This window comes from Artemia sp. Qi Xiang Cuo, chromosome 8 (genome assembly GCF_049724085.1).
Source record: "Artemia sp. Qi Xiang Cuo chromosome 8, ASM4972408v1, whole genome shotgun sequence".
NCBI lineage: Eukaryota > Metazoa > Arthropoda > Branchiopoda > Anostraca > Artemiidae > Artemia > Artemia sp. Qi Xiang Cuo.
This window is the reverse complement of record NC_142801.1, coordinates 1,518,887-1,804,616: the sequence shown is the minus strand read 5'-3', so window position 1 is coordinate 1,804,616 and position 285,730 is coordinate 1,518,887. Positions and strand designations below refer to the sequence as shown.

General features: G+C 35.3%; 2 protein-coding genes, 1 long non-coding RNA gene and 1 pseudogene across 5 annotated transcripts; 2 read left to right on the top strand and 2 right to left on the bottom strand.

Moving 5' to 3' along the window:
• Positions 1-39,917: 39,917 nt before the first annotated feature.
• Positions 39,918-40,832, bottom strand: LOC148949059 (uncharacterized; annotated as a pseudogene).
• Positions 40,833-87,059: 46,227 nt separating this feature from the next.
• Positions 87,060-138,201, bottom strand: LOC148949058 (heme-binding protein 2-like). The gene is made up of 5 exons (XM_089092810.1): positions 138,114-138,201; positions 116,970-117,035; positions 108,044-108,173; positions 105,905-106,085; positions 87,060-87,312 (listed from the first exon to the last, which is right to left on the bottom strand). Exons 1-5 carry the CDS (start codon positions 138,135-138,137, stop codon positions 87,108-87,110), a joined length of 606 nt encoding a protein of 201 aa, XP_088948936.1. The 5' UTR covers positions 138,138-138,201; the 3' UTR covers positions 87,060-87,107.
• Positions 134,438-238,092, top strand: LOC148949057 (uncharacterized). 3 transcript variants are annotated; one of them, XR_016142067.1, is made up of 4 exons: positions 134,438-134,716; positions 196,619-196,707; positions 235,184-235,242; positions 237,523-238,092. It is a non-coding gene; the product is annotated as an uncharacterized LOC148949057 (long non-coding RNA). The 3 variants fall into 3 exon arrangements; XR_016142068.1 differs by lacking the exon at positions 134,438-134,716 and adding an exon at positions 188,293-188,501; XR_016142069.1 differs by lacking the exons at positions 134,438-134,716; positions 196,619-196,707 and adding an exon at positions 188,293-188,501.
• Positions 238,093-255,247: 17,155 nt separating this feature from the next.
• On the top strand, positions 255,248-274,024 carry LOC148949056 (heme-binding protein 2-like). The gene is made up of 5 exons (XM_089093124.1): positions 255,248-255,336; positions 261,357-261,422; positions 261,913-262,042; positions 271,388-271,568; positions 273,779-274,024. Exons 1-5 carry the CDS (start codon positions 255,313-255,315, stop codon positions 273,972-273,974), a joined length of 597 nt encoding a protein of 198 aa, XP_088949250.1. The 5' UTR covers positions 255,248-255,312; the 3' UTR covers positions 273,975-274,024.
• Positions 274,025-285,730: the final 11,706 nt, after the last annotated feature.

The window sequence follows — 285,730 nt, the reverse complement described above, 5'->3', positions numbered from 1 at the left end:
GTATTGCCCGTTTTTAATTGAAAGTGATTGAAGGGCAACTAACCCATCTCCCACGCCCACCATGTCCCCAATTACATGCAATAAAAATGTTGAGATAGTCTTTTTGTTCCACGTAATTGAAAGGACCGGAAATTATTTCTTCAAGGATGACAACCCCCCCCCCCCCCCCGCACCCCTCAAGGCAAGGCTTGTAAGTTATGCCCTGGGGGCATATAGGGTATAAATAGAAAGGGTGATCGTATAAACTTTGAAGGGGGTTCGTTGGATTGGTAGTCAGAAGTTCTATTGCCCTTTTTAAGATTAAGAGTGATTGGAGGGCGAATAACACACCCCCATCTCCAAACGTCATATTTTCTCGTAATTCACCTGATAGAAATTTTGAGATGGCTTTTCGTTGTCGTAGAAACTTCAAAAATGGCAAATTCGATTGAAAATTGAGAGGGCTAGTGCCCTTTTTATTAGTCAAAAGTGATTGGAGGGCAACAAGCTAAACATGGTTATTTGTTTGTTTGTTTTCTTTAGTAAAGCCCAAATTGTTTTCTGGTTTTGAGAGGGCATAGGGTTATCAGCCCTACTCATGTTAATTTTTGCTCATTTTGAGTTTGACTCAGCTATTCATTGTAATTTTTGTTCGTATTGAGTTTCATTTATTTATTGATAATGATTTGTGGTAGTTTTACGCCTGGAAGAATTGTTTGACTTTATTTTTGCTCATTCTTGGCTTAATGGAGCTCTTTACTTTTCTTTGGAAAACTTGTCTTGTGGAAAAACTTTTTCAATTAATTTCAAACAAAGGCAAGTTCGAAATTCTAAAAAAAACCTTTCACAGAAATTACGAAAAACCAAAAGCAAATATATCAAACTTTATGTTTCAAGCATGCTACCTTCGAAATGTAATGAAACTTACCACAAAAACCGTGAAACAGAAAACATAACAAACCAAACCACAAGTTTCAGTCAAAACAGCCTTGAAATGGACAAAGAAATAAACGAATGGTAAAAGCATGAAAAAATAGCAGACAAAAATTTCAAACAAAGACAACCAAAAGAATAAATGACAGTTTCAAAATTGACAAAGAAAGCACTGACAGCTTAAAGACTAAAACAGAGCAAACCATAATTTAAAAATATGAAAAATTTGAAATACTCTATAATACCTACCACATAAACCATCAGCTAGTAAACTTAACATAACAAATTTTTATCAAGGTTGCTGCAGACCAGTGTCGAACCAAAAATGCTTTTCTAAATTTACAGTTCTAAATGGCTAGTCAGCCTTGTAGTTGCCAAAACATGGTATGAAACAAACAGTTTGTTGAAAATTTCGAAATTTCGAAAGCCACCTAAATGTAAAAAAAGAAAATCTAAAGGGGAGAAAATAGTCACTTTTTATGCATATTCATTTATTTTTATTCAGTGATATTAACGTGATAGTGATACTATCATTCAAAGTGTCGGCGAATGTGCACTCTAAATGTATATTCCCCGTTCGTAATACTCATATCGTAATACTCTTATTACTCACCAATAATCATGTCTTATGTGCCTGACAAGTCCAAAACAATTATACCATGATTTTTAAAAACATCTAATTGGTTATTCCATTTCCAAATAGTTGTGAATCATGATCTAGGGATTGCATAGTCAATTCATACAGAGTTCTGTAAGGTTTTTTTATCAAAAGATAAAGTATACAGTTGAATTCCATTCACCTTACACACAAGGCTAGATAAGCCAAAAAAAAAAATTAAAATCGTGGGGGATATAGTCCAGGATCCAACGGCACTAGCACTCTTGACAAAGGCCAAGGTGAGTGTTGAGGGGATTTCTCCATTGATAAATGACGAATCGGTATAGCTACGAGAACTAGTGGCAATGTGACGTTGATTGGTGACTGTATGGGGGACAAGAAGTTTTATATTGTTACCGCTGGCTCTCAGTGTTTCCACTGCCAATGCAAAAGAGCTCATAGCCTATTGTTTTCGAACATGAAGAATTTCTGAAGTGACATTTACATTTGCATCAGTTGCTGCAGCAAGTGTTTCTCTCAAAATAAAACTGGCCGGAGCTAGTTGCAACTTTATGTCAATCTTAACATTGGGAGGCAACCATTTAGATATTTTAAATATTTCATGATTTAATTTTCCAACTAAATGACACTCTTGACTCACCAAAGTGATCACCAGTGTTTCATTAATGAATACATTATTTTGTTTGAACAAGTTGTGAACTAGTTTTCACAGGATAAACCGTCGGTAGCGATGGGAGTTTGATTGTCAGACTTTTTCTTTACCACAACATTTAAATCAATAAATATAGATAATAAATCATTGAAATAATCTTCATCGGAAAATATTAGAAAGTGTGAAGTTTCCAACAGCGGTTGTTGAAGATGAAATTGTTCAAAGTAGCCATACTTGACACTGATATCAACATTTCCAACATTGAATAGATTCAATGACGAGTTGATTGATGGATTCGATTCTTTGTGAGCGAGATAGGTCATCTTAAGAGAAGAAATCCTTCTTTGATCTAACAATTTTTTCTTCTTATATCAGTATATCAATATATTCCTCTAAGTTTTTTCTTTAAAGTCGTTGTTGATGTCTTTCTTCCAACCTGGGTAGAGACTGAATGACGACCACGAATCCTTTATAATTCCTTTCGATGTTGCTGAGATCTTAATTGTTCGCCAACAGCTCTTGTTGAAGATACAATATTTTTCTTTAAGACTATAGTTGAAATTTTTACCCGAGCTCCAGTCCTGTTGTGTTGAGGCAGCAACTTTTTTTGCAGTGGGTACAATATATTTTCTGTCAAGCAGTAGTGCCGAACGAAATAGCCTAGCAAACCAACTACCAAGACCATAGCAAGACATTGTAGTACGACCCTTGTAATAGTCCAGCCTATAAAAAATACAAATGAATGTGCATTGTCAGTTTAATATACATATACCGATATTTAGTAATCAAAATGTTAATATTATTTGATTTATTAAAGTTATAAAAGTAAAAATATATTTATTTTTTCAGTAAAGTGCAAATTTCGTTATGGCCTGGGATTGCATAGGGGTTTTGGGCCCTAATCATCCTAGTTTCGATTCGTTTTTGAGTTTCTCTCGGTATATATTGCAATTTCTCTCCTTTTTGGGATTCATTTATTTATCAATGCTGATTTGTGGTAGTTTCACGCTTGGTAGATTATTTGATTTTAGTTTCCTCATTTTTTGTTTAATGGAGTTCTTTACTTTTCTTTGAAAAAATTATTTTGTGGAAACAGTTTTTTTAATTAATGTTTGTTCGTTTTATATTGACATAGTCTTTTCAGGGAAAAAGAAAATAATACTTTAAATCTTTTCGTTTTTTAAGACTTTATAGTTTGGCCTGCTATTTGTACGCCGCATAAAAATTTTCAGAAATTTTTAACAGCATACACCCTTTTTAAAATATGGACACAAATAGCACTGTTTAATTTAATTCATAACTCCTCTAGTTGACCTGTAATGGAAAACTTGACACCATTATAAAAAAAATCTGTTTACTTTCTTTGATAGCTTGGATACACTTACGCTATTTGGATTTGGTTAAATTTTAAGAGCAGAAGTAGCCCCAAACGTTTGAACATAATAGACTGGGGTAATGGCGTTCACCTAAGGCAAAATGAGAATAAAAATTAAAAGAAAGATAAAATTCAAACCTAAACACGTTAAATCTCTAGCATAGTATATTTTACCTATTGCATACTTGAATTGAACCTTAATCAAGATTACATATAGGCATTAAGCATTGTTTTGCCAAACCAGCTTTGACCGGTATTACCCCCTATCCTAGGGGTAATGGCAGTCGGTAAGGTCATGTTCACTAAAGGGCTGTAAATAAAAAAAATGTGGGAAATTTCAATGACATAAACACGTTAAATTGAAATCATCATATTTATATTTTTAAATAATTCCTTATTTAGTAAATTAAAAAATTTTATTTGAAATTTTGGGAATAATTATAAATCAATTATTTTAAAAAAAAAAAAAAAAAAAAAAAATCTTTCCATAGCAAAAACGGCTTAAAGAATTCAAGCGCCAAAAAGAAAAAATTAATATAACTTATGAGCTTGCAAAAATTTAATTAAATTTTAATTTCTTGAGCACATGTCACATAAATATCCCTCAGGATTGTCCCATCCAGAATATTCTTTGTGTGCCCATAATGCACAAAAAGTGCACTGATACCACATTTCTCCATCTTTCCCGGTGTCTTCGCAATAGAAACAGGTTTCTTTGCCAATCTCTGTCAAACATAGCTCACTTTCTGATTCGTCTTCACAAATGTTTTCCTCATCAATTGAAGCGTCGGAGTCAGATTCAAAAAGTTTCCTCATCATTTTCTTTTGATCCACCTTTTGTGTTTTCTTTCAGGAACATAAGGCTGTGTGTTTTCTCATCTAAATTGTTTTTTTAATCGAGTAGGTATTTAGTTCTTTTCGTATGTACTGGTTAGTTTTTACTTGAGATTGGTTTCTTTTTCTTCTCGCTTTCTTTTTTTTTCTCGAATACTTATTGTAATAGGTTTTTAAGCCAAGATATGAGAATGTTTATTTGTTATCTCTCCTTTTCTTGGCTTATCAGCCCAATTACTGCATCCAGGTAGAGGAGAAATCTCTTATGAAATCTCTTGTTAGGCTAATCTCTTGTTAATCTCTTGTTACACATTAATTTGTGTGTAAGGCTGAATATGAGCTTCATCACGTAGGACAGAGGATTCTAAGTTTTGTTCATTCGTGACCTTGTATCTGTTTACTTTTGCGATGACTTCATTTGCAGCGGCTTTCAAAGAAACGTTCACACAAACAGCTGTCAAACCTGGATTCTTCTGGAGGATGTCCTCTGCCAAAAAATCCTCATCTGTGAAAGCATCTAGAGTTAAAGGATGGATTTCTGTGTTTTTGAACCCACTTAACGCCTGTGCAATCGTAGCAACTGGTGAATATGCCTTATTGAACGTTTCTGCTACATCATAAGGTGTTATTTTTACTAAATTCTGGGTTTTTATGAACAAATCACATTCCGTTTTGCAAGCCGCCTTCAAGGGCGAGTAAAATACTACCTCCAGAGGCTGAAGCCTATGTGATGTGTGCACCATATACAATCCCTGTATATTGACACCACATAACAATGTGGGGCGGTAGTGACACCATAACAATCCCTTTCTCCCTACAAATATCATATGCTTCAGATGAGCAATGAGTGGAATGGTTGTCCAGAATAAGAAGCATTTTGTTGTCATTACTAGCATGAGTAAACTGAAGAAAGTGTTGTAACCAAAAAACGAACAGTTCTTCATTGGTCTTAGAGCATTAGTAAACTGATCCAGGTGGTCCATTTTTTTCTAAGAGTGGGGACATACGAGCTCGAGGAAATATGAACATTGGTGGAGCATAAAACCCTCCCGAACTCATTGCACACACAACTGTAATGTTTTTTCCCCTTTCCCAAATTGTTATAGAACCCACAGGCTTTTGGTCCCGTTCTACCAGTATTAGACCAGGGTCCTGCACCGTGGTGATCCCTGTTTCACCTATGTTCCAATACTTGGTATCTTTAAACTTGTATTTATCAATAGCCTGTTCTAAATTTTAAAAAAAACGATTTAGTTAGTCTTTGTTAAACCCAATGGCTCTTCCGATGCTTGTGGCTTCAGGTTTACGCACGCTAATTTTGTTTCTGTCCATGAATCCGTACATCCAATCCAAGCCAGCCATTTTTGTTTCTTTATCAAATCTATGGCTTAATAGGTTTCTTTCTGCATATTCAAATGCAATTTTTCTTAATTTCAGTGCAGTGATGCCGTAGAAAATATTTGATAAAGTTTTTACATGGTCAGCTAGAGTTGCTTCGTGAACAGGAGGGAAGACACACTTCCTGCCTAAGCTTGGATCAGAATCAATCCCACTCTTCATTCGTTCTTGCAACGTGCTGAATGGTATTTTGAATTGATCAGCAGCCTTTCGAATGGATAATCCTCTAGAAATGGCTGTCTTTCCATTCTTTAAGTCCTCTGCAGTCCATGTAGCTTTATCTGTTTTCTTTATGTATTTTCTGGGCATCTGAAACATAGAAAAAAAAAATGAGTACTGATGGGGTAATGCCGGTCATGACTGCCATTACCCCTAGTGCGGTGACCACCATTACCCCAACCGCATGGTTATTATTTAACGGCTAAAAATCAGAATACCATTACTTAAACCTTAATAAAATGCTACATGATACAACAATATGACTTACCTTGTTATTGCGAGATAAGTCTCGTTTCGTGAAATGTAAACAGAAAGACCTGATAGTGGATTAAACTATTGTCTGTCTTATAAGGTGGAATGTCAAAACAGTCTTTCTTACACAACAGACAAACTAAGGCTGGCAAGATGCCGAGCACTCTAGTAGGTATTTCCATAAACTGTCTTGAGGTGGCAGCACCCATCGGTATGAATCTGCGTTATCCACTTTACGAGAAATCATAGTGACCGCCGTTACCCACTGACCGCCATTACCCCAGTCTCCCTACCATCAGTCGTTCTTGGGATACTGCTGAGGTGCCTATTGGGAATTGGCATTATCACAGTGCATTTTGATTTAATCTTAAGTCAACATTTAGTTTTTAAACATATAAAAATTGGATTTGAGGAAGACTAAAATCTATTCTATAAATCATATACAACAATTTTCTATATAAACCTTATATGTCCCCAGGGTATAACTTACAACCCTTGCACTTAGGGCTCTGAGGGGGTTATCATCCTAAGAGACCTAATTTCCAGAACTTTCAACGACGTTGAATGATACGGCTATCTCATACTTTTTATTGGATGTTTTGGGAAATGATAGGCATGATAGGGGCGTTAGTCGTTTTCTAATCACTTTCAACTATTAAAAAAGGCATTAGCCCTTTCATTTTCCAAGCAAATTAGCCCTTTTGAAGTTTCTACGACAAAACGTTCAATAAACATTTTATATGCCCCCAAGGCATAACTTACAACCCCTGTCCTGAGGGCTATGGGGGGAGGGGTTGTCATCCTTAAAGACCTAATTTCCAAAACTTTTAACTACGTTGAATAAAATGGCTAACTAAAAATTTTGATTGGATGTGTTTTTTGAAAAGTTGGGCAAGAGAGGGGGGGTTAGTTGCCCTCAAATCACTTTTGACTATTAAAAATTGTACTAATCCTTTGAATTTCAAATCGAATGAGCCCTTTTTCAAGTTTCTACAACAAAGATTTCAATAAAAACCTTATATGCCCCCAGGGCATAACTTATAATCCTTGCCCGGAGGGTTGTGGGTGAGTGTCCTCCTTAAAAATATGTTTCCTATCTGGAAATAAACTACCCTGAACAGAAAGGCTATCTCAAAATTTTATTGGATATGTTTGGGGGAATGATGGGTGTGGGGAGGGGCTAGCTACCCTACAATCACTTTCGACTATTAAAAATGGCACTAGCCCTTTGAATTTCCAGTCGAATGAGCTTTTATTGAAGTTTCTACGACAATGCCTTCTTTTAAAACCTTATATATACCCAGGGCATAACTTAAAACCCGTGCCCTGAGGGTTGTGGGAGAGTGTCCTCCCCAAAAACATATTTTCTATCGGGAAATAAACTACGCTGAACAAAATGGCTATCTCAGAATTTTGATTAGATGTGTTTGGGGGACTGAAGGGCGTGAGGGGGGGATAGTTGCACTCAAATCACTTTCGACTATTAAAAAGGGTACTAGCCCTTTGAATTTCCAATCGAATGAGGCTATTTTGAAGTTTCTACGACAACGCCTTCTATAAATCCTTTTATGCTCCCAGGACATAACTTAAAACCTTTCCCCTGAGGGTTGTGGGGGAGTGTCCTCCTCAAAAACAAATTTTCTATCTGGAATTCAACTACGCTGAACGAAATGGCTATTTCAAAATTTTGATTGGATGTGTTTGGGGGAATGATGGGCGTGGGGGGGGGGGCGAGTTGCCCTCCAATCACTTTTGACTATTAAAAATGGTACTATCCCTTTGAATTTTCAATCGATTGAGCCTGTTTTGAAGTTTTTACAACAACGCCTTCTATAAAAACCTCACATGCCCCCAGGGCATAACTTAAAACCCTTGCCCTGAGGGTTGTGGGGGAGTGTCCTCCTCAAAAACAAATTTTCTATCTGGAAATCAACTACGCTGACCGAAATTGCTGTCTAATAATTCTGATGGTATGTGTTTAGGGGAATGAAGGGCGTGGGGGGGCTAGTTGCCCTCCAATCACTTTCGACTATTAAAAATGGTACTAGCCCTTTGAATTTCCAATCGAATGAGCCTGTTTTGAAGTTTCTACTACAACGCCTTCTATAAAAACCTTAAATACCCCCAGGGCATAACTTAAAACCCTTGCCCTGAGGGTTGTAGGGGTGTGTCCTCCTCGAAAACATATTTTCTATCTGGAAATCAAGTTCGCTGAACAAAATTGCTATCTCAAAATTTTGATTGGATGTGTTTGGGGGAATGAAGGGTGTGGGGGGGGCTAGTTGCCCTCCAATCACTTTCGACTATTAGAAAAGGGTACTAGGCCTTTGAATTTCCAATCGAATGAGCCTTTCTTGAAGTTTCTACGACAACACCTTCTATAAAACCTTATTTACCCCCATGGAATAACTTAAAACCCTTGCCCCGAGGATTGTAGGGAAGTGTCCTCCTCAAAAACATATTTTCTATCTGGAAATCAACTACGCTGAACAAAGTGGCTATTTCAAAATTTTGATTGGATGTGTTTGGGGGAATGATGGGCGTGGGGGAGGGGGCGAGTTGCCCTTCAATCTTTTTCGACTATTAAAAAGGGTACTAGCGCTTTGATTTTACAATCGAACGAGCCTGTTTTGAAGTTTCTACGACAGCGTCTTCTATAAAAACCTCATATGCCAGTAGAAAGGGGGGGTACCAGCCCCACGAGGGCTCATTATTTGGGCATAGAGTCCCTAAGGGAGATGGATTTCTGAGAAATTGATTGCGTAATCAAAGTGTGTCAATGACCTAAATTTCCAAAGTTGATGTTGTTGTTGTTGTTGTTTTGGCCATGTGCATAGAGTCATTAGGGAGAACACGCGATTAATTAAAGCGATTGGGAATTTGGAACAACTGTGCTGTCAGTCATTAATCAAATTGTTTCCAGGCAAAGTTTAATAATGTCTGACAGGTACTGTCAGTCATTAATCAAATTGTTTCCAGGCGAAGTTTAATAATGTCTGACAGGTGATGACAAGATTGATTGATATGTCACGAAATGGGAATTAATTTGTTGTTTCTAAGGGGAATTATTGATTCAAGAAAGGAGAATTAATTTGTTGTTTCTAAGGGGAATTATTGATTCACGAAAGGGGAATTAATTTGATGTTTCTAAGGGGAAGGTGGGGAAGAGATATAATGATTTCGTAATCGAAGGGAGAGAATTCCCGAGAAATTGATTACATAATCGGTAGAACCCTATAAGGAGCTCGTGACGGGAATCCATTTATGGGCATAGAATGACGTAACCAACTAGGACAAATGGATTTCTGAGAAATTGATTACATAATCGGTAGAATCCTATCAGAAGGTCATGATGGGAATCCATTTATGGGCATAGAATGACGTAATCAACTAGGACAAATGGATTTCCGATAAATTGATTACATAATCGGTAGAACCCTATAAGAAGCTCGTGACGGGAATCCATTTATGGGCATAAAATGACGTAATCTACCAAGACAATTGGATTTCTGAGAAATTGATTACATAATCGGTAGAACCCTATCAGGAGGTCCTAACGGGAATCCATTTATGGGCATAGAATGACGTAATCAACTAGGACAAATGGATTTCTGAGAAACTTATTACATAATCGGTAAAACCCTATCAGAAGGTCATGACGGGAATTCATTTATGGGCATAGAATGACGTAATCGACTAAGACAAGCAAGTTATTTTCTTAATGTCCCTCCTAAACCCATTTTACAACTTGAAGTACCTATCTTTTTCATCCACAACTATACTTTACAGCTTTTTGGATACCTCAACACATATAAATACTTTTCAAAGACCTTTTCAGAGCAATTTACTTTCTTAATGTCCCTCCTAAACCCATTTTGTAACTTGAAGTACTTATCTTTTTCACCCACAACTATACTTTACAGCTTTTTGGGTGTCCCAACACCAAGAAATAGTTTTCAAAGACCATTTCAGAGCAAGTTACTTTCTTAATGTTCCTCTTAAACCCATTTTGCAACTTGAAGTAATTATCTTTTTCACCCAGAACTATACTTTACAGCTTTTGGATACCTCAACACCAAGAAATACTTTTCAAAGACCATTTCAGAGCAAGTTACTTCCTTAATGTTCTTCCTAAACCCATTTTGCAACTTGAAGTACTTATCTTTTTCACCCACAACTATACTTTACAGCTTTTGGATACCTCAACACCAAGAAATACTTTTCAAAGACCATTTCAGAGCAAGTTACTTTCTTAATGTCTCTCCTAAACCCATTTTCCAACTTGAAGTACTTATCTTTTTCTCCCACAACTATGCTTTACAGCTTTTTGGATACCTCATCACCAAGAAATACCTTTCAAAGAACATTTAAGAGCAAGTTACATTCTTAAGGTTCCTCCCAAACCTATTTTGCAACTTGAAGTACTTATCTTTTTCACCTACAACTATACTATACAGCTTTTTGATTGTCACAACACCAATAAATACCTTTGAAAGAACATTTCAGAGCAAGTTACTTTCTTAATGTTCCTCCTAAACCCATTTTTGCAACTTGAAGTACTTATCTTTTTCACCCACAACTATACTTTACAGCTTTTTGGATACCTTAACACCAAGAAATACTTTTCAAAGACCATTTCATAGCAAGTTACTTTCTTAATGTTCATCCTAAACCCATTTTGCAACTTGAAGTACTTATCTTTTTCACCCACAACTATACTTTACAGCTTTTGGATACGTCAACACCAAGAAATACTTTTCAAAGACCATTTCAGAGAAAGTTACTTTCTTAATGTCCCTCCTAAACCCATTTTCCAACTTTAAGTACTTATCTTTTTTACCCACAACTATACTTTACAGCTTCTTGGTTACCTCAACACCAAGAAATACATTTCAAAGACCATTTCAGAGCAAGTTACTTTCTTAATCTCACTCCTAAACCCATTTTCTAACTTGAAGTACTTATCTTTTTCACGCGCAACTATACTTTACAGCTTTTTGGATACCTCAACATCAAGAAATACTTTTCAAAGACCTTTTCAGAGCAAGTTATTTTCTTAATGTCCCTCCTAAGCCCAATTTCCAACTTGAAGTACTTATCTTTTTCACACACAACTGTACTTCAACACCAAGAAATACTTTTCAAAGACCATTTCAGAGCAAGTTACTTTCTTAATGTCCCTCCTAAACCTATTTTCCAACTTTAAGTACTTTTCTTTTTCACCCATAACTATACTTTACAGCTTCTTTGTTACCTCAACACCAAGAAATACTTTTCAAAGACCATTTCAGAGCAAGTTACTTTCTTAATGTCCCTCCTAAACCCATTTTCCAACTTGAAGTACTTATCTTTTTCACTCGCAACTTAACTTTACAACATTTTGGTTACCTCAACACCAAGAAATACTTTTCAAAGACCATTTCAGAGTAAGTTACTTTCTTATTGTCCATCCTAAACCCAGTTTGCATCTTGAATTACTTATCTTTTTCACCCATACCTATACTTCACAGCTTTTTGGTTACCTCAACACCAAGAAATACTTTTCAAAGACCATTTCAGAGCAAGTTACTTTCTTAATGTCACTCCTGAACCCATTTTCCAACTTGAAGTACTTATCTTTTTCACCCACAACTATACTTTACAGCTTTTTGGATACCTCAACACCAAGAAATACTTTTCAAAGACCATTTCAGAGCAAGTTAATTTCTTAATGTCCCTCCTAAACACATTATCCAACTTGAATGACTTATATATTTCACACACCACTATACTTTACAGCATTTTGAATACCACAACACCAAGAAATACCTTTCAAATGGCATTTCGGAGCAAGTTACTTTCTTAATGTCACTCCTAAACCCATTTTCCAACTTGAAGTACTTATCTTTTTCACTCACAACTATACTTTACAGTTTTTTGGATACCTCAACACCAAGAAATACATTTCAAAGACCATTTCAGAGCAAGTTAATTTCTTAATTTCCCTCCTAAACACATTTTGCAACTTGAAGTACTTATATTTTTCACTCACAACTATACTTTACAGCTTTTAGGATACCTAAACACCAAGAAATACTTTTCAAAGACCATTTCAGAGCAAGTTACTTTCTTAATGTCCCTCCTAAACTCATTTTGCAACTTGAAGTACTTATCTTTTTCACCCACAACTATACTTTACAGCTTTTTGGTTGTCCCAACACCAAGAAATACTTTTCAAAGACCATTTCAGAGCAAGTTACTTTCTTAATGTTCCTCCTAAACCCATTTTGCAACTTGAAGTACTTATCTTTTTCACCCACAACTATACTTTACAGCTTTTGTATGCCTCAACACCAAGAAATACTTTTCAAAGACCATTTAAGAGCAAGTTACATTCTTAATGTTCCTCCTACACCCATTTTCCAACTTGAACTACTTATCTTTTGCACCCGCAACTGTACATTACAGCTGTTTGGATACCTCAACACCAAGAAATACTTTTCAAAGACCATTTCAGAGCAAGATACATTCTTAATGTCCCTCATAAACCCATAAACCAGCTTGAAGTACTTATCTTTTTCACCCACAACTATACTTTACAGCTTTTTGGGTGTCCCAACACCAAGAAATACTTTTCAAAGACCATTTCCGAGCAAGTTACTTTCTTAATGTCCCTCCTAAACCCATTTTCCAAATTAAAGTACTTATCTTTTTCACCCACAACTATACTTTACAGCTTTTTGAATGCTCCAACACCAAGCAATACTTTTCAAAGGGATTTCAGAACAAGTTCTTTTCTTAAAAAGCTTCTTAAACCAATTTTACAAATTCTAAATTTTTCCATAGTAGATAGAAAAAGCTATATCATAGCTGTTAATATTTTCTCGAAAGATAAGCAGTTCTATTTCAATTTTAAATTTTCTTAATGAAGTGAAGAAAAGTTCAAGTTCTCTTCTGAATTTTGTTAGTGAAAAAGAAATTAGTTTTTATTCAATTCTATTTTTCGAAATAATATAAAAATGTTCCACTTTAGTTCAGATTTTTCTCAAAGGGATGAAAAATTTAAAATACTGTTCTAAATTTTCTCAACGAAGTGAAGAAAAGTTCAAGCTCTCTTCTGAACTTTACCAAAGAACACACTTCAATTCTAATTTCTCCAGAGAAAACAAAAATCTTCCACTTCAGTTCTTTATTTCACAAAGACATAAAAGAAATTTAAAGTTCAATTCTAATTTTTCGGTGGAAAATAGAAAAAGTAATCCCCAACCCGAAGGAACCCCCGGGCCCCCAAAGCCCCCAGGCCCCCCGGTCCCACAGAGCCCCCAGGCCCCCCGGTCCCCAAAATGCCCACCAAAGGACACCGAACCCAAAGGCCCCCAAAGGCCCCCCGACACACCCAAAAGACCAACAAACAAGAATTTCTCTTAGAAATAATATTTTTCGTCAGTGATAGCACTTTTTCTGTTTGAACTAACATGTTTTCTACCAAAGATACCAAATATTTTCGTAGAGGTACCATTTTTTGATTGTGATAACAACTTTTCTGTCAGAAGTAGCAAGTTTTGCTTAACACTAACAAACATTTTCATCAAAGTAATGATATTTTACCCTTAATACTAACATAATTTTACTGAAAACACGCAAATTTTTCTTAGAAATAATATTTTTCATCACTGATAACACTTTTCTGTTTGAACGAGCAAGTTTTCTACCAAAGATACCAAATATTTTCATAGAAGTAACATTTTTGATTATGGTAACAACTTTTCTGTCAGAAGTAGCAAGTTTTGCTTAACACTAACAAACATTCTCATCAAAGTAATAATATTTTACCTTAATACTAACATAACTTTAATGAACACACAGAAATTTCTCTTTGAAATAATATTTTTCGTCAGTGATAACACTTTTTCTGTTCGATCTAACATGTTTTCTACCAAAGATACCCAAATTTTTTCGTAGACGTATCATTTTTTTATTATGATAACAACTTTTCTTTCAGAAGTAGCAAGTTTTTCTTAACACTAACAAACATTCTCATCAAAGTAATGATATTTTATCCTTATTACTAACATACTTTTACTGAACACACACAAATTTCTCTTAAAAATAATATTTTTCATCAGTGATATAACTTTTTCTGTTCGAACTAGCAAGTTTTCTAGCAAAGATACCAAATTTGTTCATAGAAGTAACATTTTTTGATTGTGATAACAACTTTTCTGTCAGAAGTAGCAAGTTTTGCTTAACACAAACAAAACTTCTCATCAAACTAATGATATTTTAACTTAATACTAACATACTTTTACTGAACAAACAAAAATTTCTCTTAGAAATAATATTTTTCATCACTGATAACACTTTTCTGTTCGAACTAGCAAGTTTTCTACCAAAGATACCAAATATTTTCATAGAATTAACATTTTTTAATTGTGATAACAACTTTTCTGTCAGAAGTAGCAAGTTTTGCTTAACACTAACAATCCTTCTCATCAAAGTAATGATATTTTACCCTAATACTAACATACTTTTACTGAACAAACAAAAATTTCTCTTAGAAATAATATTTTTCGTCAGTGATCACACTTTTTCTATTCGAACTAGCAAGTTTTCTACCAAAGATACCAAATTTGTTCTTAGAAGTAAAATTTTTGATTGTAATAGCAACTTTTCTGTCAGAAGTAGCAAGTTTTTCTTAACACTAACAAACATTCTCATCAAAGTAATGATATTTTACCTTAATACTAACATACTTTTTTGGGTTGGTGTTTGGTTAGGTTAGGTTAGGTTAGCTAAGTTAGGTTAGCTAAGTTAGGTTAGGTTAGCTAGTAAACATTTCTCCATGTTTAAGTTAGGTTAGGTTAGGTTAACTTATCATGAGCGCTCATGATAAGCTAACCTAGCTTAACTAAAGCATGGTACCAAGACAACATGGGTGGATTTTCCGGGGAGTATGGTTAGGTTAGGTTAGATCAAGTTAGGTTAGGTTAAGTTAGGTTAGGTTAGCCTACGTACGCGTGCGTACGTAGGCTAACCTAACCTAACTTAACTTAACCTAACCTAACTTGATCTAACCTAACCTAACCATACTCGCCGGAAAATCCACCCAGGTCGACTTGATACCATGCTTTCGTTAGGCTAGGTTAGCTTATCATGAGCTCTCATGATAAGTTAACCTAACCTAACCTAACTTAAAAATGGAGAAATGTTTAATAGCTAACCTAACCTAACTTAGATAACCTAACCTAACTTAGCTAACCTAACCTAACCTAACCAAACACCAACCCAGACATGTAAGCAAAAAGATTCAGACATAGAAATGATAAATATTATTTCTAAGAGAACTTTGTGTGCGTGTTCAGTAAAAGCATGTTAGTATTAAGGTAAAATGTCGTTACTTTGATGAGAAGGTTTGTTAGTGTTAAGCAAAACTTGCTACTTCTGACAGAAAAGTTGCTATCACAATAAAAAAATGTTACTTCTACGAAAAAATTTAGTATATTTGGTAGAAAATTTGCTAGTTCGAGCAGAAAAAGTGTTATCACTGACGAAAAATATTATTTCTAAGAAAAATTTGTGTGTGTTAAGTAAAAGTATGTTAGTATTAAGGTAAAATATCATTACTTTGATGAGAATGTTTGTTAGTTTTAAGAAAATCTTGCTACGTCTGACAGAAAAGTTGCTATTACAATCAAAAATGTTACTTCTAAGAACAAATTTGGTATCTTTGGTAGAAAACTTGCTAGTTCTAATAGAAAAAGTGTTATCACTGACGAAAAATATTATTTGTAAGAGAAATTTTTGTTTCTTCAGTAAAAGTATGTTAGTATTAGGGTAAAATATCATTACTTTGATAAGAAGGATTGTTAGTGTTAAGCAAAACTTGCTACTTCTGACAGAAAAGTTGTTATCACAATAAAAAAATGTTACTTCTACTAAAAAATTTGGTATCTTTTGTAGAAAACTTGCTAGTTCGAACGGAAAAAGTGTTATCATTGACGAAAAATATTATTTCTAAGAAAAATTTGTGTGTGTTCAGTAAAAGTATGTTAGTATTAAAGTAAAATATCGTTACATTGATGAGAATGTTTGTTAGTGTTAAGCAAAACTTGCTACTTCTGACAGAAAAGTTGTTATTACAATCAAAAAAATGTTACTTCTATGAAAAAATTTGGTATCTTTGATGGAAAACTTGCTAGTTCCAACAGAAAAAGTGTTATCAGTAATGAAAAATACTATTTCTAAGAGAAATTTTTTTTTGTTCAGTAAAAGTATGTTAGTATTAGTGTAAAATGTTGTTACTTTGATGAGAAGGTTTGTTAGTGTTAAACAAAACTTGCTACTTCTGACAGAAAAGTTGTTATCACAATAAAAAAATTTTACTTCTAAGAAAAAATTTGGTATCTTTGCTAGAAAACTTGCTAGTTTGAACAGAAAAACTGCTATCACTGACGAAAAATATTATTTCTAAGAGAAATTTGTGTGTGTTCAGTAAAAGTATGTTAGTATTAAGGGTAAAATATCATTACTTTGATGAGAATATTTGTTAGTGTTAAGCAAAACTTGCTACTTCTGACAGAAAAGTTGTTATCACAATCAAAAAATGGTACGTGTACGAAAAAATTTGGTATCTTTGGTAGAAAACTTGCTAGTTCGAACAGAAAAAGTGTTATCACTGACGAAAAATATTATTTATAAGAGAAATTTCTGTGTGTTCAGTAAAAGTATGTTAGTATTAAGGTAAAATATCATTACTTTGATGAGAATGTTTGTTAGTGATAAGCAAAACTTGCTACTTCTGACAGAAAAGTTGTTATCACAATCAAAAAATTTTACTTCTATGAAAATATTTGGTATCTCTGGTAGAAAACTTGCTAGTTCGAACAAAAAAGTGTTATCAGTGATGAAAAATATTATTTCTAAGAGAAATTTTTGTTTGTTCAGTAAAAGTATGTTAGTATTAAGGTAAAATATCATTACTTTGATGAAAAGTTTTGTTAGTGTTAAGCAAAACTTGCTACTTCTGACAGAAAAGTTGTTATCACAATAAAAAAATGTTACTTCTAAGAAAAAATTTGGTATATTTGTAAGAAAACTTGCTAGTTCGAACAGAAAAAGTGTTATCATTGACGAAAAATATTATTTCTAAGAAAATTTGTGTGTTTTCAGTAAAAGTATGTTAGTATTAAAGTAAAATATCGTTACTTTGATGAGAATGTTTGTTAGTGTTAAGCAAAAATTGCTACTTCTGACAGAAAAGTTTTTATCACAATCAAAAAATGTTAATTCTAAGAAAAAATTTTGTATCTTTGGTAGAAAACATGCTAGTTCAAACTGAAAAAGTGTTATCACTGATGAAAAATATTATTTTTAAGAGAAATTTGTGTGTGTTCAGTAAAAGTATTTTAGTATTAAGGTAAAATATCATTACTTTGATGAGAATGTTTGTTAGTGTTAAGCAAAACTTGCTACTTCTGAAAGAAAAGTTGTTATCATAATAAGAAAATGGTACGTCTACGAAAAAATTTGGGTATCTTTGGTAGAAAACATGTTAGTTCGAACAGAAAAAGTGTTATCACTGACGAAAAATATTATTTCAAAGAGAAATTTCTGTGTGTTCAGTAAAAGTATGTTAGTATTAAGGTAAAATATTATTACTTTGATGAGAATGTTTGTTAGTGTTAAGCTAACTTGCTACTTCTGACAGAAAAGTTGTTACCATAATCAAAAATGTTACTTCTATGAAAATATTTGGTATCTTTGGTAGAAAACTTGCTAGTTCAAACAGAAAAGTGTTATTAGTGATGAAAATATTATCTCTAAGAAAAATTTGCGTGTTTTCAGTAAAAGTATGTTAATATTAAGGGTAAAATATCATTACTTTGATGAGAATGTTTGTTAGTGTTAAGCAAAACTTGCTACTTCTGACAGAAAAGTTGAAATCACAATCAAAAAATGGTACCTCTACGAAAATATTTGGTATCTTTGGTAGAAAACATGTTAGTTCGAACAGAAAAAGTGTTATCACTGACGAAAAATATTATTTCTAAGAGAAATTTTTGTTTGTTGGTCTTTTGGGTGTGTCGGGGGGCCTTTGGGGGCCTTTGGGTTCGGTGTCCTTTGGTGGGCATTGTGGGGACCGGGGGGCCTGGGGGCTTTGGGGGCCCGGGGGGTTCCTTCGGGTTGGGGATTACTTTTTCTATCTTCCACCGAAAATTAGAATTGAACTTTAAATTTCTTTATGTCTTTGTGAAATAAAGAACTGAAGTGGAAGATTTTTGTTTTCTCTGGAGAAATTAGAATTGAAGTGTGTTCTTTGGTAAACTTCAGAAGAGAACTTGAACTTTTCTTCACTTCGTTGAGAAAATTTTGAACAATATTTTAAATTTTTCATCCCTTTGAGAAAAATCTGAACTAAAGTGGAAAATTTTTATATTATTTGGAAAAATAAAATTGAATAAAAACTAATTTCTTTTTCATTGAGAAAATTCAGAAGACAACTTGAACTTTTCTTCACTTCATTGAGAAAATTTAAAATTGAAATAGAACTTCTTATCTTTCGAGAAAATATTCACAGCTATGATATAGCTTTTTCTATCTACTATGGAAAAATTTAGAATTTGTAAAATTGGTTTAAGAAGCATATTAAGAAAAGAATTTGTTCTGAAATGCCTTTGAAAAGTATTGCTTGGTGTTGGAGCATTCAAAAAGCTGTAAAGTATAGTTTTGGTTGAAAAAGATAATTGCTTCAAGCTAGAAAATGGGCTTAGGAGGAACATTAAGAAAGTAACTCGCTCTGAAATGGTCTTTGAAAAGTATTTCTTGATGTTGGGACACTCAAAAAGCTGTAAAGTATAGTTGTGGGTGAAAAAGATAAGTACTTCAACTTGTAAAATGGGTTTAGGAGGGACATTAAGAAAGTAACGCTCTGAAATGGTCTTTGAAAAGTATTTCTTGGTGTTGAGGTATCCAAAAATCTGTAAAGTATAGTTATGGGAGAAAAAGATAAGTACTTCAAGTTGTAAAATGGGTTTAGGAGTGACATTAAGAAAGTAACTTTCTCTTAAATGGTCTTTGAAAAGTATTTCTTGGTGTTGAGGTATCCAAAAAGCTGTAAAGTATAGTTGTGGGTGAAAAAGATAAGTACTTCAAGTTGCAAAATGGGTTTAAAAGGAACATTAAGAAAGTAACTTGCTCTGAAATGGTCTTTTAAAAGTATTTCTTGGTGTTGAGGTATCCAAAAGGCTGTAAAGTATAGTTGTGGGTGAAAAAGATAAGTACTTCAAGTTGCAAAATGGGTTTAGGATGGACATTAAGAATGTAACTTGCTCTGAAATGGTCTTTGAAAAGTATTTCGTGGTGTTGAGGTATCCAAAAAGCTGTAAAGTATAGTTGTGGGTGAAAAAGATAAGTACTTCAAGTTGCAAAATAGGTTTAGGAGGTACATTAAGAAAGTAACTTGCTCTGAAATGGTCTTTGAAAAGTATTTCTTGGTGTTGGGACACTCAAAAAGCTGTAAAGTATAGTTGTGGGTGAAAAAGATAAGTACTTCAAGTTGCAAAATAGGTTTAGGAGGGACATTAAGAAAGTAACTTGCTCTGAAATGTTCTTTGAAAAGTATTTCTTGGTGTTGAGGTATCCAAAAAGCTGTAAAGTATAGTTGTGAGTGAAACAGATAAGTACTTTAAGTTGCAAAATGGGTTTAGGAGGAACATTAAGAAAGTAACTTGCTCTGAAATTGTCTTTGAGAAGTATTTCTTGGTGTTGAGGTATCCAAAAAACTGTAAAGTATAGTTTTGGGGGAAAAAGATAAGTACTTCAAGTTGGAAAATGGGTTTAGGAGGGACATTCAGAAATTAACTTGTTCTGAAATGCCTTTTGAAAAGTATTTCTTGGTGTTGAGTTATCCATAAGTCTTTAATGGATATGTGTGGGTGATAGTGTCATGTACCTAAAGCTGGAAAATGGGCTTAGAGGGACATGGAGAAAGTTACTTTAAATGATATGGTGTAATACTCGAATAACATGGTGTCTCAGGATACAAAAAGCTGTAATGTATTTATTAGGGTTAATTAGGAAATAAATACATTTAGGAAAATTTTTTTAGTAGTGACATTAAGAAAGTAACTTGCTCTGAAATGGTCTTTGAAAGGTATTTCTTGGTGTTGAGGTACCCAAAAAGCTGTATAGTATAGTTGTGGGTGAAAAAGATAAGTACTTCAAGTTGGAAAATGGGTTTAGGAGGGACATTAAGAAAGTAACTTGCTCTGAAATGGTTTTTGAAAAGTATTTCTTGGTGTTGAGGTATCCAAAAGCTGTAAAGTATAGTTATGGGTGAAAAAAATAAGTACTTCAAGTTGAAAATTGGGTTTAGGAGGGACATTAAGAAAGTAACTTGCTCTGAAATGGTCTTTGAAAAGTATTTCTTGGTGTTGAGGTATCCAAAAAGCTGTAAAGTAGAGTTGTGTGTGAAAAAGATAAGTACTTCAAGTTGGAAAATGGGTTTAGGAGTGTCATTAAGAAAGTAACTTGCTCTGAAACGGTCTTTGAAAAGTATTTCTTGGTGTTGAGGTACCCGAGAAGCTGTACAGTATAGTTGTGGGTGAAAAATATAAGTGCTTCAAGTTTTAAAATGGGTTTAGAAGGGACATTAAGAAATTAACATGCTCTGAAATGGTCTTTGAAAATTATTTCTTGGTGTTGAGTTATCCAAAAAGCGTTAATCTATAGGTGTGGGTGGAAAACATTAGTACTTCAAGTTGTAAAATGGGTTTAGGAGGGACATTAAGAAAATAACTTGCTCTGAAATGGTCATTGAAAAGTATTTCTTGGTGTTGAGGTATCCAAAAAGCTGTAAAGTACAGTTGTGACTGAAAAAGATAAGTTCTTCAAGTTGGAAAATGGGTTTAGGAGTGACATTAAGAAAGTAACTTGCTCTGAAATGGTCTTTGAAAGGTATTTCTTGGTGTTGAGGTAACCAAGAAGCTGTAAAGTATAGTTGTGGGTGAAAAAGAGAAGTACTTCAAGTTGGAAAATGGGTTTAGGAAGGACATTAAGAAAGTAACTTGCTCTGAAATTGTCTTTGAAAAGCATTTCTTGGTGTTGAGGTATCCAAAAGCTGTAAAGTACAGTTGTGGGTGAAAAACATAAGTACTTCAAGTTGCAAAATGGGTTTAGGATGAACATTAAGAAAGTAACTTGCTCTGAAATGGTCTTTGAAAAGTATTTCTTGGTGTTGAGGTATCCGAAAAGCTGTAAAGTATAGTTGTGGGTGAAAAAGATAAGTACTTAATGTTGCAAAAATGGGTTTAAGAGGAACATTAAGAAAGTAACTTGCTCTGAAATGGTCTTTGAAAAGTATTTCTTGGTGTTGGGACACTCAAAAAGCTGTAAAGTATAGCTATGGGTGAAAAAGATAAGTACTTCAAGTTGCAAAATGGGTTTAGGATGGACATTAAGAAAGTAACTTGCTCTGAAATGGTCTTTGAAAAGTATTTATTGGTGTTGAGTTATCCAAAAAGCTATGAATCATAGTTGTGAGTGAAAAATATAAGTAATTCATGTTGGAAAATGGGTTTAGGAGGGATCTTAAAAATGTAGCTTGCTCTGGAATGGTCTTTGAAAAGTATTTCTTGGTGTTGATGTATCCAAAAAGCTGGAAAGTATAGGTTTTGGTTAAAAAGATAATTACTTCAAGTTGGAAAATGGGTTTAGGAGGAACATTAAGAAAGTAACTTGCTCTGAAATGGTCTTTGAAAAGTATTTCTTGATGTTGGGACACCCAAAAAGCTGTAAAGTATAGTTGTGGGTGAAAAAGATAAGTACTTCAAGTTGCAAAATGGGTTTAGGAGGGACATTAAGAAAGTAACTTGCTCTGAAATGGTCTTTGAAAAGTATTTCTTGGTGTTGAGGTATCCAAAAAGCTGTAAAGTACAGTTGTGGGAGAAAAATATAAGTATTTTTTGCTTGAATTTGTTATTTGCGGGGAAATTAAGACAGTAATTTGTTCTGAAATGATCTTTGAAGAGTATTCTATGGTGTTGACGTATCCGAAAAGCTGTAAAGTATAGTTCTGGGTGAAAAGATAAGTTCTTCAAGTTGGAAAATGGGTTTAGGAGGGACATTAAGAAAGTAACTTGCTCTGAAATGGTCTTTGAAAAGTATTTCTTGGTGTTGAGGTATCCAAAATGCTGTATATTATAGTTGTGGGTGTAAAAGATAAGTACTTCAAGTTGGAAAATGGGTTTAGGAGGGACATTAAGAAAGTAACTTGCTCTAAAATGGTCTTTGAAAAGTATTTCTTGGTGTTGAGGTATCCAAAAGCTGCAAAGTATAGTTGTGGGTGAAAAAGATAAGTACTTCAAGTTGCAAAATGGGTTTAGGAGGAACATTAAGAAAGTAACTTGCTCTGAAATGGTCTTTGAAATGTATTTCTTGGTGTTGGGACACTCAAAAAGCTGTAAAGTATAGTTGTGGGTGAAAAAGATAAGTACTTCAAGTTGCAAAATGGGTTTAGGAGGGACATTAAGAAAATAACTTGCTCTTAAATGGTCTTTGAAAAGTATTTCTTGGTGTTGAGGTATCCTAAAAGCTGTAAAGTATAGTTGTGAATGAAAAAGATAAGTACTTCAAGTTGGAAAATAGGTTTAGGAGGGACATTAAGAAAGTAACTTGCTTTGAAATGGTCTTTGAAATGTATTTCTAGGTGTTGCGGTATCCAAAAAACTGTAAAGTATAGTTGTGAGTGAAAAAGATAAGTACTTCAAGTTGGAAAATGTGTTTAAGAGGGACATTCAGAAAGTAACTTGCTCTGAAATGCAGTTGGAAAGGTATTTCTTGGTGTTGAGGTATCCGAAAAGCTGTATAGTATAGTTGAGGGTGCAAAAGTTAAGTACTTCATGTTGGAAAATTAGTTTATGATGGTGAATAAGAATGGAGCTTTATCTAAAATGGTCGTTGAATAGTATTTCTTGGTGCTGAAGTATCAAAAAATCTGTCAAGTAGAGTTGTGGGTGAAAATCATAAGTACTTCAAGTTGGAAAATGGGTTTAGGAGGGACATTAAGAAAGTAACTTGCTCTGAAATGGTCTTTGAAAGGTATTTCTTGGTGTTGAGGTACCCAAGAAGCTGTAAAGTATAGTTGTGGGTGAAAAAGATAAGTACTTCAAGTTGGAAAATGGGTTTAGGAGGGACATTAAGAAAGTAACTTGCTCTGAAATGGTCTTTGAAAAGTATTTCTTGGTGTAGAGTTATCCAAAAGCAGTAAAGTATAGTTGTGGGTGAAAAAAGTAAGTACTTCAAGTTGAAAAATGGGTTTAGGAGGGACATTAAGAAAGTAATTTGCTCTGAAATGGTCTTTGAAAAGTATTTCTTGTTGTTGAGGTATCCAAAAAGCTGTAAAGTAGAGTTGTGAGTGAAAAAGATAAGTACTTCAAGTTGGAAAATGGGTTTAGGAGTGACATTAAGAAAGTGACTTGCTCTGAAATGGTCTTTGAAAAGTATTTCTTGGTGTTGAGGTAACCAACAAGCTGTAAAGTATAGTTGTGGGTGAAAAAGATAAGTACTTCAAGTTGGAAAATGGGTTTAGGAGGGACATTAAGAAAGTAACTTACTATGAAATGGTATTTGAAAAGTGTTTCTTGTTGTTGAGGTATCCAAAAGCTGTAAAGTACAGTTGTGGGTGAAAAAGATAAGTACTTCAAGTTTGAAAATGGGTTTAGGAGGGACATTAAGAAAGTAACTTGCTCTGAAATGGTCTTTGAAAAGTATTTCTTGGTGTTGAGGTATCCAAAAAGCTGTAAAGTATAGTTGTGACTGAAAAAGATAAGTTCTTCAAGTTGGAAAATGGGTTTAGGAGTGACATTAAGAAAGTAACTTGCTCTGAAATGGTCTTTGAAAGGTATTTCTTGGTGTTGAGGTAACCAAAAAGCTGTACAGTATAGTTGTGGGTGAAAAAGATAAGTACTTCAAGTTGGAAAATGGGTTTAGGAGGGACATTAAGAAAGTAACTTGCTCTGAAATGGTCTTTGAAAAGCATTTCTTGGTGTTGAGGTATCCAAAAGCTGTAAAGTATAGTTGTGGGTGAAAAACATAAGTACTTCAAGTTGCAAAATGGGTTTAGGATGAACATTAAGAAAGTAACTTGCTCTGAAATGGTCTTTGAAAAGTATTTCTTGGTGTTGAGGTATCCGAAAAGCTGTAAAGTATAGTTGTGGGTGAAAAAGATAAGTACTTCATGTTGCAAAAATGGGTTTAAGAGGAACATTAAGAAAGTAACTTGCTCTGAAATGGTCTTTGAAAAGTATTTCTTGGTGTTGGGACACTCAAAAAGCTGTAAAGTATAGCTGTGGGTGAAAAAGATAAGTACTTCAGGTTGCAAAATGGGTTTAGGAGGGCCATTAAGAAAGTAACTTGCTCTGAACTGGTCTTTGAAAGGTATATTTCGGTGTTGAGGTATCCAAAAAGCTTTAAAGTATAGTTGCGGGTGAAAAAGATAAGCACTTGAATTTGCAGAATGTGTCTAGGAGGGACATAAAGAATTAAACATGTTCTGAAATGGACTATGAAAAGTATTTCATGGTGTTGAGTTATCAAAAATAGGTAAAGTATAGTTGTGGGTGAAAAAGATAATTAATTCAAGTTGCAAAATGTGTTTATGAGGAACATTAAGAAAGTAACTTGCTCTGAAATGGTCTTTGAAAAGTATTTCTTGGTGTTGGGACACCCAAAAAGCTGTAAAGTATAGTTGTTGGTGAAAAAGATAAGTACTTCAAGTTGCAAAATGGGTTTAGGAGGGACATTAAGAAAGTAACTTGCTCTGAAATGGTCTTTGAAAAGTATTTCTTGGTATCGAGGTATCCTAAAAGCTGTAAAGTATAGTTGTGAGTGAAAAAGATAAGTACTTCAAGTTGGAAAATGGGTTTAGGAGGGACATTAAGGAAGTAACTTGCTTGTCTTTGTCGATTACGTCATTCTATGATAGGGTTCGACCTTCTGATAGGGTTCTACCGATTATGAAATCAATTTCTCAGAAATCCATTTGTCCTAGTTGATTACGTCATTCTATGCCCATAAATGGATTCCCGTTAGGACCTCCTGATAGGGTTCTACCGATTATGTAATCAATTTCTCAGAAATCCAATTGTCTTAGTCGATTACGTCATTTTATGCCCATAAATGAATTCCCGTCATGACCTTCTGATAGGGTTCTACCGATTATGTAATCAATTTCTCAGAAATCCATTTGTCTTAGTTGATTACGTCATTCTATGCCCATAAATGGATTCCCGTCACGAGCTCCTTATAGGGTTTTACTGATTATGTAATCAATTTCTCAGAAATCTGTTTGTCCTAGTTGATTACGTCATTCTATGCCCATAAATGGATTCCCGTCACGAGCTCCTTATAGGGTTCTACCGATTATGTAATCAATTTCTCGGGAATTCTCTCCCTTCGATTACGCAATCAATATATCTCTTCCCCACCTTCCCCTTAGAAACATCAAATTAATTCCCCTTTCGTGAATCAATAATTCCCCTTAGAAACAACAAATTAATTCTCCTTTCTTGAATCAATAATTCCCCTTAGAAACAACAAATTAATTCCCATTTCGTGACATATCAATCAATCTTGACATCACCTGTCAGACATTATTAAACTTCGCCTGGAAACAATTTGATTAATGATTGACAGTACCTGTCAGACATTATTAAACTTTGCCTGGAAACAATTTGATTAATGACTGACAGCACAGGTGTTCCAAATTCCCAATCCCTTTAATTAATCACGTGTTCTCCCTAATGACTCTATGCACATGGCCAAAACAACAACAACAACAACATCAACCTTGGAAATTTAGGTCATTGACACACTTTGATTACGCAATCAATTTCTCAGAAATCCATCTCCCCTAGGGACTCTATGCCCAAATAATCACTTTCGACTATTAAAAAGGGCACTAGCCCTTTGAATTTCCAATCGAATGAGCCTGTTTTGAAGTTTCTACGACAACGCCTTCTATAAAAACCTTAAATGCCCCCAGGGTATAACTTAAAACCCTTGCCCTGAGGGTTGTGGGGGAGTGTCCTCCTCGAAAACATATTTTCTATCTGGAAATCGAGTAAGCTGAACAAAATTGCTATCTCAAAATTTTGATTAGATGTGTTTGGGGGAATGAAGGGCTGGAGGGGGGGCTAGTTGCCCTCCAATCACTTTCGACTATTAGAAAAGAGTACTAGCCCTTTGAATTTACAATCGAATGACCCTTTCTTGAAGTTTCTACGACAACGCCTTCTATAAAAACCTTATATACCCCCAGGGCATAACTTAAAACCCTTGCCCCAAGGGTTGTAGGGAAGTGTCCACCTCAAAAACAAATTTTCTATCTGGAAATCAACTACGCTGAACGAAATGGCTATTTCAAAATTTTTATTGAATGTGTTTGGGGGAATGATGGGCATGGGGGGCGAGTTGCCCTTCAATCACTTTCGACTATTAAAAAGGGTACTAGCGGTTTGAATTTCCAATCAAATAAGCCTGTTTAGAAGTTTCTACGACAAGGTCTTCTATAAAAACCTCATATGTCCCCAGGGCATAACTTAAAACCCTTGCCCTGAGGGTCGTGGGGGAGTGTCTTTGTGAAGTATGGTATATTTCTCTAAAGAAATACCGTCTTATTGGTCCCTAGTGGGGGATGATCAAGCCTCCACGAGGACAAAACCCTGGGTAGCATGGTAGGCAGGATTCGTATCTAATCAAGAAGCTGCTAAAACTACTTTAATAAACAAATAAACAAAATACAATACTAGGGTACAGTCGTGAACAGTCTTCTTGAAGCCGTAGAGAATTCGAGCTATAGTCAACTTGCACTGGCAGGCACAGTTGATTTGGAAGTGGCTGCTGCACTCTCCAAGCTCCCCGTCTATAGTTGGCTAGTGGAGGCTGCTTGAACTATCTAACGGCACTTGATGTGAAGGCTATTGTTAAACTCTCCCAGCTCAACGTATTTTATAAAAAGGTGGAGGTTGCTCGAACTCTACCAGTGGTGTTCGTCTAACCACTTGTCACGGTTGGTTCTCAAAGCTGAACTGTCCACAAGTTGTCTTTACCCCCGTCTTATCTTTCCAAGGCCCAAGCATAGAATTCTGGGTCCATGGCCCCCAAAGTAGCCTCTCATTGGCTAGTAGGTTTTTGGTCATGGTGATCGACTTCCTTGAATAGAAAAGAAGGCAGAAACAAGTACTTAAAACAACACATACCAACTATACCCTTGAAGTGGAACATGCACTAAATACCAAAAATATACCCTTAATGTAATAAAACACTAAATACGAGAAATACACTTATATCTAACTTCCGTAAGCCTAGCAACAATCTTTACATCCTCCTCAAAAACAAATTTTCTATCTGGAAATCAACTACGCTGAACGAAATGGCTATCTAAAAATTTCGATGGTATATGTTTGGGGGAATGATGGGCGTGAGGGGGGGGGGCAAGTTGCCCTCCAATCACTTTCGACTATTAAAAAGGGTACTAACCCTTTGAATTTCCAATCTAATGAGCCTGTTTTGAAGTTCTACGAAAACGACTTCTATAAAAGCCTTATAGAACCCCAGGGTATAACTTAAAACCCTTGCCCTGAGGGTTGTGGGGGATTGTCCTCCTCGAAAACATATTTTCTATCTGGAAATCAAGTACGCTGAACAAAATTGCTATCTCAAAATTTTGATTGGATGTGTTTGGGGGCATAAAGGGCGTGGGACTAGTTGCCCTCCAATCACTTTCGACTATTAGAAAAGGGTACTAGCCCTTTGAATTTACAATCGAATGACCCTTTCTTGAAGTTTCTACGACAACGCCTTCTATAAAAACCTTATAGCCCCCCAGGGCATAACTTAAAACCCTTGCCCCGAGGGTTGTAGGGAAGTGTCCTCCTCAAAAACATATTTTCTATCTGGAAATCAACTACGCTGAACGAAATGTCTATTTCAAAATTTTGATTGAATATGTTTGGGGGAATGATGGGCGTGGGGGGACGAGTTGCCCTTCAATCACTTTCGACTATTAAAAAGGGTACTAGCGCTTTGAATTTCCAATCAAATGAGCCTGTTTTGAAGTTTCTACGACAAGATCTTCTGTAGAAACCTTATATGCCCCCAGGGCATAACTTAAGACCCTTGCCCTGAGGGTTGTGGGGGAGTGTCCTCCTCAAAAACAAATTTTCTATCTGGAAATCAATTACGCTGAACGAAATGGCTATCTAAAAATTTTGATTGGATGTGTTTGGGGGAATGATGGGCCTGGGGGGGGCTAGTTGCCATCCAATCGCTTTCGACTATTAAAAATGGCACTAGCCCTTTGAATTTCCAATCGAATGAGCCTGATTTGAAGTTTCTACGACCAAGCCTTCTATAAAAGCCTTATATACCCCCAGGGTATAACTTAAAACCCATGCCCTGAGGGTTTTGGGGGAGTATCCTCCTCGAAAACATATTTTCTATCTGGAAATCAAGTACGCTGAACAAAATTGCTATCTCAAAATTTTGATTGGATTTGTTTGGGGGAATGAAGGGCGTGGGGGGGCTAGTTGCCCTTCAATCACTTTCGACTATTAGAAAAGGGTACTAGCCCTTTTAATTTCCAATCGAATGAGCCTTTCTTGAAGTTTCTACGACAACGCCTTCTATAAAATCTTATATACCCCCGAGCATAACTTAAAACCCTTGCCCCGAGGATTGTAGGGAAGTGTCCTCCTCAAAAACATATTTTCTATCTGGAAATCAACTACGCTGAACAAAGTGGATATTTCAAAATTTTGATTGGATGTGTTTGAGGGAATGATGGGCGTGGGGGGGGGGGCGAGTTGCCCTTCAATCACTTTCGACTATTAAAAAGGGTACTAGCGCTTTGAATTTCCAATCGATCGAGCCTGTTTTGAAGTTTCTACGACAACGCCTTCTATAAAAACCTGATATGCCCCCAGGGCATAACTTAAAACCCTTGCCCTGAGGTTTTTGGGGGAGTGTCCTCCTCAAAAACAAATTTTCTACGCTGAACGAAATGGCTATCTAAAAATTTTGATGGTATGTGTTTGGGGAAATGATGGGCGGTGGGGGGGGGGATGGGGTCTAGTTGCCCTCCAATCACCTTCTACTACTAAAACTGGCACCAGCCCTGTGCATATTAAGTCAAATAAGCCTGTATTGAACGTTCTACTACAAAGCCTTCTATAAAAACCTGATTTACTCCCAGGGTATAACCTACAATTCTTTCTATGAGAATCGTAGGGAATTGTCCTTCTCGAAAACACATATTCTATCTGGAAATCAAGTACCCTTAACAAAATTGCTATCTCAAATTTTGATTGGATGTGTTTGGGGGAATGAAGGGCATGGGGGGGGGGGGGGGGCTAGTTGCCCTCCAATCACTTTTGACTATTAGAAAAGGGCACTAGCCCTTTGAATTTCCAATCGAATGACCCTTTCTTGAAGTTTCTACGACATCGCCTTCTATAAAAACCTTATATACCCCCAAGGCATAACTTACAACCCTTGCCCTGAGGGTAGTAGGGAAGTTTCCTCCTCAAAAACATATTTTCTATCTGGAAATCAACTACGCTGGACAAAATGGCTATCTCAAAATGTCGATTGGATGCGTTTGGGGGAATGATGGGCACGGTGGGGGGGCTAGTTGCCCTCCAATCACTTTCGACTATTCAAACGGGCACTAGCCCTTTGAATGTTCAATCGAAAGAGCCTTTTTTGAAGTTTCTACGGCAGCGCCTTCTATAAAAATCTTATATGCCCCCAGGGCATATCTTAAAACCCTTGCCCCGAGGGTTGTGGGGGAGTGTCCTCCTCAAAAACATATTTTCTATCTGGAAATCAACTACACTGAAAAAAATGGCTATCTAAAAATTTTTATTGGACGTGTTTGGTGGAATGATGGGCGGGGGGGGCTAGTTGCCCTCCAATCACTTTTGACTATTAAACAGGGCACTAGCCACTCCAATTTCCAATCGAATGAGTCCTGTTCGAAGTTTCTACGACAACTCCTTCGATACGAAGTGCTCGGGTGGAGAAAAAACACATTGTGCCCACATCGGTCTTTACTTAGGCAGCACTAGCTCGCTGCCTCTGATTGAAATAACCAAATGAATTATTAAAAATACCAAACAGTTTCTTCGATATATTTATTTCTTGAAATTAGAGGAGGAAATATGGGATGGTGTTGCTCGAAATGTGTTGTTTCTAAGGATAAAATGGAAATAAGAAAATGTATTATTCAAAATATCATATATTTTCTTCAAAATATTTTTTTTTTTTTAAATAAGATGGGAATATATGTGATGTTGTTGCTTAAAATTTACTGTTTCTTGAAATAACATGAAAATAATCAAATGTATTATTGAAAAATGCCAATTTTTTTTTCATTGTTTGCTGCTTGAAATAAGATGAGGAAATATACGATGATGTTGCTCAAAATGTATTTTTCTTGAAATAAGATGTATATTTGGATATGCTTTTTTCAAAATTACAAATATTTTCTTCAAAATGTTTGCCATATAAAACAATCTGAGGAAATGTACTTCCTCAGATATTTCTTAAAATTAGCAATATCATTGCTCAAATTGTATTGCATCTTGAAATACGATGGAAATATACAAATGCATTATTCAAAATAGCAAATATTCTCTTCAAAACTCTTTGCTACTTGAAATAAGATGATGAAATATTCGATGGTGCTGCTTAAAAACTACTGTTCCCTAAAATAAGACGAAAAATAAGCAAATGCATTATTAGAAATATCTGACATCTATTCCTCTATAGCTATATATGGCAGCTCAAGTGAATTTTAAACTAGGTTATTTTATGCTGACTGATTTTTAATTATGTTTATTTGGGTTCAGTAAACGTATCCGCATGCTTTTAATCAGCAAAAAATTTTGATGAGAATATTTGGTATTTTAAAATGATGTATTTGCTCATTTGTGTCTTATTTCAAGGAACAATACAATTTAATCGAGACCATCGAATATGTCCTCATTTTATTTCAAGCAGCAAAACATTTTTGTGAAAATATTGGATATTTTGACTAATGCATTTGCTTATTTCCAATCTAATTTCAAGAAACAATACATTTTGAGCGACACTATCGCATCTTTCCTCATCCTATCTCAAGCAGCAAAACATTTTGATATAAATACTATGTATTTGGAATAATGCACTTGTTTATTTCGATTTTATTTCAAGAAGTAATATATTTTTAGCAGCACAATTGAACATTTCCTCATCTTATTTCAAGGAGCAATATATTCTGATAAAATTATTTGATATTTTGAACAATGAATTTGCTTAATTTCATATTATTTCAACAAACAATACATTTTGAGTGAATTCATTGCATATTTCCTAAACTTATCTCAAGCAGAAACATATTTTGATGTAAACATTTGATATTATGAATAATAAGCTTTCTTATTTCCATTTTGTTTCAAGAAACAATACAATTTGCGCAAAACCATTGCATATTTGCTCATCTTATTTCAAGCAACAATATGTTTAGAAGAAAACATTTGGTATTTTGAGCAATGCATTTGCTTATTTTCCTCTTATTTCAAGAAGCAATATATCTTGAGCAACACGATCGCATAGTTCCTCATCAAATTTCAAGAAGTAAAAAATGTTGATAAAAATGTTTGGTATTTTTGAATAATGTATTTGCTTATTTCAATCTTGTTTCAAGAAACTATACATTTTGAGTGACACCTTCGCATATTTCCTCATTTTGTCTCAAGTATAAAAACATTTTGATGTAAATATTTTGATCAATGTGTTTACTTATTTTCTTCTTATTTGAAGAAATAATATATTTTAAGCAACCCCATTGCATATTTCCTCATCTTATTTGAACCAAAAAAAAATTTTATGAAAATATTATGTATTTTGAATAACGCAATTGCTTATTTCTAATTGCATTTCAAGAAGCAATATATTTTGAGCAAAACCATTGCTTATTTCATCATCATATTTCAAACAGCAAGTTTCGATGAAAATATTTGATATTTTAAATAATGCATTTGCTTAGTATCAATCTTATTTCAAGAAACAATACATTTTGAGCAACACCATCGCGTATTTCCTCATTTTTTTCAATCAACAAATAGTTTGGATGATAATATTTGGTATTTTTCAACAATGCATTTACTATTTACATCTTATTTCAAGAAACAGTAGATTTTGAACAGCATTATAAAATACTTCCTTTCATCCTATTTCAAGCAAAAAAATATTTGAAGAAAATATTTGGTATTTGAATAATATATTTGCATATTTCCATCCTATTTCAAGAAACAATGAATTTTGAACAAGACCATCGCCTATTTCCTCATTTTATCTTAAGCTGGAAAACAAAACTCCAAAAATTGACGTGTTCAAACATATTAAAAAATAAAATACGTTATGCGTTTGTGATCTTGGAATAAAATCTGGTTCATCTATCTCAGACTTCGGTAAAAATTTTATTCGTCTATTTCAGACTCTAGAACACTCCCTTTGAGTACGGTAGTAGTGCCTATGTCTCTGAAAACCCCTGTTATTGCATCTCTGAATTTTGAATAAACATTATAAACGATGGAGTTGCTAGTGCAGCCTAAAAATAATAGAAACATAACAAAGTAAGGTAATGATATGTTTTTATTGGAATAATGGCACCCAAAATATAACATGTTATTAATATCACCATAAGAAAATTTGAGCGTTTAGAATCTGTTCCATAAAATAATTCATCAGGTTTTCTCTTGACACGGCACTTATTCCATTTCAGGGTCACACACCATGGTTTTAACAAGTCTCCCACCGTTGGAATTGTCCGCTAGGGCCCCCGGTGGAATTGGAGGCTTTGGCCCCCGTTGAAATTGACTTCTAGGGCCTTTTTGGAATTGACTGCTAGCCCCCTTCCTCCATTGGAATTGGATGCTAGACCCCCGGTGAGATTGTTTGCTAGGGCCCCAGTGGAATTGCTAGCTAGGGGACCCCGTTAAAATTGGTTGCTAGGGTCCGGTGAAATTGGATGCTAGGGGCTGCGGTGGATATTTGCCTGGAACCCCGGGCGGAATTGAGTGCTAGAGCCTCCGTCAGAATTGCCTGCCAGGGGCCCCCGTTGGAAATGGTTGCTGGGGCCCAGAGGCCATTGGATACTAGGGCCGCCGTTGGAATTGAGTGCTAGGACCCCCTATGGAATTGGATGCTAGGGCCCCCCGGTAGAATTGGATGATATGGCCCCTGTTGGAATTGGATGTTGGGACCTCTGTTGGAATTGACTTCTAGGACCCCCGGTGGAATTGGATGATAGGGCCCGCGTTGGAATCGGTTACTAGGGCCCCTCTTGGAAATGGTTGCTAGGCCCCCGGTGGAAGTGGATGCTAGGAGCACCACCGTTGGAATTTGAAGCTAAGGCGCCATTGGAATTGGTCGCTAGGGGCCTTGTTTGAATTGGTTGCTAGGGTCCCTGTGTCTTGAAAGTTACCTAGTTGGGAGGGCCCTGAAGGTTTTTATCTCCTATACCCTTAGGTTTTTAAACAATCAAAGAAGTCTCGAAGAAAACACTCCTTATTACGTAACAAATACCTGCATCTTTAAAAAAAACACTCTTTATTACGTAACAAGCACCTGCAACTTGAAGAGAATTAATAACACTTGCGTCTTAAGGGAATCGCCGTTACACTTCTTCGTGATCTTAAATCGCTAAGGAATAAAAGAGTAGCGGCTATGGGTCTCGTGGAATCCAAATGGCGGTCACTACTAGCGTACGGTTTACTAGTTGCATTAAAGTTCAAATTTAACCAACGTGTCTTAGCTAGCGTTTATAATGCATTTGTTGCGCCACATCTGCTCGCCCTTGCAGAATTTCGGTCTCTTCTTACTGCTTCAGATTTTAAGAATATACAGAAGTGTTTTTACAAGCAGTTTTGCAAAATATTTGTTACGGCTGCCTCTCTGGATTAATAAAAGCTCCCTATTCTCGCAGTACGCAGTTGCTAGTCCAGCGTCTATGGTGCAGAAAAGAAATAAGATATATAGGAGGCAGATTATTGGTGAAAGCATCTTTGAAATTTTCCTTCGTTGATCATGTGTTTGTTCCTATGTATGATTGCCCTTATTTGTATTTTTTCTTTTCATTTCTTCTCTGTTTTGTTTTGCTTTGTATGTGTTATTTATTATAGAAGTTATTTGTTTCTTCTGCTTTTGTTTCTTTTTACTTCATCAGTGTTGTATTTTTACATTTATGATGGTCAATAAATTTATAAATAAATAAATACCCAAATCCATTCTAGAGATACACCCTTTTGACAATCTACTGATGGGTTTCAACTTCTCTTCGATTGACATAACAAATGCACAGAAGTGAAACCTCATGTCACTTGTATCATTGAGCATTGCTATTGAAGTTATTTTGACACAGCAGCAAATTTAAATTTACACTCCTGTTTTTTGGGAATAACTACCCAGAAAGGCTTTTTTCTCTGATTAAATTTATCTAAAATTCTCCTTCCTTGCAACTTTTGTCTCATTCGGATTTATTCATGTTCATCAATATGCTCAAACATAACGTACTCAAAGCAAAGCAGTACATTTGGCGAACAAGTAGCTATCTACTGTGCAACACTAATAGCTATCTATTTTTTGTGCAACACTAATTTTTGTTGTTGCTACGGTACAGTACTCGTCTTGACTGCAGTGAAGTCAGCTATAATCACTTGTTATGGTTACTAGTATGCTATGGTGACAAGTCACTTGGCCTTCTAATATTTCTTTGGAAAAATTTGGAAATATTGGAGACAAAAATTTATCATAATATTTTATGAAGTCAAATAAAGTTCAATTAAAGGTCTAAGCGATCAAAATTAACACATTCAAATTTCTAGCAAAGTATTACCTTTTAGCTATAAAATGAATGAGGAATATTACATAACTCACTAATTAGTGGTTCAAGTCCACTAATTAGTGAACTAATTAGTGAAGATTGTAGGCCAGTATGTTTAATGATCACAGGATAAATTATAACTATTTCTAAATGACTTTATCAGAATAGGGAGAGGAGCTGCACCAACAATTGTTTGACCTGCACACTTTTTGAGCAAAGCTCACTCTTTTTGGGCCTTGATTTGCACTTTTTTCAGAGTTTGGCAGTTGGTATCCCTGCGGATCCTAGTGCTCCAGGATTTCTTCAAGCTTAAATAACCTTTTCTGTGAGGTCTTCCTACATCTTAACACCACGTTTGAACAAAACTCTCTCATAGGTACTCCCCACGGGGAGATCCATGCAGTAGGCTACAATTAGGGTTGTGTACCAATATGATAGGTGTATCTCAGCATAAGCTTTATCAACTCGAAATGACAAAAAGGCAATTAATGTTGTAAATATAATAAATTGGCAAAAGACAGTGTTGGCTGAGAGACATATGAAAGAAAAACCAAATCCTTAACGCATGCAATGTTGTGGAGGTTAAAGAAAACTAAATAAAGTAATAACTTAATGATTTATATAGAATAAATGATAATTTATCATTAATGATAACAATTAAAATAATTTGTTGTAATAAATATTTATTGCCACTAGTGTCGACGTTGAAAAGAATAAGACCGAACAAATCCTGAGACCGAATGAGACCGATTAAAAACCTCCAAAACATCAAGATTCATACGACTATCCTGTAATATCCTATATTTTGAATGTAATTCACTGTTGTTTGCAACGAGTAGCCTCTATCAAATCTTTTAATTTTTGAATTTGTCAGCTCAGCCTAGTCTTTTCGTTCTCTATAAAACATAAATGTTTTTACTTTTATAACTTTAATAAATCAAATAATATTAACATTTTGATTACTAAATGTCATTATATTTATATTAAACTGACAATGCACATTCATTTGTATTTTTTTCAGTAGAGTGCAAATTATATTCTGGACTAAAAAATATAAATGTTTTTACTTTTATAGCTTTAATAAATCAGATAATATTAACATTTTGATTAGTAAATATCAGTATATGTATATTAAACTGACAATGCAAACTCATTTTGTATTTTTTCATTAAAGTGCAAATTATGTTCTGGCCTTGGGAAGGCATAGGGGTTTTGAGCCCTACTCATGTTAATTTCTGTTCGTTTTGAGTTTGACTTGATCATTTAATGTAGTTTCTTTTTGTTTTGGGTTTCATTTATTTATCGACGCTGATTTGTGGTAGTTTCACGCTTGGTAGATTATTTTATTTTATTTTTGCTCATTTTTGGTTTAATGGAGGTCTTTACTTTTCTTTGAAAAACTTATTTTGAGGAAACAGTTTTTTAATTAATTTCTGTTCGTTTTATATTGACATAGACTTTTCAGGGAAAAAGAAAATAATACTTTAAATCTTAATACTCAAAATACTTTAAGACTTAATAGTTTGGCCAGCTCTTTGTATGCTGAAGAAAAAATTTCAGTAATTTTTTACAACATACACCCTTTTAAAAATCTGGACACAAATAGTAGTGTGTAATTTAGTTTCACACCTGCTCTAGTTGACCTGAAATAGAAAATTTGATACCATTCGCCAAAAAAAATCTGTTTGCTTTCTTGGATAGCTTGTATACACTAACACTATTTTGATTTGGTTAAATTTTAAGAGCAGAAGTAGCCTCGAAAGTTTGAACATAATACCCTCAGTCATACTTGGGATACTGCTGAGATGCCTTATTTGGAATTATCACTAACACAGTGCATTTTGTATATCATTAACACAGTGCATTTGATCTCAAGGCAACATTTAGTTTTTAAACATAATAGGCAAATGGGAGGGTAGGCTTGGGAGGGGGACTAGTTGACCTCCAATCACTTTTAACTATAAAAAAGGGCATCACCCCTTTCTATTTTTAATCGAATGAGCCCTTTTCGAAGTTCCTACGACAACTCCTTCGATACAAAGTGCCCTGGTCTAAACAAAAGAAAAAAATAATAATACATTCTACCCACATCAATCTTTACTATAAAAATGTCAAGCCTTCCAATCACTTTCGACTATTAAAAATGGCACTAGCCCTTGCAATTTCCAATCAAATAAGCCCTTTTTAAGCTTCTACGACAACACTTTCTATAAAAACCTTAAATGCCCCCAGGGCATAAATTACAACCCTTGTCCTGAGGGCTGTGAGGGGGTTGTCATCCTCAAAGACCTAATTTCTAGAACTTTAAACTACGTGAATAAAATGACTATCTCAGAATTTTATTGGATGTGTTTGGAGAAATGGTGGGTATGATAGGGGCGTTAGTTGCTCTCCAATCACTTTTAACTATTAAAAAAGGCACTAGCCCTTTCAATTTCCAATCAAATGAACCCTTTTTAAGTTTCTACGACAAAACTTTCAATAAAAACCTTTTATGCCCCGAGGGGTATAACTTACAACCCTTGCCCTGAGGGCTGGCGGGGGGGGGGGAGATATCATACTCAAAGACCTAATTTCCAGAACTTTTAGCTAAGTTGAAGAAAATTACTATCTCGAAATTTTGATTGGATGTGTTTGGGGAAATGATGGACGTAAGAAGGGGGTTAGGTGCCTTCCAATCACTTTTGACTATTTAAAAGGGCATTAGCCCTTTCAATTTCCAATCAAATGAGCCCCTTTTGAAGTTTCTACGACAACGCTTTCTATAAAAATCTTATATGGCCCAGGGCACAACTTACAACCCTTACCCTGCGGGCGCGGCGGGGGGGGGGGGGGTGTTGTTGTCATCCTCAAAGAACTAATTTCCATAACTTTCAACTAAGTTGAAAAAAATTGCTATATCAAATTTTTTATTGGAATTGTTTGGAGAAATCATGGCGTGAGAGGGGGGTTAGGTGCCCTCCAATCACTTCTGACAATTTAAAAGGACACTAGCCCTTTCAATTTCCAATCGAATGAATCCCTTTTGAAGTTTCTAAGGCAACGCTTTCTATAAAAACCTTATATGGCCCAGGGCATAATTTATAACCCTTGCCCTGAGGGCCCTGAGAGCAATAATTTCTGGACCTTTCAACTGCGTTGAAACAAAACGGTTATCTCAAAATTTTGATTGGACGTGTCAGGGGAAATGGGGGCATTTTTCTTAACACTTTTCTTTCTTGTTATATTCTCTTTGTCATATTTTTTCGGCTCGTAGTTTGTCAACGTTTGGTTTGAAAAAAAATTTATTTACCTGTTTTGGCGGTGAGTTGAGGCATGAGCTATTTTCGTAATGTACAAATCTTTTGGTATGTATTTTTCTAGTTGAATCAGATTTTTCCTGAACATTGAACAATAACCATCTGTGTTGAAGATAGCTAAACGAGTTTTTGTTCCAGATTTTTTTCCTTTGTTGAACTATGAAATGAACAGTCGGTTAATTTTTACTCGTTTTAATAATTATTTATTCATCTATATTAGTATCTGCTGTCTCTATGTTTTCTATGATTATTTATTTTATTTCTGTTAGTCTTGGGTTTCATTTATTCTTCAATAGTAATTTTGGTCGTTTTGAGTTTTAATTATTATGGGAATTTATTTCTGCTGATCTTAAGTTTAATATGGCTCTTTATGGTATTTTCCTTTAAAAAACTTTGTTTTCAGAATATTTTTTAATCAATTTTTGTAAAGATGGTAGATGCAGTGAAGATATTAAAAGCATAATACCTAAAGCCCAGAGCGGTTTTTTTCACGGTTGAAAAAAAAAAATTTGGAAGAATAAGAAGATATGTCTCCAAACCACGATTAGAAAATTAAAAGTTACAGTGATGACAGGGGTTAAGTATGGCCCTGAAGTGAACACTCCTAAAGATGGAAGAGGGTCTAATAGATATTTTTCAGGGGAATCGTCTACGCATCCTTTTCTTGACCCGTCTGACTAATCGTATTTCAAACAGTAAGCTATATGGAAAATTGGGTTTTATCCCGCTTCGTAGGGGTATAATGAGGCGGAGACTGAGATAGGTAGGATAGGTTTTGCGGATGATCAGTGACAGATTGTCAAAGATGGCCCATTTCGATAAACCATCTAGGGCTAAACAAAAAGTAAATCAGCCCGAAATGGGGTAGAAGAAGGTCCCGATTCGAACTTCTAGGGAGGGTGTGAAGACTGAGGCTTTTTGTAGATTGGGATAGAGGAAGTTTGTGGGTAACTGTGTTGGCTTCAGGTGCCTTGGCACTACATCAAGTTTTTAGTGGTAGTAACCCGTGAAACAAAAGTTTAGTTCGTTTTAACGTTCAACTTCGTCCTTTATTTCCGGAGATAAACTTTCTTTTATAAACTAATCATATAAATACCCGTAGATTGTATTTAAATAAAAAGTAGTAGTGAAAAAAAAAAAAAAAGTCTTTATTTTTTTAAAGCCAGATTTAAAAAAAGAAGAAAGAAAGAAGCAACGGATCGCAGCGTTATAAGCACTAGGCTAATTAAATCCTATAGTTCCATGATGGAAAAGGCTCTTTTTTTAAGACATTTACATTCAAAGGGAGATTTGAACAAAGGAAAATGTGCCCTTCCTTAAAGCCCATTTAATGAACCCCTCATTATTTAAATACGTGGGTTTGAAAAATGCGTTGGTTTCTCAGTGCGTTTCTCAATGCTTCTTAATGCGTGGGTTTCTCATACAGGTGTTTAAGTTTTTTTGCAAAACTGATTTTATTCAAACAAAAAGGGTTTATAGCACATAGTTGTTGGCACATTTTTTGGCACGAAAAACATTATGGTATTTTTTAGATAGCTTAAATCTGCCATATTCCGAAGGTACTCCTCCGCTGATTTACAGGTCTTCCATCCTTTTGTCTCCATCCGCTTTCTCACGTGGGAGTTATTGTGGTTATTCACGTGAAAGTGTCCACCTTGACCTTCTACAGCCCATGTCATGAGAATACCCTTAAAAGCATGTTTAATCAAATTGCTAAGGTATACTGATTCGTATTCTTTTGGAATATGCTCACCAACCTCAATGCTCATGACCCAATCAAATGTACGATTTAAATTTTAGGGTTTGGCAAGGTCAATATGTTTAATAAAACCCGAAGTCACTTGCTCGATGTTTAGAGCTCCATCATAACCTTCGTAAAATGAAATCCTTTTTGGTGTGCTAATAATATCATCTACTTTATCAAAAAATAAAGATTTTTCTTTCTTTCTGAATTTATCATTAAAAATGTATTCTCTCTTACGTAAAAAATATCTTCCGTAATGTCCTAACCCAGCACCAAGGTCTAAAACCGAGCCACTCATAAAAATTCTTTCAATTGCTTCAGCAAATTGGGGTCCCCAAAGCTCGTTATAACCAATAAAGATATTATCTTCGTCTAAACAAAATCCACCAGTCTTTCCAATACCTTTTTCTTTGCAAGACATTTCGTCGTCTAGTATTCCAAAGCTCTTTTCATGTCTGTCACTGTCACCAGGAATAATCAAGTTTTGTTTAGTACCAAAATGTAAACTATAAAAAAAACTAAGACACAGACAAATCAGAAAAACTTTGACAAAATAGAACAAGACTCTCTTTTTGGTTATCCTCAGTAACATTTTACACCTGAAGTCTATTTTTCTGTTGAAATAACTTATAAGTTACACTTATAACTGATAACAGTCATGTAAAGGAGTTGGGCCTACTGATCTAAAATAGAGACACAATACAAGGTTATACTTCGACCTTTGTATTATTTAGTGTTTTAACAATCAACCCGGAATCAGGGTTACTGACTTAGCAAACAATCATGTTTACAAAATGAGTAAGCACTTTCAAGAAAAGCCTAACAACCTCTGAAAACGTCGTTAAACAACTTCTTTTCTATTGCCGAAGTTCAATCAGTATCCAGTTTCACTTGTAGCCACGCAAACAATCAGAAGAAATGTCTAATTTTGAAATTATGTACTCCTGGTGGCGCGTGCCGCGCTTATTTAAGGTGTTCTATGTTTTGGTATCTGGTGTGGAAAATCAACGATAAAAATTTGGGGCATTGTCTAATTTAAAAAAAAAGAGTAATACCCACATTCGGCCACACTCCACGCATGGTGAGAAATTACCAAGCCTGGGGTAAGGAGCTCGAGGAGTAAAATAACTTTTAGCGGTAGATGGAAGGGGTCATTCCGCATTAAAAAGAATGGGTAAATCCTCACGACATCTTACAAGGACACATCGGATACCCCGAAATCGCAATCTTCTTTTAGCTTTTTCTAGTGGTTGCAGGAAGGGTTTTTGTTAAGGGGGATAGCGGGGAGCTAGCAACGGATAATAGGAGGCACAGGGGGCAAATTAGCTTACCGTATAGCGGAATTACTCGTGAATTGACCCATCTTTCCAATTCTTCTGGTTTAAACACGGCCAAGTTTAACCCTGCCTACCCTCATATTGCTTTTTTAAACGCAACATCTTACAAGCATACGTGCAAAGTCTGGCGCTGTCAGTGTATGTGGTACAGTGCCACTAGTGCCATTACTGGCCACTGCTAGGATATACTGTTATGATAGAGCAATTTCAGGGTTTCTACGAGTTCTTCGCACACTGATTAGCGTCCACTTTGCAGAACAGAAATGACAGATATCGGAGGCAGATTATTGGTGAAAGCATCTTTAAAATTTTCCTTGGCTGATCATGTGTTTGTTCCTATGTATGACTGCCCTTATTTGTATTTTTCCTTATCAGTTCTTTTTTGTTTTGTTTTGGTTGGTATATGATATTTATTACGGAAGTTATTTGTTTCTTTTGCTTTTGTTTTGTATTACTCCGTCAGTGATGTATTTTTACATTTATGATGGGCAATAAATTTATAATTAAATAAATACCCAAATCCATTTTTGAGATACACCCTTTTGACAATATGAATGAACATATTGTCATTTAATTTAGTTTAAATTTCCACTCAATGTTTCCTCAAATTTTCACCTTCATATATGTAGCCTTAATAGTACTAGTATCGGAGTATTAGTGGTGGTAGTAGGTAAAAGTAGCTGTAGCAGTGTTGAAAATCTCCTTATGATACCCCGGAAGTTTCACCTTGATACGGTTAGCCGTTCTTCAAATATTAATGATGTATCCTTTTGAATCCCTTTTGACGTCTTTTTCATTTTAATTATCTTAGCCTTACAAGTAGTTGCAACTGAGGCAGTAATTGAAGTGGTTTAGTAGCCATAGAAGTGGTACTAGTAATAGCAGTAAAAATAACATTGGGAGCAGGGCAGGGCGAAGATCCAGGTCTATGGACAACGACCTCTGCAAAGGGCTGCCTCGACCCTTTTGGGGTACCTGCAAGACGGGGGACCTTGCGGTCAACTCTTCTCCTACTTGAGGAGTGGCGCCCTTTCAAGGAAATTATAACCTAGTGAACGACACAGCTTTCCCACGAGATTCTGACTAATGGAGAATTTTTCTGGGCTTGATATGTTTTGACGGGCGTTTTCGGGCTGAAAAACTCTTCCTAGCTAATTTATCTATTATGGGTCCAGAACTTTAAACTACGTTGAACGAAATGGCTATCTGAAAATTTTGATTGGATGTGTTTGGGGGAATGGTGGGCGTGAAAGAGGGGTTAGTTACCGTCCAATCACTTTCAACTTCCAATCACTTGACGTCCAATCTCGTCAATCCCTCTCAATTTCCAATTTAAAGAGCCCCTTTTGAAGTTTTTACGACAATTCTATCATTAAAAACATTATATGCCCCCAGGGCATAACTTACAACCTTTGCCGTCTGGGCTCTGGTGGATTTTTCATCCTCAAATACATAATTTCCAGAAATTTCAACTACTTTGAACAAAATGGCTATCTCTAAGCTTTGATTGAATGTGTTTGGGGTAATGGTGGGCGTGAGAGGGGAGTTAATTGCTCTCCACTCATTTTCGACTATTAAAAAGGGCAATGTCAATTTCCAATCAAATGAGCCCCTTTTGAATTTTCTACAACAACTTTCTATATAAACCTTATATGCCCCCAGGGCACAAATTACAACCCTTGCACTGAAGGTTCTGATCCGTTTTTTTATTACGAAGGCCTACTTTAACGAGACGTCAACTTAGTTAAATAAAATCGATATCTAAAGCTATTGATTGGATATGTTTGGAGAAATGGTGGGTGTGAGAAGGGGGTTAGTTGTCCATTTCCATAAAAACCCTATATGTCCCCAGGGAATAACTTATAACCCTTGCCCTGAAGACTATGGGGAAAGTGTCCTGCTCAAAGGTATAATTTAATGAACTTTAAACTTCGTGGAACAAAATGGCTATCAAGAAATTTTGATCGGATATGTTTGGGGAAATGGTGGGCGTGGAAGGGGTGTTTTTTGTCTTCCAATCACTTTCGACTATTAAAAAGGGCACTAGCCATTTCAATTTCCAATCGAATGAGCAATTTTTGAAGTTTCTACGACGACGCGTTCAGTAAAAGCATCATATGCCCCCAGGGCATAATTTACAACCCTTGCCCTGAGAGCTGTGGTGGAGTGTCCTCCTCAAAAACATAATTTCTATCTGGAAATCCAAAACAGTGAATAAAATAGGCTGTCTAAAACCTTTGATTGGATTTATTTGAGGGAAAGGTGGACGAGAGAGGGGAGTTATCTTCCTTAAAATCATTTTTAACTATTAAAAAGAATGATAGCTCTTTGAGTTTACAATTAAAAGGGCCCTTTTTGAAGTTTCGGGAACACGGATTTCAATAAATACTTATATGCCCCCAGGGCATAACTTATAACCCTTGCTCTGAAGACTGTGGGGGAGTGTCCTGCTCAAAGGTATAATTTCCTGAACCTTAACTGCGTGGAACAAAATGGCTATCTCAAAATTTTGATTGGATGTATTTCGGGAAATTGTGGGCGTGGAAGGGGTGTTAGTTGCCTTCCAATTACTTTCAACTATTAAAAAGGGCAAAATCCATTTCAATTTCTAATCAAATGAGCCCTTTTTGAAGTTTCTACGACAACGCCTTCTATGAAAACTTTATATGCCCCCAGGGCATAACTTACAACCCTTGCCCTGACGGCTTTGAGGAGGGTTTCGACCTCAAACAACTAATTTACATAGCCTAAAACTACTTTGAACAAAATGGCTATCTCAAAATTTTGATTGGATGTGTTCGGGGGCATAATGGGCGTGGGGGGCTAGTTGCCCTTCAATCACTTTCGGCTATTAAAAAGGGTACTAGCCCTTTGAAGTTCCAATCGAACGAGCCTGTTTTGAAGAAACGTCTTCTATATAAACCTTATATGCCCCCAGGCCATAACTTAAAACTCTTGTCCTGAGGGTTGTGAGGGAATGTCCTCCTCAAAAACCTATTTTCTATTTTGAAAACAACTACGCTGAACAAAAAGGCTATCTCAAAATTTTGATTGGATGTTTTTGGGGGAATGATGGGCGGGGGGGGGGGCTAGTTGCCCTCCAATCACTTTCGATCTAGCCCTTTGAATTTTCAATCGAATGAGTCTGTTTTGAAGTTTCTACGACAACACCTTCTATAAAAACCTTATATGCCCCCATGACATGTGATATGTTTGAGGGAATGATGGGCGTGTGGGGGGGGGGTTATTTTTTCTCCAATCACTTTCGACTATTAAAAAGGGTACTAGCCCTTTTAATTTCCAATCGAACGAGCCTGTTTTGAAGAAACGTCTTCTATGAAAACCTTATATGCCCCCAGGCCATAACTTAAAACCCTTGCCCTGTGGGTTGTGGGGGTGTGTCCTACTCAAAAACATTTTTTCTATCTGTAAATCAACTACGCTGAACAAAATGGCTATCTAAAAATTTGTATTAGATGTGTTTGGGGGAATGATGGGCGTGGGGGGGGGGCTAGTTGCCCTCCAATTACTTTCGACTATTAAAAAGGGCACTAGCCACTCCTATTTCCAATCAAATGAGCCCTTTTTGAAGTATCTACGACAACTCCTTCGATACGAAGTGCCCGGGCATGGAGAAACCAAAAACCCATTGTGCCCACATCGTTCTTTACTTAGGCAGTGCTAGCGTGCTGCCTATGATTAAACTGCACCTTTACAGTCCTAGCATTCAATTGTGAATCTAGAGCAAAATTTCTGCGGAGGTCAAATGTGAAAAGGGCATCAATGAGCGAATTCTTGGGGGGAGCTAATTTGACAAAGGTGCAAATAATTGACCAAATTGACAAATGTTTTGAAAAAAAAGAGTGAAAAAAAGGAAAAAATAAGGAATGAGGGCGCCAGAAACAATCTTGGAGGGGGGAGCAAGGTCACCCTGGATCCGCCACTGCTAACATTTACGCAAATACCTACTTTCATCTGACTCCTAGTTCCTAATTCTGCCTAGCTGAAGCAATCTAGCAGAACTATTTGATATGTTTGACAGACAGATTTCCATCATTTTACTTACGATTCAATTCAAAAATCGTATGAGGCTTAGCCACGCTTCTTCACAATTTAAAACTATGATTCAAAAAAACCATCTCGAAGTTCAAAATTCTCAAACATCTCACTCTCATATCACTTAAATAAAATCGGAAACAGAAAGAAACAGGTAAAACAAAAAAGAGAAACAGGACGAAATAGCTACTATAAAAACAGAAACAGAACAGAGCAGGTAAATAAGAAACAGGTCTGTTTCCGTTCCGTTGTGTTTTTTTTTTTTTTTGTTTTTTTTTTTTTTTTGATGAACAGAACAAAAACAGGTATTTTGAAAACAGAATAATAACAGGTACTTTGAAAACAGAACAGAAACAGAAAACAGAAACAGTGCCCATGTTTAATCATGAGTGGAATATTCAACTGACCGAAAAGCAACATGTGCCTGCTACTACCGTTATTAGTGCTGTTGCTCCTACTGTAAATACTACTGCAACTAATACAACACGATTACTGCTACTATTTCTACTACTCCTCCAACACACCTACTGTGATGCTAGTACTATTAATGATACGAATATGAAGGTGATAATTTGATAGAACTCAGAGGGGAAGTTGAACTAAATCAAGACACACTATTTGCATGTAAATTGTCAAAGGGTCATATCTCAAGAATGGATTCGGGTATTGATTTATACCTTTCAGAGAATACTTAAAGGGGAAGATCAATTGGCCAAAAGGCAATATGTGCGTGCAACTACTAACGCTGCTCCCAATGTTACTACTACTACTACTAGCAACTCACCGCAGAACCAAGCGGCCTGAGGCCAACATAGCTACGCACGCTCCTCCTCCATTCCAATCTATTCAAAGCCTCCCTTTTTACGCCCTCCCATGAAGTTCCCATTTTTTTAAAATCTTTATTAATGACGTCCTCCCACCCCAGACGAGGACGAGCTGCTTTCCGTGTAGCCCCAGGCGGTTGGCCAAAAAGAACAATCTTTGGCAATCTGTCATCCTTCATCCGCACAACGTGCCCTATCCACCTCAACCTTTCTTTTATTATAGCCCTAGAGAGCGTTATTGAACCACATTTTTCGTACAGCCTACTGTTTAAAATACGGTCAGTCGGCCGGGTACCCAGAACAATCCTTAGGCAATTTCTCTGGAAAACATCTAGCAAATCTTCATCCGCTTTTCGGAGTACCCATGCTTCAGAGCCATATTTGACCACTGCCATCAGTGTAGCTTCCAATATTTTAATTTTGGTTTGCCGACTTATTTTCTTATTCTTCCAAACTTCTTTTATCTGTGAAAAAAACACCCTAAGCCTTGGCTATTCTACTTTTGACATCTTCACTACTCTAACCACTTTTGCTAACAATATTACACAGGTAAGTGAAGCTGTCCACCTGATCAATCTTTTCATTACCCAACTTCATCTTCACTTATTCCTAGCCTTAGTGACTTAGTCTTTTTAACATTAATTTTCAAAACTATTCTAGCACCCTGAACTCGCAAAACCTCTAAAACTTCATTCATTTTGCTCACACTTTCATCTAGGATCCTTAAATCATCAGCATAATCTAAGTCCAGGAGACTTTTTCCTCCCCATTTGATTCCTTGGTCTCCCATTGCCTTTCCTGTGCTCCTTAAGACAGAGTCCATCAAAATAATCCATATAAAGGGGGATAGAACACAGCCCTGCTTAACTCCTGATTCAATACAAAACCAGCTGCTAACCTGATTTCCTACCTTAACCGCGGCAGTGTTATTCTTGTACATAGCACTAATCACTTTAATGTATTTGTCTGGTATACCATACAAGGATAAAACCTTCACTAAAGCTCTTCTATCAACAGATTCGAAAGCTTGCTGAAAATCTGTAAAACTGAGGATTAAAGATGTTTGAAAACTGAGACACTTCTCAATTATTAACCTAAGAGTGAAAATTTGGTCGACACATCCTCTACCTTTTCTAAAACCGCACTGTTGTTCTCTTAAAACTTTGCCTATGGCATCTCTTAGTCTAAAAAGTATCATATTACTAAGTAATTTACTACCTACAGTCACCAGACTAATACCTCGATAATTGCCACACTCACTTTTATCACCTTTCTTATAAAGTGGCTTAATTAAGGTTTTCCTAAAATCGTTAGGTACTTCCTCTTTTTGAAAAATCATATTCATAATCTTCAGTAACTTATTTCTAACCTCATAACCGCCATATTTAATAAGCTCACTTACCACCCTATCAGTACCTGGAGCCTTTTTATTTTTTTTAGTCCTTTTAGTACTGTCGCTAATTCCTCCTCACAAAAAAAATCTTCCTTCACATCCAAGGTATCACAAACTTTTTCATTTTCCTCTATAACTCTTCCTTCAGCTCTTTCTCGGTTAAGCAAATTCTCAAAATGTTCGGCCCATCTCTCTTTAGTTTTTTCCTTATCAATAATTGCAACCCCATTCCTATCTTTAACTGGGCCAAGTCCGCATTGACTACTCCCTCTCAATTTGTTAACATGTCAGTACAATATTTTAGCATTATGCCGTCTAGCTGCATCTTCCAGATCCTTGGCAATTTTATCCATGGCCTCTATTTCACACCTCCTTAGTTCACATTTTGAATGCTTTCTCCACTTTCTTTACATTCCTTTTGTTTTCATATGATCTATCACTAAGGTAATTCTTGCACAAATCCTTTCTCCTTTTTATCAAACATAAAGCCTTTTCACTAGTATTCTTAGCTGCAGTTCTAGCTTTCTTCCCTAAGACACCTTCAGCAACTTTACAAATAATTTTTCTAAAATTATTCCAACCATCTTCCACATTATAAAAATCTAAACTCTCAGGTTTAGTATTCAACTGTTTCTGAAAAGTTGCTCTCAAATTCTTATCCTGGAGTCTACCAACATCATAAGGTAGTTACCCTTCCGATATTTCAGCTTTAAATTAACCCTTGACACTACTAGATGATGATCTTTAATCTTAACATCAATAACAGCACTCATATACACCCTAGTATCTTGTATTGATCCTGCCAGTCTTCGGTTTATAATAACATAATCAATAAGGTTTGCTGTCTTATCATCACGTGAATACCATGTTAACTTATGAGCCATTTTATGACCAAACACCGTATTGGTTATAACTAGATTGTTATACCTACAAAATTGCAAAAGTCTGTAGCCATTGCTGTTTATTTTCCTACACCAAATTTACCTAGGCTACCATCTATCCATATTTTTACCAACCTGGGCGTTAAAATCTCCCAGTAAAAATATCATATTTCTACCTGGGACCCTGTCTATTTGCTCTTGTAACTGTAAGTAAAATTCATCTGAGTCACTAGTATTTCCGTCAGTCGGTTCTACAGGGGCATATGCTACTATAAATGATACTCTGAACTTTTTAGTCATAAAATGAGCAATTAGTATTCTATTATTAATACCTTCCCAGCCTAAACAATTGAAAAGCAAACTAAAGAAATAACCACACCCCTTTTTACCTGGATCGGATGATTTGATGCGAAAGACAAGTAACGGTTGTTATTAGTCGGTTTACGGTAAATTGAAAACGCTAGTTCGTTATTATTTCTATGGATCAAAATATCTAAAACGGTAACTTATTCTCTGTTTGCTTTTCAATTGTAAAAATTAGTTCTCCCTCCGATGTTATATCAACGTCTTCAAACCAGTCAAATAAAGTTGGAGTGCCCCAAGGTTCAATTCTCGGCCCTCTGTTGTTTCTAATTTATGTTAATGATATTAGTAATTCAGTTGAGGACCTAGGGCTGACCGTTCTCTTTGCAGATGACACAGCCTGTAGTGTCTCTGGAATCGATGAAGATCGTGTCAAACATAATTTAAGTCTAGTATTCGATAGACTAGTAGCATGGTTTACGGCAAATAGGCTAGCTCTGAACACTTCAAAAACAAAGTTTATGGTATTTTCGTGTACGTCACGGGCACTTCCATGTCTGAAGTTGATTAAGTCATCTGTTTCAGGTATGGATATATCACGTGTTGAAATTATTCGTTACCTTGGTGTGCTGGTTGACTCAAATTTGAGTTGGAAGCCGCATATAAATGGTATAAGATTAAAGCTTGGAAGGAACGTGGGTATTATGCAACGTATGAAATTCATTTTGCCGCTCGAAGCTATGCGTTCTATTTATTTCGCTCTTGTTCATTCTTATCTAAATTATTGCCCACTTATTTACTTGAATACTTTCAGTTCCCATTTAATTCCGCTTCAGAGGCAACAAAATAAGGCGCTTCGTATTTTAAAAAGTTATCTTCCTTCCCCAGCGTCTTTCCCCAGTAAGTCTTCTACAAAGAGTTTATATTGTTTATTGAATATTCTTCCTGTTGAACTTGCAGTTACTTTTAACTCGATTTTATTCAAGGTTAATCATAATCTCCGGTCACTGCGCAGTTATTTCTTTTCTTTTGATTTGTTCCCAGTTGCTCCGCCATCTTCTCATCTAGCTCGCAGCATACGCAAACTACGCCAGCCGTTGATAATTTCAGAGAGGTCCCGGTTTTCTCTACGAAATAGTGTGGTTGCCGCGTGGAACCAATATGAATCTATTTTTGATTTTGATGTGTCTATTGGAATTTTAAAAAATAAAATAAAATCATTCCTTTTGGACATTTATTAGTCAAATATTATTTTATTATTAATATATTCTCCTTATAATAATATTCTCTTCTTATGTTTTGATCTCTCTCGGATCTTGATATCCTTCTTCTTGTCCCATTGCTGGTTGAGAGTTGTTTGTGTATCGTCGGGTGGGTGTCTGCCGTGATGTGGTGAGTAATTAACCTTACATTTATTGATTTATTTATATTTGTTTGTGAAGTCTACCATTTTGAATGAAAATCCGTATATTTCTTTATTGTTTTTCTTTTTTTATCTGTGCAAAACGAGCTTGTCTCACTGCCAGATATTTGTATATATTTAATGTCATTATGTAAGATTGAATAATAAATGAACCCCCCAGATTATTTAAATGTTCCAAAAACCTTCAATTTGTGATTCTCCTTAATTCCAAATAACTAAAATATCATTTTTAGTCCTGCCCCAAAATTTAGGTTTTAAAATATAAATCTCTGTACATAAAGTTTCTACATACCTTATATAAATATTTAATAACAGGTGACTTAAAGACCCTCCTATCGCCAGTCATCGTATTTGATGGTGAAAATCATCTATAAAGGTGAAATAATTAGTATACTTGCTAGTTATTCTGACTAAATTTAACATAGTTTCCAGTAATTTAATATAGCTCCCGAATGTGGGGCCGAAATATTCGGAGTATTTTTGTTTAATTAAGTGTTTGTATTCACTGCTTTATAGAAATTAAAACCCATTTTTCTTGTTTAATTTTTTGTAAATGGAAAAGCAGTGTGGTCTAAGAAATTATTTAGTTGAAATTTCTAGAAATTAGGTCTTAGAGGATGACAACCACCCTCACAGCCTTTAGGCTAAAAGTTGTAATTTATGCCCTGGGGACATATAAGGTGTTTATAGGAAGTGTTGTCGTAGAAACTTGAAAAAGGCTCATTTGATTTAAATTCGAAAGGCCTAGTGCCCTTTTTAATAGTCGAAAGTAATTGGAAGGCTTGATATTTTTATAGTAAAGATCGTTGTGGATATAATGTATTATTTTGTTGTTGTTGTTGTTGTTTAGACCTGGGCACTTTATATCAAAGGAGTTGTCGTAGGAACCTCGAAAAGGGCTCATTCGATTAAAAATAGAAAGGGCTGATGCCCTTTTTAATAGTCGAAAGTGATTGGAAGGAAACTAGTCCCCCTCCCACACCCCCCCTCCCATTTGGCTTTATGTTTAAAAACTAAATGTTGCCATAAGATTAAATCAAAATGCACTCTGTTAATGCTAATTCCCAATAAGTCATCTCAGCAGTATCCCAAGAACGACTGAGGGTATTATGTTCAAACTTTCGGGGCTGCTTTTGCTCTTAAAATTTAACCAAATCAAAATAGCGTAAGTGTATCTAAGCTATCAAAGAAAGTAAACAGTTTTTATTGCCAATGGTATCAAGTTTTCTATTTCAGGTCAACTAGAGGAGGTATGAAACTAAATTGAACACTACTATTTGTGTCTAGATTTTTAAGAGGTTGCATGTTGTTAAAAATTGCTGAAAATTTTTCTTCAGCATAAAAAGAGCAGGCCAAACTAATTTTAAAAAAACGAAAATATTTAAATTATCATTTTCTTTTTCTCTGAAAAGGCCATGTCAATATAAAACAAACAGAAATTAATTAAAAAAAACTCTTTCTACAAAAGAAGTTTTTCAAAGAAAAGAAAAGAACTCCATTAAACAAAAAATAAGCAAAAATAAAATGAAATAATTTACCAAGCATGAAACTACCACAAATCAGCATCGATAAATAAATGAAACCCAAAACGAGCAGAAATTACAATAGATAACCGAGTCAAACTCCAAGCGAGTAAAAATTAACGTAAGTTGGGCTCAAAACCCCTATGCCTTCCCAAGGCCAGAACATAATTTGCACTTTACTCAAAAAAATACAAATGAATGTGCATTGTCAGTTTAATATACATTTACTGATATTTAGTAATCAAAACCTTAATATTATTTGGTTTATTAAAGTTATAAAAGCAAAAATATTTACATTTTCTTCAGTAAAGTTCAAATTATATTCTGGCCTTGGAAGGCATGGGGTTTTGAGCCCAATTTATGTTAATTTCTGCTCGTTTTGAGTTTGACTCGGTTATCTATTGTAATTTCAGCTCGTTTTGGGTTTCATTTATTTATCGATGCTGATTTATAGAAGTTTCACGCTTCGTAGATTATTTGATTTTATTTTTGGTCATTTTTTGTTTAATGGAGTTCTTTACTTTTCTTGAAAAACTTATTTTGTGGAAAAAGATTTTTCAATGAATTCTACTAAAACAACGTATTTCTTACTGTACATTATTCCGTCAATTGAGCGGGAAAGTTGCTCAGATACTGTCGAGGAGAAGCAGGATACAAAGAAATCACTTAATGTTGTATACCTGGTTGTGTTGGCTCAGTATCCGTCTCCTACATTATATGGGAAGCAATCTGCACCTTTAGCCGGGAGAACTTTAATTTTACTGTTTATATGGAATTTATGCTGCTAAATAACAGTGACTTGCTATGATTACCATGCTGACCTATACATGATTAATTTAAAAAACTTTTTCCACAAAATAAGTTTTTCAAAGAAAAGTAAAGAACTCTATTAAACAAAAAAAATTAGCAAAAATAAAATCAAATAATCTACCAAGCGTGAAACTACCGCAAATCAGCATCAATAAATAAATGAAACCCAAAACGAACAGAAATTACAATAATTAACCGAGTCAAACTCAAAAACCAGCAGAAATTAACATAAGTTGGTCACAAAACCCTTGTGCCTTCCCACGGTCAGAACAAAGTTTGCACTTTACTGAAAAAATATAAATGTTTTTACTTTTATAACTTAAATAAATCAAATAATAATAACATTTTGATTACTAAATATCAGTAAATCTATATTAAAATGGCAATGCACATTCATTTGTTCGCTTTCTATAAACACATTCAACGCTTTCTATAAACACCTTATATGCCCCCAGGGCAAAAATTACAAGCCTTACCCTAAGGTCTGTTAGGGTGGTTGTCATCCTCTAAGACCGAATTTCCAGAACTTTCAACTACGTTAAACAACATGGCTATCTCAAAATTTTGATTGGATGTGTTTGGGGAAATGGTGGTTGTGAGAGGGGTGTTATTCGCCTTCAAATCCCCTTCGACTATTAAAAAGGGCACAAGCCACTCCAATTTCCAATTGAATGAGCGCTTTTCGAAGTTTCTACGACAATTTCTTCGATACGAAGTGCCCTGCTCTAAAGGAAAAAATTAATAAATGATACATTGTGCCAAGATCGTTCTTATATGCCCCCAGGGCATAACTTAAAACTCTTGCCCTGAAGTTTGTGGGGGAGTGTTCTCCTCTTTACTTATTCCCCGTTTCTTGTCTCGTTCTCGAGTGTCCCCGTTCTTTTCTTAAGCACCGCGATCCCGCTGCCTATGATTTATGTAACAACTGTCTATATATACCTTATATGCCCACAGGGCATAACTTACAACCCTTGCACTGAGGGCTCTGAGGAGGTTATCATACTAAAAGACCTAATTTCCAGAAAGTTCAACTACGTTGAATAAAATGGATATATAAAAATTTTGATCGGATGTGTTTTGGAAAATGGTGGGCGTGAGAGGGGCGTTAGTCGCTATCCAATCCTTTCAACTATTAAAAAAGGCACTAGCCCTTTCAATTTCCAACTGAATGAGCCCTGTTGAAGTTTCTACGAGAACCCTTTCAATAAAAAGTTTATATGCCCCAGGGCATAACTTACAACCCTTGCCCTGAGGGCTGTGGGGGAGGGGTTGTCATCCTTAAGGACCTAGTTTCCAAAACTTTCAACTACGTTGAATAAAATGGCTATCTAAAACTTTTGATTCGATGATTTTGGGGAAAAGGTGGGCTTGAGAGGGGGGTTAGTTGACCTCAAATCACTTTCGACTATTAAAAAGGGTACTACATAAAGATTGCAATAAAAACCTTTTATGCCCCCAGGGCATAACTTATAATCCTTGCCCTGAGAGTGGTGGGGGAGTGTCCTCCTCAAAAGTATATTTTCTATCTGGACATCAACTACGCTGAACAAAATGGCTATCTCAAAATTTTTATTTGATGTGTTTGGGGAAATGATGCGCGTGAGGGGGGGGGGCTAGGTTCCCTAGAGTCACTTTCGACGATTAAAAAGGGCACTAGTCCGTTGAATTTCCAATCGAAGGCTTTTTTGAAGTTTCTACGACAACACCTTCTTTAAAAACCTTATATGCCCCAAGGACAGAACTTAAAACCCTTGCCCTGAAGGTTGTAGAGGAGTATGCTCCTCAAAAATATATTTTCTATTCGGAAATCAACTACGCTGAACAAAATGGCTATCTCAAAATTTTGATTGGATATGTTTAGGGAAATGATAGGCATTGGGGGAGGGCTAGTTGCCCTCCAATCACTATCGACTATTAAAGAGGGCACTAGCCATTTGAATTTCCAACCGAATGAGCCTTTTATGAAGTTTCTACGACAACGCCTTCTATAAAAATCTTATATGTCCTCAGGGCATAACTTAAAACCCTTACCCCGAGGGTTGTGGGGAAGTGTCCTCCTCAAAAACATATTTCCTATCTGGAAATCGACTACGCTGAACAAAATGACTATCTCAAAATTTTGATTGGATGTGTTTGGGGAAATGATGGGTGTGGGGGGGGACTAGTTGCCCTCGAATCACATTAGACTATTAAAAAGGGCAATAGCCCTTTGAATTTCCAATTGAATGAGCCTGTTTTGAAGTTTTTACGACAACGTCTTCTATAAAACCTTATATGCCCACAGGGCATAACTTAAAACCCTTGCCCTGAGGGTTGTGGGGGAGTGTCCTCCTCAAAAGATATTTTCTATCTGGACATCAACTACGCTGAACAAAATGTCTATCTCACAATTTTGAATGGATGTGTTTGGGGGAATGAGGGGCGGGGGGGGGGGTAGTTGCCCTCCAATCACTGTCTCCGACGACCCCTTCCCGACGACCCCTTCCGACGACCCCTTCCATATGAAGTGCTCAGCTCTAAAGAAAAAAGATAATAAATAGTACATTGTGCCAACATCGTTCTTATATACCCTCAGTGTATAACTTAAAACCCTTGCCCCGAGGGTTGTGGGGGAGTGTTCTCCTCAGAAACATATTTTCTCTCTGGAAAACAACCAAGTTGAGCAAAATGGCTATCTCAAAATTTTGATTGGATGTGTTTGGGGGAATGATGGGCGTGGTGGGGGGGGGCTAGTTGCCCTCCAATCACTTTCTATTATTAAAAAGGGCACTAGCCCTTTGAATTTTCAATCGAAAGAGCCTTTTTTGAAGTTTCTACGACAAAGACTTCTATAAAAACCTTATATGCCCTCGGGGCATAACTTAAAACCCTTGCCCTGAGGGATGTGGAGGAGTTTTCTCCTCAAAAACATATTTTCTATCTGGAAATCAACTACACTGAACAAAATGGCTATCTTAAAATTTTGAATGAATGTGTTCGGGGGAATTATGCGCGTGGTTGGGGGGGGGGGGTAGTTGCCAATCACTTTCTACTATTAAAAAGGGCCCTAGAACTCTCAATTTCCAATCGAATGAGCCCCTTTTTAAGTTTCTACGACGACCCCTTCCATATGAAGTGCCAACCTCTAAAGGAAAAATATAATAAATAGTACATTGTGCCAACATCGTTCTTATATGCCCTCAGGGCATAACTTAAAACACTTGCCCCGAGGGTTGTGGGGGAGTGTCCTCATCAAAAACATATTTTATATCTGGAAATCAACTACGCTGAACAAAATGGCAATCTCAAAATTTTGATTGGATGTGTCTGGGGAAATGATGGGCGTGGGGGAGGGGGGGCTATTGCCCTCCAATCACTTTAGACTATTAAAAGGGCACTAGCCCTTTGAATTTCCAATCGAATGAGCCTTTTTTGAAGTTTCTACGTCAACGCCTTCTATAAAAACCTTATATGCCCTCAGGGCATAACTTAATACACTTGCCCTGAGGGTTGTGGGGGAGTGTCCTCCTCAAAAACATATTTTCTATCTGGAAATCAACTACGCTGAACAAAATGGCTATTTGCCCTCCAATCACTTTCGACTTTAAAAAGGGAACTAGCCACTCCAATTTCTAATCGAATGAACCCTTTTCGAAGTTTCTACGACAACTCCTTCGATGCAAAGTGCCTGTCGAAGAAAAAAAAACACATTGTGGTCACATCGTTCTTTACTTAGGCAGCGCTAGCGCACTGCCTATGATAAATTTTGATTATTAATTGCAAATTTTCTTAAATGCCTAGTCACAGAGGAATGTAAATGTATTGAAGTCTTGTCCAGTAGAAATACACGTTTTTGTTTGCAATTCTTTATTGCATCAACATAATAAGATAGCCAAATATATTTTTCTCATGTTACTAAAACCATCTCTGAATAAAATTAATGGAAACCTTTTCAAGGAAAAGCCTAGAGTTAAAACAGTGGCCTAACTAGCTGATTTTCTGGAATTGCCAAAGTCTTATAAAATGCTGGCATACTTTTCTCATTCGGTGGAATAGATATTATTTTTCTAAATATCTATTCCACCGTATATAGAAGATGCTTAAGCAGAAAATCTGATATATATATATGTATATATATATATACATATATATATATATATATATATATATATATATATATATATATATATATATATATATATTTATATATATATATATATATATATATATATATATATATATATATATATATATATATATATATATATATATATATATATATATATATATATATATATATATATATATATATATATATATATTTATATATATATATATATATATATATATATATATATATATATATATATATATATATATATATATATATATATATATATATATATATATATATATATATATATATATATATATACAGAAACACTTGTTACCTTTATTCGCTACATTAAAACAATAATGCACTGGAGCAGTAATAAAGAGAAAAGAACAAAATAGGAAAAATCATCAGCTATACAACAAAGTGACAACCACCACCGACGATAAAAAGAACTAAAAACAAACCCCGGACTGCTCAGACCGGGGACTAAATATCTATTCCACCGTAAATAGAAGATGGTTAAGCAGAAAATCATATATTTTTATACAACAGTTTTCAAATCGAGCCCATAATTCTTCCATCTTCTCAGATATATCGAAGACACGGTATTTTTTTAAAATGTATGAGTTACGGAGCCATAGAGGAAACCAATAAAGAATTTAGCAAAACCGGCTAAGCACGGAGCATATGGCTTTAGGTCTATATGAATTGCATAGCGTGGGGTCCTTATTCATCTTAGACACACATGTTACTAGCCCTTCACATAATGTATTTGGGAAATACTGTTGGGACAGAATTATTTGAAATAACAGAGCTAAGTGTTCGAACAGCACATGTGTACCGTACTTCAAATGCTCTACTTGCAGACCATCCACACCAGGGGCTTTGCCTATTTGAAGAAGACGAATGTGATTGTATAGCATAGAAAGTGTAAAAGTGATGTAATTTTTTTGGGAATTGAGCTTTGACATTTGTTTCTGCAATATTCCGTGGAAATCAGTGTCAATTGGTGGTGGGTCACAGGCATATATTGATGAGAAATGAGTGTGCCATTCAGTGTTGGTAATTTGATTTGTCAGGGTTGAAATGGAACGTATAAGTTTAGTAACCTCTTTCCACAAAAGCTTTGGATTATCCTGCATTGACTATGATAAATTTTTAAACTGACATTATTTCCAATTTTTCACAACTTTCTGAAAATTCTGCTTCGTTCACCTAACTAAACCGAAAACTATACCTGGACGAAGTCTATCGCAATCCTTCCATATTCCATACCAAAAACGATGACGGAGTTTAGCTTCCTTTAACCCAGGAAAAACAGACCATCCCCTTTTACGCGTATTAGTTTTTACTGATTCAGTAGGTACGCCAACATATGTGGCACCTTTAGAGAATGTGCAAGGTAACCATCAACATCCAAGGGGCCCCCACGACGTGAAGAACAAAGAGGGTGATATGGTATCTTAATATAACGCAACATAGAATTTGAATTTTCATGATACAACTCCATATTTATATTATCCCACGACCTTTTTGTGAACCGTTTTCTCACCCCTGATCCGCCACTTAAAGATGCTGGAAGAGAGCAGAACAGTTCTAGATGTGGATGGTCATTAATTAAATTTTTTTTTTGATAAATGTACATTAAGGTGCGCCGATTCTTGAAGACCTGTTATAATAAAATCCAAATCTGAGGTGCTACTGGAATTGTGCAGATACGTGTAAGTCTGATCTTTATGTAAAATATGTAGGTGAGATAGAAAAGAGGGTGTATATAAGTTTCTTATGGAATGGGCGGTCGTATAAACTGTCAATGGGACTCTTTTGATTGGAAATCAGTAGCTATAGAGCTCTTTTTAAAATTCAAAGATATTGGAAGGCAACCAGCCCCCCCCCCACGCTCATCATATCCTCATTTTTCATCAGTAGTGACAGTATATGAGTTTCATGGGAGCCCTACCCCTTCAAATCCTAGTCCAGAAACTTTTTTTTAAACTTTTTCAAGACACAGGTGTATGTTCCATAAAAGGGAATACTTTTTAAAAGATGCAGGTGTCTGTTACATAATAGGGAATGTTTTCTAAGCGAAGCAGGGTCTTGTTACGTAATAGGGAATGTTTTCTAAATGAAGCAGGTGGATGTTACATAATAGGGGCTAGTTTGTTTACATAGTAGGACTTATTAGAGTCTGTTAGTCAAACGGGAAAGTCCAAGATGTAAAAACAAATTGATCTGGGTCCATTATTTACAGGTGAGGGTAAATCAATCTTGCGTGAGTTGTTTGAATTGCTTCAGTATTGAAAAAGAGTTCATTATGTCAACATAAAGGATATTATTCTTTAGTAATAAATGCTTTTACTCTATTGGATATTGAAGGTCCTAGTAATGGTGAAATGAAACATTTAGTGGCTAATCTTGCAGTAAAAATTACAAGGGGTTGTCATCTAACCCTAGAATGGGACGAGATGTTTGCGCGATATGTTATATCATTAAGCAAATTCAAGTCGGAAGAACAGTCATGCATTGCACCAAAAGTGGTAAAAGTGAGTATAATGCACATACAAATATTACAAGATGGATTAAATGCATTAGTTAAATATATCGAAGACATCGATCTGAATCAATCTATAAAAAAAATAAGTTTATTATCTGCGAGAAAGAATCATTATTAGTCTATAATCGATATTGAGAGTGTCAGGGTTATAAATGGATTATAATGACCAAAAAATCATACAGAATCTAGTGAGTTTGTAAAAATATTTGATTCTAGATGATGATTTTATAGAGTTATCATAGGCAGCGCAATAGCGCTGCCTAAGTAAAGAACTATATGGGAACAATGTATTATTTTTTATTTTAGACCATTTCACTTCGTATCGAAGGAGTTGTCGTAGAAACTTAAAAAAAAACTCATTCGATTCAATATTGACAGGGCTAGTACTTTTTTTAATAGTCGAAAGTGATTGAAAGGCAACTAACCCCCTTCCCCCGCCCACCATTTCCCCAAACGCCTTCAATCAAAATTTTGAGATAGCCATTTTGTTCAACATAGTTGAAAAGTCCACGGATTATGCCTTTGAGGATGGCAACCCTCCCCCCCCCCCATACACAACCCTAAGGCCAATACTTGATGCCCTGGAGGCATTTAATGTTTATTTAGAAAGGGTGATCGTAAAAACTTCAGAGGGGGCTCATTGGATTGGTAATCAAACGTTTTATTGCCTCTTTAAGATTTAGAATAATCGGAGGGTGGATACACCCCCAGCCCCACACCTTGTGTTTTCTCGAAATGCATCTGATACAAAATTTTCAGATGACCACTTTTGTCTTAGAAACTTCTAAAACGGCTTATTAGATGGGAAATTGAAGTGGCTAGTGCCCCTTTTAATACTCTAAAGTTATTAAAGTAGAACTAACTTCCCTCTTACTTTCCCCATTTCCAGAAACACCTCCAATCAGAATTTTGAGATAACCATGTTGTTCAGCATTTTTAAAAGGTCCAAAGATTGTGTTTTTGAGGATGACAACCCCTCAAAGCTATCAGTGCAAGGGTCTTAAGTTATGTACTGGGGGCTAATAAAGTTTGTATATAAAGGGTGGTTATAAAAAGTTTGAAATGGGCTGTGGGATTATAAATCAGATGTTCTAGTGCCCTTTTTAAAGATTCAAAACGATCGGACGGTGGATACTCCCCTTCCCCCACACCTCGTATTTTCCCGAAATGTATCTGATAGAAACTCTGAGGTGGTAATTTGTTGTCTTAGAAACTTAAAAAAGAGCTCATTCGATCGGAAAGTGAAAGGGCTAGTGCTCTTTGTAACAGTCAAAAGTGATGAGCTCATTCGATTGGAAATTGAAAGGGCTAGTGCTCTTTGTAATAGTCAAATGTGATTTGGGGGAAACTGATCCCCCTTCTACGCCCACCATTCCCTCAATCACATCAAATCAAAATTTTGGGATAACCTTTTTGTTCAACGTAGTGGAAAGGACAGGAAACTATGTCTTTGAGGATGAAAACCCCTCTAAAGCCCTCAGGGCAAGGGTTTTAAGTTATACCCTGAAGGCATATAAGGTGTATATAGAAATGGCGATCCTATAAACTTCGGAGGAGGATAATTTGATTGGTAGTCAAAAGTTCTAGTCCCCTTTTTAAGATTAAGAGTAATCGGAGGTTGGATACCCCCCCTCCAACCTCATATTTTCCCGAAATGCATCCAATATAAATTTTTAGATGGCCAGTTGTTGTCTTAAAACGTCAAAGATGCTCATTCAATTGGAAATTAAAAGGGCTAGTGCCCTTTTTGATAGTCGAAAGTGATTGGAGGACAACTAACCCCCCTTCCACTTTCACCATTTCCCCTAACCCATCCAATCATATTTTTAGATAGGTATATTGTTCAACGTAATTGAACGGTCCAAAAATTTGGTCTTTGAGCATGACAACCACACCAGAGCCCTCAGGGCTAGGGTTGTAAATTATGCCCTGTGGACAAATAAGGTATATATATAGAAAACGTGATCGTATTATCTTCAGAGGGGGGCTTATTGGAATGGTAGTCAGAATTTCTCGCGCTCTTTTTAAGATTCAAAGTGATAAAAGGTGAATACTCCCTCCCTCTACACAAATCGTATTTTCCCTAAATGCATCTGATAAAAATTTGAGATGGCCATTTCGTTTTGGACGAAACTTAGGAAGCAGCTCTTTCAATTAGAAATTGAAAGAGCCAGTACACTTTTTAATAGTAAAAAGTGATTGGGGGAAAACTAACCCCCCTCCCACGCCCACCTTTTTCTCAAACACATCCAATAAAGATTTTGAGATTGCAATTTTCTCCAACATAATTGAAAGGTCTGGAAATTAAATCTTTGAGGATGAAAACCCACAAGGCCCTCCGGGCAAGGGTTTTAAGTTATGCCCTGAGGGCATATAATGTATATATAGAAAGGGTTATCGTATAATCTATATAGGGAGCACATTTTATTGGTAATTATAAGTTCTAGTGCTTTTCTTTAGATTCAGTGATCGGAGGGTGGGTACCTCCCAACCTCGTGTTTTCCCGTCACGCATCTGATTTTAATTTCATTTGGTATCGTAGAAACTTTGGCCATTTGGTTTCACAGAAACTTTGAAAGCAGCTCATTCGATCTTAAATTGAAAGGGCAGCTATGGGGACCCCAATACTACTAACTTTACACCAATATATACACATTAAATCGCCCCGAATACTACTGAATGTACATAATTTATTCTACAATATAGACGTTACATCCTTATTTGGGGACTAAAAGCTACCCCAGTAGATGCCATAAATACATCAAATTTGGATCACTGACCTACTTGCAGACAGGTATTCGAACTCCTGTCAGGATATGATGAAAATATATTTAAGTTTTACAAGTCAACTTGATTCAAGTTTAGAAAACCGATGACCACTTAAGTAAACCATTTTATTTAATTTATAATTGGGCTAATAAAATTTATGATATAGTATTGAACTTCACTTGACAGCATCTATAAAATAGTCATAATGTAACAGCTTGTATCATCATATTCATGGAAATGAGTGCTTGTACCAACACTTCTTTTAGAGGGAACTTATGATCATATATGTCCCAACCTCCAGGTCTCCAATACCACCACTCCACCCAGCTTCCCCCGTCCCTTTTTTAAACTTCTTTTTTTTTGTTTATTTCTCCTATATATTTTTTTGAAGTTTTGTGTTTTTTATTTTTTTAATTTATTTTTTTTTCTTAGAAATTTTTTCAACCTTTTTTTCATGTCTTAAAATGTCCTAAGATATACTTCAAACAATTAAAAAAATTCGCATGTGATATTTTAGAAATATGAAATGAAGATGATAAATATATGTTAGTCGGGATTTTTCCTATTAGAAAAATGATCTTTGTAGTAACGCTTTTTTTTACTTAAAAATTTTTTCAATTTTTTCCTTCTTCTTAAACAGACAAAATATACTCAAAACCAAAAAATCACTTGTGATATTTTTTTAAATACAAAATGAAGATGACATAGATATGTTAGTAGTTGTTTTTTTCTAGTAGAAAAATGATGTTTGTAGTGAAAAAATTTGTTCACTTTTTTTACAGAAATTCTTGGACTTGTAAGCATGGATTCTGTTTTTATGTGGCTGCCTCCAACGTAATCTATGGCTGGTTATCGACACTACCTAGTTTATTGTATATTTTCAATTAATATTTTTTGTACATTGGAAGGATAAACACTTGCATCATATTAAAAAAAAATGGAGAAGAAATATTCGAAGAAAGCGAACTGGATAAATTCATCGTTGCATTGAATGCGGACAAAGACAAATATTTGAACTGTGAAATAAGTACTAATGGTAGCACTATTGGAAATATATGCTTGCGTTGTCATGACAGTGAGAGATTGGATTTATTTTGGCAACCCAAAAACTTCAACTTATATGATGGTGGATATGCGAGAGTAGCATTTCCAGAGAAGTTAGTGCTGAAAGGTAATGCAAGCCTGAAGCTAATGGTTGAAGATGTGGGTCAACTTCTTGCTAATGATTTTGGTAACAGTTACCTGTTGATTGATCCTATCGCCATCTTTCTGGGATTATTTTTTAAATGAAAGCTAAGGGAAAAGGGGCCTAATGCTGCACTAATGCACAAATTTATATCTTGTTTATGTACATAAAATGTAAACTATGTAAAAACAATGTGGTATTAGAAATTGAAATCGAACGCAGAATAAAAAGGGCATCGGCAGACAATATAACAACAGGGAGTAAAGATGAATTGATGAAAAAAACAAAAAGCATGTAAATATTATTACCACCATTGATTGTATACCAACAAATTTCGTCAATGAACCAATGAGGAATCATGAAATGTGTGATGTGATCATAGCTGAAACCATATTACAGCTCGTGTGTGACCCCAAAATGGAATAAGTATCATATCAAGAGAAAACACAATGCGCTATTTTTGGGAATGTATTAAAAGCATTCTTTTTTTATTTTTATTGTTATATTCTACATGTCGTTATTTCAATAAAAATATTTTATGCATTTCTTTGTTATTTTTCTATTGTTTTTAGGGTACAATAGCGAGTCGAACGTTTTGAATGTTTATTACAAAATTGGGGATGTAAGAAAAGGGATTTTCATAGACATAGATACTGCTAGCGGGCTCATAGGGGGGGGGGTATATTAGAATCTGAGATAGGTTAACTTTGCATTTAACAGAGTCAGGGAAATGGGCAGGATATTTTTCCAAAATCCACACAGACAAGCAAATACCTGCTCAGACACATAGACACTGAGAGTGAGAGAGACAAAAACACATACGAGCAAACAGATTCAGACATAAAAACAAACAAATGTAGACACTGGGACACGCAAACACCGACCCCGACACATAGGCATAAAGAGTCAGAGAGTCAAAAGTAACACAAACACACAGATTCAGACTGACAAAGACAGACACTGGAACAAGCAAACACTCGCTCAGACACACAAGCACAGTGAGTGAGAGAGACAAAAACACATACAAACACGCATATTCAGATGTACATTCAGACAAAGACAGACGCTGGTATAAGGAAACATCCACCCAGACTCATAGCCACAAAGATTGAGAGAGACATGAAACACACACAAACACACAGATTCAGACATAAAAAATAACAAAGACAGACTCTGGAACAAGCAAACACCTGCCCAGATACACGGGCACAGAGAGTGAAAGAGACAAAAAATATACAAACACACATATTCAAACATACAAACAGAAATAGATAGACACTGGGGTCAAGCAAACATCTGCCCAGACACTGAGGCACAGAGAGTAAGTAAGACAAAAACACATAAAAACAGAAATATTTAGATACACAAACAGACAAAGACACACACTGGGAAAAGCAAACACCCGCCCAGTCACACAGGCAAAGGGAGTGAGAGAGACAAAAAACACATACAACCATAAAGATTCAAACACACAAGGAGATAAAGAAAGACACCGGAACAAGCAAACACCCGCCCAGACACAGAGGCACAGAGAGTGAGAGAGAAAAAACACATACAAACACACATATTCAGATGTACATTCAGACAGAGACAGACGCTGGGATAAGGAAACACCCACCCAGACTCATAGCCACAAAGATTGAGAGAGATATGAGACACACACAAACACACAGATTCAGACATAAAAAATAACAAAGACTGACTCTGGAACAAGCAAACACCTTCCCAGATACACGGGCACAGAGAGTGAAAGAGACAAAAAATATACAAACACACAGATTCAAACATACAAACAGGAATAAATAGACACTGGGGACAAGCAAACATCTGCCCAGACACTGAGGCACAGAGAGTAAGTAAGACAAAAACACATAAAAACAGAAATATTTAGATACATAAACAGACAAAGACAGACACTGGGAAAAGCAAACACCCGCCCAGACACACAGGCAAAGGGAGTGAGAGAGACAAAAAACACATACAACCATAAAGATTCAAACACACAAGGAGATAAAGAAAGACACCGGAACAAGCAAACACCCACCCAGACACACAGGCACAGAGAGTGAGAGAGATAAAAACGCATACAAACACAATTATTCAGATATATAAACAAACAAAGACAGATACTGGGACAAGCAAGCACCCACCCAGACTCACAGGCATTGAGAGTTAGAGAGAGAAAACACGCACAAACGCATAGATTCAGACATCCAAAGAGACAAAGACAGACACGGGAACAAGCAAACACCCGCCCAGACATACAGGCACAGAGAGTAAGAGAGACTAAAACACATACAAATATGCAGATTAAAACATAGAATCAGACATAGACAGACACTGGGTCCTTCACAAAAATTAACTTCTCAGTCCCTTATTTTAGTTGTTGGTCACTATTATTTTGCCCTTTTGTGATTTTTATTTATGCTATATTTCATTTTTGACCTTTTTGTAAATCCTTTGACCTTTAATTGTAATCCTTTCTTTAATTGTAAATGTATAATTTTGACAGTTAATTTGACTTGATTTTAACTGTTTTTTTTGTATTTACAGTATCTGACTTTGAATACGTATTAGGTAATATTTTTATTCTTGCAAGTGATTTCACTTGCAAGTACGGTTTTCAAAATTAACCAAACAAGTAAGCACACAAATAGTTTGCAAAAATTCTTTGTGCTTTTAGGCTGAGTTTTTATTCAGCATCAGTTGTTGTAGCACATCTATTGAATAGATTATTGTCATTAAAACAGACATCAACTTAAATTACAGGTAGGAACTTGATAGTTAAGGACCTCTCGATGTCAAAACACTCTGGTATATGAAAAAAGCAATATTTATTGTGTCATTGGCATAGACAGGTGTTTATAAATACCGAGGTGTTAATCCCCTGACATAGCAGCGTTACATGAAAAGGTAGGTTCTGAAAATTCTAAAGCTCCTAATTGTTAAATTCTGAGTTTAACATCGAGGACAATTAATATGTTTCCTTATTTTTCATTAAATCACTAGAGTAATAAATAGGAGCAAACTAAGAGGTGTTTAGTTACTGGAGGAAGACCTATTTCAGACATCCACAGAAATAAATAGGAAGGAAACTACAAATACAGGTCTTCCTAATGACCATATCCATAGTTATATCTGTTACTTCACATGGAAAATAAATTTTTCCCTACTAAGTCTGTCTAAATTTTCTTAATAAGTATTTTATTAGTTTGAATATTTAACCCATTTGTAATAGTAACTAATTTTAAATGCACACGTAGATAATTGTAGAGACCTAATTGTAATTACAAAATTTTAGCTTAATTCTAATCTTGGAAAATAGGCTTCTTCCAATTTATGACCAAAGGATCTTAAAATTGAAGTATCTCAATCACGGACAGATTCAATCACTGACATGGGCTGTGAAAATGAATAATCATAATTAAATAGGCTTGGACATAAGATCGTAGTCAACCAATTCCAACTATCTTCATCAGGTCCTTGATTAAGAAGTCTGTCTATGTCGTTGTGTATGTTTGAATCTTTGTGTTTTTGTTTTAAAGTAGGTATGAGTTGTTGTGTTATTCTGCCCTTTTTAGGGGGTATGCTTAAGGGTTCTAAGATTATTAAAACTTGGGTAGCGTGTTCTTAGGCTTAGGCCTGAATAGTTATCTGAAGTTTACCTACTGGGAGTTAGCCGAAAAGCTTAAATAATGATGTAGAGATGTTGGTTGTACTATAATACTTTTATTTTGTGCAACCAAATTACAAGATCTGGCTATATATACCATAGGGACTAATGGTCCCAGATAATGAACAAATATAAGAAATCGATAATAAAGTATAAAACGATATTTCAACACTTAAAATATTCCAACAATATCCCAAGGTATTCCTAAAACTAAATGGATAGAGGCCAGCCCGGCTAATAGATTATTGCACCCTCGGTCCTAAAAATCCTGTGTTTATACTAAAAATCAAGCACATGAAAACCCACCAATTTATGTAATTAGCCATGAAAGTGGTTATTTGCAATTTCCTTTTCAAACCTCACATAAGGGATGTTTTATCTTATCTTAAGCAAATTGTAGTATTTTGAAACTTAACAATTTGTATTTTGCGTTGTAAATATTTAACTTTACATTAAGTTATTTTTGCTTAATTGGACAGGTTGCCATATTATTCTCCTTTTTAGCAAGAGTAGTCCACAACTCAAAATAATTTATTTTTGGAATTTCAAGTACTTCGTATATGCTTCTTATTCTGCGATTATTTATGGGTCATTCTGTGGATACAACCTTAATTGGTTTCTTTAGGGTTAATTTCTATGGCCAAATGTCTTGCCATGTCTGATTTCAAGGATATCAATTTGTAAGATTTATCCTTGTTATTCTCTTTTCTCTCTTCTTCCTTTCATCTTGAAGAAGATATACTTCTCTTTTCACACCCTTTCTAATATGCATATTCTCTTTTATTTTGACCTACAAGGACTTAAGCATTTATATAAGTGTTTTCACTTAAATGTGATTTAGAGTTATATTGGAAAATATTTGATTAATTTGAGTTTGAATTGAATTCCCATTAATAATTTTAATTTACTTGGATAATGCGGCTGATTTAATATTTATCATCCGTGGTTGGGAAAGCCTTGGCTAAATTATACATAAACAAGTACTCTCCTTTTTAGCAAGAGTTATCCACAACTCATAATATTTTACCTTTGGAAGATCAAATTTTCAAGTACTTTGAATATGCTTCTTATTCTGCCATTATTTATGGGTCACTCTGTGCATACAACCTCAATTGGTTTCTTTAAGGTTATGTTTTATGGCCAAGTGTCATGCCATGTCTGATTCCAAAGGATATCAATTTGTGAGATTTATCCTTGTTATTCTCATTTCTTTCTTTTTCTTTCACCTTGAAGACGATATACTTCTCTTTTCACACACTTTCTAATATGCATAATCTCTTTTAGTTGGACCCACAATGACTTAAACATTTATATCAGTGTTTTCACTTAAATTTGATTTAAAGTTATATGTGAAACTATTTGATTAATTTGAGTTTAAATTAAATTCCCATTAATAATTATAATTTACTTGGATAATTTGGCTGATTTAATATTTAGAGAGACAAAGACAGAAATGGGAACAAGCAAACACCCGCCCAGACACACAGGAACAGAGAGTGAGTGAAAAAAATTATATGTGAAACTATTTGATTAATTTGAGTTTAAATTGAATTCCCATTAATAATTATAATTTACTTGGATAATTTGGCTGATTTAATATTTAAAGAGACAAAGACAGGCACAGGAACAAGCAAATACCCACCCAGACACACGGGAACAGAGAGTGAGGGAGACAAAAACACATACACATACACAGATTCAAGTATAAAACAGAAAAAGACAGACACTGGCTCCTGCACCAAAATCAACTCCTCAGTCCCTTGTTTTAGTTGTTGATCACTATTATTTTGCCCTTTTGTGATATTTATTTATGTTATATTTCATTTTTGACCTTTAATTTAAATCATTTCTTTAATTGTAAATATGTCATTTTGAAATTTAATTTGATTTGAAATCAAACTGTTTTTTGTATTTTACATTATCTGATTTTGAATAGGAATTTGACAATATTTTACTTCTTGCATGTTATTTTATTTTATCCCTCACCCTTTCTCTTTCTGTTTTTGCCATTATTCAAGCAAAGTTCATTTTAGTTCTTTGACTTGGAATTGTTTTTGTCTTTTGATTTAAATCTATTCACCATTCTTATGCTTGATTGGTATTTCTTTTCTTGCTGTATTATTTGTTTCTTTGTTTTGCTTTTTATTTTCTTTTAGACATATGAAGCAAATTCGGCTTTATTTGAGCTTGTGATAGCCTTTTGAAAATAAATATTATCTTACATCTTATATCACAAGCAAAGACACGCCCAGACGCACAGGCACGATGAGTGAGAGAGAAATCACAAATCATATTCAAACAAACAGATTCAGATCTACAAACAGACAAATTTAGACACTAGGACAAGCAAACACCCGCCCAGACACACAGGCACAGAGAGTGAGAGAGACAAAACACATACAAACACACAGATTCAGATATGCAAACAGACAAAGACAAACACTGGGACAAGGAAATATCAGCCCAGACACATTGGCACAGAGAGTGAGAGAGATAAAAACACATACGAAAACACAGATTCAGAAAGAGAAACAGACAAAGACAGATACTGGGACAAGCAAGCACCCACCCAGACTCACAGGCACTGAGAGTGATAGAGAAAAAAACACACACAAACGCACAGATTCAGACATCCAAAGAATTAAAGACAGGCACGGGAACAAACTAACATCCAACCAAACACACAGGCACAGTGATTGAGAGAGACAAAAAAAACATACAAATACGTTGATTAAAAACATACTAACAGACATAGACAGACACTGGGTCTTTCACCAAAACTAACTCCTCAGTCCCTTATTTTAGTTATTGGTCACTATTATTTTACTCTTTTGTGATATTTATTTATGCTATATTTCATTTTTGACCTTTAATTAAAATCCTTTCTTTAATTGTAAATATGTCATTTTGACAGTTAATTTGACTTGATTTTAATTTTTTTTTGGTATTTTATAGTATTTGACTTTGATTAGATTCGACAATATTTTTCTTCTTGCATGTAATTTTGTTTTATCCCCCACCCTTTCTATTTCTGTTTTTGCCATTATTCAAACAAAGTTCCTTTTAGTTTTTGGACTTGGAATCTTTTTTTGTCTTTTGTTTTTAACCTATTCACCATTATTATGCTTGATTGGGGTTTCTTTTCTTGCTGTATTATTTGTTTCTTTGTTTTGCTTTTTCTTTTCATTTAGACATATGAAGCTAATTCAGCTCTATTTGAGCTTGTGATAGCCTTTTGAAAATAAATATTACCTTATATCTTATATCACAAGCAAACACCCACCCAGACACACAGGCACAGAGAGTAAGAGAGACAAAACACATACAAAAAACAGATTCAGATATACAAACAAAGAAAGACAGACACTGGGACAAGCAAACACCCGCCCATACACACAGGCACAGAGAGCGAGAGAGACAAAAAAGAAATACGAACACACAGATTCAGACATAGAAACAGACAAAGACAGATACTGGGAAAAGTCAACCACCGCACAGATACACAGGCACAGAGAGTAAGAGAAACAAAACACATGCAAGCACATATATTCAGATATACGAAAATGGGTGCCCATAAGCTGAATTTTAAGGGGAGGGGTTTACCTGGTCTAATCGGTACTTCCAATGCTGGATATTGACCCCGTTGCCCCCGGCACTTGCATTGAACCCAACCAACGAGAGGCCTGGTTGACTGATACCAAAGTTTCGTACCGCCACCGGTGCACCACTGTCGGCCGAGTAGGTGTGGTTCCGCTGAATAGATTACTGTCATTAAACAGACACCAACTTAAATTACAGGTAGGAACTTGATACCAAAGAACCTCTCTATTTCAAGACACCCTGGTATATAAAAAAATCAATAGTTATTGTGTCATTGCCATAGGCAGGTGTTTATAAATACTGCGGTTTAGATCCCATGATATAGCAGCGCTACTTAAAATGGTAGGTTCTGAAAATTCTCAAACTCCTGTCTGTTAAATTCTGAATTTAACATCGAGGACATATGTTTCCTTATTGGTCATAAAAACACTTTAGGTGTAAAATAGGAGCAGACTAAGAGGTGCTTAGTTACTGGACGTGGACCTATTTTGGACATCAACAGAAATGAATGGGAAGGAAACTACAAATGCAAGTCTCCCTAATCACCATATCCATAGTTATTTCTATTACACCACCTGGAAAATTAATTTTTCTCTACTAAGTCTGTCTAAATTTTCTTAATAAATATTTTATTTGTTTGAATATTTAACCCATATACAATTTTAACTGTTTTAAATGCACAGACAGTGAATTGTAGAGACCCCATTTTTTTCTTAAATTTTTTTTAGCTTAACTCTAATCTTGGAAAAAAGGCTGCTGTCCAATGTTAAACAAAGGATCTTAAAATTCAAGTATCTCAATCATAGCCATATTCAATCACTGACATGCACTGTGAAAAAGAATAATCATACTTAAACAGGATTGGATATAAGATTGTAGACAACAAATCCCATCTATCTGCATCAGGTCCTTGATTAAGAAGTCTGTCTATGTCTGTCAGTATGTTTGAATCTTTGTGTTTGTGTTGTAAAGTAGGTATGAGCTGTTGTGTGGTTTTTCCCTTGGTAGGGAGTATATACGGTTCTAAGGTGATTAAAACTTTGATAGCGTGCCCTTAGGCCTTGGCCCAACTAATTATCTGAAGCGTACCTACTGGGAGTTAGTCAATAAGCTTAAATAATGATGTAGAGAGGTTGGTTTGTGATGTTTTATCAAAAGAGCTAATTACAAAGAATACAAATGAAAAAGTTCAAGATGTTAATAATAGTCTATTGAATGGAATAGAAGATATACTTTTTAAAAATTTAATATTAATGTTAATGATAATGATAAAAATTTTCCTTTTTCATGCTGGACGGCAAAATTTCATAAGAATCCCACGAAACCACGCTTATTTGCGAGTGTAGCTAGATGCTCTACAAGAATTGCGGTGACTGACCTTTCGTATATTTTAGAGGATATTAAATATAGATTTCATTTATATTGCTCGAGAGTTAAAAAAATTTCTAATTTTAGTCCATATTGGAGCGCTAATACTTCACTGCAAGTATACTAAAGAATACTTCACCACTTAACGAACAAATAAAAGTTCAGTATTTATAAGTCCTTTTATTAGACAGTGAAACAGATACAGAAGAAATATCCAAAACTTATTGTATCTGTTTCACAGTTTAATGAAAAGACTTATCCCTATTGAAATTTTATTTGTTTGTTAAGGGGGGAAGTATGCCTCTCGCTCCTTCTCCTTCAAGATAAATGTTAGGTTTGACATCTATTGTCAATGTCAGATACCCTCCCCTCCCGCTTCATCAATAAACGTCATAGCGAGACGTGTGTTATTATGCGTGTTTTTTAATTAAGGTCCGTTTGATCATAAGTACACAACGAATAATTATTTAAAAAAAAGTAAATCTTTTTCTCAAAGGTATGATCTCTTTTTGTTTTGAGTGTCATTAATTTATTGATAGTGATTTGTGGTAGTTTTACATTTGAAATATTACTTGACTTTATTTTGCTCATTCTTGGCTTAATGGAGCTCTTTACTTTTTTTTAAAACTTGTTTTGTGGAAAAAGTTTTTTTTAATTAATTTCTGTTTGTTTGTATTGACATAGCCTTTTTCCTGGAAAAAATAATATTGTATATTTTTTAGTTTTCTTCAATAAGAATCCATAGTGTGAGTTGCTATTTGCATGTTGAAGAAAATTCTTCTACAGTTTTTAATCCTGACACAAACAGTATTTTTTAATTTAATTTTATAGCTTCTGAAGTTGACCTGAAAAGTAAAACATATCATTCCCAAAAGATTCTATCTATACTCTTTGATAACCTGGATACACTTCACTCTTTTTATTTCTTTAAATTGTATTTTGAAATATCAAACAATATATTTTGAAAAACTAGATTAGTGAGGCGTAGGATATATATCCTTAAAACTATGTACTAAGTTCGCTGATATATTTTGAATTATTCAACATAATAACAGAATTCTTTATCTTATGAAGAACGTGGGTGGCTTCAATAATTTCTTTCTTAAGTCAAAAGTTTAAGTCTTTCTTTCTTTTTCTCTTAACATAGCAGATCCGACAAAAATTTCTTTTTGAGTCGGCGCTTGAATGTGGTAAGAAGAGTAACATCTTGGAAAATTTTGCAGGATCTTGAGAAACTCTTTTGTTTGTGAAATTTCTTTCAGAGTAAGGTTTCTTTCGTGAAGTTCATTGTCAGAGTTCAACGAGTGAAGAGCTAAACAAGTTTTCAATTGAATCGGATATAGTCATTGCTGAAATTTGTTAAACTTGTGTAAGGAACTAAGCACATATTACAAGCATGAGTACTTTGGGGTGGAAGATTGGAACATTTATTTGTTGAATTTGGTTACCTGTAGTGCCCCCCCCCCCCTTCGTGGCTGTAGATTGTAAAATGGCAACATAAAAACTGTTCGATCTTGTCCGAGCGTCATTTCAGGGATACCCCTTATGTCCATCAGTAGTGATTACAACCACCAAAGACCAGAAAAATCAAGCTAGATACCTAGTCTTTTGCTACGGTACCAGTTCTGAGCATAATATAGCTGAAGCTCATATCCGCAACTGGAATGAGCACTTTAAAGAAGCTTGTACAAGGACAGATAAAGATGTAAATAAGACTTTCGAAGTGCAGCGCCTATTCCCTGATATTTTCAAGACTAAGAGTAAAACCTACTTGTCCCTACCCACTAAAACTAAAGTAAAATCCAGCCTAGTGCCGTCAACTCCGACTTCTGCAGCAGCATCAACTTTAAAGGAAATAATAAATGAAACTCAAGAGGAACTAATGAACACTAAGTCCAACCTAATGAATGACATTTCTCGTGTCGTATCAGACACATTGAAAGATCGCCGAGCTTCTGAAATTATCAGTGAAGATATTGTGAACAAAGTTTATAATTCTATTTCCCTTGAATATAATGCAAAATTTGAAAAAATTGAAACAACCTTTCAAAGACTTTATAATGCTGTGAACTTGCTTGAAAATAAGATTTATAAAATGGAGAACAGGGTTGACCAACTTCAGCAGGATACCTTACTTGACACCCTAATTTTCTACGGTGTGAAACCAAACCCCAATGTGGAATTGATGGATAATCTTATTGAAGTGATAACAAAAATAATGGATTTGCAAGATTTCAAAAAATGGAACTCTTAAATTGTTATCGATCCCTTATGACTGCTACTCAAACCGAAAATGTGGAAATTTCCACACTCCTGGTAAAATTTTGAAACTTGGATATTGCTCGAAAAGTGTTTGCAGCAAAAAGTAAGTTGGTTAAGGCAGGTGTATTTGTGTCTGAAAACCTAACTAAAAAAAGTCGCGATCTATTAAACGTGGCTCGCAGCCCCTTTGGTCCAAGAAGTGTTGGGTCTGATCATGGACAAGTTCTAGCCAAAGTTCCGGGTGAAACTCGTATACGTAAAATAAACTATTTGCATGAATGCATTAGTATGTGACTTGTTAGTATTTTTCTTAACATGTAAATGCCTTCCACAGTTCATTGATTTTCATTTATTTACTTTATTTTTTTATTTTTTCATTTTTGCTTCTCTTTCCGTGCTAATGGTTCATTCCGATAATACCTGCTGTCTAATTAGTTATTTGTTTGTAATCCTTTGACAGGTTTTTCTTTTGCAATTGATTTAAGTAAAGATTTCTTTTTGGTTCATCTGGTGACTTTAATAGACTCCAAGTAAATCTATTTTTGTGAATCTTTTAAGCCATTATAGTCGGCTTTGCGAGCTTGAAAATAATCCTTTCGATGTAATTAGTATCGTAAATAATTATGTGGGTCAGGCTAATCAAAATTCGATTAATATAAACCCTATTTGTTATAGTAAATATGTTTCGGATTTGGGGGGAGAGGAGGTTACCAAAGGAAATTATTCTCTGACAGCACTTAAGCTTAACATTCAGGGTCTCTCCTCGTCAATAGATAATTTAAGACAAATTGTTTCTGATGGACAGCCTAATGTTGTGGCTTTATGTGAGACGTTTTAGGATTCTGGTAATGAAATGCTATTGGATATCCATGGTTATAAAATGGAACGTATAAACCGCTGCAAGATGGCTAAGGGAGGTCTTGCCATGTATCCACCGTAAGTAAAATGATTAATTCTTTTATTGACCAGGGTGATGTCAACTCTTAGGGGGAACGTTCTGTTGAGTTACAAAATAATCCTTTAGATTTAGAAAGTATAAATAATAATTCAGTTGGAAGTAGAAATAGGAATTATAGTGATCCTAAATCGGTTATTGAAAGTAAATATGTTTCGTAATTAAATGGTTCTGCCTCTTCTAAACAAGACGGTATTTTCTCTGTGCTTCACCTAAACATTCAGGGACTTTGCTCCTCTTTTGATGAGCTAAAACGGATCGTCAGTGGTGGAACTCCGGATGTTATTGGATTGTGTGAAACTTTCCTGGATTCAAAAATGGATATGCTTTTAGATATCCAAAGATTTAGGATGGACAGGATGAACCGGAAACAGACGGCGAAAGGTGGCCTTGCCCTGTATATTGCCGATCATCTTGTATATAATTTCCGAAGTCATTTGAGTAGAAATGAGGAAGGAATCTTTGAATCCCGTTTTATTGAGATTAAGTCAGGTTGTAAGAATTTAGTTGTCGGTTTGGTTTACAGATCCCCTAGTGGATCTATTCCTTCGTTTATGAAAATTCTAGAAGAGGTTTTGGACTTACTCCAAAAGCATCCTTGCGAACTAATCCTTATGGGGGATTTCAACCTTAACCTGCTGGATCAAAATTCTGCTTCGGCTGCAGATTTTTTGTCAATGATGCTTTCTGCGGTAACTCTACCTTCAGTTTGTATACCAACCCGAGTTACTGAGATGCATGCATCACTGATTGATAATATTTTTTCGTCACTAGATGTCTTAGATAATTCGGTGATGATTAGTGATATTTCTGATCATTTCCCTGCTTTTTCACGATATAGGACTGCTAATCGATCGCAGCGTAAAGTTTCGCCATCTAATCTCCCATTTTTCCGTTTTGGTGTCAGTGAGATCAGTCTACTTAAATCTCGTTTGACTGATCAGCCATGTGATAGTTTGTATTCTGAATCGGATTTTAACCGCTTTTTTGATTTCTTTGATGATTCAGTAAAAGAAGGTATCCTAGAAGTTTGCCACCAGAATCCAAAGCCTCATACCTCGAAAAGGATAGTACTGCTGAATCCATGGATGACTCCAGGTCTTCATAAAAGCTGGAAAAGGAAAAATTATCTGTGGAAACTATACAAGGCTTCGTCATCTGCTTCTCATCATCAGCGGTTCAAGGCCTATAGTAATATATTTAATTCTCTGTGTCGGAAGGCCAAGTCTCAGTATTATCACAGGAAATTTTCTGAGTGTGGAAAGGATGTCGGGAAGACATGGAAAATTATTAATTCTGTACTTAAACCTACTCCCCCTCCGCCTTCAGTTCCAACAACGCTGATAGTTGACGGTAAAATTGTCCAAGAAGAAGAAAATGTTCAGCTAGAGCTTACGTCTTATTTTGATAATATAGGAAAAACGACTGCTTCATCTGTGAGCTCTACAACTCCTCGTTGCGATTTCAGAGCCTATCTTGGACCCCCATGTTTAAGGACAATGGTCTTGAACCCTGTTTCTGAGTTTGAGGTAGCTCGGATCGTAAATGCACTCAAAGGTTCATCGTCTTCAGGGCCATACAGAATTCCTACAAGGGTTATCCGTGCCGTTCTTCCTGCTATTCTGTCACCATTGACTAAGCTTGTCAATCTGTCTTTCGTGAATGGAATTTTCCCTGAATCACTCAAGCGAGCTAAGGTTATAGTGCTGTATAAAGGTGGGTCCCGGAGTGATTCTGCTAATTATAGGCCAATTTCTCTTCTATCTGTTTTCAGCAAAATTTTTGAGAAGGCTATGCTATCCAGGCTTCTTAGTTTTCTGGATGTCAAAAATTTTTCCATGATTTCCAGTTTGGATTCCGAGTGAATCACTCTACAGAGCATGCTTGCGCATCTCTCTTGAGTTTCATTCATTCGACAATAGATTTTGGTCTTATCCCGGCAGCTTTATTTTTGGATGTTCGTAAAGCTTTTGAATTTTTCACTCATCAGATTCTTCTTTGGAAATTATCGCATATTGGTATAAGATCAAATGTTTTCTCTTGGTTTGAATCATATCTTTCTGGTAGACTTATTTCAATTGATCCGCTTTTCCGGAGCCCTTCTGAATTAGAATATGGTGTCCCCCAGGGATCTGTTCTTGGCCCCGTTTTATTTCTGATTTATGTCAATGATCTGATTTCAGCAGTCAAGAACATCAGTCCTCTCGTATGCTGCAATCTGTGTCATCCGGATGTTCCTTCGTGTCCCAATGCTACTTCTAATGAAGATTGCCTCGTTGCTTTTGCTGACGACAGCACTTTTGGGACTCTAGGGAGGACGGAAGTTGAGGTCAGATCTAATCTGGTGGCAATATTTGAGAGAGTAGTTTCATGGTTTGAGGCGAATTACTTGGCCTTGAATGTTACCAAGTCACATTTTCTTATTTTTTCTCGAATTGGTGTAGCTTTCCCTCAACTGACACAGCTTCAGGTGCCACAAGGCTCCTTGTGTAGACCAAAGAATCGGTTGGTCCGGTTTCTTGGTATCATGCTTGATGAGAACCTTTCGTTTAGACACCATATAGCCATGATTAGCGTTAAGGTCTCACGGAGTTTGGGTGTCATTCGAAAACTCAAACACACCTTTCCTGGATCTATTCTGAAGCTTCTTTTTTTCTGCCTTGTCCAGTCATATGTCTCTTATTGTCCCATAGTATGGATGTCTTTTTTTCCTTCTACACTGCGGTCGCTTTCTGTCATGTATGATAAAAGACGGCGTCTGCTTATGGACACCAACCGTTCTTCACCAACACCCCGTCTAAATATACAGTCTATCTACATTCTTTCTTGTGCTTCTTTTGTTTTTCATCAGCTTCATGGCGATCTTCCAAAATCCCTTCAAAAAACTTCTCAGTTTATTTCTGATTCAGCTCCATATAACCTTCGTTCGTCATATAATATCTGCATTCCTCCTACTCCCACTGTGCGGTCAGATTTCAATCTCCTCATCGCTTGTCATCAGGTTTGGAACTCCCTGCCTTCTTCAGTACAGAAATGCCACTCGTTTGGCACTTTTAAGAGGATTCTTAAGGACCATTTAGTTAAGAATCAAACTGAATAATTTTTTTTTTTGAAGACGGGTCTAAGAGGATTCTTAAGGACCATTTAGTTAAGAATCAAACTGAATAATTTTTTTTTGTGAAGACGTCTTCATTCATGAAGACGGGTTAAATTTTATTGCTTTCGCACCATTTATTACAGTTCAATAATTATAAGCCTTATGACTGAACTAACCCATAAACGTCAATTTTGCTACCTAGCCTCAGAAATAAGCAGAGCTGATTGAACTGGGATTTATATAGTTTTAAATACAAGCTTAAAAGGGCTGTACATGGCTTAAGTTATGATATTTTAATATCTTGGATAAGAGCTATGAATAATATCGTAACAGCTATTATGATGTTGGTTCTACCTGACAATACACATAATTCTGTTTCGATGATAGGAATTCGCTTATAGTAATATTTTTTTTTTTTTTTTAGTCTTTTTAATCTAATTAATTAATTTAGTTTATTTATTCTAATTTTTTCTATAGTTTCTATTTTATCTATATTTTCTTTTCTTCTCCTTCATATGTGAGTAAGTGATCATTTTAAATTTTCTTTTGTTTTTTATCTCTGAGTATGTAATTCATGTCTTCCCTCTTTGTACAGGCCAATGAGCCTTTGAGAGATTAATAACATGTAATATTGTATGTGTATTTAATGAAGAATAAAACTTATCTTATCTTACATACATTTTTACATCAAGTCCGTTGTTATTGCGTCCAAATATTCTTTTTCAGAGCCAATAGAAGTATAGGGAAGCTTGTGCTATTTGGATTCATTATCTGTAAGTTTCGACATGCGGTTTGGAAATCCATTGACTATAACAACTAGTGACGAAACACTGTTGCTTTCGGTTCCTGGGGCTTTCAGGCCAATAAAAAAATTAAAGGGCTTAAAAAACGCTTCACCGAGCAGATTCCGCATTAGCTTCTGTAGCATTGCGTTATAGAAACCTGAAAACCTTTTTGGAATGTGTTCATGTCCTTAAGGGCTATTCTACAATTCAGGACGGATATTTACTCAAAAGCTAGAAAGATGTTCTCTAATGATCAGAAATGACTTGGGTTTGAAATATTGATCTTTTCATAGTCTCTGAGAAGCATTTCTTGGAAAAAGATGCTATATAGAGTCTTGATCAACTTTTCACATCTAGGTCCAGGTAAAAAAAAAAAAAACCGATAAAAATCCTTGTTTATTGGAACAAGGTGTTGAATCCAATAAGAGCATACTTAAGAAAAATGCAAATAATCTTTTCTGAAAAAGTTTTTTATTTCTACCAAGATATTATCTGCAGCAACTCGGTGGTCTCATGCTGAGGCTATTCTGAACAACTGTTGAAGAGCGCTCCACAAATTATGAAGTATCATTATATGCTGAAGAACAGCAAGCCATATTATATTGGCAATTTTATGCAGTCTGGTGAGGGATGTTTTATAGTATTTATGCCACACAATATATCACTATGGTGTCTTAGGAAGGATTATGCTTGGATGCTTTTTGTTTCTGATTGAGTTCCGTATAGTTATAGTTATATCGCTATATTTATAGTTATATACGAATAGCTATGCTAAACCTGGAAACGCTAGGTAATATCTCACATATCTGGTCGTCATTGAAACGTGTTTCTATCTTTGTATATTTGATAATATTAGATGAAAAACACCGTATGACATTTTATGAATCGACTATTGAATAAAAATAGTTCTTCTAATAATTTAGCTACCTTGTGCTAGTTGGTAGTGCAAAATGACAGTATAGAATCTCATGAAAACTAATTCATAAACTCTTTTACTTAATATGTTTTTTACTTAACCAGTTGTAATACTTTGTACCTTGAGATTACCTTTAGTCACACGGCACCCCAGCAAAAGGTTGCAAGTTGTCCCAGGTCCTTGCAGAGCTCGCTCTGAAAAACATTGCCTAAGGGATGATCTGTTACAAATACAAAATCAAGTGTCTCATTATAATGATAATAAAAAGACTGGTAGACAGTATTTTTGGATCAGAGAGTTGATCAGGATAGCCTCAAAGCCCACCCTCTACCAAATTCCTAAAGCATATTGAACTTTTGGAAAATTCGTATTTATATCATCCAGTACAATTTTGTTTTGTTTATTTTTGGTACAATAAGGATATCATAGTACCTCAACCCCCTTCCCAATCAAAAGTTTACCGCTCCTGCCTTGGCTAGACTTTTCTAGCTACTGATTAAAATTCTTGCTGTTGTATATTTCAAGCTAGATATAAATATGACTAATTTTTGTACTATTCGAAAAAGCAATTATTTCATAAAATTTCATACTCCTTCAATACCATTCAAATAATAACTTAGTTATAATTTCCTTATAGTAAATTGAGATGCATATAATAAAGGAAGTTACTTGGTTTGTACATAATACTAATTTAAAAACAATCAAGGAACAAGTTTTTCAAAGAAAAGTAAAGAGCTATTTTAAGCTCAAGATCAGCACAAATTTTTTCAGATAGTTGTCATCAATAGTTTTCACGAATGCATTTAATCTGTCTTGTATTCTTTGTTTATGCATTATATTCTACTACTACTAACAACTCATCGCAGCACCAAGCCGCTTGAGGTCAACACAGCTACGCACGCTCCTCCTCCACCCCATTCTATTCAAAGCCTCCCTTTTTACACCCGCCCACGAAGTTCCCATTTCCTTTAAATCTTTCTTTATGACGTCCTCCCACCCCAGACGGGACGGCCTGCTTTCCGTTTAGCCCTAGATGGTTGGCCGAAAAGAACAATCTTCGGCAATCTGTCATCCTTCATCCCCACAACATGCCCTAACCACCTTAACCTTTCTTTCATTATAGACCTAGAAAGCGGTATTGAACCACATTTTTCGTATAGCCTATTGTTTGAAATACGGTCAGTCAGCCGGGTACCCAGAACAATCCTTAAGCAATTTCTCTGGAAAACATCTAGCAAATCTTCATCCGCTTTTCGGAGCGTCCATGCTTCAGAGCCATATTTGACCACTGTCATCACTGTAGCTTCTAAGATTCTAATCTTGGTTTGCAGACTTATCTTCCTATTCTTCCAGACTTTGTTTAACTGTGAAAAAACACCCTGAGCCTTGGCTATTCTATTTTTAACATCTTCACTGCTTCCACCATCTTTAGTAATAATACTACCAAGGTAAGTGAAGCTGCCCACCTGATCAATCTTTTCATTACCCAACGTCACCTTTTCCTCTTCACTTAGTCCTAGCCTTAGTGACTTAGTCTTCCTAACATTAATTTTCAAACCAATACTAGCACCCTGAACTCGCAAAACCTCTAAAACGTCATTCATTTTGCTCACACTGTCATCTAAAATGCTTAAATCATCAGCATAATCCAAGTCCAGAAGAGTTTTTCCTCTCCGTTTGATTCCATGGTCTCCCATTGCCTTTACTGTGCTCCTTAAAACAAAGTCCGTCAAAATAATCCATATAAAGGGGGATAGAACACAACCCTGCTTAACTCCTCATTTATTACAAAACCAGCTGTTAACCTCTTTTCCTTCCTTAACCACAGCAGTGTTATTGTCGTACATAGCACTAATCACTTTAATGTATTTGTCTGGTATATCATACAAGGATAAAATCTTTACTAAAGCTCCTCTATCAACAGAATTGAACGCTTGCTCATAATCTATAAAACTGAGGACCAAAGGTGTTTGAAAACTTAGGCACTTCTCAATTATTAACCTAAGAGTGAAAATTTGGTCAACACATCCTCTACCTTTTCTAAAACCGCACTGCTCTTCTCTTAAAACTTTGTCTACGGCATCTCTCAGTCTAAAAAGTATCATATTACTAAGCAATTTGCTACCTACAGAGACCAGACCAATGCCTCGATAATTACCACACTCACTTTTATCACCTTTCTTATAAAGTGCCTTAATTAAGGTTTTCCTAAAATCTTTAGGTACTTCCCCTTTTTCAAAAATCCTATTCATCATCTTCAATAACTTATTTCTAACCTCAGAGCCACCATATTTAAGAAACTCATTTACTACCCTATCAGCACCTGGAGCCTTATTATTCTTTAATCCTTTTAGTACTGTTGCTAATTCCTCCTCACAAAACAAATCTTCCTTCACATCCAAGGTATCACAAACTTTTTCATTTTCCACTATATTTTTTCCTGCAACTCTATTTCGGTTAAGCAAGATCTCAAAATGTTCGGCCCATCTCGCTTTAGCTTTTTCCTAATCTCTAATTGCCACCCCATTCCTATCTTTAACTGGGACAAGTCCGGATTGACTACTACCTCTCAATTTGTTAACGTGCTAGTACAATATTTTACTATTATGCCGTCTAGCGGCTTCTTCTAAATCCTCGGAAATTTTATCCATGGCCTCCACTTCACAGCTCCTTAGTTCATATTTCAATGCTTTCTCCACTTTCTTTACATTTCTTTTGTTTTCATGCGATCTATCACTCACATAATTGTTGTACAAGTCCTTTGTCCTTTCTATTAAACATAAAGCTTTTTCAATAATATTCTTAGCTGCAGTTCTATCTTTCTTCCCTAATACACCTTCAGCAACTTCATAAATTATTTTTCAAAAATTATTCCAGCCATCTTCCACATTATCAAATTTTAAACTCTCAAGTTTAGTATTCAAACTGTTCCTGGAAAGTTTCTCTCAAATTCTCATCCTGGAGTCTACTAACATCATAACTTCCCGGGAGGTAATTACCCTTGCGATATTTCAGCTTTAAATTAACCCTTGACACTACTAGGTTGTGATCTTTACTTTTAACATCAATAACAGCACTCCTATATACCCTAGTATCTTGTATTGATCCTGTCAGTCTTCGGTTTACTATAACATAATCAATAAGGTTTGCTGTCTCACCATCACGTGATTGCCATGTTAGCTTATGAGCCATTTTATGACCAAACATCGTATTGGTTATAACTAGATTGTTATACCTACAAAATTGCATTAGTCTGTATCCATTACTGTTTTCTTTTCCTACACCAAATTTACCTAAGCTGGAATACCATCTATCCTTATTTCTACCAACCTGGGCGTTAAAATCTCCCAGTAATAATATCATATTTCTACCTGGGACCTTGTCTATTTGCTCCTGTAACTGTAAGTAAAATTCATCTGAGTCACTAGCTTCTCCATCAGTCGGTTCCACAGGGGCGTATACTACTATAATTGATACCCTGAACTTTCTAGTCATAAAATGAGCAATTAGTATTCTATTATTAATACCTTTCTAGCCTAAACAAGACTTAGCAGCTTCCTTATTCATCATGAGCCCTACTCCCTATCTATGTACCCCATCCTTCCTGCCTGTGTAAACAAATTCTATACCATCTAATTTCTTGCTTCCTACCCCTGGGATATGGATTTCTAAAACTCCTAATAAGTCCAGCTCGAAGCGTCTTAATTCATCAGTCAAAATGTTGATACAATAATCATTTTTGAACGTTGTAAAATTCTAAGTTCTAATTTTTATTTTATTCAAATCATTGAAATTTTTTTTGCCTCAGGAAAAGCAATAATCCCGGATACCAGTGCAGGACGGGTTCACATATCTTCTCAAGTCTACACCGAAATGCTTAAGCCGGCTTAGAACCGGACAGCAAGAAATCCCTGGGACCTCCATGAATGGAGGGTTTGTGCAATCCTGGGCCCATCTTGGTCAGAACATGGTTTTCAGCACTTGGTGATGCTCTTCTATCAACAAGAGTCGAAATCCTGCACAGACAATCTCAAGCCTATTACCTCCGACTCATTATATATTCATGCCTAAAAATATTATGCTACTACGGGGAGGCAACCCGTAATAGATAAATTAGCTAGGAAGAGGTTTTTCAGCCCAAAGACGCCCATCAAAACATACCAATCCCAGAAGAATTGTCCATTAATCAGAATGCCGTGCGAATGCTGTGTCGTTTACCAGGCTATAATTTCCTCGAGGGGTGCCACTCCTCAAGTGGGAATAGAGTTGACCGCAAGGTCCCCAGTCTTGCAGATACCCCGAAAGGGTCGAGGCAGCCCTCTGCAGAGGCTGTTTTCCATAGATCTGGATCTTACGCCCTGCTGCATTTGACCTCCTATAGAGGATCCTCCCGTGATGGTGTTCTGCATCACCATGCAATTTAACCCATTGCTGGGAGAAGGTTTGCAACTCATGAAACTTGTGGACAAACCAGTGGGTCCTTTTGAGTGTACATTTGAGGGGCCTTTTTCCTCCTCCGCCTGTATTTATGACCCCAGGCAAGGGTGCCCCAGTTTCTATTATGGACCCCCAGGGACAAGGTCCCCCCCTTGGTCCGTGCCTCCTGTGGATGCATCCTACGTATCTGTAGGGTGATTCCTTATCACCACGTGAGGACATGCTTAATGGCCCGGGGGAGGCCAGATAAACGGATCACTTTTGTTATGCAAGGGCCATAACTCAGTGACATATTTAACGGATTGCTTATAAATATACATAACTCACTGACTAGGCCTATATAAGTTATATACAGAAATATATAACTCAGTGACATATTTAACCTACTACTTATAAATGTGTGTGACTCACTGACTAGGCCTATATAAGTTATATACAGAAATATATAACTGAGTGATATATTTAGCCTACTACTTATAAATATGTGCAACTCACTGACTAGGCATATAAATTATATACAGAAATATATAACTCAGTGACATATTTAGCCTAATACTTAAAATATGTGTAAATAACTGACTAGGACTATATAATTTATATAAATAAATATATAACTCAGTGACATATTTAGCCTACTACTTATAAATATGTATAACTCACTGACTAGGCCTATCTAAGTTATATACAGAAATATATAACTGAGTGACATATTTAACCTACTACTTATAAATATGTGTAACTCACTGACTAGGCCTGTATAAATTATATACAGAAATATATATCTCAGTGACATATTTAGCCGACTACTTAAAATATGTGTAACTCACTGACTAGGCCTATATAATTTATATAAAGAAATATATAACTCATTGACATATTTATCCTACTAATTATAAATATGTGTAACTCACTGACTAGGCCTATCTAAGTTATATACAGAAATATATAACTGAGTGACATATTTATCCTACTACTTATAAATATGTGTAACTCACTGACTAGGCCTATAAAAATTATATACAGAAATATATAACTGAGTGACATATTTAGCCTACTACTTATAAATATGTGTAACTCACTGACTAGGCATTTAAGTTATATACAGAAATATATAACTGAGTGACATAATTAACCTACTACTTATAAATATACATAACTCACTGACAGGGCCTATATAAGTTATATACAGAAATATATAACTCGTGCAAGCATCTCGTGCCATTCAAGTGTTAGACGGAAACCCCTTGTAATTTTCACTGCAACATTATGCACTCAAGATTTCATTTCACCATTGCTAGGGCCGCGCAAGATTGCATCACCCTCATCTGTAAATAATAAACCATGATCATTTTTTTACATCCGGGACTTCCCAGCTTGACTAACGGGCTCTGAAAAGTCCTACTATGTAAACAAACAATCCCCTATTACGTAATAAGCACATGTTTCGTTTAGAAAACATTCCCTATGACGTAAAAGACATCTGCATCTTTTAGAAAACATTCCCTATGACGTAACATGCACCTGCATCTTGAAGAAGTTGAAAAAAATGTCGGGACTGGGATTTGAAGGGATAAAGCTCTCATGAAACTCATTTTTCTGTCATTACAGATGAGATATGATGAAATGATGAGTTTTGGGGGAGATGGTTGCCTTTCAAAATCTTTGACTCTTAAAAAGAGCTATATAACTTCTGATTTCCAACAAAAAGAGCCCCATTTGGAAGTTTATACGACCACTCATTCCATAAAAAATTATATACCCCCATGAAATAGCTAACAATCCTTTTTCCTGGGCTCTAGGGGTTATCTCAACCCTCTAGGCAATTTTATATGTTCATTGGACTATTTTAAACCAAATCACGGTATCAAATTTCAATTAGATGTATTTGGGGAAAAGATGGCTTTGGGGTGGGATAATTTCCCTCGACTCTTAAAAGCATAATAGAACTTTAAATTTCCAATCAAATGAGCTTCCTTTGTAGTTCAAACGACGACGTCTTCCGTAAAAACCTTATATGCCTCTGTGGCATAAATTATAAACCTTACCACTAGGCTATGGTGGTTTGTTTCAACCCCAAAGACATTGATATATAATCTTTGGAATATATTGAATAAAACGGCTATATCAAAATTTATATTAGATACATTGAGAGATAAGAGGGTGTGGGTGAGGGCTAGTTGCCCTGGATCACTTTTGACTAGTTTAAAAAGGTACTAAAACTTCTGATCTTCATTTGAGTGCGCCTTCTCCGGAGTGCATACGATCCCTACTTCCATGAAAACTTAACATGATATTAGTGGGCAACTAGTTTTATTTATAGCATTCTACCATAGGACTGTGGCGTGTTTTCATCCCCAAAGACATATTTACTGGACCTTCCAACTATGTTGAACAAAATGACAACTCAAAATTCAAATTGGATATTTTTCGGAAATGATGTCCTTGGGAAGGGAGGTTGAGCCCTTTTGAAGTTTCAGAGAAACACATTCTATATGAAGTGCCCTTATAAAAAAAAAATACATTGTGCCCACACCACTCTTTACACAGGGAAATCTTTTTTGCTGCCTATGGTGGTGAATCAAAGAATTAGGTTAACAGTTATAGTTCCCTTTAGATTATTATTTAATAGTAAATATCAATTACAAAAGTAGTTTAATTTTTCTCTTCAGTCATCAATCGTGTAAACCAAACTACATTTTGTCTATTTTCAGTAGTTTCGGGGCTATCATAATTGACGATGTACCATGGTGCATACTGTGCATCTGCAATACCATCCCTTTCCAGTGATTGATAGAGAGTGTAACCTTCTGTTATAAATTCATTTTCTGAGAAACCTCCTGCGTTTCCCGAGAATTGCCTAGAAGCAAAAAGACAGATAAAAATATATTGTATAGATTTACTAGTATTATTAACAATAAAAAGTCCTTACAGCAACAACCCAAGGCAGTTAAACAAGTCTGTCTTCCTCCTATCTTCTCTCTTTTCTTTCACTCCTGGAGGCAATTTCTTAATCATATATTATGAAAACCCTCCCCCTTAACCCATTATAGTATATTTTGATTTCCGTTTGGCTCCAGATGGATGGTAAAAAAAATCACTGTTTTTGACACTATTATTAACTCACTACTTCTGTCACACAATAAAACAAAACGTAACAGAAAATGATTGAAGACATTTGTCCTTGTTTTGCTTTTATTACCAAACAGAAGTTTGTTTATTATTAAACCCTATGCACGCATACTGTACACATATATGTGTGTATGCTCTTATATTTTCGTTTCTTTCTCTTTTTTTGCCTCGTTTTGTCGGCTTTCTTCCCTTTAATGCTCTCTGTCAATCTTCGTTCATTGATCCCTATCTCAGCCTCTCTTTCAATGTAACACAGGGCATTGACACACAAGGTAAAAATACTATTAAATGAATATAATAGCCGTTTTATAGGCTTTTAAACACCTGACCTGGCAAACTCGGCCATCATTCCTCAGAAATGGCCCTCACTACCTTCGCGTAAATTCAAACCAAATGTTTATTTTTTAAGGTTGAACCCTTTTTTTCTCCTAAGTATATTTTTTTCAACCAAGCCTAATCGCAATTACTTTGAACTGACATAAATTGGCAAATAAATTAGGGGACGGGGTATTATATCATTGAACTAATTGATACCCATAATTAAAACAGTGTTCTGAATAAACTGATCATCGTATTTTCTTTACTTGCATAGTTTTTCTTTCCGCTGTATGAGAACTGCGTTCCTGTGGTAACAGAATCTCTTTGGAGCCATGTGCAGTTGAATTATTAAGAGTCAAAAACTTTTTATTTTGCACACCACACATAAAAAAGACAAGTTCTATATACATTTAAAGAAATCCAATGGGAAACACTACGATTGAGGATAACTATGACAATCGTTAGTCCAATAGCAGAATACACTGAATGGTTAGTTAGAGTTTGGGCGAGGTTGTCAGTTTTGCCAGGTTGGATGGAGAATTTTGTGCTCCCTTTAGCCCAAAATTATACTTTGTTTGGATAGATTTATGGTCCACAAATTTACTTATGAGTTTTTCACGATCGATTAAATTAGTTAAGCATTGTTTTTATTTACTTTGATGAATTATGATTCAAATTCTTATTTATTTTCGGAAAGATATTGAATGGAATATATTCTGATAACAATAACAGTTTATTTTCAACCCAAAAAGAAAACACAAGCGGGTTACAAACTAAGAAAAAAACCTGAACGACTAAATACACCATTAGGACACTTTTCTAATGAAAGATGTAAATAAATCTGTGGTGAGTTGGGAGATCATTGTTTGTCTGAAGGACTTCATCCATATTATCAGATAATTTTTATTTAGCCGTGCTAGGCTGTATCTGTGGATATCTAGCATCATCACTTGATTCACAATTCTGTTCTTAAAACGCAGCTCTGATATACAATCGGGAAAAAGCAAAGGCTGGAATAGTAAATCAGTCAAAGCCATAAAAAGTCTTTACAGCAACAACCCAACACAGTTAAACAAGCTTGTCTTCCTCCTCATTCAGTTCAGTTAATTGTCAGAGTTCAACGAGTGAAGAGCTAAACAAGTTTTCAATTGAATCGGATATAGTCCTTGCTGAAATTTGTTGAACTTGTGTAAGGAACTAAGCACATATTACAAGCGTGAGTACTTTGGGGTGGAAGATTGGAACATTTAGTTGTTGAAGTTTGTTACCTGTAGTGCCCCCCCCCCCTTCGTAACTGCAGATTGTATAATGGCAAAATACAAAGAGTTCGATCTTGTCCTAGCTTCATTTCAGGGATACCCCTTATGGCCATCAGTTGTTATTAAATCCACCACAGACCAGAAAAATCAAGCTAGATACCTAGTCTTTTGCTACGGTACCCACTCTGAGCATAATATAGCTGAAGCTCATATCCGCAACTGGAATGAGCACTTTAAAGAAGCTTGTACAAGGACAGATAAAGATGTAAATAAGGCTTTTGAAGAGCAGCGCCTATTCCCTGATATTTTCAAGACTAAGAGTAAAACCTACTTGTCTCTACCTAAAACTAAACCAAAATCCAGCCTAGTGCCGTCAACTCAAACTTCTGCAGCAGCATCAACTTTAAAGGAAATAATGAATGAAACTCAAGAGGAACTAATGAACACTAAGTCGAACCAAATGAATGACATTTCTCGTGTTATATCAGACACAATGAAAGATTACCGAGCTTCGGAAATTATCAGTGAAGATATTGTGAATGAAGTTTATAATTCTATTTCCCTTGAATATAATGCTAAATTTGAAAAAATTGAATCAACCCTTCAAAAACTTTATAATGCTGTGAACTTGCTTGAAAATAAAATTTCTAAAATAGAGGACAGGGTTGACCAACTTGAGCAGGATACCTTACTTGACACCCTAATTTTCTACGGTGTGAAACCAAACCCCAATGTGGAATTAATGGATAATCTTATTGAAGTGATAACAAAAAATAATGGGCTTGCAAGATTTCAAAAAAATGGACCTCTTAAAGGCTAATCGATTCCGTATGCCTGCTACTCAAACTGAGAATGTGAAAATTGCCCCCATCCTGGTAAAATTTTCAAAATTGGATATTGCTCGAAAAGTGTTTGCAGCAAAAAGTAAGTTGGTTAAGTCAGGTGTATTTGTGTCTGAAAACCTAACTAAAAAGCGTCGCGATCTATTAAACGCGGCTCGCAGCACCTTTGGTCCAAGAAGTGTTTGGTCGGATCATGGACAAGTTCTAGCCAAAGTTCCGGGTGAAACTCGTATACGTAAAATAAACTATTTGCGTGAATGCATTAGTATGTGACTTGTTGGTATTTTTCTTAATTTGTAAATGCCTTCCACAGTTCATTGATTTTCATTTATTTACTTTATTTATTTTTTTCATTTTTGTTTCTCTTTCCGTGCTAATGGTTCATTCCGATAATACCTGATGTCCAATTAGTTATTTGTTTGTTTGTAATCCTTTGACAGGTTTTTCTTTTGCAATTGATTTAAGTAAAGATTTCTTTTTGGTTCATCAGGTGACTTTAATAGACTCCAAGTAAAACCTGTTTTTGTGAATTTTTTAAGCCATGAGAGTCGGCTTTGCGAGCTTGAAAATAATCCTTTCGATTTAATTAGTTTCGTAAATAATTATGTGGGTCAGGCTAATCAAAGTCCGATTAATATAAACCCTATTAGTTATAGTAAATATGTTTCGGATTTGGGGGGAGAGGAGGTTACCAAAGGAAATTATTCTCTGACAGCATTTAAGCTCAATATTCAGGGTCTCTCCTCGTCAATAGATAATTTAAGACAAATTGTTTCTGATGGATAGCCTGATGTTGCGGGTTCATGTGAGACGTTTTTGGATTCTGGCAATGAAATGCTATTGGATATCCATGGTTACAAAATGGAACGTATAAACCGCTGCAAGATGGCTAAGGGAGGTCTTGCCATGTATCCACCGTAAGTAAAATGATTAATTCTTTTAGTGACCAGGGTGATGTCAACTCTTTGGGGGAACGTTTGTTGAGTTACAAAATAATCCCTTAGATATAGAAAGTATAATTAATAATTCAGTTGGAAGTAGAAATAGGAATTATAATGATCCTAAATAGGTTATTGAAAGTAAATATGTTTCGCAATTAAGTGGTTATGCCTCTTCTAAACAAGATGGTATTTTCTCTGTGCTTCACCTAAACATTCAGGGACTTTGTTCCTCTTTTGAAGAGCTGAAACGGATCGTCAGTGGTGGAACTCCGGATGTTATTGGATTGTGTGAAACTTTCCTGGATTCAAAAAAGGATACGCTTTTAGATATCCAAAGATTTAGGATGGAGAGGATGAACCGGAAACGGATGGCGAAAGGTGGCCTTGCCCTGTATATTGCCGATCATCTTGTATATAATTTCCGAAGTGATTTGAGTAGAAATGAGGAAGGAATCTTTGAATCCCTTTTTACTGAGATTAAGTCAGGTTGTAAGAATTTAGTAGTCGGTTTGGTTTACAGATCCCCTAGTGGATCTATTCCTTCGTTTATGAAAATTCTAGAAGAGGTTTTGGACTTAGTCCAAAAGCATCCTTGCGAATTAATCCTTATGGGAGATTTCAACCTTAACCTGCTGAATCAAAATTCTGCTTCGGCTGCAGATTTTTTGTCAATGATGCTTTCTGCGGGACCTCTACCTTCAGTTTGTATACCAACCCGGGTTACTGAGATGCATGCATCACTTATTGATAATATTTTTTCGTCACTAGATGTCTTAGATAATTTGGTGATGATTAGTGATATTTCTGATCATTTCCCTACTATTTCACGATATAGGACTGATAATCGATTGCACCGTAAAGTTTCGCCATCTAATCTCCCATTTTTTCGTTTTGGTGTCAGTGAGATCAGTCTACTTAAATCTCGTTTGACTGATCAGCCATGGGATAGTTTGGATTCTGAATCGGATTTTAACCGCTCTTTTGATTTCTTTTATGATTCAGTAAAAGAGGGTATCCTAGAAGTTTGCCACCAGAATCCAAAGCCTCATACCTCGAAAAAGATAGTACTGCTGAATCCGTGGATGACTCCAGGTCTCCATAAAAGCTGGAAAAGGAAAAATTGTCTGTGGAAACTATACAAGGCTTCGTCATCTACTTCTCATCATCAGCGGTTCAAGGCCTATAGGAATATATTTAATTCTCTGTGTCGGAAGGCCAAGTCTCAGTATTATCACAGGAAATTTTCTGAGTGTGGAAAGGATGTTGGGAAGACATGGAAAATTATTAATTCTGTACTTAAACCTACTCCCCTCCGCCTTCAGTTCCAACAAAGCTGATAGTTGACGGTAAAATTGTCCAAGGTGATGAAAATGTTCAGCTAGAGCTTACGTCTTATTTTGCTAATATAGTAAAAACGACTGCTTCATCTGTGAGCTCTACAACTCCTCGTTGCGATTTCAGAGCCTATCTTGGACCCCCATGTTTAAAGTCAATGGTCTTGAACCCTGTTTCTGAGTTTGAGGTAGCTCGGATCGTAAATGCACTTAAAGGTTCATCGTCTTCAGGGCCGGACGGAATTCCTACAAGGGTTATCCGTGCCGTTCTTCCTGCTATTCTGTCACCATTGACTAAGCTTGTAAATCTGTCTTTCGTGAATGGAATTTTCCCTGAATCACTCAAGCGAGCTAAGGTTATAGTGCTGTATAAAGGTGGGTCCCGGAGTGATCCTGCTAATTATAGGTCAATTTCTCTTCTATCTGTTTTCAGTAAAATTTTTGAGATGGCTATGCTATCCAGGCTTCTTAGTTTTATGGATGTCGAAAAATTTTTCCATGATTTCCAGTTTGGATTCCAAGCGAATCACTCTACAGAGCATGCTTGCGCATCTCTCTTGAATTTCAGTCATTCGGCAATAGATTTTGGTCTTATCCCGGCAGTTTTATTTTTGGATGTTCGTAAAGCTTTTGATTCTTTGACTCATCATATTCTTCTTTGGAAATTATCGCATATTGGTATAAGATCAAATGTTTTCTCTTGGTTTGAATCATATCTTTCTGGTAGACTTATTTCAATTGATCCGCTTTTCCGGAGCCCTTCTGAAGTAGAATATGGTGTCCCACAGGGATCTGTTCTTGGCCCCTTTTATTTCTGATTTACGTCAATGATCTGATTTCAGTAGTCAAAAACACCAGTCCTCTAGTATGCTGCACTCTGTGTCATCCGGATGTTTCTTCGTGTCCCAATGCTACTTCTAATGAAGATTACCTCGTTGTTTTTGCTGACGAAAGTATTTTTGGGACTCTAGGGAAGACGGAATGTGATGTCAGGTCTAATCTGGTGGCAATATTTGAGAGAGCAGTTTCATGGTTTGAGGTGAATTACTTGGCCTTGAATGTTACCAAGTCACATTTTCTTATTTTTTCTCGAATTGGTGTAGCTTTCCCTCAACTGACACAGCTTCAGGTGTCAAAAGGCTCCTTGTTTAGACCAAAGAATCGGTTGGTCCGGTTTCTTGGTATCCTGCTTGATGAGAACCTTTAGTTTAGATACCATATAGCCATGATTAGGGTTAAGGTCTCACGGAGTTTGGGTGTCATTCGAAAACTCAAACATACCTTTCCTGGATCTATACTGAAGCTTCTTTTTTTTCTGCCTTGTCCAGTCATATGTCTCTTATTGCCCCATAGTATGGATGTCTACTTTTCCTTCTACACTGCGGTCGCGTTCTGTAATTTATTTTAAAACACCGCGTCTGGGTATGGACACCAACCGTTCTTCACCCATACCGCTTCTAAATCTACAGTCTATCTACATTCTTTCTTGTGCTTCTTTTGTTTTTCATCAGCTTCATGGCAATCTTCCAAAATCTCTTCAAAAAAATCCTCAGTTTATTTCTGATTCTGCTCCATGTAACCTTCGTTCGTCACATAATATCTGCATTCCTCCTACTCCCACTGTGCGGTCAGATTTCAATCTCCTCATCGCTTGTCATCAGGTTTGGAACTCCCTGCCTTCTTCAGTCCAGAAATGCCACTCGTTTGGCACTTTAAAGAGGATTCTTAAGGACCATTTAATTAAGATTCAAACTGAATAATTTTTTTTTTTTTTTTTTTTTTTTTTTTTTTTTTTTTTTTTTGAGTTGATGTCCCCTGATGTCCCCTGAATGTTTAGTTCTGTTTTATGGTGGTTTTCTCTGCGCTATGACTCCCAGGCCTCAGGTATGACTATCAATATTTATTGGTGAAACTTGTATAGTTCACTAAGGAGTAGCATTCATAAAGACGGGTTAATTTTTATTGCTTTCGCACCATTTTATTACAGTTAAAAAATTATAAGCCTTATGACTGAATTAACTCATAAACGTCAATTTTGCTACCTAGCCTCAGAAATAAGCAGAGCTGAATGAATTGGGATTTATTTAGTTTTAAATATAAGTTTAAAAGGGCTGTATATGGCTTATGTTATGATATTTTAATATCTTGGATATGAGTTATGAATAATATCGTAACAGCTATTATGATATTGGTTCTACCTGACAATACACATAATTCTGTTTCGACGATAGGAATTCGCTTATAGTAATAATTTTTTTTTTTTTTTTTTTTTTTTTTTTTTTTTTTCTTTTTGAGTTTATTTAACATAATTAATTAATTTAGTGTATTTATTCTAATTTTTTCTATAGTTTCCATTTTATCTATATTTTCTTTTCTTCTCCTTCATATGTGAGTAAGTGATCATTTTAAATTTTCTTTTGTTTTTTTTTTTTATATATGAGTATGTAATTCATATGTCTTCCCTCTTTTTACAGGCCAATGAGCCTTTGAGGGATTAATAACATGTAATATTGTATGTGGATTTAATGAAGAATAAAACTTATCTTATCTTATCTTATCCTATCTTCTCTTTTTTTCTTTCATTCAAGGACGTACTTTCTTAACCCTTCATTATGAAAACCCTCCTCCTTATCCCTACTATACCTTACCTTACCTACTACTATGAAAGAGTAGATAAGAATCTTAGGTATTTTTATGTCCAGGGAGTGATCTAGGTTCACAATTTTTTTCGTCCAAATCTCATTTATAGCTGCAACTGATCTTTCTTCTCAAAGTGTTTAATGACTCGAGAGATAAAACAGTTGTGTTAGATTATCGGATAAGCGCCATCTTATAAACTCAATTTCATTTCTCTTAAATTTTAATACTTCAACCCTGGTCCTATTTATTATAAAAGATATTCTTTCCCCGTTAATTTTTTCTCTTGGTTAACTGTCTATGGTATGTATTTAAAGAAGCTTCTAATTAAGAAACAAGCCTCTGAAAAGTGCTGGCTATGGTTGACTCATGGTGACGTTGGGTAATGAAAAGATTGATCAGGTGGGCAGCTTCACTTACCTTGGTAGTATTATTAGTAAAGATGGTGGGAGCAGTGAAGATGTTAAATAGAGAATAGCCAAGGCTCAGGGTGTTTTTTCACAGTTAAAAAAAGTCTGGAAGAATAGGAAGATAAATCTGCAAACCAAGATTAGAATATTAGAAGCTACAGTGATGACAATGGTCAAATATGGCTTTAAGCATGGACGCTCCGAAAAGCGGATGAAGATTTGCTAGATGTTTTCCAGAGAAATTGCTTAAGGATTGTTCTGGGTAATCGTCTGACTGACCGTATTTCAAACAAAAGGCTATACGAAAAATGTGGTTTAATACCGCTCTCTAGGGCTATAATGAAAGAAAGGTTAAGGTGGCTAGGGCACGTTGTGTGGATGAAGGATGACAGATTGCCGAAGATGGTCCTTTTCGGCAGACTATCTAGGGCTAAACGGAAAGCAGGTCGTCCCCGTCTGGGGTGGGAGGACGTCATAAAGAAAGATTTTCAGGAAATGGGAACTTTCTGTGACGGTGTAAAAAGGGAGTCATTTAATATATTGGGAGGGAGGAGAAGTAGGTGTAATTGTGTTGGCGTCAACCGGCATGATTCTGCGGTGAGTTGTTAGTAGTAGTAGTAGTAGTATGGTTGACTCATTCAGGAAATAAAATAACTTGAAAAACCGAGGGTAAATTTATACTTCAATTTGAAGGGGCCATTCATCGCCTTTGGTCAGAGTTCGTGTACTCACCGCCTGGGGTGATTCGCGAAGTGTTTTTTTTTATTCAAGTTCCTTAAATCGTTTTGTCATCCTGATTTGCCAAATAGTAAGGTTTATATTTTTTTTCTGTGCAATCTTATTTTATCAGTTTTCACCATGGTAGAGTCTAGAGAGACAGAGAGTAGAGTGATTTGGTACAGAAAATGGGTCCTATACTATGTGAGATAGCTTTCCCGAAGGAAAGTAAAATTTTTGAAAGAACAAAATTTTGCTTAATAGCGTGAGCATACTCACCAGGGAAAGCAAACTTGTCGTATCCCTACTGTTTATAGCTGTGGCAAGCCCACAGTACGAAAATCATTGAGGGCAGAGCATACAGAACCTGGGTCTGTTCAAAAACTTCAGAAAGGACTCATTCAATTGGGAATTGAGAGGGCTAGTGTCCTGAGTGCTCGGAGGGCGAATTCCCCCCCCCCCGTCCCACACCCATCATTTTGCCCAAAACTTGCGATCGACATTTTGATATTGCCATTTTGTTGAACGTCGTTGAAGGGTCCGGAAATTATGTTTTTGAGTATGACAACCCCCTCACAGTCCTCAGGGCTAAGGTTGTAAGTTAAGTCCTGGGGGCATATAGTGTTTTTATAGAAAGTTTTGTAGTAAAAACTTCAAAAGGGCTCTTTTGATTCAAAATTGAGAGGGTTATTGCCCTTTTTAATGGTCTAAAGTAATAAGAGGGAGAATCACTAATCACCAATCACCCAATCGCGATACCATATACTAGTACGATCAGTAGTGACACTAGTTGCACTATGCCACGGACACTCTCGACACTACAAAACAAATACTGGTGGCAAGAAATAGAATTGAATGGATTACAACAGGTTTAAGAAAAATCACCTATAGAGTTTTGGGACGGATGTGCAGCTCAATTGATTTTTTGATAAATTTGTCAAACTACTCCGAAGCTAAAAAAATTACAACTATTGATGGTTCGATCATCGCCTAGATTGAATGAAGCTAAAGCGACTTTATTTTTCTTCTAACCTAAGTTTTCTTTCTTCGCTTTCATTTTTCACTCGTTCTGATGCTCGCTTTCGCTTGTCTTCAACCGCACACTTATTTGTTCTTCAATATCGTTTTTGACTTCCTTTTGCGTATATTCTAACCTCACAGTTCTTTGTTGTTCAGTTTCATTTTTGACACGTTCTGGTTCTCGCTGTTGCTTTTGCTCTAACCGTAAAATCCTTTCTTCTGAACTTTAGTTTTTATATGTTCTAATCAAATCAAATATTTTATTGTTCTTCAATTTTGTTTTTGATTCGTTCCGATCCTCTTTGTTCCATGTATTGTAACCATTTATTTCTTTGTTCTTCACTTTTTCAGCAGCTTCTATGTATTTGATTATCTAATAATCCATTAGGATAACCGTCAAGTTATTCTTTAGTTTTAATTCATGAGGTGTCATTTTCGTTTTCGTTGTCACATATATTCTACGCGAATATTTCTTTTTTCTTCACTTTCAATTTCGATTCGTCGTGATTATCGCTTTTGCATGTCTTTTAACTGCAAATTTCTTTGTTCTTCACTTTCACTTTCGGTTCGTTTGATTATGAGGAAAATAAGTGGCTTAGGGTTTTAAGGATATTATAATCTTTATGAGCTTAATTTTTAGTCTAACCAAGTGAAAACTGAAGAATTATTCTAGACATCAGCGAGTTTTACATGATTATGGCTGTAACATGTGTGCAGCCTTTTTTTTTAATTTTTGTTTGTAATTAGGTTTGATTCTCGTTGTCACAGGTCTTCTAAACGTAAAATTAATTTTTTTCAATTTCATCTGCCTTCTAACCACATATTCTTTTTCTTCTTCATTTTGCATTTTCATCTTGCATTTACATTTTGGATTATTTTAGACATTTTTTCAATGCCCTTTGCTGCAACTGCTCAGATGTGTCTTGTCTCATTTGAATGGTCCAGGCTGTTTATTTCACCCTATTATGAATTTACATTGTTTGGGTCATTCTTTTTGTCTTATCACGTTTGAATGTTCAAGTGCTTGGCCAAAAATTTTTCTTCTTCAGTGAATCATCATATATAACAATTGTAAATTTTCACCGAAAGGGTGTCAGTTTCATTCTCTTTTCAGCTACCTGTCGGGCACAGATTACCTTCACTCCTATATCTGCAAGAATTGCAACCATTCGTCTAAAAGGACCCATCAAAAGTTTCTCAGTCTTCCAGATACACGCTCCAAACTCTGTCCAAAGTGAAGAGGACTGTGATCGATTCTAGTTTCATTTACAAAATATAACTAATCAGATACACAACAAAGGTATATTAATTTTCATGGGGAACTTAACGCAATGGTGGACGGTTTCCAAGCCAGTTGGAGAGATGAACATGGGACTCTTAATGCAAGGGAAGAACGGCTAATTGACTTCTTCCGAGAGACTGAACTATATATCACAAACACCGCTTTCAAACACAGACACTTACAAAAGGTTACACGGAGATCCCAAAGCAGAAAGAATGAAAACATGATTGATTCTATTCTAATATCCAGACGATGAAACTCGTCTGAAACAGAAACTGTTTTACAACATGGAGGATACTTTGACTAGGACAACATGCTGCTGATGACCAAAGTTAAAAAGACTTGCCAAGACGACAAAGATTCCCAGATTCCGAACAGAAGTTGTCCGTGACCCTACAAAAAATACGTTTATACCACTAGCCTCTCTAAGATACTGTGGACATCCTGAATATATCTACCCCCTCACAAGTTAAAGAAACTGACCGCTTAGCCACATTGGATCACTGAAGATATAATACGAGTATGTGATCAGAAACGCCTCTACAGAAACAAATTTGACCAAAGTAGCCGTGACACCTACAAACTTCTCAAAAGAAAAGTCCGAAAGGCACTCCAAAACCATATCGCCGAGAGATGTAAGAACAGTGAAACCCAGCTGAAAAAAGGGAACAGTTATGAATTCTTCAAAAAAGTCAGAGAATTACCCACCAGCAGAGACCTTACGACGTCCATGATTCTGGACAAAAAAGGGAACGTTATCAATGATGTGAAAACAAAGCTCGCCCGATAAAAAGAACATTTTTATGGGAAATTCAACAAAGTAGTGACGGAATCAAACGTCCTATCCTAAAAAACTTTGTTTTTACAATGATCATAAATGATGATTTGTTTGAAAAAAAAAATTCTTTTCCATCCACCTGAAGTATCAAACGTGATAAGTCCAAGAAAAAGACCCGGACAACGTGAATTCACAATTGGTGAAAAGACAAACATAGGAGTAGACTAATACGGGAAGTTAAAACAAAGGGCATTGATAAATTGTCTGAAATAATGAAAATACAAAATTGAGATGAAAGAAAAATGTGGCTAGAAGACTTGCAAGCACGAGGATCAAAACAAATAGCAAGAATCAGATTGTGTCAAAAATGAAAGTGAAGAAGAAAAAATTGTCTTGTTAGAAGACACGCGACCACGGAACCAAAAAGAGTAAAAAATTTGAGTAAAGAAGAAAGAAATATTAGTTTAGAAGACAAACATTGTCGTAATCTTCGACGACAACAATTCATGCAAAAGCGAGTGTCGGAACGAGTCAAAGATGAAAGAAAAGAAGAAAAAATTGTGCGGTGAGAAGACAAGTGACCGTGGGAATAAGAAAAAGTAAAAAATGATACTGAAGAAGAAGGAAATATTAGTCTAGAAGACAAACCTCTTCGTAATCTTCGATGCCAATAAGCTCTGGCACAAAACCAAGCACACAACTATACAGATGCCGTAAACAGCGCAAGTATTAACTACGAGCCATTGGGACCGTTCAATATTGCGTGTATTTACTGTGAAGCCCTCCATGTTACTGTAAAAAAAAGTTGCAAATAGATAATGTTACTCGCATAGTAGAATTGCTTTGCCATCCCCATAACGTCCAAATGAATTAGTTTGCCATTTCTAGGACATCACTTGCTATCTAAAGAGTTCCACAAATGGATTCAAGCCACAAACAACTATGAGAAAGTTTACAAGAAAATGAAAAAGAAAAGTCCGAAAGGCACTCCGAAACCATATTGCCGAGAGATGTAAGAACAGTGAAACCCAGCTGAAAAAAGGGAACAGTTATGAATTCTTCAAAAAAGTCAGAGAATTACCCACCAGCAGAGACCTTACGACGTCCATGATCCTGGACAAAGAGAGGAACGTTATCAATAATGTGAAAACAAAGCTCGCCCGATAAAAAGAACATTTTTATGGGAAATTCAACAAAGTAGTGACGGAATCAAACGTCCTATCCTACTTCTCAATCACAAAGCGTGACACCTTGCCATCTCCAATAAGACTTGAGAACAAAGTGGCCAAAAGAATCCCTTAAGCAAGGCAAAGCTCAAGGACCAGACGGTGTCACTGCAGAACTAATAAAAATTGACTCGGACAATGTTGTTGACCTATACCATAGTATTATAACAGCCACTTGGTCCACTAGATTTGTCTCATGACAGCGGCTTATAACCACAAAAGTCAAAATGCATAAAAAAAGGCTGCAAGAAAAACTGTGAAAAATGCCGGCCTATCCGCCTGACAAGCAACCAAACCAGAATCCTAACTAAGATCTTCCTCCATAGACTGCAAGCAATCACTGCTTATGTTTTCGACGAGTATTAATCTGGGTTTCGACCAGGACGATCTACTATTGATTAAATTTTTACTGCGCGCCAACTAATGGAAGGCTACGTTGAGTTTAAAAGAGAGCCATATCAACTATTCATTGCTTTTCAACCTGCCTGTGACCTCATATGGAGCAAAGGACTTTGACATATTTTAAAACACCACGGTGTTCCAGACGAAATCTTCAAAATCGTCAGAGACATGTACAACGAGTTCAAAAGTTCAAACCTATTCCTGCAAGCCATCCTCTCCCTAACACCCACTAGGTATTTGACAAAAATAGATGCAATCCTAAATGACAAAACTAGAGTATGCTGATTATATTAACCAGTTAGCTACGACCTCCCAAGAACTCTAAAGACAGGCATACAGCATCTCTCAAGCAACGGAGTCGTTTGGGATGCAGAATAATTCAAATAAATCTTTGGTTACATCATGTCAGCACCAGGACACAATAAACCCCTCTCATAAGAATTGATGGTGAGCAAGTGGAAACAGCAAATCGATTTCTTTATCTTGGCAGTTTATTAATGCCTAATAATTGCCACACTGCCGACATTAAACGTCACCTAGCCCTTGCCAGCTCCAATTTCAGAAGACTCTCAAATTTATGGAAATCGGGCCACCTTTTAAAGCATCTGAAAACTCACCTTTCTAGCAGCCTGATCATACCCATTGTTCCGTATGGGTTTGAAACATGGACAATAAAAGCTTAAAACGAGCATACCCTTCTTGCATTGAAAATGAAATGCCTAAGACGCATAGCGAAGGTTAAATACAATGACCGTGTCACAAATGAAGAAATCCGCAGAAGATTAGATCATCAGACACGATCCTAAACAAAATTAGAAGATAGCAACTGCGCTGGCTTGGGCACGTCCAGATAATTGATCCTATTCGACTAACCAAGGTCTCGCTCGAAGGGACTGCTGAAGGACGTCGAGCACGGGAAAGACTTCGTAAGTTCTGGGTTGACAATTTTTAGGGGCAACACATCACCCACCTATACACAACTGCACGTGACTGAATAGTATATTGAGCACTGGCCAACGAAATTTCGAAAGGAACAGCCCCGAAACGTCCCTTGAGGATGGATGAGACTTAATTAAGTAAGTACGTAAATTTTATGGCAGTTACATATTATGAATACTTCTATATTAGTACATGCTGTCATTACAAAAGTGATATATATAAGTCTGATGAAACTCACGTGAATCTTTTTCCAAAATTAAGGCTCTTAACAAATTTTCTGAAACTCGCGACCTATATAAATGGTTGTTTTGGCCAGAAAACCCCTGGATACCAATTTTCCAAAAATGTCAATCAGTTATTTTAGAAGCTCTCCAATAAATTTTATAGATATAAGAAAACAGAAAAGAAGACGACCTAAAAAACTTTGTTTTTACAATTATCATAAATGATGATTTGTTTGAAAAAAAAATATTTTTTTCCAACCACCTGAAGTATCAAACGTGATAAGTCCAAGAAAAAGACCCGGACAACGTAAATTCACAATTGGTGAAAAGACAAACATAGGAGTAGACTAATACAGGAAGTTAAAACAAAGGGCATTGATAAATTGTCTGAAATAATGAAAATACAAAATTGAGATGAAAGAAAAATGTGGCTAGAAGACTTGCAAGCACGAGGATCAAAACAAATAGCAAGAATCAGATTGTGTCAAAAATTAAAGTGAACAACATAGAATTGTCTTTTTAGAATACAAGCGACCACGGAACCAGAAAGAGTAAAAAATGAGAGTAAAGAAGAAAGAAATATTAGTTTAGAAGACAAACATTGTCGTAATCTTCAACGCTAACAATTCATGCAAAAGTGAGTGTCGGAACGAGTCAAAGATGAAAGAGAAGAAGAAAAAATTGTGCGGTGAGAAGACAAGTGACCGTGGGAATAAGAAAAAGTAAAAAATGATACTGAAGAAGAAGGAAATATTAGTCTAGAAGACAAACCTCTTCGTAATCTTCGATGCCAGCAAGCTCTGGCACAAAACCAAGTACACAACTATACAGATGCCGTAAACAGCGCAAGTATTAACTACGAGCCATTGGGACCGTTCAATATTGCGTGTATTTACTGTGAAGCCCTCCATGTTACTGTAAAAAAAGTTGCAAATAGATAATGTTACTCGCATAGTAGATTTGCTTTGCCATCCCCATAACATCCAAATGAATTAGTTTGCCATTTCTAGGACATCCCTTGCTATCTAAAGAGTTCCACAAATGGATTCAAGACACAAACAACTATGAGAAAGTTTACAAGAAAATGCGAGAAGTGGAGTATGATGTAAATCCACGCCCTCCTTCAGTGGGACAACAGCATCCAAACGTGCAGTTCATTTTCACTCTGCCAGATGGTCTCGATGATACACGGTTCAATTTTCAGTGGTAATTTAATTGAGGAAGTATTTGGAGAATTTCTTTCAAATCAAAATTTTAGTCTAATGAAACATCGTGTTATTTTAGTTTCGCTCAACAAAGACGTTAGTAAAAGAAATGCGAAAATTATTGATCGCCTCCCAGGGGAATACAAATCTGATAAAATCTATGATTCTGTAAAAGATAAAGAGGGAGGAGAAATTGAATTCATTCCAGAATTCGTTATTTCAATAGACACTGCAGATTTGCGACCCCATGACTTAAAAATGAGGAAAAATGCCGTCTTTATGCTTCGACATAACATCGATATTTTATAAGGGAGGTGCAACGGAACTCGCCTTATTGCTATTGAATTGTGTAAGAACATAATTAAGGCGAATATAATTACTGAGGAAAAATCAGATAACGAAGTTCATATCTCTTGAGTTACGCTCGACTAAGGTAAAGGTCAACTTGTATGTACTGTTCAACGAAATCAATTTCCACTCCTACACGCAAATGCAATGCAATGACATATAATTTTGTCTTGAAGGAAGCATCGACAACATCCAAAAAAAATCTTATTGCTAGAATTATATGCCTTTTTTTAAATTGATCAAACGAGCAATAATTATGTATATTTGTGGTTAAAGATTTATCGTCGAAATCGGTTACAAAGTTATTTTCTCTTAAAACTGGTTACAAACTGGCTTAAAACTGGTTGACATTCTGGCCGGAAGAACGATCTAAATTGGAGGCAGCTTTAAGCAAGAATTTTCACGTTTCTATGGGTGGTTGAATCGAACCTATGGTGACGCCATGACATCAAGAAGAAGTAAAAATTGTCTTTGGTTAGAAGACGTTTTTAATGTCTAAGACGTATACAAAATTAAACAAGATGACAATCTGCTTTGCAGAAAATCACAGTTGAATAAGGAATGTATTATTATAGCGTCTGTACAGGATAGAAGGGCAAAGCAGGGAGGAGGAATTGAATTCACGATAGAATTTCTTAATTGAACTGAAGAAAGCCGGAGGGAACGATGCACGAAAATGAAGAGCAAGCAAGATCTGCGGTTTTCAAGACATTACACAACTAGTATTTAACGAATACTTCAAATCATAAATGAAATCTGCTGTTAAGTGAGAAGCAACAGTAGGATACACAACGAGTTCCTAAGAAAATAATTCCTATAAAATATATGATTCATTAATGCATTAATAATGATTCTTTTATGACTTAACAGGAAGGAGGAATAGGATTCACGCTAGAAATTCTTAACTCAATTGTTATCACTTATTTGATAACAGAGTAATATTAAGTCAAATATTGCTTATTTGACTAAAAACAAAAGAACAACGAATATGTGTACCCTTTAAACGAGCAACTCTATATTTATTTGAAACATCTTTTTGTTAGAATTATATAGTTTTTTTGTATTTTTCCCAGGGTGGTTGTATCGAACCTAATCTGACGCCTTTAAACCAAGAAGAAGTTCACATTATCTGCAGTTAGAAGACAAGTGACAAAAAAAAAAATCAACATATTCAAGCCTTCCGCGTTCCAAGTGCCGAGGTCCGGCCTCAGAACCAGCTACATAGTTATTTTGTATCTTAAAACTGGCACATTACTACTTCTGGCCGCAAAACGACTTCAACAGGTCACAACTTTAAGGAAGAATTCGTATTTTATCCAGGGTGGCTCTACGAAGCCTATGGTGACGCCATTACATTTAAATAAGTTCTTATCGCCTGCGATTAGAAGGCAAGCAAAGTTCACATTGTCTGTGGTTAGAAGGCAAGCATGGTTCACATTGTCTGCGGTTAGATGACCAGCTAAGAAGAGAATTAATACATACAAGCCTGGCACATTATGAACGGAGATCAGAGGTAAAATTAGTAATCATCTGAACATTCATTCGTTTTTGAAATTTGACACTTTGTAAATAGGACCTCTAGGGCTCAAATACACAGGCATATTGAATTTTAGTTAATAATTTCCATCAGGATCGCACCATTTTTGGATAGTTTCATCCCTAATTTCCAATTTTGTAATTTATAATTTGCTAATAAATTTTAATGAGAAACTTCGTAGTTAATTCATTTTATAGCCTATATGAAGACTCAGCATGAGTTAAAGAGTTTCTAGTCACAACTATTTTGATTAAAGCTTCGTTCTTTAGAGTTCTTTTGGTACTTAAGCATTATATGGTCACTTCTAAAGAATTCAAGTTTGGTTAATGCTAGTGAAATAAAATAAAGTAGGATGGATATATAATATTTTATAAAAAAAATTTGGGCTACATATTTGCAAATTAGAGGGGGGTGGGGGTGAAGCACAGAATATATTAAATACATAACCTACCCTAGGTACCTTCCCCACCCTCCTCCTAAACCCCCCAAAAACAGTTTAAATATCGTTAACGCAATGAAAAACACGCTTTGCATTGCATTTCTCTATAGCGTTATCTTGCAGTTAACCCGTCTGGTGGGTTTTTCGTGACTGGTTTCCTTACACAATATATAAAAGTGACCATCTAATGCTTAAGTACCGTTCTTTTTATAGTTTCGGTTTTTATTAGCCATATCTCTCATTCCTTGCAGTTCGTTGCCAGGAAGCATTTGATACATTCATAATTGCCAGATCAAATAGCCTAAGTTATTTCGGGTGAAATTATTTCTAAAATATATTTACCTAAAAATTTTTGTCCAATTCATATTTGCCAACCAAATTATTAGTAGGCTATATTATTATTAAGCTGAGGCGTAGGTTGTTTCATTAATTTTCAGTTAAAAATTAGGACGTATCACACACCTTGAATAGAGTTCGAATCCTGGCCTTTCCTCAATGATCACTGTTGGATCTATCGGAGTAGGGGGATTGGCCTGGAGATCTTCCGGTATAAAAAAAGCAGTTGTAAATGTTTGCTTGCAGTTTGGCCCTTCTCCAGGGAGAACAAGTATTGTGACGGGTTTTGTCATCGGAATTTTAATACCTGAAATAGAGGTTAAAAGTTAAAATCAAATTTAACGTCATGGTTGTCTTCACAGACTTTCTCATCTCAACCTAGTTTTTTTCTTGACATCTTTTATGTTACAACAAATGCTATTTTTGGCAATAAGAAACCTATCATCCCAAAAAAAGCTAGTGAAGAATATGATAGAAGCTTAACTGACAGGAAAAACAACCTAGTGATTATTGGCTTTAAAATAAGCATTTCAAATTTTAATTCATTTGTTCTGAACCAATATGAATCACATCTTATATGTTACAAAAGAAAACACTTTTCCAATTGAAAAAAATGTTTTCTTTTGTCAAAAATTAAAGAGATAAATAACTGGTTTATTTAAATAAAGCAGTGGAAAAAAGCTTTATTTAAATTAAACCCGTTTTTCTCTGTTTAGTTTTTTGTAAATAAAAAAGCAGTGTGGTCTAAGAAATTATTTTCTTTCTTTAGAAAGAACGTTTTCCAATCACCTCGAAGATGGGTAACCAGCTCGAGTCAACTATTTCGCACAAGCATCTGCGACGGGGAAAAACTGGCAATTTGACTTTAGAACAAGCATTTCAGATTTAGAGCTAAACATGTAAAATACACCAGGCCCCATAAACTCCTAATCCCTCATTTCTCTCTTTTCAATCTCCCTTCAAAATATTACCTAACCAAAAAATCGTCGGCTCATTATATCGTAATCAAATCTCCACTAAAATCTCGTACTTCGACGAGATGTCAAGTCTAGATGCTAAACGAGAATGAATTTCATTGATTGCATGGGTTCGTCCTATAGTAGTTTTTACCATAAATCTGCGCTGGGTGAAAACTATAGAGCATGATCAAAGTTGCAAAAAGTGCTACCATAGCGGAATAAATTTGAATTGGCCCGAATCAAAACTTAAACGTTAAACTAATAACTGAAAACACATGCCTGTAAGCCTATGATTCCTAGTTAGTAGGTGCCTTCAAAAGTGTCCTTCAATATGGTATATGCCCCTGCGAAGCCATATAACAAAAGCAGTAGTGACTCAGCCAGATTTTTCACACTGTTGTACATCATTTGATTTCAGGATTTGTACGGCTAAAAAAGGAATCGTATGGCGTGCCAGATTTATTAAATGCTTCAAGATGAATTTTCCACTGGGATTAGAATATGGTAAGAATGACATCAGAATCATGGTAAGCTCTGTAGACCACCCCTTAATTAAAAAACATATAATTTTTATAAAACAAACGCTCTTTACAAGAGACTTTCCCCTTCAATCTATTATCACATTATTTTTCAGAGGACCAAAAGAAAATTATTCATATCAGAATCATATTTTGTTAATTTTTTAATTTGGTTTTATACAAGAATCAAAATAGTATCTTTTAATGATCTTAAAATTAAACCAAGGAGTTTACAACTTGGCAATTCGCTTTACAATTTAAAGTATTTACTCAAGTTAAAATTGTGAAGTGCTATTGTGGTACTAAGTATGAAAATTATGACCAAAAGCCTGGTTGCTTATTTCACAGGTTTAAAAAAAATTATCTTTAAAGTGTCTATTACAAAATGTGTCAAATTACACCTATTGCAATTTTATATACTTCTTGAAGTCTCTGATGATCTAGAACAAGATTAAACCTGCACATTTACTTCATTTCATTGCATTGCTTCATTTTGAAAATTAACATTATCCACCATTATATATCAACACAGCTAATCTATTATTAACAAATATCATCAGCAATATTAAGCTAAAACTAGGCTTAAGAGAAACTTTTTAAGGAGTATTGCTTTTCGGCGTCTCTTGTGCCAAGGTTTTCAATAAAGAGAGTGTTGGCCCTCAATTATAATTTTAAGAAGTAAGCAATAATTGGTTTTTGTGAGTATTGATACAGTATAAAAGCACACCGACACTAAACTAGTGAAAGTTCTAAGCTAGTGTAAAAGTACACTGACTAAAAATACTGACCTTCTTCATTCGAACCATTAATATAGTTGAAAAGGGTTTGGTATATGCGGTAATTAACTTCCTCGTAGGTGAAAGCATCCATTGATGTGGCAACCCATTTTTTCTGTGGGTATCGTCTCACCTCATAATCCTGAAAGGGTTGTATTTATTTTTATTAGTTATTTTAAAAAAATATTAAGATTAATTTTCATGGTAAAATTCTCATTTAGATTTTCGTTTTATAGTGTAAATTAAATGCATTGGGGCTTATGAATCTTATTTCTAATCCCTTCGGACTTAGGTGGGTTTACATGGCAAGGTGTATTCCCGCTTGTTGCAGTGGTTATGGACTGCTACGAGTGGGCTCAAGCACTTTTGCCTTCATCCCTAACGTCCGTTCGGAAATCCTAGATGCACCTCAAAGTGGTGGAAGGGTGGACCTCTTTTAAACTGCCTAACCCAGTTTAAGAGTGCTAACGCACCAGGGTAAACGATGGCTTGGGGAGCCGTCGGTCAACAAAATTCCCACAAAACACCATGGAATAATGTTGAACCAAAGAAAAACAACCTATTCTACGGCGTTTCCGGCAGGCGACGCGTCAAGGCCTCCGGCGACCTTGGCGAGAAGTGGGCGAGTCGGTAAAACAACAACATCGTTGAAGATGATGAAGAGGACTTTAAGAATTGCGACCTAGAATGTATGCTCACCAAAACATGACTTGACACAGGCTTTTACAGCCAAAGAATTCTGCCGATACAACCTAGACATCCTGTGCCTCACTGAAAAAGATTGAATGACCAAAGTGAAATTACGATCAGTGACCCAGAAATGGCTGACGTATGTCACTTTTATAACCCTGGCTCTAGCAACGCCTCCGTCAGATGGTGTCAGATTCATCCTCAGTGAGAAGACTGAATCATTAGTACTCGGTTGGAATCCAGCTACAGCAGAATAGCGAAGATCCGACTGCATGGACAACAATTTCAGCGTGACAGTAATAACAGCGTATGCACCTACACGGGACTTATTGACCACCTGAAAGATCACTTTTATGACAAATTACAGGCGGTCCTTAACAACCTTCCTATCTGAGGCCAGATTGTGGTTGGGGGGGGGGGGTGGGTGGCTGGGATTTCAATGAAAGGGTAGGATCCCGTTCTAACCCAGCAGAACACGGTAGAACCATGGTAGGTCCCCAACCATATGGACGTAGAGAACGCTGTGTGAATGGTTAAATATTGCTTAAGTTTGCAATACATAACAAGATATCCCTTATGGACGCTTTTTTCCAACATAAAATTGATCATACGTTCACGTGGATACCCCGAGATGGCCGCAAACTTGCACAACATGATTATCTAATGATAAGTCAAAGATGGCGATCCTCTGTCCTTGACAGCAGAGAGGGGCAGATACTGGCTAAAAAGAAAAGGTCAGACAATTACCTTGTCATAGCCGCACTACTCCAGAAACTGTCAGCTAGGAGAAGAACAAGCCCCACATATAAATAAGATACAAAGAAGCTAGGAATCGCAGCAATTCAGGTTGAGTTTGATCTCAAGCTAAGCAACAGGTTCGAAGCTCTCGCCGTCCTCCAAGATCGGAATGACGATTCGGATGACATAAATATAGAACGGTCGTGGCAAAACATCAAAGCAGCAACACAAGAAGCAGCATTAAAGATACTCGGAAAGCGAGCAAAAAACCACAAGAAGTGGTGAACGGTAGAGACACTTCAGGAACTCTCGGACAAGTCAAAAGCTTCCTAAGATCAGGAAGAGTTCAAACGGCGTCGAAAGAAAGCTCACAGACTAGCTAGGAGGGACAAGAATAGATACTGAGTGAGTGTTGCAATAGAACTGAAAGCGGCAAGAAGTGATGATACCCGTAGACAATACCAGATCCTTAAACACCTCAAGAGAACGGGAAATCTAACAGCTAAAAACGTAAAGAGTACGGACGGTACAGCAATAATCGAAAGACGAGAAAGAATGAATCGATGGACCGAGCACTCCAAGATCTCTTAAATAGACCTAACCAGCTCCTCCCGCCTCCCATACCACCGGAAAGTAGACCTGAACTCTCCAAACCACAAGATCAGTACCCCACCAACATCCCCCCCCACCTACGTTTGAAGAAGTAATGAAAGTGGTAAAATGCTCAAGAGCCACAAAGCGCCAGGAGAAGTTGGGCTACCACCAGAGCTGTATAAAGCAAGCCCATCCTTGGTCAGCACACTCACGGACCTTCTCAAGAAAATCTAGAAGAGCGAGTATGTCCCCGGAGATTTGAGGGATGCAACTATCATTCCAGTGTTCAAGAAGGGTGACAGGAGTGACTGCGAAAACTATCGGAGGATCTCGCTCATGAACATGGCCACATAAATTTTTGCAATCGTCGCTGTAAACAGATTTAGATCCAAAAGAGAGCGAAGAACTAGGAAAAATCAAGCTGGCTTCCACCCATGAATGGGATGCGTGGACCACATTTTCTCACTTCGGATCCTTCTAAATCGGCGCTCTATCCACAACTGAGGAACCACTGCTGTCTTTTCGGATTTTATAGCGGCATTTGAATCAGTACTTCGCCCGCTACTATCGTAAATCATTCTGGAAGATGGAATCCCACCGAACCTGGTGAGCCTGATGAAAGTATACAATGAGAACACTCGTATCAACATCTGCGTGTGCGGGGAGCTCACTGAGCTCTTCGAAATCACCTGTGGCATCCGACAAGGCTGCCCAGCTTCCCTGATCCTCTGTATCCACATAATTTATTGGGTCTTCAAAAATTCCATAAGTTAGGAAGACGAAATCGAGCTGACCACCGATGAAAAGTTAGGGGACCTTGAATACGCAGACGATGGCACAATCCATGCCCAATCAAGTGCCCAGGCTATGGACATGTTGCAGAGAGTGGCAAATAACACTAGCCCGACAGGCCTGGCCATCAGTGTCCCAAAAACCAAGCGCCTTTCCGCAGATAAAAATTCGTCAGTCTCCATAAATGGATAAAAGCTTGAACAGGTAGAAGAATTCAGATACCTTGGGTCACTGATTGATATCAAGGGTGGGACCTTGTGAATAAACAAGGATGAAGAATAAGCAACGTATGAAGCACCTTTGTCCAACTACTTAAGCCATTACGGTACAGAAGAGAGATTAGCCTGAAGACCAAACTTCGAGTCTACGTGTCGTATATTTGCTCTATCCTGATGTATGGATGCGAAAACTGGCCGCTAATTGCCAAAGAAGAACACTCACTCAAGATCTTGGACCGGAAGTGCCTAAGAGCCATTTGCAACCTCAAACTTGGCCTAAGGATAAGCAGTGAGCAACTAATGTAAATGTGCAATCAGAAGCATTCATTATCCGCTATGGCCAATAGCAGAAGGCTCACATTGTTTGGGTCACGTTATGTGAAGCCCAAGTGAGTACCTGGCCCGTCAGTCCCTTGAATTTAAGGCCTTCTTCCACTGTAAGAAACGGTAAGGTGTCGAAACTAAATCTTTGCATACCACAATGAACAAAGACCTCGAGCCTTTCGGAGGTTTAAGGAAGTAAGAACACAATTGGGATAAATCGTGGTTAGAAATCATCCGCCCCCAAACAGAGACCAAAGTCAGTGGCAGAAAATGGTCCCTCATATCCTCGGTGCTGAGTTGGGCTGAACAGCCTTTGCCTCGCAACAAGTACAAGTAAGTAAGTAAGTATGAATTTTATTTCAAATTAAAAGAAAATTATATAGCAACAGATATAAATAATATTGAAAAAGGTTCTTTAAATATTTTATGTCTAGTCTGAAAATCTAGACAAATCAAACATGATACATTTGTCATGGTTGTGTAAATTGGATTTGTGTATTTTATTTAGTACAAAGAGACGTTGAATTACAATGAAAAGCATAGAAACGGAAAGAAGAGTCCGATTCGGGCCTAGCATATGTTTATAATAACAGAACAAGATATATGGTATTACTAATCACTCCATATTGTACGGTAAGAGCGAATCATTTATCCACTATCAGCTCCTGGGCCTTATTTTTTTTAATCCTTTTACTTATTAATTCATTTTCACAAAATAAATCGTCCTTCACATCAAAGGTGTCACAAACTTTTTCATTTTCCTCTATGTCTTCTCCGGTAAGTCTATCCCGGTTTAGCACATCCTCAAAACGTTCTGCCCATCTCACTTTAACTCTTTTCTCATCTTTTATTTTCCCCGTTTCTGTCCTTAACTGGAGCAAGTCCAGATTGAATGCTCCATCTCAATTTATTAATATGCTAGTGTAATATTTTATTATTATCCTGTCTAGCTGCATCTTCTAGATCATCGGCAATTTTATCGATGGTCTCCGCTTCACAACTAATTTGTTCATATTTTAATGCTTTCTCCACTTTCTTTACATTCCTCTTATATATATAATTTTTCTAAAATTATTCCATGCATCTTCTACATTGTCAAATTTTAAACTCTCTAGTTTAGTATTTAAATGTTCCTGGAAATTTTCTCTCAAAATCTCATCCTGGAGTCAACCAACTTTAGTTAACCTTCGAGCATTTCAGTTTAAAATTAATTCTAGACACTGATAGATAGTGAACATTACTTTTAACATTAATAGCAGCACTCCTATATACCCTAGTATCTTGTATTGGTCCTACCAGTAATAATATAATCAATAAAGTTAGCTGTCTTACCATCATGTAGATATCGTGTTAACCTATGGGTCATTTTATGACTCAATACTCTATTATTTATAACTAGATTGTTACGCCTACAAAATTGCAGCAGTCTGTAACTATGACTGTTTACTTTTCCTACACCAAATTTACCTAGGCTAGGATCACATCTATCCCTATTTCTACCAATCTGTGTGTTAAAATCACCTAATAAAAACACAACATTTCTACCTGGGATTTCTGCCTGTCTATTTGTTCCTGTAACTCTAAATAAAATTTATCTGAGTCACTTGTATATCCATCAGTCGGTTTTACAGGAGCATATACTACTATGACTGATACCCTGCACTTTTTAGTCATATATTGAGCAGTTAGTGTTCCATTATTAATACCTTCCCATCCTAAACAAAGCTATAACAGCTTCCTTATTTATCATGAACCCTACTCTCAGTCTATGTACCCCATCCTTCCTGCTTGAGTAAATAAATTCTATATCACCTAATTTCATGTTTCTTACCCATGACATATAAGTTTCTGAAACTCCTAATAAGTCCAGTTCGAAACGTCTGAATTCATCAGTCAAAATTTCGATACAATAGTCATTTTTTAATGTCAAAACATTCTAAGTTACAATTTTTATTTTTTTAAACCATCGAAATTATTTCAACCTCGGGAAAAGCAATGGTCCTGGAGACCAGTGCAGGATGGGGACCGACACATCTTCTCAAGTATAAACAGAAGCACTTAAGCCGGCTTGGAACCAGGCAGCAAGAAATGGGTCTGACCTTCAGTGTGAATTGAGGCTTTGTGCAATCCTAGGCCCATCTTGGTCACAAACCTGGAATTAAGCACTTAGCAATGCTCTTCTAGTAACAAGAATCGAAATTCTGTACAGAAAATCTCAAGCCTACCGCCGACTCATTATATATTCACATCTACAAATATTATGCTACTACGGGGAGGAAACCCATAGTAGATAAATTAGCTAGCAAGATATTTTTCAGCCTAAAAACACCCGCCAAAAAAGACCAAGCCAAGAAGAATTATCCATTGATCAGAACTCCGTGTGAATGCTGTGTCATTTACTAGGCTTTAATTTCCACGAGGGGCCCCACTTCTTGGGTGGGACTAGAATAATTAACCGCAAGGTCTCCAGTCTTGCGGGTACCCCAACATGGTCTAGGTAGCCTTTTGCAGTGGCCGTTATCCATAGATCTGGATCTTGTGCCCTGCCGTAGATGTTTTCCTATAAAAGATCCTCCCGCGATGTTGATCTGCGTCAGCATACAATTTAACCTATTACTGGGAGAAGATTTGTTACTAACGGGTTATGTGTACACACCACTTGGCCCTTTCGATTGTCCGTTTGAGATACCTTATTGCTCCTCCTATTGTTTTTGTGGCCCCTGGGAGAGGTTATCCCAGAGTCAATCATGGGTCCCCAGGGACAAGGTTCCCCCTTGATCCAGTCCTCTTATGATGGTACCCTACATATCTGTAAAGTGTTTCCATATCCTCCAACTGGGGACACACTGAGTGGCCAGGGCGACACCCTTACTGAGCAGTAGCAGTAATACTACTGCTAGTTCTACTACTCCTACTACTACTATCACTGCTACTAATGTTACTACTATTATAATTATCATTATTACTACTACTACTACTGCAACTACTATTACTACTAATACTACTGCTACTACTGCTACTACTACTACTACTAATACTACTACCATTACTACTACTACTACTACTACTATTACTACTGCTACTATTACTACCACTACTACTGCTACTACAACTACTATTACTATTACTGCTACTATTGCTACTGTTGCTGCTATTTCTACTACTAAGGCTAAGGAAATTTAGGTAAATCTTGCAGCAAAGGATGAAAGATATTAAGCTAAGTCATAGCACAATCTATACATGCCGGTTTCCAAAAAGATGTGTGAGTAATGTCTCAGAATCACTCAAAGTATTAAGTTAAAACTTTCAGGGCAAGGTGCGGTACCTTCTTGCCAAAGTACCAAAAGGTACTCTGCACATAGTACTCTTACTAGTATAACGTGACTACGGCTACTGATACAATTACTGAGGCTGAAGGTATTAAGATGACAATTTCAGGGAATGTCGAACAAAAGAAAAACGCACCATGTGCATACATTTCGTCAAAAGAGCGCATCAGCAATTACCCCAAGAGCAGTTTCGGGTATTAAGTTGAAATTGTCAGGACAGTTTAGGGGGATGTTCAACGAATCAAAATGTAATAATTACATGGTAATAATGCAACTACTACTTCTGCTGCTGCTATTACTGCTGATAATATTATTACTGCTGCTAATGCTGCCATTGTTACCACTACTACTGCTACTGCTACTACCACTGCTACTAGTGCTACTTAAACTTGCACTTGTGCAACACTACTATCCCTACTACTACTACTACTACTACTACTACTACAGCTATTACTATTAATACTGATACTAGGCCCACTGCTACTTCTACTACTACTACTACTACTACTACGTCTACTACTACTACTACTACTGCTACTGCTACTACTACTACTAATACTACTAATACTACTAGTACTACTACTACTACTACTACTACTACTGCTGCTACCACTACTACTACTACTACTACTACTACTATTACTACTGCTACTACGACTACTAATACTACTACTACTACAATTACTGCTACTACTACTACTACTGCTAGTGCTACTGCTACTTGTACTACTACCATTACTACTACTACACTACTACTATTACTATCACTGCTCCTATTACTACTACTACTACTACTACTTCTACTTCTACTACCACTACTATTACTACTGCTAGTGCTATTGCTACTAGAACTATTACCACTACTACTACTACAGCACTATTAATACTACTACTACTGCCATTACTGCTACTACTACTACTACCACTACAACTATTACTACTACTGCTACTACTATTACTACTACTAGTGCTACTACCAATACTACTAATACTACTACTACTTATACTACTAATACGATTAAACTACTGCTGTTACTACTATTACTACTAATACTACTACCACTACTACTACTACTACTACTACTGCTACTACTGCGATTACTACTACCAAGGGCTTATCCAGGGGGTTAGGGGGTTTAAGCTCCCTGGCCCGAAATGTTTGTCCAATCCGTAAAACCTAACAAAAATAAATATAAGCAAATTTCTAGTGCGTTTCTGAAGTTTTTTGTTCCCCTCTCCACCCCAATAAAAAAATAAATTGTAGCCCCCCCCCCCTGAAAAAATTATAGATACGGCACTGAAGACTACTACTACTACTACTACTATCACTACTGCTATTGCTACAAATAGTACTACTTCCATTACTGCAACTACTACTATTACTACCTCACCTACTGCTAGTACAAAAACTATTACTTCTACCAAAGCTGAGGGTATTAAAAAGTGGTTTCTGATATGTTCAGGAGAAGGTTGAACTATAAGAAAACACACTATGTATTGCGTCAGTATGTTTTATCAATTGCGTTTTACAGACAATAAAAAACGTTACTTTTTAAAATTTGATGTTTTGTAACATTAATAAATGCATAATTGCTGAAATTTTCAGGAATGGATGTCAATATATCTTTAATGTCAATCTGCATTTCATTCGATTTTTCAAAAATCTTGGTTGAAATGATAATTTTTTGTGCTTCCTTTTGTTCATTCTATGACTAATAGAATCTCATAGTTGGAAATAAGAATTGTTTTTAGTAAGGAACCAGTGACATTGGAGTATTTGCGAGGCGTAGAGGGCCTTAACCCTACTCCTTATGTTAATCTCTGTTCGTTTGAAGTTCAACATGGTTGAGGTTGGTGAGGTGAGGTTATTTGTTGTAATTTCTGTTCCTTTACGATTTCAATCATTTTTTCCTAGTGATATATATTGGTTTTAAACTTACTGTTCTACTTAGTTTCTGCATGTCTTAAGTTTAATGTAGGTCTTCACTGTTCATTGAAAAACTTATTTGTGTAAAAAAGTTGTTTAAAGTTTATGTGTAAATAGCTCTACCAGTGCCAATACCTACATCTCTTTGCACTGACAATAGTGTCAGGCCTATCCAGTATTTGTTGTTGACCACATTGCCTAGTCAGGAGTCATTGGCTGTTTTGGAATTATTTTGGAAGTCATTAGCCAACTGAATCAAAAATGCTTAAAGAAAGTGATACAGCTATTTATACGTGCATAAAACAAAAGATAAAGTGAATACTTACTGTGGCAATTTCTATAACTTCATATGTTGGAGCTTCGACTTCTGCTGAGGCAACAACAACCAGTGACTGGAAACAAAAATAATGGTTAAGAAGTTGTGCGGCCAAGTTGTGTGACCGAGTGTAAGCCACATCTATATGTTTCAAACTTTGGTGTTAGTTCCTTTCAATTTTTAGGAAAACAAAGTATCATTTCGAAATATTAGTACTTGTTTAAATACAGAGAAACTACGATTTTAATTGTAAAAATAACTGAAAAATATTGTATAAAAATATTTTTATTTATAAAACTGTTACTTAAGTTTTCTCGTTCGCTTCACGTTCTTTAAAATCGAAAACAAAAACAAATTTAAAACAGATTCTTCAGATTTCGAATTTTGTTTACTGACTTTTTACAGTTTTCCTTTTAGTGGCAACGATAAAGGACTGATTGTCCGGCTTCATAGGCACCGCAATAGTACTGCCTACGTAAGGAGCGATGTGGGCACAATGAATTTTTTTGGTGGGGGGTGTTTTTTATGTCAGAGCACTTCGTATAGAAGGATTCGTCGTAGAAACTTTGAAAGTGGTTATTCGATTTAAAATTGAAAGTTCTAGTGCCCTTTTTAATATTCAAAAGTAAGTGGGGGGAATCCAGACCCCCTCCATGCCCATCATAACCCAGAACACATACAATCAAAATATTGAAAATAAAAAATTTATTCAATAAATCCAATGTGTTTTTTCTTTATCTTTATATGGTGTATTTAATCTAATTTAACTTGAACTTTATTTTCCTGTTGATGAAGACTCCCGGAAGCGGAGTCGAAATTTTCGGATTTTTATTATGTATAGTTTGTTCTTTCATTTCCCCACTGTTTTATTTAAATTATACCAGTTTTTTCTTTTCAATTCTATAATTATGAGGAAACCAAAGAGAAGACAGCAGAGTAGGGAATGGACATGAAAAAAATGTTTGTTGGCAAGGCCTATGTCTGGTTGACTGCACATAGATTTTAACCCTTAATAGAAGTAATATGATTGCTAATTTGTGACTAAATGGCCACTTTTCTTACGTTATCTTAGTTTCGCCTTTGCCACTAGAGGCAACCAGTGCATCATGGAGGCCATCAATCTTCCACCAATCTTCCCTCAGGTTTGCCGCTTCAGTGATTTCCTCCCATTCTGGCAGAACGGAGGGGTGCGAGTTGCATACTGCGCCAAACCTCGGATATTTTTGCGCAGTGTGCTTCTGAGCCTTCCCCAGCTACAATACGATTTCGTGTTGGTTGCCAGTGTAAGACAGCTTTTGGGAGTCTACGGATGTCCAGACATATAGCGTGTCCCAACTTTCTCCGCCTTCTGACTCTGATAATGTCGGTTACTAGAGGTTGTAGCGTCATTTGACGAATGGACTCGTTTGTCATCTTCTTAGACCAATAGATATTCAATATTCTGCGAATACACGAATTTTCGAAATCCTGGATTGTTCTCTCTTTTCTTCATTCAGATTTCATAGTTTTACTGCGTAGAAACGTATTGGCATTGTATTGCTCTTCAAAAGGCGTAGCTTCAGATGCAGAAAAAGCTCTCGGATCTTCATAATGACGTAGTTTCTTGAAGCCGCCATTTGCCTGTCCCATTCTGGTGAGTACTTCTTTCACTGTCAAGTCAGTGCTCTCGATGATACTTCCTAGGTATTTGAACTGGACAACTTGTTCAACATCTTGGTCGCCACATTTAATGAACAGAGAGGAATCACTTGTTGCCATGCATTTGGTTTTCTCAGCATCCACACGCAGTCCGAGACGGTTTGACTTTGTCGTGACTTCGTCTGGTAATTCTTGAAGCCGATTTTTGCTTGACTCAAGCACTGCTTTGTTGTCTGCAAAGTCAATATCATTAACCTGGGCTTTGTGCTTAATCTGATGCCTTCTGTCTCTTTGCTCCATAGGATGTAATCAATCATTATTAAAAAAAAAGTAATGGGGATAGAAAACACCCCTGTTTTACTCCCGACAAAATCCGGAAGACACGAGTTAGGCCTTCTGGTGTCTTGGTGCAACATTCACTACCCTTACAGAGGGCGGTAATAATCTTCAATATTTTGCAGTGATTCAATAATAGATGATAATCTCCCATAGGCTTTCACGATCTACGGATTCGAAGTCGACAATGATCATACATATCTTCAAAGTCACTCTCTGCTTTCTTCAGTTAGAATTCAGGCGTGAATATAAGGTTTGTATATGAGTGATTTGGCTGGAAGCCACATTCTGTTTTACTCGGAAGTTCTGATCAAGTTGTGTAATAATGTATGAGAGCATCTTCCTTAGTATTGAATGTAAACTTACACCTCACCAGGTGGAAGACATGGTAGCATCTCCATTTTTTGAATCTCCTGATGAGCGGGCTGCGCTTCCGGTCTGATGGTACTTTGGCCAATGTTCAAATTCCAGTGAAGTTTAAAGACCAAAGGTAAATTGATGAAGAAATTGATACATTTATCAATTCTGCGTTTTGCGGTCCAGTTCCAGTTTCTTTGCTTTCAGTTTTTCAGTTTCTTTACTGCTTCACGTATCTCACTGGCAGAAGACATATCTATGCTGATATTTAGGGAGAAGATTGAAATCTTTGGATGGTCAGGGGACTCATTTAGGTGGGATATATTATCAAATTTTTTAGATAATTTGTTCATACTTCGTTGACTGTACTCACTTCTGTCACCAGCACCCCCCATAGATATCTCACAGACACGCCTTTATTTGTCGGTCGTTTTTCTATGATATCATTGGTAACTATGTACTTGGCTCTTGAGTCTCCTCTTTTTGCTTCTTCTTCCACCTGCAGTATTTTACGCTCAAGATCGGGAGATCTGGATTACTCTAGATTTAGATCACTTATCAGATGGGGAACTTTTATTGACACCTTTGTGAATAGCTCTATGCAGCTTATTTTTGAAAACAAGACGATCAGGGAATTGTTGTTGGAGATAGGATAGACACTCTCATATTCTTTCTCTCTTCTATTAGTTGCCACCTTCGCATGAACAGCCACTGGTCTTTAAGGCTCATACAGGTGCCCAAGGTTGATTTAGCTATTTTGTGGTAGTATTCCTTCATAGCTACCCATACTTTTTTGCACTCATCTTCCTCTGGAACGGATAGGGCTTCAAATATTTAGTGAAACTCCATTGTAAAAGCCGTTTTAATGTCTTGTCTTGGAGTTTCTCAGAGTCAAAAACAGGGTCGAGGACTGTCCTTTTGTTTTATTAATTGAAAAAAACTTTCTCCACAAAATAAGTTACTAACTCCATTAAACCAAAAATGAACAATTATAGAATCAAGTAATCTACCAAACATACAACTACCACAAATCAGTATGAATAAATAAATGAAACCTAAAACAAACAGAAATTAAAATAAATAAGAGTCAAACTCAAAACGAGCAGAAATTAATATGAGTAGGGTTCTAAGCTCCATGATTTCTAAAAGCCGAAATATAATTTCTGCTTTACTGAAAAAATTCAAATGAATCTACTGAAAAAATGTGCATTGTCAGTTTCATATACATATGCTGATACTTATTCCTTAAAATTTTAATTAATTTTTTATTTCTTAAAGTTACAAGAGTGAAAACATTTCAAAGGATTTTTTATACTAATTTGAGGTAGTTGTATGCTTGGTAGATTATTTGATTCTATTTTTGTTCATTTTTGGTTTAATGGAGTTCTTTACTTTTTTTTGCAAAACCTATTTTGTGGAAAATGTTTTTTTTTAATTAATTCCTGTTTGTTTTATATTGACATAGTCTTTTTCAGGGAAAAAAACTGAGCCTCTTCTAAAGTTAAACAGCCATCCCTTCCATAAAAACCTTAAATAACCCCCCCCCCCCTTGGGCATAACTCGCAACCGTTGCCCCTAATCTCTGGGATTTGTTTCAACCCCAAAAGCCTTATTTTACACTTTTTAAACTATTTTGAATAGAATGTCTATCTCAAAATTTCTATTAGATGCATTTCGGGACAATACGACGTTTGTGGAGGGGGGGAAGAGGTGGGTAGCTGCCCTTCAATCACTTTGACTCTTAAAAAGAGCACTAGAGCGTCTGATTACCAATCCAATGAGCCCCCCCCCCCCCGAAGTTTAAATGGCCATGCTTTCTATAAAAACCTTATATGTCCCCAGGGCATAAATTACAACCCTTGCCCTGAAGGCTGAAGGGATTTTTTATCCTCAAAAACATTATTTACAGACCTTTCTGATACACTGAAAAAAATGGCTATCTCAAAATTTTGATTGTAATTGTTTAAGGAAGTGATGGGTACGAGGGGGGCCTTTTTCCTCTTGTCACTTTCGAATGATAAAAAAAAGGTACTGTCCTCTCAATTTCCAATCGAATGAGCCCTTTTTGAAGCTTCTACGACAAAACTTTCTATAGAAAGCCTAAATATGCCCCAGGGGCATAACTTAGGACCCTTGCCCTGAGGGCTATGGGGGGAGAGGGAATCCTCAAGGACATACTAACAGACCTTTTCAACTACGTTGAACAAAATGGCTATATCAAAATGTTAATCGGAGATGTTTGGGGAAATGATGGGTATGGGGCGGGAGTAATTCCACTTCGGATTACTTTCAACTATTAAAAAGGACAATAGCCCTCTCAATTTCCAATCCAATGACCCCTTTTTGAAGTTTTTACGACAACGCTTTCTATTAAAACATTATATGCCCCCAGGTCATAAGTTACCATCTTAGCCCTGAGGGTTGTGGGGGGAATTTAATACTCTAGAACATAATTTTCGGACCCATTCAACTATGTCCAACAAAATGGCTATATCAAAATTTTGATTGGAAGTGTTTGGAGAAATGATGAGCGTGGGGAAGGGGGGCATTCGCCCCCCAATCGCCTTAGACTATTAGTAAGGGCACTATCCCTCTCAATTTCCAATTGAATGAGCCCATTTTGAAGTTTTTATGACAATGATTTCTATAAAAAAAACCTTATATTATGCCCCCAGGGCATAACTTACAACCTTTGCCCTGGGGGCTGTGGGGGTTTGTCACCCTCAAAAACATAATTTCTGGACCTTTGAACTACGTTAAACAAAATGGCTATATCAAAATTTTGATTGAATGTGTTCGGGAAAATGATGGGCGTGAGAGGAGGTTAGTTGCCCTCCAATCACTTTCGACTATTAAAAAGGACATTAGCTGTTTCAATTTCCAATCGAGTGAGCGTTTTTTGAAGTTTCTATGACAACACTTTCTATAAGAACCTTATATACCCCCAGGGCACAACTTACAAGCCTTTCCCTGAGGTTTTTTTGGGGGGGGGGGGGTGTCACTCTCAAAGACCTAATTTCCAGAACTTTAAACTGCGTTGAACACTATGGTTATCTCAAAATTTTGATTGGATGTGTTTGGGGAAACGGTGGACGTGAGAGTCGGGTTTTTTGCCCTTCAACCACTTTCGACTATTCAAAAGAGCACTAGCTCTCTCAATTTCAAATCGAAATGAGCCCTTTTTAAGTTCCTACAACACTGCTTTCTGTAAAAACCTTATATGCCCCCAGGCCATAATTTACTACCCTTACCCTGAGGGCTGTGAGGGAGTTGTTATCCTTAAAGATCTAATTTCTTTAGCTCTCAACTGCGTTGAAAAAAATAGCTATCTCAAAATTTTGATTGGATGTGTTTGGGGAAATGGTGGAAGTGAGGGGGGGTTAATTGCCCTCCAATCAATTTCTACTATTAAAAAGGGCACTAGCCCTTTCAATTTCCAATCGAATAAGCCCTTTTTGAAGTTTCTACGACAACACTTTCTATAAAAACCTTATATGCCACCAGGGCATAACTCACAATCCTTACCCCAAGGGCTGTGGGGGGTTTGTCATCCTCAATAATCTAATTTCCAGAACTTTCAACTACCTTGAACAAAATGGCAATCTCAAAATGTGATTGGATATGTTTTGGGAAATGATGGGCGTGAGAGGGGAGTTAGTTGCTCTACAATCACTTTCGACTATTAAAAAGGGCACTAGTCCTTTGAATTCCCAATTGAATGAGCCCTTTTTGAAGTTTCTACGACAACACTTTAAAAAAAACCTTATATACCCCAAGGAAATAAATTACAACCCTTGCCCTGAGGACTGGGGGGAGTGTCCTCCTTGAAAACGTAATTTCTAGATCTTTCAACTACGTTGAACAAAATGGCTATCTCACAATTTTGATTGGATGTGTTTGATGAAATGGTTGGCGTGGAAGGGGTGTTAATTGCCTTCCAATTACGTTCGACTGTTAAAAAAGGCACAAGACCTTCCAATTTCCAATATAATTAGCCCTTTTCTAAGTTTTTACGACAACTCCTTCGATACGAAGTGCCCTGGTCTAAAACAAAAAAACAATTACACATTGTGCCAACATCGTTCTTTATTTAGGCAGCACTATTGTGCTGCCTATGATATCTTCTTTACCTTTTAGCTGTGTTTGGCTATCATAAGATTAAGATCCAATCCGTCTGCTCCTCTATAGGCCCGAACATCTTGTTGACTCTTTCATCGTTTTCTGCTGATGAGGCCGTGATCAATCTGATTGATGTTCATTGCATATGGTGACGTCTACGATCACTTGCCCATGTCTTTCTGCGGAAACATAGGTCCACCAGCTTACAAGGTCATTCATTAGAGCAAAATCAAACACAAGCTCCCATTTTTGCTTCTTTTTCCCAGGCCATGTTGGTCAGGAATATGTGGGCTAGAAAATCGGTCGTCTCCTGCTTTAGTATTAAAGTCTCTAAGTAAGCATACAACCTCATGCCTTGGTATATCTTTGACTACAGCTTGAACTTATCTATGAAACTATCTTTTTCTTAATCAGTGGATTCATTTGAATAGATGTAACGGACAACGACTGATAGTTTAGCATATGTTCCCAAAGACCTTGCAGTAAGTATTCTCGGGGATAAAGGAGTTTATTTTTGGAACGACATTTGGATCTGCTTTGGCATCGTCACGGCATTTGCGGCTTCTCGCTTATTTGCTGGACCGCTGTAAATGATGGTATGGTCAGCATCAAATTTTTGTTTATTCCTGAACCTTTCCACCGAACTTCTGAAAACGTTAATAAGTTTAGGTGCTAATCTGTCTTCCCTTTTTGCACTTGCTCAGTTTTGGACGGTTGAGACATCGTTCGTACATTCCAAAAACCAAACTTCATGTAATTGTTTCCTTTTATTAATTAAAAAGAAAAAACTTCCCGAAAAAGAAGTTTTCAAAGAAAAGTCAAGGCCATTTTAAACTTAAGATCAGCAGATACAAATACCTGTTAAAATTCAAACTCAAAGCGACCAGAAATTATTATTAAAGAATAAATGAAACCCAAAACGAACAGAACTTAAATAAACAATCATAGCAAAAAAAAACATACAGCAAGTAATATTATAAGTGAATAAATAAATCTTAAGGCGAGTAATGCTTAAATTGAATATTGAATCGGAGGTGGACCCAAACCCATATTATTACTTTGATATTGTTACTTTGATTCTAGTTTCGATACTTTGATGAACATTTGATTTTGAAAAAAAAAATAGTTTGATTTTGAAATAAGGAATTTTTAAGAACTTGAAACTTTATGCGATCGAAAACGAACAAATTAATTTAAAAAGAAAAGAAAGTTTTTCAAAGAAAAGTAAATGCCTTTTTGAACTTAAGATCAGCAGATACAAATACCGGTTAAAATTCAAACTCAAAATGACCAGAAATTACTATTAAAGAATAAATGAAACCCAAAACGAACAGAACTTAAATAAACAATCATATCAAAAAAACATACAACAAGTAATATTATAAATGAATTAATAAATCTCAAGGCGAGTAATGCTTAAATTGAATATATAAATCTAGGTTAAAACGGAAAAAGATATTTTGACATTGAAGTATAAATGAAACCCAAAACGAACAGAAATTAAATAAAGAATCAATACAAACAAACATACACTAGATATTAATGTAAATGAATAAATACATCTTGAAACGAGTGAAACTCAAACTGAATATGCAAATTAAACTTGAAACGAACAGAAATCAGTACAAACAAGAGTTTGGGTATCGCCTTCTTCTTTCACTGTAAAAGTCTAAAACCTACTGCGTCATTGGCGCTTTGCTGGAAACGAATAGCATCGCAAATATTTTCTTTTGTTCTTGATATTGAAAATAAACATTAAAATTTCAGTAAAATTATGAACTGATAAGCTTTCAGCAATTAATATCATTATGCATCATATATTCAGTTTAATTTATTACTTTTTTCTAAAATTATCCCCTTCCTTAACTGTAAAAACCTAAAACCTACTGCATCATTGGCGCTTCACTGAAATCGGATTATATTACAAATATCTTGTTTTACAGTTCTTACAGCATTGAAAATGAAAATAAAATTACAGTGAAATAAAATCTTGAACAGATGGATCTTTAAACAATTAATATCATTATAAATCAAATATTTAATTTGATTTTGTTTACACTTTCCAAGATTGTTCAAGACACGTATAGTTTTCAGTAAAGCGCCATTTTCCAGTAGGTTTTAGACTTTTACAGTGAGAGAAGAAGACGATACCCAAACTCTTGTTTGTACTGATTTCTGTTCGTTTCAAGCTTGCTTTGCATATCCAATTTAAGTTTCACTTGTTTTAACATTTATTTATGAATATACATTAGTATCTATTGTATGTTAGTTTGCAGTGATTTTTCATTTATTTTCTGTTTGCTGAAAAATCCGATGAAAATTTTCATCGGATGGTTTTGGAGAAAAAAGATTGTGAGGGGGAGGGGGGCTAGTTGCCCTTGGATCTCTTTTGACTCTTGAAAGTGAACTCGAACTTTCAATTTCCAATCAAAAAGACACGCTCTGAAGTTTTAACGATCATCCCTTTCATAAGAACCATATATGCCCCAGGGCATAACTTACAACACCTGCCCCTGAGCCCGGGGGGGGGGGGGGGTTGCGTCGACACCTAAGTTTTTGTTATCTGACTTTTGAACAATTTTTAACAAAATGGCTATCTCGAATTTTTATCGGGTGCATTTGGGGAAAAAGGGGCGTGGGGTGAGGCTAGTAGCCCTCCAATCTCTTTTGACTCTTAAAAACAGAACTAGAACTTTCAATATCCAATCAAATGAGCCCTCTCTGAAGTTCTTATGAGCATCTCTTCCTTAAGAACCATATATTCCCCCAGGGCATAACTTACAACGCCTGCCTTCGGGCCCTTGGGGGCTATGTCGACCCCGAAGTTTTTGTTATATTGTCTTTGAACTTTTTTTTAAAATGGCTATCTAAAAGTTCCTATTGGATGGGTTTGAGGATAAAAAGGCGTGGAGGGGGGATAAGTGCCTTCCGATCTCTTTTGATTCTTAAGAAGTGAACTAGAACTTTCAATTTCCAATCAAATGAGCCCTCTTTGAAGTGTATACGAGCACTCCTTCCATAAGAACCATACATGCCCCAGGACATAACTTACAACGCCTGCCCCAGGCCCTTGGGAGGTTGTGTCGACACCAGATTTTTTATATATGATCTTTGAACTATTTTCAACAAAATGGATATCTCAACTTTTTATCGTATGCATTTGGTAAAACAAGGGCGTGGGGGAGGGCTGGTTACCCTCCAATATTTTTTCAATCTTAAAAAGTGAACTAGAACTTTCAGTTTCCAATCAAATAAGCCCTCTTTGAAGTTTATACGAGCATTCCTTCCATAAAAACCATATATGCCCCCAGGGTATGATTTGCAACGCCTGCCCCCTGGCCCTTGGGGGTTGTGACGACACCGAAGTTTTTGCTATGTGATATTTGAACTATTTAAAAAAAAAAATCGGTATCTCAAAACTTTTATCGCATGCATTTGGGAAAAAAGGGCATGGGTGGGGGGGGGGCTGGTTACACTCCTATATCTTTTGACTTTTAAAAAGTAAACTAGAACTTTCAATTTCCACTCAAATGAGCCCTCTCTAAAATTTATATGAGCATTCCTTCACAAGAACCAAATATTCCCCCAGAGAATAACTTACAACGCCTGCCCCCGGGTCCTTGGGGGTTGGGTCGACACTTGAGTTTTTGTTATGTGATCATTGAACTATTTTTAACAAAATACCTATCTCAAAATTTTTATATTATGCATTTGGGAAAAAAGGGTGTGGGTGGGGGGGGGGGGTTGCTAGTTGCCCTCCGATAACTTTTGACTCTTAATAAGGGGACTAGAACTCTCAATTTCCAATCAAATGAGCCACCTATGAAGTTTATACGACGACCCCTTCCATATGTCGTACCTTTGGAAAAAAATAATAATAAATGAATAAATAATAAAACGTTGGAGCCGTATGGCCTTGATTATAGGCAACGCTATAGCGTCGCCTCTGATAAATTGTCTCCTTGGCCACGCTGGTGTTGTCATCATTAAGGGGTTCAACACAAAGTGCAATCTTGATGTATAAGTTTTTATTTTTTATCCCTGAGGCAAAATACACTCATGGCCCCAGCTGCGAGTTGCAGGCCCACGGCACAACCCTTCTCATTTTTCCAGACTTGGGACGGGCTGCCTTATACCTAAAGCACTTCGGCAGCCGGAGTTCAATTTTCCCTATCAATGTTTCTATAAACATTTTTTATATATGATTTGGTTGGAGTAAAAAGAAAATAAAATCCTCTACAGTATTGAATGGTGTCTTATAACACCATATATAAACATTTTTTTATATATGATTTGGTTGGAGTAAAAAGAAAATAAAATCCTTTACAGTATTGAATGGTGTTGAATAGCTATCAATAACGGAAGTATAACAACGATAATATAGATAAAATTGAATGATAATGTTCGTCCAACACTTGGGCTTTGCTCAATAGAACTGAATACTAGGAGTTCCTAAGAACTTTTTTTCATAAGTAGGCTATTGTTTTGTGTATTTTCTTGTCACTTTAATTACTTTACTTTTTTATTTTTATATACTTTCAGTTTAATTGAAATAATTTTTTTTTTAATTGTCTTTCAAAAATTATCTGTCTCTAAGCTCTGCTACCCGTCTAAACCAGACAGAGAGCCTTGAAATATTAACTGTTTTTTCCTGCGTTAGCAAAATTACCGTTTTCATGAAACTATACCGTTTCAAGAAGTTTAATTGAACCAATAAAAATGTTTTTCAACTGAAAGTAAGGAGCAACTTCAAAACTTAAAACGAACTTTCATTATTCATTATACAAGGGGGAATGCCCCCTTCTCAACTCTCCATTTATTAAGCTGAAGTTTTTTAGCCCTCTGAAAAACCTTCTTTTTCCAAATCAATGGCCTTTGTTTTTTAGTAAATGTGCTTAAAGAATTGGAACAAAACTCGAACTTCAGAGTAAAGAGCAGAGAGTGAAGCAGCAGATTGTCCCCCTTATCTAAAGAAAAATTTCTGTTCATTTTAGATTTCAAAGCTATTCTTTACTTTGGGTTGAAAAAAAAAGAGTTTTAAAATTTTAATTTTTGATTGTTTTCCAAATTATGCCGAATCCCAGCCAAGATATAAAGCGAGGTACTGGCCCCTTAAACCCCTGGCTTATTTCTGCTAAAATCTATTAATTCATAATTGTAAATTTATTAGTACGGCCCGACTTTATCAGCTGCTGATCAATGTCTGATCTCCAGGCCTATACATAGTTTAAATTCTGTTCATTTTAGATTTCAAAGCTATTCTTTACTTTGGGTTGAAAAAAAAGAGTTTTAAAATTTTGATTTCTGATTGTTTTCCAAATCATGCCGAATCCCAACCAAGATATAATGCGAGGTACTAGGCCTTTAAACCCCTGGCTTATTTCTGCTAAAATCTATTTATCCATAATTGTAAATTTATTTGTACCTCCCGACTTTATCAGCTGCTGATCAATGTCTGATCCGTAGGCCTATACATAGTTTAAATACACTGAAATATTTTAAATAAAAAGAGAAATGAAAATTTTACCATTTAAAATGGCTCAAAACACAGTTCCTAGAAGCATTTGCCACCCGTCCCCCCTCCTCGAAGATAATATCTTGGAGGGGCCCATGACCTACCATGCCTTTTCCATCTCTGTTCCGGCATGCATAGGAATATAATGTTTTATACTACGTAGAGTTTTTTTTTAATTGATTTCTACTCCCCTTCCTAACTCTTTCTACACTTGTCTGAAGGTTCATGGATAAATAGTAGTTCAAGTATTAAAATGTGCTTTTTTTAGGTATCTGCAACCACTCTTTCCTACTCAGTGACTCCCTCCCCTTTTATGATAGCTGATCCGTAATTACACATCACTAAAAGTAATTGCATAAAAAATATAGTGAATCAACTTATCTTTGTCCAGTACTGCCCCCCTGCGGCATTGCTTCCTCTGCAACTTGGATATATGAAATATAGTTTTTTGATAGTTTAAAATGGATTATCTTGCAAATTTGTCTCGTTTTGTGCAAAGTGGTAGTCTGGTGCAAAAAAATGAGAGGAAACAACACTTCCTATTGCACGCCGAGCGTCTTTATTAATAATACTACCTAAGTAAGTGAAAGCTGTCCACTTGATCGATCTACTTGTTATCCAACATAATTTTTTCATCTTCACTCATTCATAGCCTAAGCGACTTAGACTCAGCGAATTAAAATTAATTTTCAAACCTTTCTTGCACCCTGAACTCGCCAAACCTCTATAGGTTCATTCATTTGGCTAAAACTTTCATCTAGGATACTTAAATCATCAGCCTAATCTAAGTCCAGGGGAACTTTAGTTCCCAATTTCATACCGTGTTCTACCATTGCCCTTGCTGTGTTCCTTAAAACAAAGTCCATCAGAATATTCCATATAAATGGAGATGGAGCGCAACCCTGCATAACTTTTAATTTAATACGAAACCAGCTACTAACCCCATTTCCTAGCAAGGATAACCGCAGCAAGGTTATCCTCGTGCATAGCACTAATCACTTCAATGCATTTATATGGTATATTATACAAAGAGAGGACCTTCACTGAAACTCTTCAAATCAGCTGTATCAATAACTTGCTTATAATCTATAAAACTGAGGACTGAAGATGTATGAGGATTCAGGCGCTTCTCAATTATTCATCAAAGAGTGAAAATCTGCTCAAAACATCCTCTGCCCTTAAAACTACATTATTCATCTCTTAATTCTTTACCTACAGTATCTGTAAATCTAAAAAAGTATCATCATACTAAGTAGTTTGCTACCCATTGAAATCAGGCTAATGCCTTCATAATTACCACACTCACTCTTATTGCCTTTCTTATAGGGGGGTTTAATTACAGTTTTCCTAAAATCACTATTTACTCCCCTTTTTCCAAACATTATATTCATAATCTTCAGTAATTAATTTCTGAATTCATAATCAACATATTTAAGAAACTCATTTACCCCACTATTAGTACTAGGTTGCATCTTCTAGATTTTCGGCAGATTCATCCTCCTCCGTGAAAAATTTCCCCAGAACACTCATCTTCATGGAGAAGTTCCTCATGGGCACATGGGCAAGTCTCCTGCGGAAATTCTCTTAGACAATTTCCACCTAGCTGATGATTTTTGCCGGAGAATTCCGTAGAACATTCTCTCCTAATACAAAACAAAGTCGCCAAAATGAAAGTAAGACAAATAAAAAGAACTCTAAATCTGAATCCTTGCATAAGCCTCCATGAGAAATTTCCTCTTGAAAATACCCTTCGAAAAATTTACTCCCTACGGAAAATCATTCTCATAGAAAATCATCCCCACAGAAAAATTCCCCTTGAAAGTGTCCGAATATTCTCTAATAGCAAATATAATATGTAAAGAATGGGCAAATTTCATTGCTTACAGCACATTTTCGAGCGGCTCTGGGGTGCCATCTCATCCCTAGATGTATATTTATGGGACCCTTGAACTATGCTGGACGAAATGGCTATCTAAAACTTTTGATAGGATGTTGCTAAGGAAAAAAAGAGGTATAGAGGAGGGCTAGTTGCCCTCCGATCTCTTTCGTCACTGAAAATGACAAATGTTGAGAGGTACGTTAAACTAATTCGAGAAGCATTATATGTATCCAGGTTATCATAAAGGCATATTATCCATCATCTTAAATACAGGTAAGGTTGTTAACGTGAAACTTTCAAGGCCACTATTACTACAACTACCGTGACTGCAACTACGGCTACTTGGGATTGCAGGTGATTGTAACTGTGACCATGACTGTTTACGACTGCTTGCAAGTGTGACTACTTGCACATTCGACTAAGACTATTTGCTACTGGTACTGTGACTGCTTGCAACCAAGACTACTTGCTACTTGCGAATACTTACGACTGCAACAACTTAATACTGTGAACATTTTTACTGTGACTACTGGTGACTTCAACAACTTATGGATGTATCAATTTGCGACTGCGATTACGTATGCAACTTGAATCTGGTGTGGTTTTCGTGACTGTTACTGCATGCAATTGCGACTGCGACTACTTGCCATTGCAAATGCGACAACTTGCAACTCCGAATGTGAAAACTCGTGACTGCAACTGCCACTACTTGTGACTCTGATTGATGCTATTACTACAGGTACTACAGCTGTGATTACGACTGATCCTGCAAATACTACTGCAGCTATTTTTATTACAGCTATAACTATTGAACTAAGTCAAAAGAAATCAAGTGTATCCTCCTTGTCAAGTAGCATAATGCATCCAGGTTGTCAAAAAACCTATTTGAAATATCTGACAAATTATTAAGGTTATTAAGCGGAAATTTTCAGAAAATATGGAGGAGGATGTTCAAATGAATGAAAAGATACAAGGTGCATCCAAGTTTTTTGAAGGGCGTATCTGGGCGTAACTCCGCTGAACTCAGGAATGAATACGGGTATCAATTTGGAACTTTCGTGGAATATTAAGTGGAGCATTAAAAAATTGAAAGGTACTATATGCATCCAGGTTGTGAAAACGGCATATCTTCAGTATTTCAAGAACAGTTAGGGAGTTGTATGAAGTTTAAAACTTCAGAGAATGCCTAGAGGGGTGTTGAACTTAAAGATACTATGAACATCCCAGTTATTAATGGTTATAGCTGCAATGTCTCAGGAATGGCTAAGATTATTGAGCTGAGACTAGCAGGTTGTCCTCGTCCGGGGTGAGAGGACGTCATAAAGAAAGATTTAAAGGAAATGGGAAATTCGTGAGAGGGCGTAAAAAGAGAGGCTTTGAATAGATTGGGGTGGAGGAGGAGCTTGCGTGGCTGTGTTGGCCTCAGGCGGCTTGGTGGTGCGGTGAGTTGTTGTTTGTAGTAGTAGTATCCTGGTTGTAAATAGGTCTTATATACAATATCTTAGGACCAGCTAGTGGTATTTAGTTGAAACTTTCAGAGAATGTAGAACTAAGTCAAAAGATACTATGAAAATGCTGCCTGTTAAAACTATGTGTGCAATATCTAAGGACCAGTTAATGGTTAAGTTGAAACTTTTAGAAAATTTAAAGGGGATGTTGAAATCAATAAAAAGAAACTATATATATCCCCTTGTATATGAGGCAATCGGTCTTGGAACTTTGCGGTTAGGGGAGGGGGCAGTAGCCAAACACCTGATTATAGTAAATTTTGTACGTTTTAAAGTTGACTTGAATATTTAATTTATTTGCGTTTATTTTTTAAATTTATTTCTTTTATCTATGTCAGTGTGTGTTATCTATAGGTTTGTTAAGACCTTTTATTTTAATCTCTTTTTGTTTTCGGTTTCATTTATTCTATAATAGTAATCTCTCGTTAGTTTGAGTTTAAATTATTATAGGACTTTGTTTTTGCTGGTCTTAAGTTCAGTTTTAAGTCTTAAGACCAGCACCAAAAGACTTTTTATGTTCCTTTGAATAACTTCTTTTTAGGACTTAAAAAAACTATTAATATTATCATTTTGGATTTATTTTCATAAGCGGATTATCGTTTTGCTGGCTATTTCAAATTCCCTCGGGACATTAAATTTCCATTGCCAGTATTCAGAGTGTAAACGCCTGTTTTTGGACTTATTATTTCACTAACAAGAACTTAATTAATACAGTGACCTTCAGCAGTTATAAAAGTTCACAATTAAGACCGGTATATCTCTTTTTTTTTACCGATGTGCTTCTTGATAGACTGATTAACTAAACAAGAGATGTTTACTATCGGAGATCTTGCCTTAGCAAAGTTTATTAACTACCCCCTTTGGCCAGTTAGAATACTTAGAATAAATTCCACTAGAAATGGACTGAGTTATCTAGTATTCTGCTACGATACTCATGATAAGCAGACAGTTAGTGAAGCTTTCTTAGTTTCTTATGCAGAGAATATTAATGAAGCAAAGAGATCGAAAACTAAAAGGGTAGGACAAGCATTCACATAAGTAGCGACTTTCCCCAATATACACAAAGAGTTTGCAAAAACAGAGACGTCTGAAAATTCTTCTAGTTCGTCTATTTCTGGACTTTTTCAACACTTAGCTGTGACCCAGGAAGAAGTTACGATAACTAAGACTAAGCTAGTGGCAGATATAGAAAAACGTGTTGCAGAAAAAATAGCGCAAAACATTGGAACTGGGTCTTCTGGTGCTGTACAAATAAATAACCTATTTATCACTGCAGAAATTTATGATGCTATAGTGCTAGATTTTAATCCGAGGTTTGAGCGTATTGAAAACTTAATTAAAGGACTAAAGAGTCAAATTGAAGCACTAGAAAATCGTATTTTTACAATGGAGAACAAGCTTGATGATTTTGAACAGGAAGCAATGGAAGAATGTCTGATATTCTCAGGAATAAGACAGACTCCTGGCTCAAATGACTGTCCTAAACCTTGTTAAGTCAACTATGGGAGTTTCAACTATTACTAGGGAACATTTCGTGTCGTTTCAGCGTTTCAGACTCAACTCTGTGGAAGATTCTTAAAATTTAGCCCGCAGAAATCCAGATCCTGTAGCCCCAGTATTAGTGAATTTAGTATCAAACGAACTTTCGTGCAAAGTGCGTAAAACTAAATCAAAATTATCTGGATCCGGAATTTATGTTAGTGAATTTCTTACAAAACGTAGAAAGGCAATATTAAACAGTGCACGGGACAAGTTCAGTGTGAAAAATGTTTGGACAGACAAAGGTTGCATTTTCGCGAAATCATCCAGCCAAAGCGCACCGCGTCGGCTCTATAGCCCAGCTAATACATACTGAATTTTTCATAGTTGATTTAGTTAGAAGTGTCCTTTTTTTTTACCTCTGTTTTGTTGCTTTTCTTTTCTTTTGTTGCTCTTTTTTTTCTTTTTTTTTTGAGTCAATTTTGTAAGGATAATGGGTGATATTTCTCACTTGCGTTTTCTAGAGAGTAATCTTTTTAGAGTAGGAGATGTTCTTTATGATGATTTACTTCCAGAAAGTATAAAGGCTGATTTTTCCCCGCGAAGAGATAGTTGTTATGTGGATGTGATTTCTTCAGGATTAGAGGTGCATACAAGATCGTTTTGCCTCTGTCATTGGAATTGCCATGTAACTTCAACGTATTATGAAATTCTCCAGTTAATTGATAATGTGAATAGTAAATTTGATGTAATTGGCCTTTGTGAAACTTTTTTAACTTCTGAGCATGTTCTGTCGTTATATAATTTCCCAGGATACAGGCTTATTGTAAGGAATAGAGAGAGAATGGGACGTGGAGGTTTGACATTTTTGGTTAAGGATCATTTTGTTGCTAAAATAAGGGAAGACCTATCAGTTTGGATAGAAGGTAGGGTGGAATCTCTTACTCTTGAGCTGGAAGTTGGTGGAAAAGATATATTGATTACTGAGGTTTATAAGCCATCGAGTACAGTTTGGGAGGAGTTTGAAAATGGTTTTAGTAGTTTAATGGATGCTGTAGAATTGAGTAATCTGGAGTGCATTTGCATGGGGGATTTTAATTTTGATCTTTTAAGTTTATACAATGATAATTTGGATTTTTTAAACCTTTTCTCCAGTTATGCTTTTTATCCATGAGTTGGGATTCCGACTCGTGTAACAGGACAGTCAGCTACACTTATTGACAATATTTTCGTGCGATCCCGGGTATTACATAGCTGTTATGCTGACGTTATAGTAAATGAGGTTTCTGATCACTTTCCTAAAGTAGCAGTGACTTCATATCAATATGCGATAAAGCAGAACAGGACAAAGGTTAAAAGAAGGCAACTAAAAAAAGAGAACCCACAGAAGTTTATAGCGAAACTAACTATCGTGTCATGGAAACCAGTTTATGAAGAATCTGAAAGTGCTTCTGCGGCATTCTATAAGTTCATGGCCACATTGCAGCCAATATTTGAGAGAACTTGCCCAGTAAACAGCATAAAGGTGGGGGAAAAGGAACCCCGGAAACCTTGGGTAACTATGGAGCTACTCGACTTAATTAGAAGGAGAAATACATTGTATTTGAGTTACTTAAATAATAACCATAGTCAAGATCTAACTGAATTTAAACAAATCCTTAATAAAGTAAATCGGCTAAGGCGTTCATGCATCCGCTATTTTTTTGGATATAAAATTAAGGAAAACAATGGCAATACGAAAACGACTTGGAATATTATAAATGAAATCGTAAATAAGAAGAAAGAGACCGAGATTCCTGCTAGTCTGATCTTTGATGTTAAATTTGCTGATGGAAATGAAGAGGTGGCTAATTTCTTTGGTGAATATTTTTCTAAGGTTGGTGAATCAATAAGTGAGAATCCATACGATGAAAATAATGAAATTAATGAGACGTTTAGTGATGAAAGGGGAGTTGGATTGGAAATGTCTGCAGATGAAACGAACGTTGAAGAATTAAAACAGATAATAGGATTGGTAAAATCAAGTTCTCCAGGGAATGATGGAATTAATCTGAAAGCGTTCAAGCATGTTATGGTATATTTGTTGCCTTGTATTGTTTATTTGATTAACCTTTCTTTGAAGAAAGGTGAATTTCCTACTCGGCTGAAAGAAGCTAAAGTTATTCCGCTTCACAAAGGGGGTTCAAAGACTGATCTGTCTAATTGGAGGCCGATTTCAATATTGCCCCTATTTGCTAAGCTGTATGAAAAAGTGATGCATCGACGACTTTATAACCATCTGACTACTTACGGTTTTCTTAGTGATACCCAGTTTGGATTCAGGAAAAACCACACTGCAATACATGCAGTCCAGCACTTAACAGATTTCATCAATGGTGCTCTCGAAAAAAGTGTACTTGTACTTTCAGTATTTATAGACTTTAGAAAGGCTTTTGACACGGTGGTTCATAAAATTTTATTAAATAGGCTAAGCCGTTTAAGGATCGAAGGGGTTATTCTGAAATGGTTTGAATCTTATCTTAACCAGCGTATTATTCGAGTCTCTATTAAAAATTCTATTTCAAAAACTTTTATCGTTAATTCCGGTGTGCCTCAAGGTTCAGTGCTTGGGCCACTTCTTTATCTAATTTACGTTGATACCATGCGTTTTTATATATCAGATGTACTTATAACATCTTTTGCTGATGACACGGAGTTTACGATTACAGCTACTTGTCTGAACCAATTAATTGAGAAAACAAATAAGGCCCTCGCTCAATTGATAAGTTTTACAAATTCTAGTTATTTGGTAGTGAATATTTCAAAAACAAATTTCGTGACATTTTGTAGAAATGGAGTTTCATGTGTTTTAGATAATAAAATTGTTTTTAACGGTGAATTTTTAAAGCATGTAAATAGTGTTAAATATTTGGGCTTTAGTCTTGATTTTAATTTAAGTTGGAAATCACATTGTGATCTTGTGGCAGTTAAGATTTCAAGAGGGTTGGGTGTGATAAGAAGACTGAAAAATCAACTACCGTCAAATGTGTTACTTTTACTTTATCAGTCTATTGTTATCCCTTATTTATCGTATGGTTGCATGCTATGGACTAGTAGTTTTATTTCAAGTTTTAGAAAGGTCCAAATTTTACAGAATAAAATAGTTCGTATTTTAGGTAATTATATTCAGTTTGAAAATTGCATGTTGAATTGTTTTACAAGTTTGAAAATTTTAAATATTTATTGGTTACGGGATTACCAGTTAGCAATTTTTATTCATCAATGTTTGAATAAGTGTTCACCGGAGGTATTTTGGGAAATTTTTAAAGCTAACTCATCTTATCACTGTTATGAGACTAGAAAAGCAAATGACCTTGCATCGGAGCTCCGGAATACTCAACGTGCTGCGTTTCTGCCTCGTTTTGCGGGACCGGGGGTGTGGAATTCCCTCCCGGATGCTATTAGACAAGTTGATAATGTAAGCCAGCTCAAGAGTAGATTGAAGCGTTACCTTTTGGGTTATAATCTGAATGATTAGATTTTTGAATTTGATTAATGTTTGGTATGAAAATTGTTTGGACAGATAATGGTCACATTTTCGCGAAATTACCCAGCCAAAGCGCACGGAGTCGGCTCTATAGCCTAACTGATATTTATTTATTTTGTCATAGTTAGATGTATCTCATTTTTTTTTTTTTTTTTTTTTTTGAGTGGATGTTTTAAGGATGATATTTGATATTTCTCACTTGCGATTTCTAGAGTGTAATTCTTTTAGAGTAGGAGATGTTCTTTATGTTGATTTAGTTCAAGTGCTGATTTTTCCCCGTAAAGAAATAGTTTTTATGTGGATGTAGAGCTTTATAATAATGGATTTGCAGCCATCGTAAACAAACCTTCGAGTTTTTCTAGATGGCCGCTGTAAATTTGTTTGCATTTTTTTTTATGCTAAATAAATTAATTTGAATAATAATTTGAATTAATAAACATTTATTTTTCCTTAAAAGATGTAGCATAGAAAATTTTTGTATATTTTTGTATGTTAGTCCCAAAATATTTTTTTTTCTTCTTCAGTGTTTGTTTTAATGTTGCAATAAAAATCTCATGCGGTATTGCATAATGTTTTAGTGTTTTCAACAATTTCAGAAAAATACAAACTATAGAAGTTAAAAAAGAATCAAAACCAGTCTATTCTTAGAATATTAACGAACGGCTGTTTGCCGCAGAAAAATTCCTGTTTAAAGATTTTGCATTTTTGAATATTTTCTATCAAGAAGAAATGAGTAAATTTTATTCTTTCTCTTCAAAGAAGCAGAAAAGAGTTAAACAAAAGTTTAACAAACTCACCAAAAGCATAAAATAGATCTTCATTTTGTGGTGTATCTTACTCAATCAATTCTATTGATCTACGTTTAATCATCTGTGATATTTATGTCAAATCTTAATCTCTATCACAATTAGAAACCTTTGTAGACAGGATGAGTAGGTTCTCTGATAACAAGTATATTTAATAAAACGGAATATTTAAACAGAAAACAATTCCAAGTAAAGTTCAAATTCCTAAAAATTTTATATAGCTTGGGATTGTCATTGCCCTATTGATTTTTCCCAGTCAGAGCAAATGATTTCATGGATACAGCTCTTATGAACTAAATTATTACTATTATATGTAATTATAATAGCACTACAATCATAACGATGCAATTAATAGCAGCATTAATTATACAGCTAAAAATAATATTAATTATAGTTTGTTTGCAATATAATATGTATTATTGCTATTACAATTATAAACTAAAACTTTGGCTTCTTTGCATCGTTAGTGTATGGCTTTTTCAGTGATTACAGTTCCACATTAAACATGGTTTAAGTGAGAAGATTCCCTAGGTCAGTGGTTCCTAGACTATAGGTTGCAAACCACCTGTGGATCATGAGCAAATATAGAGTGCATCACGGTCATTAGTATTAATATTGATAATGCTCAGATTTCGTAGTGGCGAGTAGTGGAACTTATTTGTTAATTAAATAAAAAAAAACAAATTTTTTAAACTGAAAGTAAGGAGCAAAATTAAAACTTAAAACAAACAGAAATTATTCCGTATAGGAAAGGGGCTGTCCCCTCCTCAACGCCTTGCTCTTTACGCGAAAGTTTCACTTTCTCACAACTCTATTTTTTTTAAACAATAAAAAACTTTAGCGGAAAGAGCGAGGCGTTGAGGAGGGGACAGCCCCTTTCATATAAGGAATAATTTCTGTTCGTTTTAAGTTTTAAGGTCGCTCCTTACTTTCAGTTTAAAAAACTTGTTTTTTTTATTTAATTTCTGATCGTTTTTTAGTTAATGCAGCTTTTATTTTGGCTCACCGTCATTGAATAAGTAAACACAGTTTGCATAAAAATTTTACTCTTTTTTTGCTAAATGGCTGTCTCTAAATTTGGTTCTGACGTAATTTACAAATTAACTTACGTAACGAACTTCTATATTCGTATATTTTTCTTCTGGCAAAAAAATACATTGCAGATATAGTTGCATATTTTTGCAGAATCTAGATTGAAGCTTAAGTAACAGGGATTTCTAATATGCTGAATCTGATAGTGGGATTTTTATTGAAATTCTTTCACGTGCAAGTAATGTTTCCCTCTTCTTTAAAAAATCAGGTAAATTTTTTTAGGCTGGTGACCTTTGATGAGTAATACTAAACTTAATAAAATGTATATATTTAGAATCAGCATTATCAGCCCATTCTTTTGATACATTTATTGAAATCCAAATTCCGTTTTTAAAAGTTCCGATTACTATTGAGCCGTATCGCTTGTTTTTGTTTTTTTTTGTTACGTATATATTATTATGTATATGAGGGGGTTCTCCCCTCAGTCAATACCACGCTCTTTACTTTAAAAATTCAAAAAAAATTTAATTCACAAACCCCTGAATCACAAAGGCCGTTTAATTAGAATAGATAGCTCTTTTGAAAGCACTAAAAAAACTGTAGCGTAAAGAGCGAGGTATTGACTTGGGGGAGAACCCCCTCATATACGTAATAATTTCTGTTCGTTTTAAGTTCTAATGTTGCTTCTTACTTTCAGTTGAAAAAACTTGTTTTTTTTTAATTTAATTTCTGATCGTTTTTTAAATAATGCTTTGAAATCCGGCGCACCAGTAGTAAGGCATCTAGTACCACTTAACGTGATTGCGTAATATGACTTACCAGAGGCCAGTCCCCTATTACTACAAACGATACTGACATTACCAGACAGGTTTTCTAATATGACACTCATTTTTTGGATGTTAAAGAGAGAGAGAGCGGTGGTCACGCTAACTACTTTGTTGGAATTCTGATTTATATGTAATGTGTAATTTTCATTTTAGTTCTTAGTAATAGGTGACTTTATTTCGGTTAGAGAATAGATTATTTGATTGGCTAGTAGTGGAGAAAAAATGAATGTTACATGTAAACTATTGTAGATTAATGATGGAACCGACAGCAGCAGCAGCAACGATATAAAAGTACCCAATGTAGCTGTGGAAATAACCGCTGGCTGTAGACTATGTCTTGAATGGGACATTATGTATGCGAGCTACGTGATATCATTAAGCAAGTTTAAGCAGGAGGAGCAACTATGTTTTGCTGGGAAAGTGGATATTTTCCATATAAATAAACTTCGGTCAGCATTAGATGTCCTATCGAAATATATTGATGAGAACAAAATGCATCAGTAACTATTATTATTGTAATTATGTTCAATAAAAATGTTTCTAAATCAATGGTATTTTTTCTTTCTATAGTAGACTAGCGTACATTTTCTAGAGTAAAAAAGAAATTCTGGTTAGTCTGAAGATGGTTGTGAGAGAGTTAGGACTCCAAAAAAATGATAGATTCAAGAAAGAGCGAATCATGAGGAATCTAGTTCTTATGGAAAAATGTTTGATTCTAGATGATGATTTTCTAGAGCTGTCCATTCAAAGGAATATATTTTCTCGGTAAATGCTTGTTGGTATAATAAAAACTGATTCTCAATCATTATAGTAATGTATGTAGATTCTACGTATTGGTCATAATGCATTTAATCAATTTATTTATATATTTATCACAACACGACAAAATGATATTTTGGATATGCTTTTAAACATTAGTTTAGAAATTTAGGACTTTTTCATGAGAAAGGTGGTGCTCAAGGATGATTAATTCCTCTCTCTCTCTCTCTCTATCTCAGACAATTTTTTATGTTGCTAGGTTAGTTTCTTTTGTTAGTCAGTGTTAACCCATGATGAAATATCCTATAAATGTCCGTTATGTATGTACTCACTGGGCAGCTGGTCATCATCATCATGTGAGAATTGTACAGTGATTGAGGAGTATGATGAAAAGTGTAGATTATGCAACCCGTGTAAATTGCATAAAGGATATGCTGTACAAATTAAAGGCTGTAATTCCTGTCTTGAGGAGGTGTGTGACCCTCATCCTAGAGGCCACCTATGCTCCAATTGTCATTATGATAAATGTAAGCAGTGGGAGAATACATATACCGGTATGATTGGAAAGAATCCTAAACGTTATTTTAGTCTATTGGTACGAGATTGGTATCGTCGTGGTTTTAGATTGTTCTGGGAGGAGGAACCGGGTCATGGATTCAACTGTTGGAACAACAAAAGAATATGGTTTCTACGTCATCGTTGTGAAGACACTGAGTGTTATGATTATAAACCCACTGATTTTTATTTGGCTGTGACAGAATGTGATTCGATACTTGATTACTCTGTTTGTGATATTTCTTCAAATAAGACAATTTAAACATGTGAATTATATATAATGAATGAGAATATTATCAATGAATATTCAAAGATATATGACAAGAGTGAAGTCACACTCTACTGTAGAAAATGTGACCCTGACATTGCAATACATCAGAAGCAGTACACTGTGAATTCAGATAATCTACCTGCACTAGTTGTTGTCAACAAATACCTAGTAGTGGATGAATTCTAAAGAGTAGAAAAGTCGTTTTATCATGTATATAAATTTTTTTATTAATAAACAATTTGACATACATCTTTAGAAATTTTATTCTTAGGGCACTAAAATCAATATTAAATACACTTGTAAGTATATTCTCCACTAGAAAGTCGTTCAATTGAGGTAAGTCAACGTAGATGTTGAGAAACTGCTTGTAGGTGTAGCCAAGACATCTGAATATGAAAAAGAGTAGTGCATGAAAGCCGCATGTCTTAGTCATTAAATCCTGTACTCTTCGTTGATTTTGAATAATGGTTTTCCCCCTGCCTTCAATGAAGTTGCTGATGTATGGAGCGTAGAATTTATACGATAGGCCAAGAGGATCAAAAAATTCAATATTCTTCGCTGTGTGAAAGATGCATAGCCTATGACCGGTCGTCAAGGTCAATGGACTGCTATTAACAATGATTAGGGTATTTTTAACACTTGGAATTTTTCAATGAAGTCCGAAGGTATGCAATAGGACTTGTACTGGGACATGTATGGATCCATACTAAATACATTGATTATTTGGTTTGTGTTCATGGTGCTAGGTCTAGTAGAACACTGCCGTCGAGCGTGATTTTCCAATAGGTTTCAAATTGACTCAGTGATATTAGCGTGATACTCTCGGTCAGAGCATTGGCAAATGTACACTCTAAACGTACATTCCCTGTTCGTACTAAGGTCATATCCTGTGTGCCTGACAAATCCAAAACAATAACCCCATGATTTTTTGAAAACATTGAATTGGTTATTCCATTTTCAAATAGTTGAGAGTCATGATCTAGGGATTGCATAGTCAACTCGTACAGAGTTCTATAGGATTTTTGGTCAAATGATAGAGTGTACAGTGGAATACCATTCACTTTGCACACGAGGCTAGATAGACCAAAAAAATTAAAATCATGGGGGGATTCAGTCCAGGATCCAACGGCACTGCCACTCTTCACAAAGACCAAAGCCAATTTTGATGGGATTTCTCCATTGCTAAATGATGAATCGCTATAGCTACGAGGGCCGGTGGCAATGTGACGTTGATTAATGATCGTATGGGGGACAAGAAGTTTAATGTTGTTGCCATTGGCGCTTAGCTTTTCCACTGCCATTGCAACAGAGCTCATAACCTGTTGTTTTCGGACGTGGAGAATTGCTGATTTGATAATGACATTAGCATCGGGTGCAGCAGGAAGTGATTTTCCCAAAATGAAATTCGATGGGGCCATCTGTAGCTTTATGTCAATCTTGACATTGGGGGGTAACCATTGGGATATATTGAATATCTCATGATTTAATTTTCCAACCATATGATACTCCTGGGTCAGTACAGTAGTCTCCTTACCATCAGTATCGACACCTGACTAATATTAATAGCCTGATGATTGTCCTCTCAACTCCTTGTATGCCTTTGGTATCATCATTATAAATTGTATGTAGATTGCATAGTTTGATAAATTATTGCTAGTGCTCACCAATGTTCCATTAATAAATACATTAATTTGTTTGAATAGGTTGTGTAGAATACAGTTTTCATAAGAGAGACCATCGCCGGCATTTGGAGTTTTATTATCTGACTTTTTCTTCACCACAATATTTAAATCAATAAATGTTGACGACAAATCAATGAAATAGTCGTCATTGAAAAATATTTGATAGTTTATATTTTCCGAAAGGGGTTGTTGGGGGTACAACTGTTCATAGTAACCATACTTGACACTGACATCAACATTTTCAGCATTGTATATATATAATGAGGAGCAGATTGATTAATAAGATTCCTTGTGGGGGAGATAAGTCATCTTAAGAGAAGAAATCCTTCTTTGATCTAACAATCTTTTTCTTTTTCTTCTTCTTCTTCTGCTTATCGGGCTTCCTTTTTTTATTCCTAAAAGTCCTTGTTGATGTCCTTTGCTTCCTGCCTGGGTGGAGACTGATGAGTGAATGACGCGAACGCATCCTTTTCAATCCCTCCCCATTTTGCCGAGATTTTAGGTGATCACCAATGGTTCTTGCTGAAGATCTAATATTTTCCTTAAAACTCCCCTTGAAATTTTTGCCCGACCCCCAGTCCTGTACTGAGGAGGCAGCAAAACTCGATGCAGCAGGTACAAGATATTTTCTGGCAAGGGGTAGTGCAGAACGAAATAGCCTATCAAACCAGCTACCAAGACCATAGCCAGACATTGTAGTACGACCCTTTTAGTAGTCCAATCCATTGCCTATTTGACGTGGACTCAAAGCACCAACATAACAATCGATATCGGGACAGACAAATGGAATTCTCCTATTGTTCATTTTAGGTGATTGTACTGTCGTTGACAATGGGTCGAAAATTACATGTAATCACTGCTAAGCCTTTTGTTATTGCTAGAGGATCACCCAATTCACTTCTTAGTGTTAACTGACAGAGTTCCAAATATGAAGTGTTTACAGGAACATACTGAAGATGCTTTATATTATAGTGATGAACAAGTTCACGGGTTGTTTTTCGTTCAAGAACACTTAGGAGGGAGACTTTTGAATTAACGGCTCTCGATTTTTCCACAAAGCATGCATAGAGAGATATGCAAGAGTCCGAGGCGAAACCAGGTGGATAATAAGCAAAAATAACTTGATCCATCCCGTAAACGCCGCCAGCATTTTTCCCATTTATCATATTCTATTTAAATCCAAGAACATCTCTCAGATTATCATTGAGAATAATTGTTTCAGTGTCAACAGGTGAGCTAATGTAAATCCTACCATGTTTCAATGAATAATTAAAATGGAATTTACCGGTCCTGCGATATGAGATGCTTCTGTTGATTGTATGACAAAAATCCCCCATATTATCTTATTCAATATATTTCAATCTGACATGTGGATAGTCACTAGATTTCAGTGCTTCAACCCATTCATAGTCGACATAGCCCAACCCATTCATATTTCAATCGAATGGTATAACTTTTATATCATAGACACGATCCTTTCTCAGGATGTCATAGGTATTTTTGAGAATACAGTCGACAAGAGCCACCTTATATGCACCATAAAGTTTGATGGTAGGGGAGAGTTTTGTCCAAAATCCCTTGGCGTATTCAATTCATTGTATACACGATCGGAAACGTTGGACGTAAATGTTACATAGAAATCACGGAGCATTGTTAAAGTCTTCAACACTGATCTAAGAACCAAAATTAGAGTTGTACCCCAGCCACAGAAAATCTAACTCTTTCTTATCCCTGTGAGTGCGTGTCTTTAATATCTTTTCATTTTGATATATTTCACTAGTATTTTTAACTTTTTGCAATTCATAGTCATAAAAGCCGCCGAGAATCCCTTCATCTTTGGTATCACGCAGGCGATAAGTTATGGGTTTAGTGTCTAGGATTTTTGCCACTTTAGAAAGTTTGGTGGACCACAAATAATTCCCCTTTTTATAAACATTAGTTGTTCTATTAATTCAAACGGTATCACCAACATTGAATTTATTTTTGTTCACCTTCTTGACAGCCGATGATTCATTGGAATACTATTTAAAAAAGGTGTCAATTGTATCATGATCAGAATGATGAAATTCCGTTGACATATAGTTGGACAATGATCGTTGAGGTCGTTGATTATAAATCAAAATTATTTTATAAAGATCATGTATAAGAGCCGGTGTATTTTTTAATGTACAATATCTTGAAATTAAAAGTCGAATAGTTCTTATCAATCGGTCGGCCATTGCAGCCTTTATAGGACTGTGACCATGATCGAGCAGTGTTCTATGTTTCTCTAGTACTTCTGAAACATGGGGATTAACAAATTCACTACCGCGATCCGTTTGAATTTTTTTATATGAACCCGGTTCGAAAATACTTTCAAAGGCTTGAGCAACTTCAACACGTCTCTTTGATCGCAATGTAATTGCATATGCATAGCGACTATAAACACTGATTGCAAGTAGAATGTACTTGTACGGTGCATTTTGACGTCTTTGAATCTCATCTAGAGTCAGGAGATCTGCTTGCATTAAATGCAATGGGTAAAAAGCTTTAGTTTTTCGATATTGATTCGCACGAAGTATATGATTTCTGTGCAGAGTTTAACTGGATTTATTTTGTCGATAGTCTTGTAAACTATTAGTGTGAACACCAGTGACTTTTGAAAGAGTGGTGCGGGAACTTAAACTCCCCGCCTCACCAATATTTTCATAAACACCTTTCAGAACTTCAACCATTTTGAACGTAAACACGTTGTGTAACGTCCGCTACCCTTTTGTATACTGGCTGTTGGTGGTGATGGTGATGGTGACGTTGACTTGATACGTCTTCGCTTTTGTCTAGCTATCAGTGGTGTGCTTGTATTTTCCAAAATTGATTTCAAATCTTCTTCTTCTTCAAGCTCATTTTTTAATGCTCTCAGTGTTATTGATGATGATGATGATGATGATGATGCATTTTCTTTTAATTTTTGGAGCATTTTTCTTTTGCCAATAAGACGTTTTTGCAAGTTTAATTTATTTATAAAGTTGTTTAGATGAGTGTCAAATAAGAATATGCCCTTGTGATTTGTAATCATGTCTTAGATTAAATCAATTAGATTATAGCTCTTACCCGGAATTATCATCCCTTTTCCATTGCTCTCAACATGAAAATAATCTCGTCCACCTTCCATAGGATAGGCTGGGATTCGCGTTAATTGTTCAAGAAATTAGTTGGGGCTTATATTTACAAATTTACAAAACAATTAATAAAAATACAAAATATTCAGATGTGCTACAGCATCAGAAACCTGAGAATATTATTTTTTGGGGTCAATACCAGCAGCAGTGGTATTCGATCAATAGGAGTTGTGTTTGTCCACTCCCTAAAGTGCATCTTTAAGTAAAAGAAGTTTTTTATCATCTTCAAGATTTTAGTTGTCAAGGAATTTACTCAGGTTGTTCTCAAAGTTTTTGAAGGGTGAGAGAGCGAGCTCTATTGAAACCAATTTATAATGCTTTACAATTCTCTGTCTAATCAACACTGTTTACAAGTCCTGCAATTATTCGTATTAAAAGTGTGAATAAGCAACCACCTACCTGATGAAATCTTTTCCTTTTAAAATCCTGTTCTTTATTTTTAGAGGCCACTGTACATACAAGGGAGCAAAGTTGCTTTACCTGCTTCTTAACTACATCTTGCAGTTGAACATTCCCCTCGATCAAATTTCAACAAGGTTCGGATATTGAATTAATGAAATCATTGTCAATATCGTGTTTGAGTATGGCTTTTCTAAGCGGAGGTTTTGAACTGCTTAGAATTGAAAACAAATGTCTATTTTCATGTAGTTTCTCCAGTGTCATGATAGCAACTAATAGGTCTTTTTAGTGTTCACGGGGAGATATACTGTAATTTCATTGTCAAAAATATCTGTGACTACACGCAGATCCTTGGGTGGATTTTGATTTAGATCCAATAGGATTTAGCCGTAGGGTTTATTAGGTACCTGATTGTATACTGAGAGAAAAAATTTGGGGGTGCCTGGATAGATTTGTTTATTGAGAGTTATTAGTGAGCTAGAATCACGAACAACTCTGTAGATGATATAGTAGGTACAGTTCAATGCAGGTGTTCGCATACATTTGCTCTGATGAAAGAGATTGTGTAGAACCAGAGTAACGGAAATCTGTTCATGATGAGAGCGAACAGTGAACAGTTGTAGAATTTCCTGGGACCATTATTCAAAAGATTCAGCCAGATCGTTAATGATCAACCAAGAGTTTGGTTAAAAACGCTGAAAACATCAAGTCCCTGTATGAATTGTAACTGCACCAATCCCATGGTGGTGGTGGCAGCAATTGCTTTTATTTTATCACATAACTCCTAACAAATAGTGTAACAATAGAAGATTTTTTTCTGCTTTTCCACAAACATTTTATCGCAATTTTTAATTATTTTAGTTAAGAGTGTTGTTTTGCCCGACATTGACGGTCCACACAGAAACGATCTGAATGGTGTTTTAAATTAATACATGTTCCCTTCAACAGTTCACCTGGACAACTAGCTGTAGACTATGGCTGTCTAATGACTAAATAATTTCCCTATTACTACTACTACTACTACTACTACTACTCCGTTCAAGAATAATAACGAGAAGAAGACGAATAATATTTTCTTTTATTATATACATAAAAAAGGTAACAATACTTTAAAAAAAAAATACTACATTGAAAAAGGCACATTAAACATGAATAGAAAAAAACAAACTTTTTTAATTTATTTTTAATAAAAAAATACAACATTTACATAACCACTAGAAAAAAAAAACACTTAAATAAATACACTTTTTTTTTGTTTATTTATAAAAAAAAATTCAACATTTATTGGACAAATGCACACTTGTGAAATAATATAATCAAATTTCATTTACAGCATTTTATATTTTGGGGTCCCCCCTCCCCCCGCGGGATGGCCGCTGCGGCGGCCGGGGCCAGGACGCGCCGGGCGCCGGGGGCCCGCGCCGGCGGGCCCGGGCCGGGGCTGGCATTGAATACTGGAAATTGATCTGCCCTGCACACACATACATTGAAAATTGTTTGTGATAAAGAAAAAAAAAGAATTAAAAAAAAACACCTAATTACCCAAAAAAAACCTCCCACCCAATTTATATTTTTTTATTTTAGTGAATTTAAGTTAATTTTTCTAAACCGAGTGGTTTTGTGTTATATATAAATTCAAAAAGGTGTGTAATTAAATAATGACCGTGTGGTAGTAACATAACACCAAACTCTAGTAAAAAAGATTTTTCTACTATGGCAGACATGGCATTTTTGTCAACTCTAATTGTGTAGTTTTTAAATTGTAAAGAGCGAATCGCCATGACTTTCACCCTTGGCACTAAACTACGTTCCACACAGTTTCTATACACACAAATATCGAAATTATTTTTTACAAAGTGTGTAGGTACCCGCTTGCAAACTTGTTTGATATCCTTGCTATGCGTTTCCACACAGTATACCTTCGGACCAGGAAACACACCACTGGATATCAGATCGCTACCCGTTTCAGATTTTAGCATTAACAATTGATTTGGGGCCTGGCATTTCACTAGCTCTGGGTAGAGGGATTCGTCCCAGTTAGTGTAGTCCATTCGTGAGCTAATGTACTCGCCATTTTCCAAATCATTCAATAGATTTTCAGTTTTGACTTTTAACAGGAGTGAATCAGTGTCCCCGTAGTACACTTGAACTTGTCCCTCAATCAGCCACTGTACCTTGCATACATTATAATAAAACGACAAACATGAGTTTCTTGGATATTTAGGTTATTGGACTTCCGCCTGCAATAATTTTTTTTAATACAATGTTTCTTTTCTTGCAATGTAGAAGCACCATATTAGAGTATATGATAGTGAAAGATGTGAAGTTTGGATCCACAATGATTCGAGCACAATCTTTGGGGTTGGTTACAATGTCACATCGACTTCTGTGTCGTAAGCTCTCGGATATTTTACCGAAAGCTGAGATCAAAATGAGTTTATAGACTTCTTTTTCAACTTTCGTTTTCGCTTGTGAACGCTTACTGACAAAGGTGTCAATAAACGTTTTCATGTAAGGCTTTTGATCAAATTGGAGGGCTCTATGAATCTTTGTGACCTTGAAACCATTGGACACCATCCATTTCAATAGCACGTGAGTAACAACGATATTCTGTTTCGGGTTGAGGTCGGCAATTAGTTTTTGTTTTGAAGGTACCCAGTGCATACTCCCGTCCTCTACTAAAGATAAATTGTAGGGGCTCAGAGAGTCCCTACCCACCGGTCTATATTTGCACGGAAAAACAAAGTCTTTTACCGAGTCATGGATTTCGATGGGTATTTCACCGTCAATCTAAAAAAAACATCCCTGTGCACCATTCTCCTCAACATTGGCAATGTCAGGGAAATTCAAAGCACATGGATTGTTAAGACATTTATAATTGCCAAACGGCAAACAGTAGTGAGACATTGCCGATGGGTAAAGAGAATTAATATCCATAAAAACTGTGTCAGACTTTTCATCGGTGTGCCGTCCACTCGAATCAGTTTTCTTGATACGATCCCCGTGAAAAGCAAACCCCCCCCTCAATTTTCTATAACAAAAAATAATGATAAACAACAAGGCAATCAGAACTAATTATTCTTTTCTTATTTTAATTATAAATTAAATCAACAAATGGGGAGTGGAAAAATAACAACCTAAATCCAGCCCAAATTCCCCATAGATTTTATCCGTATTTTTGCACACAATGTCCAGAAGAGTGAGTACGTCACTGGCCAAGTAAAGTTTACAATAATCCCAACCATTTTTACATCCGCCCTTTGCCCAAATCCTCTTAGCAAATTCGTAGTCGCTAGTGGTGCACTCACTCTCAGTAAGAGAATTGTAAAAAGCTTCAACACCTCATCTAGCCTCGAGCCAGAGTTGTAATAATCATATGGATATATACCCTTACACTTTAATAAATCATACATTTCATCATCGGGGAAGTGCTGTTTGAGGAGGGGGAAGCTATCAAAATTGTCACTTTTCTGCACCTGAATCAATTGACTTAAAGATTTGGGGAAGAAGCTGAAAGAGTCTAAAAAACGGATTTTATTCAGGCACGTGTTACCCTTGTCAACTGTTTTCCACATGAATTCTAGCAACAGTAGCTTCTCCGATGATTTGGGTATGATATTAAATGAAAAAGAACCATCTATCCATGCGTCATCTACAACTCCACCCTTGGTAATGCGGGCCAACGCCGGTAGAACAAACTTTAAGTCGTAATTGTAATTGTGTATAAAAACAGGTACGAAATTTTGTTGTCTAACGTTTAAATTACATGACTGGTGTGCTACCCCTATAAAGTTACTCACCCCCGATGTAAGGTCCTGCCGCATATGATCATGGTCGATGACCGTCCTCCTCCCCCCCTTCCCAACACCCTCATCAAATTTTCCCTTGCAAACTCAACACAGGTTAGGATTTTTAATGGCCACTATGTCATCTGGTGATAGGAGCATAGGATAGTTTGTTTAACGAAGGCGCGAAATTACACCGTTCGCTGTTCTGATTAGACTGACCAATGCCAAGCGCATGCAGTCTTCACCGTCACTCAACATCTCAACTACATCCAACACTTGCATGGTATTATTGGAATCTCGTTGCGCGTGAGCGTAAGAGACCCCTATGGCTTCATGTATTTTAACACGATTTGAATTTGACGGATCGCACACGTCTGTCAGCTTAGCCTCGCAGTCCAAAGCGATCTTATTGCTCTGCAGGAGCGTGTTTTGAAAAATTTTAAAACGTAAGATCGCTCTATATCCGGTTACCGTCTCCACAACCTGGTGTCCATGATGTTTACAGTGTTTCATCTGATGCTTTAACTTTAAGTCAGTCCAAAATCTTGAGAGACATTTTGGACAGTAATAAGACACACCATCCCGCTTTTTACCCTCACATAAAACCCTACTAATATCCATAATCGGATTGAAATGACCAATTGAATCGGAGTCTGTGGGTGGGGTGTATAGAAGCCACACCCAATGTTCTACTGATTCATTGAAGGAGCCCGCACTGGAAATAATACACCCTTCTTATCGGAACGCTGACCCTCTTCAAATTCTGGTTCATACTGTAACACCGTGACACCAATATTTAAATGTGCATTAGCCAGCTCAAAAGTATCTATTCCTTTTAGTGTCACGGGATATTGACCATTTAAACAATTAAAATTTACTTTGGGGAGCTTTGAACCCTCCCTACCATTAACTGCCATTTTGTCCAACTTTTTCCTAGATGCAGCTATTCGAAGTGGTCTGTATGCTGCAATTAAAAATGCATACTTGAAACACTGTAGCCTCGTATAACACTGTAGCCTCGTATCGAAATAGATTCGTTGTATCCCCTTACACCCCTCTAAATCTTAATGATATTTTAATTCCATATTCCCCGCTCCCCCTCTTACGAGAAAATCCTTTCTAAACCTACATATATTAACATTTAAACTTTCAATCAATAAAACCATAGATCTACGACCTCCCTCGTTATAATTGTCCCACGTACTTTGATTCCTATTAGCACAATTTAGAAAAACCTCCCTATCCTTTTATAAATGCGGATACATTGCCAAACTCTCTGTGTGCAAGTGTTTTGAATAAATCTCCAAAGCGCTTTCATTAAAAAATAAATATTTTTAGTGCTAGTAAGGACTTCTACTTGGATCCCACCCCCCAGACCCCCATTTGCTGTTCAAAAATGGAGCGAATATGATAATTAACATACGAAATCATTGCAAGGAAAGCGGGGCTTATACAACCTGACCCTCATGAGGTTAAGGGGTCACCGAATTTGGCACTGTAGACCAATATGTGGTGCAAGGCAGAGTTGGACAGAAAAAAATCCGGAAGAGGAGTTACTGTTGCTGTTGTATTACTACTACTATCTATATCATTAAGTGGAATGGTGGAGGGTGACAGGGAATTGTCAATAAGACCACCACTCCCAGTCTGTTCAATCACATTGGGGGGATATGGCATGAGTTCCCCTAGTACATATTCCAAGGTGTTTGGAGACAATTGATCGAGCCAGCCTGTATTGTCCTGTGATGAAATTTCGTTATGAGGACCCGGTTCAGATGCACTAGTAGCATCACCTAAATGTTCACGCATAAAACTATCTGTCCACTCCGGATCCTCAAGCATGTCAATATCACAGCTTAAATCATCTATGTTAGCCGTTTCCACAAATACACCATTAAGGAATCCCCTATACCACTTCAAATCCTCTAGAACTAGTGTAGCTTCATCACTGAACTCTGGTGGTGTTGACAGAATTGGTCCTCTAAATACACTTGGTTCATCACTCAATGGTGTCGGTGGTGGTGCTATATCATTAATCTGTAGAAAAAAAGTTTTATTTTTTATGTAAAATAACCATTATTCAGCCTCCAATTCCTTCTCGAAAATATCTTTTAAAATGACCCTATCTATTACTATGAAAAAATTGGTTGGAATGAGTTCGCCCAAATATTTTTTTTTCACATTATTGTGAGGAAATAATTGGAGATTATTAAAAACTTTCTGCTTAAGTGTTAATATAACTGATAGTAAAGGGACGTCCTGCCAAAATAACCCAACTCAAAATTTAAATAATACATGTCGGCCGGAATTAAATTCAGGCACAGTGATGGTAGATTTGATAAGCGCCGGATGTATGGAAAATCTTAGTACAAAATATACCCCAGTTTAAAAATGGTTATCAACTGTGACATATCGAATTTTATGTTTTCATATAGTCAGTTTGTTTAAAGGAATATTGGATTATTGCATTAGAAGACGTCTTGGTTAGAAGAGAAGTTACAAGGTAAGGTTTTTTAGAAATTCATGATAAGCTATTTCAGTGTTATAAGCATTTCATTATATACTGCTAATTTGGTTAATGAAAGAAAATAAAATAGGATTATTATTATAGAATAGTTTAGAAACAAATTTAAGTTTTACTCATCAAAAGCTATGTGCCTGAGAAAATTTACCTTATTTTTGAAAATAGGGAAAGAAATAATTATGTATATACTTACAAATTCTGACTAAACTTCTACATCTGAACTCCTTGGCAAAACATGAAGGGGGTCAAGCTCACGATCTTGAGTAGGCTGGGCTGAGGCATTATGAGAAGCAGTCCATTCTCTTTTCAACTTCCTTCCAGCTTGCATAGAGCTAACACTGGCGTAAGAGGGCCCTGGCAGTATAAGCTGGGTGGTCGTTGGCTGGTCCGGATCGTGTGTAATTCTACCAGCATATTTGATAATAGATGGCCTTGCGGCTTGCATTAATGTAGCTTCGCTCCATCTCGGTTTTTTTTCAATAGGGGGGTTATTGCAAGTATCATCTTCCTTTAAAAAAAGGCAAAATTTAGCATGAAAAAAACAACCCCCCTTTTTCCATTTTGTTGGATAAATGCTTAAGAGGTCAAATTTTGCCCTCCTCGTGTTTAAATGCAAAAAGTTTATTGCTCATTCAGGCATGATGCATATAATGGCTTAAAGGTGCTCCTATTATTAATTTCTTTACCTTCCTTCTTCTTACTGCTAAATAAAAATGAACAGAAATTATAACGTATGTGAGGGGGTTCTCCCCCCAAGTTAATACCTCGCTCTTTACGCTACAATTTTTTTTTAGTGCTTTCAAAAGAGCTATCTATTCTAATTAAACGGCCTTTGTAATTCAGGGGTTTGTTAATCAAATTTTTTTTTAACTTTTAACGTAATGATTTTGGTTTTGACTAAGGGGAGAACCCTCCCCCCCCCCCTCATATACGTAATAACATATACGTAATAAAAAAAACAATAAAAAAAACAAGCGATACGGCTCAATAGTAATCCAAACTTTTAAAAACGGATTTTTGATGTCAATAAACATATTAAAAGAATGTGTTTATAAAGCTGATTCTAAATATATAAATTTTATCAAGATTAGTATTACTCATCAAAGGATATGAGCCTGAAAAAAGTTGCCCGATTTTTTAAAGAGGGGGGAAACACCCCCTACTAGTGAATGAATTTTAATGAAAATCACACCGTAAGATTCAGCGTATCAGAAAACCCTATTACATAGGTTTCAAGCTCATATCTGCAAAAATCTGCAACTTTGTATTTTTTGCCAGAAGAAAAATAGACGATTATAGTAGTTAGTTACGTAAGTTAATTTGTAAAGACATCCATTTAGCAAAAGAAAAGTAAATTTTTTATGCAAATAAAAGCTGCATTAACTAAAAAACGATCAGAAATTAAATAAAGAAAAAAAAACAAGTTTTTTAAACTGAAAGTAAGGAGTAACATTAAAACGAAATGAAACTACTCTCTATATGAAAGGGACTTTCCCCTCATCAACGCCTCTCTCTTTACGGTAAAGTTTGACCCTGTCTCACAACTTTATTTTTTAAAACAATAAAAAACTTTAGCGTAAAGAGCGAGTCCTTATGATGATGATTTCAAATATATCAGTTTCATCAAGTTTAGCTATACTGGTCAAAAGTTACGCGCCTGAGAAAAATTTGCCTTATTTTCGAAAAAAGGGGGAAACACCCTCTAAAACTCATAGAACTTTAATGAAAATCACACCATCAGAGAATCCTACTATAGAAGTTAATAGCTCCTATCTCCAAAACTGTGGAATTTTGTATTTTTTGCCAGAAGAAAGATCACGGATGTATGTTTAGGCCTACATGTTATTTTTTTCCCCTGGGGTGATCGAATCGACCCAGTAGTCCTAGAATATCCCGGGAGGTCTCATTCGAACGGAAATTAAAAGTTATAATTTTCCTTTTAAGTAACCAAAAAAAAAATTAAGGGAAACTAGGCCCCCTCCCAAGCTAATTTTTTCCTAAAGTCATTCGTCGTGACATCGGACTTAGACAAACTCTGCTTGAAGCAAGAGCATGTGCAATTTAACCCCCAAAACTCTCACACTCTTTGTAACACGCAAGCTTTTCATTCAAACCAGAAAAATACACCATGTTGGGAAAAAGCTTGTTTCTTAATGATAAAGTACTGTTTTTCAAAACAATTAAAACTTGTAAACACACCTATGGAGGAGAGATTTTATTTACATAATTGAAAAAAGCGTGCTTTGCCGTTTCTATCGAATATACTCGTCATATTCTTAAGATTTTGTATTGTTGGAGGGAAGGGGGGCTAAGCCCCTCTGAAATTTGAATTTACTAGTAAAACGTTTTTCTTTAATTTTTTTTGGGAAATAAAAGAATGAAAAGTGTACTCACATAAAAAATTGACGAATCAGATGTTTTCAAAAGTTAATAATATATAGTTTAATATAAACAATGTCCAAAAACACAATGAAAATCGGGTTTCAGTGTTAGGATATTATATCGTGTTTTTTAATTGAGTAAATTAAGCTTGGCAAGTTTTTTTAAGGAACCAACCTATCAAGTTATTATATGGTCTAACCACCAAGCTTTCTCTAATCGACTGACACACAAAAAATGGGTGTCATAATAGAAAACCTGTCTATCAACCCATGTAGAGTTCATAGTAATAGACCACCGGCCCGTGGTAAGGCATATTAAGCAATCACGTTCAGTGGTACTAGATGCCTTACTACTCGCACCCTTCATAGAAATGTCCCTTACCCCAAAGAAACATCCTCCACGGAAAGATTCTCCCGAGTAACCCCCGCCTCCAGCCACCCCCATCTGACCAGAAAAAAATCTGTCGAAAAAGAGTATGTATGCGGACCACTCAAAAATCCTACCTGCAGTCCGATGACTGCTTTTAAGTCTAACAGTACGTCCTGTGTGACCTGTGGGGGATCAAATAATTTTAAAAGCTGTAGTTTGTGGGTGGTTGATTATGCTTAACCAAACGAAGATCTATGAAATTTGATCGAGCGACTTTGAGAAAAAATGAGCGTGGGAGAGGGCCTAGTTGCCCTCCATTTTTTGGAGGGCACGCATCGTGATCTTTCTTCGAGCAAAAAATGCAAATTTCCACCTTTTTGCAGATAGGAGCGTGAAACGTCTTTAATAGGGTTCTGTGATAAGCTGAATGTGATGGTGTAATTTTTTTTAAGAAAATTAAAAATGCAAAATTCCACATTTTTGCAGATAGGAGTTTGAAGCTTCTTTAATAATGTTCGGTGATAAGCTGAATCTGATGGTGTTATTTTTGTTGAAATTAATTAAAGAAAACTTGCAATTAAAACTAAATATTATTGTTTGAAAAAAAATGAGCTGTGAGAAAGTGAAACTTTAGCGTAAGTAGTGAGGGGTTGAGGAGGGTACAGCCCCTTTCATACACTGAATAATTTGTGTTCGTTTTAATTTTTAATGTCGCTCCTTACTTTCAGTTAAAAAAAACTCGTTTTTTTTTCATTTGTGAACGTTTTTTAATTAGTACAGGTTTTGATTTTGGCTCACCGTGCATGAATAATTAAAACGAAATTAGCATGTTAAGTTTACTTTTATTTGGTTAAATGGCTTTCTCGAAACTTGTTGAATTTTATTTACGAACGTTTTTATTAATAATAAATATACGTAACTTACGAATTAACTTACGTAACGAACTTCTATATTACATATAATTATAATACGTATATTAGGGGGTTTGCCCCCTAGTCAATACCTTGATCTTTAAGCTAAAGTTCGAATTTTGTTCCAATTCTTTGAAAATGACCCCTTAATCACAAAGGCCGTTAATTAGAATAAATAGCTCTTATGAAAGTATTAAAAAATCTTTGGCTTAAAGAGCGAGGTATTGACTAGAAGGTGAACCCAATCATACAGCTAATTTTTTTTTGTTCGTTTTAATTTTTGATGTTGCTCCTTACTTTCAGTTGAAAAACTTGTTTTATATTTAATTTCTGATTTTTTTAAAATAATGATGGGAAATCCGGCGCCCCCTTCATAGCAATGTACCTTCCCCCATGAAAACTTCCTTAATGAAAGATCCTCCCATATAACCCCCGACCCACCCCCACCCCCCACTACCAGAAAAAATCCCCCCTGAAAACTTCTGTATACTTCCCAATAACCAATACTATAATTTCATAACTTTCAGCCCTCCCCCCCTGGGGGCTTCGAGGGATTAAGTCATCCTATAAGACATAGTTATAATATTTTCGACCATGCTGAACAAAATGGCTATCTCAAAATTTTGATCGGGTGACTTCTGGAAAAAAATGAGCGTGGGAGGGGGCCTAGTTGCCCTCCATTGTTTTTGGTCACTTGAAAGGGGCACTAGAACTTTTAATTTCCGTTCAAATGAGCCCTCCCAAGATATTCTAGGACCACTGGGTCGATACGATCACCCCTGGGAAAAAAAAAACAAATTAACCCGCATCCGTGATCTTTCTTCTGGCAAAAAATGGAAAATTCCACATTTTTGTAGATAGGAGCTTGAAACCTCTACAGTAGGGTTCTCTGATACGCTGAATATGATGATATGAGTAGAAGGCTATCTTATAGTCCCACGCGAACCACGTGGTTTATGGTTTTCTCAGTGAGAATGAAAAAACAGTATTTTTCTCACTTGAAAAAACAGGAATTTTCTCACATTTATGTCTGTTTTCATGGTTGTTTATGTGTTTTGATCGAGTTATTTGATGTTTTTATGGTCTTTGTCAGTGAGAATGAAAAAACAGAAACTTTCTCACTTGGAAAAACAGGAAGCTACTCCGGTACGAACACGTGGTTAATGGGGTCAATGACCTCTTTCTCCAGGTGTGTTTTTGGCACGCTCTCAGCGAATGTTACGAGTTTCCAGGAATTTGGAACACCTGTGCTGTCGACCTCAATTCATTTATCGTGAATCAATAATTCCCCTTAGAAACAACAAATTAATTCCCCTTTCTTGACAGATCAATCAACCAATGACATCATCTGTCAGACTTTAAAAATTTTCGCTTAGAAACGATTCTCCAGGAATAGATCCAAGTCATTAATGTCTTTGCCTCGGAAACAACCCTTTTGGTCGAACTCCAAAGGATATTAATAACCAAACGCCATGGAAACAATTCTCCAAGAAACATCTTAGCGATGAATTGTTTTAGCGCGGGAATCAGGTTTCTTATTAATTTGAAATGCATTAGCGCAGAGATTTCAAAAACAAAAGGGACACGCTGAATTACGTTTAGGGATTATTTGGGCGAAACTGTTTTAGACAGGTTATGGAATTATTTCGGCGAAACAGTTAGAGACATTTTAAAAGATGATTTTTGAAGAGATTTTGGAAGAGGATTTGAGGGTGAAACTCTCTGGTCGTTATAATACACAAGTTTCATTTGAACAGTGTTGTGAGGTCCTCTACCCCAACCCCAAAGGGTTCCGATCCCCCTACCCCAACCCCGAAGGAAGCCCCCGGTCCTCAAAGGTCCCCCAAGCTCCCAAAGGACCACCCGGCCCTCAAGGGTCCCCCAGACCCCCAACGGACCCCCCGGCCCCCAAAGGGCCCCTCCCCCCTTGGCTCCAAAGGGCCCCTCCCCTCCCTCTTCCTCCCTATCCTACCCCTCCTCACCGCCCCCTCCCCTCCCTCCTCCTCCCCTCCCACTCCCCTCCTCCCCCTCCCCTCCCCTCCCCTCCTCCTCCCGTCCTCCTCCTCACACACAGTTACATTTTTCTTGATTTTTCAAAGTTCATTTGAATTTATTTCTTTGAAATGCGAGAGTTGGAATATTTCAGTAGTGTTTGGTTGTGGTTTACCTTGTCACTGTTACATTTTCTTGATTTTTCAAAGTTCATTTTTAATTTCTTTTGTTGAAAGGCAAGAGTTGGAATATTTCAGTAGTGTGTTGTTGTTGTTTACCTTGTCACTGTTACATTTTCTTGATTTTTTAAAATTCATTTTGAATTTCTTTTGTTGAAATGCAAGAGTTGGAATATTTCAGTAGTGTTTGGTTGTGGTTTACCTTGTCACAGCTACATTTTCTTGATTTTTCAAAGTTCATTTTGAATTTCTTTCGTTGAAATGCAAGAGTTGGAATATTTCAGTAGTGTTTCGTTGTGGTTTACCTTGTCACATTTAAATTTTATTGATTGTTCAAATGTAATTTTTAATTTATTTAATTTAAATTTAAGAGTTTGAATTTTTCAGTAGTGTTTGGTTGTGGTTTACCTTGTCACTGTTACATTTTCCTGATATTTCAAAGTTCATTTTGAGTTTCTTTTGTTGAAAGGCAAGAGTGGTAATATTTCACTAGTGTGTTGTTGTAGTATACCTTGTCACAGTAACATTTTCTTGATTTTTCAAAGTTCATTTTGAATTTCTTTTGTAGGGATGCAAGAGTTGGAATATTTCAGTAGCGTTTGGTTGTGATTTACATTGTCACAGATACATTTTCTTAATTTTTCAAAGTTAATTTTGAATTTCTTTCGTTGAAATGCAAGAGTTGGAATATTTCAGTAGTGTTTCGTTGTGGTTTACCTTGTCACGGTTACATTTTCATGATTTTTCAAAGTTCATTTTGAATTTCTTTCATTGAAATGTAAGAGTCGGAATATTTCAGTAGTGTTTGGTTGTGGTTTACCTTGTCACAGTTACATTTTATTGATTTTTCAATGTTCATTTGAAGTTCATTCGTTGAAATGCAAGAGTTAGAATATTTCAGTACTGTTTGGTCGTTGTTTACCTTGTCACACTTACATTTTATTGATTTTTCAAAGTTCATTTTGATTTTCTTTCGTTGAAATGCAAGAGTTGGAATATTTCAGTAGTGTTTTATTGTTGTTTACCGTGGCACAGTTACATTCTCGTGTTTTTACAAAGTTCATTTTGAATTTCTGTCGTTGAAAAGTAGGAATTGGAATATTTCAGTAGGTTATTGTCATGGTTTACCTTGTCACAGTTACATTTTCATGATTTTTCAAAGTTCATTTGAATTTCTTTCGTTGAAATGCAAGAGTTAGAATATTTCAGTAGTGTTTGGTTGTGGTTTACCTTGTCACACTTACATTGTCTTGATTTTTCAAAGTTCATTCTGAATTTCTTTCGTTGAAATGCAAGAGTTGGAACATTTCAGTAGTGTTTGGTTGTGGTTTACCTTGTCACAGCTACATTTTCTTGATTTTTCAAAGTTCATTTTGAATTTCTTTCGTTGAAATGCAAGAGTTGGAATATTTCAGTAGTGTTTGTTTGTGGTTTACCTTGTCACACTTACATTTTCTTGATTTTTTAAGGTTCATTTTGAATTTCTTTCGTTGAAATGCAAGAGTTGGAATATTTCAGTAGTGTTTGGTTATGGTTTACCTTGTCACAGTTTCATTTTCTTGATTTTTCAAAGTTCATTTTGAATTTCTTTATTTTAAATTCAAGAGTTGGAATATTTAAGTAGTGTTTGGTTTTGTTTTAACTTTTAACAGTTATTTTTTATTTTTTTTTCAAATTTCATTTTGAATTTCTTTCTTTGTAATGCATGAGTTTGAATATTTCAGTAGTTTTTGCTTGTGGTTAACCTTGTCAGATTTACATTTTCTTGATTTTTCAAAGTTCATTTTGAATTTCTTTCGTTGAGATGAAAGATTTAGAATATTTCAGTAGTGTTTGGTTGTGGTTTACCATGACACAGTTACATTGTCTTGATTTTTCCACTTTCATTCATAATTTCTTTCCTTGAATTTTAAGTGTTTGTATATTTCAGTAGTAGTTGGTTGTGGTTTACCATGTCACAGTTACATTTTTCTTCTTTTTTAAATTTTCATTTGAATTACTTTCATTTCAATTCAAGAGTTGTACTATTTCAGTAGTGTTTGTCTATGATTTACATTGTCAAAGTTACATTTTTCTTGATTTTTCAAAGTTCGTTTGAATTTCTTTCTTTGAAATGCATGAGTTGGAATATTTCAGTAGTGTTTGGTTGTGGTTTACCTTGCCACAGTTACATTTTCTTGATTTTTCAAAGTTCATTTTGAATTTCATTTTTTGACAGGCAAGAGTTGGAATAGGTCAGGTGTGTGCTGTTGTAGTTTACCTTGTCAAAGTTACATTTTCATGATTTTCAAAGTTACTTTTAAGTTTCTTTTGTTGAAATGTAAGAGTTGGAATATTTTAGTAGTGTGTTGTTGTCGTTTACCTTGTCACAGATACATTTTCATAATTTTTCAAAGTTCATTTTGAATTTCTTTCGTTGAAATGCAAGAGTTGGAATATTTCAGTAGTGTTTCGTTGTGGTTTACCTTGTCACGGTTACATTTTCATGATTTTTCAAAGTTCATTTTGAATTTCTTTCATTGAAATGTAAGAGTCGGAATATTTCAGTAGTTTTTGGTTGTGGTTTACCTTGTCACAGTTACATTTTCTTGATTTTTCAAAGTTCATTTGAATTTCTTTCGTTGAAATGCAAGAGTTAGAATATTTCAGTAGTGTTTGGTTGTGGTTTACCTTGTCGCACTTACATTTTCTTGATTTTTCAAAGTTCATTTTGAATTTCTTTCGTTGAAATGCAAGAGTTGGAATATTTCAGTAGTGTTTGGTTGTGGTTTACCTTGTCACAGTTACATTTTCTTGATTTTTCAAAGTTCATTTTGAATTTCTGTTGTTGAAATGCAAGAGTTGGAATATTTCAGTAGTGTTTTGACGTGGTTTACAGTGTCACAGCTACATTTTCTTGATTTTTCAAAGTTCATTTTGAATTTCTGTCGTTGAAATGTAAGAGTCGGAATATTTCAGTAGGGTTTGGTTGTGGTTTACCTTGTCACAGTTACATTTTCTTGATTTTACAAAGTTCATTTTAATTTCTTTCGTTGAAATGCAAGAGTTAAAATATTTAAGTAGTGTTTGGCTTTGGTTTAAATTGCCACGCTTAAATTTTCTTGATTTTTAAATGTTCATTTTTAATTTATTTCGTTGAAATGCAAGAGTTGGAATATTTCAGTAGTGTTTGGTTGTGGTTTACCGTGTCACACTTACATTTTCTTGATTTTTCAAGTTTCAGTTTGAATTTCTTTAGTTAAAATGAAAGATTTGGAATATTTCAGTAGTGTTTGTTTATGGTTTACCTTGTCACATTTTCATTTTCTTTATTTTTCAAAGTTCATTTTGAATTTCTTTAGTTGAAATGCATGAGTTGGAATATTTCAGTAGTGTTTGGTTGTGGTTTACCTTGTCACAGTTACATTTTCTTGATTTTTCAAAGTTCATTTGAATTTCTTTCTTTGAAATGCAAGAGTTGGAATATTTCAGTAGTGTTTGGTTGTGGTTTACCTTGTCACAGTTACATTTTCTTGATTTTTCAAAGTTCATTTTTAATTTCTTTTGTTGAAAGGCAAGAGTTGGAATATTTCTGTTGGGTTTTTTTTTAGTTTACCGTGTCACTGATTCATTTTATTGATTTTTCAAAGTTCATTTTGAATTTCTTTGTTGAAATTCAAGAGTTGGAATATTTAAGTAGTGTTTGGTTGTGATTTACATTGTCAGAGCTACATTTTCTTGATTTTTAAAATTTCATTTTGAATTTATTTAGTTGAAATGCAATAGTTGGAATATTTCAGTAGTGTTTCGTTGTGGTTTACCTTGTCACAGTTACATTTTCTTTATTTTTCAAAGCTCATTTTGAATTTCTTTCATTGAAATGCAAGAGTTGGAATATTTCAGAAGTGTTTGGTTGTGGTTTACCTTGTCACTGTTACATTTTCTTTATTTTTCAAAGTTAATTTTGAATTTCTTTTGCTGAAAGGCAAGAGTTTGAATATTTCACTAGTGTGTTGTTGTAGTTTACCTTGTCACAGTTACATTTTCTTGATTTTTCAAAGTTCATTTGAATTTTTTTAGTTGAAATGCAAGAGTTGGAATATTTCAGTAGTGTTTGGTTGTGGTTTACCTTGTCACAGATACATTTTCATAATTTTTCAAAGTTCATTTTGAATTTCTTTCGTTGAAATGCAAGAGTTGGAATATTTCAGTAGTGTTTCGTTGTGGTTTACCTTGTCACATTTACATTTTCATGATTTTTCAAAGTTCATTTTTAATTTCTTTCATTGAAATGTAAGAGTCGGAATATTTCAGTAGTGTTTGGTTGTGGTTTACCTTGTCACAGTTACATTTTCGTGATTTTTCAAAGTTCATTTGAATTTCATTAGTTGAAATGCAAGAGTTAGAATATTTCAGTAGTGATTGGTTGTTGTTTACCTTGTCACACTTACATTCTCTTGATTTTTCAAAGTTAATTTTGAATTTCTGTCGTTGAAATGCAAGAGTTGGAATATTTAAGTAGTGTTTGTTTGTGTTTTACCTTGTCAGAGTTACATTTTATTTTTTTTTCTATGTTATTTTTTAATTTGTGTTGTTGAAATGCCAGAGTTGGAATATTTCAGTAGCGTTTTGACGTGGTTTACAGTGTCACAGCTACATTTTCTTGATTTTTCAAAGTTCATTTTTAATTTCTGTCGTTGAAATGCATGAGTTGGAATATTTCAGTAGTGTTTGGTTGTGGTTTACCTTGTCACAGTTACATTTTCTTGATTTTACAAAGTTCATTTGAATTTCTTTAGTTGAAATGCAAGAGTTGGAATATTTCAGTAGTGTTTGTTTGTGGTTTACCCTGTCACAGTTACATTTTCTTGATTTTTTAAGGTTCATTTTGAATTTCTTTCGTTGAGATCCAAGAGTTGGAATATTTTACTAGTGTTTGGTTGTGGTTTACATTGTCACAGTTAGAATTTATAGATTTTTAAATTTTCATTTTGTATTTCTATCATTGAAATGCTAGAGTTGGAATATTTCAGTAGTGTTTGTTTGTGGTTTACCTTTTCCTTTTACAGTTACATTTTCTTGATTTTTCAAAGTTCATTTTGAATTTCTTTCGTTGAAATGCAAGATTTGGAATGCTTCAGTTTTGTTTGGTTATGGTTTACCTTGTCACAGTTACATTTTCTTGATTTTTCAAACTTCATTTTGAATTTCTTTCGTTGAAATGCAAGAGTTGGAATATTTCAGTAGTGTTTGGTTGTGGTTTACCTTGTCACAGTTTCATTTTCTTGATTTTTTCAAAGTTTATTTTGAATTTCTTTCGTTGAAATGCTTGAGTTGGAATATTTCAGTAGTGTTTGGTTATGGTTTACCTTGTCACAGTTACATTTTCTTGATTTTTCAAAGTTCATTTTTAATTTATTTCGTTGAAATGCAAGAGTTGGAATATTTCAGTAGTGTTTGTTTTTGGTTTACCTTGTCACAGTTACATTTTCTTGATTGTTCAAATTTCATTTTGAATTTCTTTCCTTGAAATGCAAGAGTTGGAATATTTCAGTAGTGTTTGGTTGTGGTTTACCTTGTCACAGTTACATTTTTCTTGATTTTTCAAAGTTCATTTGAATTTATTTAGTTGAAATGCAGTAGTTTGAAAATTTCAGTAGTGTTTGGTTTTGGTTTACCTTGTCAGAGTTACATTTTCTTGATTTTTCAAAGTTCATTTTGAATTTCTTTCATTGAAATGCAAGAGTTGGAATATTTCAGTAGTGTTTGGTTTTGGTTTACCTTGTCACAGTTACATTTTCTTGATTTTTCAACGTTCATTTTGAATTTCTTTCTTTGAAATTCAAGAGTTGGAATATTTCAGTAGTGTTTGGTTGTGGTTTACCTTGTCGCAGTTACATTTTCTTGATTTTTCAAAGTTCATTTGAATTTCTTTCTGTTAAATGCAAGATTTGTAATTTTTAAGTAGTTTTTGTTTGTGGTTTACCTTTTCACAGTTACATTTTCTTGATTTTTCAAAGTTCATTTTGAATTTCTTTCGTTGAAATGCAAGAGTTTGTATATTTCAGTATTTTTTTTGTGTGATTGAACTTGGCACTGTTTCATTTTCTTGATTTGTCAAAGTTCAATTTGATTTTCTTTCGTTGAAATGCAAGAGTTGGAATATTTCAGTAGTGTTTGGTTGTGGTTTACCTTGTCACAGTTCCATTTTCTTGATTTTTCACAGTTCATTTTGAATTTCTTTCATTGAAATGCAAGAGTTGGAATATTTCAGTAGTGTTTGCTAGTGGTTTACTTTGTCACAGTTACATTTTTTTGATTTTTCAAAGTTCATTTTGAATTTCTTTCGATGAAATTAAAGATTTTGACTATTTAAATAGTTTTTTGTTTTTTTTTACCTTGTCGATGTTAAATTTTCTTTATTTGTAAAAGTTCATTTTGAATTTCGTTCGTTTAAATGCAAGATTTTGATCATTCAAAAAGTGTTTGGCTGTTGTGTACATTGACAGAGTTACATTTTATTGACTTTTAAAAGTTCTTTTGGAATTTATTTCTATGAAATGCAAGATGTGGAATAGTTTTGTAGTGTGTGGTTGTGGTTTACCTTGGCACAGTTACTTGATCTAGCCTAACCTAACCTAACCTAACAAAAATCAAGAAATTTAACTGTGACAAGGTAAAGCACGACCAAAACCTATTTCAATGAAGGAAATTCAAAATGAACTTTGAAAAATCAAGAAAATGTAACTGTGCCAAGTTAAACCACAACCAAACACTACTGAAATATTCCAACTCTTGCATTTCAACGAAAGAAATTCAAAATGAACTTTGAAAAATCAAGAAAATGTAACTGTGACAATGTAAACCACAACCAAAACACTTGTGAAATATTCCATCTCTTTCATTTCAACGAAAGAAATTAAAAATGAACTTTGAAAAATCAAGAAAATGTAACTGTGACAATGTAAACCACAACCAAAACACTTGTGAAATATTCCAACTCTTGCATTTCAACGAAAGAAATTAAAAATGAACATTGAAAAATCAAGAAAATTTAACTGCGAAAAGTTAAACCACAAAAAACCCACAACTTTTTATTCACTCTATATATATTATTATTATCTAAATCTTTATTTTCATTGATTATACAAGAGAATTTTTCTTTTACAATGTAATCCACTACAAAACAATACTTAAATATTTCAAATATTTCATTTCAATTAAAAAAATTCAAATTGAACTTTTAAAAATCAAGAAAATGTAACTGTGACAAGGTAAATCATAACCAAACACTACAGAAATATTCAAACTCTTACATTTCAACGAATGAAATTCAAAATGAACTTTGAAAAATCAAGAAAATGTAACTGTGACAAGGTAAACCACAACCAAACACTACTGAAATATTCCAACTCTTGCATTTCAACGAAAGAAATTCAACATGAACGTTGAAAAATCAAGAAAATGTAACTGTGACAAGGTAAACCACAACCAAACACTACTGAAATATTCCAACTCTTGCATTTCAATGAAATAAATTCAAAATTAACTTTGATAGAATAAATAAAATGTAAATGTGACAAGGTAAACCACAACCAACCACTACTTAATTTTTCAAACTACTGAATTTCAACTAATGAATTTAAAATGAACTTTGAAAAATCAAGAAAATGTAACTGTGACAAGGTAAACCACAACCAAACACTACTGAAATATTCCAACTCTTGCATTTCAAGGAAAGAAATTCAAAATGAACTTTGAACAATCAAGAAAATGTAACTATGACAAGGTACACCATAACCAAACACTACTGAAATATTCCAACTCTTGCATTTCAACGAAAGAAATTCGAAATGAACTTTGAAAAATCAAGAAAATGTAACTGTGACAAGGTAAACCATAACCAAACACTACTGAAATAGTCCAACTCATGCAATTCAACGAAAGAAAATAAAAAAGAAATTTTAAAAAATCAAGAAAATGAAACTGTGACAAGGTAAATCACAACCAAACACTACTGAAATATTCCAACTCTTGCATTTCAGCGAAAGAAATTCAAAATGAACTTTGAAAAATCAAGAAAATGTAACTGTGACAAGGTAAACCATAACCAAACACTACTGAAACATTCCAAATCTTGCATTTCAACGAAATAAATTCAAAATGAACTTTGAAAAATCAAGAAAATGTAACTGTGACATGGTAAACCACAACCAAACACCACTGAAATATTCCAAATTTTGCATTTCAACGATAAAAATTCAAAATGAACTTTGGAACATCAAGAAAATGTAACTGTGTCAAGGTAAGCCACAACCAAACACTACTGAAATATTCCAACTCTTGTATTTCAACGAAAGAAATTCAAAATGAACTTTGAAATATCAAGAAAATTTAACTGTGTCAATGTAAACCACAAACAAACACTAATGAAATATTCCAACTCTTTCATTACAACGAAATAAATTCAAAATTAACATTTAAAAAACAATAAAATGTAAATGAGACAATGTAAAACACAAAAAAACACTACTGAAATATTCCAACTCTTGCATTTCAACAAAAGAAATTTAAAATGAACTTTGAAAAATCAAGAAAATGTAACTGTGACAAGGTAAACCACAACCAAACACTACTGAAATATTCCAACTCTTGCATTTCAAAGAAAGAAATTCAAAATCAACTTTGAAAAATCAAGAAAATTTAACTGTGACAATTTAAACCACAACCAAACACTACTGAACTATTCCAACTCCTAATTTTAAACGACATAAATTAAAAACGAACTTAGAAAAATAAATAAAATGTACCTGTGATGAGGTAAATCATAGCCAAATACTATTAAAATATTTTAAATCTTGCATTTCAGGAAACTGAATACAAAATGAAATGCCATCACACACTTCATTGAAGATGAGACAAGTTGAACAAAGGCGTAACTCTCCTTAAATGTTCCAACTCTTGCTTTTCTAGGAAAGAAATTCTAAATGAACTATGAAAAATCAAGAAATATAAATTTGACTAGGTCAAACACAACCAAACACTACTGAAATATTCCAACTCTTGCATTTCAATGAAAGAAATTCAAAATGAACTTTGAAAAATGAAGAAAATGTAAGTGTGACAAGGTAAACCACATCCAAACACTACTGAAATAGTCCAACTCTTGCATTTCAACTAAAAAAATTCAAAATGGAATTTCAAAAGTCAAGAAAATGTATCTGTGACAAGGTAAATCACAACCAAACACTACTGAAATATTCCAACTCTTGCATTTCCACGAAAGAAATTCAAAATGAACTTTGAAAAATCAAGAAAATTTAACTGTGACAAGGTAAACCACAACCAAACACCACTGAAATATTACAAATCTTGCATTTCAACAAAAGAATTTCAAAATGAACTTTGAAAAATCAAGAAAATGTAACTGTGACAAGGTAAAACACAGCCAAACACTACTGAAATATTCCAACTCTTGCATTTCAACGAAAGAAATTCAATATGAACTTTGAAAAATCAAGAAAATGTAACTGTGACATGGTAAACCACAACCAAACACTACTGAAATATTCCAACTCTTGCATCTCAACGAAAGAAATTCAAAATGAACTTTGAAAAATCAAGAAAATGTAACCGTGACAAGGTAAACCACAACCAAACACTACTGAAATAATCCAACTCTTGCATTTCAACGAAAGAAATTCAAAATGAACTATTAAAAAAAATTAAAATTTAACTTTGACAAGGTAAACAAAAAACAAACACTAATTAAATAGTCCAAATCTTTCATTTCAAATAAATAAATTCAATATGAAGTTTTAAAAATAAATAAAATGAAACTGTGACATGGTAAAACACAACCAAACACAACTGAAATAGTCCAAATTTTGCATTTTAACGAAAGAAATTCAAACTTAACATTAAAGAATCAAGAGATTGTTAGTGTGACAAGGTAAACCATAACCAAATATTACTGAAATATTCCAAATCTTGCCTTTCAACAAAAGAAATTCAAAATGAACTTTGAAAAATCAAGAAAATGTAACTGTGACAAGGTAAACCACAACCAAACACTATCGAAATATTCCAACTCTTGCATTTCAACGAAAGAAATTCAAAATGAACTTTGAAAAATCAAGAAAATGTAACTGTGACAAGGTAAACCACAACCAAACACTACTGAAATATTCCAACTGTTGCATTTCAATGAAAGAAATTCAAAATGAACTTTGAAAAATCAAAAAAATGTAACTGTGACAAGGTAAACCACAACCAAACACTACTGAAATATTCCAACTCTTGTATTTCAACGAAAGAAATTCAAAAAGAACTATGAAAAATCATGAAAATGTAACTGTGACAAGGTAAACCACAACCAAACACTACTGAAATATACCAACTCGTGCATTGCAACGACAGAAATTCAAAATGAACTTTGAAAAATCAAGAAAATGTAACTGTGACAATGTAAACCACCACAAAACACTACTGAAATATTCCAACTCTTGTATTTCAATGAAAGAAATTCAAAAAGAACTTTGAAAAATCAAGAAAAAGTAAGTGTGGCATTGTAAACTTGGACGAAACGCTAGAGAAATATTACAAGTCTTACTTTTTAAAGACAGAAAATCAAAAATGAACTTTGAATAATCAAGAAAATGTAACTGTGTCAAGGAAACCCACACCCAAACACTACTGAAACATTCTAAATCTTGTATTTCACCGAAAGAAATTCAAATGAACTTTGAAAAATCAAGAAAATGTAACTGTGACAAGGTAAACCACAACCAAACACTACTGAAATAGTCCAATTCGTTCATTTCAAAGAAAGAAATTCAAAATGAACTTGGAAAAATCAAGAAAATGTAGCTGTGACACTATTAACCACCTCAAAACACTACTGAAATATTCAAACTCTGGCATTTCATCGAAAGAAATTCAAAATGAACTTAGAAAAATCATGAAAATGTAACTGTGACAAGGTAAACTACAACAAAACACTACTGAAATATTCCAACTCTTGTATTTCAACGAAAGAAATTCAAAATTAAATAGTAAAAAGAAATAAAATTTAAATTTGAAAAGGTAAACAAAACCCAAACACTACTGAAATATTCCAACTCTTGCATTTCAACTAAAGAAATTCAAATGAACTTTGAAAAATCAAGAAAATGTAACTGTGACAAGGTAAACCACAACCAAAAACTACTGAAATATTCCGACTCTTACATTTCAATGAAAGAAATTCAAAATGAACTTTGAAAAATCATGAAAATGTAACTGTGACAAGGTAAACCACAACGAAACACTACTGAAATATTCCAACTCTTGCATTTCAAAGAAAGAAATTCAAAATGAACTTTGAAAAATTATGAAAATGTAACTGTGACAAGGTAAACCACAACCAAACACTACTGAAATATTCCAACTCTTGCATTTCAACAAAAGAAATTCAAAATGAACTTTGAAAAATCAAGAAAATGTAACTGTGACAAGGTAAACTGCAACAACACACTACTGAAATATTCCAACTCTTGCCTTTCAACAAAAGAAATTCAAAATGAACTTTTAAAAAAAAATAAAAAGTAACTCTGACAAGGTAAACAACAACCACCCAATTCAGAAAAATAAAATCAAGATAAAAACAAAGAAAGAAATTATAAATTAAAATAGATAACACTCTACTATGTATAACATAAAGGATCAAAAAAAAAGGAACACTACTGAAGTATTACATCTCATGAAATTCAACGAAAGAAATTCAAAATTAACTTTGAAAAATTAAGAAAATGTAGCTGTGACAAGTTAAACCACAACCAAACACTACTGAAATATTCCAACTCTTGCATTTCAACAAAAGAAATTCAAAATGAACTTTGAAAAATCAAGAAAATGTAACTGTGACAAGGTAAACTACAACAACACACAACAGAAATATTCCAACTCTTGCCTTTCAACAAATGAAATTCAGAATGAACTTTGAAAAATCAATAAAATGTAACAGTGACAAGGTAAACCACAACCAAACACTACTGAAATATTCCAACTCTTGCATTTAAAAGAAATAAATTCAAATTAACTTTTAAAAATAAAGAAAATGTAACTCTTAAAAGGTAAACCACAATCAAACACTACTGAAATATTCCAACTCTTACATTTAAACGAAAGAAATTCAAAATGAACTTAGAAAAATCACGAAAATGTAACTGTGACGAGGTAAAACATAACCAAACACTAGTGAAATATTCCAACTCTTGCATTTCAGCTAAAGAAATTCAAAATTAACTTTGAAAAATCAATAAAATGTAACTGTGACAAGGTAAACCACAGCCAAACACTACTGAAATATTCCAACTCTTGCTTTTCAAGGAAAGAAATTCTAAATGAACTTTGAAAAATTAAGAAAATGTAACTGTGACAAGGTAAACCACAACCAAACACTACTGAAATATTCCAACTCTTGCATTTCAATGAAAGAAATTCTAAATGAACTTTGAAAAATCAAGAAAATGTAAGTGTGACAAGGTAAACCACATCAATACACTACGGAAATATTCCAACTCTTGCATTTCAACGAAAGAAATTCAAACTGAACTTTCAAAAATAAAGAAAATGTACCTGTGACAAGGTAAATCACAACCAAACACTACTGAAATATTCCAACTCTTGCATTTCAACGAAAGAAATTCAAAATGATCTTTTAAAAATCAAGAAAATTTCAATGTGACATGGTAAACCACAGCCCAACACCACTGAAATATTCCAAATCTTGCATTTCAACGAAAGAATTCCAAAATGAACTTTGACAAATCAAGAAAATGTAACTTTGACATGGTAAACTACAACCAAACACTACTGAAATATTCCAACTCTAGCATTTCTACGATATAAATTCAGAGTGAACTTTGATAAATCAAGAAAATGTAACTGTGACATGGTAAACCACATCCAAACACTACTGAAATATTCTAACTCTAGCATCTCAACGAAAGAAATTCAACATGAACTTTGAAAAATCAAGAAAATGTAACCGTGACAAGGTAAACCACAACCAAACACTACTGAAATATTCCAACTCTTGCAATTCAATGAAAGCAATTCAAAATGAACATTCAAAAATAAATAAAATGAAAAAGAGAAAAGGAAAACAAAAAACAAAAACAACACAAAAAGAAAAACACATGCATATAAATCAAATAAAATCTAAAACAAGAATTAAAAATAAAGAAAATGTAACTGTGACAAGGTAAACCACAACCAAACACTACTGAAATATTCCAACTCTTGCATTTCAACGAAAGAAATTCAAAATGAACATTAAAAAATCAAGAAAATGTAAGTGTGACAATGTAAACCACAAACAAACACTTCTTAAATATTCCAACTCTTTCATTTAAACTAAAGAAATTCAAAATGAACTTTGAAAAATCAAGAAAATGTAACTGTGACAAGGTAAACCACAACCAAACACTATAGAAATATTCCAACTCTTGCATTTCAACGAGTGAAATTCAAAATGAATTTTGAACAATCAAGATAATGTAACTGTGACAAAGTAAATCGCAACAAAACACTACTGAAATATTCCAACTCTTGCATTTCAACGAAAGAAATTCAAAATGAACTTTGAAAAATCAAGAAAATGTAACTGTGACAAGGTAAACCACAACCAAACACTACTGAAATATTCCAACTCTTGCATTTCAACGAAAGAAATTCAAAATGAAGTTTGAAAAATCAAGAAAATGTAACTGTGACAAGGTAAACGACAACCAAGCACTACTGAAATATTCCAACTCTTGCATTTCAACGAAAGAAATTCAAAATGAACTTTGAAAAATCAAGAAAATGTAGCTGTGACACTGTAAACCACCTCAAAACACTACTGAAATATTCCAACTCTTGCATTTCAACGACAGAAATTCAAAATGAACTTTGAAAAATCAAGAAAATGTAACTGTGACATGGTAAACCACAACCAAACACTACTGAAATATTCCAATTCTTGCATTTCAACGAAAGAAATTCAAAATGAACTTTGAAAAATCAAGAAAATGTAAGTACAAGGTAAACCACAACCAAACACTACTGAAATATTCCAACTCTTGCATTTCAACGAAAGAAATTCAAAGGAACTTTGAAAAATCAAGAAAATGTAACTGTGACAAGGTAAACCACAACCAAACACTACTGAAATATTCCAACTCTTGCATTTCAACGAAAGAAATTCAAAATGAACTTTGAAAAATCAAGAAAATGTAGCTGTGACACTGTAAACCATTTCAAAACACTACTGAAATATTCCAACTCTTGCATTTCAACGACAGAAATTCAAAATGAACTTTGAAAAATCAAGAAAATGTAACTGTGACAAGGTAAACCGAAACCAAACACTACTGAAATATTCCAACTCTTGCATTTCAACGACAGAAATTCAAAATGAACTTTGAAAAATCAATAAAATGTAAGCGTGACAAGGTAAACCACAACCAAACACTACTTAAATATTATAACTCTTGCATTTCAACGAAAGAAATTCAAATGAACTTTGAAAAATCAAGAAAATGTAACTGTGACAAGGTAAACCACAACCAAACACTACTGAAATATTCCGACTCTTGCATTTCAATGAAAGAAATTAAAAATGAACTTTGAAAAATCAAGAAAATGTAACAGTGACAAGGTAAACCACAACGAAACACTACTGAAATATTCCAACTCTTGCATTTCAACGAAAGAAATTCAAAATGAACTTCGAAAAATTAAGAAAATGTAGCTGTGACAAGGTAAACCACAACCAAACACTACTGAAATATTCCAACTCTTGCATTTCTACAAAAGAAATTCAAAATGAACTTTGAAAAATCAAGAAAATGTAACTGTGACAAGGTAAACTACAACAACACACTACTGAAATATTCCAACTCTTGCATTTCAACAAAGGAAATTCAAAATGAACTTTGAAAAATCAGGAAAATGTAACAGTGACAAGGTAAACCACAACCAAACACTACTGAAATATTCCAACTCTTGCATTTCAATGAAAGAAATTCAAAATGAACTTTGAAAAATAAAGAAAATGTAACTGTGACAAGGTAAACCACACCGAAACACTACTGAAGTATTACAACTCTTACATTTCATCGATAGAAATTCAAAATGAACTTTGAAAAACTAAGAAAATGTAGCTGTGACAAGGTAAACCACAACCAAACACTACTGAAATATTCCAACTCTTGCATTTCAACAAAAGAAATTCAAAATTAAATTTGAAAAATAAAGAAAATATAACTGTGACAAGGTAAACTACAACAAAACAAAACAGAAATATTCCAACTCTTTCCTTTCAACAAAAGAAATTCAAAATGAACTTTGAAAAATCAAGAAAATGTAACAGTGACAAGGTAAACCACAACCAAACACTACTGAAATATTCCAACTCTTGCATTTCAAAGAAGTAAATTCAAATGAACTTTTAACAATAAAGAAAAATGTAACTGTGACAAAGTAAACCACAACCAAACACTACTGAAATATTCCAACTCTTGCATTTAAACGAAAGAAATTCAAAATGAACGTTGAAAAATCAAGAAAATGTAACTGTGACAAGGTAAACCACAACCAAACACTACTGAAACATTCCAACTCTTGCATTTCAACTAAAGAAATTCAAAACGAACCTTGAAAAACCAATAAAATGTAAGTCTGACATGGTAAACCACAAACAAACATTACTGAAATATTCCAACTCTTGGATTTCAACGAAAGAAATTCAAAATGAACCTTAAAAAATCAAGAACATGTAACTTTGACAAGGTAAACCACAACCAAACACTACTGAAACATTCCAACTCTTGCATTTCAACGAAGGAAATTCAAAATGAACTTTGAAAAATCAGACCTTTGGAGGGGGGAGGGGGCGGGGGGAGGGGGTCGTTCTGTGTCTCAATGCACAAAAAAAGTATAAAAAATGGGGGAGGGAAGGGGGGAGGGGAGGAGGAGGAGGGGAGGAGGAGGAGGGGAGGGGAGGGGAGGGGGAGGGGGAGGGGGTAGGGGAGGAGGAGGGAGGGGAGGTGGCGGTGAGGAGGGGGAGGATATGGAGGAAGAGGGAGGGGAGGGGCCCTTTGGGTCCAAGGGGGGAGGGGCCCTTTGGGGGCCGGGGGGTCCGTTGGGGGTCTGGGGGACCCTTGGGGGCGGGGTGGTCCTTTGGGTGGTGGGGGGCCCTTTGAGTCCGTGGGGGGGCCGGCGGGTTGGGGTTTGGGGTATCGTAACCCTTTGGGGTTGGGGTAGAGGACCTCACGACAATGTTCAAATGGAACTTGTGTATTATAACGACCACAGAGTTTCACCCTCAAATCTTCTTCAAAAAGCTCTTCAAAAATCATCTTTTAAAATGTCTCTAACTGTTTCGCCGAAATAGTTCCATAACCTGTCTAAAACAGTTTCGCCCAAATAATCCCTAAACGTAATTCAGCGTGTTCCTTTTTTTTGACATCTCTGCGCTAATGCATTTCAAATTAATAAGAAACCTGATTCCCGCGCTAAAACAATTCTTCGCTAAGATGTTTCACGGAGAATTGTTTCCATGGCGTTTGGTTATTAATATCCTTTGGAGTTCGACCAAAAGAGTTGTTTCCGAGGCAATGACATTAATGACTTGGATCTATTCCTGGAGAATCGTTTCTAAGCGAAAATTTTTAAAGTCTGACAGATGATGTCATTGGTTGATTGATCTGTCAAGAAAGGGGAATTAATTTGTTGTTTCTAAGGGGAATTATTGATTCACGATAGGTGAATTGAGGTCGACAGCACAGGTGTTCCAAATTCCTGGAAACTCGTAACATTCGCTGAGAGCGTGCCAAAAACACACCTGGAGAAAGAGGTCATTGACCCCATTAACCACGTGGTTCGTACCGGAGTAGCTTCCTGTTTTTCCAAGTGAGAAAATTCCTGTTTTTCCATTCTCACTGACAAAGACCATAAAAACATCAAATAAATCGATCAACACACATAACCATCCATGAAAACAGACATAAATGTGAGAAAATTCAGGTTTTTCCAAGTGAGAAAAATACTGTTTTTTCATTCTCACTGAGAAAACCATAAACCACGTGGTTCGCGTGGGACTATAAGATAGCCTTCTACTGATATGATATTCATTAAGGTTCTATAACTTTTAGGGGGTCTTTCCCCCTTTTTTCGAAAATCAGCCAAATTTTCTCAGGTGCGTAACTTTTGATAGGTAAGATTAAACCTGATGAAACTTATATATTTGAAATCAGAATTAAAATTTGATTCTTTTGCTGTATCAATTGGTATCAAAATTCCGTTTTTTAGAGTTTCGGTTACCATTGAGCCGGGTCGCTCCTTACTTACAGTTCGTTACCACGAACTGTTTGATCAAACAGTTCGTGGTAACGAACTGTAAGTAGGGAGCGATCAGGGTCAATAGGATCAGGGTTAATCAAACAGTTCATGGTAATGAACTGTAAGTAGGGAGCGATCAGGGTCAATAGTAACCAAAACTCTAAGAAACAGTATTTCGATACCAATAGATATATCAAAAGAATCGGAATTTTATGCTGATTCACATATATAAGTTTTTTTTTTAGTTTAGTCTTACCCATCAAAGGTTACGAGCCTGAGAAAATTTGCCAGATTTTTGAAAAAAGGGGGAAACACCCCCAAAAAATTCTAGAATCTTAATGGAAGTTACACCATCAGATTCATCTTATCAGAAAACCCAACTATAGACGTTTCAAGTGCCTGTCTGAAAAAATATGGAATTTTGTATTTTTTGCCAGAAGAAAGATCACGGATGCATGTTTATTTGTTGTTGTTTTTTTCCAGGGGTGATCGTGTCGATCTAGTGGTGAGACGGCTCATTCGAGCGGAAATTAAAAGCTCTAGGGCCCTTTTTAAGTGACAAAAAAATTTGAGGGCAGCCGGACCCCCTCCCACGCCTCTTTTTTCTTAAAATCGTCTAATCAAAATTTTGAGATAGCCATTTTGTTCAGCATAGTTGAAAGGCCGAATAACTATGCCTTTGAAGATAATATGACCCCCCCCCCCCACAGTGTCTTGGGAAAGGGATTTAAATTACAAAATTTGCCCATAGTTTACGCATAGTACTTGTTATTGGAAAGCATTCATACATCTTTGGGAAATTCTGATGGTGGGATATTCCGTGGGCATAATTTTCCACGGGGATGAAAATTTCTAGGGACTGAATTTTTCAGGGAAAAATTTACACTGAGGCAATTTGCCAGAATTCCTACGCGAAATTATTCTTATGTCTTGCTTTCTCTTTGTCGACTCAATTTTACGCATGGAGATGTTAAGGGTCAATGTCCGGGGTAAATTCTGACGAGGGTTGAATTATATAGAGAATAAATCTATAGGGAGGTGGGATTTTTCCTTGGATGAGTAGCCAGATTTTCTTGCATTGTTTTAAAATCGACTTGTACGTAATAGTTTCTGTTTTTTTAAGTTTTAATGTTTCTCCTTACTTTCAGTTGAAAAAAACCTGTTTTTTTATTTAATGAAGTAAAAAAAAACAAGTTTTTTTTTAAATTGAAAGTAAGGAACGACATTAAAACTTAAAACGAATAAAAGTTATTGCGTATATGAAAAGGGTTGCTCTTCCTTAACACCTCGCCTTTTACGCTAAAGTTTTTTAGTACTTTAAAAAAAGCTTTTCATTGTTTTAGTAAAACGATATAGTGTTTCAGGAGTCGTTCTTAAAGAATTGGGACAGAATTCAAACTTTGACATAAAGAGCGAGATGTTCAGGAAGAGCGATCCCCTTATATATGTGACAATTTTTGTTCGTTTTAAGTTTTAAAAATAAAAAAAACAAGTTTTTTTAACTGAAAATAAGAAGCGACATGAAAAAAAACACCTAACCTAAATGTTGTTTTTTTGTACATGAGCGCTCCCCTCATAAAAACCTCGCTCTTTAAGATCAATTTCGACTATTTATAAAAACTTTATTTTTTAAAAAAAAAAAAAAATTTATCTTAAAGAACGAAGAGTTTAGGAGGGGACAGCATCCGTGATCTTTCTTCTGGCAAAAAATGTAAAATTCCACATTATTGTAGATAGGAGCTTGGAACCTCTACAGTAGGGTTCTCTGATACGCTGAATATGATGGTGTGATTTTCATTAAGGTTCTATAACTTTTAGGGGGTCTTTCCCCCTTTTTTGAAAATCAGCCAAATTTTCTCAGGCGCGTAACTTTTGATGAGTAGCACTAAACTTGATGAAAGTTATATATTTGAAATCAACATTGAAATCTGATTCTTTTGATATATTTATTGGTATCAAAAACCCATTTTCTAGAGTTTCGGTTACCATTGAGCCGGGTCGCTCCTTACTTACAGTTCGTTACCACGAACTGTTTGATATTGCTCCTTACTTTCAGTTTAAAAATCTAGTTTTTTATTTAATTTATTATCTTTTTTTAGATAATACCAGAAAATCGCGCTACGCTTCCACGGAAAAATCCCTCCTCCCTATAGATTTATTCTCTAGACAATTGAATCCTCCCTGGACAATTTACCGGGGAGGAAATCAATTTACCGAGGAGGACAAAATTTACACTGGACATTTACCCTTAACTTCTCCACGCGTAAAATTAAGTCGGCAAACAGAAACAAAGACATAAGACGAATGTCGTTTATGGATTCTCCCAAATTCCCCCAGATTAAGATTTCCCCTGAAAAATTCACTCCCTGGAAAGTTCCTTTCCCATAGAAAATTATCCCGTGGAAAATGCAACCAGTATTAAATCCCCCCCCACCCACCAGAAAAATGTATGCATACTTCCCTTTAGCAAAGACTATGCGTAAACTTTGGGCAAATTTTGTAACTTAAAGGCCATTCCCTAGGGGCGGTGGGGCGTCATGAAATATCCAAAGGCATTGATATTCGGACTTTCAACTATGCTACACAAAATGGCTGTCTCAAAATTTTGGTCAAACGATTTTGAAAAAAGGGGCGTGGGAGGAGACCTTGCTGCCCTCCAATTTTGTTGTCACTTACAAAGGGCACTAGAACTTATAATTTTTGTTCGAATGAGTCCTTTCCCAATTTTCTAGGACCACTAGTTTGATACAGTCCCTCCTGAAAAAAAAAAAAAATAAACAAACAAAAACCCATCTGTAATCTTTCTTCTGCCAAAAAATGCGAAATTTCACCTTTTTGCAGATACGAACTTGAAGCCTCTACAGTTGGATTTTCTGATACATATGGTGTAATTTTTATTAAGATCTTATGACTTTTTGGGGGGGTTTCCTCATTTTTTTTTAACATAAGACAAATTTTCTCAGGGTCGAAACCTTTAATAGGTAAGACTAAACTTAAGATAACTGTTCTATTGGAAATCAGCATAAAAATCCGACTCTTTTTGATATATCTATTTGTATAAAAAAAAAATCACGTCTGAAAAAAAATCATTTCTCATCTAAATGGTGAAAAAAAATCACAAGTGTTACCAGTATGAATGAGACGCTGTTAAAACATAAATAATTTTTTATCACTTGCATAACTACACCTGCAAGCTTTTTTTACTAAGTTATTTCAGTGAGCAGAATGTGTCTGTTTCCAAATTTTCCTCATTAAAGTTTGAGCATCATTTTTAACTTTGGTTACTTTTTAATGCAATAGTAGTATATAAAACACGGGTTCTGGACAACCTAGATCAACCCATCAATTTACCCCCTTTTCAATTGAATTCACATCATTTCAAATGAAAATTCCAGACATTTTTAGAATTTCCCATCTTGAGCTTTAAGATCAAAACAGGTCTTATGAAATAAGAATTTTTTATTATACTACTGATAAAAACGTAACAATTTAATATAATTTAAAATTTAGTGGATAGTTCAATATCGATATCTAAATAATTTATATTATCTTTATGTTTTCTGTTAATAGCTTTTAAAATCATACCTCTATCTAATTTTTGAATTTCTTTTCAATATCAGCTGCTTTAGAATCAAAACGCTAATAGTGGATAGTTCAATATCAGTATCTAAATAATTTATAGTATCTTTATGTTTTCTTTTAATAGCTTTTAAAATCATACCTCTATCAAATTTTAAAATTTCTATTCAATATCAGCTGCTTTAAAATCAAAACTCTTTAGAATCTTTCGAATCAAAACAGGTCAACCAAGTCACCATTAAAATCAATAATAATAACGAGTCTATTTTCATATTAAGTTTTTACACATTTCATCGCTTTAATTTTCGATTCAATTCCTAGATCCAAGTCTTTTTTCTTAATAGTTTGATGGTATTTATTTTGCATTTTCATTTCGCTTAAAAGTTTCTTGATTTATTAGTAAACAATTCTATTAAAGAAATTTCCAAATCGAAAATAATTTATATATTAACATAGAGGCAGCTAATTGTTGCCCGCACACTTGATCTCAGTCTCCGTAACAAAACTGGTTAGAGCGTTAATTCAATTTTGGCAGCCTTTGAAACATTAAAAAATTGTAGTAATTCTCCTTACAGGCCAGCATGGCCAAGTTGGTAAAGTGGTAGACTGATCATCAATTGCGAACCAACAGTTCGACTCTCACTGTTCCCTCGTGTAGCAGTTGTGATGTCAATATGATCTTGACCAGATTAAGGAGTAAGAAGTAGAGGACTTCCCTCCAAACAAAAAACCATTCGGGGTTTGCCTTAGAACCCAGGCTGATGTGATATCACCAAGATAAAAAAAAAATTGATAACAGCCTGGTGGAGGGGTTTTGCAAAAGTTTAAAAAGTTTTATTTTTATTTAGTTATTTATCTAAACTGATTAAAGCACTAAACCGAGAACCCGAAGGTTCTGGGTTCAAGCACAGTAGGCAGCATATTTTTTAGTGTTTCTATATTTCAAATGAAACATAAAAAGATTAAAAATTTTATTTTAATAAATATTTGGATCATATAAACAAAGAATTTTTCTATTATAGATAGATTATGTATACTATTTCCATTATCTACGTTTTGGTTTTTTATCAATAAAACTAATTCATAAATTAATAATGAAATGACAAGCAAATAACATAATTTTTTAAACCATTCTTTTGCTGTACTTAGTTTTTCCGAATTGAATACAGACTACAGACTGAATATTCGAGAAAGTAACTCGCGAGAAATTGCAGTGTCACTTTCTGTGCAGAGAAACAAGCTATATACGCCATCTTTGTTTGAACTGTGATGAGAAACTATATTATTTTTTGTAATGATAGGATGAAGCGAATAGAAAATGATCAGCGATTAATGAAGCAAGCAATATTAACGGGTGAAAAGTAAGAAGGGTTTATTTTAAGTGTTAAACTTTACAGACTTTACGCAATATTTATAACCATTTAATTTCGCGTGTTTAAAATATTTCTCTCGAGGAAAAAACTGGAATGTATTCCTTAGATCAGTTTCTCGTTTGAATATTCAATGATTGGTGAATTGTTCGGATATATTCGTAACTAGTATTTCTAAAGAGAATGAATAAGCAGTTTTATACTCAGCCTTTCTTTCTGCTATTCTTAGGTATTTTTCAAGTATTTCAGTCAGAACTGTGCCAAGATTTAAAGAAGCAAGGGGTAACACAGCAAAAGCACAAATGTTGATAATACTGTATATTAACATACAATTTACTATCAATTACTTCCACGATTGCTTTTCTTTCTGAAAATGAACCCAGTAAATGTTATGTTGATTTGCAGGTACTTAATCTAATAACTGTTTAATTTCTATATCAGTAGTTGATCCACTTTGATAACAATTCGATTTATGCTTTGAAACATCAAAACAAAATAAAGGATGTACTGTTTTAAAATCATTGCAACTTACAATTGTTCCATTATCAACATTTTTATGTTTATATCCTAACTGTAAAAATCATTGGTAAGTGTTAGAATAGTCTTCATTGGCATCATTGAAATCACATTTAAAATCTTCTTATGGATGTTTATATCCATTTACTCTCACTCCAATTCTATTAGTGTTCATATGGTCAAATACAATGTTGTTTTGCGTATATCTGTTATCTTTTTCAGATTTCTGTAATACGACAACAATTTTAGTTGTGTAATTGAGTTCACTGACTATCCTCTATGTTAATTGTTTATCAGTCTTGCTATCACTTTTATAGGTATTACACGCTTCCAATCTTAATTCAAATGACCTGCCCTTTCCTAATGCAACCTTTAATTGTTCCACCTTCTTCGTGAATCCGGCTTCTAATTAAATCACTTGGGGTAAACTGGGATGTAATGTTGGTAACATCCATGATATATGCATTACATCTACTTTAAAATTTTGAGCTTTAGATCTTATAATTATATTAGAAAATCGTTTCTTTTTAATATAATTGGATATGTAACGCCACTAAAAACCAGATTAATATCTTGACAAAATACAAATAATCGTGGTAATTACCAGTACATACTAACCACGTAACTTTCGTTTTTTTTTATTCAATCTTTTAAATAAACCACTATTAAAGGCGTTATTTTGTTTTGTTGTAATTGTTCCACCACCTGCTGCAACAGATGTAAAGGTGCCTTCAAACTTATTTTCTGCTTTAAAGGAATCAACGGATTGGGTTTTATCTTCATGCCAAAACATAATAGTAACTGCGCTAAGACTATAGTCATCTGGAAATTCTAATAAATTTTTAACAATAGTCGTTATACCTACATAATCAATACTTTCGATACATTTTCCATTGACAATATATTCAGCATTTCTGAACAAACTAAATCCAATATTTTTTAAAGTAGCTTTATCATTATTCTCCATAATTGCTCCATCCAACCGTGTAATATTCACTTTTGCATAAAGGTAACTATCACTTGGCAGAATCCGAGATTCCACATCTTTTAAAATGAAATTAATCGTAGCTTTTTGTTTTTTACACTAATGTTTTTTGTTGTTTTACAAAACAAAGTTGTGAGACCGAGTCAAACTTTAGCTTAAAGAGTGATGGGTTGAGGAGCAGGCAGCCCCTTTCATATACGGAATAATTTCTGTTAGTTTTAATTTTTAATATCGCTCCTTATTTTCAGATAAAAAAAACTTGTTTTTTTACTTAATTTCTGAACGTTTTTGAGTGAATGCAGCTTTTAGTTTGGCTTTGAGAGGTTTTATTGACCGTATTTCTTTGGGGAAAAAAAATGAGCGTGGGAGGGGCTCTAAGTGCCCTCCATTTTTTGGGAGGGCTACTGGTTCGCGATATACTAGGACCACTGGTTCGATACGATAATACCTGGGAAAAAAACAAAAACAAACAAATAAACACGGATCCTTGATCTTTCTTCTGGCAAAAAATACAAAATTCCACTTTTTTGCAGATAGGAAGTTGAAACCTCTATAATAGGGTTCTCTGACGCGTTAAATCTGATGGTGTAATTTTTATTTAAGTTCTATGAATTTTTGGGGGTGTTTCACCCCTTTTCCGAAAATAAGGCAAATCTTCTCAATTTTCTCAAATTTTCTCGAAAACAAGATACATTTTGATGGGGTTGACTAGACTTGATTAAATTTATATATTTAAAATCAGCCCAAAAATCCAATTCTTTTGATATATCTATTGGTATCAAAATTCCGTTTTTTAGAGTTTTGCTTACTATTGAGCTGGGTCACTCCTTACAGTTCGTTACCACAAACTGTTTGATTTATACATTTGCAATTTTGAATGATAATAATTCCATAGTTATTAAAGGTTAGCAAAATACATTTATAACTATATATTTATTATGCGCATTTTTTTAATCTTTCTATTCCAACTTTTTCTTTTGTTCTATATTGAACTTACTTTTCTCAGAAATTTCTCTCAGCTCTCTCTCTCTGTCAGTATCTTTATACCAACTTCTGAAGTTTTTACGTTTCATTGAATTTGTGGTGACTGATATAACTTAATAAAATATTTGGCACCCATTTCTTTTTTTTAGCTTTTATGTCCTTATAGTACAAGAATAATAAAATATGACCAGGAACAAATTGATAAAGTAATGCTTTCTTCTCTATCCAGACCGGAAAAAAATCGTTGAACAGCATATCCAAAATCCCCATCTCTAACTCGTTGCAAAATTTGTTGTTTTTTTTTTGCCGATTTTGTTTATTAATTTTTTGTTTTTTTTTTGGAAAAAAAGAAATATCACGAAACTGGTGTTTGATATCTCTTTCTGTATCAGATCTAAAAGCTGAAATGATATCTGATGTTAGTTTCTCCGAAATGACAAAAACTAAATCAGAAATACTCTGTTTTTGAACAAAAATGAACAAATTTTAACGTTTAGGTAAAAAAAAACAAGCGTTCGATAGAAGTTTTTAGATCAGTTTTGAGTTGACAAACTAGGTTTTCTGAGATACTGCAAGATCTTTTTTTTCGCAGGCATTTGAGATCAAAATCCATTCACCTTCTTTACCGTAAAAATACGTGGTAAAAAGTATTTGTAATAAAACGTAAGAAAATTGCACATCTGATTGATCAAAGGAACAAAAATCACGGGGAAAATTAAATCACAGGCTTAAAGCTCATCCTCAGAAAATTCATCTTCTTGACACTTCGCGTTGGTGCACGAAAATCATCTACATACTTCACAAGCTATGGTGCATTCCAGGCAATTTTTCTTGCAGGAGCATCTCTTACTGTCTCAACTATCTGCTCGGCAAGAACAATTCACTGTCTTTAGAAGATGAGGAGGAGCAGCGGGGAGATCCGTCATTTTTGGCTCTAAAACTTCGTTGCCTTGAAGATTCTATCCCCAGCTTAGGGGGTAAATCGTGTCCCCTAGCCAAATCTGAACCTGGCTGTAGACTCGGAACGAATGATACTTCGCTGCCATCATAGTCGGAGGCAGCTCTTGTGGGTGTATGAATGAGGTGGCAGTATTGACTTTCCTCTGGAAAACTTGGTTCCTGGAAGTGTCAAAACTAGGCAGATCCTGGCAGTTGTAGAGTATCAGCAAATCCTTCTTTCCAGCTGCAGCCATCTCATCATGAGATGCAGATTTTGTGGTAAACAAGGTACCCGTGTCTCTGAAACTTGAGCTGGATAACAATAGCTGAAAAGCTTTTCCTTTTCCAATGCCATAAAGGTGCGATGTTGTGTCGCAACTCAGTATGGCGTGACAGAACGGCATCAGCTGGCAAACTTTTGATCGTAGCTTGTCTTTTGTCTAACAAACATCCCAAGCTGAGAATTCACTTCAGAATTTCACTTCCGGTGGGAAGTAAACTCAATTTGAACTCGTATCTACATGACATATGAGGAGTACGAGAACCTCCGTGTGATCAGCAACCACAATGGTGTCGCTATGAAGTGCAGTTTCCGTAGCCTTATTTGCTATGTCTAGATCAGCATCTCCTTCAGAGAGGAATACATCGCAGACGCTGGCTACTAGAGCGTTTGCAAGAATATTCAGAAAACGCGATTTGTTCTACTTGCATGAAAGAAACTCCTCTTTCTTCATGCAGAGATTCATGTCTTCGGTAAATAACACTTCGCGGCCGACTGATACACGGGGATATTTTTTGGAAGTAATGAATGCACGAAGATATGATAGCCTTGTATGTGGGAGCGACCTTCCACGGGATCTGATAGAGAAGGGTGCCCCCGTCTAAGACGAAGCTGGCAATTCCCACCGGTCTTGGGGACTAATCATCAAACCCACATGACTGATATACTGCTTTTGCTAGCTCGGGCTTGTTGGCCTTTTGGATGAATCCGTTTCCTTTGAAATGAGCAGGAGGAATAGTACAGAGCTCAAACTCAAAATAATCTTCCTTGAGACTAGACCTCTGGGCAACGATAATGAACCTTTGAAAAAGTAGCACTGGGTCTATTGACGCCATCTCAGAAGAGCCCGACTTTTTTGTAGTCATCAGAGTCACTTGGTCTTTTTTTAAAGACGTGTTTCTTCAAGGTCTTTTCTGACATTTTGTCTAAGATTTTCTTCCCAGCAGATTCGGCTTCGTCAAGATTTACGTTTGAAGACGAACTTACTTAATTTGCAACGTTTCTCAGTTGTACATTGCCTTTGAATGGGGATGACGCTTCGAAGAAATCTACCAGCTTCGCGGTATCTTCACAGTCACGAGTTTGTCTGTTCACACTCAAGTCACGATGCTGCTCGTTTGTAGAGTAGCTGATATTCGTTAGGTTCTGCATCAACAGGTTGAGCTCAAGACACGCCGGCCTCGATAGGACCCAAATCCCTCTCTGTTCTTCAGTATTGCCACCACCACCAGTGAGTCCTCTCGATGTCCTTATGCTTCGTATGTACCCTTGTTCAATAACTAAGTCTGCTGAGAGGCCTTCCCAGCGTCGATCTGACCTTCTAATCGTGTGTCCTTACTCACTGAACATCTGAAACATTTTTGGGTGACGACTGGGAAGTTTACTCATCTCTTGGATGTACAGACAGACAAATTTCACGTAAAGGCTGTGCCCAGATGTGGCTAGGTAGGGAAGCATTTGTGCTGCAACCTGCAAATGCAGGTCCCATAGGCCCAGTCTCTTGGCACGTATAAACTTCAGAAGCTTTTCAACCATGGCAAGGTACTGCAGGCAGAGCTTTGCTGTTCAGTGATCTCGTAGGTCTTCAATCTTCTGTTTGATAAAACTTTCCATTAGCCCCAGCTCTGGTGCTTCATATAGGTCTCTGGGGGACATTGTTCCCTCAAGGATGTCGTTGAAGAGTTTCTCAAGGCCGAAAGTATCCAAAATACCCGCATCTTGTCCTAAAAGATGAACTTAGAGAGCTGAGCTCACAAGAATGGGAGCTCTAAAGGCTCTAGAAATCGCTTTCCCAGAGAGTACATGTGGTACCGTTGCCAGTGCATATACTATTTCCAAGATTTCTTTGAGTCCACTGCCTTGCATCAGGTGCCCTATGCATCTGACGAAGCTCATCATCAAGTGAATCTGCCAACTGCTGCAAGGACATGCAGGCCATGTCCTGATTAAGGCTATGTTTTCAGTTCATTTACAATTTTGGTAAGAAAGAACCTACCCTAGCATTTATATCAATAAACTACAAACCTGAATTAGATTATTTGTACAATCCGGAGCGGAGATAACTTGCTATTTGCATAAGACTGCAGCTCAGTTGCCACAAGATGGCGTTGAGAACGTGTGTAAAGGTAATCACGCTAGCTGGAAAAGGTCTGGATGTATACTGAAAAAAGACAAACGAACGGACAAAAAAAACTCACACAAAGAAGGATATCACGGTTATCAATTATTTTTTTTTCCAAAAATAGCGAAATTTTGCTATTTTTTTTAATAAAAATGAATTTTTACATTTTATTTGACGTCTATAAAAAAAACTAACGTCAGAAACGGTTTCAGCTCTAAATTCTGATACAGCTAAACATATCAACCACTCATTTCCTGACACTTCATTTTTTCACGAAAAATGAAAATTAATTTAACGAAAATAGCAAGAAAAAAAACAAATTTCGCAACGGGTTAGAGATGGGGATTTTGGATATGTTAATCAGTGCTTCTTTTTTTTCTATTATGAACCTGCACACAACAATTAAATATTTATGGCCACACTCTTTATTTCCCTAGTAGGGGTCTTTCCCTAGCATAATAGGCTACTTATTTGTACTAAATCAGTACAACAATCTTGTACTAATCTTCTTAAGTCAGTTCAGTATGCCCGTGTATCGAAGTCTAGCCGACTCTATTCAATTTCTTTTACTTCACTTTTGCCTGACTAACAAAAAACGTATTAGTAACCACGGTTTATTTGTCCAACTTGAACCCTTTTTTTATTATTTACTTCAGTGCTGCTTTTCAAGGGTTTTTCAAGTCTTTTTCAGCAGTAGATTCCCTTTTTTCAGTACAATAGGTATTTTTTAAGCCAATATTCATGTCTCCTGTTTTATTTACTAGATTTTTCAAGCCAAAAATATTCCTTATGTTTCCTTTTATATTCCCAACGTTCCTCCATGTTTAAGGGATGAGAAGTTGTTTATTGCCACAACCTGTATTTTTTTATTATTTAAGTTTCTCCGTCCAAAAGTGTTTATTTAATTTTCTAAAAGCATTGTATTTTCTGTTTGATTCTAAGAGCCTTCCTAATCAAGTTTTACGTGACATATTTCTAGCCCTCATTTGTTCACAAAAATGCAATTTTTTTGAACACACGATGTATTGGTTGTAAATTTTATTCTACCTTCAATTGCGATTGTATTCGCCTAAGAGATAGAAAACAATTTTTTTGGCAAGCTAAATAGCCTCTTGCATACGATTGGCCTCTGTCTACAGTTTCTTGATAACTTCTAATCTGGGAAAATACATGAAGTAGATTTTCTTCATTTTTCTATGTTATTGATATGATTGTTTAATTTTGTGAAATCAGTGTGTTTTTCACGTTCTGCTTACCACTCGTTAGGACGCCTGGTAGCTTGAGCAAAGTATAATCTAATCTGACACTCTGGTTGCAACCGTCTTGATTTTTTTAGTGAAATTCTCCGTTTGTGTCAAATTTTGGCTTTGATTAATTTATTTATGTTTGGCTATTTTTAAGGGATGTTATTGTTGAATATTATCTCCTAGGTAAATTTTTGCTTATAGCTTATTCTTCTATTGCTTTTGGTTTCTTTTACCTAGCATTTTTTTGCTTTTTAAAATTATCCCAAGTTTCGCTTTAATCTTTAGAGCGCTTAAATATTGCTTTTAATTTTTCATTTTATGTTTAGTAACTATTAAACAAATTAATATAATAAATTGTAACTATTTATAATAAGATTACAGCCAACTTTTACACTTATTGCCATTAATATAAACCCTAGCTGAAACCTAGGGTTCAGCTAGTTAGCTTCGCGAAACCAGCAGTTATCACCTATATAAATTTATTTTTGCCTATATAAATAGCTTATATTTCTTTTTAAATCATAATTTTTTTTTGGATCGGGTGATGTAATTTTTTTCACTATACATATCAAACGAATGGTCTTTTAATGCTGATTTTGAATATATTCAATTGATTAACTAGACCCATCAAAAGTTGCAAAGCAATTCTTAATTACTGAGATAGAAAAGGTGACGTCACTGTGTAATTGTTCCCGTCATAATGTTTCCATTTGGTTCTTGGAGACAATCTACTTGTAGGCTAAACCTAATACATGGGGCTTATTAACTTTGCTCTATAGGAAATATGTATTATGAAGAAAACTTTGACGTTATTAACGTGTAGACTAAGAAAAGTGTAGATATTTGTATAGTCTTTTTACACGTTTTCTTTTTCAAAGATTAATATTACTTGAATCGAATATTAGTCAACTGGGGGGCGTTGCTAGTTCTTCCTATCTCTGTTCGCGTTTGTTCTTATGGCTTTTGGAGACGTACTTATTCTTCCTTATAATATTGAGAAGTCTTTCCTTGACGCTTCACGCTCTCTTCCTCTTGACGCTTCGCATATTGCATTAGCGATTTGGCAACTTGAGCGGCCGAAGTTGGAACTTTTTGCTTAATTTTTGGTTTTAACCTTTCTCCGCAGTTTTTCTCTTAAATTATTTTTCTTTGGGGTACCAGGCATCGGCATATCCGTTTCTGTAGAAGAATTGTCTGTTTCAAAGGCTGTTAGCTCTATTCTTGTACCTGGAGTTTGTTCACAAAGACATTTCGGTGTCAAGACTGCAGATGAGTCTAGTTTATGAAATTTAGACAATTCTTGTATTTCTTCCATTTTTTTCTGCTTCTTTAATTTTATTCTCTTGCTTATTATTTCTTGAACCGCTAGGTTGTCTTTTGAATTCTTCTTCGTCACTTCCGTCGCTGCTATCAGATAGGTATTGAACTATACTCCTTTTCTCTTGTTGGTTGTGTAAAGTCTGTAGCCAAGATCGGACCATATTATTATTATTATTATTATTTATTTTTAACCCACACTATACAGAGGTACATACGTGGAGTATCACGAGGAAAAACACAAAAAATGTGACACAAGACAATATATAAATCAAAGATTACCAATTACAGTATAACACATAATAATTTAAAAGAAACGAGAGCAAAAAAAAAATAACGTGAAAGGAGGGGGAAAAGAGGAAAAGAGACAAAAAAACTGACAACTTGCAGAATCTAATAAGCAGGCATTAATATTATCATTATTGGATTTTTACTCGCTCTTTACAAATCTAAATTGTAGAATGACCAAACAGAGAAAAACAACTAAATAAATAAAAGAAAAATAACTTACGACTGAAAAAAACTGATAAGGTGATGGTGCGGAGAAAAACGGATACAAGCAGTATTTGAAAGTTTTCTGTGTAGTGCTTCCAGTTTTTAAGTAATATTAGAAACAATAAATTTATTAATAATTACCAGGTTTTTGGTCCAAGGTGGAAGAAACAACAAAAATTTACAAAATCTAAAATAATTAATCCGGATTCTTTTTAACTCATTTTTCTTCAGAAGGAGAAAAATTCCAGAAGCAAAAAGAATTGAATGGTCACAAAAACTTGAGTAGAGCTTGGCTAACGCGACTTTATTATTTTTACCTCTATTGGCAACAATCTTAGCATATCCTAATTTAATTTTCATATTAATATCTGAGACTGTGCGCTGGCGCAAGCTTGGAAGACTATTAGTAATAGAAATACCGAGCCATCGAAGAGAATTTACGAGAGGGATAGTAAAGCCATTACAGCAAAGGGAAGTACTAGAAATGTTATTGAAAGAAATAAATTTACATTTATCTACATTAAGAGAAAGGCCGATGTCTGAAAAAGAAGTGGCAACACGAGAAACCATGTTAGATAAACCAGTTTTAGTACGGCTTATAAGAAGCAGATCATCAGCGTAAGCCAGGTAGGAAACATCAGAAAAACCGGAGAGATAGGTAGCCGAAATCTTTGCCAGAACTCCTGAAATACATAAATTAAATTCCTGTCTGGAATTTTCCTGTCTGAAATATACTCTTTCCATTCTTCCCCTTTATTTTGGTAGTTAAAAAGGTCATAAATCTGACATGGTTTCCTTATACATATGGTTGCAATTTTTTCGTCTTTCTCTTCATCTGAAGAAATAGCTTCAGATTTTCCTGGTTTTGAAAAAAAATTCTTGTTTCATTCTGCTATGATGCACTACCTCTTCAGTTTTTCTATATTGGTGCTTCAAAATATACGCTAAGTTATTTGGTAGTACCTTTACTATTCTAAAGGTCCTTCGGTTTTTTGGTTTTAATTCTTTGTTCCTTCTAGGTTGGTTTTCTGTACATAAACCAATTCTCTTGAACCAAATTTTGTCTTCTTTTGACTTTTCTCGTCATATTTTTATTTTTGTATTTTCTTTACAACTTCCACATTCTCTTTAACTTGATCCATAGCTTTTTTCATACGCATAAACATTCCCTGTTTATTAGATCTAGATTGCAATATTTTCTATAATTTTCTATTTCATCCATACACATTCTTGGATCCCTTAAATGTTGTAAAAAAATGGTGTTTCCTTCAAAAGAGGTGAATGAGCCGTTTTCATTGCAAAGAATACCAAAGATAAATAGTCATGCCTGTTTTCGCTTTCCTTCCTTGCGTGTATTCCCAGCATATAAGAAAGCTCCCTATGTTTTAGCTCAATTTTTCTGTTTGAAGAAGCCATGTATGCGGAAGTATACCAGCGTTTTATATCCAAATATTCCGTTATTTGTCTAATATTCTTTTCCATAAGGCATAGGTCATCGTCACTAAGTATGGTCCGATGGAAAATTTCATGTTCGAAAAATAGGCGGTTTACAATAACTTTTGCTATGGTACTGGCTTTTTTGTCTTTAATTGGGAAAACGTACAGATATAAATTGAAATGATCCACTATGGATAATACACAGCAGTTCCCTTTCCTGGAAACTGATAGACTTCCACCTGTCCACCAAATGTCTATAGAAATTAATTTTCCTATCCCTGGAGAGTAGGGTATTGACCTAATCTTGCCCTAAGCATCTTTGGTGGCGACTTTCGCTTGGTACATTTTTGACGGCTTTGTATGAAGGTCTTTACATTGGATTACATTTTTGGAAAGTAAAACTTTCCCTCTGTTCGTCCAATCGTCTTTGCTTCTCTCATATGACATCCGCTTTTTACATGTGCTATCTGTAAAATATGTCCCTCAAGTCATTTTGGAATTACAGAAATAATTTGTAACTCATTTTTTATACTCCTGGGGCGCTCTATAATATCTTATTAAAAGATTTTCGCTTTCGTCTAAATCAAAATTATCTATTTCTTTAAGAAAATATTTGAAATGTTCTGGAATTACTTTCCTCCTTAATAAAAAGGATTTTGTGGCTACCCAAAAATCATCTCTATCTTGGTGCAGCGAAATATTTCTATTTGACAATATTTCCACATCGACAAGATCACTTTGGATGGTGGTTGTCAAATTTTCGTTCCCTTTGGGTACCGTAGTAAATAATCTGGTAAAATTTTGGTACTGTCTTTTATATATCGGGTTATATGAATACGCTTGAAGACGGAGAACCCATCTTGTCAGCCTTACTGAAGTATTTTACATTTTATGCAACCAAATTAGCGATTTCTTATCTAAGCACAAAGTAAACTTTTTCGCAAGCAAAAACTGGCGAAAATATTGGGTAAAAACTACAACAGCAAAACATTCTCTTTCAACCATTGAATATTTTGTTTCTGCCTCTTTCAGAGATCGGCTGGCATTTCCACACAGCAAGCGTTCGATTCTGCTTATAGAAGAACTTTAGCAAAGGTTTTATCCTTGTATGGTATACCAGACAAATACATTAAAGTGATGAGTGCTATGTACGAGAATAACACTGCTGCGGTTAAGGTAGGCAATGAGGTTAGCAGCTGGTTTTCCATTAAATCAGGAGTTAAGCAGGGTTGTGTTCTATCCCCCTTTATATGGATTATTTTGATTGACTTTGTATTAAGGAGCACAGGAAAGGCAATGGGAGACCAGGGAATCAAATGGGGAGGAAAAAGTCTCCTAGACTTAGATTACGCTGATGATTTAAGTATCTTAGAGGAAATTGTGAATAAAATGAATGAATTTTAGAGGTTTTGCGAGTTCAGGGTGCTAGAATAGGTTTGAAAATTAATATTCAGAAGACTAAGTCACTAAAGCTCGGAATAAGTGAAGATGAAAAGGTGACGTTGGGTAATAAAAAGATTGATCAAGTGGGGAGTTTCACTTACCTTGGTAGTATTATTAGTAAATATGGTGGGAGCAGTGAAGATGTTAAAAGTAGAATATTAGAAGCTACAGTGATGACAGTAGTTAAATATAGCTCTGAAGCATGGGTGCTTATGAAGATTTGCTAGATATTTTCCAGAGAAATTGCTTAAGGATTGTTCTGGGTACCCGGCTGACTGACCGTATTTCAAACAATAGGCTGTACGAAAATGTGGTTCAATACCGCCCTCTAGGGCTATAATGAAAGAAAGGTTGAGATGGCTAGGGCATGTTTTGCGGATGAAGGAAGACAGATTGCCGAAGATTGTTCTTTTTGCCAACCGTCTAGGGCTAAATGGAAAGCAGGTCGTCTTCGTGTAGGATGGGAGGACGTCATAAAGAAAGATTTAAAGGACATGGGAACTTCGCAGGAGGGTGTAAAAAGAGAGGCTTTGAATAGATTGGGATGGAGGAGGAGCGCGTGTAGCTGTGTTGGCCTCAGGCGGCTTGGTGCTGTGGTGAGTTTTTAGTAGTAGTAGTAGTAGTAGTAGAAATTCCACACGCCGACACGTCTGTTTGTAAACGGAATTATTGTGACAAATATGACGATTTAATTTTGGGAGCCTTCAATATTTCCGTTTTTAATTCAGGACTTCTATAGCATCTGGTGAACATCCAAATTTGCCTGATTTTTAAAAAGATATGTCAAAGGCTGAGCTATTGTCGCAAAACTTCTAATATATCGTCTGAAATAGCTTAGCAAACCTCATACTGGTCTACAGCTTTTCTGTTCCTTTGTTGGTTTTAATTGCTCTACCACTGTGAATTTTTTCGGATATGCCAAAATAATACCTTGTTTTATCAAATGTCCAAGAAAGATCAATTTTGGTACCACAATTTTTAGCTTTTCTGGTTTTAGTTTTAACCGTGCTGTTTCGAATTTTCCAAATATTCTTCTAAACCCAATTAAATGGTCTTCTAGTTTTTAGCAAATATATTACGTCATGTAAATAAGCTAATGTATCTCTTTTTCTTCCTTGTTCTTTGTTTTTTAAGACTAAATGGATTAGTTGGCTAAAACAGTTTGGACCAAATAATAAGTCAAAAGGCATATGTTCAAGCGTGAATGTTCTTCCATCGTCTAAAATTACTGGTGCCTTGTATTTTGTTCCTGGGTCTAAGGCTATTTGCCAAAATCCTGCTATCAGGTCAAAACTAGTGTAGTATTTGGATATTTCAAGCGAATGCAATTGTGTATCTATTCGTGGCAATATCATAACATCTTTTACCGTGACTATATTTAGCAGCCTAAAATGTATGCATAGTCTCCAGGCATTGTCTTTCTTCCTGACTGTTACTAGTGGAAAACACCACTTGCTAATACTCTCTTTAATTACACCCTGTTCTTCCATTTCTTTTATTTGGTTATCTAGACAAGATCTCAAATGGTAAGGGGTTTAATATGGTGATTTTTAATGGGAGGTCCTTGTGTTGGTATTTTGTGCGTAATCAGGTGAGTTATACCATAATCTACTTTGTGTCTTGCAAACGTCCATTTATAATCCCATAGGATATTTCCACCTGAGTTTTACTATTCTCTGGTGCATAGTTTAAATTTAAGTGCTTTCAAAAATCGGTCTTTGTCATTCCATAATTTTCTTCCGGTTGGAGTTTCTGCGAAATTTGGTCTGGACTTGTCAAATTTATGCTTAATTTTAGACTGCCTAATGATTTTATATCTCTATTTGAAATTTCTCTGCTGATCCTAGGGCTACTTTGTTTAGTTTACCTTATTACTGATTAGATTCGATAATTTTATAAATACGATACCTTTCTCAATTTTAATGATTTGATTTTCCACAAAAATTATGGGATACTTCTCGAGATTGTATGAACCTATTCTGGCCTCATTTTTTTGTTATTACCTTCCTTTGTATTAGATGTCACCAAGACTTGAGCTGCTTTTCCTCCTTCCATTGTTAAAGTCCCGTTCAATTTTAAATTATATTCGGAATTGTCACTATTTTTATCTGTTGTTACACAAACTTGTCTATCGTGTTCGTTTGGCTGGGTTATGGTTATGTTATCGGTCAGGGGCTCCCAAACGATCCCATACTCTCTTAGGGCGTCCACTCCTAAAATATAAGGAAGTGGGAGATGCTTACATATTATCACTGTTACTGCTATTTCTTTATTTCCTGTGCTAAATTTTAATGGACAGTCACCCAAAATTTTCGTTTTGTGACCTTTAACCGATGTCAGGATATTCTGGTATCTTCTCACGCGATTATATACGTTAGGAGGAAACCTCCTTAAAACCTCCTCTCTAATTAAGGATTTTAATGCACCTGTATCAAGTAATCATGGTAAGTTTTGGAAACAGTCAATTTTAAAACAATGCAAAATCGGTAAATTATTTTTTATCTCTGTATCACAACATTCTAAACTATATAGAGGTATTTGAAAAATTTCAGCTCTGTTGATCCTTACAGGCTAGTTCCAAAAGCTTGTCCAAAAGTTTTCGGGGTTTTCCCAGTTTTCTTCAGTGTTGCTATTTTGACCTTGGGTGTTGTTTACCGTTTAATTTCTAGGCTTAAATTCAGGAATATTATTGGGTGCATTCCAAGTATTATTTGTTCCCCGCCTTCTTAAATTTCTACCCACCCCTTGTGCTCTGATTCGGTGTCTTGTTTTGTTTCTCGGGCCTTCCTTCCGTATTCTTTGCCAACAGTCTGTCGCATAGTGACTTGGTTTGCCACAATAATGGCAAAAAAATCTTTTCCTAAATTGTCCGTTGGTTTCCTGGCTTCTACGGGGTGTATCTTTGATCTTTCATTGTTGGTTTTCCTACTATTTGTATTTGGTGGTGGTGAATGCCAATTTTTCTAGAGTTACTAGCCACTGACGACTCAAGGCCGTGGAATCTGTGGGCTACTTCCATAGACGACGAACCCTTGGTCTCCGTCGCGCATTTTTGGTTCGCGTTCTATCTCGTCAAATTTCACACGCTTTTGGCCCCTTCCATAGTTTATATTTTCATGGTTTTCTGTGCTATTTATTTACATCCGATCAAACTTTTTCATAGCCTCGTCAATTTTTACCTCTGCTTCTAGTATGATAATGGCCTGCTCGAAATTTTCAGCTTTCCGTGATAATATTAGCCTTAGTAGTTTTTTTTGGTAACCTTTGTGTAAAAGTATGTAATTGTGCATTTTGCACTGTATCGTTACTTCCGACTTTTACCAACTGTAAGTAAACAGACCGACAAATTCTATCTGCATACTCCCTAGTACTAGTTAAGGCATTGTATGGACCTACCTCTTTTCTTAGTCTATCGGAAACACTCGTTTCTATGAACCTTGTTTTAAAAGATTGTATTAGAGTACTGTGGCTCATTGTCCTTTGGCTCTTTTTTTTAATTGACTCAAAATTTTTAAACGCACTTCCCAATAATCTAGCTGCAACGCATTGCTCTTTGATCTTATTTTCAAACGTTTCAGTTAATTCGTAGAAAATATTTAATTTTTCAGTGAACTCATGGACATCCGAAATTCCGGCGTATTCTGGTAAAATTTTGGCAATTTCAAGCACTGTTGATAGGGAAGCCATTTTTTATCTGGTAAAGCCATTTTGTTTTAATATACAATTTTATATTTTGTTTTAACATACTCCAAGCTATATCAATAAAACAAACGGACAGAGGTTAGCCTTGCAATTATATTTGTCTCCTCAGTCCCAAAAATCTTATATTATATGCTGTATATCAACCACATCAAAACCCACCTATTTACATACTTTGCCACGAAAATATTTAGTAGCAATCTCCTTTAAAGCCTCAGAAAAGGATGTTGCTTTTATCTTAGTAAACAGTGGTATTTCTGAACTTTGCATCTTGTATATTTTTGCATTATAAATATTTATTTCATATTAAATTATTTCTGCTCTATTGGACAGATTACATGGCTAAGGACGTAAATTGTTTGTTTTTGATGTGATTGATACATAGTTTATAATATAAGAATTTTGAGAATGAGGAGACACAAATCTAATTGCCGGGCTAACCTCTGTCCGTTTGTCTGCAGTTTCCATTGCATATATATTCAGACTCCGTATTTTGGTGGATAAATAAAAGTATCATGTTATAGGCAACTTCTATACAACTTTATTTAAGCTTCTCGAGAAATTTTCAGTCTGTACACTCAAGGTAATTAGTCTGGCTAAGGCCTTAAGCATGCTACCAAAGTTTACTCACCTTAGGGCCATAATTATACCCTAAACAATGGGTAGATTAGCACACCAACCAAAACTTACGTTGTACCAGCTTGTAACAGCTGGGTGGCAACTATAACCTTTCTTTATAACAACCATAAACTTACTTTACTACAGCTACCATAACCTTACTTTACTACATCTAGTGTTTTAGCGGAGGGGAAAATGTTTTATTATACACTATACAACAAACACAACAAAACCCACTAATTTACGTACTTAGCCCCAAAAATGGTTAGGAGCAATCTCCTTTCAAGACTCAGAAAAGGATGTTGATCTTATTATAGTAAACAGTGGTATTTTCAAACTTTGTATCTTGTTTTTTTTTTGCATTATAAATGTTTTATTTCATATTAAATTATTTTCTGCTTAATTGGACAGATTACCATATATCCACTAATGAGCAGTGAATTTATGTTTTATCAACAATTCTTCTAGTATTAGTAACTTCAGTGCCTTCATTCTATTTACTACTTAGTTCAACTCTAACTTCAAATCCTAAAATAAAACATAAATAACTGTTAAACCAAAATTATTTAATCTTATTTTAAAATAGTAACAAATTTCATTGTAGCTAGGCTGGATGATATACTGATTGAGCATCGATATAGGGACGAATTGAATTACCAATTTAAGAAATAATCTAAAACTCCTTCAACATACAACCACAAAACAACCATCATAACAACGTTTACTCGTTTATTTTTATTTTTCCCTTGTATTCAAACTTATTATTTTTAAATTGATCACTAACGATATACCATGAATACCATAGTGTACATTTATTTGAAGCTATTTGATAATCAGAGTTGGGTCTAACGTCATAGGATTACTTGTATATGACTGTTTGAATTCACTTTTGTAACCACCAATAATAATCAAAACCATTTATCAGAAAAATATTTTATTCATAAAATTGAGATTCTAAGATAGTTGTTGTAAATAGTATTACAAACATTTTTATTCATAATTTTATTTGTGAATAATGAATCAAGCTGGTCAATAGCTTCATTTCTCACTTCGTCAGATATATTTCCAGCAACTCTGCTACCTAGAAAACTATATAACTTTTCTATCATATCAATTGTATTCCTGTAAATCTCAGTTTCTTGCTGACGTTGTATAGCATTAAAGTTATCTTTAATAGCTTTTAACCTTCTTCTTGTACATTTTTAAGAACTGAGACTTTTTTTCTAATTAACTTTTTTCATAATCGATCCATATTTGTTTCATCTTTCCTCCATATCTTTGATTAAGTGTTTCTGGTTCATCTATTGCATCTTTTAAATATTGATAATTTTTTAAATAAAAACCATGTATTTCAAAATAGGATCCCTTAGGATCATAGTCCTTATCTATTTTCCTCAAAATTTCTTTATCTATCCCAGGATCGACATTACCAGTGAAATTTTGTTTATTCGGGGGTAAAATAGCTTGACCTGAACTAGCTTGAAAACTTACTACGTTGCTTAAACATTAATTCAACCTTTGTAATCGTCCTCTTAAATTAGTGTCATTTTCATATAATTTATGAGTAATCATATTTGTAGTTTTTTTCTTCTGCATCAACATTTGGAGCACCCAGCTTTTCAGCACAGTCACAAATCCTGCTTGATCTAAGGAAAACTCTTGAACTATATTTCATTGTATTTCTCTACTTTTCATTATACTCGCTTATAGTTTATTCAACTTTATAGGATTCATTTCTAGAATGAAAGTTTTTATGGAATAAATTTTGAGAGTTTTTATCGTAAAAACCACCCATAATGAGTTCACCAGTTATATACAAGAGTTCATACGTTATAGGGGTTGTATGTTTCACTGCGGTTATTTGAAACACTTCAGATGTATCATTGGGTAGGAAACCCTTGTCAAAAACCCCCTTACTTTTATTGATTCTAATCAAATCACCATATTTGAATTTGTTTATGGATGGTTTTGAATTTCGACATCAGCAAATTAATTAGTTTATATCGTGCTTTCATTTCATTTTTTACTCGCTTCTACTGGTTTCATTTTGATGGATCGATGATAACAATTGTTATAATTGTTAATGAAAAAGGGTAATATAAGTAGTAAGAGTGTATAAGATTGAAAAGGGACAAGAAACGGGACAAGATAATAGTGTATACAATATGAACGGTACATGAAATGGGACAAGAAAAACCCATGCCTGAGACACTATCAAAAGTGTAATAGATATGAACCATACAAGAAACTGGTTTTTGTTATTGATAAGAATTGCACAAGAGTAGACATTTTTAAAAGCAATCTTTAGCTATAGAGCGGGCACGCATGTTATTTGGAAGATTGCCTTAACTCGAAAGTAGTTTGTTATTAAAAATTGAATGTTGCAATCAGAATTGTTTGATTGACATTTGCAGAAAGGGGTAAGGGATTTGCGGATTGGAGTGTAACTGAAGAGTAGTTTGTTATTAAAAAATTGGAAGCTACAATCAGAATTGTTTGATTGACATTTACAAAAAAGGGGTAAGGGATTTGTGAATTGAAGGTTATCAGTTAAGATAGCCCCTTGCCATGGAACATAGCAATCTAAGTGATCATTGGATGGTTCAGTGCATGTGTAATTGAACCAGCATATCTGATGATGGAAGGCCGGAAAAATATGACTTGACCTAGATTTACTACTTCGATGTGTACTGTATAATACACAAGTTGTGTTTGAACAGCGTTGTCAATTTAAAATAGTTTAATGTTATACTCTACGAAGAAGTTGTTACTAAGAGGAATGTACATGCCAAGAAAAGAATTGTAATAATTGATAGCTTTACTTCTTCGATGTGTTCCGTATAGTTCATAAGTGGTGGGGTGATGGCAGAAGGATCTCTTAGAGTACTTATTGTGCTGTACTGTGGGCCGAGTTGCTAGCGAAACGCCCGTGTGAATGTCTTGAAATAAAAATTTTTAACAAGAAATGGCTGAAAAGTGTTTTGGGGGGGATGGGTATTAGTCTCTCATAGGCGTGTGTTGTCTGAAACCTATGATTTGGGATGGGTGGCTTGTTATTTTCGACTTTTCTGCGCTTTATAAGGGGATTAATTTTACATGAGGAGGAGGGTTTCCAGGGGGGAAATTTTCAGGGGGAAATTTTACCGATTTTTTTTCCGGAGACGTAAGCTAACTTTCAAATTAAATTTTAGCCCTTATGTTAATTTTTAACAAGAAATGGCTGGAAAGTGTTTTGGGGGAGATGGGTGTTAGTCTGTGATAGGCGTGTGTTGTCTGAAACCTATGATTTTGGATGGGTGGCTTGCTATTTTTGACTTTTCTGAGCTTTATACGGGGATTAATTTTACATGAGGCGGAGGGTTTCCAGGGGTGAAATTTTCAGGGGGAAATTTTACCGATTTTTTTTCCGGAGACGTAAGCTAACTTTTTAAATTAAATTTTAGCCCTTTTGTTAATTTTTAACAAGAAATGGTAGAAAAGTGTTTTGGAGGAGACGGGTATTAGTCTCTCATAGGCGTGTGTTGTTTCAAACCTATGATTAGGGATGGATGGATTTTTATTTTTGACTTTTCTGAGCTTTGCAAGGGGAGTAATTTTACATGAGGAGGAGGGGTATTAGGGGTGAAATTTTCAGGAGGAAATTTTAACAATTTTTTTTCCGGAGACTTAAGCTAACTTTCAAATTAAATTTTAGCCCTTATGTTGATTTTTAACAAGAAATGGCTGAAAAGTGTTTTGGGGGAGATGGGTGTTAGTCTCTCATAGGCGTGTGTTGTCTGAAACCTATGATTTGGGATGGGTGGCTTGCTATTTTTGACTTTTCTGAGCTTTGTACGGGGATTAATTTTACCTGAGGAGGGGGGTTCCAGGGGTGAAATTTTCAGGGGAAAATTTTACCGATTTTTTTCCGGAGACGTAAGGTAACTTTTTAAATTAAATTTTAGCCCTTTTCTTAATTTTTAACAAGAAATAGCTGAAAAGTGTTTTGGGGGAGATGGGTATTAGTCTCTCATAGACGTGTGTTGTCTGAAACCTATGATTTGGGATGGGTGGCTTGACTTTCCTGAGCTTTGTATGGGGATTAATTTTACATGAGGAGGAGGGTTTCCAGGGGTGAAATTTTCAGGGGAAATTTTACCGATTTTTTTTCCGGAGACATAAGCTAACTTTTAAATTAAATTTTATCTCTTTTGTCTTAGGGATTTGCTCCTCAAATTTTTAAATTAGAAAATGAGTGCGTCGCTTTATTATTATTATAGCAATAAGAAATTAAATTATAATAAGTTTCTTCAAATGAAAGTAAGGAGCACTATCAAAACTTAAACGGCTGGAAATAGAGACGGTTTCCAAATCTATATGATTCATTAACGTTCGTGTTGTCAATCCATAGCTAGAAGAGGGAAAGAGTTTCCTGACTCTCGAAAAACGCGGAAACACCCTCGGGACCTTAGCTAGAATGGTACTATCTTAATGGGTAAATTTTCCATGGAAGAGGGAAGGGCATTATTACATGAAAACAACTTCAAACGTGGCCCACCCCCCGTGATCGGAAATTGAATGATTAAAAAGTGTCTTTAGCTGAAAGTAAGAAGCACCATCAAAACTTAAACTGGCAGAAATAGAGACTGTTTACAAAGATTTAGGATTCATTAACCTTAGTGTTACCAATCCAAAGCTATGAGCTTGAGAAAATTGCCTGACTATCGAAAAATGGGGAAACAACCTCAAACTGTGGGCCGAGTTTCTAGCGAAAAACCTGTGTGAATGACTTGAAATAAAATTTTTTAACAAGAAATGGCTGAAAAGTGTTTTGGAGGAGATGGGTATTAGTCTCTCATAGGTGGGTGTTGTCTGAAACCTATGAAAATAAACTATTTCCGTAAAATCTGAGCTAATAAGGGTTTTGACCGTAAACTCTAGTTTTTTTTTTGTAAGAAAATTATGGAAAATACAATTCTCTGGTTCAAATGGGAAACTGAAGTCTATTTTTGGATAAAAAAATAAAACTATTTCAGTAAAATCTGAGCTAATAAGGGTTTTTGACCGTAAACTCTAGTTTTTTGTACGAAAATTAAAGAAAATACAATTCTATGGTTCAAATCTGAAACTTAAGTCCAGTTATGGATCGAAAAATAAACTATTTCTATAAAATCTGAGCTAATAAGGGTTTTTGACCGTAAACTCTAGTTTTTTGTAAAAAAGGTATGGAAAATACAATTCGTTGGCTAATAGATGAAACTTAAGTCCAGTTATGGATCGAAAAATAAAGTATTTCTATAAAATCTGAGCTAATAAGGGTTTTTGACTGTAAACTTTAGTTTTTTGTGAGAATATTATGGAAAATACAATTCTCTGGTTCAAATGTGAAACTTAAGTCTATTTTTGAATCGAAAATAAAACTATTTCCCTAAAATCTGAGCTAATAAGGGTTTTTGACCGTAAACTCTAGTTTTTTGTAAGAAAATTATGGAAAATACAATTCTCTGGTATAGGTGTGAAACTTAAGCCTATTTTTGGATTGAAAAATAAAACTATATCCGTAAAATCTGAACTAATAATTCAATATTTTTTTTATAAAAAACAAACTTTTTTTTTAAACTTCGAAATTTTTCAACTTTATTTATTTTTTCTTTTTGTACATATCTTAAAATGTCAAAATATGCTTACAGTTCCAACAATTGTGCTCTATGATTGGTCAGAGACACGATGTGACTTTCCCACTGGTATTTCTATGACCGGTTATCGACACTACCTAGTCTATTGCATGTATTAAATCAGTATTTATTACGCAGTGGTACGATAAACACATAAGTCATATCTTTAAAAAAAAGTGAAGATGGAACATTTTAATAGAGTGTGTTCACATAACAAGGTTATTGTAGCAATGAAGGCCGACAAGGAGAAGTATTTAAACTATGAAACAAGTACAAGTGGTAGCACTATTGGAAATGTATGCATGCATTGTCATGACAGTAAGGAACTAAATTTTTTGGAATACCGAAAAAAATCCACTCTTATGATGGTGGTTATGCGATATTGAGATCTCCAGAGATGATTGCACTCAAAGAGAATGCTAACATAAAAATAATTGTTGATGATAGAGGACAACTCCTTGCTACTGCTGCAGGTAACACATTACCTAAGGATACATCCAATCATCAGCTTTCGGGTATTAGCATTCAACGGAAGGCTAATAAAAGAAAGACCTACCCTGCTACTAATATCGTAAACCATATCTTGTTTACGTGCCGAATATGTTACCTGTGTAAAAATAATGTGTTAATAGACAGTGAAATTGCCAGAAAAATAAAAATGGCATTGTCAGAAAATATCACTACGGAATATAAAGATGAAACGATGAAAAACAAAGCACCAGCAAACGTTACTGGCATTGATCAAACAGGCAATGAATCAAATAAAACCAAAGACGAAAAGCATATTGAGCCTGTTCATGAGACACCAGTAAAAATTGTGTATGATTCAAAATGGAATAATGATTATTCTACTGATTACGAACTAACAGAAGACAATAATTATAATATCAAGAGAGAACATGGTGAACTATTTTATGGAACAGATTCAAAATGTCCAAAGTTAATAATTGATATTGATAATGTATCATAATATATTTTTGTATTAATATTCTACATAGCATTATTTCATTAAAAATATTACATTGTTATGTGTTCATTATTTTTTAGAGTAAGCCGGCATATCAAGCGTTTAGAATGTCCATTAAAACATCGGAGATGTAAGAAAAGGAATTTGCGTACATCTATTGTCAGACACACTATTTCCGTAAAATCTGAGCTAATAAGGGTTTTTGACCGGAAACTCTAGTTTTTTTGTAAAAAAATTATGGAAAATACAATTCTCTGGTTCAAATGTGAAACTTAAGTCTATTTTTGGATCGAAAAATAAAACTATTTCCGTAAAATCTGAGCTAATAATGGTTATTGACCGTAAACTCTAGTTTCTTGTAAGAAAATTATGGAAAATACAATTTTCTAGTTCAAATGTGAAACTTAAGTCCAGTTTTGGATACTCATAATGATGAGGACTGATGGTTCTAATTCAATATTTTTTTTATTTTTTTTTAAACTTCGAAATTATTCAACTTTATTTGTTTTTTATCTTTTTTTTTGTACGTATCTTAAAATGACAAAATACCTTTCTTGAATTCACCTCTTGGATACACAATACAGAAATTATAAAAAAAATTGTAATTTCCAGACTTCATTTGCATGCAATAGATACCGAGAGTTATATGACTCCTCCCCACAATGAATTCTAAGGGTTTTATGACTCCTCCCCACAATGAATTAAGATGGTTTTAGGACTCATCTCCCTAGCCATAACTCCATTCAACCTTGAGCGAAGGTATAAAAGTTTGATGATATATTTATCTTCTTAACAACTACATTAATAGCTTCCAAAGTGATAGGACTCTATGACACAGAAATTATCGGTTTGAAAAAATCATTTTGCGGCGTTATATTTGAATGTGCATTTTTATTATTGTCAATGGAACTCGAAGAAATTGAGTGTTATCATTGGATAGTGAACTATAACATGTTTGAGTATGATAAAAGCTTGTGGAGTACTACATTACATCGTATAAGCAGACTGGGATTCTACGATAGAGTGATTACAACACTTAATAATAGTGCTCAGGAACTGAGAAATGTCCAGGAGGAAGTCAGTGAAATTTGCAGCTTTTTCGGGGTTGAAGCACTCTATTTAAAGGGTAATGTACCTACAGATAAAGTTTTAATTCAAAAATGTGACCCTAGGATTCCACTTTTCAATCTAGAAGAATTTAAGTGTCCTAAATTTGAAGGGGTTTATCACCGTCCTGAAGATGAGGTCAGGTTCTTCGCGCACTGGATACCTAAGGACATACCTGATCGTGATAAATGCATAAGACACTGTAAAAACTATTCTATATCATGGGACCATCGCTACTGGGTGTTTAAGAGTGAACGTGTGTATGACTATATGTCATAATATAATTTTGTATTAATATTTTACATAGCATTATTTCATTAAAAATATATTATGCATTACATTGTTATGTGTTCATTATTTTTAGAGTAAGCTAGCATATCAAAAGTTTAGAATGTCTATTAAAACATCGGAGATGTGAGAAAAGGAATTTGCATACATCTATTGTCAGACACATGAGGTAACATTGACAAAATCTAGGTATCAGAATGAATAAATTCTTTATCAACATCCGTTGTTGGATATCTCATTATGTCATTATGAAAAATTGTAAGTAAGTAGGAATTAGGTAGGTAAGTAATTAAATAACAAACTCTTTCTTGAATTCACCCGTTGGATACACAATACAGAAATTTTATTATAGGAAATTATGAAAAAAAAATTCAAAGTTTTTATCGGATACATCAGATAACAGTTATAAAATCCAAGTTCTATTCATTTTTGCTTCATGTGTTGTTACGTTGAATTTAGATTAGACCGGTTTTTCTTTCTATAGTAGAGACTAGCGTATATTTTTAGAGTATAAAAAAAATTCTGATTAGTCTGAAGTTGATTGTGAGAGTGTTAGGACTCTAAAAAATGGATGGATATGAGAAAGAGCGAATCATAGGGGATCTACTGTTTATGGAAAAACGTTTGATTCTAGATGACGATTTTCTAGATCTGTCTATTCAAAGGAAGATATTTTCTCAGGGAACACTTGTCGATATTGACCGTAAACTCTAATTTTTGTAAGAAAATTATAGAAAATACATTTCTTTAGGTCAAATGTGAATCTTTGGCTAGATTGTGTGTGTGTGTGTGTGAGTGAGTGTGGGGCTTTTTTTCATAGAGTGTGGGCGGCTGGTTTTGTGTTAGTTTTGTTTTGTGTGTCTCTGGCTGGGGCGGGGTGAGTGGGTCTCGCTGTGTGTTTGTGTTTTGTGTTGTGTTTGTGTGTTAGTTTGTTTGTGTGGGTGTGTGTGTGTGTGTGGGCGTGTGTGTGGGTGTGAGTGTGTGTGTGTGGGTGTGTGTGTGTGTGTGTGTGTGTGTATGTGTGTGTGTGTGTGTGTGTGTGTGTGTGTGTGTGTGTGTGTGTGTGTGTGTGTGTGTGTGTGTGTGTGTGTGTGTGTGTGTGTGTGTGTGTGTGTGTGTGTGTGTGTGTGTGTGTGTGTGTGTGTGTGTGTGTGTGTGTGTGTGTGTGTGTGTGTGTGTGTGTGTGTGTGTGTGTGTGTGTGTGTGTGTGTGTGTGTGTGTGTGTGTGTGTGTGTGTGTGTGTGTGTGTGTGTGTGTGTGTGTGTGTGTGTGTGTGTGTGTGTGTGTGTGTGTGTGTGTGTGTGTGTGTGTGTGTGTGTGTGTGTGTGTGTGTGTGTGTGTGTGTGTGTGTGTGTGTGTGTGTGTGTGTGTGTGTGTGTGTGTGTGTGTGTGTGTGTGTGTGTGTGTGTGTGTGTGTGTGTGTGTGTGTGTGTGTGTGTGTGTGTGTGTGTGTGTGTGTGTGTGTGTGTGTGTGTGTGTGTGTGTGTGTGTGTGTGTGTGTGTGTGTGTGTGTGTGTGTGTGTGTGTGTGTGTGTGTGTGTGTGTGTGTGTGTGTGTGTGTGTGTGTGTGTGTGTGTGTGTGTGTGTGTGTGTGTGTGTGTGTGTGTGTGTGTGTGTGTGTGTGTGTGTGTGTGTGTGTGTGTGTGTGTGTGTGTGTGTGTGTGTGTGTGTGTGTGTGTGTGTGTGTGTGTGTGTGTGTGTGTGTGTGTGTGTGTGTGTGTGTGTGTGTGTGTGTGTGTGTGTGTGTGTGTGTGTGTGTGTGTGTGTGTGTGTGTGTGTGTGTGTGTGTGTGTGTGTGTGTGTGTGTGTGTGTGTGTGTGTGTGTGTGTGTGTGTGTGTGTGTGTGTGTGTGTGTGTGTGTGTGTGTGTGTGTGTGTGTGTGTGTGTGTGTGTGTGTGTGTGTGTGTGTGTGTGTGTGTGTGTGTGTGTGTGTGTGTGTGTGTGTGTGTGTGTGTGTGTGTGTGTGTGTGTGTGTGTGTGTGTGTGTGTGTGTGTGTGTGTGTGTGTGTGTGTGTGTGTGTGTGTGTGTGTGTGTGTGTGTGTGTGTGTGTGTGTGTGTGTGTGTGTGTGTGTGTGTGTGTGTGTGTGTGTGTGTGTGTGTGTGTGTGTGTGTGTGTGTGTGTGTGTGTGTGTGTGTGTGTGTGTGTGTGTGTGTGTGTGTGTGTGTGTGTGTGTGTGTGTGTGTGTGTGTGTGTGTGTGTGTGTGTGTGTGTGTGTGTGTGTGTGTGTGTGTGTGTGTGTGTGTGTGTGTGTGTGTGTGTGTGTGTGTGTGTGTGTGTGTGTGTGTGTGTGTGTGTGTGTGTGTGTGTGTGTGTGTGTGTGTGTGTGTGTGTGTGTGTGTGTGTGTGTGTGTGTGTGTGTGTGTGTGTGTGTGTGTGTGTGTGTGTGTGTGTGTGTGTGTGTGTGTGTGTGTGTGTGTGTGTGTGTGTGTGTGTGTGTGTGTGTGTGTGTGTGTGTGTGTGTGCAAGCTAGAGCAATTAAACTAGCTAATGTCGATAACCGGACAATTCTTTTTTTCTCTCTCTTTTTATCACAAACAATTTTCAACGTGTCCAAGACAGAGCAATTTCTCCATAAATTCCACTATTTAATGCCCCCCTCCGGCACGCCGGACGGGGGCATTAAAAAGAATTGTCTGGTTATCGAGATTAGCTAGTTTAATTGCTCTAGCTTGCACATGCACACACACACACACACACACACACACACACACACACACACACACACACACACACACACACACACACACACAGGCATTGTTACTTACTTACAATTTTTTCATAATTCCTTGAATGAAATTTCCACGTAGCATTTTTCTAGCCAAAGATTCACATTTGACCTAAAGAAATGTATTTTCTATAATTTTCTTACAAAAACTAGAGTTTACGGTCAATATCGACAAACATTCCCTGAGAAAATATCTTCCTTTGAATAGACAGCTCTAGAAAATCGTCATCTAGAATCACACGTTTTTCACTAAACAGTAGATCCCCCATGATTCGCTCTTTCTCAAATCCATCCATTTTTTAGAGTCCTAACACTCTCACAATCAACTTCAGACTAATCAGAATTTTTTTTCTACTCTAAAAATATACGCTAGTCTCTACTATAGAAAGAAAAACCGGTCTAATGTAAATTCAACGTAACAACACATGAAGCCAAAATGAAAAAAAAACCGGTCTAATCTAAATTCAACGTAACAACACATGAAGCCAAAATGAATAGAACTTGGATTTTATGACTGTTATCTGATGTATCCGATAAAAACTTTGATTTTTGTTTTCATAATTTCCCATAATAAAATTTCTGTATTGTGTATCCAAGAGATGAATTCAAGAAAGAGTTTGTTACTTACTTACTTACCTAGTTCCTACTTACTTACAATTTTTCATAATGACATATCCAACAACGGATGTTGATAAAGAATTTATTCATTCTGATACCTAGATTTTGTCAATGTTACCTCATGTGTCTGACAATAGATGTATGCAAATTCCTTTTCTCACATCTCCTATTTTTTAATAGACATTCTAAACTTTTGATATGCTAGCTTACTCTAAAAATAATGGACACATAACAATGTAATGCATAATATATTTTTAATGAAATAATGCTATGTAGAATATTAATACAAAATTATATTATGACACATAGTCATGCACACGTTCACTCTTAAACATCCGGAAACGATGGTCCCATGATATAAAATAGTTTTTACCATGCCTTATGCATTTATCACGATCAGGTATGTCCTTAGGTATCCAGTGCGCGAAGAACCTGACCTCGTCTTCAGGACGGTGATAAGCCCCTTCAAACTTAGGACACTTAAATTCTTCTAGATTGAAAAGTGGAATCCTAGGGTCGCACTTTTGAATTAAAACTTTATCTGTAGGTACATTACCCTTTACATAGAGTGCTTCAACCCCGAAAAAGCTGCAAATTTCACTAACTTCCTCCTGGACATTTCTTAGTTCCTGATCACTATTATTAAGTGGTGTAATCACTCTATCGTAGAATCCCAGTCTGTTTATACGATGTAATGTAGTACTCCACAAGCTTTTATCATACTCAAACATGTTATAGTTCACTATCCAATGATAACAGTCAATTTCTTCGAGTTCCATTGACAATAATAAAAATGCACATTCAAATATAACACCACAAGATGATTTTTTCAAACAGATAAATTCTGTGTCATAGAGTCCTATCATCTTGGAGGCTATTAATGTAGTTGTTAAGAAGAGAGATATATCATCAAACTTTTATACATTCGCTCAAGGTTGAATGGAGTTATGGCTAGGGGGATGACTCCTAAAACCATCTGAATTGATTGTGGGGAGGAGTCATAAAACCCTTAGAACTCATTGCGGGGAGGAGTCATAGAACTCTCGGTATCTATTGCATGCAAATGAAGTCTGGAGATTACAATTTTTTTTTATTTCTGTATTGTGTATCCAGGAGGTGAATTCAAGAAAGATATTTTGTCATTTTAAGATACGTACAAAAAAAATAAAAAAAATAAATAAAGTTGAATAATTTCAAAGTTTAAAAAAAACATATTGATTTAGAACCATCAGTCCTCATCATTATAAATATCCAAAACTGGACTTAAGTTTCACATTTCAACTAGAGAATTGTATTTTCCATAATTTTCTTACAAAAAACTAGAGTTTACGGTCAATAACCCTTATTAGCTTAGATTTTACGGAAATAGTTTTATTTTTCGATCCAAAAATGGACTTAAGTTTCACATTTGAACCATAGAATTGTATTTTCCATAATTTTCTTACAAAAGAACTAGAGTTTACGATCAAAAACCCTTAATAGCTCAGATTTTACGGAAATAGTGTGTTTGACAATAGATGTACGCAAATTCTTTTTCTTACATCTCAGATATTTTAATGGACATTCTAAAAGCTTGATATGCTAGCTTAGTCTAAAAAATAATGAACACATAACAATGTAATATTTTTAATGAAATATTGCTATGTAGAATATTAATACAAAAATATATTATGATACATTATTAATATCAATGATTAACTTTGGACATTTTAAATCTGTTCCATAAAATAGTTCACCTTGTTCTCTCTTGATATTGTAGTTATTGTCTTCTCTTAGTTCGTAATCAGTAGAATAATCATTATTCCATTTTGAATCATACACAATTTTTACAGGTGTCTCAAGAACAGGCTCAATATACTTTTTGTCTTTGCTATTATTTGATTCATTGACTGTTTGATCAATGCCAGTAACGTTTGCTGGTGCTTTGTTTTCCATCGTTTCATCTTTATATTCCGTAGTGATATTTTCTGAAAATACCATTTTTATTTTTCTGGCAATTTCACTGTCTATTAACACATTATTTTTACACAGGTAACAGTTTCGGCACGTAAACAAGATATGGTTTACGATATTAGTAGCAGAGTAGGCCTTCCTCTTATTAGCCTTCCGTTGAATGCTAATACCCGAAAGCTGATGATTGGATGTATCCGTAGGTAATGTGTTACCTGCAGCAGTAGCAAGGAGTTGTCCTCTATCATCAACAATTATTTTTATGTTAGCATTCTCTTTGAGTGCAATCATCTCTGGATATCTCAATCTCGCCTAACCACCATCATAAGAGTTGATTTTTTTCGGTATTCCAAAGAAATTTAATTCCTTACTGTCTTGACAATGCATGCATACATTTTCAATAGTGCTACCACTTGTACTTGTTTCAAAGTTTAAATACTTCTCCTTGTTGGCATTCAATGCTACCATAACATTTATATGTGAACACACTCTATTAAAATGTTCCATCTTCACTTTTTTTTAAAGATACGACTTATGTGTTTATCGTACCACTGCGTAAAAAATACTAATTTAATACATGCAATAGACTAGGTAGTGTCGATAACCGGTCATAGAATACCAGTGGGAAAGTCACATCGTGTCTCTGACCAATCATAGAGCACAATTGTTGGAACTGTAAGCATATTTTGACATTTTAAGATATGTACAAAAAGAAAAAATAAATAAAGTTGAAAAACTTCAAAGTTTAAAAAAAAAGTTTGTTTTTTATGAAAAAAAATATTGAATAATTAGTTCAGATTTTACGGATATAGTTTTATTTTTCAATCCAAAAATAGACTTCAGTCTCACACCTATACCAGAGAATTCTATTTTCCATAATTTTCTTACAAAAAACTAGAGTTTACGGTCAAAAACCCTTATTAGCTCAGATTTTAGGGAAATAGTTTTATTTTCGATTCAAAAATAGTCTTAAGTTTCACATTTGAACCAGAGAATTGTATTTTCCATAATTTTCTCACAAAAAAACTAGAGTTTACGGTCAAAAACCCTTATTAGCTCAGATTTTATAGAAACACTTTATTTTTCGATCCATAACTGAACTTAAGTTTCATCTATTAGGCAACGAATTGTATTTTCCATAATTTTCTTACAAAAAACTGGAGTTTACGGTCAAAAACCCTTATTAGCTCAGATTTTATAGAAATAGTTTATTTTTCGATCCATAACCGGACTTAAGTTTCAGATTTGAACCATAGAATTGTATTTTCTCTAATTTAATTACAAAAAACTAGAGTTTACGGTCAAAAACCCTTCTTAGCTCAGATTTTACTGAAAAAGTTTTATTTTTTTTTTATCCAAAAATAGACTTAAGTTTCACATTTGAACCAGAGAATTGTATTTTCCATAATTTTCTTACAAAAAAAACTAGAGTTTACGGTCAAAACCCTTATTAGCTCAGATTTTATGGAAATAGTTTATTTTTATAGGTTTCAGACAACACCTGCCTATGAGGGACTAATACCCATCTCCCCCAAAACACTTTTCGGCTATTTCCTGTTAAAAATTTTTATTTCAAGTCATTCACACGGGTTTTTCGCTAGCAACTCGGCCCACAGTTGGAGGGTGTTTCCCCATTTTTCGATAGTCAGGCAATTTTCTCAAGCTCATAGCTTTGGATTGGTAACACTAAAGTTAAGGAATCCTGAAGCTTTGGAAACAGCCTCTATTTCTGCCCGTTTAAGTTTTGATGTTGCTCCTTACTTTCAGTTGAAGAAACTTTTTTATAACTTAATTTCTGATTGCGGGGGGTGAGCCACCGTTAAAGTTGCTATTATGTAAAAAGATCCTTCCCCTTTTCCATGGAGAATTCCCCCCCTCCAGACAATATCATTCCTGTGAACGTTTGGAGGGTGTTTCCCCGTTTTTTATAATCAGGCAGTTTTCTCAAGCTCATAGCTATTGACTGACAAAACTACAGTTAATGAATCCTATATCGTTTGAAACAGTCTCTATTTCTAGCCGTTTAAGTTTTGATGGTGCGCCTTACTTTCAGTTGAAGAAACTTTTTATAATTTAATTTCTGATTGCTATAATAATAATAAAGCGACGCACTCATTTTCTAATTTAAAAATTTGATGAGAAGATCCCCAAGACAAAGGAGCTTAAAATTTAATTTAGAAGTTAGCTTACATCTCCGGAAAAAAAATCGGTAAAATTCCCCTTGAAAATTTCACCCTGGAAACCCCTCTCCTCATGTAAAATCAATCCTCGTACAAAGTTCAGAAAAGTCAAAAATAGCAAGCCATCCATCCAAAATCATTGGTTTCAGACAACATACACCTATGAGAGACTAATACCCATCTCCTCCTAAACACTTTTAAGCCATTTCTTGTTAAAAATTAACAAAAGGGCTAAAATTTAATTTAAAAGTTAGCTTGCGTCTCCGGAAAAAAAAAATCGGTAAAATTTCCCCCTGAAAATTTCACCCCTGGAAGCCCTCCTCCTCATGTAACACTAATCCCCGTACAAAGCTCAGAAAAGTCAAAAATAGCAAGCCACCCATCCCAAATCATAGGTTTCAGACAACACACGCCTATGAGAGACTAATACCCATCCCCCCAAAAAAACACTTTTCAGCTATTTCTTGTTAAAAATTTTCATTTCAAGTCATTCAACCGGGTTTTTCGCTAGTAACTCGGCCCACAGTACAGCACTGTAAGTACCCTAAGAGATCCTTCTGCCGTCACCCCACCACTTTTGTATTATACGGAACACATCGAAGAAGTAAAGCTATCCGTTATTACAATTCTTTTCTTGGCATGTACATTCCTCTTAGTATCAACTTCTTCGTATAGTATAACGTTAAACTATTTCAAATTGACAACGATATTCAAACACCCCTTATATATTATACAGTACACATTGAAGAAGTAAAGCTAGGTCAAGTCATATTTTTTTCCGGCCTTCCATCATCAGATATGCTGGTTCAATTACGCATGCACTGAACCATCCAATGATCACTTAGATTGCTATGTTCCATGGCAAGGGGCTATCTTAACTGATAACCTTCAATTCGCAATTCCCTTACCCCTTTTTTGCAAATGTCAATCAAACAATTCTGATTGTAGCGTCCAATTTTTTAATAAAAAACTACTCACGAGTTACACTCCAATCCGAAAATCCCTTACCCCTTTTTTGCAAATGTCAATCAAACAATTCTGATTGTGACGTCCAATTTTTTAATAGCAAATTACTCTCGAGTTACACTTCAATCCGCAAATCCCTTACCCCTTTTTTGCAAATGTCAATCAAACAATTCTGATTGCAACATCCAATTTTTTAATAACAAACTACTCTCGAGTTAAGGCAATCTTCCAAATAACATGCGTGCCCGCTCTATAGCTAAAGATCGCTTTTAAAAATGTCTACTCTTGTGCAATTCTTATCAATAACAAAAACCAGTTTCTTGTATGGTTCATATCTATTACACTTTTGATAGTGTCTCAGGCATGGGTTTTTCTTGTCCCATTTCATGTACCGTTCATATTGTATACACTATTATCTTGTCCCGTTTCTTGTCCCTTTTCAATCTTATACACTCTTACTACTAATATATCTATCCAACGTTTTGTGTTGTTGGGAGAAAAACTTTTCCATAATTTCTCTTTTATTGTTCTGCTAAGCCGTTCAGCAATTTGAGCTTTCAATTCACTTTCAGATGTGAACCAATGAACTCCATGACTCTTAAAAAATACTTGAACGTTTTTCATAAAAAATTCTTTACCTTTATGTGTTTGTAATTTCTTAGGTTTTCTATTTTAAATAAATCCGTAGAAGCATTAATAATTTCCTTACCCGTTTTATCCTTTAGCGAAATGTCCCAACCATATTTACAAAAACAATCGATGATTGTAAGGATGTAACTAAAATTATTATTTTCACTTTTTTACTGGTGCATATCAACCAAATGTTCCTGCCACTGATCATAGACACTATGAATGTAAACGCGTCTTCTTTTAAATGCATGATAAGCTGGGTGGTATAAAGAATAACTATTTTGATTTTGCATCACTTTTTTGCATTTTGTTTTTGATACTGTAAAACCAAGTTCTTTTTAATTTTCTATGTAAATCATCGATCCCTAAAACGTTTGAAAAACACAGATCTAAATTTTTGTTTCCTACGCTAGTATTGTCATTGAAAACTCTACTTCCATATTTGCAGGGTTTTTGCTCATTCCTTCCTTTCTAAAAAAATGTTTTTCTTGTAACCACAAATTTTAAAATTATCTTTAATCATTTGCACATCATTTCTTTTTTAAACTGCCCGAGTTAAAGACTCAGTTGCAGTAAAATTTTTTAATCGCATACAACAAATCCCCATTTATTACAGATTTAAATTATAAAACAAAAATAAATTATTAAAGATATTACTAAACACTAACAGATTTCGACGTTCTCAAGAAAGTCTCATGAATAGTAAATAGCAAGCAATAAAATTCCTCAGGCTCGACCATTTTTAAGATTTGGAATTTTGTTTAATTAATCAGCTCTTATTAAATGGCAGACATCGCAGAAGTGATCAAAAGTTGCTTACAACGAAAATCCCAATTTTTCAAAATAAAAGATAAACTATCGTGTTGTACAATTCATGAATTACGCGCAACAGTGAAACTATTTGATATAAAAATTTTTGCTGTTGCTGTTGGTATTTGCTGTTGATAGAAAAGATGAACTATTAAATAAAATAAATTATCATCTTGATATTAAAATATTACTTGAAAATAATCTAATTGAGACAGAGCGTAATGTAAGGCGTCGAGATGATAAGAAACCCTATAGAATTAATATCATTCTAGATTTAAAAACAGGGTTAGAAAATGAAATCATAGGCAGCGTAATCGCGCTGCCTAAGTAAATAACGATGTTGGCACAATGTATTGTTTATTTTTTTTTTCCACACCAGGGCACTTCGTATCAAAGGAGTTGTCGTAGAAACTTCAAAAAGGGCTCGTTCAATGAGAAATTGGAGTGGTTAGTGGCCTTTTTAATAGTCGAAAATGATTGGAGGGCAACTAGCCCCTTCTCCCCCTCACCACGCTCTTCATTCTCCCATACTATTCCAATCCAAATTTTGAGATAGCCATTTTGTTCAGCGTAGTTGATTTCCAAACAGAAAATATGTTTTTGACGAGGACACTCCCCCAAAACCCTCAGGGCAAGGGATTTAAGTTATGCCCTGGGGGCATATAAGAACGATGTTGGAACAATGTATTATTTTTTTTTTCTTTAGAGCAGGGCATTTCGTATCGAAGAAGTTGTCGTAGAAACTTCAAAAGGGGTTCATTCAATTGGAAATTGGAGTGGCTTGTGCCCTTTTTAATAGTAGAAACTGATTGGAAGGCAACTAACACCCCTTCCACGCCCACCATTTCCCGAAACACATCCAATCAAAGTTTTGAGATAGACATTTTGTTCAGCATAGTTGACTAAGAGATAGAAATTATGTTTTGAGGAGGACACCCCCCCCACAACCTTCAGGGCAAGGGTTGTAAGTTATTCCCTGGGGTATATAAGGTTTTTATAGAAGGTGTTGTAGTAAAAACTTCAAAAAGGACTCATTCGATAGGCAATTGAAATGGCTAGTGCCCTTTTTAATAGCCGAAAGTGATTGGAGGGCAACAAACCCCCCTCTGACGCCCACCTTTACCCCAAATACATCCAATCAAAATTTTGAGAGAGCCATTTTATTCAACGTAGTTTTAAGTTCTGGAAATTAGGTCTTTGAGGATGAAAACCCCCCTTCCCATAGCCCTCAGGCCAAGGGTTGTAAGTTATGTCCTGGGGGCAAATAAGGTTTTATAGAACGCGTTGTTGCAAAAACTTCAAAAAGGGATCATTCGATTGGAAATTGAAATGGCTAGTGCCCTTTTTAATATTCGAAAGGGATTGGAAGGCAACTAACACCCCTTCAACGCCCATCACTTCCTCAAACACATCCAATCAAAATTTTGAGATAGCCATATTGTTCAACGTAGTTAAAAGTTCAAGAAATTATACCTTTGAGCTGGACACTCCCCCCACAGTCTTTAGGGCAAGGGTTATAAGTTATGCCCTGGGGGCAAATAAGTTTTTATTGAAATATTTGTCGTAGAAACTTGAAAAGGGCTCATTCGATTGGAAATTCAAAGGTCTAGTGCCCTTTTTAATATTCGAAAGTGACTTCAGGGCAACTAAACCCCCTCTCACGCCCACCTTTTCCCCAAACACATTCAATAAAAAATTTTAGATAGTCACTTTGATCAGCGTAGTTGATTTCCAGATATGAATTATGTTTTTGAGGAGGAACCTTCCCCACAGGCCTCAGAGCAAGGGTTGTAAGTTATGCCCTAAGGGACTTATAAGGTTTTTATAGAACGCGTTGTCGTAGAAACTTCAAAAAGGGCTCATTCGATTGGAAATTGAAATGACTAGTGCCCTTTTTAATAGTCGAAATTGATGGGAAGGCAACTAACAACCCTTCCACTCCCACCATTTCCCCAAACGCATCCAAGCAAAATTTTGAGATAGCCATTTTGTTCCACGCAGTTTAAAGTTCAGGAAATTATACCTTTGAGCAGGACACTCCCCCCACAGTCTTCAAGACAAGGGTTATAAGTTATGCCCTGGGGACTTATAAGGTTTCTATTGAAATCTTTGAAGTAGAAACTTAAAAAAGTGCTCATTGGATTGTAAGTTCCAAGGGCTAGTGCCCTTTTTAATAGTCGAAAGTGATTTGAGGGCAACTAACCCCCCTCTCATGCCCACCTTTTCCCAAAACACATCCAATCAAAACTTTTAGATAGCCATTCTCTTCAATGTATTTGAGAGTTTTGGAAATCAGGTCTTTAAGGATAACAACCCCTCCCCCCTCCACAGTTTTCAGGGCAAGGGTTTTAAGTTATGCTCTGGGGGAATATAAGGTTTTTATAGAAGGTGTTGCCTTAGAAACTTCAAAAAAGGCTCATTCGATTAGAAATTCAAAGGGCTAGTGCCCTTTTTAATATTCGAAAGTGATTTGAGGCCAACTAACCCCCCTCTCCCTCAGGGCAAGGGTTGTAAGTTATTCCCTTGGAGCATATAAGGTTGCAATTGAAAGCTTTGTCATAGAAACTTCAAAGGGGCTCATTCAATTTTAAATTGAAAGGGCTAATGCCTTTTTTAATAGTTGAAAGTGATTGGAGAGTGACTAACACCTCTCTCACACCCACCATTTAAAACACATCCAATCAAAATTTTGAGATATGCATTTTGTTCAACTTAGTTGAAAGTTCTGGAAATTAGGTCTTTTAGGATGATTACTCCCTCAGAGCCCTCAGTGCAAGGGTTGTAAGTTATAACCTGGAAGTCTATAAGGTTTATATAGAAAGTTGTTGTAGAAATCATAGGCAATGCAATAGCGCTGCCTAAGTAAAGAACGATGTTGGCACAATGTATAGTTTATTTTCTTTTTTTGGGTTTTAGACCAGGGCACATCGTATCGAAGGAGCTGTCCTGGAAATTTCTAAAAGGGCTCATTCGATTGGAAATTGGAGTGGCTAGTGCACCTTTTAATAGTCGAAAGTGATGGAGGGCAATTAGCCCTCCAAACTTTCCCTCCAAAAAAATACAAATGAATATGCACTGTCAGTTTAATATACATATACTGATATTTAGTAATCAAAATTTTAATATTATTTGATTTATTAAAGCTATAAAAGTAAAAACATTTATATTTTCTCAGAAAAGTGCAAATTATTTTCTGGCCTTGGGAAGGCATAGGGGTTTTGAGGCCAATTCATGTTAATTTCTGCTCGTTTTAAGTTTGATTCAGTTATTTATTTCAATTTCTGTCCGTTTTAGGTTTCATTTATTTATCGATGGTGATTTGTCGTAGTTTCACGCCTGGTAGATTATTTGATTTTAATTTTTCTCATTTTTTGCTTAATGGAGTTCTTTACTTTTCTTTGAAAAAGTTATTTTGTGGAAAAAGTTTTTTTAATTAATGATCGAAAAGAATAGAACCATTTCAGATTTACGAAATCAATTTAACACTATGAGAAATAAATATATTACTGAACTTAAAATTTTTTTAAAATAAAAACAGATTCCAGCAGCTGGAAATCATAACGAATTAAAAAATAGAGTAAAAGATTAAGTTGATAAACAAGGTGATATGAATAAGAAAGTGTATAACGATGCTCAAAAACTCATTAGAGATTTAAGGGGTTAAAACAGTGCTAAAAAGATAGGAATATTGACATTTCGAATTTATTTATAAATAAAAAAAAATAAGAGAAGTTCCAGATATCCCAGAGTATAAGTTTAAAGAAGAATAACACGATAATAATACGAGTTTCAATGGATTAGAGAAAATTCCCTTACAATCATATATCAATGAATGCAAATGGAGCTGATTTTGGATTACTTTTTGACTCTGTTGTTAGAGATTTAAGAAATAAAATGAATGATAGAGATAGTTACAGAGTTAAAGTTACAAAACTTGTAATATTTTATTCTCAGAGGGATAATGAAGAACTCGAACCTGTCCAATATCATAGCACTTCCTGGACTTTTAATAAACATAGTAATATCGATAAAAGCCATCAAATAGTAATCACAGGAATATACATACATTATTCATAGAGAATACACCCAGATTAGGCTTACAATTTCCAAATACTCGAAGGAATAGATTAAAGAATGACAAGACTACTAAATTAGGCGGGAGGTATGTATAAAGAACTACCTGATTTTGTAAAAAAAAAAATACAAAAACTTTCACTAATATAAAAAATAATGATAGTAAATGCTTTCTTTGGCCAATACTCACTTATTTTCACCGGCCGAAAAAAATGTAGAAAAAAAACTATCCAAAACATGAAAATGAATTCAACTTTAAAGGGATTACTAATTTTCCTGTAGATATTTAAGATATTTATAAATTTGAAAACAAATATAATATTAAAATTTGTTTATTCGAAATAAGTGAAGATAAAGTGGATGAAGCTTATATTCCTAAAACTAAGATCAATGGAAAAACTGCTACACATGTGATTAATTTACTCTATTTTAATGATCATTATGTTTTAATTAAAGATTTAAGTAGGTTGTTACCATCACAGATTTCAAAACAAAAACTAAAATTCATCTATGTAGACTCTGTGGAAGACACTTGAACGAACAAACAAATTTGAAAAACACAATAAGAAAATTGTGACCCGACATCATTATGCCAAAACCAGGCTCTAAAATTGAATTTAAAAATACAGCTAGACCAATGGAAGTACCCTTTTGCATAGTAGCCAATTTTGAATCGTATAATGAAGAATTTAATCAATAGAAAGGTAAAAAGTCAATTAAAATAGTAGAGAAAAAACCATTTGCTCATGATTCCAAGTATCTTGCTCTTTCGACACAACAAAAGATAATATTACAAAAACTTTGGGGAAGATGCTAGCGGTCCTTTTTTTACTACTTTAACAGAAGTGTGTACAGAAATTGCCAAGTAGTATGAAAATAGACAGAGATATCATAGTTATACAAAAGAACAAGTAAAAGAAAACTGGAATAATACAGCTAATAAAAGCTGTCATATTTATGAAAAGGAAATAGTAAATAATTATTTTCATTTTGATCACGACCATATGACTGGTAATATACGTGGATTTACTCATGCAGAATGTAAGGAAAACTTTAAATTTCCTAAGCATATCCCTATTGTACTGCATAACCTCTCAAAATATGACTCTCATTTGTTTCTTAGAGAATCAGTACTTGATAATGTTATTTTTGATTCAGTGAAGAGTTTTATATCGTTTTATAAAACAATAACCGTTAATGTTACGAAATGTGATTCATATATTCACTCCGTTTCATCTCTTCTTCGTTAGATCGGCTTTCTGAAAAATTTATCTGAATGTGACAGCACAGTAAACTGCAATGGTTTATGAAATAATTTCGAGTATAGTTCCAATTTATTTCAAAATACTGAAGAATTTAAAGAAATAGTAAAGAAAGTGATTTTCCCTATGATTATAATGATAGCTATGAAAAAAATAAATGATACAAATTTACCTTCAACAGACAAGTTTTATTGTAGACTAACAGGGAAAAATATTTCTTAAGACAATTTTTCTTAAGAATAAAATTTGAAAAACACTTTTGGATTATACGGAATTCTATCTAAAAAGTGATGTTTTGATTTTATCAGATGTCGTTGAAAATTTTAGGAATATATGTTTAAGTAATTATAAACTAGAGCCACTGCACTTCTTCTCAGCACCAAGACTAACATGGAAAGCTTTTCTCAGACACTCTAAAACTAAAATTCTATTATTTTTTGATGAAAATATGTATACATTTATTGAAAAGGGAATAAGAGGAGGTATATTTCATTGTATGAAAAGATATACTAAAACAAATAATAAATATATGAAAAACTTTAATAAAACACGAACTTCAAATTATTTAATGTATTTAAATACTAGTAATTTATATGGTTGTGCAATGTCACACAATTTACCTGAAGAGAACTTTACATTTATTAATATAGCCAACCATTTAAACACCTCAGGCTGTTACCAACAATTAAAATTCTGCTTTCACTCAGAAATGAATAAGGATACTGTGGGTATGAAGCTAATTTAGAATATCCACCTTTACATAAGGATTTACCAATAGAACATTTTAAATATATAAAATAAGTACAACTTTAGATAATAAAATAAATTATGTTGTGCATTATAAGAATTTAAAATTTTATTTAAAGCATAGCTTAATATTTAAAAAATACACAGAATACTAGTATTTACTGAGTCACCTTATTTAAAAGAATATATCAATCACCATACTAAATTACGACAAAAGGGGACGAATGATACCGAGAAAGATTTTTTTAAACTCATGAATAATGTTTGTTTTGTGAAAACTATGGAAAATATTAGAAAAAGAGCTAGTATTGAAATAATCACAATTGATGAACAAAGACAAAACAAATTAAAAATTATAGCTTTAGATCGTAATAAATCTTTAGCGAGAATTTCTTGGTAGCCAGAATGGCCAAGTCAAAAATAAACCTTGATAAACCTATTTATATCGGATTCGGTGTATTAGAGTTTTCTAAGTTACCAATGTATGAATTTCATTATGAATCCATATAATCAAAATATAATAAGAAAATTGATTTATGCTAGGCCTACATGAATACGGTAGTTTTATTTATGATATTTAAACTGATGATTTTTATGAAGATAATAAAGCTGACCTTCACGAAAAATTCGATACTTTGGATTATAAAAAATATAACCCTTATAACTTCCCTGCAGTCAATAAAAAAGTGATAGATATGATGAAGGGTATAATGTCAGAGTTTGTACGTTTAAGATCAAAAGTGCACACTTATTTAAAAGAGGGTGAAGTAGAAACCAAAGCAAAGAAAAAATTGATTCAAACTTTAACTATTTAAATATTATTTCTCCTTCTCCTTGCGCTCATGCCTTGTAAAGTCAAGGGTCAATAATGGCCAGCGATTTCGGAATACTACTATATGTGTGACTGTTCCGAATCCACAGGTCTTTCATCTTTTGTTGTTGTGATTTTTGTTGAAAAAAGGGCTAATATTGGCAAGATACGTTAATCATCATAGTTGGAATCATGAATCTAGATTGGTATATAAATTTGCTAATTAATAGAGTAACCCATATAGGATTGTTTTGTTATCCTCTTTAGATACAGTCATCGGGTGTGCCGTTCGAATACAAATTACTTTCCGTTTGGATACAAATGACTGGTGTCTGTTATCTAAAAATAAAGTACCCATAAGAATTTTTTTATCTGTAGCTGGTTCATTTAAAAGCAAAGCTGAATTCTGAACAGAGTGGACGGATAGACTCTGACAGAATCTAACACCCCCTTCTTTCACTGCGTATTGAAAATACCTTTAGAGCTTTATAAAAGTGTAACCTCTAGACACCGCTAGTGGCTAGCAAATTACGATGGCATTTAGTTCTTTTAACCTGCCACCCAAACAAAGAAAATTTGTGTGATATTTACATGCATGCTAGTTTCAATTTTTTATATCCAACTTTACTACCGCTCCCTTTTTCGTTAAAGGTGTTTGGAGTTGATTCAAGCGTATCCGTCTAAAATAAGTAATTATCGTGAAATCCGAAAAGTTGAAAACAAAATGATTGCGCTTCTGTATATAAATATACATCCAATTTTCTTTTAACCATCCGCTCACGCAGTGAATTTGTATGTCCACATAAGCTTTAACAGAGTTTGGCTATGCATGTAATTGGTGTTCAACAATTTCTCTTATTTTTAACTTAAACATATACAGGGTTACAATCAGGTCGGTATTACGATATTTGTTCTGCAATCAGAATTCTCAAAATCTACTATATATGTTTGGACATGTTTTAGCGCACACTCAATTAATTGAAATTTTAATGTTCCAGCCCCAGTAGCCTCTTGTTCATTGAGTTAAACATTAAAGTTACCATTGGATAACAGATCATCTGGGAAGTCTCATGTTACATCCACAAAAGTGCCGTGTGACAATATGAAAATTTAAATTAATGTACAAATCTCTAGTTTATACTGATGTTCCTGACGTGGGTTAGCATAAGTTCATTAAATATATCATCAAAGTTAGATTTCTTTATCGGGTTATTCCAAAGCATGTGATGGTGAATCTGTTTAATTTTCAAATCCTATTCGAACCCTTGACGTTAGTAGGCACTAGGGCCAGTTCTTTCCTCTTGGAATGAAAAAAGTATCGAAAAATTTAGGGGTAGGGGTATTGTTCCCTACCTAGTCCCCCGAATCCTTACATGACAGTTTTTTATATTTGCATTGTGGACTGCTCCTTTCCCAAATGGATGATTTTCTTTCCTTATCCAGACCCCTGCGGCGTAAAAAAAACACAGCTCATACTTCCATTGCTACTACTACTGCTACTACTACATCTACTACTACTACTACTACTACTACTACTACTACTGCTGCTACTACTGCTACTTCTATGGTTCCGTGTATAAAATCATGGCAGGAGTCATACAACTGCTGCGTTTACCAACCAACTTAAAAATTTCTGTAGATGAAATGTCAGTATTTTCGTGGTCTTTATTGAACCGAACAAAGAATTTTAACGACGTCGGAAAAATCGTGGCACAAAGCGCCATAATTTTACCAATTTCTTTTTACCCAGTGACTAAAAACATAGGGGGGCTTCCCCCCTCCCCCCTCCATACGTGACGGCCCTGACTGCTGCTACTACTATTACTACTACTTATGCTGCTACTATTACTACTACTACTACTACTACTACTCCTACTACTACTACTACAGCTAATACTATTACTAGGCCTACTACAAATGGTTCACAGCAACACCAAGTTATCTGACACTGGTGTATTCACATACAATGGTCGAGGCCCATAATGAAGCTGAATTTAAAATCAAAAGATGAAATAATTTAGTTAGTTTTAGTTAGGCAGAGAGAGAGAGACAGAGAGAGTGAGAGAGAGAGAGAGAGAGAGAGAGGGAGAGGGAGAAGGAAATAAGAGAGACAGAGGGAAAGACAGAGGGGGTAGCAAATGGTGTTAAAACAAATAAAGGGTCCAGTATTGAGAGGAAGCTATTTTGAACACTTATTTTCGTATAATCGAAGTGAAGTTTTTGTCAGGGGAAAGGATAGTCTGAATGCTTTAGGCTAACACCACTTTTCAAAAATAAGTACATTTAAAATAAAACTTATCGTGCAAAATATTTTTTTTTTTTTTAAAGTGATATATCCAACTCAATGACGTATATGTCAATTATTTATCCAACTGCTTTTATCTTCCACATCATGAGTGGCAAATGATAAGGTGATTCGGGAGGGGAGCCTTATAAAGTTAAAATTATAATCATAAGATAAAGTGAACTAGTTAGTTTTAGTCACTGAGGGAGAGGTTAAAGATGGCTCCATTTATTTATTGATATTAGTTGCTTTAATGTTGAAATAATGTTTGACATTATCTCTAGTCATCTTTGGTTTAAAGTACTTCACTACTATTCCTTTAAAAACCTCCTAACTACTATTACTGCTACTACTACTACTGCTTTTGTTGCTACTACTACCACAACAGCTACTACTACTACTACTACTACTACTAATACTACTACTACTACTGCAACTGCTACTACTACTACTACTACTGCTACTACTACTACTACGACTACTACTGTTCCTGCCACTACAACTGCATCTACTGTTATTACTTCTACTGGAAGGTATTTCTGGCATTCTGGCAGCGTTCAAGAAACAGAGCATCGTAACATTTTGTCCCCCTCTCCACTGACGCTTTTTTCACTTTGTTTTTAGCCCGTTGTTGCTAGTTTCTTGCATCGACATCCCGTTTCCTCGACATCCGATATTTTCCTGACATCCGGCATCCCATGCTTTGATCAGGCGGATGCCTTGATCCAAGTCAAATATATATTTCAAGGAGCTCATAAAATAAAGTTACAACAACCGCTTTGTTAACACCACTTGCCTTTCTCAGGATTGTAGTTTTGGGGGAAAAGTTTGACCTATCCTTTCTACCTTTTCAATAATGGGGAAATCCAGTCAAGTGACTCGGACTCGTTGCCTGTCATCTTTTCGGTATTTTTATCTGATTAAGAAATTGTGAAAGAATATACAAATTTTCTTAATACTGTCTTCTTGAGTCGATGATTCTGTCTTGGACCTGTTTTAAAGTAGTCCACCAGATATTTCTCTATATCATCACTTAGAATATCTCAATTCTGTCTTCCTTTAGAAGCAAATTTAAATTGTTGGCTTGCCTCTTGATCTATAGTATTGTTGTGAGAATACAAAATCAAGTTCTGCAATTCACCAAGTTTAACCTTAGATTTCTTAACAAAAACAAGAAGAGTCGAAATTCTACACCGTCGTAATCTTCTAGTTTTTTAAAGCAAACCATTATCCAATAGAACTGATCCCTCAAAGACCTCGGTTTGGAAACCCCCTCCCATACCCCAGTTAACCCCTCCCAAGCTGACATTTAGTTTCTTCTAAAATCTTGTCAAAACTAACATAAACCTGCATAATTCAAGCTTCAACAGAAACAGATCAGATTTTTTAGTCCTTTTTTTCTTTTATAGCACCATAAAGTACCTTTATAGTACTTCTATTGTACTAAATAGAACCTTTATGGTACCATACTGCTTATTTTTTTTTTTTTTTTACTGTCATTTTCACTTGATTTGGGACAATTTGATCCAACTTTTGGCTCCAACTCTGAACTCCAATGAAATCACATGACTTGTCCCCTCTTAAACGGTCAGGTATAATACGCTAGACATAATTTTATGTAACTGTGCGTCAGGAACCCATGGGGAATCCCTTCTTGTAAGTTAACGACACCACACACCTTATGTGATGTCACGTAATGATTGCGCAACCCTCACTGTCACGTAATACTTTTTGACATTTTATTTTTTTCGCGCGAAACGTTCAAAGGTTTTTTTTCTTTCTTTTAACTTAATGACGGCGCACACTTTATGTAAGGTTAGCACACACGTTTATGCTATGACGGAACAAAAACTCTTGCTTAATACCTTTTTTGGCAATTTTTTTTTCACCCGAATCGTTCCAAACATTTCTTTTATTTATTCTGTAACTCTTTAGCTCGTTTATTCTCGCTAAGACCTAAAAGGTCAATTCTCTTCCAATTGAACAGAGCTCCAAGCAAGAGGAATAACAAGCCATTCCCAATAATTTGTCCTAATTAATACTTTCAAGAAATAACACAATCCCGTGACGTCGCAAGACACACCTCTGTCAATTCCATGACATACCTGGCAAGATTCCGAATGTAGCCATTGTTTTTCCTTGCACCTGTGTCAATTGGCACGAACATTGGGAATTTTTATTTTCAGAGACAATTGAGCTAAATTTATTTCTAGCAATAACGACGGAAGAGGTGCTTAAATTATACAAGCTCCTTCACCATGCTAAACAATAAATCTTATAAACACAGACTTTGTAAATAAAAGTTGTATTATGTCAAACAAAATTACAAACAATATTAAAAATACAGCAAAAATTAAAAAACACGACAAACAAAAAATAAAATGTGAAAAAAGGATTATCGTAATATATGCGAAAAGAATCGTTTATTATAGAAAGGTGTTGGGGTCTTAGTATGTAATACCAGGGGATATGCCTGGTATTAGATACAAATTTAAGCCCTATTAACAACTTTTTAACGCAACTGCATCGTTTCTTTGAGTGGGATGTTAGATTTCACACCATCCTGACAATACACTCCACCCTCCCCTAGAAATAATTTAAAGAAAGTGGGTTGATATTAGCGTTAAATCTAAGCCCTATTAAGAACTTTTTAACAAAAATGCACCGTTTCTTTGAGTGGGATGTTAGATTTCACAGAAGTCGTGAAATCTACCCTCCCCCTAGCAATCATTTCCAGAGGGCGCGTTGATATTAGAATTAAGCTATATTAAGAGCTTTTTAACGAAACTGCATTGTTTCTTTAATTGGGATATAAGATTTCAGTCCCCCTCTCCTGAAAAAATTCTTTTAACGCCTCCCATCCTATCTCTAATCTCTAGAGTATGCTAGTCCAAGGCAATGAATACCACCCGGGCTAACTATAGATGGCATATGGTACCATCTGGCACTCTCATTATTCCAAAGGCATTTATAGATATTTTTGTAATAAAAATATGCTTGTAAATCCATTGATTTATGTTTTAGCAATCCACCATCAAACTGATGCCCCGAAGACAATCCACGCTCCACTATCAAACTATTACTGCTCTGTGGCACGTCTGACGGCCCCTTCATCATTCCAAAGACATTTTTCAGACATTTCTTGTTAAAAGTTTTGCTTCAGTCCGGTGATTTTAGTTTTTGCAAGCCAAGCCATTCATGATGCTCCACAAAGCACTCCACGCCATCACAGCTTTACGCGCCTGCCCCTCCGGTATCCACGTCGAATCACCAAATCATCCACCCCCTCTAGGACATTTTCAAGCTTTTCCCACCGAAAAAAAGGTCATGGATCTAAATTAAACAGTATATTTTTGAACAGCGGATCTCGACATTTTAGTGCTAGAGTGTGCTCTAGCGTGGAACGTTGTCTCATGTGTCTTGGTAGTGGACACTCTCATTCTAGGAGCGCCCCATGCCAAAATGAACCTTCTTGCTTTCATTGTGGTTCTCATGATCATACTGGATTTAGCTTTTGCTGCAAACGGTTAACCGAAAAAGTTGCAAAGAATAAAAAATGATTAGTGCAAAGATTATGTCTTAAATCTGAATGGTTTTGGTGATAAACAACATGTATTTCAGTCTATGCTGTGCGATCTGGATATTTTGTGTCTGCAGGAGCATCACCTTCTGTACCACTCTACTAGTCTTCTTTCGAGCCTGTCGCAGCAGTTTAAGTGTTTTATAGCTCCAGCTACACCTACAGGTGGACGCCATCTGGAGGCGTTTGCATTTTTATTCGAGAGAATATTCCAGTTTCAGTGTTTGCCGTTAATCGTTATTTTGTTGCTGTTCGAATCCCAGAGATTATCGTTTTCTCGTGCTATTTACCAACAAATTATCATACTATTGATTCGGTGTTTGATTTCAATTTTGCATGTTTAGAATTATCGCGATTTGGGGCGAAAGTTCCATCAGATTTCCAGTGGCTTATTTGCGGGGATTGCTATCTCTTGCAACATTGCTATCTCTGATGTCCGCTCCTCCGCTCTTTTATCTTAGTTTTCGGTTTTTACTATAGTTTCAAAAGATGTGGATTTTACGTATGTCCATAATTCTGGTTCTTGCTCTAATCTAGACCATGTGCTTGTTTCAAATGCAGCGTTATTACCACAGCCTGTTCATGTTGGATTGGATATGCCTATTAGTGACCATTTTTACCTTTCTTTTCATTTAAATATTCAAATTCCATCTTTTAAAATTATCTATCGATCTAGTCAAACTGTAAATAAAATGATCTGGGACAGGGAAAAAATTTGAAATATAATAAAAAATCAGATGCACTTTTAGTTAAAATAATTGTAAATTATTCTAAGGATGTTGATCAAATTGGTATTGATCCATTTTACCTTGAAATTCTTCATAGTGTAAATGTCGGGGCTAATAAAGCATTTACGACTGATTTTTTCCGTCATGGATCTCGTGTTTTAGGTTAGAACCTTAACCCGATTTTAAAGCAAATCCAAAAGAATGCACCTCAAGCTTGTTACGTTTGGAATTGCGCGGGAAAACCACGATCTGGACCATTTTATGATTGTATAAAATTAACCAAACACGTTTTTTGGGCTGAGTTTTGTTTGTATAGTGAAATTACAAGAGATGAAATTGGTTCAAGGATTACTAGTGATAAGAATGAGCTTTGGAGTTTGGTATGAGCTTTGGAATGAGCTAGACGTCGTAATAATAATTGTTCACCAGATTCTAATAGTTCTCTGAAACTAGATGATTTAATATCTCATTATAATCATGTTTTTCATCCGATGGTGCGGCAGTTGAATCAAGGCTGGACTCTTCATTATCAGAAGAAATTTCAAAGCCCCGCTCAAATAGTAAAATATCTGTTTCTGTTGAAGATGTAACGGTAGCAATTAAAGCTCTAAACAGTAAGCATTCTTTTGATCATGATGGTATACATTCAAACCATATAAAATGGAAATCCCCCAAAGCAATCCTTCTCCTCGCTACTCTTTTTACTACTATTCTTTCTTCTGGAGTTCTTCCAACTAGCTTTTCTCGTGCTACCACTTCACCCCTTTCAAAAAAAGGAGGGAATACGAATTGATGTTCTGATTGCAGGCCGATGACTGTTTCGTGCCAGGTTAGCAAAGTTTCTGAGTTAGTTTTATTAAAGTATTTGGAGTCTTGTAACCAAGGCCTGAATCAAATTGGGTTCCGCAAGGGTCTAAGCATGGATGTTGGTCATACCCTCCTTTCAAGAATAATATCCTTTTGTAAGCAATGAGATAGAGTTTATACACTTGCGTTAGATTTTGCGGCGGCGTATGATTCAATTATCCATTCTTGGGCTATGACTGGGCTTCTGAAGAATAATGTCTCGCTACCATTAGTTTTGGTTTTAAAAAAGTTGTATGGCTCCTCTCGTATTCTTATTAAGTGGAAGAATCAGTTTAGTGATTATAATGTTAAGTTATGTAGGGGGCTGAGGCAAGGAAGCATTATTTCTCCTTTGATTTTCAATAATACTGTTTCGGGGCTATTTGATCAAATTCAGTTGACTTTTATTTATGGTAAAGGTTATGTTCTGTCGTGGATTGCTTGCGCAGAGTATGTAATCCTTTTGAGTTGATCACTTCAGTCACTTCAACAAAATGTAGATTTTTTAGCAAATGTTTTTAGTGAGCATGGAATTCGTTTTTGCCCTCAAAAGTGTCAGTTTTTAATTCTTGGTCCTAAGGCTAATGATCTCGTTAATTCAGAAATTTCTGTTCGTATTTATGATAGTATTTTAAAACCTTTAGAATCTTTCTTATATCTTGGTGTGCCTTATGGACCAACTTTAGCTCTATGCCGTGCTTCTATTTCTAAAGCAGTTAAAAGTAGAATGGCGTCTAGTTTCAGGGCAGTAATTTGTCTTCGCGATCTTCTTTCTCAGAAATCACTGGCTCGGGTATATAATACAGTTGCCTTGCCTCAGATTTAGTTTTTTCATCGCTTCTCCCGTTTTTTAGAATTAGTAATATTGCGCATGTAAAAACCACATTTTTTAATTTTGCCAAGTTCCTTTGCCGCTTTTCTAAATCTGAATCAAATACTTTTTTAATGAATACATATAAAATAAAAAAACCCTGTTGATGTTTTGGAGAAAAAGCAAAAGAAATTTTTATCCAAATTCCCTGTTTTTTCTCATAATTTACATAGAAATGCGCACGAAGCTTAATTTATTTTATTTTATTTAATTTTGAATGAAGTGTTAATTTGTGAAGTGTTAATTTGAAGTGTTAATTTATTATCTATTGAATGAAGTGTTAATTTGTGTGGTAATTTTGATTGAAGGCCTTTGTGTACTTGTTGTTATATAGTTTAAAATATTTTTATGGCCTGTTGATTAGCAGTTATTATTTTTTTTTTTTTTTTTTACTCTTCTTATTCGGAGGAAATAAAAAGTTTGAATTGAACTGTGATACTTCAAGCAATCCATGCCACAATGCCACACTATTACTGCTCTGTGGCACCCCTCTGACATCGATCCATCACCCCCAAGATATTTCAGATATTTCTTGTTAAACATTATACGTCAACTCATGGATTCACGTTTTGTTTGCAAGCCAAACCGTTCTGGATTACCTCAAAAACACATTACACCACCGTGGCATTAAAAACATCCCCTTCCGTCATCCACATTTCACCATGCTTGTTTTCTTAGCTAATTGGTTTCGCTATGCAAATTACGCCACAGTTCCATGCTATTACTGCTTTGTGGCACCTTGCGACACCTGTAATCAACATTTTAAGTGTCTTCCAATGTTTGAACACCCTTAATGGATATAATTTGTATTGCTGTTATTTACCAGCGATTCCCGGCACTGTAGCACACCATTACTGCTCTGCGACACCCCTCTGACATCACATCTTCATTCCTAAAATACTTTTCAGACATTTCTCAATAAAACTTGTACATTCAATCAACTAATTCAAGCTTATTGTAACTCAGGCCAATCATCACAACCTTCAAAACACTCCCACATCACCGTGACATTTTACAACTCCCCCTTCCGTCATCCACGTTGCACCAGTCCTCATCATTCCCCTAAGAAATCTCCAACCTTTTTGCTCCGAAACTAAGCTACTGAGGATAAATTAAACATTATATTTTTGAACAGCGAGAAGTAGGCATTATTTTCCAAGAGGGTGATATCCAAGCAATTTACACCACTGTACCAAACTATAACTACCTTGTTGCCCATTTTGTCATCAACCTTTTGAGCGTCTTCTAACGTTTGAACACCCTCAATGAATGTAGTTTCTATTGCTATTATTTTTCAACGATTCCCGACACTGTGCCACACTCTTACTACTCTCATGCACCCATCTGACATCACATCATCATTCCTAAAATATTATTCAGACATTTCTTGTTAAAAATTATACATGAATATTTCTTAAGAAATCTAAGCAGTTAAAATAGAATCGTCCCTTTAAATATTTTTAATGTATCATCAAATCAATATTTATAATGGTCTTTAAATATATAATATCAGGCTCGATTATTTGAACATCGTATTCTTCGAGTAGTCCAATATTTCTCAGAGGGTGGGGGGAGATCGTAAAGTAAACGATCGTCATCTTCGTTGCACTCCCTCCCTTAAAACCCCCTCCTTACCATATCCTACGAGGTATATGACAACCTCTCCTCGGTATAATATACCTCACACACTTCATCCACGTCCTCAGCTAACTTTTTACGAAGGAAGACCTCTTGAGACTCCATCAGACTCCACACATCCTAGGTGTTCTCTCCAGCATGAACATAGTCAGTGGTCTCCTATAAAAGAAACAAACATATACATACTTAGTAGGAAATAAAATTTTCGGCTCAAGGGCCGGGTAAACACACATGATACAAACACGTGGAAAAAATGCAATTAATATGAAAAATAAATAAGAAAATAATAGTGGCGTCATTGAACCATCGATTTTTATCGTTTGATTCATTAGTTTCAAATTCCTCCAAACACAAACAAAAATCATTAGATTTTTCACTTAATTCCTAGATAATGACGTAAAATTGCTCTTTTTGGATAAAACCCTGTTTTACATTGTGAGTAATTTCCCAGTGGACACTTATTTGAAGATTTTTTATAATCGGCTTATCTGTGGTTTGGTTATTTTGACCGCTGTGATTTCCTCTGGGAACAATTATTTTAGCTCAGTATTGCCGACTGGAGGTTACCAATAGAATATTTTATCAGGCAAATCTTATAAGAAAATTTTAACCTTTTCTTAAGGTGCGTCGACAATACCGCGTTGTTTTCTGGACGTCGACGGAAATGGAGGACAAATTATTCTTGAATGCTGGGTTGAACTTCATGAGTCGTAGTATGGAAAGAGGAGAAAAACTGGAGGGAATAGTTGACACAGGGATTGACTTTTTTAAACCAGAAGAAATTCTGAAAGCCAAAGCATCGCTCCATCAACTAATGCAGTTTACAACACGCAGTGAAATTCACGCAAAAGATGAAGAATATTTTACAGACATTTGCAGATGGATTCATGAAGCTCACGTCAAGAAGACCAAATTTCCGACCTTTGTTATTGATTCTCCCTGCTCAGTCCCAGCTACTAGTGAAGCTAATGCAGCAACCGTAGCTATTAGGGTGAATGAATTGTCTTAAGTTATCAAGAACCATTTTGCTGTTAATGTCAACAAACCATTCGAATGGCCAAGCGCTTCAAATCGGCCTGATAAGCCCTAATATGCAATCGCCCTGAAAAATCTGCGCGAGTTGCTTGATACCCCGAGTGCTAGGAAGAGATTCGTAGATTCGGTATGTTCCGATAATAGTGACATATCTGAATTACGGAAAGTCAAATCGGACTGCAAACTAGTGGTTCGTTCGAAAGACACAGCTGAAACCATTTTTGAGTCAATCAAGACCACCCAGCCGAAGATTTCTGCTGCCAGAGAGAGCCCTAACTATGTTGATGTAGTGAAACGAGTCCCCTCTGACGTTTCAGTGGATGAGCTAACTGCACTGATCCCCAGAGCTACGAGGTCTGAACAGCTTTGCAGTTCCCGTACGTTCAAGGTATTTTTCAGCTGTCGATCGGATTTGGATAAATTTCTTTAAATTTCCATAAGGGACTCTGTGAAGATCTACTACGAAAAATTGCCCACTTAAGTTATGAATCAGCTATCAGCCAAGTAACATCGTTTGGCTAATGTTTTAACCTAGGTTGATGTGAGATAAAATGAATTGCAATAGCAAAGTGGGACAAGTTTTGTTCTGTGAATGCGAACAAGTTCTTTTTATGTACGGAGACTGCTAATTAATGATTACGCATAAACAGAAGTCAATTTATTAGATGAGGGTTCTAATGCGAAGATTTGAGGAGTTCCTGTTGGCAATTTATGTGTTAGCCGTGCATTAACGGCTTAGCGAACTGCACGTCGGTACTTACGTGGATAAATAAGAAGTACTTTTCCGGTAAGAATATTCTAATTTTTTATTTACTGGTTTGTGATGACAAGGAATAAGCGTAAACGTAAAACAGTGGACCAATTTGGATCGGTTTCGCATCACGAATCTGGGCATTCATCTTCAATGCATAAGTCTATAAATCGTGCTTCGATCCTGTCATTAGCGGACGATTTCTTGAAAATTCTTGAAATCGTAACGGAGTCTCAAAGTAAATTAAAATCAATTGACACGAGATTGGCTAATCTAGAAAATCGAGTAATTTCTGTGGAAAATGCTCAAGCTATCTTACAATCAAATGTTGCTCAAGGAAAAAATTGCGGAAAAAATTGCGAAAACGCAAATGCATATTGTATCCACTGAGGCAAAATATCACCGTGAAATGACGTCTTCGTTGTCGGCAAGATTGATGTCAGTGGAATATTTATCTACAGAAAATAACATTATTGTGTGGAATAAAGTTTGTGATGATGTAGCTACTGCTAAAAGTTTATTTCAAGAAATATCTACCAATAGTTTAGAATTAACAAAGGTTCCAGAATTTACAATTGTTACGAATAAAAAAAAGCAAAAGTTTTTCAAAGTGAATGTTAAATCACGCAAGGCGAAGTTTATGATCTTATGTAATGGAAAAAAACTTAAGAATAAGACTTTCGGTTCAAATACAGCTATGAAAAATCTTTACGTCAGTGATGATGCTCCATTGTGTGCTCCTGAAGCGCGGAAGAGACTTTACGAGACGAAATCTAAATTGAGTAGAAAGAGTATTCCAGCTTGGGTATCTAATACTGTTCCTCCCTTCATTCAGATTGAGAGAGAATGTGTTGGAAAAGTAAAATATATGTATAATGAGCCAATACCAGGGCTACTTGATTGTTGATTCTAGCATTTCATTTGTTTTGTTTTGAAGTTAAGAATCATTTTTTTGCTATTATTATATGAATTTTATTATCGTGGTTAGAGGCACTAGCACAAGTATGTGCCTGATGAAGAAAACCAAATATATTTTTCTTCGATTGTATTATCTTGTCTTTTTTAATTTGAGTGAGACTTTTCCCTTTTTATTTTCCATGAGTTTTTTTGTTATGTTGAATGGGCAGTGGGTGGAGCGGTGGGGAGTTTTTTTGTACGAGACGGTGGAACGTGTTCTACTGTCTTGTATGGAGGGTTCCATGTTGTTATACTTATTGTTTATGATGAAAAGGCAGTGTGGTCTTCGTCGCTATTTATGTTATGTTGTATCTTTTTATTTTGTGTTTTATTTATGATAAATTTTATTTTTAATTTATTTTCTCTTTTTTTCAGTTTTTTTCTTTTGTCATTGATTGCGGCCCTCTGGATACTGGAGACCATTTGTGGTTGTTGTAAGTAGATTTTAATTTTTCTATGAGTTTCCTCGTTTGCCTCCTAAGCTTGTGTCTTGAAAAAATGAGTTGGATTATGACAATAATAGATTGAAAAAACTTTAGAGAAATTCGTTGAGTTGGGATGTTCTTGGGAATGGGGTCTTAAATCCGGATTATGATGAAGGAACGATGGAGGATTTTCTAGTGGTTAAATATAAATTTCCAGTTGATATTGGAAATAAATCTACTATGAGTCAGCAAAGTTTGAGCATTTTCCATTTGAATTGTCAAGGTCTTTCTAGTTCATTTAGTTTTTTAACCGAACTATGTAAGTTTCCTGAGTTGAATTTGCTTGCATTGAATGAAACGTGGCTTCGTAATAATACAATGATTCTACTTGAAATTGATAGTTATGACTGTGTGACGCAGGAGAGGGAATCACGATTACATGGTGGATTGGCTTGATATTGCAGGAAGAATATTACAATGAAAATACGGAATGATCTACGTGTGAATAAAGAGATGGTTTTTGAATCAATGGTGGTTGAACTTTGTAAGTCAGGAAAATTTTTCTTTGTGGTGGTTGTTTATCGACCTCCATCTAGAAATGTGCAGGAATTCAGTGATTTGCTGGAGCGGCAAACGGATAACTTGTCAGGTTCAAATCACTCATGCTTTGTTTGTGAAGACTTTAATCTTGATCTATTTTCAGTAAATGTAAACCCGAGAGTTCGTGATTTTTTAAATGTTATGTTGGGTTGCGGTTTAAGACCGACAGTTAATATATGCAGTCGAGTGACTTTGCGCTCGGAATCACTTTTGGATAATATATTTGTTAATGTGAAGTATGATTTTGCTGATGTTATTTTGAATGATGCTTCTGATCATTTTGGTGTTCTTGTTGTTATTAGAGATTTTGGTGTCCCTACAGCTATGAATATACCACCACAAATTTCTGCATTGAAAATGTATGCTAAGGCTCTTAACATATTCAGAAGAAAATTAAAGAACACTCAATTTGACTTTTTAGAACGTAGTGATGTGCAAGTGAATGAGAAGTTTTCATTATGGTATTCAGAAATAACTAAATTACTAAAAGAAAGTTGTACAGTTATTAAAAATCCGGCTTTTCATGTTACCCCTGGAAAACCCTGGGTTACTAGAGGACTGATGAAGGCCATATCAAATCGAAGACTGCTATATAAATATTCTTTAGTGTCTCCTGAGGCGAAAGTGAGATATTAGAAATATAATTGTGAACTCAATAACCTATTACGAACAGCGAGAATTAATTATTATCGAAATGAGTTTAAAAAAAGTGCAGGTAATCCCAGGCAAACGTGGAGAGTAATTCAGTCTGTTCTGAGCACTTCCAAAAGTTTAATTTTACCTGAAAATTTAACCACTGATGCTTTCGATTGTAGATAATATGTCTGACCATTTTTCTATTGTTGGTAAACGGATAGCGAACTCCACAACAAAATTTTCTGAGGATGGAACATACCGCCAATTTTTACCCGAAGAAAGTGATGTATTCGCATATCTGAAACCAGTAACTGCTAGTGAACATACCACATTGTGGAACATGAGAAATAATGCTTTGAGTGCTGACTTCCTTTCATTGCGTGTACTTAAGTATGTTTTCTCGGAAATATGCGACCAGGTTTGTGTTCTATTTAATATGTGCCAAAAAGATGGTGTTTTTCCCAATTTTATGAAAATTGCTAGAGTGGTTCTGCTTTTTAAGGGCGGAAAAAAAATTTGCCGAATGATTATAGGCCTATTTCATTGCTGCCAGTTTTACCGAGAGTTTTTGAAAAATTGATTAATGGCAGGATGGTTGATTTTCTTCAGAATAAAAGGTATTTTAGTAAAACTCAGTTTGGATTCCGTAAAGCAATGTCGATAGATCAAGCTCTTCTTTTTCTCACGACTTTAGTGAACGATGCTCTGGACCAAGGATGGAAAGTTGCATCTGTTTTTTTTTGGACATTGTGAAAGCCTTTGATGCAGTGGACCATGGAATTCTTCTGGTGTAGCTGAGGAATTGTGGTTTTCGAGGTATGTTTTATCGTCTATTGGAATCTTTTCTCCAAGATCGAAAGCAGTTTGTCAGTGCTGGTGAAATCAAATCTCAAGTTAAAAGTGTTGAATTCGGTGTCCCTCAAGGGTCAGTTTTGGGGCCACTACTGTTTCTTATATATATTGATGACCTGCGAAATGCTATCAATGGATTGTCTTTTGATTTAAAATGTAGTGATACTGGAGCATTAAAATCTATTTTGCCTTATTTTGCAGATGACACGCATCTAACTGTTGCTGCAAAAACCGGGGAAATGCTTATACAGAATCTTCATACTGGCATGTTAAATATTGAAAAAAGGATGAGGGTTAACAGACTTCAGCTAAACCATGCAAAATCCCATTTTGTAATGTATGCGAGAAGTAGCAATTACTACTCTTGGATTGACAAAATACAGTTCGGTGAAATTATTCTGCCTCGGGAAGTTTCGACGAAGTATGTAGGGGTGATTGTTGATGAGTGCCTTAACTTCAAAGAGCACATTTCATGTGTTAGTGGCAAGGTTGCAAGAAATGTTGGGATGATGAGGAAACTGAAGCATTTTTTCCCGAAAGACATTATGAGATTGCTTTATTTTTCTTTTGTTTACCCATACCTTCTATATGGTTGTCTTGTGTGGTCAAGTACGTTTTTAATTCACCTTCGTTCCCTTAGAAGTTTACAAAATAATCACCTACATGTTTTAACTGGAGATAATCATAATATGTCTGTTAGACATAGATATAATCAAGTAAATATATTACCGATGGCTGGATTATTCCGTTTTTATAATGATCTTTTTATGTTTAAATATACACACGCGTTATTACCTGAGTGTTTTAGAGAAATGTTTATAAGTGGTGTTAATTTTCATAACTACTCGACTAGAACATCAAGACTAGTTCGGCGACCTCAGGTTATTACAAAGCGATCCGTTTTTTCCATAAAACATGTTGGCCCTCGGGTGTGGGAACCATTAACGCAGGCAATTTCAACAATTGATGAGCTAAATAAATTTCGCAGTAAATTAAAAGGACAGTGATTTTCTACATATGAGTTTTAATCCTTGCTGGGCGAATTTTCTCTCAAGTGATTGTGGCACTTTTTTTGGTAGGGTGACGAGGAGGTAAAAAAGAAGAATGATTTTTAGTTTTGTGTCTTCGGTATCCAATTAGGTCGCGAAATTTTGAGAAATTAATTTATTTCGTTTATTTTTATTTATTTATTTTCTTTTTATTATTTTTGCCCTTTTTGTGGGAGGGGGGGGGGCTAAGAATGGCTGGTAGTATTTGTATATGTAGGGTTTTGTAAAGGGTGATGCCTGCCCATACAAGTTTAATAAACTACGGGTTTTGTTGTTAATGTGTTTTTTTTTAATAAAACATTTTCTCTCTCTCTCTCACTGAAGAATTCCGTTTCTTACCCACCGTTGCTACTCGTGCCACAACCAAGATCACCTAGCTGCCAAGTGTACCAATAACCCTCTCTGCTCCAGATGTGGCGCTTCTGACCACGTCTCCAAAAAGAACGATGCAGAAAAGTGTGCTCAAGATATGTTTTGCGCTTCGTGCAAGAAAGTGGGTCATACCTGCTATAGCGAGAAGTGTCCGGAAAACCAGCAAAAGACAAACTCATGAACATGCTGAATAACTAAATCTCCAATACGATATTTATATATATTTATATACGATATCTCTAATAACATATAATAACGATATCTCTAATATATATATTTATATACGATATTTATATACGATATCTCTAATGACAATCCTTACAGATATTCTATAATCATCCTTCATCTAGTCATGGTGGCAGATATAACAAAGAAGCATAAAAAACAGAATTATGGGTCTTAAATCTATGATTTTTTATAATCTTAGTCTTGAGGCTTCCCATGTACGCTATGGACAAAAAAAAATCCTAAAAAAGGTGAAAAAAAATAAAAGCATACTGCAAATAACTCCACTGGTCAATTGGGCAGATAGGTCATGGAGTCTCAATAAAACATAAATAAGGGTATAAATGAATTTTGATAATCTCCGCCTTGAGGCTTTTCATGTATATAATACACATTAAACCTCAAAAAGGAAAAAAAACACAAAAAGCAAGTGACAAATAACAGGGCTGCGGATGTATCACAGCTTGGCTTGCTTTTATACTTGCACGCATTTCTTAACTTACTTCATGCCAAAATTCATTTGAACAGGAACTAGTTATCCTCCTTGGCAAAATACCATATTGAATTAAGAAATGCTGGGCAAAGAAAACAAAATTAGGCCACTTTTAATTGTCATTTCGAGACTAAGGATATTAGAATGTGGATTTGGTAAGAATTTAATAGCTGTATTGACAATAACTTTGATTTGCTGGTTCTAAAACAGTAAAATATAATAGACACAAAATAACGTTATTTTAAGAATATTTCATGTGTCTTTTCTTTATGGACAGAATGTATCTTATAAATAGGCCTTAGAAGAGAGAACAATCCGAGAGCTAATGTACACAAACATGTGCATTTTTTTGCTCATTTACTATTAACCATAGCCCCAACCCGTTTAGCAAATTATGAATATTTTGCCCACGGGATGCTTAAACCTCTGGATTTAGCCCAATCCTATCCGTGTAGCTGAATAAACTAAATCTCTAATCTCTAAATCTCTAAATCTCTAATCTCACGACTCTCTTGAAGCACATATTAGTGTGCTCTTGTGGTTGACCAGTTTGTGAATAAATATAATGTGATATGCCTGCAAGAACATTTCATCACAGAAGCTGGCCTAAACCTGCTAAATCTCTGGCCGTCCTACTCTGTGTTCTCCGTGCCTGCAAAATGTTCATCTCCGCGGGGCCGTTCGTCAGGCAGTATTGCCACGTTGGTTAGCAATCGTTTCGTGTATGAAGTATACGATAACAGTGACAATTTTCTTGCAACTAGACTAGATAACCTAATAGTTATAAATGTATACATTCCAACTGATTACCGTGACGACAGATCTGATAGTACTTTTGCTATAAGTGCTGCCAAACTAGCCCGTTGCCTTAAGAAAGCCGAGCACGAGTCCCTTGAGTGCATAATCGTGGATGACTTTAACTGCACTTTAGAACTTGGTATTAGTGCCCAAAACAGTCGGTGTTTCAGTCTAATAGGGATACTTGAGAACCGCTTTATTATTCACCGGAAAAACCAGGACTTTTCGTGTATCAACCAATCTGGTTCTACGTCCAATCTAGACCATATTGTTAGCTCTAGTTCTTTGCTAGTACAGGAGGTTCTTGTCCTTCCGTATAGTTTCACTTGGGATCATTTCCCAGTTAAGTGTATTATCAGTAGGCCTACCTAGTTTTCCGCTGCAAATTATTCGTCGGCACTCACTTAGAGGTGGCATGAGGTTCCGGTTTGGTGAAAATTGATAAAGAAAAGTTTCAAGATTCTTGTGATCTTGTTCTGTCAAAAATTCGCGTACCGTTTGACCTACTTATGAAATTATCTCATCATGATGATGTGTGGCTAGGTCTTAATATTTATTACGCTGAAATGACCCATGCTCTTCTGTTTCTCAAATCTCATGGAGTGTCCAAGTCTCGTGTCACACTTGAGTAGTGTGAACTACTCAAGAAAAGGGATGGTCTTCCAACCTTTTGTTACAATTAGCATGCGACCGAGCTATCTTCTGGCACAGGATATGGAAAAAATGTGGTAAACCATGCTCAGGAGTAGTTAAAGAGATCAGAGTGGCATCTAAGCGTAGGTTTGAGCTTTCTGAAAAAGTATTTAAAGATCTTATGGAAAATGTTTGATAAGAAGGAGCCAGCGGGTCCTGAGTCAGATATCCCATCTTTAACATGGATAAAATATTACCTTGATGAGTTTTCAGCCCCAAAACAGGATCTTGACATTTCTGTTCAAGAAAAGCTTTCATCCCTCCTCTCATCAATTCCAAATACAGATATCCTAGCTAACCAATCACAGGTGGCGTCCGCGATCCGACGGTTGTAAAAGAAGAAGTCGGCTGGCATTAACCATGTATCCACCCTTCACCTTAGCCATTGCAGCCCGAGTTTCATCGGACACCTAACTCTTCTCTTTCAGATGATCTTTACCACTGGATTAGTACCATTGGCATTCAGTACTAGTTTGCTTAGACCAGTCCTGAAGAGAGGAAAAAGTACTTCGGTATGTGGTTCGTTCAGACCGATCACAGTGGCACCAATACTTTACAAAGTCTTCGAATTTTTGGTCATTGATGAAATCCAGGAAAATGCTGGACTCCCCCTTCCCAGTTTGTGTTCCAGAAGGGCCTTGGTTGTGGTCACGCCATTTCTGCTTTGGCTTCAGTCTTGATTGAAGCTGATGAGTCGAAGAAGCCCATTGTTACAGGTCTGCATGACATCCGCCGTGCCTACGACTCACTTCTCCATGACCAACTCATTCTGGATATGAGAAAGAGAGGTGTACAGAAGGGCATCCTACTACCCATTAAAGACAGTTACGACCTCCTACAGGCTGAACTCCTGCTTCCTGGCCATGGTCGAGCACTTGCTGAATATACACCAGACGTTTTGCTCTCCTACCGAAGGAATCCGGTAGTCCCAGTAAAAATGGTGCTCGACAAGGATCTGTCACATCTCCTTGTGCCTTTAATAACTGTATTATTGAACCAAGTCTACTATCGAGACAACATGCATAGCTCATGGAATAGACGTTACAATGATAGCGTACACTGATGACAATCTGAACCCCAGCCGCACTGTCGCAGGTACAGAGACCACCTTCTCCACACTACAATCAAATTACAGTCGCATTGGCCTTGAATTTAACCCATAAAAGTCGAAGATTCTTCTGTTCAACTGGTGCCAAGAAGAGTTCCTGTCTGCGAGGCTGATAGAACTGTATGTAGCCCTTGTCCCAAAAATTATTTAGCTTGGTTTACCAATTGGAAAGGATCTTGTTGATAGACTAGTTGATATGATTGCCTGATCTATATTTGTTAATTCACTGATGATTATTTGGTTTAATTTTTTACGAATTGCGGCTTGATGCAACGATGCTCATATTTCTTATGTTTGTTCAGTAGGCTACTTGGGAGTTTAAAAAGTAAAATATGTTACATACATGCAGTGCAGTGTATAATTGAGTTTTTGTTTCTCGTCTTTGTTATTTGTTCGATGTGTGTGGGTTTTGTTTTAGTGATACTCCGTCTTTTGTACGTTTTTGACGGGTAACAAATAAATAATAATAATAATAATATTAATAATAGGTTTTTCTGATGTGACGTATTTGATGCTGTAACTTTTATCAAGACCTGCTACACCCTTTTGGAGTCTTTCTCCATATTTAAAAATCAAATATGTTTCAATAGAATACAAAACTTGATTACGAACAAAATTGTCAAGTGTTTTTTCACTATACAATAAATAACCAGTGATATTCGAAGATATTTTCTCCGAATCCTCTCAAAACTATGAGTTTTTGATAATAGGTAGGCCTACTAGATCCCCCCCCCCCGTATGTCCTGGGTCATTTTTTTTCTTAGGATGAAAGATCTTCCCTCGGAAAACTCACCAGAGGAAAATTCTCGCCTGGAAATCCCTCGGTAAGTAAAAGTAACAATTGAAGTAAAAAAAAAACAATCAACTTAAACAAAATTGAAAACTCATCTGTGCATTTATATTAGTGGGCTTATCAATCTCAAATTTCAAATTCAAGTAAGCTAACTGTAACTGACCATCCTGCATTATTCTTATGTATATAAAACCAGGGCATTTATATTTAAACTTGTTCACCTGTCATAAGATTTCAATAATTGTCCACAGATGTGCAATGCTTAATTGACCATGTTTCCATAACATATGCTACCATAACAAAACATATTGACGGACGAGGTACATGTTTTAAGTAACTACTGTAGCATTGCAAACTAACAATCTGCCCTCACACACGAGACAGATGTGACTTCCAAATGATTATACCCCTATAGAAAGGAGCAAGACCTCATAAGTGAACACCGTATTTTCATCGAAAAAAACAACAAATTCTACATTTTGTAGATATGAGTTTGGAGCCCCTACAGTAGGGTTCACTAATACAGTGAATGTCCTTGATTTTCAATGATTTACCCTCTCAGGCTTCACAGAATTGTGAAGTTCTTTGACTGTTACTACACATTCAATAATCTTATCTGATCGAATTTTCTTTTTTTTTCCATATTTTTCATCGAAAAAGCAACAAATTCTACATTTCATGTAGTTAGACGCATGAAACCTGAACACAAAGGCTCTATGATATGCAGTTGTTAGAATTTCAAATTTAAAAAAAAAATGAAAATTCAGCTGAAAACAGGAGAACATAGAATTCCAACAGAAAACAGGAAAGGTAAAACAAAATAATAGACAACAAAAAAATAGCATTTTATTCCACTCCCAGTATTTCGAACATCTCTTAGTGATAGAACAGTGGATTGAAGATGTGCTTAGTAACACAGATCTCTGGGCTTGGTGCCAGTTGTCACAAGATTACACGATTGCACAATACCTACCAATGTAAGAAATTCCAGCAACTAAAACGTCTATTCGACGCCCCCTAGTCGCCATCTATATCATCTATCCTTTTTTCCAAGGTTCATACAAAAACACACACACGCAGACACACATACATACAAACACATACACATACACACACACACACAGACACACAAACACACACACGCACACACACACACAAGACACACACACACACGCACACACACACACACACACACACACGCACACATACACACACACACACACTCCTCAGGAAAAAAAAAATCAGAATCGAACCTTAGTATTTTTTCACTGCCATATAAAAATCCTGAAGACAAATCAGAACTTTGTTTTCTTTTTGAAAAAATTCGGAATCGAAGAGTAACATTTTTCTGTTCATTGGAAAAAACCCCAATTGAACATTAACATTTCTCTCTCCTATGGAAAATTTAGAAGAGAACTTGAACTTTTCTTCACTTCTTTGAGATAACTCATAATTACAGTGGAACTTTCTCTCTTTCCTTGGAAAAAATTCAGAATTGAAGTATAACTTTTTCAATCTTCGACCGAAAATTCAGAAGTGAGACTTCTTTCTCTTCACCGACAAAATTCCGGAGAGAACTTGAGCTGTTTTTTCTCACTCTTTGTTTAGAATATTCCGCACTAATGTGAAACTTTTTCTTGTTTAGGCAAATCCAGAACTGAAGCGGAAATTTTTTCTCTTCTTTGGAAAATTTCAGATTTTAACTGTAACTTTTTCTTTCTCTTCTTTGAGAAAATTAAGAAGAAAACTTGAACTTTTCTTCACTTCTTTGAGAAAACTCAGAATTCAATCAATCAATCAATCAATCAATCAATTTATTAATACTAAAAAAAAACAATACAATTACAAACTTAAAATTTAAACACGCCCAATAAGCTAAGCTTGTAAAGGGCCAACAAAATAAATAATACACTATTATAAAGCACAAAAAAAAAAAAAAAATGGGATAAGAGACATTTATGAAAATAGGAGAAATAATAGGAGAAAATAGGAGAATTATTTGAAATATATTGAATAAAAAAAAAACATATTAATGTGGATGGAATGCAAAAAACAAAAGAAGAAAAAAAGGGGGGAAATACTATACTGGAAATACCCAGCGAGAAAGTGCGTTTGCAGAAAGAGATAGAGGGACATCAGGAGAGATGGAGTTCCATAGTAAAATAGATTGATAAACAGGAGACCTCTGACCTGCTGTCGATGATCGCTTAGGTAAAATGAACCTGCGATAAGAGCTACGTAAAAAAGAAGAGTACCTACCTGAGCCTGACAGAAAGAAAAACTGCTACAGAGATGGTGGAAGTGTACCTAGAAAAACAGAATGTGCTAAATAAAGGTAACTTTTACCCACAATACGATCCAGCGGAGCTATTCCAGTATCATTATAAAGATCAGAGGAAGGGTAAAAACGAGGTAGAAGAAAAGTAGCCTTCACTGCCCTATTTTGGGCTCTTTGAAGCGAGCAGAGAAGAGATTTATTAGTACTACCCCAGACAGAACAGCAATAAGAAAGGTAAGGAAAAATAAAAGCATAATAAAGAGAAAGCATAGCATCTGGGGGAAGAAATGAGTTAATCCTGTGTAACATTGAAGATTGGCGGAGGACAAGGGAGCGGGTATGAGTTATATGGGGTTTAAAAGAAAGAAAACAGTCAAGATACACACAAATAATTTTCACTATAGTAGATTGCGGTATAATATCATTCTCATAAGTCAGGATGGTTGGTTCCCTTGCGTTTCTCATACGATAAGGGGTTCTAAAGTGTACAATGGCACTTTTTTGACTGTTGAGAGTCATACCATTTGACCAGCACCAATCTTTTACTTTATCAAGAAGACCTTGAGCTAGGGAAATGGCAGATGGCAGGTCCACTGCAGCAACGAAGAAGTTACTGTCATCAGCAAAAAGTATAGGGTGCACAAGGGGATGAAGACCATCAACAAGATCATTAATATAAATTAAAAACAAAAGTGATCCAAGCACAGAGCCTTGTGGGACACCTTTCAAAATAGACAAGGTAGAGAAAGAAGCATCATTGACCAAAACATACTGAGATCTCCATGAGAAGTAAGACCTGAACCATTCACGTAGGACTCCATGCACTCCAAATAAAGATAATTTAGACAAAAGAACAGAGTGAACGACCATATCAAATGCCTTTGAAAAGTCAAGAAATAGACCCAAAACACACAAGCCCTTGTCAAGAACAAACTCTGTTGCATCTGAAAGTGCATGCAAGGTAGAAAAACTGGGACAAAAGCCATACTGATGGTTAGTTATGAGAGAATTACCTGCAGTCGTATTAGTACTATATACAAATGAAGAGAGTCAACAATACACTACTTTTTCAACAATCTTAGAAATTACAGGAAGGAGAGAAATAGGTATATAATTTGAAATTAGAGATGAATCACCTTTTTTAAACAAAGGTACAACATTAGCAACTTTAAATAACTGAGGAAAAACACGAGAAGAAAGAGAAAGGTTAGTTATATGTGAGATGGGGATAGAAACAAACAGACGAATTTTTTTAAGAACATTACAGCTCAAACCAAAACCATCAACTGAACAGCTACTTGAAAGCTGAAAAATAATGTTAGAAATTTCGATATCACTGCATGGAAAAAGGAAAAATGACTTTTCTGCTAAGGGAAAACTACTTACTCTGCTGTAGGGTGGATTAGGAACTGAAGGAAGTGAGGTGAAATCCGAATTGAAGGCGCTTGCTGAAGAATTTTTGTCCACGAAAGATCCATCAGCTTTCCTGTAGTGACAAGGGGGGACTGTTTGAGTTTCTTGCGGGAAAGAGCTTCATTAACTACAGTCCAAACCTTTCGCAAATTCCCCTTACACTCATCAATTCGACGCGAAAAATATAGCTTTTTGGCTGCACGTACTGAAGAAGTAAGCACATTTTTATAAAGTTTATACTTCAAAAGATCATCCTGTGTCTTACTTTTACATGCAGCCTTAAACAGAGACGCCTTCATATGTGTAGCATTGATCAGACCTCTAGACATCCATGGACAATTAGGTATGGAATTCCTTGGCCTCTTTCTAAGAGGAAAATGCTTGTCCAACAGAGCTCCCATACGACACAAAAATAAATTCGTTGCACAATCAACATCATTAGCTTCAAGAACACTAGACCAATCATTACTCTCAAGACTATGTATTAAATTATAAATTTCTTTATCTGTGGAAGTTCTAAAAGAAGACTCACCCTGCTCATCCGCAACAATCTCAGTATGAGGCACAAAAAATGAAACATAAATAGGGAAGTGATCAGAAAGATCAGTGAAAACAAGACCAGAAGTAAACTTCAAATTAGAAGAATGAGAAATGAAAATATTGTCTATTAAAGTGGCAGAATTTCTAGTATGGTCAACAAGAGAAGGAAAAAAAATTGAAGGAAGTAGACCAGCAGAAAAAAGCACATCAAAGAGATGGTCACATTCATCACTGGATCCAATATTTAACATATTACATTTAAAATCTCCCAGAACACAAATACGTTTTTTAGAGAAAGACCCCACACAAGAAAGTTGATCAAGCAAATCACAGAACAAATGTGTTGGAAAAGGAGGGGGCTTATAAAACAAACAAACAGTGTCACATGCAAACTGGCTTTTCAGATCAATAACAAGAGAATAAACTGTCCTACTATTTGACACTACTGATGTAAACAAGGATAAATAATTTCTGAGACCACACTGGCTAATCATGATAAACAAAAAATCGCGAAGAATTTTTGTTCGCGATTTTTTGTTTATGTAAACAAGGATTCAAGGTCAGACCTTCTTCTAAACTCAATATCAGACTTTATAAACAAAGAAATACCTCCTGAGCACTTTGTTACCATTCTGGGGATATGGACAGCAACATAACCATGCATATCATAGGCTATAAAATTTTCACCATCAGATAACCATGTTTCTGTTAAACCTATTACATCAAAAGGGCGAGAATTATCAGACCAAAAACACGATTTCAGACTGTCCCACTGATCTTTTATCCCACGCACATTCAAACAAAATACATTAAAGCCACTATTTAAATACAGTCAGGGTATAATTTTATCACAATAATCAATGGTAGTGTGATAATTACAGCTAGAATTAACCATAGATTCTAGGAGAGGGTCAAGCGTGTGAGTCTCTTGTTTACCAGCCCTAATTGGTTGATCAAATATAACCTAATTAAGAATAGAAGAATTCAAAAGAAAAGAGAAATCACCCATAATTATCACAAATAATAAATATACACATAGAAATATAAGTGGGATGGCACAAATTATCCAAAGTATTGGACCAAAGTATAATGTGACACCAATTGCTATTACATGAGCTGCAAGTGTGCTGGACTGACAAAAAAATAATAGAAGTTAGGCTACATGAAGGTGAGAGGATCACAAAAAGCATAATGAGATACCAGTAAAATGAAAGTAGAATCAAAGTATTGGCCCAATTTATAATGTGGGACCAGAAAATTATGTAAGCTGTAACTAACATGAGAAAGAAAGAAAAAAAAAATATAATAGTAGTCAGCCTACCTGAAGGTGATAGGATCACAGACAAATATAAATGAATATCAATGGAATGCCACATATTATTCCAAATATTAGCCCAGAGTATACTATGTGTAGTAAAAAATTATGAGAGCTGCATATATACTGACATGACAAAAATTTGATAGAATTCAGGGTACACAAGGGTGATAGCATCAAAAAATAAGATAAAGAAATATCAATGAGATGGCATATATTATTCAAAATATTGACCAAAAATATAATATGGGACCAGTCAAAATTATGCAAGTTGCATGTGTGCTGACATGAAAAAAATATGATAGAATTCAGGTTACAGGAAGGTGATAGGATCACTAACCCAGATAAGAAAATAATAGTGGCATGGCACATATTCATCAAAATATTGGCCCCAAGTATAATGTGGAACCAGTCAAAATTATATGAGCTGCAATTATGCTGAAATGACAAAAATATGAAAGAAATCAGCCTGCATAAAGGTGATAGGATCACAAACAAACATAAAAAAATAATAAAAATAAATAAATAACAGTGGGATAACATATATGATTCATAATATTTGCCCAAATTGCAATATAGGACCAGTGAAAATTATATGAGCTGCAAACGAAACTCAGAGAAGAGAGAAAGTAACAAAATGAAAAATAAAATCAAAAAGGGTGAAAAAACGAGGATTTTGTCAGCCAGCGAACCATGAAGAAGACAAAATATAAGCAAATATTTCGACAAGGACCTCTCCCAATTCTTCCTCAGTGCTAAACAAAAACAAAAAAGATAATAAGAAAAAAAACGAGATTCTAACCTTTCGAAGTTTCCTGTACAAAGACAGAATAGACACTGAATAAAAAACCAGGCAGGAATCAATGAAAATGAAATTTACCAAAATTATTGTGTAAGGATCTTTCGTCTTGCATTAATTTTGGCTGGTCTACAATTTCGGTTTTCATTAGATATGCAAATAGGTTCTTTTAAGTTTTTTCGGGTGAAAATATTGATTGAGTCCTTCAAGATTAAATTGTCGTAAATTGGGCTTAATGAAATATCTCCAGTATCTCTATTTATTGCTAAATTTTGGTTCATATATTTTTTTATCTCAATAACCTCCTTAAAAGTTTGTGGTACGCCATTAACAGTTGATATTCAAGTTGCCTCGTCAAACAGAACTAGATGGGTCGGGTTTACGAAAATATGCGAAGCCAATGCCGAATCAAAGTTGTCATTGTTATTTTTTAATCTCAGGGACTTGTCCTGAAACAACTGTGTTTAAGTGAAACACATTTTTAGTTATTAATTCTTAATATGATTAATCGAAAGTTAATAACCTTTTAATATATAAAAATATTTACAACGGAATAAAAATTGATAACACGGACAAATACACACCTAAGTTGATACAGTACAGCTGAATTTTAAAATATACTAGACTAATTACCCCTCAGATGTAAAGAAAATTTTATCCCAAAGGTTGTTCAGCCCCTAAGTTTTATGGTCTGCCTAAAATCCATAAGAAAGATATTCCGTTACGTCCAATTGTAGCATGTTATTGTTCTCCAGCTACGGGTATAGGAAGTTTCTTAGCCACCATTTTTAAGCCTCTTTTAAGCACACAGAAATACTATATTAAAAACTCCATATATCTTGTTGAGAAGTTAAAAAATCAAAGTACAACAGCAAATACCATTTTATCTAGTTTTGATGCAGTTTCTATGTACACTTCATGCGATGTTCATAAATGTGAGCAGGCTTTACAAAGAAAATTGGAGGAAAATTCAGCTTGGTTGGATTACAAAACTTTGGAAATTGATACAATAATGACCCTGGTCCGTCTTTGCAGCAAATACTCCTCGTATTTTAAATTCCAAAACAATTTTTTTCTTCAAATAATGGGCTTATCCATGGGCACTATCTTGTCTCCTTTTTGGGCAAATTTTTACATGGATTTCATAGAACAGTCTGCTTTGAATAGTTTCCACTAAAAACATTCCATCTGGTTTCGTTTTGTTGATGATATCGTTTCTATTTGGGACCATGGACAAGACTCTCTAAGAGATTTTTTGGTACATTTGAACTCTTATGATTCGAATCTCCAGTTCACAATGGAACTCGAAGATTCAGGTAAGCTGCCTTTCTTAGATGTTCTGATTATAAAAACTAATCCTGGTCTTTAATTTTTTATATATAGAAAGCCGACCCATAATGATCGATATCTACATTTCTCTGCCCCTCACCCTCAATTCTTGAAAATAGGTGTAATACTCTCTCTAGTAGACAGAGTCTTAAAAATTTGTTCACGTAATCATATAACTTCCGAGCTAAATCACGTCAGGGATATTCTTTTTTCAATGGTTACCCAATCAAACTCATTGAAAATATAATAGATAGACGATTAAAAAAGATAAAAGAACAAAATAGGGAGCTTGTCCCCCTTGATTCAGTTACACCGGCAATTGAGAAAAAAACTTTCATCGTTTTACCATACATCTCGAAACTTGGCGATAAACTTAGAAAAATTTTAAATAAACATAATCTCTCTGTTTCTTTCAGAACCGAACAAAAGGTTGAACATTTTTTTAACTCAGGAAAGGATAAAACAGACCCTGTACTGGGTAGTGGTGTCTACAGAATCCCGTGTTCTTGTGGAAAATTTTACATTGGTAGAGCCCATCAACAACTAGGTGAACGTTTGCATGAGCACAAAATTTCAATAGACAAGTCCCTGAGATTAAAAAATAACAATGACAACTTTGATTCGGCATTGGCTTCGCATATTTTCGTAAACCCGACCCATCTAGTTCTGTTTGACGAGGCAACTTTAATATCAACTGTTAATAGCGTACCACAAACTTTTAAGGAGGTAATTGAGATAAAAAAATATATGAACCAAAATTTAGCAATAAATAGAGATACTGGAGATATTTCATTAAGCCCAATTTACGACAGTTTAATCTTGAAGGACTCAATCAATATTTTCACCTGAAAAAACTTAAAAGAACCTATTTGCATATCTAATGAAAACCGAAATTGTAGACCAGCCAAAATTAATGCAAGACGAAAGATCCTTACGCAATCATCTTGGTAAATTTAATTTTAATTGTTTCCTGCCTGGTTTTTTATTCTGTTTCTATTCTGTCTTTGTACAGGAAAATTCGAAAGTTTATATTCTCGTTTTTTTGTTTTTTTTTCTTCTATTTTTTGTTTTTATTTAGCACTGAAGACGACTTGGCGGAGGTCCTTGTCGAAATATTTGCTTATATTTTGTCATCTTCATGGTTCGCTGGCTGACAAAATCCTCGTTTTTTCACCCTTTTTGATTTTATTTTTCATTTTGTTACTTTCTCTCTTCTCTGAGTTTCGTTTGTCATGTATAGCCAGTGTGGTCTAAGAATGTATATGAGCTGCAAATGTGCTGACATGACAAAAACATTACAGAAGCCAAGCTACATGATGGTGAAAGGATCATAAACAAACATAAAGAAAAATCAGTGGGAAGGCACATATTATTATAAGTATTAGCACAAACTATAATGTGTGACCAGTTGATATTATGGGGGTTACAAGTATAGTGACACAACAAGAATATAATATAAATCAGACAACATGAAGGTGACAGAATCACAAACAAACATAAAGAAATATTAGTGCGAAGGGACATATCGTCCAAACTATTGGCACAAAGTGTAATATGGTACCAGTCTAAATTATGTGAGGACAGTAAAGAATAATAGAGGAATATTTTAAGAACAGCAAGTAAATCCCTACAGAAACAATGCAATATATTATAAGAAAATAAATCTAAATCCATCACTTTAATTTATCTGCATTTGCAGCACATAAATCAATTTCACTCTGATTATTAAACTTATCCACTCTTCCAGATTGGGTTTTATACAGGATATCACCTTTACTGGACCAAACATTACGTAAGCCAAGCTTTGACTTGGCATATGAAAGAAGTTGTAAGCGTGGTTTTGTAAGTGTCTCAGAAAATAGAATCCCTGATCCTTTCAAATCCTTCTTTTGTCTGAGATGCAGTTGACGAACTCGTAAGTTGCAAAATTCAACAACTATGGGTCTGGGTTTTGCAGATGGTTTGCCAATTCTTTTGGCTGATACAACATCAGACTGAATAATTGGTATGCCAGAAAATTTCCTAGCACGTAGTGATATGAATTGACTTTCATTGTTTCCAATAGAGGTCTCTTCCTTCACCCAAAGACAATAACTTGGTTGCTCAAAGCCTGCTGTTGAAAACGGTCATTTAACCTTGCCAGGTTGGACTGGATAGGCTGGAAAGTGTTTTTAAGGTCTATCATGGATGACTCTAAAGTAGCCAATGTAGATTCAACAGAAAATATGCGTCTGTTATAGCTTTCAAGAGTTTTATCCACTAGATTACTAAGATCTAGGTTGAGGCCAGCATACACCTCCTGCTTGATTGCATACAGCTTATCTGAAGAGATAGTGAAATTATGTTGCATGAATGTCTGTTCCTCTTTCATTTTAACCACTGCCTCATCTACCTGGGAAGAGATCTTAGCCAATATAAGGTCATCAAGTAACCCTTTCACTGAAGATTTAAGATTGTCAGGTTGTAGTGAATCTGCTAGCATTTTATGTTTGATTTTTATGCTATTTATATGGTTAGTGAGCATGAGTAGTTGCTCTGAAACAGATTCTTATCCAGAGAATTGGATTGAGCTGTCAGACCTTAGCTCACGAGGTGGCTTGAGTTAACTCTTCATTTCTTATCTGAAGTAAACAACAAAACAGGACCAGAAATAAGCAGTGGTATAAGACAGTTTGGGTATAAGGCAGGATGTAGTCCACAATGAAGTAACAAATTTCAAATACCAAAGCAGGGGATTGTGAAATTTGAAGAATAGAAAGCAAAGCATCAACAGTAGCAGTGGCATAAACCCAAGGAATGGTTACTGTAGTCAAATTACAAGTTAAAATTGGTATAGGTCTCACCTGATGAGTCCCCTCTTACACCCCAGGGGTGGGGGCTTCTATGTGTGCCTGCCTTTACCCACTGGTAGGCAGGCAAAACCAGTACTTCAGGAGGCTTAAAGTGTTGCTGGTTATGCCTGAAAACCTCAAATTCTGATCTGATCTGATACCCACGTCTTTTCAATTTTTCAAAATTTTCAATTAAAGTATAACTTCAAATAATTTTCAAATAAAGTATAAAAATTTTCAATTAAAGTATAACTTTTTCTCTTCTCGGGGAAAAATTCAAAACAAAACTTGAAATTTCCGTCACTTTTTTGAGAAAACTCGGAATTAAAGTAGATATTTTTCATTTCTTGGGGAAAAGATTCAAAATTTAAGTATAAATTGTTTCTATATTCTATGGAAAAAGGTCTGAACAGAACTTGAAATTTTTCTCTTCTTTGAGAAAATTCAGAACTGAAATGGGACTTCTTGCTATTCTTTGTGAAAGTTCAGAAATGAACTGGAACTTTTTTACCCCCCCCTCCCCAGCTGAATTATAATTTCCTCCAAAATCGTGTCAAAACTAACATAAACCTGAATAATTCAAGCATCGACAAAGTCAGATCAGTTTTTTAGTCCAAATTTACCTTTATAGTACTACAAAGTAGCTTTATAGTACTTTTATTGTACTAAATAGAACCTTTATGGTACGATATTGCTTATTTTTTAGTTTTTATTGTCATTTTCACTTGATTTTTTACAATTGGCGCCAACTTTGCCCCCTCCCCCTTCTCCCCAGGATTTTGACAACACTATCGCACTGCATGGTAGCCTTATTTTAAAGACCCTAAAAAGCCTTAGAAACAGGAATTGTAAGTAACAACACAATTTTGATATCTTAAAATTTGCTATTCTGACACAGAATTCACTCCATAGACAAAAGAGGTTACTTTGGAGACTTTAAAACTTCAGATTCAACTTGATTATCTACAATAGGGTAAAGTAGCCTCTTAATGTCCAAAAGACTTTAGAAGCCTGGAAAGCTAGAACTTAGAAAGAGGCAATGCTCGGACCAGCATTTTACGGTTGTAAAATGTACAAGTAGGAGCACCAAACAAGGTCCACAATGAAAAAAGAAAAGCACTACATTGGTAAGAAAGTACATATTATTGTTAAAAAGTTTTTTTTTCTCTAAATACTTTCATTTTTTGAAGGGAGAGGTGTTACTTTTCTTATTAAATTATAAATTCAATCGACAATGTAGATAGAATACTTCATCGTTGGTTCCTCTGGCTCACCGGTTGTGAAATACATTAGATGTGAGAAAATAAAATAAAAAGGTAATTCTTCAAAATGGTAATATACTTAAAAAAGAAAAAAAAATAGAAAAATACCTTACACTGTTGGTTTAACACTACTGACAACCATTACAAGTGTTACATGGGACACAAAAACTGAGAAAGTGCGAAGTTTAACTTCGTACTTTCACCATTTAACTTGTGATTTTAAGAAGAAGACATACTCCAATCTGTCTCAAAGAAGTCTGCTTGCAGAAGTCAACTAGAGAATAAAAATAAAAGACATGTAACACCCATAAATAAAATAAATTTGGGTCAGAAAGATAATTCCACTCGGTTTTGAGGCTCATGTGGGCTACACAAAAAGAAACATTTAGTCTTTCTTAGTGGTAGGGAATGAATTTAAATTGCATTTTAAAATAATTTTCTATCTAGAATTAATTTTAGCTTTATGAAATATTTGTTAATTGTTGCACGTTATGTAATTAGCTTATTACGTAATATTTGTATGAATTTGAAATTGACATGAACATTATTTGCTGTTATTTACCCTTATATTTTTGACGTACTTGTTATCTAATTGCTCATTTTATCTATCTTTTATGCGTCTTAGTATAAATACAAATTACCTAAAGAAAATTTTAATGTTAGTAATTGCGATCAATACAAACTATTCACACAATGAAATGTTTTTTAGCCTTTTTGGTGAGTTCTGTTTTTTTTTTCTTTTACAGTTTAAAATGACTGACCGATAGTTCTTTGATTATGATCAAATTGTTATTTTGCTGCTTATTAAATAGATATATCTGCAGGAGACTAAGACACGGGTTATTTTCCCTCGGATCTCGACTATATATTACTTCAATGTGGTTTAGATTTAGATAACCTTGTTAACGTAAGAAATTTAAATATTTTAAATAGTTAATTTATAGCTTCATAAAAATGAATTAGTTATAGTTCGTTTAAAAATATTATTCTTTCAGTAGACCCTTATAAGGGATAGGACAACAAGTAAGACAACTATAAACTCTTTCTCTGTGATCCAAGATACGTGACTTCTAAGCTTGTGTTTAAGCTTGTACGTCTCTTTTACAGCCAAAGGATCCTGTGCCTAAGAAAATAATAGTTTTTACAATCAAAAGTAAAGAGTTACATTAAAAGTTACAATAAGAACTACATTTGAAGAGCTACATTAAGTCCTAAAAACGATGCTAAGTGATCGTCGAATAAGTGTCCATAGGATGAATTTCGCACATGCTGAATAGAGAATTATGCATAAAAAAGCTGTCCACTAATTAGATGCCGAGTTTCCTCACGTGAGTTTGCTCATGATGTATTAAAAAAAATACTCGATTGAACATTTCTAATGTTCTGTTTATGCAGTTTAAGTAGAATTAAATACAGGGTTTTTGCCCATTAGTAACTGTAGGTGATGTTTGCATATACCATTATATAATCAAAATAAAAATACAGTCAAAATAGCGTGCTGCAAAGAGGAAGGTGCTATAGAAAAGAGCACCAGTTCTTATTTGGCGGGGAAGGTGATGGCGACTGTTTTCTGGGGTAGTTATTTTTTTTTATTAATTCTTCAAAAATGAATTAACTTTGTAGGAGCATACTAAGCATCTACACTTGTCTCTAAAGTTAAAAATAAGAAAAAAACTAGCCACATTTGCAGAAAAAAAATCACTTTAATCAGAACAATGGAGCGTCGGCGCTTGCGATGGTAAAACTATACGAAATAAAATTTAAACTACTAGGACATCTACCATATTCACCTGATCTATTCTCAAGTGACTCTTTTCTGTTCCCTAATTTAAATGTCTGAAGGACAGGTTGAAAGGCAGAAATTTTCGTCAAATGAGAAAGCCAGCACCTTTGTAAAATTGTAGAGAAAGATTCCAAGTACCATTTGGAAGGGCTTAGGAGATGGAAGCATCGCAGGGGGGAAGACTAATAAAAAACTTTTTTTTTTAATAAAAAAAAACTTTGTAGGGAAATGAAAATGATTTAAAGGAAACAATAACTTGTATTTTGGTTATGTGAAAAACCTTCCAGACTGTTTATTTTTGTCGATTTTTTCTGCAAAACCTTATATTCTGCATGCCAGAGCAATTTTTTTTAGAGCTACAGTTTGTTAAAGCAAGTTTTTGATCAATCATGGGCGCTGGCAAGGTGGAGCAGGGGGGCCCGCCACCCCCATCCCCCTGAAAATTAGGGACTATAAAGTAATTATAAGGAAACTAAAGGAAATAGCAGAATAGGGGAAACCATGGAAAAAATGTTTGTGCCCCATTGTTGGCTGCCTGCCAATAGATTTCGACCCATAATAAGGAAAATATAAGTTCTAATTTGTGACTGAGTAACCCCTAACCAGTTTTCCACAAACAATTTTTTCTATATGAGTTGAAGGGACCAAAAAAAAAATAAATAAATAAAAAAAAATAAATTCATAGTAATGAATGGTAAGTAAATAACGATCCTTGTCATTAACGAAAGTATAAGAGCCTAACTATTCATAACATTTAGTCAAAGAATCAGTTTTTTATGTTAAACTTAAATTTATATTTGTTTATTAGTAATTAGTGCAGTTATTAGAACACAAGAAAGTTCGTATAATTATAAAAAACACAAGGAAAAAAACTTAATAATTGACAATTTCGGTAAGAATATGCCGTCAAATTTCGCTTGCATTGTAAGATTACCCATGAGCTGATATATGAAGCCACTATAATCAGAAATGTTTTCCCTAGCGGAATGCTAAGAATTTCTATATTTTCCCCCTGAACAGATGCTTTTTTTGTGATTTATTATCAATTTTTTTTTGTTTCTAAGAGTGATGGTATTTATCTATTTGTCACTTTGAAAAAGATTTAATTTTCTACAGTTATAAACTATAGAGGTGTCAAATATACTGGTTTTCGGAATTCAAAGTTTAATAAAAAATATTGAATTGGATATTTTATTTGATTTTCTTAATCTTGGTTTTAATGTTTTGCTTTGAACAAACTACTTTGATAAAGTGTTACGTTTTATAGACAACGAGTTTAAAGGCATTAAATATTTTGGTGTTTGATAACCCAGTTCAAAACTATCGATATTGTTGAAAAAAATATCCTTCCAACGCTTCGGCATTGTTCAACAGAACTTAATCCTGGGAGTTTATATTTTACTTTTTGTAAGTAGGCTGTTGTTTCGTGTAGTTTTTGTAGCTACTTAGTTTTTTTCATTTTTAAATATTTTACTTTAATTGACATACTTTTTCCATTGCCTTTAGAAAATTGTTTGTCTCTAAGCTTCATTAAATAAAGAAAATAAAACAATTTTTTTTTCAACCTAAAGTAAGGAGCAACATTAAAACTTAAAACGAACAGAAAAAATTACGTATATGAGGGATACTCCTTCCTCCTCAACACCTCGCTCTTCAAGCTACAGTTTTTCAACACTTTAAAAAAAATTCTAATCAAACAACACTTGTGTTTTAGGAAATCGTTTTTAAAGAATTGCGACAAAATTTAAACTTTAGCGCAAAGAGATAGATATTGAACAGGGCGCAACCCCCCTCATGTGTGTAATAATTTCTGTTCGTTTTAAGTGTTAATGTTGCTCCTTACTTTCAGTTGAAGAAACTTGTTTTTGCTGATCGTTTTTTAAATAACGCCAGGATGCTTGGATCCACCTTCACGGAAAATCCCCCCTCCCCAATGAAATATTCTCTGGACAGTTCAATCCTGGCGAGAATTTACCCCGGACAATTACCCTTAACATCTCCATGCGTTAGATTGCATCGATAAAGAGAAAGCAAGACATATAAAGAAATTTCGTATATGAATTCTGGGAAATTCACCCACTGTATAAATTTTACTGAAAATTTCACCCCCTGGAAACCATATTCTTCAATGAAAATTCTCCCAGCAGAGAATTCGTCCTCTCCTCCCCACCTGAAAAATGTATGAATACTTCCCAATAACAAATAAAACAAAGGGCGATTTTTATAACTTTAAAACCTTTCCCCATGGGGCTGTAGGGGGTCATTTTATCCCCAAAGACATAGTTACTGGGCCTTTCAACTATACTGAAGAAAGAAACTATCCCAAAATTTTGATCCGAAAATTTTGGGAAAAACGTGACGTGGGAGGGGACCTAGTTGCCCTCCAATTTTTTGGTTACTTAAAAAGGGCACAAGAACTTTTGATTTCCATTAGAATGAGCCCTATACTGACGTTCTAGGCCCACTGGGTCGATATCATCACCCCTGGGGAAAAAAAAATAATAAATAAAGACACATCCGTGATTTTTCTTATGGTAAAAATTACAAAATTCCACATTTGTACATATAGAAGATTGAGTCATCTGCAACAGGGCTTTTTGATTTGCTAAATCTGATGATGTGATATTCATTAAAATTGTATGACTTAGGGAGGTCTTTCCCCTTTTTTCCGAAAATAGACCAGATTTTCTAAGGCTCTTAGCTTTTGATGGGTAAGACCAGACTTTAATGAAGCTTATATACTGGGAATCAACGTTACCAGCCAATTGTTTTGTTACGCTTAATGTCATCAAATTCCGTTTTTTAGAGTTTTGGTTGCTATTGGGCCAGGTTGCTGTAAGTAAGTTACAGTTCATTTACACTAACTGTTCGATTACCCATCAAAATTCAAACAGTATTACCAAAAGCATTGTATTCATAAAACTTTACAGTTTCATGAAATGTAATTAAACAAATAGAAACGGTTTTTCAATTACATTAAGGAGCAAGTTTCAAATCTGTTTCTTGCTTTAAGTTGAAAACACTCTCTTTTTTTGTTTAATTTCTGATTGTTTTCCAAATAACACCCAGGTATAACCAAAATATAATTTGAGGTACCGGTCCCTTAAATCCCTGGTTAACTGCTTTTAAAATGTGTAAATCAATAATTTTACGTTGATTAGTAGGCTACCGTTCTACGGTAAAACTTGTAATTGAAATTTTGGATAAAATTTGAATATACTTAAAAAATTAGCGATGAATAGTAGTTGTGGTGAAAATTCCTTTTTAATATTACTACTAAAGAATTTTGGTTGGTTGAAAAGGAGGATTATTGTTTGTATGGATGAAAATTTTGTGAGACTTTTAATCTTCTACATAACTGAAGCCAATCTACATAATAGGATTTTCTTTTCGATAAATACATTACATATTTTTTAAACACATTGAAGTACTTCATATAAATAGAAAAATATTACCATTGAAAATTGCTGAAAACTGAGTTCCTAGCAGTATTTGCCACCCAAGAAAAATTTTATGGGGGAGGGCTGATCATGACCTGCCTTGCTTTTTCCACCTCTGTTCTGGTAGATATGGGAATATAACATATTAGCTGTAGGCTCAACGATCGTCTTGTGCTACCCTTTCAAGTTGGGCTTAGGACCGACAGACCCATGTCCAACCACTGTTCACATGGAATCCTCCCCCATGTCAGGCCTCAAGGATCTCTCTCGAGTATTTGCTACTGCCACCAAGATCTGTGCCACTGGCCGCTCCAGACAGGCTCACGCCCAAACCCTTCAACGCTACCAGTGCGACCTCCCTACTCACCGGTGCGTCAGTGACCTATAGAGAACCATTTTAATTAATTCCTTCTCCCCCATTCCTGTTTCAAAATTTACCTGAAGCCTCAAGAAGAGTAAGCAGTTTGTCCATCAAAATGTACTTTTGCAGGAATCTACCCTGTCCCCACTTAAACAATGACTCACACCCCCTCCATTATAGCTGATACGCAATTACAGATCACCAAACGTAGCATAATTCCATTACAAATAAAGCGAATCAGCTTGGTTGAATCGAATTCTACCACCGTGTGGCATTACTGGTTTTGCAACTAGGAAGCCTAAAATATTATAGTTATTGATACTTTTAAATCATATATCTTCTCAGGATTTTAAATTGATTGCAAATCCGTTCTCTTCGGGGTAAAGTCGTAGTTTGGTGCCCTTAACTACCTAAGCTGTCACCCAACCACCACTGCTATTTTGGGGCCTGCCCGCCACCCCTGGAAAATTTTCGGCCGGTGCCCTTGCGATCAATTTTAATGTTATAATTCTATTACTAGGCCTACCATTACAACAATCTCGTTGCATTGTTATTTTAGGCTGAATTACAAGTAAACGATATGGCTCAGTTCCACTTACTTTAAAACCTTTGCTTTTCTCACCTGTGACACGTAATATGTCCATTTGTGCGCTGGTTACTATTCTATTTATATCCTTCGGGCCCTCTGGTAGCTTATTGATTATATAAATCTAGGGTTGAATCACGAATGTTCGATTCTCGTAACACGTGATTGAAATACGTTTGCATTAGTAATAGATCGAATTCTGAGTTTTAAACCCTACCTAAATCAGAGCGACTTGTATTAAAAGTCAAGGTTTGACGTCAAGTTTAATGGTTTTATTTAGGTTCAAATAACATAAAAATGTTGTTAATTACTAATACTTCACAGGCTATTGTCAACAAACAACCAACCCCTAATGCTTGGCTTACCAATTTATATCTTTTTTATCAACCCATGATGCTTTAACCCCATAGTTATTGACCAATCAGAAGTTAAGCCTCTTCCTAAGAAAGGGACAAATTTTCATACCAGTATAATCTAGTGTTTATTTTTTACAGTCAACTTAATTCCAATAATCTTAGCATAATTTCCTGACAGAAACTTTCATTGGATATTTACTTTTATTTTCAGTCATTGGTTGGGATTGCATCAGCAGCAGTCGAAACGGCACCATATGAAGTTATACAGACTGGCGTGGTAAGTAATTGATATATGAGTAAATTAAGTTTCTGAAGTCAAGATTGTTAAAAAAAAACATTTTAACAAAAAACAATCACTACCTATTACTGGGTAAGCAGAGATTCCAAAAATATTCTATATGTAAGAAATTTCTTCGTGAGTAAGTATCTAATCTTTAATTGATTCTTTCTTTTGTTGAATAGCTTAGGCAGAAGTATTTGACCCGCTGGACAAACAACGGTTATTGTTTATCAGCTTTAAATAATTAAATTTTATAGAAACACGAATTTCTTATAAATTGGAAGTTCATGTTAATTATTCACTCAATTAATCTAACTATAATGGTAAACTCTTTTTTCTTACATTTTCTATTGTAAAAATAATCCCCCCCCCCAGGTGAATAGGATGTCTTAAATCTAACCGTTAGGTTAGGAATAACATTCAGTGGAGGTTATTTCTTCAAAGAAGTGTGATCAACGTATATACATTAATAGAAACTATATCTTAGGAATATGAAGCAAGACGATACCAACAGAAGAGATGGGTCACTACTTCCATGGATGCTTTCACCTTTGAAGAAGTTGAGAGCCCCCTTTTTCGTACCCTTTTCAATTATATTGATGGTGGTAATGAAGCAGGTTAGTGATCTAAAAATTAAAATGATTTAACAGTTTATGTTTTTAGGTCCCCCCCCCCCTTCTTACTAAAAAGATCACATATGAAAAAAGGGAATAAAAGGGATAACAAGAATAATAATTAAATTAATGATAAAAAAAATGATGGCAAAATATAAAAAAAACTACAAAAAAAGAAAAAATTCTGTGGCACAGATGCAAGACTATCCATACTCCTAATCGAATAATCGTGATAAAACGAATAAGGCTTTAAAATATTCATAAAAAAATCTGGTGCAAGATCATTCAGACACTGAAATACAAATACTTCAATTTGATATTCTCTTATTTCACCAACCTTTAAAATTTTAAACTTCCTAGAAAGTGATTCAGTGCTATCCATACCACGGTAATTTGCACTTTATTGAAAAAAATATAAATGTTTTTACTTTTATAACTTTAAAAAATCAAGTAATATTAACATTTTGATTGCTAAATATCCGTGTATGTATATTAAACTGACAATGCACATTCATTTGTATTTTTTTCAGTAAAGTGCAAATTATATTCTGACCTCGGGAAGGCATAGGGGTCTTGAGCCTACTCATGTTGATTTCTGTTCGTTTTGGGTTTCATTTATTTATCGATGCTGATTTGAGGTAGTTTCACGCTTGGTAGATTTTTTGATTTTATTTTTGCTAATTTTTGGTTTAATGGAGTTCTTTACTTTTCTTTGAAAAACTTATTTTGTGGAAAAAGTTTTCTAAATTAATTATAAGCAATGTCTACTGATCAGCGGCTTACACAAGAAATACTCTATACTGATTTTTCTATACTTTTCGTTTTATCTATATTTTCTTTTACTATATTTTCTAACTCGTATGTGAGTAAGTGATCATTTTAGATTTTCTTTTGTTTTTCATCTCTGAGTAAGCACTTCATATGTCTTCCTTCTTTGTACAGGCCAATGAGCCTTTGGGGGAATAATAACATGTAATATTGTATGTGTATCTAATGAAGAATAAAACTTAAAAGGGGGGCTGAGAGGGGGGTTAGTTGCTCTCCAATCACTTCCGACTATGAAAATGGGCACTAGCCCTGTCAATTTCCAATCGAACGAGCCCTTTTTGAAGTTTCTAAGACAACGCTTTCTATAAAAATTTTATATGCCCCAGGGCATAACTTACAACCCTTGCCCTGAGGGCTGTGAGGGGGTTGGCATCATCAAAGACATAATTTCTGGACATTTCAACCACGTTGAACAAAATGGTTATCTCAAAATTTTGATTGGATGTGTTTGGGGAAATGATGGGCGTAAGAGGGGGGCTACTTGCCCTCCATTCCCTTTCGACTATTAAAAAGGGCACTAGCTGTTTCAATTTCCAATCGAATAATTCCTTTTTGAATTTTCTACGACAACGCCTTCTACAAGAAAAAACCTTATATGCCCCCAGGGCATAACTTAAAACCCTTGCCCTGAGGACTGTGGGGGGAGTGTCATCCTCAAAAACATAATTTCCAGACTTTTTAACTACGTCGAACAAAATGGATATCTCAAAATTTTGATTGGATGTTTTTGGGGAAATGGTGGGTGTGAGGGGGGTGTTAGTTATTCTTCAATCATTTTTGACTGTTCAAAAAGGGCCCAAGCCCTTCTAATTTCCAATTGAATGAGCCCTTTTTGAAGTTTCTACAATATCAATATCTGTAAAAACCTTATATGCCCCCTGGGCATAACTTTGCAACCCTTGCCCCGAGGGCACTGAGGGGGTTATGATCCTCAAAGACCTAATCTCTAAAACTTTTAACTACCTTGAACAAAATGGCTATCTAAAAATTTTGATTGGATGTGTTTGGGGAAAAGGTAGGCGTGAGAGGGGGGTTAGTTGCCCTCAAATAACTTTCGACTATTAAAAAGGGCACTTCCATTCTGAATTTCCAATGGGAATGATATTTTTTGAGTTTCTACGACAAAGCTTTCAATAAAAACCTTATATACCCCCAGGGCATAACTTAAAACCCTTACCCTTAGGGCTGTTGGGGGAGTGTCGCCATCAAAGATATAATTTTTGGACCTTTCAACTACTTTGAACAAAATGGCTATCTCCAAATTTTGATTGGATGTGCTTGGATAAGTAAGGGGCGTGTATTTGCCTTTCAATCACTTTCGACTATTAAAAAACGAACTAGCCATTTTAATTTCCAACCAAATGAGCCCTTTTTGAAGTTTCTACAATAACACTTTCTATAAAAACCTTAAATGCCCCCAGGACATAGCTTACAAACCTTGCCCTGAGGGCTGTGGGGGGGGGTGTCATCCTCAAGGACCTAATTTCCAGAACTTTAAACTACAATGAACAAAATGGCTATCTCAAAATTTTGATTGGATGTGTTTGGGGGAAAGGTGGGCTTGAAAAGGGGGTTAGTTGCCCTCCAATCAATTTCGACTATTAAAAAGGGCCCTTTCCCTTTGAATTTCCAATCGAATGAGCCTGTTTTGAAGTTTCTACGAAAATGCTTTCTATAAAAACCTTATATGCTCCCAGGGTATAACTTAAAACCCTTGCCCTGAGGTCTGTGGCGGAGTTTCCTCCTAAAAAACATAATTTCTATGTGGAAATTAACTACGATGAACAAAATAGCTATCTCAAAATTTTATTGGATGTGTTTGGAGAAATGGTGGGCGTGGAAGGGTTGTTAGTTGCTTTCCAATCACTTTCGACTATTAAAATGGGCACAAGCTACTCCAATTTACAATCAAACAAGCCGTTTTCAAAGTTTCTACGACAACTCCTTCGATACGAAGTGCCCTGGTCTAAATAAATAAAACTTTGTGCCAACATCGTGCTTTACTTAGGCAATTGCGCTGCCTATGATCTTGCAGCCAATTTCAGAGAAATATTGTCGAAATGCGTTGCAGAGTTCCTCAGTTTCTTCCAAGGTCCCATTATTTAGAACGATTTTTGGCTCTGATGGCATCGCAGGACCTTCTAGAAGATCATTCACAGCGTGCCATGTTGCTTTAGTTACCTTTACTCTCTTCAAATACATTTGCAAAATATACTTGCTTTTTTGCCTTCTTATGACATTTGCCCTATTCCTTAGCTCTTTATACATCACGTGGAGCTCAATATTCTGCGGATGATTCAGATGCTCCTCAAACACCCAATTTCTCATATTAAACAGATTAAGCAGCTCATCATCACACCATGGCTTTCTCGGTTTATTCTTTCTGGGGTTTATTTCTTTAAGTGGACGCGTGCGATCATTAATATTCGACACTATTTGGTTAAACTTTTCAAATGCTTCCGACGGATGATCTTCACTCAGTGCTCTTTCCCAATTAATAACACCAATTTGTTCTTCAAAATTTTTCAGATTAACTGGCTTCAGTTCACGAATCGGTATTTTATTCTTTCTATTATTTTTCTTCACTTCAGAATTCAAATTTGAAAAAAAGTGATGAAAATGATATATTGCGTATACAGTTAATTTTTCATACCAGTTACTCCTATTGTGCCTGTGTTTTATATCAGTGTTGCCGGTATTGAGCTATTCATGGCACATTCAAAAAAAAAATAAACAATATTATTGATTTTGCGCATTGTTTATTCATCGGCCAATAGTCATATTAGACATGGTAAGAAATTAGTTTTATTTGAGTTACTATAACTGCCATTTCTATTACTACTGAATACTCATTGCAGAAATGAGTCTGATGCCTCAGCCACCTGAATAACTCATTGCAGAAATAAGTCTCAAGCCACCTGAGGCAAAAACATACAACTGCACACGCTTGTCCTCAACCCCAGTTTGTTCAAGTCTTCATTCTTTAATTCCTCTAATAAAGTACTAATTTCCCTTAAACGCTTTCTTCAATCCACTTTCGATCCCGTTAAGTGATGAACTGCTTTGCTTCTTGCCAAAGATGTTAATCTTTGGGCATCTATTGTCCGTAAAACATGATCTAGCTTTATTAACCTTTTTTTCCGTTCAGTTCATGAAAATGCTATCAACTACCTCTTTGATATTTCATAGTTTGAATTTTCAAGAAAGATTAGATGAAAAAAGCCATATCTTACTCTGTTGCAAATACACACTTAGTAAATATAACCTTATATCTTTATGCGGTAATGAACCAAACATATGATCGTCTTCGGCTTGTGATTGTCAAACAGTTCGTGGTAACGAGCTGTAAGTAAGGAGCGACCCGGCTCAATGGTAGCCGAAACTCTAAAAAACGAAGTTTTGATACCAATAGATGCATCAAAAGAATCAGATTTAATTCTGATTTCAAATATATAAGTTTCATCAAGTTTAATCGTACCCATCAAAAGTTACGTGCCTGAGAAAATTTGGCTGATTTTCAAAAAAAGGGGAGAAGACCCCCTAAAAGTTATAGAAACTTAATGGAAGTCACACCATCATATTCAGCGTATCAGAGAACCCTGCTGTAGAGGTTCTATCAAGCTCCTATCTCCAAAAATGTGGAATTTTCCATTTTTTGCCAGAAGAAAGATCACGGATACGTGTTTATTTGTTTGTTTTTTGTTGTTTTTTTTCAAGGGGTACTCGTATTGACCCAGTGGTCCTAGAATATCGTAGGGGGGCTCATTGGAACGGAAATCAAGAGTTCTGGTGCCCTTTTTAAGTGACCAAAAAAATGGAGGGCAACTAGGCCCCCTCCCACGCTCATTTTTTTCTCAAAGTCACCCAATTAAAATATTCAGATAGCCATTTTGTTCAGCATAGTCGGAAATCAAAATATAATTATGTCTTTTAGGATGACTTAATCCCCCGCAGTTCCCAGGGGAAGGGCTGCAAATTATAAACTTTGCCCATTGCTTACATATTGTATTGGTTATTGGGAAGTATACAGACATTTTCAGGAAGGATTTTTTTCTGGTGAGGGGGGCTGGAGTAGGGGGTTACTCGGGAGAATTTTTCCGTGGAGGATGTTTCTTTGGGTTAAGGGACATTTCTATGAAGGGGGCGCGGGATTTCCAAGCATTATTTAAAAAGCGATAAGAAATTAAATTTAAAAAAAAAACAAGCTCTTTTAACTAAAATTAAGAAACAACATTTAAAATTAAAATAAACAAAAGTTTATACGTATATGAGTGGGTTCGCCCCTAACTCAAAAATTAACTCTTTACGCCACAGTTTTTTTTTTAGTGCTTTCAAAAGAGCTATCTATTCTAATTAACGGCCTTTGTGATTCAGGGGTTTGTGAATTAAAATTGTTTCAACTTTTAACGTAAAGAGCGTGGTATTGACTAAGGGGAGAACCCCCTCATATACGTAATAATATATACGTAATAAAAAAAATAAATAAAAAAACAAGCGATACCGGAATTTAAAAACGGAATTTTGATGTCAATAAATGTATCAAAAGAATTGGCTTATAATGCTTATTCTAAACATATAAATTTTATTAAGTTTAGTATTACTCATCAAAGGCTACGAGCCTGAGAAGATTTACCTGATTTTTTAAAGAGTGGGGAAACATCCCCTACAAGTGAAAGAATTTTAATGAAAATCACACCATCAGATTCAGCGTATCAGAAAACCCTATTACATAGGTTTCAAGCTTTATATTCATGTTAAGTGACATGAAAATATATAAATAACAGCTAAAACTCTGAATTTCGACAATGAAACAACATAAGATAAAATTCCGGAAGATTTTGACTTCACGTCTTGAAGTTTTTATTAACAACAAGAAAAGAGGATAAAAACACTTAACTTGTGCAGAAAGATAACAGAAAGAGATTAAAACACTAATCTCAGTGACATACGCTTGGATTGGGTTTTGGGGCTAGGGCCCCCTAAAATCCCATTTTTTGAATTTTCTGGCATTTCCTATTAAAATTATCAAATAAAATTAGTTTATAATGTACTAGAGGTAATTACTTGGTATAAAAAAAAAAAAAAAAAAAAAAAAATGTCTTCCTAATTTAGTAACGGAGATAAATGAGCACTTGAACAAGGTCTAAACCTTACTCATCCATCTAATCACCTAGGACAAAACAGTATATCCAACCTGATAATCCGAAAATCAAATCCAAAATAGAGCAAAATCAGCACTAATGAGTAGAAGTCTTTGTCCCAAAACCAAGCCATGGCACCTTAAATCTACAACATTTTAATATTCTCCAGGAAATCACCACATATCAGGGCTCATCAGATGAAAACTCATTGCCTATATGGGTTTTGGCGCTTAAACAAAATAACCAAAAATATAAAAATATACCCAAAAAATAATTTCCAAGCTTCCTTAACCAACATTCACCTAGCACTAAATCAAACTAAACACATCCCAACTCTGAAATAATATACTTCAGCCAGTATAACTCCCCTTATTTGCATAATACTAACTGTCAACCAAAACCTTTTCGCTTTCGCTCAATTTCTACAAATTAATTTCCAAATATCCTATGCTATTCTTTACCTGCATATGTCGAAACAAACCCTAAACTCCAAAATTATACAGGGAAGAGAAAAAATATTCATCCAACAGGCTGCCTCAAAATATCATTCCGAATTTCTGGATAATTTTTATTATACTTATATAAAAGTTGATTATATTAAAAACATAGCTTTTTAAATTGTCAAGCCAGTTTATTGGCGGCAAACCCCCTTACGATTAGCTTATTGCTAAGTATTTTACATCTATTTTTAAAATTGATGTAATTGGTAAAAATACTTGCATATCTAAAAAGTTGGGAAAAATACGATGAATATGTTATTTTCGAATGTATATTACTTTTAGGAAATGGGAAATTACTATTTCAAAATTAAAATCGTCTGTTTTATAATATATTGTAAAAAATAGTGTATTACTAGGTGCAACAGTAATATCTAAATCTAGAAAATGGTCATAATTGTCATTCCCATTACTGGATTCCAGCTTTAACTCTGGTGGATATATTTTATTTAAAGTCTCTAAAAATAATTTATCACCAGAAGGCCATCTAAATATCTTTTATTATTTGAAAGCAAATATTATGCTTATTGAACTCCCAAGATTTTGCATTATTGAACCCCCATTCCCCACCCCCCGAACAGTTCTGGGGACCCGTCTGACTATGCAACAAAGGATAAAAGAAAGATCTCACATTCGAAAAACTATGTTCGATGATTTCTATAGGTTCTAAAATAGTGAAATATGGTGACAAAATACCACACAAATGTAGTCACACTGGGATCCTGCTTGCAGGTGCAAAAGCTAGAAAGATGAAGTCGAGCTTAAAAACCAAGGACATACTACACCATAATTTAGGATATTTTTTGTAATATTTGTTTGTACATGATACTGTAGCTTACACAAAAAAAATATCAAGTGAGTATTACTCTGAGAACAATTATTTCTGCTGTTAAATCTCCAATCGAAGAAATTGAAAAATGCTGGCAGCACTACTTAAGCCACTGCTTAAAAAAAAACCTTAAATTAAATAACCAAATCAACTAAAAAATGAAGAATCACCAAGAGAATAAATGGTACTTAGCTCTGATATAATATCCAAGCACATTTAAGTTCACTTTATAAAGGTTTTTGAATTTTTCAAAAAGAAAAAAATAGTTACATAAAGATACGATAGAAAAATATTCTGTAGGTCTAGATTTGAACCCCTATTGAATATGATATAAATTTCAAATAATGATACGCAGTTTTTAAGCTAAAGAATATTTTTCGTCAGTTTAAAGATTTAGCGACAAATAAAGGTGGTTGGGGTGGCAGTCCAATTTTAGCAAAAATCTACGTAGGTTATGTTAAAATATTGACTTTAGCATTATACTTTTTAAATCAATATTATTTAGAAATACATAGATAAAATTTTGCTATTTGGAATTTTGGAGAATTAGAAATTGATTTTTTTTTTTTTTAACATCGAAATTATCTTGGAAACGGGGTAATTAGTCTTTAAAACAGAAAATATAAAATAGAGAAGCTACCATTGTGGCATATTTGCATTAATAGATGAAATAATGCATTAGAATTTTGTTTATTGTAGGTTAAGCCAACAAATTTTAACCATTATTTATCCTTTACATAAAAACCTTTCGTCTAAAATATAGAATAATAAAAAGCAATGAAAGTAAAGAATAAAAACAAAACTTAAAATAAAAGAGACTGAATCCCTGAAGTTTGACTTTTAAGTTTGAAGCTTCTTATAGGTTAACAAGTATTTTATTTACATATTATCTATCAAAATATGTGAACTGGAAATTTTATTATTTAAATTAAACAAGATTAAATATAATGAGGAACATATGAGAATGAGACCTATCATTCTTAAAGTAGTGCAATAAAGTATTTTTTAGCTTTTCATCCTATCACTTTTGTAAGAAATGAAAATGGTGAATTTTCAATAAAGATATAAAAAAGAGAGATTGGGGGTTGAGGGCCAGCCATCCTTTGCTTGCGCACACCCTTCCTATTTACCATCTACAGATTTCTCCAGGTACCTAGTTAGAGCTGGGTTGACCCTAGCTGAGCTATAAAAGAGTCACGCCACTTACCCCTGTTCATACCAAACAGCCAGTGACACTAGGATTCAAAGCCCTGTCCTCATTGACAAAGGGTTCCAATTCTAGCGCACTAACCACTCAGCTAGGATGGTTACTAGATTCTACGAGAATATTTTCTAGTGGCTATCTAATAAAGAGAGGCACTTGAAAAAATGCTTATAGACCCTAATATTCCAGAAAGGATAGTAATTTTTATCTTATAAAGTGTTATGAAGCAATTAACAAAAACAAATATTCAAACAGCTAGCCCTAAAAGTAGCAAGAACAGTACAAATTATATCTGATTGGTTAAGTAGATGATTATATAACCAAATATATATTGAAAAATTGAGAATCTAATTTTTCAATTTTGCTAATTTTTCTAAATTTTTCCTTGCTAAAATTTTGCTAATAATTTTAATTTTTCAATTTAATTCAGTTTGGCAGTTTTTGGTACTAGATAGTGCCAAATTTAAAGAAAAGCAACAGGGGAAAAAAATAGAAAAAAAAACTTACGGCACCCATTAAATACCCATTTTTGAACTTAAAACTGTTCCATGTAAAGGAGGGGGGTGCCAGAAATGTGTTTGTTTTGATGTCATTGACAAATTAATATCACTAAAAAAACACAATACATACTTTTAAATTTTAAGCTATTATTTTTTTTTTCTTTTTAGCATGAAGTATTTAAAAATATTTACGAATCAGAATGCAAATTGGTTAAAATTAGGATTATAGGCCAAGAAATTTAAATATTTACTTACTGAATTATGACATAAAAAGTATGCCATTCCAAATGGGGAAAGCTTGAAACTTAACATCAAATTATCTCGAGTTTACTTGTCATCATATTTTTAGGGGTCGTAATTCCGATGACAGCCCCTGTTACAACTCTCATTATACCTGGAGAAGGACCAAATTGCAAACAAACATTCACAATGTCATTTTTTGTACCGGAGGAGTTCCAAGCAAGTCCGCCTCTACCCACTAACCCGGCTGTTTATATTGAAGATAGGCCAGAGATCGAACTATATTCAAGGTAAGCTAATCCATACATCTTTATAATTAGAAAATGATAAACAGTATTTTTGAACTTGATTTAAAATTAGCATGCTGGTAATATAGTTGCAAACGCAGAACTTCGAAAGGAGGAAAAAGTACAAGGAAAATTACTATTTAGGAACCATTGAAAGTCATTTAAAAGGACAAATGATAAAATTTACCCGCGGTATGCAAAAGAAGAAAAAGTTTTGAACGCACAGCAGACATTTTAAGTTCTATTTTATGATTTTAAATCATAAACAAGCTACTGAGCCATTTCCTCAATATCTCACTCTTTGCACTAATAGGCCTGAAAAAACTTTAAAGTGACAATTAAGGAAATGAGGAGGGAATAACTTACCGTACCCACGATAGCCCAAAATATAAGGAATAACTTCTGTCTGTGTTAAATTTTATATTGATCATTACTTTCATTTAAAAGATATTCTACTTTTATTATATTTTTATTCTACTTTTTCATTATAGGCTGACTGAAATTGTTTTAGGGGTGATTCTAAGTTAAATTTCCTAGCAAGTGGATGTTATTGGGCCTGGACAGTTCCTAAGGAGGAAACTGAATTTTGTTAACAAAAGAGCCTGAAAAATCTTTGCTCAACAACAACCATGTAAGATATACAGGAGCACCAATTCTTAACAACTTCCATTCTACTGGAAGTCATAGGAACTCCTTGCTATCTACTCATACTAATTGTTTTATGTGTACTTGGAAATAACTATTTGTCAAGAGGCAGAACCGGTTGGGCATCCCAGAATCTCCCAAAACTTAAATAATATGAAATGTACCAATCGAATGTTAGGACTATAAAAAAAAATTTTCTTATTGACATTTTGACTTGTGAACTGAAACAATTAGAACTATATCTCTTTGTTATCTTGGATACTTAACTCAAAGGATTAGGACACGTTAACTTAGGCGATATCAGATCCAATTTAGTTTGGTAGAAAGGATTGGGTACATAGTCAGTGAATTATAATGAATCAAGAAGCTCCCATGTCTTGCTTAGATTGGGAATATGTATTTATATAAATTTGAGTTATATACTCTATGGCTAGAAAGTGCAAGTTATCAGTCATAAAGGTACACCACATGTAAAATAGGCTATTGGAAATGGTACTAAGTTAGAAAATTTTTACACACAATTAAAAGAAAAATAAGACAAGTTCTTAAGACATATAGGGTGTTTCTGTCTGGTGAGTCTAATGCCAAAGCTGGATTAAAAAGGGGCAAATTATTAGAAAGATTTGGCACAGAGAAGGAAAACCCTTTATCGATAAACTGCAAAATTTTACAGGTACATTGACTAAATTATAAGCAGTGGAGTATCTGGTCATAAAATGGTGCTGAGCCTCTTCACTTATCCCGAAGCGGTACTGCAGCAGCGACAACTTCAAGAGGCTGTTGTCAACATTTAAATTTCCCGATCTCTTTGTAAAGATTAGCAGCAAGTCTGTAGCTTAGCGCTTCTCCTTTATCCCGTTTTGTGAGAGGGTGCCAAAGACTGGCAGGACTAATTAAATGCTACGATTGAGAATTGCTGTTTTGGTTAATTTTTTCATTCTTTATCCAAAAACTAAAATAGCAAAGGAAAATTTCCATTTTTTAAGCGTCGTTTGATGACTAAATGGGATTTTAATAGAGCCCCTACTTGTGATACAGGGAAACAAAAATCTTTTTTCACTTCCAATACCATTAAATGCAAATGGATATTTTCTTCTAAGTTAACCGCCTAAATTTGAAAAACAAAGCTGATTAAACACAGATGAAACTCCCCAAGTTAAGGGCTATTCTAAAGAGTATAGGTAAGTTACATAAGTGTAAATACCCGCTAGTGTTAATAAAATAAATCAACTGCCTCGTCTAGTGTTTGGCGTTTCTTGGCATTTTTTAAGTATAATTATATGACAAAATTAGTGTAATAAGCGTAATTGGCACTGAATAAAATGTCCAATCTCAGTTTCTGTAAAAAAAAAAATGCAGAGTTTGTAAAAAATGGCATTAGACACTAAGCGCTGAATGGCTTAGATAATTTTCCAAGTTTCCACTATTCCACAGTTTCCACTCTTGTAAGCTGCCCGACCTCTTTGGGGTATTCATTTAGATAAGGTTGATTAAACCCGATAAATTATTAACTGATTTCTTTTTAAATCCTTATAGTTTCGTATTTTAATATACTATCCTGATTCTAGGCAATTCTCAGGATATGCATCTGAAAATGATTTCATAACTGAAGGTTATTCTCTTTACCAAGTACTAGAAACGGATGGCGTTGCTGATGCCCAGTATGCTCCATGGTATATGGTTGGCTACAATTCCCCATACGACTTTGTCAATAGAAGAAACGAAGTTTGGTTTCTTCGTACGATGGCTGAAAATAAAAATTGAATAGTTTGTAATAATATGAATCTTATATTAAAAGAAAATGTGTTGATTGACTCTTTATCTTCACTCCGTTTAATAGCCTGAAAGATTTATTCTCTTCGAGGAACTAATCGCTTTGTTCAAACGATATGACGTGGACTCAAATTTGCAAAATCAAGTAATTAGTGATAGTCAACTGTTTTTAAGGAGTGACTCTCATCAGGGCTGTCATATGCGGAGGGGGAGATGGCCCAATGATTTTGGGCACTCTGTAAAAAAAAAATAAGTCGGTAAAATCGTCGGTAAAAAAATGCCACGATTTTTCCGAGTCCACCAAATTTTTGTTGTTTGGTTAAATAAGACCATGAAAATACTGACATGTAATCTACGGAAATCTCGAATTTGGTCGGTAAACGCAGCAGTTTTACTGAAGCTTGCCGTGATTTTACCCATATTGCCATATTGTTTCATTTGGTTAATTAAAAAGTATGGAAATCGTTATATGATATTTACCGAAATCTCAATCACGGTCCATAAATTCAGCGGTTTTACTGACTCGTGCAGTGATTTTACGCATCGTATCCAAAACGGACATTATGCTAATAATTGATGAAAAACAGTACGTAAAAATGACCAGCCATTCGGTAATATTCCTCACTCCCCCCCCCATAAAAATTTTGGCTAGTAACAACCCTGACTCTCATTAGTAGAAACCAATGTAAAAGAAATGACAATATTGCATACATTAGATGAATTTATTTTTTATTTTTGTTCAAAATACAGGGTTCTTCAATTGCTTGATTCCTCACATATAAAATTCATAAGATTTAAAATAACTCATCGAAAGTTACTAGCGTCAGAAAAACTTCATAGCTTAAGATAAAGGGGGAAAACATCTCAAAAGGGAAGAGTGATCTTGTACTCTTTTCTCCTAGTTTTCCAATTTCAGCTTATGGCTAGAACAGTGGACAGTAGCGGATCCAGGGGGAGTGATGGGAGCGTGTCCACCCCCTAACGTAGTCTAAAGCAGTGTAATTTACTTAATTAACGCAAGATTGCGTCAATTAAACTTCCTCCTAACGTAAGTTTATCGGATCAACCTATTTTGCACCCCGCCCCCCCCCTAAAAATCCTGGATCCGCCCCTGTGCTAGAAAATAGTAAGGGTCTAACTTCAGTGGTTTTTTATGAATAGTTTAGACCTGAGGCCAGATGACGAAAATTACATCATATTTTGGAAGAGTGTGTTTTTTGCCTGTGACGAAAAAGGATCGTTTTCAATAGCGATTAAATAAAAAAAACAAGTTTTTTTTAACTGAAAGTAAGGAGCGACATTAAAACTTAAAACGAACAGAAATTATTCCGTATATGAAAGGGGCTGTCCCCTCCTCAATACCTCGGTCCTTACGCTAAAGTTTTTTATTGTTTTAAAAAATAAAGCTGTGTGACAGATTCAAACTGTAGCGTAAAGAGTGAGGTATTGAGGAGGGGAAAGCCCCTTTCATACACGGAATAATTTCTGTTCGTTTTAAGTTTTAATGTCGCTCCTTACTTTCAGTTAAAAAAAACTTGTTTTTTTTATTTAATTTCTGAACGTTGTTCAAGTGATGCAGGTTTGATTTTGTCTAACTATGTAGGATTATTTAAAAAAAACTTTACACGTTAATTTTACTTTTTCGGCTAAATATCTTTCTCGAAATTTTGTTCTGACGTAACTTACGAATTAATCTACGTAACGAATTTCTATATTTGTATGTTTTATTACGTATATTAGGAAGTTTGCCCCCTAGTCGATACCTTGCTCTATACGCTAAAGTTCGAATTTTACTCGAATCACAAACCCCTGAATCACAAAGGCCGGTTAATTAGAATAGATAGCTCTTTTGAAAGTACGAAGAAATACTTTAGCGAAAACGGCGAGGTATTGACAAGGGGGCGAACCCCCTCATATACGTAATGATTTCTGTTTGTTTTAAGTTTTATTGTTGCTCCTTACTTTCAGTTGAAAAAACTTGTTTATTTATTTAATTTCTGATCGTTTTTTAAATAATGCTGGGAAATCCGGCGCCCCCTTCACAGAAACGTCCCTTCCCCCAAGGAAACATCCTCCATGAAAGGATCCTCCCCCTTGACCCCTCCTCCGACATCCCCCCCATCAGAAGGAAATCCCTCCTGAAACATCTTTATACTTACTACTACTAACACCTCATCGCATCATCAAGCCGCCTGAGGCCAACACAGCTACGCACGCTCCTCCTCCACCCCGATCTATTCAAAGCCTCCCTTTTTACACCCGCCCACGAAGTTCCCATTTCCTTTAAATCTTTCTTTATGACGTCCTCCTACCCCAGACGGGGATGACCTGCTTTCCGTTTAGCCCTAGATGGTTGGCCGAAAAGAAAAATCTTCGGCAATCTGTCATCCTTCATCCGCACAACATTCCCTAACCACCTCAACCTTTCTTTCATTATAGACCTAGAAAGCGGTATTTAACCACATAAGTAGAAAGCTATCTTATACTCGTGTCACACACCCCTGCTGCCATCTACAATTTAGTCTAACTCTGTCAGTACACCAAATATGGACACGGAATCCCCAGGGAGAACACGTGGTTAATCAAAGTGGGTCAATGACCTAAATTTCCAAAGGTCGATTTATTTGCTGTTGTTGTTGTTTTGGCCAAGTGCATGCTCGAGGCGAATGTTATGCCGTCCAGGAATCCTGGAAACAGTTAGATTACGTGTTTCCTTCTCAGCCAATCAGCGAGTCGGATACATTATCCTTTCTCAGCCAATCAGAGGCTTGCTTACATATGATTTTCCCCGTTACATAACAATTCACCCTTGAGATTTCACATATAACGGGCATGCAATGTGATTAAATTATCAGAAAGTATTTTGAAACAGTTCAAACAACTAGAATGGATATTATTGATGAATTAGAAGCCTTGGCAACTTCAATTTACCATGTAAGTTCTGATTTAGTACATTTTTTATTTTCAAAATAAAATTATTTTCCTAGGTCACCCTCCAGTATATTCAGATAATCCCCTTCCCCCTCCCACTCTAATACAAACATCACTATGCAATCTTTTATACTCGCTAGAAAACGTAAAATATGTTTTTTTACCCTCAAAACCTAACCCATTCCCCATTGTTTTTTACAACCAAAATTCTCGCAAATAAAAATAATTATCTTTTCGATAAATTTAGCTTTTCTCTATTGTGATTTAAAGTGTCCACTGACTTCTGCCAATTCTTAATGCAATATGCCACTCTGGTTGGACACAAGGCTCCAGTGCGAGGCCTATAATTAGCTCTGACCCTTTTTTAAAGCACTTCCTGTTCGTTAGCAGTTTAGTCTCAAAGGTTTCACAGATTCAAAAGGATGCGAATAGTATATTTCACGAATTTTTTTACGTTTTCCTTTACTGAAATGAGATAAATGCTTTTCTAGACAAAATTATGGTTAGTGGGGGGATGGGGGTACTAATTTTCCTTCTGTAAAAAAGGGGGAATTATCCCTTATTTGAACTTTTATTTAGCCCCCATTCATATACGGAATAATTTCTGTTCGTTTTAAATTTTAATGGCACTCCTTACTTTCAGTTAAAAAAAACATGTTTTTATTTATTGGATAACTGAAAAAGAACCATTGATTAGATCAATGCTTCGATGTTTGGCTAAATAAGTAAAGACTAAATATTCACATTTTCAACGTTTACTATTAGGGGGGGATTTTCTTGAAAGAACTTAGAAACAAACTAGGACGACTTTTATATGCTGAATTTTGAACGGCTCAGTGAGCCGTAACTCATCTTTCTCAGATTCAAAAGGATGCGACTAGTATATTTCGCGAAATTTTTTTACTTTTTGCTTTACTGACTTGTGATAAATACTTTTCTAGACAAAACTATGGTTAGTGGGGGGATGGGGTACTAATTTTCCTTCTGTAGAAAAAGAGGTAATTATTCCTTATTTGAACTTTTATTTAGCCCCATTCATATACGGAATAATTTCTGTTCGTTTTAAATTTTAATGGCACTCCTTACTTTCAGTTAGAAAAAACTTGTTTTTATTTATTGGATAACTGAAAAAGAACCATAGCTTAGATCAATGCTTCGATGTTTGGTTAAATAAGTAAAGACTAAATATTCACATTTTCAACGTTTAGTATTAGGGGGGATTTTCTTCAAACAGCTTAGAAACAAACTAGACCGACTTTATAGGCTGAATTTTGAACGGCTCAGTGAGCCATAAATCATCTTTCACAGATTCCCATGGATGTAAATAGTATAGTTCGAGAAATTTTTTTACTTCGTTCTTTACTTACATGTGAGAAAAACTTTTCTAGACAAAACTATGTTTAGCCTGGAGGGATGGGGTCCTAATTTTACTTCTGTAGAAAAAGAGGGAATTATACATTATTTGAAATTTTATTTAGCCCCCATTCATATACGGAATAATTTCTGTTCGTTTTAAATTTTAATGGCGCTCCTTACTTTCAGTTAGAAAAAACTTGTTTTTATTTATTGGATAACTGAAAAAGAACCATAGCTTAGATCAATGCTTCGATGTTTGGCTAAATAAGTAAAGACGAAATATTCACATTTTCAACGTTTAGCATAAGGGGGGATTTTCTTCAAACAGCTTAGAAACAAACTAGGCCGACTTTTATAGGCTGAATATTGAACGGCTCAGTGAGCCTTAATTCATGTTGGGTTGGTAAGGGGGAGTTTGTAGCGGGGTACAAGGGAACTACAGCGAAACGCGTGACCGGTGGGAGGAGGAAAGTCAGAGATCAGAATCACTTTCGGCAGGACAGATCATCTAGGGTTAGTAATTTTAGAAGGGTAGCCCATCAATCGTGTTACTTAAATGTTAGCCAACAGTTTTTTATCCCAGTTTTTATTCACAACTCAAATTATGATTTAAAATTTATTTTAGCGGCACTGGCACGTATGCAAAGGGAGGGATGGGGAGTAGACAGTCCATGGGTAAAGAGTTCATTTACCTATAACATTATTCCAAAATCGACCGAGAAGTTGTTGCTTCTTGAGCTGAAATGGCAGGCAGTGGATAATGGGCATACGTATTGGAATAAAATCAGGTTTTTAGATTCTTTTAGTTTTTTTCCCAAGGCATTGAGTCAATTGATTCAAGTGCAGAAAAGCGACAATTTGGATAGCTTTCCCTTGCTAAAACAGCACTTTCCAGACAGTGAAATGTATGACCTGTTCACCTGCAAAGGTGTATACGCATACGACTATTACTGTTCTGGCGCTCGCTTAAGTGAGGTGAAACTACCTCCAATTGAAGCTTTTTATAATTCACTGACCAGTAGTGAATGCACAGCCGAGGAATGAGAGATTGCCAAGAAGGTGTGGGCTAAGGGGAATTGTAAAAATGGGTGGGATTATTGTAGACTGTACTTGGCCAGTGACGTTTTAACTCTGTTGGATATAGTCTGTAAGAACACAGACCAAATCTATTCAGAGTTCGGGTTAGATATAGGCTATTATTTTTCAAAACCATATTTGGTGATGGATTTGATTTTAAAAATTAGTAGGGAGGAAATAGGCCTAATCACAGATGTAAATCAGCACCTTTTTGTAGAGCGTTCAATGAGGGGAGGGTATGTTTTTCATGGGGACCGCGTCTTGTCAACCGATCCGATCGGACAAAGCACCGGTGCAAAATCAAATGCAGTGTTCTTGGACATGAACTCATTGTACCCCTCGGCAATGTCTCACTACTCTTTGCCGTGTGGCAACTATCAATGGCTTGAGAATCCTTGTGAGTTCCCCGACATTAACACCGTCGAGGACAATGGGCCACAAGGATGGTTCTTTGAAATTGACGGGCACATTCCGCTGGCGCTTCACGACTCAGTCAAAGATTTTGTTTTCCCTGTATCAATCGGCCCGTGAGCAGGGACTCATTGAGCCCCTACAATCGATCATCGGTCGGGGATATGGGGATGCAATGAACTCCTTATAAGCAAAAACTGAATGCTGATTAAGACCCTAAGGAGAATATCGTTGTTCACCATGTGCATCTGAACTGGATAGTGAGCAATGGTTTCAAGATCATCAAAATACATAGGGTCCTGCAGTTCAATCAGCGACCATACTTGAAAACGTTTATCGATACTTTTGTCGATAAACGCTCTAGGGCAAACTCGAAGGTAGAGAAGGAAATGTATAAACTTATTCTAAATTCAGCGTTTGGCAAAATGTGTGAATGCGTACGTTATAGATCTCGCTGCGACGTTGTGACTGACCCTCTAGAGTGTGCACGAATTATTGCCGATCCCAATTTTACATCGTTCACGAGCATAGAGGCTGGCATTGTTCTTCTACACAGGCGAAAGCGAAATGTGGTACTGAACAATAATATAGCGGGTGGCAGTTCAGTGCTAGAAATTTCCAAAAAGCTCATGTTGTCGTTTTTTTGCAATGTGTGCAAGGTGTAATGGCCACGGGAGGGGGAGGTTCAAGTTTACTATGGGGATACAGATTTTCTGCTGCTAAGGGTAAATGGGACCGAAGATTTATTGGGTGATCTAGAAAATGGGGAACACATCAGCTCGCAGATGGATTTCACCAACTGAAAACCATCCCTCTTCCCCGAGTTGGTGAAACGTCAAGCCCCCAACCAACTATTAATGTTAAAATCAGAGACGGGGAGTGATTTGATATCCAGAGGGTGTTCCCGGGTCCCAAAGTTTATTGCGTTAAAACTCATAGTGGGGATGAAAAGCAGGCGTGTAAAGGGGTGCCTACACATTTTGTAAAGAGCGATTTCAACATGAGCGTGTACAGAGACTGTGTAGAAAGTAGCCTAGTGCCGAGAGCACAAGTGCTTGCAATTCGATCTCTATAATATAGAAATTATACTGTGAGAGTGGGAAAGAATGCAATGTCGTGTATATCCGACAAAGTCTATGTGCTCAAGAATGGTGTGAGTGTCCTGCCTCATGGCCACTACCGTATTTCAGACCGAGTTGAATGCATAGACTATCGCAATCAACTTGGTCTAGATAAATTAACCTAACCAACTAATCTAACCTAACCAACTAACCAAGCACTAACCATCACCAACCCGTTCATAAATTAACCACCACCACCACTGACTCAAACTCAACTAACCCAACCTAACCTGTAGCAGTGACGACAACTATTGTACTGTTTTTTCCCCGGACCGCGGCGCCCGGCGGGAGGGATTTGGGCCCTGCCCGCGGCTGGCTCCTGGGGGGGGGTCTCGCCCGTGGCCGGCCTTCGGCCCCATGGCCCAGGGGGGGGGCACCTTTAAATTCACTGTAATATTCAACTGTGTTATTTCATGTTCCATGTATTTTTTCAAGTGTTTTTTTCTGTTGTTGTTTTCAAGTGCTCTTGTTGTTGTTATTATTGTACAGAAAAGTGTACCGTTGGGCTAATGTACATAAAGTGATGCTGTACAAAAAAAAGTGTTTAAGTACAATAAGTGTTGTTACTGTTGATGGACAAAAGTGTTTTTATTTATATTGTACACGTATGATTTACAGTTAGTTATAGTTCAACTGTTGTCAACAGCAGCAGCAGCAGCATGTATCAATTTAAAACAGCCTTCAGATCGTTTCTGTGTGGGCCGTCAATGTCGGGCAAAACAACACTTTTAGCTAAAATAATTCAAAATTGTACGAAAATGTTTTTGGAAAAACCAAAAAAAATCTACTATTGCTATAGTATTTGGCAGGAGTCCTATGATCAAATAAAAGCTATTGCCACAACCATACCAATACAATTCATACGGGGACTTGATGTTTTCAATAGTATTGAACCAAACTCGTGGCTGATTATTGATGATTTGGCTGAATCCATTGAACAGTTCTCACAGGAAATGTTACAACTGTTCACTGTTCGCTCCCACCATGAACACATTTCCATAAACCCAGTTCTACACAATCTGTTTCATCAGAGCAAATGTTAGCGAACCCTTGCTTTGAATTGCACCATCTATATTATCTATCGAGTTGTTCGTGATTCTAGCTCACTCATAACTCTCAATAAACGGATATACCCCGGCGCCCCTAAATGTCCGTTGTCAGCGTACACTCAGGCGACTAGCAAGCCCTACGGTTACATTTTGCTGGATCTTAATCAGAGCACGCCCGAGGATCTACGTGTAGTCACCGACATTTTCAACAATGAAATTACAGTATATCTTCCGGTGAACAGTAGAAAAGGCTATTAGTTGGCGTTATGACACTGAAGAAACTACACAAACAACGGCATTTATTTTCCGTTTTAAGCACTTCAAAACCCTTGCTTAGGAAGGCCATACTCAAACATGGTGTTGACAATGATTTCATTAATCTAATATCTGAACTTTTTTTAAATTTAACTGAGGGTAATTTTCAACTGTCAGAAGGTTTTAGACAACATACAAAGCAACATCATTCCACTGTAAGCGCCTTGGCTTGTAAAAAAAAAAGACAAAATTTTAAAAGAAAACGTCTCCTTCAAGCGGGCGGTAGTTTTTTCACACTTTTACTGCCAATAATTGCAGGACTTGTAAACAGTTTTCTCTAGAGAATGGCAAAACCATATAAATTGACACCATTTGAACTTGTCCTCTCGCCCGTCGAGCATTTTGAAGACAATCTAAGCCAATTCATTAATGATGAGATTATTGACGATTACAAAAAAACTGCTTTTACATCAAGAGGTATTGCGACGTGTGGGTAAACGTAGACCTCATCGTGAGAGACCCGCCGCTGTTGCCGTCACCGATCCCTCTAAACAGGAATTATCACCTCAAGATTCAGCATCAGTGCAATCAAAGGAGAAGGACTTGAATTCAATTGTATAGAAAATTGGGAACCTATTGCCACTGACCTATCGAGAACAGAGTAAAATAATATTATCACATCTGATGTTGGAAACTGGTGGTGATCATCAAGTTCAAGTCGATAGCACAGGGAAACAAATTATAATTCAGGGAAAATGTTATAATCTAGTTGATTTAATTTGTGATATGGTGACAAATCGTGAAGGACTTTTATCTTTTGACAATAATCTATACACCTTTCTAAATTCATCAAACTTTCCCAAAAGTCTTATTGGTAATAAGCAAATTCTACAGAAACTAAGAGAATATAGTCCCCCACCAACACCAACGCCATTTAAAAAAGAAGAAGATTCAATATTTGAAAATACTATCAGAAGCAGCAGCAGCACCACTGATTTTACAACACCTGTGGCTGCTAGTCAAAACTGAAGACGAATTGATTCACCCTCCAGTGTGCAAAAGGGGAGTGGATATTACACTACGTGTTTGCGTTCAAAATGGATGAAGTTCTGAAAGGTGTCTATGAAAATATTGGTGAAGCGGGAAGTTTAAGTTCTCCCAAAACGCTTTCTAGAGTTGTCTCCGGCACCACATTGAAAAAAGCAAAAGAGTATCTAGAGAATGAACAAAGTTACACACTGCATCGGAATCACAGGCTTCAAAGCAAACAATATCGACAAACTAAAGCCTTTTTCCCTCTGCATATAATGCAAACGGATCTTTTAACTTTAGACGCAATTCAACGGCGTCACAATGCACCCTACAAATATATTCTGGTGGCAATCAGTGTCTTTAGTCGCTATGCCTATGCCATTCCATTACGGTCAAAGAGAGATGTTGAAGTTGCTCGGGCCATTGAAAGTATTCTTGAACAGGATTCGTATAGAAAAATTCAATCGGATCGTGGCAGTGAATTTGTTAATCCCCATGTGCAAAAGGTTCTATTGAAATATAATACAACACTTTATAATAGTCACAGTCTGATAAAGGCTGCATTGGCTGAACCATTAATAAGAACGATTCGTCTATTAATTTCAATATATTGTACCCTGAAAAACACACCGGCTTTTATTCATGATTTAGATAAAATCATGCAGATATACAACCATTGATCTCATTGATCTCTGTTCAACTCAAGCCCTCAGGATGTTCACTGCAGTGGAAATACATTTGATGCTTTTCTAAAACAATATTCCAATGTTGGAAAAGAAAAAAAAATGTGAAGAAGAAATTCAATATTGGTGATACTGTTCGAATTAATAGAACCACCAATATTTTTGAAAAGGGGAATTATTTATGGAGCACCAAACTTTTTAAAGTGTCCAAAATCTTGGACACTGAGCCCACGACATATCGACTGCGAGACACCAAAGATGATGAGATTCTCGGCGGTTTTTATGAATATGAACTACAAAAAGTTAGAAACACTAGTGAAATTTATCAAATTGAAAAGATATATTAAAGAGTCGTACTCGTAGGGGCAAGAGACAGTTGCTTGTTCGCTGGCTAGGATACAACTCAGATTTTGATTCTTGGGTCAGTGCTGAAGATATTAACAATGCTCAATGATTTCTATGTGACTTTCATGTCCAATGTTTTTGATCCTCTCTACAATGATCTGAATAGAACAAGTGATTTTTGGACGAAACTCTCGCCCACCATCAAATTCGACAACAATGGAAAGTATGAAGTGGCTCTTGTCGACTGTATTCTCAAAAATACCTATGACATCCTGAGAAAGGATCGTAAATATGAAATAAAAATTAGACCCTATGATTTGCTGCCACCACCCTCAGGTGATCAAGAACAAATTCAAAAAATGAATTGGATGAATTATCCATATATTGAATTACCCTATGAGGAACTCACCTGTATGAATGATTTATGTCGTTCCATTAATAAAAGAATTTCCGCTCGTACAAAAGGAGCTTTTCATTTCAACTATTCACAGCAGGAGGGTAAGATCTACATTAGTTTACCTATTGCCAACGAAAAAGTTATTCTCAATGATAATCTAAAGGATGTTCTTGGCTTTAAGCTCAATATAATCAATGGTAAAAGTGACGGAAACACTCATTTCATTTTTTCTGACTATCCGCCAGCCTTCTCCACGGACACTTGTATATTTCTCTACGCTTCATTTGTGGAAACATCTCGGGTTGGTAATTCAAATGTTCCCCTCCTACGAGTTCTTGAACAAAAAACCAATCAAGAACACATTCACCACTACAATATAAAGCATCTTCAGTATATTCCCGTAAACACTTCCTATTTGGAACTCTGTCAGTTAACACTAAGAACTGAATTGGGTGATCCCAAAAGCAATTTCAAAGGTTTGGCTGTGATTACATGCCATTTCCGTCCCATCGTTCCACAAGATGTCTAATCGAAAAGTGGTATGCATTTGTCCTGATACTGACTGCTATGTTAATACTCTTGGCCCAAGACAACAGGGCAATGGAATGGACTATTACGAAGGTCGCTCGTCAATCTCTGGCTATGGTCTTGGCAGTTGGTTTGCTAAACTGTTTCGCTCAATCAAGAACATATTCACCACTACAATATAAAGCATCTTCAGTATATTCCCGTAAACACTTCCTATATGGAACTCTGACAGTTAACACTAAGAACTGAATTGGGTGATCCCATACAAATTTCAAAAGGTTTGGTTGTGATTACATGCCATTTCCGTCCCATTGTTCAACAACATGTCTAATAGAAAAGTGGTATTCACTTGTCCTGATATTGACTGCTATGTTAATACTCTTGGCCCAAGACAACAGGGCAATGGAATGGACTATTACAAGGGTCGCTCGTCAATGTCTGGCTACGGTCTGAGCAGTTGGTTTGATAAGCTGTTTCGCTCTTCACTACCACTGGCTAGAAAATATCTTGTACCGGCTGCGACAGACTTTCCACCCTCTACACTATACGATTGGGGCTCTGG

What these genes read in the sequence shown, in the direction of transcription:
- LOC148949058 (XM_089092810.1), bottom strand. Translation starts at nt 138,137, where the DNA reads ATGAAGATCTATTTTATGCTTTTG. An exon ending in AGATCTATTTTATGCTTTTG is followed by an intron (nt 117,036 to 138,113) that starts GTGAGTTTGTTA and finishes TTTTGTTTCCAG; the next exon opens with TCACTGGTTGTTGTTGCCTC. An exon ending in AAGTTATAGAAATTGCCACA is followed by an intron (nt 108,174 to 116,969) that starts GTAAGTATTCAC and finishes CAACCCTTTCAG; the next exon opens with GATTATGAGGTGAGACGATA.
- LOC148949056 (XM_089093124.1), top strand. Translation starts at nt 255,313, where the DNA reads ATGAAATGTTTTTTAGCCTTTTTG. An exon ending in AATGTTTTTTAGCCTTTTTG is followed by an intron (nt 255,337 to 261,356) that starts GTGAGTTCTGTT and finishes TTTTATTTTCAG; the next exon opens with TCATTGGTTGGGATTGCATC. An exon ending in TGATGGTGGTAATGAAGCAG is followed by an intron (nt 262,043 to 271,387) that starts GTTAGTGATCTA and finishes TCATATTTTTAG; the next exon opens with GGGTCGTAATTCCGATGACA.